The sequence below is a fragment of the Patiria miniata genome, unplaced genomic scaffold (assembly GCF_015706575.1).
Source record: "Patiria miniata isolate m_02_andy unplaced genomic scaffold, ASM1570657v1 HiC_scaffold_17, whole genome shotgun sequence".
NCBI classification, from domain to species: Eukaryota; Metazoa; Echinodermata; class Asteroidea; order Valvatida; family Asterinidae; genus Patiria; species Patiria miniata.
Window position 1 is genome coordinate 871,441 of NW_024037055.1, and position 288,358 is coordinate 1,159,798.

Here is a 288,358-nt window from a genome sequence, read left to right on the forward strand (position 1 = left end):
TGAAATACGTTCAGGGAACTCGTGAATAAGGCCCATAGTCCATAAAAAGGTCTGTGCAGAGATAACCCTTACGTCCTTCAGGTTTCATACAGGCACTCAGTCAAATCTGATAGATATAATAACTGCTAAATGTGAAGGATAATACCGGTAGTAGCTGGAACTAGGGATTGATTTTGGGATTGGGTCTTGGATGGGTTTGAGGTGGGGTTTGGTTTTGGGCTGGGGTAGGGTTGATCTTGTGAACGGAGTTGAGGATAGTGTTTGGGGATGGGACTTCAGCTACAAAAAAAAAGAAAAAGAAATGCAATTGCATCAAGTATTGTGGCATTCACCTTCACTTCAACACATCCAGACACATCCAGGCAACATCTAATGTGCAACCATGGATATACCATGGAGTTGGCATAGGATCTAAGCATTATAGCTTTGCACTAGAGTTCCGTAAAGTCACAGACGGGTGGCATCTCATCATAGTAGATCCTTAGGAATCTCTTTCTGGATGTATCTCTCTTTATGGTGGTACTGTGAATGCTGAATGCAGAGAGTAAAAAATGCAATGGTTGAACAAACACTGGACATATTTTGTTTGTAAGGCCTGTAAGGCCATACAAATCATACAATACATATGAACATTTCTAATTTTAAGCACAATTCTTCAATTACAAGTATTTGAAAAAGAAATTAAATTGTATCAATAAACAATCAGATACTATGGTATATAGCTCACAGGTTGGCCACCAACAGATCTAGTGCGTCACATAAGACCCCAAAATTTTGATTATTTTTTTGCAAGATACAACCAAAACAGACTGAAAATCAGCACTCTTGGAATATCTTGAAATTGGGTCATTTAAAAAAACACGCACAATATCAAAAAATATTATCGCAACAATACATATTTTTACCGGTTCAATGTTCAGTATAACTCCTTCGGGTTGATTTACTTGTAGCATTTCCAAAAAAACTGGTGCTATGGTCCCTCGCATTTCTTGTAACTACGGATATAAAAATAATGACAATTGATGTAATTCTAAATTAAGAATATCAGCAATTCACAAACTGCACGTTCAGGACTCCAGGCCTTACTTTTCCCTTTGAAGTATATACATATAGTATGTTGCTGTATAAAGAAAGTGACCCTTTAGCTTCAAAATGCATTGAACAAGAATTATAAAGCAACAATTATCTTTGGGCCCGAAAGTAGTTTGTCCAGAATAAGCTCCGTAACTGCTTGCTCCTGCAAAAGTAGCCCTGTGCACGTGAACAAAATGTGGACCTGTGCAACATGGGATTTATTATCAAACTTTTGTTCATCTTAATTTTACCAGAAAAAATCATTTGGTGAATTTTCTACTCATCTGAGATTTCTACATGCAATGGCAGTCTAATGTACCATTTCATTGAAAAGAAAAGAGGACAGCCAGCTATGATTTTGGGGGAAGGTTGGTCTTGAGTAGTCTGAGTATCACCCGTTCTCCACAGAGCCCTACATGTATCTATCTCCAGGCGCACGTCTGTCATCTCCTGACATGCAAATTTATGCAAGCTGCGCGCCAGCCAATGGGAGTCGACTTTACTAAATCGTGACGTCATTTCATTCCCAAATCAGGACTAACGCTGTGATTGGTCAATTCGAACCCAGTGTTTTGTAATACAACAACAACCGGGAGCGCATTCCTGTAACATGATACCGAGTGCCGCATGCCGTGACAGTTTTTTTAATCCATGTCTATGAGGCGCAGCGGGTGAATGACTGAAGACCCAATAGGCCTATAGAAAGCGCCTGCTGATTGGTTAAGTCGTGAGGCAGGGTCTTGCCTAATTAATCAGCAAATCTGTTCGCGGATAATAGACCACGGCGAAAAGACTAGGTCTTGAGAGCCTTTTCAAAGGAAAAAATACTGCCAGAATTTCTGATGGGGATGGTTAGGCTATTCCATAACCGGGGGGCGGCAATGGAGAAGGCCCTGTCACCAGCCTGTTTATGTGACTTAGGACGCTCCTGGAAAAGGGACTCTCCTGCAGAAGAATGAAGGGAGTAAGGAGGGTCTGGATTGTGAGGAGAGAGGAGGGATAATCTGGTGCAGAGTGATTCAGTGATATGTAAACTTTGTAAGAACCAATGTGTGGAACTGAATGCATTGGGCCACTGGGAGCCAGAGTAATTGTTTGGGAGCCAGTGTACATTGCATTTTTTTCACTGAAAAATTGATAAAAATCATAGAGTGCTCAGGAGGTTTCAGGTGCTACAGTGAGTAATATGCCATGTGATTTCAGGCGCTACAATGACTGGTTAACAACTTATCTCTACATTGTTGGTGATGAATGAGAGCTCGTGAATTATCAAACCAACTTTGAATTCGGTAGGCTGACTCCATGCTTTCCAACATGCAAGTTTTTTTCCTAACCCAGGGAACCAACAATTCTGTAGTAGTAGTAGGCATCTGTCTGTCAATACTGACGATGGACTGCACCCGGGGGGTTGTCATCTTTGTTGCAGCAGCCGTTTCAGTCCAACTCTTGTATGACAGTCTGTGCCGCAGTTAGCGCAGACGAAGGGAGAGGGGGGCTGACACAGGGGTGGGGGCTACTACTCGCAATAACCTCCTCTGCCTCTTGTCCTACAGCAAGGAGGTGCACCTCTTATTAGCACAGTGGACCCCTGCAGCAACTGTCTGCCTCCAAGCACTGCGATCCTGGGCAGCTTCCTCCCTGCTGTCTGGGTCTATGCCAGCCTGCCTCATGTCGCGTCTACAGACGTCTTTAAAGTGTAGGTACGGATGACCAATTGGCCTGGAGCCTGACAAATGCTCGCCATACAGGGTGGCCCTAGGGAACTGACTGGAGTCCATCCTGTGGACGTGACCGAGCCATCTGAGGCGGCGCTGGCTCAAAATGGTGAACAAGCTGATGGAGTGGGCACGTGCCAGGGCTTCCGTGTTGGGTACTTCCTCCTGCCATGTGATGCCAAGGATGCGGCATAGGCAGTACAGCAGAGTGCTGATGACACATGCTTGGTAGACCTGGAGTTTTGTCCACACAGTTAGGTTCTTGTTAGACCACCCTCTCTGTGCAAGCCTGGCCATCACTTTCGCAGCCCTGCGAGACAGGTGCTCAGTTCTGCGTCAACTGGCAGGTTGTTGGAGACTGTTGACCCAAGGTCCATTAAGGTACCCACACAGTCAGGAGTCTTGTTGTTGATAGAGATGGAGGGTGGGGTTTCAAATTCTTGGCCCAAGACAGCTGCTGCAGCCCTGTCTTTGTGTGGGATGCTAGTGCAACATCGTCTGCAAATAGCATTTCCCTCAGGAGTTCACTGGTCACTTTCGTCTTGGACCTCAGGCAGGCACAATTGAACAGTTTGCCGTCAGCTCTGGAGTGTAGGTAGACGTCTTCAGGGCCAAATGCAAACGACGTCTTCAGAGCCAAATGCAAAGGACAACAGGAGAGAGAAGAACATTCTGAAGAGGGTCGGTGCAAGAACAAAGCCCTGCTTCACTCCGCTGCGGACTGGGATGGGAAGGCCTCTGAAGTTTCTCTATTACAGCAGACTAAGCACTGCATGTTGTTGTGAAATGAGGTCACGATGCTGAGAAGTTTTGGACGGCAACCGATCTTTGCAAGCAGCTTGAAGAGACCATCTCTGCTAACAAGGTCAAAGGTCTTTGTGAGGCCGACAAAGGCGAGATACAGGGGTCTCCCCTGTTCACGGCATTTCTCCTGCAGGCATTTCTCCTGGATCTTGCTGCCCTGAAGCCACACTGTGACTCGGGGTAGACACGCTCCGCTACGAGCTGGAGCCTGATAAGGGCAACGCATGAGAAGTCCTTCCCCACAGTGCTAAACAGAGAGATGCTGCGGTAGTTGTTACCCTTGTTCTTGTACACAGGGCTCGAAATATCCACTGGACCGTGGACCATGTCTAGTGATTTCAGTGTCAGTCTAGTGCAGTGTATGACTGCACTAGTCCGGCTGTTTAGTGTTTTTTTTTCTAGCACTATATAAACAAATGACGCCCAAAATGACGCCCAAATATAAAAGCAGTTGAGGTCTGATTAAAAGCGTGCTTCGAGTTCATTACTTTATTGATTAAAATTACCGATAAAAAAGTCTCTGTGCCGTGCCGAAACACAATGAAGCTGCCTGGCCAACGCGCCAGTCATGCCACCAGTTGCAGAGACATACGTACGTACATCCCATACAGTACATGTACGTTGATGCTCAGTTGGTATGTTGTCACGCGCCATGTCGCGCTACCACAACTTAGATTGGTAGCAATACGTTGTATTTATATTACCGCTGTATCTCATTTACGCTGTATCTCATCAGCATCATGACCTCATTGAGCGAAGTGGAATTGTTTCGTTAAGCCAATGTAAAATGATATGTTTGACATAAAACCATACAGATATAGTAATGATTATATTAATTGTCATGTAAGAATAATTTTGAGGACGTTTGTTCAGACAGAAATAAGTACCGTTATTTTCAGAATATAAGCCGCGCGGCATATAAGCCGCAGCACGCAAAAATCTGCAAATTAAGATTTGAAGTCGGTATAAGCGGCACCGGCGTATAAGCCGCACCGACGGCAGCGGTTTCAATTTTGTAAGGCCTCCAAATTCTAGCCAAAATGCTCTGAACCATTTCCATTTACACTACAGAAGCTATAAAAAGGGCCACAAAAGTTGCATCAAATCATTTACAATCGATATGTGGAAATTGATGATGAGAAATAAACACCGGGAATTGCTGCCGGCTGCCCGTCCGGTCCCCGGCCGTAAAAGTTAATACATCGCCCGGCGCGCCGGCCTGCGCCGCGCCGGCCTATGACAACATTTTCCTGCAGCACGTGAGAGAGTATGCAACCCACCGTGATTTTCCCCCATTGCGTGTGTTGTCTGACTGGAGCGCTATGTACAAATCTTGCTTTGTGGCAACAGATGTTGATTTGTTTTGTCCTAAAAATATACAGGTCCGTTTTTATCTCAAAACTGATCAAATTTTTGTGATTACTAACGAGCAGAATTCAAGTTTCGATCGTAACTTTCTTCAAAAATAGTCAAAATGATGCTCCCATTTTCATGGACGAATCCATTAATTGTGTAAGGGGTGATGTAGTCCCTGTTTTGAGGTTTACATCATTTCTTGAATACATTTCAAGTACAAAAATTATATTGTGACGTTGAACAACTGATTATCGAATAAAGAAATGTTTCGGACACCATAAAAAGTATTAGTCGTCTTTTTTTCTAGACAGCGGAAATGTTGGTAATTATTGTTTCCAAGATAGTACACCCCTATATTACCTCAAATGGTGTGGTCCGCTGGGGAAAGCATGCTGCATGCAGCAGCACTAGAATCACGTACGGCTTGTTGCAAGCGTCGATATCGAAGACAGCTTTCACCGTACGTTTTACCGCTCGGCACCTTTACGTGGCATGTGGTTTCGGTTCGTTAATGACTTTCTTAATTGATAATTAATTTCAGCAACATATCTCTTCTTATACCAGAACATTAAATACACATGTGAATTTCATTTTTATTCTTCAAGGCTCGGCGTATAAGCCGCCCTGTGTATAAGCCGCAGTAAACATTTTCATGGGCAAAATCAACATATAAACCGCGGCTTATATTCCGAAAATTACGGTACCAGTTGTTGAAAGCAGTGTTCTAGTCAAAGTCTTTTCCATGAGTTCATGTTCATTTCAATGAGTATGAGTATGAGTACTATTCCATGAGTAATGATACATTTCCATGGGTACACATATTTACTAGTACTTTTCACACAATAGTAAAAACGAGATGAACGTAACACATGAACAAATGTGAACCGTTTATTAAACCCAAACAACTTTACACAATAGGACAACTTAATTCACAAGTATGACTGGAGTCACGCATTCAATAGTAAATGTTTCAGGACAAAAGTGAGATAAGATTCAAGTTAATATGGTTTAATAGTGGTTGGTGCTTAAACTTGCTCTCTAATACTCCATGATTTCAAGGAGTCCTTTATTTTTTCCAGCAAACCATTATATTTGTTGTTTTTTTATAATCGGGTGGGAGTCGTCAATTGCTAATGTTAATGAACTTGCAACAATCAAGGTTTATGTTTTCTAATGTTTATGTTTGTAACTTTTAATTTTGACTATTTGAATCCTGCACATGAACAAACAAAAATGAAGTCATCGGCAAACAGGGGACGGGGGGGTGGGGGGGGGGGGTGTATGTACCTGTTTTACATCCAAAACAATTTCATTTTAACAACTTACACGTACATGTAAATAACTCCCCTGGTTAAGAAAGATTAAACAAACGTAACATTACCTTTGGTGCATATAAACAGTTTGTCTTTAATGTAGTTGTACATTCTGCACTCAGGGTGCACACAAGTGTCTGGAGGTGTGGTTTCACAGGCTATATCATGCAGTGCATACCGTAGCTACATGTTAATGTACATGCAGCTGTGAAAAAAACACTCTGCTCTCCCCCTGAGTCAAAAGACAAGTTCTATGAGGAGCTTGACATGGCCATCAGCATCATCCCAAAGAACGAACATCTGTTCCTCCTGGGGGTTTCAATGCTAGGGTTGGTGCCGACCATGAATCCTGGCCAGACCGCCTTGGACACTTCACAGTGGGAAGCATGAATGAGAATGGGCAGAGACTGCTAGAGTTGTGTGGTCCAATGGTTACGGTGTTCGACTCGTGTGCCGTGGTACGTGGGTTCGAATCCTGACCGTGGGAACATGGTGCTTGTGCTCTTGAGCAAGGCACTTTACCATTATGGCTTCGTCCTTCAGATGGGACGTAAAGCCGTAGGTCCCGTGTGTTGTGTAATGCACGTTAAAGAACCCAGTAACACTTATCGCTAAGAGAAGGGGTTTGCCCCGGTGTTTCTGGCAGTGGCTGCAATATGCGCCGCAGCACCTTGTAAACCCTTATAAGGTGCTACATAATGGGTCTCATATTTCTCATAAACTTTATTTACCTAGGTTCTTTAATAATAGACATATCTCCAGCGCCTTGAGTACCTAATAGTTGGTAGATACGTGCGCTTTATTAGACTCCGATATTATTATTACAAGCTGATTTACCCGATCATAGATCGGGTAGGGCGTATTTGTGTTGGGGTTGAAAATGTAGGGAGTTAAATGTAAATGGGGGATTTAGTTGAGAAGACATGCAGTTATAGAAAAGCAATTTCTGTGGTGCAATCTCAGGCAATTTCTGACTACTATTATAGTAAAAACCAATTGTTTTGAGCAAAAGATCATCTTTTAAACATCATTTTCGATTTTGGAGTCATTGAATCAGCTATTCTGAGTAATAGAATAATTACAGTAGGCTACAATTTTTATTCGGGGAGAAAGTGTGAGGGGGGGGGGGGGAGACCAAACGATATCCCGCTTTAAAATGTTGGGGTGGGGGTCCCCGTCCCTCACCGATTGACGCCCATGATAATTATGTACCATGGCATGTATAACTTTCCGGTTGGTCTGTTAAGTTGGCATTTTGTACAGTTTTGACAATAAATCATAATGCAATAAAACGTGAAGGTGTCAAGTTGCAATGGAAATGTTGAGTGTTATACCATAAAATTACAAAGTCTGAATCATGGAGGAAGGTCATAATTAAGTTACAGTATTGGACTCTTCAACAAACGTAAACTTGATACTTTTTATAATTTGCGAGACCTGCATGGAAAACTCAATTTAACTTTTATATAAGTTGGCCTTTCAACCACAACATAAGCAAGGCCAAACAGCCAACAACGTCCACCAATGGATATTATTATCTATGCAACGTAGTTCAAAGATCGCGATATTTGAAGCAATGCATCGATCCTTCGTTGATCCAAAAACAGGCCCCCGAAATTATAACGCGACACTGAATTATACGTGGTAGGCACGAACATCACAAAAACGTGGCTCAGCCTTGATGGAAGCAACAGCACTCTATCCATAGAGCTTGCTCTATGCTCTCATGCACGTCTCAATGCTTGCACTTCAAATAGCGAGCACCGTAGACCCAACCTCGTTTCCAGGGTGTAGAGCAAGCTGCAGTACGCGTTGCCATCGACGATTTTACGCATAGCCGGGAAGTACTACGCAGTGTAGACTTTCGATTGGTCAGACCGCGCAAGGCATACTAATGTGTAGTCCTTCTGAGTATTCGTTGCACTCGGCGCAGGGTCGGCAAGCGAAGCACAGGAAAGAATAGGGACACTTGGTAGCCACGCACCATGGAGAAAAAATATTTTGCCAAGGTCACCCCATGCTACCGTTTGGTAAATACTTTTGCAGAACAGCCGAGTAGAACACGTAAACGCAACCCCTAATTCGAAGCCGCTGACCTCGCACAGTCTAGACACGCATAAAAGCCAGCACAGGGGGCGGCCAGGCAGTCAACGTGAAAGCGCACACGACGGCAAATTCCTGCGCAAAACGCAGTCACGAAAAATCGACGAAACGGATCGCCGGTCCGTACGGGAAAATCAGGACGACCCGAAGTGTCCGACCCGGCGGAAGACACCCTCCGCATTTTTCCACGGACGTGGAGCGATTTTGGCGCCGCGGGAGCCCGCGGTCTCGGATCCTTTCATGAGCAAACATCGTCTCGGAGGCCGAGTTAAACTCTCTCTTATATATATACATACATGTGTAGATTATTATTATCTCCCTATTAAACATCCAGGTTCACTGCAGGCAGACAAGCAGAATCCCTGTACTGCATGGGAATTAGTTGTACGGTCTAGTTCCCAGACTTTTACGAAGCAAAAGACTGTGCCCGCTGGCAAGAGAATTGGACTAATTTTCCAGGTCTTTGTGGTCAAGGCTGTCTAAGAGCCGTGCGCCATGTTCTCAGGTCTCTTCTGCGCTCTTGCAATGCCAGAAGAAATTGTAGTTTTTCTCCTTTAGGGAACCACAGTCTGCGAGTGGGGTTTCTTGAAGAACAGCAATGTTGACATTGAGTCAGTTGAGCTCATGGTCAACGATAGTGGTCTTGCGAGAGTCGTCTTTGTGGTCAAGGCTGTCTAAGAGCCCTGCGCGCATGGTTCTAACATTCCAGCTTGATATGCGAAGAGCTGACATCTTTGATTTTATCTTTCATTGTTTGTCTGGTGCAGTGTTAACGTCCCGGCCCTTGCCTTGCTTTACACTGAGCCCCAAGCACCCAATGAGGCAGATGGAACCAACAATTCTGTAACCTGCAGCATTTTAAAAAGGCCTTTTTTCACCCACCACTGCACACATGGAAAAGTACTTGTACTCATGCTCTTAAAAAATACAGTGTAATAAAAATGAAAAAAAATATGGACTTGCATGAAGGCTGAACATCAGCACACAGTTGATTATGTGCACAGCTGCATGTACATTAACATGTAGCTACGGTATGCACTGCATGATATAGCCTGTGAAACCACACCTCCAGACACTTGTGTGCACCCTGTGCAGAATGTACAACTACATTAAAGACAAACTGTTCATATGCACCAAAGGTAATGTTACGTTTGTTTAATCTTTCTCAATCAGGGGAGTTATTTACATGTACGTGTAAGTTGTTAAAATGAAATTGTTTTGGATGTAAAACAGGTACATACACCCCCCCCCCCACCCCCCCGTCCCCTGTTTGCGATGACTTCATTTTTGTTTGTTCATGTGCAGGATTCAAATAGTCAAAATTAAAAGTTACAAACATAAACATTAGAAAACATAAACCTTGATTGTTGCAAGTTCATTAACATTAGCAATTGACGACTCCCACCCGATTATAAAAAAAAAATTTAATGGTAGAGCAAGTTTAAGCACCAACCACTATTAAACCATATTAACTTAAATCTTATCTCACTTTTGTCCTGAAACATTTACTATTGAATGCGTGACTCCGGTCATACTTGTGAATTAAGTTGTCCTATTGTGTAAAGTTGTTTGGGTTTAATAAACGGTTCACATTTGTTCATGTGTTACGTTCATCTCGTTTTTACTATTGTGTGAAAAGTACTAGTAAATATGTGTACCCATGGAAATGTATCATTACTCATGGAATAGTACTCATACTCATACTCATTGAAATGAACATGAACTCATGGAAAAGACTTTGACTAGAACACTGCTTTCAACAACTGGTACTTATTTCTGTCTGAACAAACGTCCTCAAAATTATTCTTACATGACAATAAATATAATCATTACTATATCAGTGTGGTTTTATGTCAAACATATCATTTTACATTGGCTTAACGAAATAATTCCACTTCGCTCAAGGAATCCTCAGGTGCAATGCATGGAGGCTGTAAACGTTTATCCTTGTTAACGTCGAGCCAAACATAAATGTAAAAACAACGATTTGACCTTGCATGTTTCAGATTTTGGCCAGAGTGGGTGCAGAAAGAATATGCTCCTTATTTTTTTTTGTCCTTGCTATATACAAACAAACTTTATTTATATTGTTTGATGGCAAATCTATCTCTAAAACCCTAAATGTCAAAACGTATGACACGCTTTAGATTTGCTTTTTAAAACATCTGTAACTGAATATGACTTGCCTGTATAACTCGCCCATGTGTCGCTAACATGAAGTCTCTGGGTTTGAGTTTCTCGGATGTGCCAGGGGCTTGAATGGTGTGTACAAGTGTTTGCTTTGTGGGCATTGCAAAGCTATTAAGAAAACAAGACATAAACCCGTGAATTAGTTTGTAACTTAAGTTCCTCTTGCACAAACAAAGCTCCTAGTCTAATTAATTGTCATTCCATTAGATTTTATGGTTGGATTATACCTCAACCATTGCACATCCTCCAAGATCCGCAGAGAGGTTTTGGGGATTTTGCAAGATTGAGAAAGTTTAAGTCCACCCATTATCACTTTATATTTAATTTACACTGAAGTTGATTGAACAAGAATGGGCCAGCATACTAGAGGAATTCGAAAGGGTTGCCTGCACAAACACCTGAAGAGAGACTAATGAAACAAGAAACAGGTTTAAAATATCAAAGACATTCGTTTGAGAAGGCAAATGTCTGTGCAATCATGCAATGTTTGTATAAAAAGTATTTCTGTACCTCATACATATTCATGATAGAGAGCCTAACTCTCACTGGTCAATTCACCATCACATGCCAGATGTTATTCTTGCTGTGTACCAAACGCACCCCGAAGATTCTCGCACAGGCTAAAAACGCATATCTACTACACATGAGCTTTACAAAGCAATCGAGGAACTGTTGCACGAGTGTAGTACTCACACGCGAACATCGCCCAAGAGAGATGCATGGTTGCACGATTCGCGTAAATTATATAATTGCCGGACTGGAGAAAATTTATGGACAACTAGAGTTAGTGGTACAAACACACGGTGTTGGGCAAGCACATGTTTGTGTTGATGGCAAGAAATATGTTTGTTTAATGAACAGAATATAATGCTTGTTCGGATTGTTAATGGTTCATTGTTGATTGTTGATATTGATTGTTGATTGTTGATGTTGATTGTTGATTGTTGATGTCGACTGTTTGTGTTCATGTTGATTGTTAATTGTTTATTGTTGATGTTGATTGTTGATGTGTACATTGTTGATGTTGATTGTTGATTATTAATGTTGATTGTTCGTGTTCATGTCAATTGTTGTTGATGTTGATTGTTGATTGCAAGTAAATCACCATCACAATTTTTCCCACTCAATAGTAAATAAAACGAACATTTAACTTGTATTTTAGTTGTTGAAACAACTAAACTTTGGGAAATAATGTACTAAGCGCATACCATTGATATCCAAAATCATGGAGATCAATGGCAAATCAAGCCAAATCTTGATATATCTGTCATGGTTGATTTTTTTTTTTTTTAAGGTTTAAAGGTCTTTTCATTATTTACTTCTGGTCTGATGATGTCATTAATTTTTTTTCGCACACAGGTCTTGTCTGCATCAAGGTCATCATAGATATTAATTTTGAAGCGATTACTGCCAATTTTGCCACACACATCAACTGAAAATGCGTTTTTGACGTTTTTTTAACCAGCCACTAGAGGGCGATCGAACATTTCATGACGTCACCAATAATTTGTTTGGAAAGGTCAACCTAGTCAAAAACTAACATCGTTAAAAGCAAGTTCATATCTTTTTCCTCTTTCAAATTGTTAAGCACTCCCGGTTTCGACTGGAAGGAAGGGTCACGTGATTTGACGCGCACAAGATAAAATGAAGATCATGTATTATCATGTCGATTCCCGCCATATTCAAGTTCCAGTCTCTCATGGTTGATTTTATATTGAATTTCAAATATTAAATTTATTATTTTTTGAAGTGATGTCACGTGACCCATGATGACGTTATGATGACGTAATTACAAAAAAGCCCATCTTCAGTGGGTTGTGCATTCATGTATTGACAATTGAAGTTAACATCACTTTTCATGTTGACAAACAGTTCCGGAGAAGAATGTGTTTTGAAGAATAAAAAAAATTAGTAAATTCTTTAAATAACAATAGGTGTTGGGCTCTGCCCCACACCTAATAAAGATACTTGCTGTACAAAAGAAAGTTGTACACAAACAACTGAATTTACGACTGTAGGTACTGTATTACAAACGAACCGAACTAGTGAAGTTGAGCAACAATATATTCTTTTGGTGAGCTGTACAAGTTTTTCCGAAAATTTTGTAATTACAAAAATATCGGCAACTGATATGTATGAGGTATAGTAAAACAAACATAACATGGTTTATTTCGGGTAGACAGTCGATATTAGCTCCACTCGGTACTGGAAGCTAGTTTGGCTTCGCCTCGGGAACTAGTTTGTCAAATTCCAATATCTCTGGGAGCGAATATCAACTGTCCACCCTCAAACCATATTATATTTGTATAATGCGACACATGCTTCCAATTCCCAATGGGGAAGTCACATTGGACTGACTGGCCAAGGAAAACATAAAATCAAATTTGTGCGAAGATGGAAGGTTGGATTACCTGTCAAAGATCTTAAGATGCATATTTTTTGCCAAGTTGTGGGTGTACTGAGCAAAGTGCTCCACAGTTGTGCAGTCATAGCCCTGGATGAAAAAACTCATGACGTCATGAAAGGTGGAGTCACTCGGGGCAGGAATGTCCTGTTCTGGGATCTGCTGCACTTTCAACTGGCAACAAGAAAAGGATTAGTGATCAATGAAGGAGAGCACCACTTTTACGGTATCCACAAAAATGGTTTATTGTTTGAAGGAAATCTGATATTATCAATGCCCATTTAAAAAAATTCATTATCATTGGATGTAAAATTCACAAAATACCAAATTTTTGATATGGGCAGGGTTCCCACAGAAATGTCCTAATGAAATTCTGAGGGCAACTGTCAGCAGTCTTTACCTGCTAAAGTCAGAAGGTGGGTGGGTGGGTTGATGAGTGTAGAGGATTGTTTTAACATCGAGAAGAATAGTCTGCAGGAATATGTCAGTCGGGCTCAGGAAAGATTGTTGAAGTTGGCCAAGAAATAAGGGTCAGAGATTGGGAAGGAAAGCCACTTCATGGACCATTTCTCAGAGGCATTGAGGAGGTGGCAGGAAACAAGACCTGCTGCACAAGACCAGGCACTGCAGATGAATGTAACGAAGGCAAAGATAGAATTACAGTATCCAAGCACACGATATAACAATATAAATTAGAATGTGCCCAGTGACACCAGAGTAGCAAGCAAGGAAAAGGAAAAGGTGTCAAAGTATCAGGCGAGGGAACTCCAGAAGTTGTGGAATGTGGAGGGTCAAGGTGATTCCACTCGTATTGGGGGCCCTGGGTACTAATACTATTCCCATGTCCCTGGAGAAACGTCTCAATGAGATTGGCATGACTGTGCAGTTGGAATAGCTACAGAAGGCGGCTCTTCTAAGAACAACTATGATCCTCAGGAAGACGCTCGAGATCTGAGACTACGGGACCCAGCTTGACTCCACTTGTACCAACAGATAAGTTTAAGACCTCTTATCCCATTGTGCTAGTAAAATAATAATTGGGAGACGTTCCCATAGACTTGTGCACACTATTTTTCTTGAATGAACCCTAACCCCAAATGTTAGTATTATGTTTTAGACCACGAGCAATTGATCTAACCTATTTAGGGCAATAAAATTTCGCCTTTAAATAGGAGCTGTGACATGAGGGAGACATTAAAATGACATTAAAATGTCTCCCTTAGGTATAATTTATGACAACAAAATCTCTCCTTATAAACCCTAACCCCCTGAGGGTCAAGTACATAGCACAGAATATTATGTGCGTTGTGCACACTTGTATGGAAAGAATGCATACTACCTGTACAGGGTGAGTCCAAAAAAGCGGAACCCGGCCCAAAATTATATTTCATATTTAAAAAAAAAAAGGGCTCCAAAAATGATAACTGGAAAGCCAATTTCAAAAGCTACGTTTAGATGAAAAAATACTGAAATTGGTCAATCCGTTCAAAGAATATCACCATTTGAACACAATGACCCTAAAACCTGTCTCATAAAAAAAAAAATGCGATTTCAACAATCGTCATGAAAATCGTCATGACAATTGTCTTCAGACATCACCAGCGATGAAATCTTAGTTTAAACGTTAACAATATGCAACAAAGTCCTTTTTGAAGGCCTGTCTTTAAAAAAAGTAAATTTTATTAATCATATTGTTTGCCTAACCAGGGTTGTTAATCAAAACATTGTGTACTACAGTTGGTGACAGTTGTTGAAACAAGTATTTTGTGTCTTTTTCTTTGCAGATCCAAACAGTCAAAACACACAATACTTTTTTCTTTTTTGTGTGGACGAGACAGGTTTTAGGGTCATTGCGTTTAAATGTTTTTTTTTAAGGGGGAAAACAAGTCTGAAAACTTGCAATAAAGTACCTTCAAACACATACATGTCTACACGTACATATACATGTAGGTACAGTGTACATACAAGTAAACAATTAAGTATGTTTAAAAAAAACAACTAATTTTTTTTAAAATCGACCTATCAACCTCTCATTTTTGGCAATGTTACCGGAGACACAACATTTTCAGAGGCCTAAGTACTTTAGTTGAGTATCCTTCTAAATCCTCTAACAACCCTGATAATGACAAAAACATACACGTACATGTACATTACTGGGGTCATGTATAATGCACGCTTTCAAATCTCTCAAAACATGTTTTTTTTTTGAAAACTCAGTGTAGTTGCGACCCACTTCCTTGTTGACAAGGCAAAAATTTAAATAACCCCCACTGTATTTCTTTTAAAAGAAATAATGAACTTTGATTTTCACCTCATCCATTTCGTCTTCAAAGGAACTAAACTGCTTTGCAGGGTTCACCAGAGTTGGTGTACTGATGCCATATTCAGAAGCTGCACATCTAGAACAGTTAAGAAAAACAAAGGTAATTACTTATTCTTACATTCAAAAGTCATGCAAAAATCATGCAGAAACCGAGCTCGACCTTATTATTTTTTTTCACTAGCCAGCCGGGCTACTGAAATAGACTCTTAACTAGCCCGCGGGCATGTTCACTAGCCCGCATGTCTTTTTCTAATAATTTGCATACCTGTAAAATGTGTATAGGCCTGTGAAAGTTGACCCCTGGTGGCGCGCTTCAGGGCCCCTCAAAAAGGAAAATTAACGTGTTAAAATCAGAATTTCCAAAATTAGTTACGTTCCTTGATTTCTTATAAAATCACCCTCAAACTTATGGAAACTGAAAAATCGCATGACGTGAAGGAGAAATATCGTGCCAAAAATTGACCCGTCACTTCCGAAAACTTCCATGTGGACTTGTGGAACTTGATCACAATATAAGCATGAAAATTTATGGAATAGTATTGTGGCAGACAATTTTTTGGAACAAACTTGAAGGATTTTTTTTCATTTCTAAAATGACCATTTATTAGAACTGTATTAAACACATGATCCAAACGAAATAAAGAATCCATCAGATGTAGGTGGGTATCTTCATGTCGTAATCATTTTCATTCTCACCTAAGTACGCGATGTGAAAACAGACGTGATCGAACAAGGAGGTACGAAAACAGGTCATGAGTAAAATTCGCTTTCACCCATTTCCAACTGATTTTTCATCTATTCTGAGGCAATTTTGTCAGTTTTTTAATAAACAGATCTTATATTTTATCCCTTTAAAACAGTTTATAAAATTATACACAAATTGATGGTTTGATTTCTGAATTTCATGATTTATTTCTTCCTGTCCTTTCATCTTTGCCCCATCCCAATACTCTTTTGACTCACCAGCCGGGCTACTTAAGGAATAGTTTGACTAGCCCACTGCTGTTTTGACTAGCATTTGGCTAGTGGGCTACCTCTAATTGCGAACCCTGGCAGAAGTTTGAATCACATCACAGCTTTGCTCATGAATATGAAAAATTGCATTAGCATGAAAACCAAACAAGGTGACACCAAAATGCTCTTAAAGGGAATGCACAACATTTGCTTTTGCTGCAATTTTCAGAAATAAATGGATCTGGAGGATAAGTGTGTTACAGAAAATATTGTTAAACTGACTTGCTTCACGTTTTGGGTTTGGAGATGCTGGAAAATCCCAAGAAAACTAACCATGTTCTTGTAGTCTGGTTCCCTGACCCCACTTAAGATGAAATGGAGCAACTTGTAGACTTTGGGGAATCGTAGGGTCAAAGAATCTGTCTAGCAGGCTCATACCCATTCACAAGTGTGCAATCAATTGCAAAGAAAGTGAAGAATAACTAAATATGAACAATTTGGAGCAGTTTTTGAAGAAAACCCAGTTTTCTCCAACGCTGGTCGGCCGACCAGCGTTGGAAAAATAGGAGTTTTCTTGAAAATTTCAGCATGCCAGGAGCCACGATTTTACAGGATGCTTTATACAGTCATTCCCTAACAATCCAGTTTAATTTTTTGTGATAATTTTATCATTTTGTGTTTTGATGTTTGCAAATGTTGTATCTTCCCTTTAAAAATGGCTATATGAAGAAATGAAACACAAAGGGGACATTTTAAGGATTGCATTAAAAAAATCCCTTACATGGGCTCTTTTATTTACTTCTTGCATTGCAAGTTACAACCATTTATCTATTTGACTTATTGGCACAACATTTGCCTTGGTTATTAACAACGGCATATCCCACATTACAAGGGTCAACAATATTGTTACATTTTGTTGGATCGTCCCATTTGTCCACTATTTGTTGTCCACTAAAAATCTGATAATTGGTTTTGAATTCAAAAGATTTTAATTTGTCTATGATTTTGAACTAGAGGGCGCCCTTTCAGGTGAAAGCTATGGTTGCCAATCAAGGCAGGTGGGGAAAAAAGAGATTTCATCATGAAAAGTGGCGAAGTCTCTAAATAGACCCTTTCATAAAATTGGTCACTGCTCAGTCAACCGTGAATGTAAGGACATGATCAGCGTGTCATTTTAAATAGTGGTGCGGCATAGGGACAGAATTGTTCCTTTGTGTGATAAAAGCATAAAACTTGGCATGTGAGGTCTTCATACCATGAGGAAAAAAATTCAGATATGGAGGCATGTCATATCTGACCCCTGATGACCTTGAAGGGGTCAATGACCTTTGAATACTCTATTTATATGTTATACCTACTGTTCTTGAAAACATCACATTCCTATAACCTAAGTCTATGTAAAGTGTAAATAACAACCAAATGCAGAAAAAAATTCACACTTGACCTTTGATGACCTTTCAGAGGTCAACGACCTTTGTATTAACTGCACTAACTCTATCTAGAGTTATTTATATGATTTAGGCCTACCCCTTTTAAACCCCAACGTTTTAAGAACCAAGTCATAATGTTAAGTTGCTCATGCTATGAAAAGAATTTCATATGAAGGGAATCTCATGTCTGACCTATGTTGACCTTTAAGGGGTCAATGAACTTTGTGCATCCTATTGAAAGATATTAAGAGGATGAACTATTCAAAACACCACTTTTTTTATTACCCATATCTAAAATTTTGGGTATTCTTGCCATGATATTAATTTTCAGATGTGTAGACATTTCATAATTGACCTCTGATGACCTTTACGAGGTCAATGAACTTTGTATACTCTGACTGGTATTATTTATCATGTTTAATCTTGCAAATGCCACTTTTCATGACTGAAGTCTAATTATATAGAGCAAAAAAACGTTGTTTTTTAATAATAATACTACAACATGTCATGAAGTCTGACCCCAAAGAATTGTTTTTGCATGACCTCTGATCTCAATTTTCTTTTTTATAAGGGCAGACGCAGACGCGGAAGAATATATGCCGCACATCGGACAAGCATCACTCTCTGATTTAAAACCAAGTACAGGCTTACATTATACATGAAAATAACAAGGCTGTAGTAGTTGGTATGGCTAGAACAACCAGTAATAGGTACACAATTTCGCGTGTAAAACGGGACACCAAAAGTTTACACTTGAAACCCATTTTTGCGAAACCTTTTATAATAAGAAAATATCAAGTTGTTTATAAAATGTGAGTTTTATTTTCAAAAAAACAATGGGTTAACCATCATTCAGTTCACAAATAACCAAGGTACCCCCTCCCCAAAAGAAAAAGGTTAAGTTTTATCATGGTCCATTTTTATGTCACAAATAACTGCGTAAAATGTTATAATTTTAGCCTGTTTTTGATAAAAATTACAACAACGCATATTCATGATACCAATTTTGAAGGTTTTGTTGAGTATAAATTGATGTTGGTAACACAAGAAACACAAAAGAAAAACTAGAGCTTTGCGTTTGTTGTTACAAATGCAGAGTGGTCGGGTAGACAACTATTTTATGAAACACTGTCCAGTTAAATTATGAATATTTTTTTATGTAAGAACATGTACAAAGGATAACGAAATTTAAACCGTCCGATAAAATTAATCAGTTTGTTGAAACAAATTTCTTTTAGGTAGTGATCAATGTCAGTATGTATTTATTTTTTTTAAACGTAGAAAAAGTGAATATGGGTAGTGAATACTGATGTTATTCGGAGAGGATGCATGTTCATTGATTTGCATGCATTCATGTGTCTGATCATAACTGGAGCAATTTTAAATGGTAAGCTGTTTTCAGCATGAACTCCCAATACCATTTGCCTGAAAAAAAAACCCGAAATAATACTTACTATCCGAAGGTAAATTTATAAACAGAAACAAACATTTACATTCGCCAAATCGCCGCTCAGAGTTCGTACGAGGATGCCTTTCCGGGCCGTGCCACGAACAGCGTAAGTGCACACATTCTACTTTCCGAATCACAGTGTGCATGCAGTGTACAAGCTTAACCCCCGTTATGACACATTAACTGCGCATGCGAAGACGCACGCAGCGATCTATTTTAGTCGTACACGCGTGACAACAGTACTTCTCCTCAGACTTTCTCAGAGTCTACGTACTAATAACTGACCATGAACTTGTACATGTACGCCCGCGAAAAGCAAACGAAAAGCCAGGCTACGTTCAGCTGGCGTGCGCGCCCAATGCCATGGCCGAACGGCGACGCGCTATGCTTTCATTGAGCGACGGACTACTATAAGGGTATTTTTGTCGGCAGCGGGTCACGTGTGTGAACAATTAAACAAGCCACGAACCTGGCACAATTCACGCCAATGTTTAAGCTATCATTCAATGGACAATTCACGATTATATCTCTCAGGATTGATTTATTTTTGAAGAATAGAAGGTCTTTTCGTTGTAACTTCCGGTCTGATGACGTCATCAACTTCAAACTTCACACGTGTTGTTTGCATGAAGGTCATTATATACCAGTTTTCAGGCGATTACAAAACACTTCGCCACAGACATCTATTCAAAATGCATTTTGGACATTCTTAAACCTGCCGCTAGAGGGTGGTCGGGAATTTCATGACGTCACCGGTACAAGTTTTGAAGAATATTGTCTGGCCAGAGACTTACACCGTTGAAAGCAAGTTCATATCTATTTCCAATTTTAAATAATAAGCCAATAATAAGCCACTTCCGGTTTCGACTGGAAGCAAGGGTCATGTGATTTTACGTACACGTTAAAAAATAAAGACCTTAATTCACTCTATCACTTGCCGCAAATGGCAAGATGACAGATCTCATTATTGATTTTATATAGATTTTTAAAGATAAAAAAAAATCACAGTTTAATTGCTTGTCACGTAACACCTGATGACGTCATCATGCCATCATTGTTCTGGCACAATCTTAGCATTCCGTCTTTGCTTGGTGTTACTTTGATGAAGATGCCCCCATTGAAAAGTGGCCGAAAAGGTCCCTTGAAAAAGAAGGGCACAAAGTGGAAAACTGTGTAAAAAGTCAATGGGCTTAAATAAATATTCAAATTTCATAATAAATCACATGATGACGTCATCATTGTGTCCATCTTCGCCAACGACCTTTGCTATATGTTCTTTGACTATGTTAAGTTTCAATGTCATAATGAATTTTCCTTTATGACTAAAATGCTGACGAGAAAAATCGTGCACAAAGTCTATGGGATTTGTTATAGAAGACCAAGCGTCTTGAGCACAAGACTACGCGCCACCAGTTTGGTCCAGTTCCAACAAGCATGACGATGATGAAATGATGGATCTGCACTGAATGCATGTACATGTACAATGTCCTGTACATGCAGTGTACTCACGCACACCCAGCTCTACGCTTTCATTGAATTTGTGAGCGAGTTTATATCTTGAACAGTTTAGGAGTAAACCCGCGGAGAAGTATTGTCCGAAAAAAAGAAAGAAAGAAAGAAAGATTAATCGGAACAATTCTAGACAGTGGTCGGGTTGTGCCCGACCACTCAATAACATATGCACCATACTAAGGGGCCATTCAGAATTTTCAATGTTTTAAAATTTCGACTTTTTTTCAAATTATTTTGACCCACCCACCCACCCCTAATTTCGATTAATAAAAAACTGATTTGTTAGGCATAAAAAAAAAACATTTACATGTACATAGTATGCATTACATCCCACTGGCGAGCCTGTGCGGGTTGCGTGTCCTTTCGGAAAAAAATGTACAGAACATACAGGGGACGAAGTTGGAAAAGAAACACGCATCGCAATATCGGAACGCTTGCACGTAGTTCAGGCAAGTCAAAAGATCAATTTTTTGGGGGGCTCTTTTTTTTCCATGAAAAGTGAATTTCTATTTTCAATTATTTAGCTTGACCCACCCACCCACAATTTGGAAAAATAGTCAAAATTTTAAAACATTGAAAATTATGAATGGCCTCTAACTCACAATTCCATTGAAAGTAGCAAGTTACAATTGGTACCCTAATAAATGGAATCACCCAAATCGTATTAATATCCATAGGTAGGTTTTTGATTTACAAAGGTCATGACCTCTCGATAGGTCACCAGAGGTTGAATATATAATGTCTATGAAAATTATCTGTATCATGAACACCTTTCATTTAGACATGAATTTGAAAAAAGATGGGGTTTAAAGATTAAATCTTACAAACAGCTTTAAACAGGTTTATACAAAAATGAGCTTTAAAAAGGTCAGATATGAATTGTTCCCACATCTGATTATTATTTCCGTTGTATGAAGATCTATAATATGGACTTGGGTCATAGGAAAGTGAAGGTTTGAAGAACAAAAGTTGTAAATACAGTATGTAAAGTTCACTGACCTCTCAAAGGTCACCAGAGGTCAAATATGAAATGCCTCCATATCTGAAAATGTTCTTCATGGCATGAAGAACCACCATGCCAAGTTTCATGCTTTTATCACAATTTGCACAATCAGCATACTGGGGCTATGATTCACACGTGCCCTACTTCTGTTCCAATTAGCAATATAGCTTCGTTTTTTTATCCACCCTGTATAGCTAGTTCTTTGGTTGCTTTAGCGAACTGCATGCAGGTTACGACCTTCTCAACAGGCAAACGCTTCTCAAGATTTTGCGTAGGAGAATAGGGGCAGATAAGTTGATCTCCTGGAACGACTCTACAACAGAATGACAGCTACCAATACAATCTCTGGAATGCGACAGAAAGTAAAAATCCACTGGTTCAAGCGGGACAGGAAAGTCCATACCCGTGCCCCCCCCCCCCACCCCCCCGTAAAATTTCTGATAACTTGTTTTCAGTAATCATTTCCCACAATGGTATAGAGAGTTCTTATGATATGAACAAGGAATATAACCCTTACAATGCGCACTGAAAATGGGCACATAATGCATAGTTTGCATATTGGCTGCCATAATAATGAGCCTGATGGGAATTTTCCCATTTTTCTCCCAAAAGAATGTTCACATGTTTTTTGCTCCTTCCGTAATCAGCGAATGTATAGAAATGTAATCCCTGATATCACAAGACATTTTTCGTGTTCACTTAAATCACCTTTAATAGGCCTGTCAGTTAACATTGCAATCTCGTGACATCTTCCAGTGTAGTATAACCTGGATTTACATCATGGCCGACGTCCACAAGCTGAAGTTATCAAGACGAAACACCAAGGGCCAGTTGACCAGAACACTAACGACAATACACAGCCTGGCAAAAGATGACGCCAGTGATTTGGAGATGTTACAGAAAACACATCACCAAAGCAGAACAGTTTGGAAAGATTGAAGAGAAACATTCCAAGCTGATGGATGTCATTGAAGAACAAGAAGAGTTTGAGATGAAGGAAAAATGGATGGCAGACTCTGAAACATAGTTTGTCCAGGTGCTAAAGCATGCAAGATGGGTCATCGACTAACAGTCGCAACCTTCCCTAGCCAACCAATTGTTTCTCATTCTTCGCCAACAACTCCCCTACCAAACCCAACATACAGTTCACACAAAGCCAGAAGCATCAGCAGTGAACACAGGAACTCTGCTATTGACATCCAGTCCAGTCTTGATAGCACCATCACCAATACCGTCAGTGGTTCCTAAACAGCCTGTGAGCACTGGAACTATGTCATCTGCACGCGATCCGACAAACTGACGAATAATAGCATACAAACAGTGTAAAGAACAACTGGCTTTGAGAGATTTTACAATTTGACAAACTGACGAATACGTTTATGACCAAATAAAAACATATTGCACAACTTCTTTGATTAAAGTAACCTGATGGATACTACATTTCCTATTTTATTGGACACTACATTTCCTATTTTATGTCGAATATACGCCAAAAGTGTTAAACTTCCTTTCCTATTTTATTGGATACTACATTTCCTATTTTATTTTGAATATACGCCAAAAGGGTTATTATCGAAACATTAAGGGCAAAATACGATGCCCAGAAAAATGTCTAACTTCAAATGGGAATTACTTGAAACGGGGTATTTGGTTATTTGTCGGTATGTCAGCTCTGTGACGAAGTGGCTGTATAGCCAACTATTGATACTGGAGAAGGCAAAGCCTGCCGGAGTGGATATTCCATTGGCCACTCCATCAGCACTACACAAGGCATCCAAGTCTTCAAATGCTGCCACAGTGCATCCACAAAATAAGAAGACTCAACAAGGCAAATATAGGCGATCAGGGGTACCTAAGTGTGCGTTACACCCCAACGCACTTCAAGGCACCCTACCTACTTTTGTGGGGTATCTCCGTTGCGAAACATCCGTCACTTTGTGCGCATCCTGCTGGATGGTGGTAGCCAGGCTGCACTTTTGAGAGAAGGGATCTTCCCATGAACAGATCAAGATTTGTACCAGGACGACGTACCAGTACCTGACTGCAAATATGCTATCAAAACACTAAAAAGCCTAAAGAATCAGTTCAGGAACAGGTGTGAAGAATGGGAAACATCCTGCAGGCAAATGAGAGACCAGTTGAAAAGGGATGTTTCTCGTCACATCACTGAGGAAGAGCTGCAACAAGACAGAGATGCTGGCAAGAAGATGTGGCTCCTGCCACACTTTGCTGTAACCAAGGACTCAAAAACAACTCCTGTATGAGTGGTATACATACATGTACATGCAAAGGCAAGGTACCAGGGACACTCACTCAATGATTATCTTGTGAAGGGTGAGAATATAAACTCTGATCTGTTCAAGGTTGCACTGCGATTCCGAGAGAACAAAGTACCGTAGGTGTTATCGCAGACATCAGCAAGATGTTCCAAGCCATCAGAATCAAACCTGATGATGCCCGCTTTCACAGGTTTGTGTTTCGAGAGAACCCCAGTCATCCCATCCAAGGGGTTTGCCCCAGTATTTGTGGCAGTGGCTGCAACATGTGCCACCGCACCTTGTAAATCCTTATAAAGGTGCTACATAATGGGTCTCATACATGTAGTTCTCATTAACTTAAAGGCCTCCATGGAAAGCAGTACCTTGCACTCATTAATGATGACATAAAAAAAAGAATAAAAAAAAAGTGCTGACCGACCAGTTCTACATGAACGACTTGAACGAGTCCGTTGTTGACTGGCATGACTGGAAGGAGGCTCAAGAACTCAAGTGCAAACTCACAGAGACCCTCAAAAAGGGCAACTTTGCCATTAGGAAATAACAATCAAACGTTGAGGAAGTGTGCGACAAAATAGAAGATCCCAGACTTGCCATTTACCATGCACACACAGCGAACCACCAGTCACACTTGCCAACTGCACGGCACAGCACGGCATGGCGCTGAAGCGTGCACCCGACGACTGCTCGTCGGCCAAGTTCGGTTGCCATTCTACCTCTGCCGTGATGCAAGTGAAGCCTCATAGTTAGTGCAGCAGTAGTGCATCAAACAGTTGTCAGGTGCGCGCTTCAGCGCAATGCCGCGCCTCGCCGTGCAGTTGGAAAGTGTGACTGGTGGTTCACTGTGTGTGCATGGTAATCGACATAGACAGCGCATTGCATTTTGTTTTTTTACAGCTCATTACATTTTGCGCGCTTCAGCACCATGCCGCGCCTCGCGTGCAGTTGGCAAGTGTGACTGGTGGTTCACTGTCTCGTGCATGGTAATCGCCAGCGCTTTGATTGTGCACAAACAAACTGCGGTCATCATCATGACCGCACGGTTGTCGGTTATGCCTCTTTTTTTCACCGCAATTGTAGGCTGAATCTTCATCGTGGATCCTTTTTTTACTTCAAGGACCTGTGTAGTGGTTATTCCAGGCAAGGTTTGGGTGAATTCTAGTTGAAGTTAGTGTGTAGGAACTGGGACAAAATTGCACATTTTGATTTGGGGGGGGGGACCTGCCAATGCTTCTGGTTTTGGTGAACAACTTCCTCCAGCCCTAAATGACAAATAACATTTTGGGCTGGGTAACTTCAGCTATAGGCAACACTACAACATTTTTGATAATAAATCTGACAGATTTTTGTAGTGCATTTAGCAGAATCTGGCCATGACCTTACAGTCACCCTGACCAGCTGACGACAGACCAACAATCCCAAATGTCAAAAAGGGAGCTCTGCGTGTTCTGGCGCCCCAGTTAGTGGGACTAGGGCCGTGCTAGGGTATCAACATCAAGGGCGGATCTAGACCCATGAACGTGGCTATATACATAGCCACGCTTCAGTCCATAGTAAAAACACTCTATTGTGATCCGCGATTACTAAGATGGAGTGACCGTTCTAGCCGAATTTCGGCTACATTTGACAGAAAATTTGCATACAAAAATAAGTTGTACAGAAAATCGGCAGAATTATGAAGATGAAGGAAAATGAAAAAGATTAGAGAAATATGGCACATTTGGTGTGAAAAACCTTCATTTTTTGAAAGATCCCTGAAACAAACCCTTGCACAATGGAACAGCAATACACTACTGGGTGATTTGGTAGATTTGAAGTGGATTTAGCAGAATTTTATATGATATTACGGTCATCCTGCCATGTAAGGCGGTTAGTCGGGTATCCACTGGTGATACTCATACCCCTTTGCGCATGCGGAATTCGGGGTACCAGAGTGTCATGCCTGTCTTTGATTTTCTGATCATTTTGAAAACATTCGTTGTGGCAAAGTTGTGCAGTACTCTACATCAAATTTCTTGGCAATGACAGATCCAACACTCGCATAAATTCACAGAAAGCCCAACAAGCATGACAAGTAAGTGATTCACCTATCATGCCTATGGGCAAAATTATACATGTTTTATGTAGCGGATCAAAAGATAGAATGATTTCGCTTGTATTTACCTGAGGGAAGCGCGTGGCGTTGTATACAACGCCACGTTAACGGGTCTAGGGCGGATCCAGAACACACTTTTTTGGGGGGGGGCCAAAAAAAAATTTGTGTCTCCCAAAAAGTGGGTCAAAAAATTATGGTGTGGGATTCGGGGCCCACTTAAGGGCCCCCAAATTTTTTTGGATTCTCAATGCTCTGTACTAGTCTGTGGTGCGATCTGAGGCAACTTCTGACCACTTTAGCCAATGTTTTTTGAGGAAAAGATGGTGGTGTACTCATTGCCTGCCTTTATTGCGACGTCACATAAAAAAACCGAAGTGGCTATCGTTACGGCATTCGTTCTTTAGCGCCCTCAACGATTCTTTTTTGATACGCACGCAGGTATATAATTATTTGTTTTCCCGTGTTTTGGTGAACAGTGCGACAGCTCAGTTGATAGCGGGTAGGATTTTGCACCGCGAGGTTGCGGGTTCGCAACTCAGTTTTGCACTCAAATTTTTTCCTTTTCTAACCTTAGGCTTTGGAGGGTTTTTTTTAAAAGGGAAATAAAGTCCGAATTTTATAACGTTCAAATTCACTTTTTTCCTTCTTATTTATATTTTCTTCTCATGTTTTTATAAAAGTTGCAGTACTACCGTAACGATAGAAAATGGGAAATGCGTTACGGCTGCCGTAACAATAGCCACTGCGTAAAAAAACCCCAATTGGTTTCGGTTTTTTTTTGGGGGGGGGCCATGGCCCCCTTTGGCCCCCCTCCCCCCCCCCCTTGACATGCTGGATCCGCCCTTGAATTCAACATGGCCAACTTACCTAGTCCGAGTAACTTGGACCCGACTTATCGCCTTTTTTAACATTTGGACATGGTCTGGCGACTATCGCCAGACCATGTCCAAATGTTAAAAAAGGCGATAAGTTGGGTCCAAGTTACTCGGACTACAACTTACCTAATTTTACCACTCAGTCCCCTACAAAAAAGCCTCTTTATTGTTGTACGTTTAATCATTTTTCGTCTGATAATTCTTCATTCGAAGTCCAAAGGCACTGAACAGAGAACTTCTGTGTCTGTTCCACCGGTTCCAATGTCTATCCGGACCATAAAGAACGTACCGGCGCGCCAGTCCCGTCATGCATGTCGTCCAGTTCTAATTCTGGCAAAAACACTGCCTAGGATAGGGCGCCCTCCTGGTACATGCATGACATGCGCCCAACCGATTCGAGTTCGCGCATAAAACATGTGTAATCAAAGCGACTATTTAAATCGGCACGTACCGGTACGTCACGTCAGTTTTGTACTACTACTAGCACCCACTAGCGGTAAGGTTATCTTGAATAATTTGTGTTTTTTTTTCAGAATTCCCGCTTGTCAGAAACAATTTAAGAGGTCTTATGGAATGTCATGAATGTGTAGATCTATCCACGGTAACTGTTAGCTTGAGTGACTCCAGCTGACATGCTCATATTCATTCACATGTGAATGAATATGAGCATGTCAGCTGGAGTCACTCAAGCTAGGTAACTGTCTTTCTCATTTGTATTCTTTTTTGATAGTGGATATTTTGCCGGATGTAATGACGGCAAACTAACGTTTACTAAAGGTTTGCCGGCGGCAATCCATATCAGCAGAGGGCGCTGTTCTCTTTAAGATAGGGCTGAATTATAAGATGTATTAAATTCCCACCAAAAGTTGTGTAGCACGTTTGGTGTAGTGGTAGCGATGTCAAATGGGTGCCGCCATCTTGGCTTCCTATTGTTACTGTGTACAAATAATCGCTCAAACATCGATCAACATCCGTCAAATAAATAATTAAAATAATCTTTTTTCTGTCGATAACAAAAGAATAATGAATAGGTTTTACCTTTATGTTGTTATTTTTCATGTAAAATTATATTTTAGTGGTGTATGTTACATTTACATCCGAGTAATTTCCGGGGTAAAAATTTTCGTTGGCGGCCATTTTGAATTTTTTTCAGACGTCGGATGTCGTCACGAAAACGCGTTTTCTCGCGAGATTGGGGGGTATTATGGGTAATATACGCTACGATCATGCACGTAACATGGAAACCTACATTGACAGTGTCTACAGACGATCTTGGTCACCGAGAACGATTTTAAATCGCTAAAAATCGTACAGATTTACGAAAAATCTTGTCAAAAAAAGTGAATAAACTGTCGATTTTTTTTAAATGGAGAGGGTTCGCGGTGAAATTAAAGCTCTAGAAATGATTATTGGAGTGTAATCTTTGAAATTATAACGGGATTGTTTGCTGCGACAAGCTGCGCTTTTTGGTAAAACTAGTGCAGTGCCCGTCTAAAATGTGCATGTTCGGGAAACGCAAATTGCTTTGCCGCTGGTATAGGTTGCATACTTGCAGAGTTTTGGAGAACTGCTCGTGCAAACAACGCACGCGATTCAATGGTGTTGTTTTCACAGGTTGAACGCACACTTTTGCGTCAAAAGTTTTTGCCAAGTTTGAAGTTCGACCACCTACAATGGTCGCTCAGTCGACTGCAAAAATAATGTGCCCGTGTACATACGAAAACATGGTATACAGTGCTATTCACCCATTGCCATTAGTATTCACCCGTACTGGACAATGTATCGCCCTGCAAAGCACGTGCGTGCCCGTCCTTTTTGCATTGTTTGCGTCATATTGAACACGCGCACTTTAGCTTAAACATGACGTAAACAATTGAAAAGAACGGCAGTGCGTACGTGCGAATGTTATGTTCTAAGCTATATACTGCCACGTTTGCCTCAGAAAATACTGCTTTTTGCAGCTTTTTCGAGAACCGCTGGTCCAAACAACTTCAAACTTTGCACTGCACATTCTGTTGTCCCGACAAATATACCCACCGATTTTCAACCGCATACGGTGCCCGGTTCTGGAGATAATCGACGGACAGACAGACAGACAGAGATTCCTTGAATTATAGTAAGATGGGATTTTTTGTCATGTAATGCGCGTGCGCGCGGCCGGTATTGGCGCATACGCGCAGTGCATTGGTGGGTAATTTAATATTTTTTTAGTGAACTTGTAGTATACCAAAAGTATACTTTTAAATGTTTTTTTGTTGTTGTGGTATGTATGGAATAGAATAAATGATGAGCTAACATTACAAATAAATAATAAATTATAATTTATATTTATTTAAAAAATAGTTTGTGTCCTACTAGTTTTCATGGAAATTTGGTGGAATGACCAACCTCCCTGTATTTTTTTTGGCCATCATGACCATTGACATGTCAATCTCGTAATCATATATTTTGTGGGTTATACATGTATTTGACCAGAAAATAATGAAACCATACAATATATTGGTACTAGTAGTACCCTTATAATATTTGTTGTAAATAATTTCAAACTTTTTATTTCTAAAAGTTACAATTTACCTTAGGGTACTAAGATGTACATTGGACGATTTGTGTATTAGGGGGCCTACAGACTTTAATAAGGTAAGGATATGCAAATATGCTAATTACATTTTAATTATGAACAAATGTAATCAGAAATGTGATATAAACCATTAGTAATTCATGCAGCTTTTTTGGTTTTCAGCAAATCAAAACAAAACAAGATTTTTTAAAATTAACTACATGTACATGTTGCCCAATATTTCCCCACACAGTTGTCGAACTCAACTATAGGTAATTAACATACGTGGATGTTGGCTAATTAAGATAATATGCAAATTTACCATGTATAAATGGGCATTCAGTAGTTATACCTTCTGGCACTGTAATGGTACAATTTATACCCATAAAAATCAGAGAGAATATTAAAATTGATACCAATATTGATACATTAGCAGCACGGTGAAATATCAGGAGACGGTATATGCGTATACGCATAATTAATTAGTGCTAATTAGAATACGTTACATTTTTTTTTAAAAACCGACATCTCATGAGATAGAGGACATCATAAGCTTCAAAATGAGGGGTAGTGTGATATAGTTCACTTCAATATTAAAATTGTGTTTGGCATTGCTAGTAGTGGTTAAGCAAAGGCTCTAGTAGTAAGAGGGATGACTCGGGTTCGATTCCGACCGCAGCACATTTATACGTTTTTTTATCTCATCCCCAAATAAATAAGAATATTCTTCTTTTATTATTTTAACATGTCTCAAACATTTTTTTGCAGAGTATTACTATTAGGCCTACATTTTCTTTTTCAGATTTGTGGCTCTGGAGGATTTTTTTTAAAAGGGAAATAAAGTCCGAAATTATAAAATGGTCTGAATCCCATCTTGTGAATACGAGGTTACAACGATAATTTTGGCATGGAGCCTGACTAAAAAAACAGTAACTGCGCATGTTCAGTGCATATCCGGCAAACTAACGTTTACTAAAGGTTTGTCGTCTCCGGCAAAATATCCACTGCCTTTTTTATTAGGTTTTCTGGGGCCTTTTGTCCTCGCGAGGTATGGGCCTGTTGTGCCCATTCTTGAAAATCACGCATTCTTAAGAATGTGCATGCACATTCTTAAGAATGTGCAACTGGATCCTTGCGCAATCTTCGCAAAAAATAACTCTTCCAGATTGAGCGCACATTCTTAAGAATGCGCGACAAGATAACGGTCTTGTCGATGCCGAGCACCGGCTGCGCTTGGCAAGTCTAGCTGCATCCTCGTTCACTGATTCTCAATAATTATACTGTTGCAACGCAAGGCGCTGAAAAGTAGAGTGGATATGATAAGGCCAAAAAAAAAAAGTCTCCGGTTTCTGGTATGCGCGCGCGTCGCCGTAGCCATGCGCGTCGGCAAAATGAAAAAGTTTTTTTTTCAATACAAGATGATGTCTCAAAACCGCCAAACTCACTGGTTTGACTGGAATTCTGCTGCTGCACAATTTTAACGTGTTTTTAGATGGGGTTATGATCGAGAATAAGCTTTTTGTGGCCTCTCTGGACTCCCATATATTTGCACTAAGTTTAATCGGGCACCATTTGCAGTCATCAGCCGACATTTGAAGCCAAAAAAAAAAAAAAAACACCCAGGTAAAAAAAAAAAAAAAGCCGCGTCGCCGTACCACTTTTGGGGCAAGCTCCATACCAGAAACCGGAGACTTATTTTTTTTGGCCTAAGTATATCTATAGGCGTATTGATATGGATTATGGGGGGGGGGGGGGGGGGGGGACCGGGAAAAAATAAGAGACATAATAATACTAGTGGAAAGAATTATGATTTTTGGGATAATAAAAGCGGGGGGGGGGGGGGACATAAGAATGAAGAATGTGAAGAATGAGAATGAATACTGCGACATCCCATAGTGCTAATGCTATTTCCCATTTAAATTGCCACCAATTTATTGTTCACACCCCCCCCATTACGTCGCAGAGCTGGATTCTATCTAGTCAAAAGAGCAATTTCGGCAGCTTCTGGACATCGTTTTTTTTCGTTGCATGCATATGATACATACAGGGACTTGTAACTTGTCTAGCCTAAACAAAGCACTTCCCAGACTAGTTCCCAGTCCTCCGTTATTATAAAACTTCCCATAGTGGGCAGAAAAAAGCAATAATAACAGGTTTAATTTGATTCAAATTATCGTAGTTATACGAGTACAGAAGCATAGAACATTTTCTTTCCTCTTTATATAAATTGTTTCCCTTTTAACCGCTATACATTTCATTTAACATAATTATGTCGTGCAATGTTTGTTAAGATTGGGCAAAATTCATAAATTGTGCACGTGATATTCCCACTCAATCTTAAGAATGAGCGCTCATTCTTAAGAACACGTGCTCGTTCTTAAGAATGGGCGCTCATTCTTAAGAATGCGCGCACATTCTTAAGATTGCGTGATTTTCAAGAATGGGCACAACATCCCTATATGGCTATGCACAAAATGCATAGGCCTAGGCCTTACATGTAAGTATAATATGTAGGCTACAGTACAGTCGTTTTCAGGGTGACCGTAAGGTCATGACCAAATTCTGCTAAATGCATTTCAAAAATCTGTCAGATTTATCAAAAATCTGCCAAATTTGCCCAGAATTACTCGATATACATTATAAACATTTAAAATCACATGCAGATGTTGTAATATTGCCTTAGGCCAAACAAACAAAATGGTGTGTTTACGGTAACCCGACCGACCTGGAAATTTTTCGGCCAAATTGCCGACCTCAAACTTTTTATTGCCATTTTGAAGGTTGATAATTGACAAATTTCAAACATTTCAAGTACTTTTAATTATTTGCCACGAACAAAAACCATTTTCCACACTTGAATCTGACCATGATTTGACACAAACATACCTGTGTTAAATGTGCGAAAATCGCAACGATCTCAAAACTTGAATTCTCAAACTACGAAGTACGATTATTTTTGCACAAACGCATCGGGGTGAACCGGTACGCCTGGCTGGCCGACGGACGGCATGGTTCTCCCCACGTACAAACGTGCGTACTGCGTATCGGCCTGATACGCTGGAATTGCGGCCGGCCCGATACGCCGACAACAAAATGCAGATCACATTTTTTAGCCCCTGATACGCACAATATAATTATCATACACGCCATTAAAATGCACAATTTGATCGTTACATACACCATTATTTCATCTTGACATGCAAAATCTTGACCAAAATCGTGTTTTTCCGAGGCATGTTTGATCAAAATGCACACGAGGACGTGTTCTGTCGACTGCAGCACCCAGCTAACATACAGCATGGTACACTGGTTCCCTTCGCCAGCTAACGGAAGTTAATGCTATGATGAAGGACCGGAACCAGTGACTACTGCCTCTCTCCGCTCCGGTCCATACTTCGTATCATACAGCATGATGATGTATTGGGCCGAAGTTGGATCATAAAAATATTACCAAACAAACATCGCTGGAGAAAGAGAATTTCTGCGAATTAATTCACAGAACGTGATCTTTACTTTCTGTGTATGTGTTTTCCATTAAAATGACGAGATTGCAAAGCTCGAACTTGTGGCGAAAAATCGTAGCGTGTTTCTGCAGTAGTGCAAGATTTTCGGCCACGTGGGCCGTGAGCACGGCGCGATGTTCGGCCAGCCAGGCGGAATGTTGGCGGTGCCAGCGGCCGTGATGTATGTTAAGCATAAAATGGAATCACCGACCGCAAATATATTTTTAATTAGGTGAGGCAAGTTTTAATCACTTTTGATAGCCAGTCTTGATAAGTTTCGTGGCGCAAATGAAAATAATCCAGGCACAAAATAAAAATGATTCCTTGCTCTATGATTAGTACTATTGATGCTCCATTAATCAGCACCCCAAAAAAATTGGGGAAATAATCTTCCGACCTACTGACGCTATTTTGAAAGGCATGTAATCGGAAGCAAAAGTTGTTTTTTCTCCACCTTGATTTCTTAATTTGAAACTTACATGTAAATGTAATTCATACTTTTCTAGTTAGGAAGCAGTGAAACACAGGTTGTGAAATGTTAATTTTTTTTTAAGTTAACAATTTTGATTTTTTTTCTTTAATTACAAAAATATTAGTGACCTACAAGATCTCCTCTGAATTTCAAGGCCAAATCTTAAGATAAAGACCCCCAGATTTGCTCTAAAGTTCACCAGAGAGCTTCTAAAGTTCAAACATTTTCGGGTTGTTGAAGCAAATCTTCCCCCACGTTTGAAAAAATCCTGGCCGACGATACAAATTAATTTGGATTGAAATGTATCGATTGAATATCTTCAATGCTTGAATAGTGGTTTTATACAATTTTTTGCGAAAGAACACGCATGGGCATGCAGAACTGAAATGAAAAAAAAAAATTACAAAATAAAATTATTTCCCTACCTACCTACCTGGATTTTTTTCAGGCCGTTACCGTAAACACACCATTTTTTTGTTTGGCCTTAATAAAGGTTCCAATTAGGTACAACTATAGAATGCAGGGCCACTTCACTCTACATCCGCGCCTCCGTACGGCTGCGTGGAGGCGTGGAGCCGCAGTCGACCTTCCTCCGAAAATCGTGGAGGCGTGGAGCCGCAGTCGATATCTCCGAGAATTGCGCCCTCTATCAGTGCGCGTCTCCGCGACTCCAGTGCCCCGCGTCTCCACGACTCCGCGACTCCACGACTCCGCGACTCCAGTGCCCCGTCGCCCTCCTCCCTTCCTTTGCGAGCCCATTTAACATGGATATGGATGCTTCGTTCTCAAAAAAATACCGCCGAGAATTGCGCCCTCTATCGGCGCGTGTCTCTGCGACTCCGCGCCTCCGCGACTCCAGTGCCCCGTGACTCCGCGACTCCACGACTCCGCGCCTCCGCGACTCCGTGCCTCGACACATTTACAAGCGCGCCCTCCCTTCCGATCCTTCATGAGAAGCTTAGAAGACAAGTGCATTCGCTGTACTTAGCACTTTTTGCAGATATTATTATATTGTAGCCTATTACTCCTATCCTCACATCGCCGACCTCGATCCACGCCTCCAAGCAGAATAAAAAACCTTGCTCCGGCGTGGCCCTGCATTCTATAGTTGCTCCTCAAATTACATTATAAATTAATCTATGGTCACATAAATGATAAAAATGTTATGGAATTGCATAAATTTCAGACAAAAATGCGGATACGTCATAACGAAGTCTCGCTTCAGTGAACCTCAGCGCCTAAACCAGGCAACTACCTGCCCTAATTTGCAAGGGTTTGTTTGAAAAGATTGACGCTTTTTCATGTTTTCAAACCATTTTGTTTCAAACTTGGTATGTTTTTATGTCAAATTACCATTTTTGCAAAATTCTGCCAGAAATCTGCCCCCAAAAAAACATTCTGCCAAATTTTCTGTCAAACTCATTTTTTAACAAAAAAATCTGTCAAAGTTGGCCGAAAATCGGCTAAAACGGTCACTATGGTCGTTTTCCTAGTTCCGGATTAAGGATTTTTCCTAGTTCCGGATAGCTTCAAATAAAAACCTACCTCTTTTGGATTAGTCTCCAATATTTTTTTTTTCTGATGAAGTGCATTTTGACAAGGAAAATGTAAGCTTCTTGATACACGATAAAATCTTTAGAAGAGGAATTTCGGCCAGATTTCCGACTCGCACTTTGACTTGTTTGGACGGTTTGTAGAAAATCGCGGGAGTTGCAAACGGACGAAAACTTGTCTCCTCGGTACCTCACTTGAACCGTGTGACTTCGAATATTTTGTTTATTACACAACAGTCGTATAAACTCTTCCATCGTATAAACTCTTCCATCGTATAAACACTTCCATCGAAAATAAGTTGTGTAGAGTCTCTAATTTTTGAAAATTTGCCAACGAATGACCGTATGCATTTGACTAGTTCCGGATAGTGCGTGTACTTATTCGTAACTTACGACCCAACTACACGCGCGTTAATCGATTTTGTGTGACATATTCTGTATGCTGTGTCAAATGTTTTCGGTCCATGTGTGAGTTCGTGCCGTTGCGCTGCAGACAAACGTTTCAAAATCATTTATGTTTTTCTTTTTGTTAAATTTGGTGGAATTCTCTTGAATGAACTATTTTTTTGGGAAAATGAAATAATACTTTATTAGAAAATATGCTTGATTCGGTAAGTTCTGGCTGAAAAAAAATGATTTTCTCGCGTGATTCTCTTTTATTGCGCGAAGCAGTTTTTGATCGATTCGGAACTAATTGAAACTGATTGAAACTAGGAAAAGTGACATCGGTACTTTTGACGTCGTAAAGTCAAAATAAAAGAGAAAATTATTATGAAGTATCTCCATCACTCAAGGTAATCTATTGAACCAATGTCACTTGAATTCATGGAGTAATTGAGCTGAAAGCAGCCTGAATGATGTTTGCTATCCGGAACTAGGAAAACGACTGTAGTCCGAGTAACTTGGACCCAACTTACCGCCCTTTTAACATTCGGACATGGTCTGGCAATAGTAGGGTCCAAGCTAATGGTTATATGCCGAGCAACACAGTTCTGTCACTGGCCCCAAAACCAACATTTTCCAACAAAAACATCAGATTTCACCCTCAAAACGGCCTCCAAATTGCTAGATACGCCACCTGAGGACAAGTACACATCGATGATTAAGATAGTTCTACTGAAGTTTACTTACGATCTGGATGAAAAGTGAAATTTCCCGTTCAATTCCGAGAGCTCCCCTCGCGATCGTGAACACGTTAAATTTCCGACTCGTGTTAATGTTTGAACAATGCGATATGGTCTTCATGCCCAGCGTTCATTCGATGGTCCCCGTATCCTGAGTGCGATTCCGTTACCGAGCGCACACGATGCATCGATTATGATAATGAGTAGACTGGATCACGTTTGTAAACACAAGTGCATTTCGAACGATTATAGGGAGTCGGGAACTACGGCAGCTTCAAAAAATCAAAACAGCATTCACATCCAGTTGTGGCTTAGATATCAACGATGACAAAAATATATTAACATAAAAAAGTCTGACATTGGGAGACCCCTTGGGTTTAGGTGGGTGGAAAAGCTCATTAATATTCCCCATGATTAACGTGTGCGGAACTAAGTTGAAACGTGTTTCCATGTTCTGGCATCAAGGGTGTTCACTGTGTAGTCCTCCATGGTTCAATGAAGGCATCTCCATGGTAGGAGCAGGTATTTTCCAGCAGATACATGTAAAACCCGCACATGTGTATATCCATCAGCATTTGCCAGACTCGCTACAATTTAGCGGTACGCCTGTTGTGGCAGCGCTGCATGCTGCTGGCCTCCACCCTTGACTCCCAATTTATAGTTGGGCCAGCCCAACTCGGGGGTTTCCCTTAACTTTTTCCTTTACTGGCCGGCCGGGCCAGTAAACCAGAGTTTTCACTGGCCCGCAACCTTTTTCACTAGCCCACATGTTTTAATAGTAACTTTCAATCAAATCACCATAAGCATTTTTGATAACATTTTTGATAATAAATTATGCAATATGAATACAATCGGCAATTATCTTAATCATGTACATAATATTGCATGTAGTTCCTTTTTAAGTGATGTCAATGTTTCTTTAATCGCCCATGCTTTAACATAGAGCAAGGCTTTAATTAACAGGAATCAAATAGGGGGAGAAGTTATAATCAAAATTTATGCAGTGTGCTTCGTTCCGAATTTAAGGCTTTAGGTGTTCTATTTCCGACATGTTTTGATAAAACACGAACTAAAAAAGCATTTGAGGAACAAGAAAACATTGCACACAGTCGTGGTATTAATGGGAGTTTACCAAGTTAGTAACTGAACTGTTTTAACTTGTTTGAAAATGAGTGAGAAGGCCAGTATTTTCAAAAAAACATCTCTCGCGCGCGCCATGCATTTCTAGCGAAGAATGGTGCAATCAGCGTGCCTAGCCAAGAAGCGCTGCGGGCGGGCGACCCACGAACTTACGCTGGTCACGTCAATCCATAACGTTTTCCGGAGCACGGTCCACTTTACATTCACTAGTCTTTACATTCAAAATAGGCCCCTCGAATCTCATATTGTCCTCATCTTTTCGGTACATTCGTTTGATAGTGTTCAAGAAATCATCCCAAGAATCCGTTCGAGCACAAGTTTTGGCAGTGAAACTGTCATGAAAGTTTTCTCCTCACCATGTTGTATGATACGAATACCATGTTAACGTACGTACGTCCGTTCCGTGTGGACTGCAGACGAAGTAAATCACTTGCGCTGCATGTGTGCACAATGTGTAATGGCAAATACACGTTGATTCGCCTCATGTTCGTCGTTGGGATTTCAATGCACAGCGCACTGCGAATATACATGTACATGGAGTGATATGAATTCGAACTACGGATGTTTTTATTTCGGTCGGCGTGGCAAAAGTATTCATGTGTTGTATCACCCTTAACTTTTTATTTTGATTGATTGAAAAATACTGTAGGGAAAACTTCGTTATTTTTATTTTTTTAACAGTTTTTTGACTCGCCCGTCGGACTACTGAGAGGAGGGTTTTGACTTGCCCGCCGCTGTTTTCACTCGCATTTGGCGAGTGGGCGACCGCTAAGGAAAACCCCTGCCAACTGCAGAACTACAGTTGGGACCATCCCAACTATAGTTGAGAAGATCCCAACTATAGTTGGGACCGATACCATAGTTGGGGTGTAACGCCTTTTTATCCCCCTGGCTGTAAAGCCGGAGGGGGATATTGCGATAGCGTATTCCTTCTGTGTGTATGTTTGTATGTATGTATGTATGTATGTCTTTATGTATGCATTTTTGGTTCGCCACAGGGTGGTGTGATGCGTCTAGTGCAGTAGTGTAGTTGTAGTTAGCATCGCACAACCCACTTTCTACCTTCAGCTGCTGCTGCCGCTGGCTGGCCCCGTTTTTGGGACGAAAAGGGGAGCAGAGTGCGTAAGTCTTCCCCTGCCAGTACACAGCCTCTCCTTCACCAAGACTCCTGCAGTGCCTTCTCGTGGCAGCACACGCTAATTGGGCATCTTGCAACCCCAGGCTGAACTGTAGGAGATCTCGGAGCAGCAGTGGGCCCAGAGACATGGTGTGCAGGCCCACCGACGTGTGGACATGCCCTGGCGCCATGTCAACACTGCCCCAACTATGGGCAAATAGCAGGATGGGTGGAGCTCTTTCGCCCTGTAAGGCTATCCATCTTAGAGAGAGACAAAGTCCTGTAGTGATGGGAAAAAGGCAAAACAGCAAGTTCAAGATGGCACTGGGAGCTGCAGTTTCAATCCTGCATGCAGGTGGCTCAGGAACATGGGTCGTTAGGCTGTTAACCCCAGACAACAACACCATCCAGCAGTGCCCTGAGCATCCAGGCAGCCCTCTCTGAATGGAGGAGGACCTAAAGGTGGTCTAAACCCAGCTTGTCTCACTCAAACCTGGTTGGCTAGCTGCGGCTAATGGGTATTTCTAGACACGGTCAGAAAACAAGGAAAATAATAAGGAGGAAAAACCAACACCTGAAACTTGCGTGATGGAATGTACGCACAAGGATGGATGCAGAGGGGTTAAGTAAACGCCCTGAGAGACGTACAGCTCTTGTCGCAAGGGAACTAGCCAGACTAGATATTGACATTGCCGCTGTCAGCAAAGTATGCTTTGCAGTGGGAGCAGCTCAAGAAGGCACTGCAAGAAGCCTCGGCCGAAGTCATAGGCTTCGCAACCAGGAAACACCAGGACTAGTTTGACAAGTCAGACGCAGAAATACAGGAGCTACTAGGAAGGAAATGCGCATGCGATAAGCATGTCCTTGCTAAACCCAACAACTATGTTGCTAAAGTCACCTATCGAGAAGCCTGCAGTACCCTTCAGTTTCACACCCTCAAGAATGACTGGTGGATTGCCCTTGCCGAGTGGATTCAAGTTCTGGCTGATGCAGGGGGCATTGGCTCCTTCTACGAGGCACTTAGGACCGTGTAAGGCCCCAGTCATCAAGTCCAGGCACTGCTATGTTCTGAGGATGGATCAACCCTTCTGACAGACAAGGACACCATCATGCAGTGCTGGTCGGAGCACTTCGAGAGCCTCTTCAGCGACAAGCGTTCTGCGCAGAAGTCCTTGCTAGACCTGATTCCTCAGGTGGAAGTGAAGCTGGACCTTGACCACCCACCAAACCTCTCCGAGATTGAAAAGGCCGTCACCCAAATGAGACCCGGGAAATCACCTGGCAGAATCCCTGCAGAAGTCTTCCAGCGAGGCGGTGACTTAGTACGAGACAGACTTGAAAAATCCTGTTCACCGCTTGCTGGGAGAGCGGAACCAGCCCACAAGACCTCAGAGATGTGAGTGTCACAAAGGGCGTGAAATCAGACTGTTCCAACTACAGGGGCATCACGCTACTCTCCATTGCTGGCAAGATCCTAGCCCGTGCGAAACAAGGCACTTCAGAAATGATCTTTGTATTTAGGCAGATACAGGAGAAGTGCAGAGAACAGAACATGGGTCTCTATGCTGCCTTCATAAACCTAACCAAGGCCTTTAAAACTGTGAGCCGCGAGGGACTGTGGAAAATCCTAGCACGCCTTGGCTGCCCACCCAAGTTCCTTTATATCCTCTGCCAGCTACATGAGGGCCAATCAGGGCAGGTCAAGCTTCCCCATTTCCAATGGTGTCAAGCATTGCCCCAATGCTGTTTTCTATATTCTTCAGTATGATGCTCTGTGAAGCCAAGGATAACACAGAAGACAGCAGCTTCATCTGCTTTCGAACTGATGGCAGCATCTTCAACTTGCGGCGTCTACTGGCCCGGACAAAGACCATGGAGCAGCTAGTCCTGGAGCTTCTGTTTGCAGATGACTGCACATTGATTGCTCACACAGAGGAGGCACTCCAGTGAATTGTCAACTGCTTTGTGAGGGTAGCAAAGGCCTTTGTCCTCACAATCATTCTGATTAAGACGGAAGTGCTGTACCAGCCTCCACCTGGTGAACTCTACAGCACCCCGCACATCTCCATCGACAGCACCAAGCTCAACGCAGTGGAGCACTTAACCTACCTAGGCAGTGTCATGTCAAATGATGCCACAACCAATAAAGACCTGGACAACCGCCAATCTCAACATTGAATCAAGGACAGGAACCAAATTGAGGACAACCTCGGTTAGAACACGTGTACAAAACCAATGAGAGCTGTTGCAAAAAAGTACAAACAAAGGAAAAGGGGAGAGGAACAGAGGAAAATCCTCGATTTACTCCATAAACAAACGTGTCTGTCTGTGTGTTATATTTTGGTTAGGTTAACTCATGTCAGCACGATAACTTGAAATTTGGTTTATGGGTTGTTCTTGATAGTTTTAAGAAGCCTATTGATTTTGGGGCCAACAGGTCAAAGGTCAAAGGTGATTTCATCCGTAAAAATGTTTGCCTTTTGTGGACGTGTAAGAAACCACATTTTGTGCATTGATGATTGGTCACCACTGTTCATGAGCACAGCACGGTGCTGTATACGTATGTTATAATAGACACACACAATGTGTATCGTACATTGACTAAAAACGACAGAAAAAACTGGGGGGGGGGCGTATACCACCCCCCTAAGATCTCGGCCATCGAGTGACGAAAAATTTTGCAACTCGATACATACATAGAACAACTCATCATGAACATACCCAAGAAATTTCGTGACTATAGGTTAAAGAGTTTTGGAATTATGGTTATTTAATTATTCATATGTACGAATGGTAAGTCTGCTCTGGGTACACGACGTATATGGGAAAATTAAGTTTTTATGGCGCATAGCGCCGGAAATTTTTTTTCGCTGCGCCGCAACCCGTGGTCTGATTCTTATATTTTTGGTATCAAAAGATGCGCAAGGCTTGAGGCTAAAAAGTCATAACAGCTCAGGTCGCAAAAACATTTTTGTTAAAGCTATCTCGGGAAAAGTTGAGGGGAGGGGGCGGATTCCTCGGCCCTTTTAGGGTTAAGTTTTGGGACTATCATACCGTACACAGTATTGAGAGTCCCAAATTGTTTGGACTACTGTAGGGCTACATAGGCAAGTCCATTGGCTGATCACCAATACCGCATGGGTCTACAGCAGACAAGGACCTTAAGTGCTCAAAACGATGCAAAAGACAATAAGGCCAACTTTGCTCTCTCTTAGAGCCCGGTTCATACTTCACGCGAAAACGAAAGCGAAGCTAAATTTGTGACGTCAACAATACGTTTGAAGCGCGTCACATGTTGACAACATGAATCACGCTTCGCACTTGCTTATGCATGAAGTATGAACCGGGCTTTAGCTAGCAAATTTCTCCAAAACTTTCAATGGACAAAGAAAAGGTCCTCAGCATTTCACCAACCAAGTTTGAAGACTCAATACAATTTTTAAAAGGCGACTTTTCTTTAATATTTGGCATTGGCTTGCACATAATGCCAAAAAAAGTCTCCGGTTTCTGGTATGCGCGCGCATCGCCGTAGCCATGCGCGTCGGCAAAATGAAAAAAAAAATGTTTCACTAAAAGATGATGTCTTAAAACCGCCAAACTCACTGGTTTACTGGAATCCTGATGCTGCACAATTTTAACATGTTTTTAGATGGGGTTATGATCGAGAATAAGCTGTATGTGGCCTCTCTTCATGGACTCCCATATATTTGCACTAAGTTTAGACGGGCACCATTTGCAGTCATCAACCGACATTTGAAGCAAAAAAAAACAGGTAAAAAAAAAAAAAGCCGTGTCGCCACACCACTTTTTGGGCAAGCTCCATACCAGAAACCGGAGACTTTTTTTTTGGCCTAAGAGAGAAGTCAAGAGATTTCAAAATGAGGCTAAAGACTAGACTTGTACATGTCCATCAATGGTCCAACTGTTTGACAAGACTAACTTCTTCATTCATTGTCATTAGTCTGGTGCCTGACTGTGGCGAAATGTGTAGAAATAGTGACCTAGTACCCGACATCCTAGATGCTTCTTTTGGCACAGTCAGCTTACAGTTGATCGACGCAGTTCTGAAGAGTGGTTGGACTGGTTGTTTCAGATGTCAGTCTACATTTATGCATTGCATGTTTCAGTTTTGGGACTCTCATACCAGTATTGAGAGTCCCAAATTTTCGGACTAGTCCTACAGTATCTTTTTCAATTATAAAAAACAGCGCAGTGGCTATAGTTACGGCAGTCGTCTGTCTGGTTCTCTCAACTTATTGTATTTAAGCCCCCTCGAACTGCGCGTCCACACATCCCACGAACTTGGATTTTCATGATAGTACCACACACATGGACACACTGGTTGTAAATTTCAACACAGCTTACTTTTGTGGGCTTATTAAATATATTCCTTGTTGGACTCTGAAAATACGGTAGGACGTTTTGTATTCAGGTCCCACACCATCGACTCTTTCAGAAGATTGATCAGTAAGGTGTCCGACAGGTTATTGTTGATGGGAGAGCTGGCAAAGAGGCACCAGTATACATACAAGGAGTGTATTAGGTCCGCCTCTCTTTTTGATATTCATCGATGACCTACCTTCCTGCGTCAAAAGCTCAACAACCCGCCATTTTGCAGATGATTGCGCGCTGGTTGAAAGGAAACCAAACTAATGGCTTACCGTTCCCGAGAAAAGACGACAAAACCCAGGTTGTTTACATCGGACACGACGGAGTACGAATTCGTTTTTTCCTGTCGTTTTCAGTTCAGTCAATGTACGATACACATTGCGTGTGTCTATTATAAGGTACGTATGCAACATACCCGTGCTTGCAACATCAGATGGATAATACCCAGAATCACACAGGTATTTTCTTTTCACTTGTGCAAAAAGGAACCCTGCTAATTTCCCTCAACATCGTGTGCTCGGTGCAAAAACATTTTTTAAAGTTTTTATTTTGAGCATAAAAACCAGTATGATTGATGGAATTTTTGCGTCGGGGTGATGTAAATCAAATTAGGTTTTGCCCTTCACCGACGTATAAACACTGTATACTCAGTGTGCTACCTCCAGAGTAAAAGTTGGAAAAAATCACTCGGGTGGGACTGGAACCCACGACCTCCTGCTTTCTAGTGTAGATGTCTTGCCACTCGACCACCGAGCTAACGGGATCGGATGTACATAACAGCGGGTACCGCATTAACTATTATAAGATGGAACTTTTGCGTCGGGGTGATGTAAATCAAATTAGGCTGTGCCCTTGAGGCTTCTCTCAAGAAAAAATGTGAGATATCCAAGACAGATAGAGAGAAAATAACCTGAATGTTTTAACCCCTGTACCTTTTCAATGGACCCGCTTACACTGCCACCTCATTTGCACACATTATCTTTTTCAGGTGAAAAGGTCTAATTGTGGTCCCAAGTGATCTAACACTGTAACAACTTACATGACAACGTGAATCATTTGAGCAATACATGTGGGAGAGTACTTTTCTTGTCCTCAAAATTGTCTGGGTTTTGACTTTGATGTGACGTTAATTTGCTTCTTAATTTTATCATGGCAGCCATTTGTTGTCATGGATGTGGAAAAGCTTCAAGCTCAGCTTGAAGATGCAAGGAGAGAGATTGAGGTCTTGAAGAAGATGTTGAACTTGAAGGAGAAAAATCCCAAGGGACAACTGGAGAAGGTAGGCTTAAAGGGAAAATACAACATTTGCAAACATCAAAAAATAAAACTACCAAATCATTTTGAAATACTTTGCTGGACTGTTAGTGAATGACAGTGTAAAGCATCCTGTAAAATCATGGCACCTGGTATACTGTCATTTTCAAGAAAAGTGGTATTTTTGTATCAATTTCCAACGCTGATCGGCCGATCAGCGTTGGAAACAACTGGCTTTTTTTCAAATACTGGCCCCAATTGACCATCGCACTTGTTTGCAATCGATTACAAACCTATGAACGGGTACGAGCCAGCTAAACTGGTTCCCTGACCTTACAATTCCCCAATGTATGTAAACTGCTCTGTTTCTTCTTATATGGAGTCAGGGAACCAGACTACAGGAAAATGATCGTTTTTCTTGGTTTTTATAGCATTTTTGAACCCAAAACCTCAAAAAAGTCAGTGTAACTATATTTGCTATATATTTCCTATCCCCCAATTCCATCCATTTCTGAAAATTACAGCAAAAGCAAATGATGTATATTCCCTTTAATAGCTTAGGAAACCCCAACTAATGCTCATTGGAAATAAGATGTGGGTGTACACGTACATTTTGTAAATTCAGGTGTGTAAAATTGTAACGTCATATATAATGAAAGAATATTCAAAATATCATCTTTTTGGAACTCTCATCCCTTTTTCAAGTGTAACCTTCATTTTAGGCACAACTAGATTTACTTATGTTTGTTTACAAACATACGGCTGTTTCGGTAATTTATTGTATGGTTATGTCATGTAAGACTGATAGGACATGTGCGGTAGAGGTGATCAGGACCAATACAGTTTTGTAAGTATTGGCCAATTGTAAATATAACACATCCTAGTCTAGGTACATTATCAACTTTCAACCCGTATCGGACATGTTGTTTTGTAGATATGGGCCTTAATAACTTAATGTGATGTCACATGTCATGTGATGAGCTCATCGTGACGTCACTTTAATTTTATCTATAGCACATCCCGGTCTAGGTACATACCAAGTTTCAACCCAATCAGACCTGTTGTTCTGTAGATGTTGGCCTTCAAAATATGCACATTCACTATGACGTCACATGTCATGTGATGATGTCATCGTGACATCACTTAAATTTTCATCTATAGAACATCCTTGTCTAGGTACATTCCAACTTTCAACCCAATCGGACCTTTAGTTATGTAGATAATGGCCTTCAAAATATGCACTTTTAATATGACGTCACTTGTCACGTGATGACGTCATCGTGACGTCACTTCAATGTTCATCTATAACACATCCCGCTTTAGGTACCGGTACATACCAAGTTTCAACCCAATCAGACTTGTACAAATGTTCTGTGGGTATTAGCCTTTAAAATATGCACATTTAATATGACGTCACACATCACGTGATGACGTCATCGTGACGTCACTTGAATTTCCATCTACAACACTCTCCAGTTCAGGTACATACCAAGTTTCAGCCCAATCGGGCCTGTAGTTATGGTCCTTCAAAATATTGTGATGTCACAGGTCACGTGATGACATCATGATGAAGTCAATGTTCGGCACACATCTTCAGATGCTGGTCTAAGAATATGCCGAATATAAAGTCAGTCGATTGATTTTAGTGCCCAAAGTGCCTTCCAAGATGATAACATGTACAAACGCTATGGGGAATGGCCATAGAGCTATATTAAATTACTAGAGCACTAACTTCGTGTACAAAGTAATGCCTGCTGGGCGCATCCATGTTTATGCACAAACCTATGGAGACCTAGAAATTTTTTACGGCTTTTGTACGGCTATTTGCATTTCTGCGTTTGTATTCCATACCGGTGCGTTATCGAAGCCAATACGCCCAAAACCGAATTGCACGATCAGCAAATGAGCGTGTCATTTTGCTCTACGCAAACAACGCAACGCGTGCGCGTATTTGCTGCAGATGCTTTTTGCCGTAACGTTTTTGAACCATCAATGACGCGCTTAAGTTGTTTGCGTATGTTCTACTTGCGCGTTGCATGTAGAATGAACTTTAAAAATTCAATCCATCTAATTTCATTATGTTCTACACACACGCACATGAATTCAAAATGTCTGCGCCCAGGACGGCTTCAAAGCGTCTCCGCGCGCAGAATGACGAGTTAGCGCTCTAGTAATTTAATATAGCTCTATGGGAATGGCTGAATAAGAAGGGGAAAAGACAACTAGATTTACTTATGTTTGTGTACAAACATACGGCTGTTTCAGCAATTTGTGATATTTGTATGTCATTTAAGGTTGATAGGAAAACATGTGCAATAGGGTGATCAGGCCTAATAAAGTTCTGTAGATATTGACCTTAAAAATATGCACATTTAATATGCCGTCACATGTCAGTGATGATGTCATCTTGATAGCACTTCAATTTTCATCTATAACACATCCCGGTTTACATGTAGTTACACATCCCGGTTTAGGTACATACCAAGTTTCAACCCAATCAGACCTGTTGTTCTGTAGACAATGTCCTTCAAAATGTGCTCATTTAATAATATGATGTCACATGTCACGTGATGAGGTCATAGTGTTGTAACTTAAATTTTCATTTAGCACATCCCACTTAAGGGTATATACCAAGTTGTGAAAGCTTGGTGGTTTAGATAAAAAATCATTCCTGCTTTCGATGTGGAAATACTTACATGTAGCTCCAGGCCTACAGCTTGAATACATTTCATCAGCATAGAAAAAAATTTGCCAAAATAAAACAATTTCATGACGTACAATACCTACCCTAATTTGAATTGAAACAGCATGTAAGGCCAAAAAAATTAATAAGTCGGTCTCTGGTCAGCGCGCACGTCGATTTTAATCATGCGCGTCGATCTTTTTTTTCCCAAAATGTTCCGCGGTAGCTCCAACAGCGCCCTCTATTTCCGCACCTCCTCAATTTTTTTTTACCAAAGAGCACCAAGGAATGGGAAATTGCACCAAGGCAAATTATAGAGGACACCAATGTACATGAGGACACCAAAAAAGCAAAACAGTACCCTACCTTGTCTGTACAATCCAAGCTTGGAAAAAAAAAAAAAAAAAAAAAAAAAGCCGCGTGGCCGCGTCAATTTCAGAACTTTGGTCTGACCAGAGACCGAATATTTTTTTTTTTTGGCCTAACTGGCCTTATCTGAATGCCGTTAATTTCACGCAGTGATGCAATAAAGGGTGAAATTTTCCAACAGGTCATAATCATGAAGTTTTTAATACTGGTAATAACACTTCCAAAATACATGTATACTATAACAATCGGGACTGGAGTTTACCGTTTTTGAATTTAGCAGCCGGTTTAGCAAGTGGACTATTGTTCTGCATTGCACCATATAAACTTAAAATGGCACCATTAGCCATCTTGAAATATGCATGGTATCCATCTTTGAAATAATCAATTTGAAAATGATCAATGATAAAGGCCTATTCTGGATCAGAAACATGTTTTTTTTTAATTGGCCTTAATATTTATAAAGTGGCTTACAACATTTGACAGCTACAATGTACATAGCATGTCAATGTACTGGTATGTAAAACAGTCTGACATTATTCATCAAAATTGTATTTGCAAATTATTGAACGTTGTCATGTGCTTTATTTAACTCAAAAATGTATGTGTGACAGGCACTTAGGAATAGAGCAGATTTATTTGTTTTCTCTCCTTTATTACGATGCTCAAGTAAAGACTAAACATGATGTTCAAAATTCTTTGTGTAAACAAGAAAAAAAGGTGTGTAACATATGAAAAAAGCAAACTTAACTTCTCAAATTCCTTTACAGTCGTTTGAAATTTCCATTTTAATTTCAGGAAGAGGGGCTTCCGGATGATTGTCCTATGAAGGAAGAGTGCTGTGAAAACACAGCTCTTTCAAGAAAGAAAACAAAATTGGACAATGCAAGTATTGAACGTTATTGCCGACAACTCATTCTACCAGAAATTGGTGTCAAAGGTGAATACTTTTCATGAAATAATAAGACAGTCTTTTGAAAGAGGGACATAATAATCATGGAAACAATCTTGATCCAAACAATTGTTTTGCTTTAACACAATGCTGGAAAATTGCACATTGACTACTGAATTACTTTTGCTTAAATCATTTAGATGTAATTAAAACAGTGAATGATTAACTGCAGGCCATTTTTTATTTGGTTTGTTGCACCTGCCGTTTCAAGCTGATTACAGTGTTGTAGTAGAATCCATCACAGGTCCATCACAAGTCTGGTGAAAAGTACAATGTACATCACAAGTCTTTCAGAAGTCCAGTCACAAGTAAGAGATGGAGAACAATGACAACAGAATGTTTTTTGCTTCAGTTCCAGCCATATGGTTGCAAAGGCCGATTTCTAAAGATTACCTTATTTTGAATGAAACAACAGGCACACAGACATGTTCACGTTCGCGGGTTAAATGTTTGACAATCAATTTCTCCCATTTTAAGAGACGGTATCTTCATGCATATTTCAGGGTTTGTTTCACTTATAATGATCTGACTACAGTTTTGCTGAAAGAATGCACACCTTTATTGTGATCCGTGGACAGAACTTTAAAACGGTGGTTGTGTTTAAAATTCCGTAACTTGAAAAGTACATTGAGTGATTTGAATGATTCTTGTAAAAAGAAAGCTTTTGAATGGGGCTTTCATGTCCTAGATTTTGAAAGTGCTACATGCAGAACTTCAATAAAACAATAGTCATGACATTTGGGTTTTTTTTTTTTACTCACCCTGCATGTGCTAAAAATTGTTTTAATATGTTCAGTACTTTTCGTTGAAATTTGTAAAATAGGCCTGGCTACGTGCATTTTTGGTGAGCTGCAAAGCAGATGCGAGCCTATGTATTTTGGCAAACCTATATACACATGTATTTATTAGGTCATCTGTTGACTTTTTATGTTGTCATTTAAAACCTGACCCCTACACCTTGGCACATCAACCAGAATCCTGATCCCCATCATGCCCATCCCCAACCCTACCTTCAGCCATGACATCTTGAGGGAATTCCTAGAAATTGAGATCAATACATAGATTTGGGGATGTTTTTGAACAATTTTTTTCCGGCTTTAAGGTCAACTTTACCAAAAACCAGTATTGACATTTCGGTATCGATGATGGCAATTTTTTTCACTGGCATGAAGTTTAGAATTTCTTCTTCCATTATAATTTATCATTTCAATCATACTGAACATATTTTCTGAGAAACACAACGTTCAAGAAGCCATGTTTTAATGTATGTAATTGGATAAACTAAATAACAGCGACACCTGGGCCTTCAAAACTCCATGGCTGGTTCATTCAATAGCTTGTGACTTGACTTGAGACTGGAGTACTTGTGATGGACTTGACAACAATACTGACCAAGAATTTGCTCACCGTTCATGACTTGATACAATGCATTCATGAAATCTCAATACAGTGGATTTTACTATGTTTACATAGTGATTTTCCACTTGACACTTTGATTGTTATCAGCTTCAATGGGAGCATGTTCAAACTCTGAGCTAATCTTTCATTACTCCATGACCTTGTCTTAAAGCAAGATTTTTTTGGGTCTTTTTTCAGGTCAGCTCAGTCTGTGCAATAGCTCTGTTTTGATTGTTGGTGCTGGTGGCCTGGGATGCCCTGCTGCTATTTATCTAGCTGCTGCGGGAATAGGTACATTTTAAATCTGGGAAAGCCTTAAGTGAAGTATTCTTAGGGAATTAGTGTTTTGTGCCTTAACCTTCTGAGATCTACTTTGAGATGTCAGAGAATTTTGGAGTTGAGGAAGTTTGCCTGAACTCTTGCTAAATTGTACTAAGCACAGGGTGTTTGATGATGATGGAAAGTTAAATATAAGTACAAAGAACACAGCCAATTGGTTTTGTGTGTTACGTGGAGGATTGTCTTCCACTGTGCATAATAAAAATGCCAGTGTTGTAGTCGAGTACTTTTTGCCGAGTACCTACCGGTAGGTTGCCAAGTACAAATACAAGTGCTTGTGCTCTAGAGTACAAAAACAGGTCTCCGAGTAAGAGTAATTGAACGTCCGAGTACGAGTAAGAGTAGGAGTACGAATACTTGAAATTTCCGAATACGGCACTAGGTACACTTGTGCTTGAAGTCTAAAATTTTGTGTACTGTTAATCACTTGTGTTGCAAACTAGGGTTCGTCTTTGTAAGCTTTTTCTAATATTTGAAATTAATTTGTTTTTTAAATCGGCAACAGCAGTCTCAAATCAATTTGTAACTGTATTTTCCAAGGAAATGCTACACAGCTGAGTGAGATACAGACATGAAAGGTTAGGTCAACTGTCATTTAATAAAATTAATCTACAGTGCTATGCATTTAATTTTTATTATTACTATTCATCTTTATCATTCATCATAATTATTATTCTTTGCACAAACAAAGCATACAATTTTGGTACAGAAAAGTGAAAAGTGCCACACAGGCAATACGCAAGCGTAAGCGAACGTTGACGGTACATGTACACATTACAACGTACACATGCAACGTGCATGCAAAAAAAACGGCAGATTCGGTTTCTTGGTGTCTACGCATTTAGTCTGCTTCCCATTCCTAGGCCTCTGTTAAGGCTAGGCCGCTGTGGACCTGCTGCCATTACCAGACTAGGGGCTGTTTTTTCAAACCTCGGCTTTGGATGTGTCTCTTTCTCCATTCATGCAGATTGGCAATGGGACTGGACCCGTATTATAGGACTGAAACCGGGGTTCAGATAACGGCTTTGCTCCAATCACCCAAGTTCTTCTTACGACCATTTTGAGGAACACCTCGGCGTACAAGAGTGTGCAATGATTGGCAATTGCGCCCACATACGGCAAATGGGTCTTGTGCGTAATTGACACGGGCCCAGTCAGACCTATATACAGACCCAGTCATGGCTAGCTGTTAATTGTGTTTGTCCGGATGTGCGTAGAGTAGAGAAAATTTCAATTTCTACGCAACCAACCATTTGAAACTGAAAGTATCAATAAAATAAGGCCGTGGTAACGTAAGTGATATACCTTTTTTTTATCGAGTACGGCTATTCGAGTAAGAGTACTTTGTTTTATCGAGTACTGTTATTAGAGTACTTTGATGATGAGTACAATTTAAACGTGTGTGCGAGTACAAGTACTTTGCTGCTTCAGTGCGAGTAACGTCATATCGAGTACGAGTACTTTGACATTCGAGTATGAGTACGTGTATGAGTACTCAAAAAAAGTACTCGAGTACCGTGTAGGCCTACAAGTACTACAACACTGTAAAGTGCCTCAGCAATCCAAGTATGACAAATCCCTTTTGTTGGGGGCTTTTCTCCATTCACATCAGGTCACCTTGGTATTGTTGACTATGATGCAGTAGAGCTAGGTAATCTACATCGCCAGGTGCTACACTCTGAGGCTGGAATAGGACACTCCAAGTCTACCTCCATCTCATCAAGTGTCTCAAGGTTGGTCTAATAAAGGGCTCATGTAAAGTAATTTTGTTACATTTAACCTTAGGCCAAAAACAAATCTTCGGTTTCTGGTATGGAGCTTGCCCAAAAGCTTTTTTTTTTTTCCCCTACTTTTTGGCGAGCTGCGAAGCAGATGCGAGCCTATGTAATACCAATTTCCGTCCGTCTGTCCGGGCGCCCGTCTGTCCGTCCGCGTTCAGATAAAAATGTTGAAGTTTTTGGTTTTAGTTAACTTGGGAAAAAAATTAAATGCAGTTGTCATGTATCATCTCTATAACTTCAGGTAGGTTCATATCATTGCAGTAAATTTTTATGATTTTATTGAGGAACTTAATTCAAGGAAATGTTAAAGTTTTTAATTGTTACATATACATGTATACTGGTATAACATGTACATGTGTGTATACCGGTATAACATGTACATACATGTACACTATGCATTTTGGGGATGTGCATGAGCTTCTGGTTTGATCTTTTAGTTTATTGGGTTGGAGTAGGGTGGGGTGGGGTGGGTTGGGGGATAGGGTTGGAGTTAGGGTTTGTGTGAATAGGATGAGTAGGGGAGCTAGGATGGGTGGGGCGGGGTGGGGAGAGGGGTTGGAATACTGGGATCGGGTGGGGTGGGGTGGGAACAGGTAGGGAGAGACAGGTAGGAGAGACAGGTAGGGAGAGGATGGGCATGGATGTAGTGGTTGGGTTAGGAGGGGGTTGGGCAGGGGGCGGGATATAGGATCGGAGTAGGGGTTGGGTTGGGGATGTGTAGGGATGGGTAGGGATGGGTTGTTATAGGGGTTGGATAAGGGGAGGGGGCAGTATATAGGGATCAGAGTAGGGGTTGCATGGGGTCAGGTGGGAATGTATGGGTGGGCGGGATATTGGAATTCGAGTAAGGGTTAGGGTGGGGATGTGCAGGGTGGGTAAGGACAGATAGGGGAAGATAGGGTAGGTGGGTGTAGGGGGTTGGGGTGGGGGAGGGTACGGGTCAGGGGAGGGGAAAGGAGATAGGGATTGGAGTTTGGGTGGGTTTGGGATGTGTAGGTGATAGGGTGGGGATGGTTAGGGGAGGATGGGATGGGTGTGGGTAGGGGGTTGGGTGGGGGAGGGGGGGGCGGGTTGGGGATGGGGTAAGGTTTTGGGATAGGGTAAGGTTTGGGGGAGGTGGTGATGGTGCTGTGTCTTCATGTACATGTATACCCATTCTTGTTCTGCATTTGTGGCGACTACACAAGAGTTTTCCCATGGTAATACAAGTATGGGGAGCAGAAGACACTGTTGGGGCTGCAAAAATCCACAACTGGGTCCTAATTACCCTAACAATGGAAAACTCCCCCATAATACAGTGACGGCTAGCCTACGGTATATACACATGTATTTATTAGGTAATCTGTTGACTTTTTATGTTGACATTTAAAAACTGACCCCTACACCTAGGCACATCAACAAGAATCCTGATCCCCTTCCATCATGCCCATCCCCAACCCTACCTTCAGCCTCCCTTCCTGCCTTGGACAGCGAGCCATGGCGGCTTCGCCGTTCTAGTTTTTTCTTCAAATGTCGGCTGATGTTGCAGATGATTATGCTTCAATCCCCTTAAAACTCTCAAAAAATATCCTTCAGGTTGGAGCTTGAGGTGACCTTAATAAGCCCATAATGCTTGAGATTTCTGCACCCACTTACAATCTCAACCAACATGAACATTCTTCGGGAAATTTGGATAGTCAAGACAAAAATCAGAGAAAACAGTAACGTCATACCATACAGCGACATCCGACATCCGACATCGTGCCTGTGCTGCCAGGCAACATACTTTTGCCAGGCTGGTCATTAGTCTGCTCCCTTACATATTGCGCTCAGTGTTGTAGTCGAGACCGGATAGTCCGAGACCGAGACCGAGACCAAGACCAGCCCCTTCAAGGCGGACCGAGACCGAGACCGAAATGGTCCGAGACCGAGACCAAGACCGCTGATAATAAATAACAATAGTCGAAATAAAAAAAACAAGACACGTTATTATAGATGAAAAATGTAACCCTTCTATTCACAAATAATACAGACCAAAATTTTGACCAGTGGCAGTGTTGACAAATTGATACATGACACCTTACTTGAGTAAAAAGTAGTTACACTTAAGAAATATGGGCTTTGACATGTTGTCTGCACCCAATCGTGACAAAAGTAAAAAGTTAAAGGTAGATGTTTCATCTGTTATAGGAACTCGGATCCTGAACTCCAAAGTCTCCCTTTGGGTTCAGCTATGACTTCTAACGGATATTTAAAGATGCAATTTTAATTTTACATTGTGCCTCTTTTTTCCTAAAATAAATATAGGACTTAACTTCTAACAAGACTTGTGTACTTGATTTTAAAAAATGGGAGCTAGAAAATTTTGAATTAATTTTTAAATTTCTGTCATAGAATGTGGACTTGTACATATGTATGTAGACCCACAAGTTGCGAGGTGGTAGCCAGAATGTGCCAGATATGGATTTTTAAAAAAAAATTCTGAACGGGATTTGAATTTTTGAGGAATAATGGGGTACTTCAAAATAAGCAGCGAGTTAGTAATGAACAGTGAGTGGTAACTGGTAAGAGTGTGTGAGTTCAATGCTGGAAAATCAGGTAGAAAAGTTTACTTTTTCTTCAAAATACTGTCCCAAATTAAAGAGAACATTGTGTGGGGTCGAAAATATAACTAATTTGAAGCACCTCATTTATTATCAGAATACAAAATGCAAGTGATTACGCCCACAGGGGTGGGCTAAACTACACAATCCCCGAAAATGGTTGACCCTTATTGCATAAATTGTTACAAGTTCATACTTTGCTTTATGTGCCCAACTCAACAGATAAATGCCGAACTTGCTCCAAATCGTTCAGTGACTGGTACTGCTGCAGCTTTACATGTACTTTGGGGACTTTCCAACGTGCAGTCGAGTCCGGCAAACTGACCACGATATATAACAAGCTTGATCTACGGGCTAGCAAATGTTTTAACTAACAACGGTACTGAACGAAGTGAACGCAAAGTAATTGATCGAGCTGTAAAAGCTACATATTGCCAGTCTCGACCCGAGACCAGCCAAAATATCGAGACCAAAGGGGACCGAGACCGAGACCAAGACCGAGACCACAGCTTCCGAGACCGAGACCGAGACCGAGACCGAGACCAGCACAAAGTGGTCTCGAGACCGGTCTCGAGACCGGTCTCGAGACTGAGACCGGTCTCGAGACCTACAACACTGATTGCGCTGATTAAAAAGTGTAGGTTCCAGATACACGACCATCGCTTCCACACACACGTCTGGCTTCCACACACAAAATCACAAAAATACAACACCGTCTGCAAATGGTGCCCGACTATTCTGTGCAAAATATATGGGAGCCCAGAAAGGCCACATAAAGCTTATACTCGATCGTAACCCCATCTAAAAACACGATATTCAATCATCTTACATTGAAAAAAACTTTTTAATTTTGCGCACCGCTACGGCGACGTGCGCGCATACCAGAAACCGGAGCCTTTTGGGGGGGGGGCTTTATTTTCAATGTTCAATTTGCCCATTTTGAGGGAATTTTGGTGCCTTTTTGGTTTTTGTGCTAATGACAATTTCCATATTCATGAGCAAATGGGTGATGTCATTTTAGGCAGAAATATCAATGTTTCAGCTATTTCAGCAACAAACTTTGCAAAAATTCTGGTTATTTTTTAAATGTTCTTTTATTTGGCGATTCATTGTTGTTTCAGTACATGACAGTAAGCCAGTGAGCATACCTTTCTCATAGATGTTTTCAATCAGCAAATTTAGGGTTGAAAATTTGAACAGAAAATCCCTGAAGTGAGCAGCAGTCTTCTTGAAATGACATCACAGCAAAAACCCTTATTGGTCAGGAAAAGCATGGAAAATTTTAAAATTTAAAAAAGTGCACTTTTCAATAAAATTAACCGAAAATGAATGTCAAATAGTTTTTATACATTTTCAGGAGTAGAAAGTTGCACAAAATATTTTCCCAAGTAAGATTGATGTTACGTCCCTTTAAGGCCCTTACTTTTGATGACCTTTATCATTATGTCACATTTCAATGCATTCAATTACCATATGATCTTAATCCTTGGGAAGTTTGAAGTTGATCTTATCAAAGAAGATATAAAACTTTGTGAGTAGAATACAATTTTGAAAATTAAAAAAATCTTTAAAAATCAGTCGATGAGCATCTTTTTAGACGGATTTTGGCCCTATATATCCATTATAATTTATATTATCATGATGACACTTCAAATTTTGGATATTTGTGACATAGTCTGTTTGCCCACCAAGGTTCATGACGATTGGACCCACATACCAAGTTTCAACCAATGAACCTCGTAGTTCCTTAGATACAGGCCATTGAAAAATGCACCTTTAATATGTCGTCACATGACACGTAAAGATGTCATCACAACATCACTCTTCGGGACACAATTTTGCTATAGGGACTATACCTGTGTTAACTTTGAATGATGTATGACAAAGATGAATGCCAAAAGTGACGCACAGAAAAATTGTTTACAAAGTCTGAGATTTTGGGATAGAAGAAGAAGAAGAGGAAGAAAGAAAAAAAACAAAGCCTTTTTTTTGCAGAAAATCCAACTAGCAAATGCTCTGTGGCTTGGACGAACACATCACCCATTTGCATACATTGTCTACCTACCTACCAAGTTTCATGACGATTTGACAAATTTAAAAATCGCAATAATAATTTCGTTAAACTGAAGTATTAAGTGCAATAGCTTTGACAATTGCAATTATTGTTGATGTGATGAGGACTCACACTTTAAAGCTATAGTCCATCATTTGCAGCCATCCGAAAAGTAACTGGCGTAACTACTGTTGAAAAACAAACTTGGTTGAAAGATAGTAAGGGAACTAAACTCCCTGTGAAATTATTCTTTCTGGGAAGCTGTCATTTTGAAGTAATCAACGAAAGAAGGCATTTCCAACGGTGATTCTTAAGAAGCATGGTAGGAAAATTAAAATTAGTAGTTCGTTTTGTTATTCAGCGCAGCGCGCACAAGTATTGGAACGACGCACATGCGCGCGCGCGGTTGTTATAATTCGTCGGATCAGTGCGCGACGCCGCGTATAGCTGCAATTCAAAACAATTCAAAACATGATTCAGTAACTTTTGATTTGAAATTGAGATCTTAGAATGCTGCTTTTCTCGGAATGTACAGCTGAAGCTTAGCTGAAACTTCATCAGGTTAGTTGCTCAGTATCTTTCATTAGATTTTGAACACTTTTGTTGCTTCAAACGAACAAAATGCACTAATTACAAATGATGGACTATAGCTTTAAGCTTTTGTAAATGTTTATTGACAACATTACAGTAAGTGTCATTTGTAAATTCATTTCAAAATGGTTGTTTCTATAACAGGTTGAATTCCTCAGTGACTTGTGTTCCTTACCATATGCAACTGGACAGTAGCAATGCCATGGATCTTGTTCACAAATATCCTTTTTAAGTATTGAAATATTCATTCAGGGATTTAAACATAATGGCAAACTTTACAGTTCAGTTTCATAAACCCTCCCTCCCTTGCTGGCAATTTCAAAAAGGCCAGCCCAGCAGTCGAAATACATCAAGTGACTGTTTTCAACAGTTGAGTGCTCCCTGCCTTCATTTTACAGGATTGACTGGCTGTGATTGTTATAAAACTTGATTCACCAGTAGCTATGCTTTGACTGTAGGAGATTGATAAGCCAGCTGTTCCTATCAATTACCTGCTTTTGTCTGTGATTGAATTTTACTGTCACAGTACCGGTACAATGTGCCTACAAGAAATATGATCCGACTGTAGGTGACTAGCCTGTGTAAAAGGCATGGCAGGGAAACACGATTGTGGGGTACTCATACAAAGGGAATTTTAAGGAACAATGCTAACCCACTACTCAACCTTAGAAAGACGGAACCCCAGAAGGGAAATTCTATTAAAGAAAAGGGATAAAAGTACCGACCCGTATGTTAAAGTTTTGAAGAAAATGTATAACTTCCACATGCTGTCTTGGATTTGGACTAAACTTGGATGCAGTGAGCATTAGGTGGGAAGAGCATTTTTTGTAAACTTCTCAACCAACAAATTGTGAACCCCCCCCCCCCCCAGCCAAATCCTGCGTGTGCCACGGATAACATTTAATTAAAAACCTGCTGCTTCCAATGTTAAAATACCATAACATGCTTTATAATGTCAAGAATTAATAATATTGCCCTGCCTTCTACTTGGCTACCCTTGATATCATTTTCAGGATATGACTGGTTTCATTTTACTGAAATATCACGTACCTTAAATGTGATGCATGAACAAGGTTAAAAAAGTAGTTTGTGTTCAAAATTCCATAGCTGGAAAAGTACATGAACGATTTGAATGATTCTTTCACTAAATATTTTCAGCCTCGCTCGCTACTAGCGGGTTGCAGACAGCTTTTTCCCGCCTCGCTCATTGCGAGTTTATCTGTTATCCGTTCCGAATACTGACAAATCTTTGCGTGTATACACGTCATCTGACATGAACTGATTAATTTGGCTTTCATAACCTAGATCTGGAAAGCGCTACATGAACAACTTCTATAAAAAAATAGGGGGCTCAATTTGTGTGTCCTTTTAATACTCACCCTGTCTAGTAGAGTGCAAGCAAGGTAGACTATTGCACAGGTCACTCTTGCGATAGTTGACTGCACCAGCAAAACTAGCCTTGGATTACGTAATGGTGCACGGCACTCAATCATGAATATTTTTGAGGAATAGTAATATTTTATTTCTTGCATTATTAGTGGTCTGAATGGGAGATCACCCCAAGAAAGGTCATCGGTAAAATGTTGTACCCCTTTGTGTATTTGTTGGTTGATAAGCTTGTTGGTTGGCTGCATTTTGTTTATTGCATGATTGGGTCATTGGTTGGGTGTTTGGAGTAAAGAAAGGTTAGTGTTATTTGTTGGTTATAAGTAGGTTCGGTCTGTGTAATTGGTCAGTAACTTGGGCCTTTTTTTTTCTAAGAGGAAACTTTTCGATGGAAAGTCAGTAGATTGTTTGGCATTTTTGTAGATTTTATAGTTATTATGTATTGTTCAGTCATTTTCGTCCTTAATACAGTGTGCTTATATATGACATAGTGCTGGACTGCACTGATAATGTAGCAACGCGATACCTGCTAAATGATGCCTGTGTTTTGGCAAGGAAACCACTGGTCTCTGGCAGTGCACTAAGGTTTGAAGGTCAGGTAAGGAAGGCGTGATTCCAGGTGGTTTATAATGCATTGGTAATAGTTTGATAATTCCCAGCTTTTTATTGACATGGGACAGATAAATGATTAGCTCTTAAAATAATTTGTCTATCAAGATGAAGTTGCTTGCCTTGATTTTATGACCATTGAGTGGTCGGGCACAACCTGACCACTGTTTAGATTTGTTCTCATTAATCTTCTTTCTTTCTTTCCTTTTTTTTCCCGGACAATAATTCTTCGTGGGTTTCTCCTAAATGGTATATGGTATGAACTTGTAACTTTCAACATATATCGACCCTGATCCCGAGTGGTGCATAATACTCTGACGTCATGATGACGTCATCGGGTGTCAAATTACAAGCGATTTTTGTGGAAAAGGTGACGATCTTCTCTCACCTGGAACGCTTGAACAAAAAGATCAATTATAGTCCAACCTTGTAATCAGTAATTGTAACCTTGTAATTTTGTCATGTGCGTGAACTCGCTTGACCATTACTTTCGGGTCTACCAGAAGGTCAAAGTTGGGTGAATTCAAAATGAAGGCATCAGCCTGAAATCAAAACAAAACACGATTTCTTCCAAACGGTTTACTGTATGATCATAAAACCTAGTGTGAACTTGAACCATGTTACGAAGATGTTATAAATTCTGTTATGTCATCATGATGTCATCATGTATCAAATTAAGAGCGATTTAAGGGTAAATTTTTACAAAATAGTTTGCGCTGTATCTTTTGACCTAAATAGAGTATTATGTTTGCTTTTTTTTCCTTAGGTTGTAGACTACGCAATTAAAAATATTTCTTGTCCCCGGACACAAAACCACTGGACCTTCACTTCCGGTGTTACAGGAAGTGCAATAAGACCGAATATAACTCAAAAGTGGAAGCATTTTACCACTCCCTTATAGATTATGAAAGTGTTAAGTAAGGAATGCCAGACACAAAAAAAAACAGTGCGATGACGACATCATTCGAAAGGGTGGCCCCTCCCTAGTGGCTCATAAAATAGTGTTTTCTTTCATTAATTTGAAAATCATCCGTTCAACTTTTACCAAATCGCCCCTTGATATTTTTTGATGAACCACAGATAAGTTAGCAAGGTTTCAAATTCTTGACATCAGACTGGAAGTTATTTCAAGGAGAATTTGAAAACGATCATATTTAAAATTTAATTCTATCATTTGATCCATGTCGTATATCTTCGTAGCCCAAATAAATATATCCATTTCAATGTCCACCTATTGCTTCCAAATACTGTGACGTGACTGACGTCATCAAACCAGAAGTTAGGTGTTACGAAAACATACACTTATATTTTCCATATTTTCATATGCTATTTAGCTTCACAATGAACATTTATCCACTCTCAAACATAGGAGAAAACCAAATTTTAAAGATGGGACCTAGGTTTTGCACAATTTTCCTTGTAGTTTATTATATTTTAAAGAGTTAAGGATGCCAATAAACTAATTTAATTTACAAAACATTTTTGAACGATTGGCAGCTAACTATCCAGTCAACCAGAGTACCAGACAGGGTTGGCTGATTTAAATCACTTTGATTTAAATCACTGATTTAAATTGCGATTTAAATCGCGATTTAAATCAAATGATTTTTTAAATAAAAATCACTGATTTAGGCCCCCCCAAAAAAGTCTCCGGTTTCTGGTATGCGCGCGCGTCGCCGTAGCCATGCGCGTCGGCAAAATGAAAAAGTTTTTTTTTCAATAAAAGATGATGTCTCAAAACCGCCAAACTCACTGGTTTGACTGGAATTCTGCTGCTGCACAATTTTAACGTGTTTTTAGATGGGGTTATGATCGAGAATAAGCTTTATGTGGCCTCTCTGGACTCCCATATATTTGCACTAAGTTTAGTCGGGCACCATTTGCAGTCATCAGCCGACATTTGAAGCCAAAAAAAAAAAAAAAACAGGTAAAAAAAAAAAAAAAGCCGCGTCGCCGCACCACTTTTGGGGCAAGCTCCATACCAGAAACCGGAGACTTTTTTTTTTTGGCCTTAAATCTCTTTTTTTTGTAAACATCTTATTTTTGGCAAAATCAATTGATTGAGGGTCATTTTAATCATTTAAATCAACTGATTCCACTTAATTACAAAGTGTAAGATGTTGTTAACACATTCAAACACCCCTACTTCACCACCATTGACTCAATTTAGGTTTTGCATAATTACACAAAATCGTTATTTTGATTAAGTCAAGAGCTGAGTTTAAAAGTTTTTCTTCAAAGCTTTTATTTTTAAAGAGAGCACACTCATGTTTGCTTTAATCATTCCTTGATCTGTGTACAGTAATATTGTGAATCAACTGAGCTCGTGTAGGCAGGCTTACATGAACCATCAAAAGGTGTAATAAAAGTCCATATTGATAGTCTTATTCCTAACGTTTCTCCCTACAAATTTAGATTGAGATTTATTTAAAACCTTTTAAAGATGTAAGGCCTGATTTCTGTTCTCCACCTTCAAACACTGCAAGTTACACAAGGATCAGTGCTGCCGGTTTTGAAATTAGAAGCATTTTAATGAAATCAACATGCCCATGGAGAACTGTTGTATTTTTTGTATACTACAGGTACCATAAATCAAGTTTTCATTCATATCCACACACAACGTATCTCAGCTGTATCAATCAGGCACTGTACCTTTAAAGTGTCTTCAGTATCAATGTACCATTGAACCAATGATGTAGACTACATGTAGAAGAAGTCAAGTGATTTTTTAAATCACTGATTCAATACAATTTTTGTCAAAAGCATTAATTTATTGAGTTTTGTGGATGATGGGTATTATAGGAACCTGTAAACTCCTTTGTGATGGGCGTGAGGGTGCATGGGGAGATTTAGACACATGTTTAGACATATCAATATTTTGAAAGTTAAAAAAAAATTTTTAAATCTGATTTAAATAAAAAAAAGTCTGACTTTTTTTATTTATTTTTTTAAATCAAAAAATCGCCAACCCTGCAACCAGATACATTCTATATTGCCGCTTAGCCAAGATCATTCGGTCATGTGAATCAACACTAGCAAATGCTAGGAAGTTTAAGCAAAAAGTAAAAGCATTGACTTTTGAGTATAAGCTTTAAGGAAAAGCAAATGCTTGAATCCATACAAATAAATGTTTTCTTTTACTGTTCAGCATTCACTAGACAGCATTAACTTTTTACTTGTTAGCTTTTGCTCTTGACAAGAAGTGTTTACTTCATTTCGTATGAATAAAAAGCAGTAAATGCTTCAGATTTCAAGTATTTACTGGTGAGTTTTCAAGGCTGGGTTGGGGCAACCTTGAAAATATAAAGCAAATACTTCTGCGAAAAACTGCTGTATTTATTAATATTAATTGCTTAAAAATTGGTAGTACATGTAAAAGCAAATGCTAGTTTTTATTCATACAACCATTGTTCCATGCAACATATATTGGGGCAGACGCCAGTTTTTAAGTGTTTGTGTAACCTGGGAAAGTGACACATGTTGGAAACTTGCAGTAAAGGATTGCATGTAGCCAAACTAAAATAATCTCAGGATCTTTGAAGGGAAAGGTCACAAGAAACTGGATTAACCCAAACGATCCCCAACCAGCCAAACTCGCAACATCAGGGTTTGTTGGAATCTGTTAGGATGAGTACTGCACAAGTAAACTGACTATGCTTTACGTGGGATTAGGCATACCACAAATACACGGAATCCAACTGTTTATGTGTACAGTTTACCATGGTGTTGGGATTTGCTTGGATGAGGAAGGTTCCTAGGGAGTGGTGAATGAAGACAATATACACAAATCCTTAGATTCAAACAAAAAAAGACCCCAAAACTTTTTTTTAAATTTTTTATTTTTTTTTTACAAAATTTCAAGACTCATAAGAAAGATTTTAAAACAACCGAAGCAAGAACTGAAACCAGGATTGAAATTAAAACTTAAGACCAAATCCAAAATGCAAACTAAAAGACACCCAACGCAGTGGATCTTGAAGTTAAAGCACAAATAAACTCGAAATCAACTTGCTCCAGCAGACAGCACCCAAGCAGTGCAGATACTCCTAACTAGAACTATTTCATACAAAAATCGAAGTGAAAATGCCATGTCAATATGATACCAAAACAATTTTTCCAGCAAAGCATTTTTTTAAAAGTCTTCAAGGTCCCAAATTGGTAAAATGTCTACTGTAATGTAGCCTGAACAAATGTTATAACAATTTGGAGCGTACTTTATTATTTCCCTGAAATTCATCAAGAAATGAGACAAAATGTATATGACTTAAGCAGATTTTGAAACAAGCAATGTGAGTGTGACATTCCTCTTTCTGCAGCTGACTGTGTACAGCTATGAGGGTGGCCCATGCTACCGATGTCTTTATCCTAAACCTCCCCCTCCTGAGACAGTCACAAACTGCTCCTCTGGAGGCGTTCTTGGTGTAGGTAAGTAAAAACTTTTGCACTAGAAATGCAGTTCCATGAAGAAGTGGACAAAGTCCAATTTTTTTTTTAGAAATTTGTTATATCTTCAGAACTACAAGTATTACAACAATAAGTGTGGTATCAAATTAAAGGGGTCAACAAGATCGTTTGTTTGATTGGTGTTACAGTGAGATGATTTTGAATTTTATTTCTCCGAGCTTCGGTTAGGTTCGGCTTCAGAAGTGCATATACATGTATAATGTACATGTCCATGGTACAATGTTTAGGGCTATTCGGATATGTTTAGTTCGGTTTGGCGGTTCGGCTGCAGCACTAGTTTAAGACCGGTTGGAGTCTGGATGGGTGATAATTACCCAAGGCGTAGCCGAGGGTAATTATCAGCACTCCAGACTCCAAACAGTCTTAAACAGAGTGTTTAATACCGACCAAGCACATATTTATTCCCATTCATAAATACCTTTTCGGTAAAAAAACAAAATCTGTTCTGTCCAAAAATCAAAACAAGTCAAAAACTAGACGTTGCCAACCAGTTTGTTCAACAAGTTCACTTCATGATTTATGAACTACCCCTCTGACTATAATATGGAATGTCCCTCTACAACTCTTTACCTTAAAGGATATTGGTGTGCGCGCCCCGCATTCTGCACGATGTCGTGCAAAATGCAGCTGGGCTGGTGCAGTGTGAATTTCGGACTATGAAATACTGATTCACTGGTAGTATTGCGCATGCCTACATGAGGAATGACAATGTTAAAGGCACTAGATTTCAAGGGAGTCCAAATTGCATTTGACACTCGAAAGTGTTTAAGACCAGCCAGCCATGTCTTTATCATCCGTTTAAGATCCGCCACGACACGGGCTCTCAACAAATAGGAATGGGTAAAGTGTATTAGGTATTTATGAATTATAAATAAAACTATAGAACTACAAAATGTCTTATCCTGTATAACCTTTCCAGTCTATATTTGAACAAGAAGTAGCAATGTCACATGTTTAGTTTTCTTGTCTGGTTAAAGTTCCTTGAAAATCCAGAAATGAAATCTACTCTAACCTCTGGGTTTTCATCACAATAACAAGTTGAAATGAAATAAAGGACAGAATGAAATAAAGGACCTTATTCTGACTTAAATTTTTTTTTTAAGAGGTCGTCTAGTAGTTTATTGGTTGTTGAATTATCTTGTTTAGCCCTTGATTGTGTAGCTCAGTCATATATCCTTTTTCAGTGTCTGGTCTCACAGAAATGTCCCTGTGAAATTTAAGGTAAGTACATGTACTGTGTCAGAGTTCCAAGGTTAATTTTACTGAATTTTTACTTCTGATTGGTCTTGATTTTGTCCTTCATGCAGTTCCTGGGATCATTGGATGCTTTCAGGCACTGGAGGCATTGAAAATTGCTCTGGGTATAAGTGGTAGGTTTTCCCTTATTACTCAGAGGTACAGACAACAGTCATTAACTGTTGCAGATCTCATGAGAGATACAAAGTTCAAAAAATAATATTTGGTAAAGAATATTACGAGATACAAATCATAAAAGCTAAAAGCAGTGTTGTAGTCGAGGCCACAACCTCTGTGGCAGATTTTTGAAGGTTTGATACGGTAAAAACTTTAAATTAATTGAAATAGAAAACACATCAAAGTGGGCGGCCTCGAGCCGGCCTTGAGCTGGCCTTGACCTATTCGTCAAGTCCGGAACACTCCAAGGCCAAGGCCGAGGCCTTGCACTCTGAGGCCAAGGCCGAGGCCATGAAAATCGGCCTCGAGGCCGGCCTCGAGACCTCCAACACTGGCTAAAAGACCAACAAAATAGACCGCTTGGACTTTAAGTGTTCTCCTCGAGGAAAGGTTTTGTTCTTTAAAAGTTGAATTTCATGAAAATGAAGTACAAAATGTCCACTGCAGAGGAGCAAAGACCTGTCTTGAGAAGGGCACTGTATGCAGGGAGTCACAGAGCAGTGTTCCAAGAATGACAATAATTGGTGACATACACATCACTGACCATTTTTTTTTAATGATTCCTTCAGTTTCCTTCAGTCAGAAGCTTCTCCTTGTTGATGGATTAGATGGCAGTCTTCGCACCATCAAACTAAGGCCAAAACAGCCAGGCTGTGCTGTCTGTGGCACCCAACCCTCGGTCAAAAATCTCATCGATTATGAACAATTTTGCGGAGCAAGTGCCACAGACAAGGTAAACAAATTGGGGGGGGGGGGGGGGTCATCATGTTGGTGCTAAGGTGAGGATTCTTTTCTTGACCAAGATGCAATCACTGCCGTGGCATATGCATAAACAGTATAGGGTGCTTCCTCACCACTCACAAAGTGACTTATTTTATTCGGAATGCACAAATCTGCACATGCAGTATCTTCCCATGAACGTCAGGTGCCATGGACAATGTGTTCAAGAGTCCCTCCCAGTCATGCCTCCACATTTTCTCTTTGTAGCAGGGTGAGGTGATACATGTAAACAAAGTCTATAAGCCCCTAAGTCCCAGTACTCTGTACTCGTACTCGGGCAGCAGAGTACTGGTACTCGACCTGTCAAAATTGTACTGGATCATCAAAGTACTAGTACTCAAATAGCAGTACTAAAAAAAAATGGTATGGTTTGACTTACCACGGCCTTATTTTATTATCGATACTTTCAATTGGAAATGGCTGATTGGCTTGCAGAGAAGTCAAACTTTCCTGATTTTTTTCTCTGCATGCCCCGACAAACACATTTAACAGCTAGCCGTAAGTGGGTCTGTTTATCCGTCTGAGTAGGCCTGGGCCAAATACGCACAATGAACCATCTGCTGTACGGCCATTTTCGGAAAAAGAAGTACATTGTACTGATACTCGTAATGCAGGTACTTGTACTCGGAAGTATTCATACTCGGAAGTACTCATACTCGGAAGTACTCATACTCGGAGACCTGTACTTGTACTCAGAAGTACAAGTACTCTGTACTAAGTTAGTAAGTTGTGGAATAATTAAGTTTTGATTTATTGGCAGGATGACAAGAATTATCAAAGGGCAGACTGGTACCTGCCCTTATCAGTTTTGATAACATAAGGACCGCAGCCCGTCTAGTTGCAGGTGGATCCTTTTGTACCCTAAATAAAGGGCTTCTTTTTTTTTTGGTGTTGCAGGCGTATGAATTAGAAAACATTTACTCCTTTTGTTAAAAATTAATTACTCAAGGATCAAATTGGTTGGGGAAAAATTGAAGTTGAAGTGTAAGGACCTTACATCTTTGAACATTGATTGACTTGTTTCCCATGGTCTTTTGTATACCTCTATTGGTTGATTCTCCCAATCTTCTTGTTGACAGTGTGTGAGCCTTCATCTTCTCTCTCCTGAAGACAGAATCAGTGTTGACAACTTGTCATCGATACTTCAAGAGGAAAATGTGGTCACGTCATTAGTCTTACTGGATGTCAGACCAGCAGTGGAATTTGAAATCTGCAGACTGCCTCATTTCATCAGTATCCTTTTTTTCATGCAGAGGTCAATGAAGCCGAGTTGTTGAATCAGACTGTTTGGATTTGACAGTTGTTTTTTGAGATGACCATTATTACTTGAGCCCGAGCCAATTAAAGTAGCTTAACATTCAAATATTGAGCTTCTTTAAATGACATATTGATGTTAGTTGAATTAGGAAGCCAAATTCATTCCATAGAGCCTCCGAGTGAAAATACCGTGTAGTTATTTTATGTATTGATCAGTGGCGTAAATCCGTGTTGGCAACTGGAGGAGGGGGGTGGGGAATGACAAAAAATCTTAAAACTGCCCACCTGTGGACATTAAAAAAGTGGGGTGGGGGGGGGGGAGGGGGAGAGGACAGACCACATGACACTAGGGGGCGCTGTTTATTTCCGATATCCTTGTATCAAAACAGTACATTCAAAGCTTCTTTACTGTATGTTCTCCGTTTTTTCATAACTTTAATACATTTGACTGTTGGAGATTATGCCCTTGGTATTTAGGGTGGTATAGGTGAGGAAGGAATCATATGCTATTGTCATAAGCAACTACACTTTATTTTCTGTGCTTAGCAAATTTATGCAACTTCTTGAAATTTGCTTGTAAGCCCAGGCTAACAGAACACCAATCAATGTTGTCAAAGTCTGTCCCTTATCTTTGTCTTATGTGACTGTACATTCCAATCCACATTTTTAGGTGATGAAGGTTTTGCATTTTGATTTCTTCCAGTTTCTTGTACTTCTTAACAATCCTTACAGATATTCCAATCAATGATTTAGGGAAATCAGATTGTGTGGATCTCATCAGAAGAGAGGCTGTCAATAGAGCAGACACTGGGGAGAAAGCACAAGGTACAAGCTCATATGTTGGGAGCTTTGTTTAACCCACTCACAGGACATAGATCCTTATAGGTGAGGGTGGACAGCTAGGAGCGCTCTACTTACATCACCTTGTCTAGTTCCCAGACTTATTTACTTCAAACACAATGTTTCTCGAGTCTGGAGAGTTGAATAGACCTTATAAATTAAGGCCGAGTTAGAAGGCAAACTTTTTGTATTGCTTGGATAGGCATGAGTGAACCTTTCTTTACATTCATTATTGATACATGTAACTTTACAATAACAAAGACTACCCTCTGAGACACCGCAATGCATAAGGTCCATAGTTAAAGAGGTTGTGGAATGCTCGAAGACATTTCTGTCATTTTCGGGTATATGTAGCCTAAGGTGTGATGAAATAAAAATGACTATTGTGTCTGTCATGAAATGAGTACAAAAGGTACTTTTGAGAGCTGTTTTTCAGGTCCTGTTTTGACCGGCGAACGTGCAATTCGTGTAAAAGTCGTCGTTGGGGGCAGCAAACAAAACATAGTAAATCGTGACGTAATAAACAGGACTCCTGATGCAGCGTAGTGTAAACGAGTCCTGTTTATTACGTCACGATTTAGTATGTTTTGTTTGCTGCCCCAACGACGACTTTTACACAAATTGCACGTTCGGTTCGAAACAGGACCTGAAAAACAGCTTTCAAAAGTACCTTTTGTAGTCATTTCATGAGAGACACAATAGTCGTTTTATTTCATCACACCTTAGGCTACATATACCCGAAAAATGACGGAAATGTCTTCAAGCATTCCACAACCTCTTTAAACCCATCGCAACCGTTGAAAACTGGTGTTCAAATGAATTGATGTTTCACTGGCTGACATAAACCCGCCCACACAATTGCCCTGTAACTAATGCTGCAGCTGAAATTTGCCGACCATGGGACTGCCAAACCTAACTGAACTGAACTGAACTGAATTGTTCAGTTCAGCAGCTTGGAAATGTGATTTTAGTGCCACATATTTTTATTTGCTCAAACAAAATGATCAAAACTTGCACCATTAAATATCAGAGTTTCCTTTTAATTTAATAAAAAACTATAGGTTGACAGTACTGACTTCAAATGAAAGGACAGTCAAATCACGTCTATTTACAGTTTTTAAAAACATGTACAAGAGCAACACAATTCGTGTTTCAAGCTGCGTCGGGTGACCATGCATGGCGGATTGAGCGACCACATAAAAGCACTGGCAGCAATTTGAATAAAATCATGCTCAGATGTTATGAATCCAACTATGAATTACTTGAAATAAACAAATGAAAACTGAAAAGTATGTGCACAGAAAAAAACATTCCACTTTCATCCACGACATATTTCACGCCGCATTGTGGTTCACAAGTAGGACAGCTGGTTCCCAGCCCTTTTATCATTCCAGCATCTGTATTTGGCGGGAACCAGTTTACACAGTTGCTATAAGACAACTTGGAGGTCAAAACCTTACGGGTCACATCGTGAAATAATTGTTTACCTAATTTGAAATCTGTTTGGCAATGCTTCATGCTCTCTCAATCATCGATGTAAAAGAAGAAATTCAGAGTGGTAATTTTCTGAGCATTTTTGACATCCAAAGGTTGTTGAGAAGCATTTGGGGTAAGATAAACTATGTAAACAGCTGAATTTTCCTATTAAATGTCACGCTCGAAAGCAGTGGCAGTCTGTTGTGGCTAGGTTAATTCTGGCACGTGACTCAGTCCTGGAAGGTGCCTTAAAAGTGAAGTATTTGCAAACGATTAACGTATGTAAATCTGCAGCAATGCCTTTTATATTGCACTTTGCTGCCTATTGGTATTACCCGAACCGAACCAAGTTCGGATTAAAATTTCTGGATTGAACCTGAACCGAACCAGGGCAAAACGCAATACATTGTATTGGATTACTTGTAGTTAAATATTACTACTTGTTACTGGCAGTACCACCCTAAACCACCCCTGCACTGTATGGTCCTTTGGATTCATCACGGAATAAATCCACTGTAATACAATGTACTAGTACAAGTGCTAATGGATTACTTGGTTACTTCAAGTTGACAGTCGATTACGACGATTAGAGACCTCTAGTTTTTGAATCCATGTTTTCCTAAGGGTAATTTGACTCTATTTTTGTTCGTTTTGATAGTGTTGGTGATTTGCAGACGAGGCAATGACTCGCAGATTGCTGTGAAGTTGTTACAAGAGAAGCTAGCCTCTTTTCCAGCTGTGATTAAGGACATCAAAGGGGGATTAGCAGCATGGACTAACCACATTGATCCCAACTTCCCCAGATACTAAGGAGTAGAGACTAAGATTTGTAAATGGCCAAAACCACAATAAACATCTTCCTTGTAGTATAGACTGCTGTCAAATTCACACCAACAAATACAGATGTTTGTGTTTGTGACTTGGGTTACTTGCGTGAGCAGAGGGTCGGGGTTCAAAAGCAGTATCCTTGAGTTGGCAGGATTCCCCCAATCAAAAAGCTAGAAAGTCCTGGAATTTAGAGCAATCATGGAAAGTCATGGAATGATGCGTAATATTTGGCTAAGGCAGTCCTCCAGTTTGCATCCCAATTTCTATATTTCCTCTTACGAATGTATACTCATCGGTGTTGTCGGACTCGAGTCACATTTTTCGTGACTCGAACTCGACTCGAGTCACATTGGAAAATGATTTGGACTCGGACCCGACCATGATGACTCGGACTCAAGCTTGGTGACTCGTGACTCATCAAAGAAAAAAACAATGTTATGTATTTGTGCGACGAACGTAGCATTCTCTTTTACTCCATACACAAAACACGGCACCGTGGAAAATCATATCCAGGGGCCGCGCACGCACGCCTAGCGCCTGCACGACAAGTACCAGGGCCTGGTGTCATGCCAAAAAGAGTCCGGTACCAGCGAGTTTCTGCTTACGTTTATTAAAACGCAGCCCTAAGGCTGAATTAAAATGGCAGTACATGAAAAAAACATTAAAAAGTGATTAAAATTCAATCTAACAAGCACTTTACAAGAGACAATCTAAAAAAAAAATACTTTAAAATTCAAAACTTATATTTGAATTTTCAATAAATAATATAAAACAAAAAATAAAGTTCAGATTAGGATATGCACAGTGTCACAGACTACAAAACAATTGAATAAGTGGAACAAAGTGGGACGTCAAGGGAAGGGGTAGGGATGGGAAAGGATCATTGACGAATAATGTTTTGATGATAAAATATGGAGGGAAGGGATGGAGGTTTTTTTTAGGGATGGGAATTAAAAGGAAAGCACATTTTGGGCCTAAACAACATGTACACACACACAAGATAAACTATATACACTGGGATTTACTTAAAAGACAGAATGGATGATTGAAAAATAATTTTAAAAAATTGATTACGTGTAGTTTGATGAACAACTAAGAACAAGTGACTTGAGACTCGGACTCAGCGTTGGTGACTCGACTACAACACTGATACTGAATACTTGTTGCTCAATAGTCTTGTCAAACTGGAAGACTTGCCTCAGTGTAATGACTGGCCAGTGTATTGTAAAGAAGATGCAAAATGTAGAAATTGGTGATGGATCATGGAAAGTCCTAATTTTGTCCTGGAATTTCATGGAATATATTCTAAGATTTGTGTGGGAACCCTGAGTAAGCCTCTCTCCACCCAGGAGTAAGGGGTGCTAGTCAGAAGTGCACAGGGACTACAGCCAAAATCACAACATAACCAAATGCTGCTCAGTAAGAAGTTTTCCTGTGCGGTTAAGAGTGAAAGTTCTTTTTTATTAAATAGGCATAGCAGTGTTAACATTGCAGGGGTCAATTTCAGGAAACGCAACTCACAACTTGTCCCAGGATCGATTTCACCAAACTTAAGATGCATACAACACATCCTAACTTCCTTAGCAACACTACTGAACTCGTCTTAACTTAAGATTGGTCTAAGGGTCATCTAATGTCATGATTATGTGCATTAGTTTGTATCTCAAAATCAGTGCACTGTCTTTTCATTAAAGGCGAGTTTCGGCCTAAGGATGTATTTTCGCGACAGTTTCAAAGCTAATTTCAACACAAGAGGAGGAAAACCACTGTAGAAACAGTTATGAAAGGAGTTTTGACATGCGGGTAGTTTTAATAATGATTTATTTCTAACTTAATTATAACCCTAGACCTAAATAACAACATTACCGGTTCTCGATATAGAGGGATGAAACCGGGGAGCGATTTGGGCAATCATAATTAAGGGTATTAATTCAGTGGTTAACTGTGACTATGTAATGCTATATAAGCACACAATAATTTTTTTTCCAGGTGAAACTTCATGTTCTATGAATGTGCAGGAAAATTGATTTTGTGCATTTCTTATCAACCATTTCCTCGAGCAGTAAAAACAAACATGAAACAGCCGTAAAATTGGCAATTGGGTCTTTGTTCAATCACAATTCCCTTAACCTGTATTTCCGTCACATCTTGCTCAAGATGCGTTTAGTGAAATCGGTCCTAGAACGTATCTTAGCTAGGATCGATCTTTCAGCAGGGACTCGTCTTAAGTCCTGAGATGAGTTTTGTGAAATCGGCCCAGGACAAATTGCATTTATATCAGATGTTTACACGGTCTCTGCCAATTGCAAACTGCTATAATTTTTGTTACATCTTGTTTTGGATATTGTCATTTCATTGGTCTAAAACTGCCACGTGTCCAGTCTAAAATGACTGGTTATTCATATGAACTGAGTTGCATATAATCATGTTGCATATATTCGCGTACATGAAGGGTGCATGTGTAGGGCTAGTCTTGGGCCAAGTGATCGATAGTGATTTTAGTTAATGTTGCTCACGCACAACTGTTTTTTACTTTCTCTCACTAACGTCTTGGGAATTTTGCAGGAATTTTGCAGGAATGGAGGCGTGGCCGTTATATGTAAATTAGACTGTTGATGTAAATATTAATATCGTCAAACAAAATGGCAGCTTCCTATTTATACCGGTAGTCGCGCGTGGGTATCACCGAGTTGCATTAGCGAAGCTTGATCACCACACTTCACAGTTGAATTTCCGCACATAGCACGTATATTTACAACCGCGCGACTGAACATAAACCATTACGCGATCGCTGATTGATTCCCTAGAAAAGCTTAGGGAAAAGTTAAACCGCTACTATGAAATTCCAAAGATATTAGTACATGACGCGATGGTCTTATTATTGTGTCATTAAGAGGGCGCACTATGCACGATCCGGTGTTGATCACTAGCGTCTTGGGCCAAGACTAGTGTAGGACCCACGCACCTCAGAACTCCACCGTTCCAATCTCATGTCTGGCAGGACAGCTCACAGTAATCAAAACTACTTACTCTGCAGTGATTTCATTTATTTTTTGATTAGAGATTTTAAATCTGTATCTTTGTAACTTATTGGCAAGATATAACAAAACAATTGTTGACTGCTGGATGTGGCATATGTTGTTTTTAACCCCCTTAGGGCGCATAGCATCCTCGGCGTCACTTTGTGTGTTGTGCACCCCTTGGGTATTAAAACCGCCATATCTCACATCACAGCAGTCAACAATTGTTCAACATTATCTAATAATAGAGGCTAGACTACAGATCTCCAAGTAATCTCCAAGGTAATTTGTAGTAAATAAAATATGTTTTAAAAACTATTATAGTAATTTATCACAGAAGTAAGTACACATGTACTTTGTATGTTGTCATAATGACCAAATGGAACAGCGCCTTTTTGCTACAACACACCATGGAACAGGCTTCATGCTGTAGTGGGGCGAGACCTGTGTGATTGCAGTGCATGTATTTCCTGTCACATAATATGGCAGTTGTGTCAACATCGGACTATTTGTAACATGTCTGCATTTAAGCCTATTTTGATGAACAGTTTAAATATACATGTACTGCGACAGAAATATCGTTTTATGACTGTCATAAATCAAAATTTTAAAAATGATTCTACTTTCAACATACCCATAAGTGTCCCTGTACTGTTTCTGCATTATAAAATTACCAATTAGTTTGTGTGACATTATTCATAGTTGTTCAATTTCAGTAAAATTTCTGTTGGACTTGAGTTTTCTTGTAACATTGGTATTGCTTTTTCCTGTACATGTACATAAGATTCACAGCACTGAACACTGCAACATCAAACTCTTAGCTATTAAGACATCCCTTTGGCTACCATATTTAAATATAGTAAGCATTGGTGGCCAAGCTTCACTATAACAGATGATCGCTATTCCGATCAATTGTTTGTGGACCCCACTGTGTTTGGCATAGCAAACATTTTGTCTTTGGTTTGATCATCCAACAAAGCTGTCTGAAGCAACCACACAAATCAAGTGGTTTTTCTGTACATGATATAAATTTAGCAAGGGTGATCCCTTGTTTGAACTTTTAGTGATTGCACTGAACTAAATGAAACCTTTAGTGATTGCACTGAACTAAATGAAACCTATCAAGTGGGGGGGGGGGACCATAATGTTCCCTCATGAAACTTATTGTAATAGCTCCAGTGCACATTAGCTGATCAGCATGAAATCAGGTGCATTTTCCTAACTTTTATTGGGGTTCAATTAGTCTATTAGGAAGATAGGGTTCCCATGCACCCCCTGGATATATTTTTTTAACCTACTTTTTTGTAATCCTCAAGGTGTCTCGTGAACGAATTTTGATGTTCCCAAGATCAAATATTGTCCCATGGGCATTTGGCGGCCCTCTTGGATTTTGACGAAAATCGGTTATTTGACATAACTTTTGAACCAGGCATTATACCGTTAAGATGAGTGAGCACGTACGTCTTAGGGGTAATTTGGGCATGGCGAATCGATATAACGTAATTATTTAATGATAGAAACAAGTTAAATACCTTAAAACTTATAATTTGCACTCGGACTCTTGCAAAACAATAGACTACATGTATTCCAAACTCTAATATTCCAGGGGTAAAAAGGTAAGGATGTGCTGGAGTGGAATGGCGGATTGAGCTGCTCCTTCCCCATTGAAGTATCCCATTGTTTAGCACAGTGTCTCACCATTAGCCTCTCTTAACCAAATACTACTGTCTGACTTCTCGTGCCAACCCCATTTGTGCTGAATGGCAGAGGGTGTCGGAGAGTCCCTCGGACTATAACAAGGTTGCTCCGGGTCGGTGGAGCTCGTTAGAATTGGTTGTAAGTCCACCTAGCATGCCTAGGAAACTCCGATCACAAACCCTACAAAGTTAAGGTTATAAAAGGAACGAACCTGTGTTCACTGGAACACGGGCTCGTCCTCTTTACCTTTTACTTTTTAGGGATTTTATCAAACCCTAGCTGGTAGAACTCTTAAGCCAGGGTAGGCATTCTGCCTAGGACAAGGAAAACTGATCACAAACCCAGGTTGGTCGAGCTCGTTAAAGTCTTGGTTGACAGTCTACCTCAATTTTCAGCCACTGCCTGCGGATAGCCCTGGGAATGGTAAAGGCTAAGGGGGTAAACCCCTAAGGTGGTTAATGGTAATACAAACCATTCCCTCGTAGCCAGTTACCAGTAAAGTGAAGCTCGTACCAAAAAAAGCCCCACCTCACCAAGATTAGTGTCACTGTGAATCACCACCTGCTGTATCAACAACCCAGAGAGGAATAAGCAGTTTGTTGACAGTCTTGGAGAGGCTCTGGCAGAACTTACAGGCGGTGGTGGCAGTGTGATGTGGAATTCAAGTGGTTCCACCTGCGTGATGATTCACGACCTCGCCGCTTCTTCCTACGGGAAAGGAGAACGTAGGAACGCTTACGAGCCTAATCCTTGCCAACAGAAGGCTTTCCTTGCCCACAAGAAGGATCCCAGTCCCAGCACAAAAGATGCTCTCAGGGCCGCAAGAGACCAGTGATGCAAGAAGGCTGTATTAAGGCATCATCAAGAAGGCAATAGGACCGAATATCTAAAAAATGGCAATGCTGAAGTCCAAGACGGAAGAAGTTATCACCGATCAAAGGAAACAGCTGGAACATGGGTGGAACACTACCTTGAGCTGTATGCAACACAGAATGTGGTGAGAGATGCCGCCCTGGAAGCCAACCCAGGTATCCCACTATTCAGGTATCCCACCTGAAGTCCTAAAGAGCGGGGAACCAGCGTTGCTGTGACGACTTCATAAACTCCTCAGCCCCTGCTGGGAAATGGGTAACGTTCCGACATACATGTACGTGATGCAAATATCGTCACCTTGTAGAAAAACAAGGGCAACAGGTGCGATTGTAATACCTATCGCGGAATCTCTCTGCTCAGCTTTGTCGGTAAGGTCTATTCCGAGTCACAGTGTGGCTTCAGCGAAGGCAGATCCCCTGTGGATATGATCTTCTCACTTTGCCAGCTGCAGGAAAAGCGTCAGGAGCAGAAAATGCCACTCTATACTGACTTCATATAGACCTGACAAAGATTTTCGACCTGGTCAGCAGAAGTAGGCTCTTTAAACTGCTGCAGAAGATCAGCTGTCCCGCCCCTCCCAGGCTGCTGGGCATGGTAACATCCTTCCACTAGGGCATGCACAGCACAGTGTACTTCAAATGTGCAACATCAGATGCCTTCCCAGTGAGAATTGGAGTAAAACAGGGCTGCATGTTGGCTCCCACTCTCTTCGGTATGTTCTACTCCATGCTCCTACAGTACGCTTTTGGAGACTACACCAAGGGTGTCTATATATGCATACACAAGCTGATTTAACACTTCTTGCCTCCGCTCCAACATTCGCGAGGTCCTCATCCATGAACTGCTGTTTGCTGATGACACAGCGTTGGCTCCCACAATGAAGCCCAGCTCCAGTGGCTCATCGGTTGCCTGTCCCATGCCCGCAATCAGTTTGGGCCGACCATCAGCCTGAAAAAGACCAATGTCATGTCTCAGAACATATACACTGTAGACCGCCCTCCTTCCATCACCATCAACGCACCTGCTCTTGAGGTGGTGGATACCTACATCGCTTCAGCCATCTCCAGCACACTGTCTCTTGACACAGAGCTTAACAGCAGAATAGCCAAGGCCGCAGCTGTCATATTAAACTAGACTGAGCAAGAGAGTCTGGAACAACCATCACGATGACTGGGCACACCAAGATTCAAGTGTACCGGGCCGGTGTCCTCAGTTCACTCCTCCATGGTTGTGAAGCCTCGACAACCTATGCCGGTCAGGAGAAGAGATCACTAAAACAGCTTCCACCTCCGATAGGACGCACCCTCTGTATAAGCTGGCAGGATCGAGTGACCAACACGGAGGTCGTAGGGCGTGCTGGTATCCCGAGCACGTTTGCTCTCCTCAGCATTAGACGTCTTAGATGGCATCGGCCATGTCAAGAGGATGGACTCAGGTCTGCTCCTAAAGGATCTCCTTTATGGAGACCCTATCTCCGCTATAAGGAAATCTGCAAGAGAGACCGGACGTCATCTGGAATAGGTTCCAACAGCTGGGAATGCACGGCAGACGACAGAGAATGCAGGAAGGTGTGAGATGGGCTGAAAATGCTAAAAATGATTTCCTGACTGACAAGGGAGCCAGACGAAAGGAGCGGGCAGGTGCATTTCAGGCACCCTGATCCTTGACCTGAACTCGCCGTGGTACTGCCACTCAAGAGTGGGTCTTTACTGTCACACTATAGAAAGAGCTTGATGCTCTTCCACTATTGATCCTCCGCTTCCTCAACAGTTTTCTGCAGCAAGTCAATGAGTGAAGGGGATGGATAGGGCCGCATCACCATGCATACTGGCATGATTATACCGCACTATATTTATGCTATGATTGTTCGTTCACTATCACCATTTCCTGCTAATACTACAACTTACAAGATTAAGCCTACAGCTTAATTTGTCTTCCTATGATCCCTAGTACAAAAGTTAAGTCAAATAACCAATTTTCTTCGAAATCCAAGATGGCAGCCAAGATGGCCGCCAAATCATGCAAATAATGATTTCAATCGATTCCTCTCGCCCAAATTACCCGGGAAAACGTGTTCATTTGTCTTATTATGATGCCTAGTTAAAAAGTTAAGTCAATTAACTGATTTTCGTTGAAATCCAAGATGGCCTCCAAGATGGCCGCCACATTATAAAAATAACACTTCCAATCGATTCCTCACAACCAAATTACCCAGTAAAACATGTTAATTTGTCTTTCTATGATGCCTGGTTCAAAAGTTATGTCAAATAACTGATTTTCGTCAAAATCCAAGATGGCCGCCAAGATGGCCGCCAAATGAACCCCATGGGACAATATTTGATCTTGGGAACATCAAAATTCGTTCACTAGACACATTGAGGATTACAAAAAAGTAGGTTAAAAAAAATATATCCAGGGGGTGCATGGGAACCCTATATTCCTCCCCAACTAAATATGGTACCAAAACAAAATCCTGTTTTTGACTGCAAATGGGCAATATAGAGTAAAGTGTCTTATTGTAGTCACTGCAGCTCAACCCAGTGATGTCATATTGTAGAATACCAGCCAAACAACATTCCTGTCAAATTATAGGAAAATTGGCCTTCGAAAACGGAAATTAGGATGAGACCCTAAATACCACGTCCAATGTACTGACAAGGTAATGATTCTAAATAAAGCATGTATTAAGCGATGTAAAATACCGGTATACTAGTGGGTCAAATTGTTTTGACTCACCCATCCACCCCAAATTTCGTTGTTTTTTTTTTAAATGCTGAATGACTCTTTAATATATAAATACACTGAAGAACAAAGTAATTTATGCTTCAAATTGAAGTAGATATTTAAGGTCAATGGCTTTTCCAGGCTTCCAGCATGCAACTTTGCAGTTGAAACAGACGGAAATTGCCAAGCACACAAAACTTTGTACAATGTTTTCTAAGACACTATATTACAAAAATTTAAAAAGGGTCATTTGGGCTTTGTTAGGATTAGCTTTTACTGTGTCCAATGACAGACGATCTTGAAGAGGCCGCTGGGTATTTTAACTTGTTCCCCTTCTTCTTGTATTATTTTTTTCTATTACTTAAATTGAAAACTGAAAAGACTTTAAAAAAATTAACATTGACTATTTTGAATGGCCCCTAATGTTTTATTTTTGATGGGTTCAAATCCTGGCTAATCCAGTAAAGACTAGGTTAGAATGGTCCAATATCTGATATCAACTTCTGGGTGAGAGAACTACAGAGAAACACTTCATATAGTTACCACATACACTCAAAACCACATCAAATATAAAGAACTCGTGCTAGTTACCTTCTTCAATCCTGAAGAAAATCCAAAAACTGTAACATATCAAGGGCACATGCTTTACTACATGGGCCATCAATCCACACGTATATTTCAGTGTAATAGTTGGCGACTGCTCTATGCTAGGGTTAGGGATAGGAATATGAGCAGTCGGAACATAGGGGTGTTGGAACATAGGTGTGTCAGAACATCCATGGGTGTGTGGGAACATACATGTAGGTGTGTCAGAAACATAGGTGTGTAACCTAATAGTTCAGCAGGCTGTAGCTTCCTAAGGCCTGCAGAATCCCCAAACCTGGTGGATTTTTAAAGAATTCGGAGGTTAAGGGAGAACATAAACCAAACGTGGCTGCTTGGACCCTCTCTGTTCAGTCTGATTAACAACAGCATGATGTGCCAATTGACTTCGCATGTTTTCTTAAGTAAATGTACAGCACACATACTTCATGGTGCAATCCCTCCTCAGTAGGCCTACCGTAACGTACCACCATCTACATGTTTGGATTCCTCCATCCAAATGCGCAAGAGTTGAAACTGGGGTAAAAAAAAAAAAAAAAAGGACACCGCACTCTTTGGAAAATGGCCTAAATTGCACTGCATTGATAATAACAAATATCAATTTTGTCATGCATATGATGTCACGAACTCCATGGTCATTGCAAAGAGCATGTTTGTGATGTTCCACCTTGATGACTAGCAGCCTTGGCAAAGCAGATGGCCTGCATCCATTCCTTTAGCTCCTCCTGACCACCAGCCTGCAGGTAATAAGTCCTCCTGCTCTCGTTGGGCTTCAAACAAAACACAAATTGCTTTCGGTCGATATCTGCTTCGGCTATTTCCGTGCCACTCAGTGGAATTCTCTTGTCCAGATTCTGTAAGAAGATGGTAGAGGTTTTGTTATTAAAATATACAGCTGTACATTCAGACAAGGACAGCAGCTAACGTGTTCCTGCATTTCTAATTGGTAGCCAAGCCAAGGCTCTGGGTGCTATTAAAGCCACCTTCTAACAACTTTTCCTTCATTACAAAATATATCGCTGTTACAAATTAGGCTTGGGTGACTCGAACCTTTTTGGAATCGATTCCAATTCTGTCCAGAAATCTCACTTTCATTTGGAATCGATTCCAAAGTTTACCTGGCAAAAATAACATTGGAAAAACTTCTATATATATATAAAGAATGAGTCTATGTGAATACATATACTGTAGTGGTCATTGCTAATCAGGCCATTGAGATACATAATCTTTCTATAACCTTGACTACCTCCCTTGACTATCTCCCTTGACTTATATACTTATATTTTCCATATTTTCATACGTTATTTTTACTTCAAAATGAACATGTATCCTCTTCGAACTATATCAGTATTCACTTTCCCCTTTTTTGACTGATGACGTCATTAAACTAGAAATAACTTGTACGTGTACATAAAATGTATACTTTTTTTAAAACAAAATAATTGGTTGTCATTGAAAAGGTTGAATTTTGTGATCCTTTGTTCTGACATAAAAAATATTCATAGTTTAACTGGGCAGTGTTCAATGAAATAGTTGTCTGCCCGATCACTCTGCATTTGTAACACAAACGCAAACCTTTAGTTTCTTTCTTTTTCCGGACAATAAATCTCGGCAGGTTTTCTCCTAAACGGTTTGTAATAGGCTGGTTCAGGCAAACGTTACCATTGTGATTTTCAATTCAGGAAGCGGGATTGGAAGTGGAAGTTGAACTGTCTTGGATGTGCTGCTAGAGGGTGCCCTTTCAGGTGATGACATCATCATGCTCTTTTTTTCTGTTTGACATTCCTCACTATTAGTAAAATGCTTCGGTTTACGAGTTATATTCAATTGTCATTGCATTTCCGGTAACACCAGAAGTAAAGGTCAAATGGCTTTGTACCCTGGAATCCAAAATATTGCCCGAGGCAATGTCTAACTGATTACAAACAATGAGAAATGTACTCGATCAATTTGCAAGTTATAGTTCAATTCAACCAATTTTGACCAATAAATCACTTGTAATTTGATACCTGATGACGTCATGATGACATCACAATTTTTGTAACGTCTTCGGACGGGGGTCAAGTTCATACCAGGTTTTATCATAATCCTGCAAAGCGTTTGGAAGAAAGTTGGTTCATTTTGATTTTGGGGCTTCTGTCTGTATTTTAAATTCACCAACTTTGACCTTCAGGTAGACCCGTAAGTAAAGGTCACACAACAATGAAAACTGATTACAAATACAGGGTGAGTCAAAAAAAGCGGAACCCAAACTCCCAAAAATATATTTCATATTTAAAAAAAAATTATAGCACCAAACATAATAATGACTGGAAAGCCAATTTCATAAGCTACTTTTAGATGAAAAAACTACTGAAATTGCTCAATCCGTTCAAAGAATATTCACCATTTAAACGCAATGACCGTAAAACCTGTTTCGTCCAAAATAAGCAGTTTAGTGTGTATTCTGACTGTTTGGAACAACAAAGACAATGACACACAATACTTGTTTCAACAACTGTCAACACCTGTAGTACACAATATCTTTATTAGGGTCATACCGTGTCAATTCAACACGATTTTGGACCCGACCCTCACAGATTGAAACGATATTTGGTGTGATGATTGGCCTATATGAGAAGCCCCCAGAACTGAAATTGTTTGTAATTTGGCTCGTTAGTTTTTGAGTTACGGGTCAACAAACTTTTGACTAATTAGTATGACCTCCAAACTTTAAATACTTGTATATCTCCAAAACTATAGTGCCTACAAAGCCAAGTTGTACATCATATTAAAGCTCTTTGAATGGCCTCCATTTCATAGAATAAAACCAAAGTCGCAGCATGAAGCGCAGAGAAAATGCGTAAAGAAATGACCTTTGACCTTGAATTACGAAAATATATATGCTTTAAATTTCGTAATTTTTTTCCAGATGTTAGTTTATGATGTAAGCAACAATTTTGGAAAATTTTGGGATTGGTGCTGTAGTGGTTAGCTACATAAATAAGAACGCAACAACTCACCCTATAGTTCGTCTTATGGACACCGACGACGAAATTGAAGCACTCCGGGTAATACGCGAGTGTATAACAATCCAATGGGGGCGAGCACACGCAGAGTCCGTGGGGGCGAGTTGGCGTGCGAAAGTGCTTCTTGATTTCGCGAGAAAAAGTCTCCCTCAAACGAGGTGAGTTCGCTCAAAGATCGTCAACTGCACGATCCAAAATAAAGTACAATAAAAACTGGATACAACTGTACAAATGCTGATACTCTCAGCAAGTTCCGAGCTGGAATAAACCACGGAGAAAATTCCGATAACTGTGAAGGACTTTCACCACGCGGTGACACGAGAACAAAAGATGGCTGACCAAGCACGCTCATTAGCATAAGGTCAAAGTTGAAAAGGGGCACCACATTAGCCCCCTCCCAGATGGTGAATTGGGTAAAAAGGAATGAACCAGCGATAGAAGAAAAAAAAATGCGAGGTTCAGCTAATGTCAATAACTTCCACATAACGCTTGGGCCAACGGACATGACGCCCTGACTTGGTTGTCCTGGTGACGGGTGGTGTTTGAGGTGATGCTGGGAGTTGAGGTGTCACTGGAAGTTGTGAAGGTGGTGCTCGTGGTGGTGAAGAAGTGTTGGCATGTGCAGGAACATCCTGTACGACTTGGTGAGTGCCGGAGGAGTTAGAGGTGGTTGTATTCTCATCAGAAATTGTAGCTTCTGTGTACGCCACCTTGAGACGATCAATGCTGACTTGCTCACGCTTGTTGGAAATAGACAAGGTGAAATGTTTGTCTTTGCGGCCAAGTACAAGGAAAGGTCCGTTGTAAGGGGGCTGCAAGGGCTTACGGACGGCATCACAGCGGACATAAACATGTGTACACGACTGCAGATCTTTCGGGATGTGAACAGCAGTGCCTGTGACGCGTGTCCTTGCTGGTGAAAGTTGAGCCATGTGATGTTGTAGTCGATCTACGAATGAGCTGCAATCAAGCAGAGTGGTATCTTTGGCAGGGTCAACAAACTGGCCCGGAAGACGCATTGTAGTGCCGTAAACCAGTTCAGCCGGAGAGCAACCGATGTCAGACTTGACCGTTGCACGAATGCCCAGCAGTGTGATGGGTAGGTACTCAGTCCATCGAGATGGGTCGAGATGAGACTTCAGAGATGCCTTGAGCTGACGGTGAAAGCGTTCTACCACACCGTTGGACTGTGGGTGATAAGAGGTGGTTCGAATGCGAGTACTGCCAAGAAGTTTGGTGAGGGATGTGAACAGTGCTGACTCGAATTGACGTCCCCTGTCTGTAGTGATGGATGCTGGCGTTCCGAAAACAGAGATCCATCTGTCTACGAATGCTTTGGCTACTGACTCGGCTGTGATGTCACTGATAGGGATTGCTTCAGGCCACCGTGTGTATCGATCTATGCAGGTCAGCAGGTATGAGAAACCATTGGATGATGGGATCGGTCCAACCAGGTCAATATGGACGTGTTGGAAACGGGCATCAGGCATCTGGAACGTGCCCAACGGTGCTTTTGTATGACGATGAATTTTTGACCGTTGACACGGAGAACATTCACGAGCCCATTTGCGTACATCGCGCTTGACATCTGGCCAGACGTAACGAGCTGTGATGAGCTTCTCTGTAGCCTTGGCACCAGGGTGGGATAAGCCATGAATGGCATTGAAAACAGGCCGTCTGTGTCCTGCAGGCACGACTGGGCGTGGGTTCCCAGTGGAAACATCGCAAAGTATAGTGCCATTGGCAGTTGGAAGGGGGAGGTCCTTGAGGACGAGGCTGGAAGTGGAGTTTTTCAAGCCTGCAATCTCTTCATCCTCCTTCTGGTCTGCTGCAATCTGGCTGAAATCGATTGTTGTGTCCTGGAAGATCGCAGCGACATCGGGTCGGGACAGTGCATCAGCGACTACATTATCGGTGCCCTTGATGTGGCGGATGTCTGAGGTGTACTGCGATATGTAGTCCAGATGACGGATCTCACGAGGAGAGTGTCGGTCAGGCCTGGAATGCAGAGCATGAGTGAGTGGTTTGTGGTCAGTGAAAACACAGAACCGACGACCCTCAAGCATGTGTCTGAAGTGTCGTATGGTCAGGTACATTGCGAAAAAGCTCTCGACCAAAAGCACTATACCGTGACTCAGTTGCTGTCAGCTTCTGGGAGAAGAAAGCAATGGGTTGGGACTCTCCCGGATTACCTTGCTGAAGGACCCCGCCAACTGCAGTGTCGGATGCATCAACTATGACGCTTAACGGCAGGGTGGTGTCGGGGTGAACGAGCAGCGTAGCACTGGATAGGGCTGCCTTGATGTCTTGGAAGGCCTGTTGGTGACGAGGTTCCCAAGTAAGTGGCTTGCGAGGCTGGTTGTTGTGAGTTGCGAGGAGGTCATTCAGTGGGGCAAGGATGCGGGCACAGTTGGGGATGAATCTCCTGTAGAAGTTGACTAGACCGAGGAAACCTCTCAACTTCTTCAGTGAAGTGGGTTGCGGGAAATCCCGGATCGCGGAGACCTTGTCTGCGAGCGGACGAATACCCTGCTTGTCTACATGGTGTCCGAGGAATTGTAGCTCTGACACTCCAAAGGTGCACTTGCCGGTATTGATCACCATTCCGTAGTGCTGTAACCGGTCGAAGAGCAGACGGAGATGTTCCTCATGCTGCTCTGGCGACTTGCTGGCAACGAGTATGTCATCCATGTAAACATACATGAATGAGAGTCCGCGGACGACCTTGTCCATGAAACGTTGGAAGGTCTGGGCAGCGTTTCGTAATCCAAACGGCATGCGAACGAACTCGTAGAGACCGAAAGGGGTAATGATTGCGGTTTTGTGCACATCTGAAGGTTCGACCGGTATCTGGTGGTATGCACGTACCAAGTCGATCTTGCTGAAGACTGAACATCCTGCAAGATTGGATGCAAAATCCTGGAGATGGGCGATGGGATGGCGGTCAGGCACGGTGACACGATTCAGGGCTCTGTAGTCCCCGCATGGGCGCCAGTCACCTGGTGTCTTCTTGGGGACCATGTGGAGAGGACTGGACCAATTGCTGTCAGAGGGCCGAATAATGCCCAAGTCCATTATGTGGTTGAACTCTTCCTTTCCTATGGCAGTACGATCTGGAGCTAGACGCCGGGGACGAGCTGTGACTGGTGGTCCTGTGGTAACTATGCAATGTGTGATGTCATGCAGCACAGGTGCATCTTTGCCTGTCGGTTGAGTGATCTGTGGAAATTCACGGAGAACTTTGTCGTACCTGGTTGGGTTGGATGGCTGGACCAATATGGGGCTGACGGGCATTTCTGGCGCCACTGTTCCAGTAACCGAGAGGCTAGTAGTGGTGTCAATAAGTAGGTATGCTGGTACCATTTGCGGCCTGCAGTGAAAACGTCGACGGGTGTTTCCTTTCGACTGCGTTGGGTGGAAAAATGCTTACAGCTGCCCCAGTGTCTACTAGGAATTTCCGTTTGTGGGAAGAGTCATTGATGAAGAACAAGCGGCCAGGTTGGGTACCAGGTGGAAGTGCCGCGCCTATCCCCTGGTGGGATCGTTACCCTGCTGAGTGGTGTAGGAGCAAGGCTGGACGCATTTATGGGCCTCAGCACCGAAACGGCGATGGTACCAACACAATGTTTGTGTGTTCGCGGTGTCAGAGGGCGTTGATGCTTGGTCACGGCTGGCACTGCGTGGGTGAGTACGACTCTGGCTACGGGAATGGGACTGGCGTTTCAGTTGCGCCTGCATGGAGCTCACTTGCATGGTGAGTTTGGAGATCTGGTCTCGCAGCTCAGCAAGTTCCCCAGACGAGGAGGGAGCCGGTGTAGTCACGACGTTGACCGGAGGGACGTAGACCTCAAGGATGCGTTCAGCGAGTGCAGCAAGCTGCTCTAGCGAAACGGAGTCCCTGGATGAAGCAAGGACAAGCTGTGCGTTGGATGGGAGCCGTTGTAGGAAGAGTTGCTTGAAAATTCCCTCCTCTAGTTTGTGTTCACCGAGTAGTTGACGCATGCGACGCAATAACTGCGAGGGTTTCTTGTCACCTAACTCTTCTTCGGTGAGTAGCATCTGCAGCCGTTTTTGCTCGGAAGCTGACGTACGTTTAATCATTTCTTCCTTGAGCTTCTGATACGGGTTTTTCTTAGGAGGAGTGATCACCAAATCACGGACTTCTTGAATAATCTCAGGTTGCACCGCAGCCAAAATGTGGGCAAATTTGGTGTCTTCACGCTTGATTCCCCGGGTATGGAATTGTGCTTCCGCTTGCGCAAACCAAATGAGGGGATCTGCTGGCCAGAAGGGGGGTAGCTTGATGGACAGTGCTCCAATTTGTGGCTTATCCTCTGGCATGTCTGATTGATCAACAGTTTTGGATGATTCACCCTTTTCCGTGCTCATGATGCTGGCGAAAATTGCAAGGTGGTGGGAGAGAAAACCAGTTGTTGGGCTTAAAATGTCACCAAATATCAAAGGTGTAGCTCTTTGATGTCTGGGTCACCAAATGTAGTGGTTAGCTACATAAATAAGAACGCAACAACTCACCCTATAGTTCGTCTTATGGACACCGACGACGAAATTGAAGCACTCCGGGTAATACGCGAGTGTATAACAATCCAATGGGGGCGAGCACACGCGGAGTCCGTGGGGGCGAGTTGGCCCGCGAAAGTGCTTCTCGATTTCGCGAGAAAAAGTCTCCCTCAAACGAGGTGAGTTCGCTCAAAGATCGTCAACTGCACGATCCAAAATAAAGTACAATAAAAACTGGATACAACTGTACAAATGCTGATACTTTCAGCAAGTTCCGAGCTGGAATAAATCACGGAGAAAATTCCGATAACTGTGAAGGACTTTCACCACGCGGTGACACGAGAACAAAAGATGGCTGACCAAGCACGCTCATTAGCATAAGGTCAAAGTTGAAAAGGGGCACCACAGTGCTCTCAAAGTTTTCAAGTTATGATTTTTTTAAAGATAGCATGTCCAGGAAAAAAAAACACTTTGCACGTATTTACACAGGTACTTGTACATACAGACTTGCCCTTGACAGCCCTAATGTGTTGTGTCAAAATGTTTATATACAGTATCTTTCTTGGGGGGGGGGTCATTGGTGGGGGCACGTTTCCCCCAGTATCTTGGCCCAAGACATCAGTGATCAAGAGCAATAGTTGCATTGTTGTGTAGCGCACTTGCATAATTGGTTTTTTACTTTCTCGCAATGACCAATGGGGGCGGGGTCATTTTATGTCAATTAGACTGTCCGTGCATCATCACCGCAGTATCTCGACCGTTGATCGGTTCCCGGAAAGCGCTGATATGATGCCCGATAACGTACTGCGGGACGTGTATATCTCAAAAACTTACGAGCCAAGTTAGGAAAAACTTCAGTTCTGGGGGTTTCTCATATAGGCCAATCATCACACCAAATATTGTTTCAATCTGTGAGGGTTGGGTCCAAAATCGTGTTGAATTGACTCGGAATGACCCATTAACAACCCTGGTTTGGCAAACAAAAAAAAGTCTCCGGTTTCTGGTATGCTTGCCTGGTATGGTCTGACGTTACCGTTTTCTCCGATTTTTGTCTTGACTATCCAAACTTCGTGTCGGTCGAGATCGTAAGTGGGTGCAGAATTCTCAAGCCTTATGGCCTTACTGAGGTCACCTCAAGCTCCACCCTGAAGGATATTTTTGAGAGTTTTAAGGGGATCGAAGCATCATCTGCAACATCAGCTGAAATTTGAAGAAAAAAAGTAGGGGAAAAAAAACCCGGCGTCACCGCACCACTTTCGGGGCAAGCTCCATACCAGAAACCAAAGACTTTGGGGGGGGGGGCCTTAAGCAAACAATATGATGTATTAAATCCACTTTTTTGAAAAGAAGGGCCATCAAAAGGACTTTGTTGAATATTTTTTTACATTTAAACTAGTGATGTTTGAAGACAATTGTGACGACGATTCTTGAAATCGCATTTTTGGAGGAAAGAGGCTTCAGGGTCATTGTGTTTAAATGGTGATTTTCTTTGAATGAATTGAGCAATTTTAGTAATTTGTTCACCTAAACGTAATATGAAATTGGCTTTCTAGTCATTATTATGTTTGGTGCTACATATTTTTTTAAATATGAAATATAATTTGGGGGGTTTGGGTTCTGCATTTCTTGACTCACCCTGTACATGTATGAACATGATCATTTTGTTAAACAGTTATAAGTAAAAGAAATTGATCACTTTTTCAACTAAAATCGCCTGCAATTTGATACCTGATGACATCATCATGATGTCACAGCAATATGCACATCTTCAGATCAAGGTTGATGTTAGTCCCTCATGTTTCATGTTTATACATTGTTGCGTTTGGAAGAAAACTCATAGAGAATTATTGTCAAGAAAAAAAACAACAGCACCACCACCAAAGAAAGAAGATTAATTGTTACAACTTACATCATCAATAGGTGTTTGGGTTTAACCAGATCACCTAATTAATATTGACCATTCAAAACAGTGATCGGGTTGTGCCCGACTACTCAATAAGGCAGTGGCTACAGAACCGGTACTGGTCCCTAATTTCGTGAGGATACGGAACCGGTAGTTATTCCATATGACGTCAAATCTTGATTGAATGTGGAATAATGTAATAAGGTTTTAATTTTTGGTAGCTACCGAAGCTCCTCGGTGGTCTAGTTATAGTACAAGATGGAGTAATTGCAGAATACCCCGCCAATCGGAAATACACCCCTAAAATCTCTGGCTACGAGGTTGGAATCCCTGGAAAAGAAACAATTCAAGTCCATGCCAGCTACGCGGATACTGAGTGGGGGTCCATTATTTGAGAACGAAGCAACACAAAAGGAATGGGAGTTGTTGAAAATTTTTTTAGGTCCAAACCAACCACCCTGTTGGCGGCTACGCGGATACGGAGTAGGAGTCCCCTTGAATATGCTTGAGAACAAAGCAACACAAAAGGAATGGGAGTTGCTGAAAAAATTCTAAGTCCAAACCAACCACCCTGTTGGCGGCTACGCGGTCACGAAGTGGGAGTGCAATGGAGCATGACGCATAGTACATACAAGTAGCGCTGAGAATGTTTATTGAGGTCAACCAACCGTGACCTCGTAGCCGGCTACGAGGTGGATAGATCGAGTGGCGGGGTATTCTGCAATTGCGCCTACAAGATAGTGGCAGTAGCTTAATAACCGTAACAATCCCCAACAAGCCAAACTCCGACACCAGGGGGTTGTTGGGATCCGTTAGGATGAGTACTGCACTAGTAAACTGACTGTGCTTTACGTGGGATTAGGCATACCAGAAATACACAGAGTCCAACTGTTTATGTGCACAGTTTACAACATGGTATTGGGATTTGCAAGGAAGAGGAAGGTTCCTAGTGAACCACCCTAAAAGGGGCACATCCTCCTGATATCGCCGAAATTTGTATGTTTACTATTGTTTACTTATTTCAAAGCTCTGGTTGAAAGGAAACTATACAAAATGTCGCACTGTTCTTGAGAAAAGGATGTTGTGTCCCTGTAAGATCACCAGGGGAGGGGCCAATTTCACGAAACGTCTTATAGTACGACAGATGGTGATGGGATTGTGCCTTTGATGATACAAGCATGGCATTTGGCACACAGTCAGAGTACCAGTATGTCATGAGAAAGATATTTGGCTATAGGGCCATCACAGATTTGTCCAAATATCTTTCTCATGACATACTTTGACTGTGTGCCAAATGTCAGGCTTGTATCATCAAAGGCACAATTCCCCCAAATATTTCCCCTATCTGCCCCACTATTAGGAAGGGTAATTCGTCTTTTCTCTCGGCTCGTCCTAGGATTGATTTTATCAAACTGAAGACGCACTCAACATGTCCTAACTTCCTTAGCAATGCGGTTGAACTCGTCTTAACTTAAGATCGGTCTTAAGGTCGTCTTATCTCACGAATAGTATGTTAATTTGTATATTGTCTGGACATCTTTGCAACGTCTTCTCGTTTAAGTCGAGTGTCGGCCTAGAGCCATAATTTAAAAATTGTGACAATAAATAAAAAAATAATAATAAAAATAACTTATTTATAAAATGTAATTACATTGTTTTTCGCTAACACCTTGTCGACTTTTAAAATAAAATACCTTGGGTTCTCCAAATAGAGTGATGGTAAGTCATATTGGTATCTTGTGCAGACCTACTTTGCGTGTGAAATTTAACGATTAGAGAAATTTTTCAGGCGAAAGTTTGTGTTCTATGCACACGAGCAGGTAATTGGTTTTGCGGCTGTCTTTTCAAGGACTGTTTCGACAAGCAATAAAAACAAACATGAAACAGCCATCAAATTGGTAATTTTGATGCGTCTTGCTGAAAGATGCGTTCAGTGAATTCTGTCTTTCTTGTCTTACATTGTAGCTAGGATCGATCTTAGATTGGGACTCGTCTTAAGTCCTAAGAGTTGTAAGATAATGTAAATCGGCCCCTAGTCATAAGTCTATTTGAGATATGGCAGACATAATAGGAAGCCTCTCTCTGATTTGGGTCAATCCTTTTGTATTAGGGTTGTCGGTTCCATGTCGCGTAAATGAAGACACCCACGGAGCTGGTGCGCTGGTGCGTTCGCGTGCAATCACATACGTTGCCGGCCAGCCCGGCCGTGTGCAGTCGGCCATATTTTATTCTCGTTCCAGGGCCACAACTGCCACTTATAATATGTAAGCTGATGTCTTCACTGCATGGCATATAATTTAACACAAAATAAATATCTTGTAAACTACTACTGATCCAATATTGATAATTCAACAAGGAGTTTGTTCTTTTAAGAAACTCCAGCTCCAATGCTCATCAGGAAATTTGACATTTAACAACATTGATGCTGGAGTTTCTCAAGCTAGTTTGTTCCATTTTCCAAGAGTTTTCATTCGATGCTAAGGTTTTGGCATTTCGTGTTAAAAGGAATTTCTCCTTGACAACCCAAATTACCCAAACTATTTCTAGAATTAGAAGGCACCCCGTGTGCACACGGGCTGCCTTCTAATTCTAGAAGTATACCCAAACCAAATAGCGCCCTCCCATTGTGTTTGCCAAATCTTGAATGGGTTCGCGAGGACAACTTCTTTTTTTCCCCCCAAAATGTCAAGTCCTACTCCGATCCTAGATTGAGTATTAACTCAGCCTACAGAATGACTGTGGCATTTGGTGCGAGGTACATGTACATATCATTACACGAAACAGTCGCTGATTCAGCACGAGGCCGACTTGTTTTTCTGTGATAGTAATGTGACACACGCACTCGACGGATCAGCCAAGAAATGTATTGCACAACTTGGCAGACACATTTAATTGTGAGCAGTAAGTTTATCAGAATATTTTGTTCTTTTTTCAAAATTACCGCTTGTTGGGAACAATATAAGGGGTCATATGGAATGTCATGAATGTGTAGATCTATCCAGGGTAACTGTCTATCTCATTTGCATTCTCTTTACCAGTTTTTTTTCGGGCCTTTTGTCCTCCAGGGTATGCAAAAAAATGCATACCGTGTGTCAGTAATATAAATGTGTAGTCAGTATGCCTATGCGATGGAGCGCTAGTACTACTGTTACGCCCCAACTATGGTATCGGTCCCAACTACAGTTGGGACCGTCCCAACTATAGTTAGGACGGTCCCAACTGTGGTTTCACAGTTGGGCTGGCCCAACTGTAGTTGGGAGTAATCAAGGGGGCCCATCTATAGTTGGGCCACTCCAATCTTTTTATTTTGCGGTGTCCCAACTATAGTTTACATTGATGTACAACTATAAAACATTCCCTACAGCTCTGATACATGTCCGACTTTACTTGGGACCATTGACATTAGCTATGGGTGGGGCCCATCTATAGTTGGGCCACGCCAATCTTTGAATTTTGCGGTCCTAACTATAGTTCACTTGTTGTACAGCTACCGTAACATTTCTACAGCTCTGATATACACGTCTGACTTTACTTGGAACCATTGAAATTAGCTATGGGTGGGGCCTAGCCCTGGTGGACTCCCTTTCCTCCCTACGTTAGTCGTATTGCAATGAAGACTTCGTCCAACCTGGGCTAGGGTGGGGCCCATCTATTGCTGGGCCACGCCAATCTTTGAATTTTGCATAAAAAAATGTTGCTGGACTATAAAACCCAGGTGGACAACTCATCCAACTAGGGAGTACCATGTGGCCGGCCAGCCCTGCGGCATGCGCATGCACGACAAATACCGGTATATGGTGCCAGTGCCGCGGAACATTGACACCCTGTTTCGAGCGTCCGGCGCAACTCCAGTCCTAACTATAGTTGGGCCGACCCAACTGCCGCACTATAGTTGGGACAGTCCCAACTATAGTTGGGACCGATGCCATAGTTGGGGCGTAACACTACTGAGGGTACCGTAGTTCCAGCGCTCCACTCAGCATGCTCAGTACTAGCCCCATAAATGTGGCCTATTTACTGGACTGCCTCCGTAAACATAGGCCACACATCCACATGTACAAAAATCGTGTCGACGGAGCCAAATTTTGATTTTCACATTTAGGCTTAGTTTGTAGGTTTTTTTTGCTTTAGAAGCATACTCACCCTCTTTATAGGCTAATCAGAAAGTGCTGCCTTTTTCAGATGTATATTTTTCGTGAAATTTCCAGATTCATTTTTACACGTTTGCGTATCAAAATTTCAACATGAAATTTCACAAAAATTAGACATCTGAAAAAGGCAGCACTTTCTGATTAGCCTGTAAAGAGGGTGAGTATGCTTCTAAAGCAAAAAAACCCTACAAACTAAGCCTAAATGTGAAAATCAAAATTTGGCTCCGTCGACACGATTTTTGTACATGTGGATGTGTGGCCTATGTTTACGGAGGCAGTCCAGTAAATAGGCCACATTTATGGGGCTAGCTCAGTACTACAGTAGAGCTACTGAGAACTAATTCCCAACGACTTACGTCACGTACGTATGTAGACCCGTGAACGTGGCGTCGTTGTATACAACGCCACGTTCTTGTTTCATTTCGAACCTGGCGAAATCGATCCGACATACATAATTCCGTATGGCTGTTGAGTACTCACCTAGAAATCTAAATTTGCCCGTCCGATTGTTTCGGCTGTGTAATTTCGACGAAATTTGCCCATCAGTAAAGACCCATACGAACGTGTAGAAATTAGATTTTAACCTGACCCTGACAAATAACCCCGGACGCGTCCGAGTCACTTGTACAGATTGACGGCTGTTTCATGTCGCAACCCCGAAAAAAAAAAAACCCCGCAGACGATTGGCTGCTCGGCTCATCTCGTGTACAGCAGTACGTGTGTGCACACACACGCGGGCGCACGTGCGACCGCATGCGGTGCGGTGAGAGAGGAAAGGACTTGAAACTTGTCTAAAACGATGTCTGTTTTAGCTGCGACAGTAAACAGCCGTCGAATCATACGAAAATAAAACGCAATGCGCATGCGTCAGTTGGGAGAAAATGGCAGCTAGCAGTAGCGGACTGACTTCATGAACCGGGGCCAGAATTTTCCTCAATTTTCGTCAAATGCAAGTTTTGACGTACAAATAGAATTCAAGACAGCTTCATATGTGAGTACTTATTACATGGGCAAAATAACGTCCAGTGTGTGTAACGGAGGGAGTCAGAGGGACACGTTCGCCAGGTTCGAAATGACATAAGAACGTGGCGTAGTTTACAAGCCACGTTCACGGGTCTAGTACGTATGTAGCTCTACTGAGTGGAGCGTTGAACTACGGTCATGACGGTTCCCTCCGTACAAACGGAGGGTACCGTAGTTCAACGCTCCACTCTCAGTAGAGCTAATTACTATAGGGACCTACTTCGACAGTTGCATCAATCCCGTAATACAACATGTTGCTCTTGAGGAGAAACCAACGCTTTTCCCATTTATGCGACAGCTTTGTTCTCTTGCGCAACCAGCCACACTTTAAGTTCTCCGTCTGCCCTCCATCTGGTCCGTTTGACGTTGTCCTGCTTTCCAAAGAATTCGTAGTTGAATCATGGGTTCCTTCCTCCATGGTTGAACACATGTTGTTAACGTTATCATTAGCAGTCCGAGCAGTACTAGTCGCCATCATCACTTGTTCACACAATTTGTTGACCTGCCAAAAGAGGGCGGTATCCAAACGAACAGCTGCAGCCGGCCGGCGAGCGATATTTTTTTTTACACAACTATCTGGGGTACTTTGTGCGCTTTCCTATGGGGCTTGGTTTTTATAACCAGGCTTGAGTGGAGGCTAGTAGTATCCGACTGAATTAATAACGTTTTTAAGATTCAACTTAAAATTGTTGAAAAAAAGAGCAAAATCTTTATTGGCAGAGCGAGGAATCGAACTCGAGACCTCCGATCATTAGCCAGCATGCCTAACCACTAGGCAACGACGGTGCTCGAAAAGTCCTTGCAATTCATAAATTATAAACTTTCACACATGTGGAGAGAGTATACGCGCGCGCGCGTGTAGGTGGTATAGGGACAACTCGTACCCCAAATTTGTAGAGTTGTCTCGGGTACGAGTTGTCCAACATTCGTGTAGGTAAAAGGTTACAATCCTATAACCGTGATTCAAGTCGCCTGAAAAATGGATACCCCAGACAGTTGTGTAAATAAAATATTCGCGGCCGGCGAGCTATGGGCGTGTATGGTACTGCAACCATAGAGCTATATTAAATTACAGGGGTGAGATTTCATTTAATTTACAGTGTTGCAAATAACAAAAGCGGTATGAGTATCGTGTAGATAATTCAGACAGAAATGTTTGATTTTTGAATTTTGTTTCAGGTGATTACTGAGGTACACTTATACCTTAGTAAAATATGGAATGAAAAACTAAACAAAACTAGCCTCACTCTTGTCACATCTTGCTGAATAATAGAATTAGCTGTTGCAAACTGCTTACCAACCAAAAGGACCTATGGTATAAATGCAAAAAAATAGTTAGTGGCCTGACGTTTCGACCCTAGCAGAGTCTTTCTCGAAGGCTGAAAGCAGAGTCTTTCTCTTGCTGAATAGTTAGTTGTTAAACAGGTGCAAGCATTTACAACTTCTTTCAATTTTGCTTCAAAAAGCTGATCTCTTGCGCTTATCTTGCAGATCTTGCACTTATCTTGCAGATGTTTCAATGTTAAGGTCATGGCAAACTCTTTAACATTTTTAGGCTGAGACTGTGTAGTTACCCTGATCTGCAGTTAGTCTAGATTTTCGCAGTAAAAAATGCTGCTTATTCAGTAAGAGTAATTCATAGGCCTACAACTCGCTCTTATCATTTGAAAAAGATGCCAGATACATAAAACTTTTCTTTTGTTGTGTATTATTATTTCAAACTGAAGGAAAACTCGTGAAGGAGTCGATACTGCAATTTTTACCGCACACCATAATGGATATGAACCTTATCGATATTCGTCGTCAGGCTTGAAAAGATTGACAGATATTGCAAACACCAGTGTTACAACTTTTAAAAATGCACGTAACCAGGCATCTTTTTTCAATTTCAACGAAAAGTACCGAACATATCAAAACGACTTTTAGCACATAGTTGGATCGTTATAAGGGAAACAAACCCTGAAAGTTGCATGAAGATATGGTCTTCCAAACGGGAGAAATTGCTTTTCAAAGATTTCGCCCGCGAACATCAACATGTCTGTGTGCATTAGATTGCTAGGGACACATACGAAATATTTACGTGGACTCAGATAATAGGTGGCGGCCGCCGGATAATAAGTTTCACGCAAACAAAAAATATATTCAGACTTATTGAGTGGCACGATCCGTCTTCCGTACATGGAACTATTTCGAATTCCTTTGCTTACTTTTCACATAATGCTTATACTGGTGAATTCTAATGACCAAACTTACACAGCTGGAAGCTCCGGTGAATTTGGATGTCCGTTTGTGCAATTTTAATTTGAAAGCCCTATTGTTAAAATTGCATGATTAAAATGTGAAATCGCATGCTTCTAATGTGAAATTGATTGGTGTTTTTAGGTAATTGAATGTTGATCTCAACGTGCATTCAAATTCGTGCGAAGATGTGTGATTGGTCGCCAATTTCGGGCCGCCAAATCTGCTTACTTGGCCGGGAAAACCTATAGTTGACATCCTTTTTTGTTTGGTTATTACAAAGTGCACTTCTTTAAACATTTTTAAAGTTTCCATGCTTTTCCGGACTACTGAGTACATGTGCTTTTGCTATGATGTCATTTCAGGAAGACAATGTTCAGTTTAGGGGTTTTCTGTTTAAATTGTGAACCCCAAATTAGGCTCATTGAAAACATTTGGGAGAAAGAGTTTCACTGGCTTACTGCCATGTACTTATACAAAAATGAATCACCAAAGAAAGAAATTTAGGACAGCAAAATGTCCATAATTCTAGCAATAGCCGTATAACTTTGAGTTTTTTTGCCCGGGATAACATCACAGTTTTGCTCATGAATTTGGAACTTTGCATTAGCATAAAAGCCGAGAAGGCACCAAAAATACCCTTCAAAACGATAAAATAAAACTAAAAACTAAGGTTTAATGGGACACAAAGATAAATTTTCAACGATTGAAATAAAAACAATTACTTTGCAGGGCCCTAAATAAGTGTTCAGACAGACTAAAGCGGGAATGAACCTAAAGGTTTGCAGTTGTTCGTCTGATGGAAGTTTCCCAAGAAAACATTTGAGAAATTTACCCAAGTGATGGTACAACCATAACCAAACATACATGCCCCGGTGTCTTGCACGTCAAGGGCTCGCTGGGTGAATCAGAGATGAATTAATAAAAAAAATACAAAAACAGAACGAAAATAACAGTCAACAAAGTTAAAAGATTAATTAACATATCGACATAAAGATGGCTCATACATTTTGAAACATTTAAGCAAGTAGAAAAGATCAACAGTAAAAAAATCCCTTTCTCTTTTCATTTCATTATTTCATCACATAAGAGCAGGAGATCATTTGTCATCCATGGCTGCTTCTTATATCTTGCCTTTCCAAGGACCTTCTCTGCAGTACAGATGAAGTGGTCGTTCATCTGGTTGTTGAAGCTCTCTATGTCCAATTCTGCAGTGAGAAGTGGACCAAACTTGCCGCCAATCTAAGCTTGGAACTCTGCAGCAACTTCTGGGTCTTTCAGCTTGTCCAAGTCAAATTTGATCCTAGCTTGTTGTTTTTTCCTTCTTCAACCTTTAAAAACAAAGCGGAAAATGATTCCCCCCCCCCCCGACACAGTATTAAAAAAAAAATTGACCATGGATTTTTGTGTGTGTGATTAAACATATTCTAATGTTTTAATTGTCACATTTAAAAACAAACGAAAGTGAGGCAACAATGCAGAAATAGTCTGGCACACCCAATGTTGTACAATGTACATACAGTGTGATCTGGTACACGTACCCTCTGGAGACATGTGCACAATAGGGAACAAGAGATTGTATACGTCTCCACAGAGCAATTTCTATAAGTGAATACAAGGTTATTGTCTCCACAAGGTTATCACGAAATACATACATGGATTTTACTCAAAAACTAGGAATTTTCAAGGTACGTTGATCATTGCAAATTGAAGTATTTAATGTAAGGGATATTAAGCCCGAATTTCAGCCCAGGTAATTAATTCTGGTTAAAATAGGAACATTTTGAAAGTACACTTTCAAACTCGAAAACTTTAGTATACGAGAACAAAGGATACAAATTCCAGAATGGGTGCGTGTGTGTGGGTGAGCTTGTCTTACATACGCAGTGTGGACTTCCGAACAAAAGACGTCCACATAATGTAGGTAGCACCGACGTTGTGTGGACTTGCCCACGTCCACACAGTGTTTCCCCATTTCTGGAAAACAGGTTTAGAGGCATTTTTGGGTTAGGTTTATCTGTAGCAGAATGAAGAGAAACACTAAAGGGAATCATAGAAAAAAAATTGGGTTGAAAGAGTTTTCACAGTTTGAGAAAAATGAGTTTTTTCACTGGTTTTTCTTAACTACACGAAAGCAATGGAAAGTCCACACTAGTCATGTGAAACAAGTATGGGTGTGTGTGTGTGTGTGTGGTGCAAAAGTTAGCAATTCATTTGAAAACAACGTGTAATGTACGTTTTTAACTGATGGTCCGGAAGTTCGACGCACGAGGGCGTGCGTTATAAACACATAGACCGCCAGGTCCATATTCAAAACTACACGCGCATTTCGTGATCTGTGCGGCGCCTGACTAAATTCAACTTGAACTATACCTCTCGGTCCAACCTTGTGCCCCGTGGGTACGATCTTGCAGCACCATGTTTGTTTCCCATCATGCCTTGCGCGATCGTAACCCCTGGAATTGTGTAATTTAAATATACCAAAATACGGTACATTATAATTAGGGCTGCACTTTATCCGTTTTACGTGCCGACGCCATCTTTAAAATGTTAAAAGTTGTGATTTTGAAGAATCAATCCTTTCAAACACAACGTTTAGACGTTGTGTTAATTAGCAAAGATTTGTATTAAATGTACGTACCCCTTTCGTGCCTTTACAACCACAGATACAGGTGTTTTTTTTGCGAAAAAACGCGGCTGACATAATCCATATCGTACAGGCTTCGCGACTTTTGAATCATAATTTTTTTTCCGACGTGACGTTACGTGCAATGCTAAGCACGCGAGCGCGAGCGCATTATGGGCGCGCCCGGCGTGCAATCTTCGAAATGCCCGCGCAGTACGCTGTGAATAGCCATTCAGTGTCATTTACGTCATCATCACAGCCATGGGTTAGTGTAAGGAACGAGCACGCGCCCCTGGAGTCGAGGCTGCTCTCGGTCAGCCTCGACTCCATGGGCACGTGCGCATTCCTTCACTTAAGATCGCGCAAGGCATGATGGGAAACAACATGGCGCAGCAAGATTGTACCCATGGAAACGAGGTTGCCTCTCGGTATGGGCTCCGTGCGCAGGAAAGAGGGCGCGTTTTTACCACTTTTTATGCACCAACAAGTGACGCATCTGATAGCATCATCAATTACTTCTACCATGATCTTCATGCAACCATGGCAACAATCCCAAAGAGGGACATTAGTGTCGTACTAGGGGACTGGAATGCGAAAGTAGGTCCGGAGTCATACCCAACCTGGAGTGGCACTATTGGCAAGTTTGGATGGGGGACAACCAATGACAGAGGGCTCATGCTGCTTGAATTTGCTAAATTCCACGACCTGGTGGTAGTAAACACCCTCCACCCACATAAGCAGTCAAGGAAAACAACGTGGCATGCACCAAATGGGAAGACACACAACATGATTGATCATATCCTTATAAGCAAGAGATTTCAGTCTTGTGTGAACCTAGCAAAGACAAGAACTTTCCCCAGTGCAGATGTTGGAAGTGATCACGATCTTGTAACGACCAGCCTGAAACTCAAGCTTAAGAGGTTGAAGAAGGAAAAAACAACAAGCTAGGATCAAATTTGACTTGGACAAGCTGAAAGACCCAGAAGTTGCTGCAGAGTTCAAAGCGCAGATTGGCGGCAAGTTTGGTCCACTTCTCACTGCAGAATTGGACATAGAGAGCTTCAACAACCAGATGAACGACCACTTCATCTGTACTGCAGAGAAGGTCCTTGAAAAGGCAAGATATAAGAAGCAGCCATGGATGACAAATGATCTCCCGCTCTTATGTGATGAAAGGAGAGGAATGAAGCCAAAAAGGTTCAGCAGCGAAGCAGATAGTGAGAAGTACAGGAAGATCAATAAAGACATCACGAGTGCCATAAAAGAGGCCAAGGACAAGTGGCTCAATGGAAAATGCAAGGAGATCGATAACAGCTTGGAACGGAACAAGACAGCAAAGGCATTCAAAGCAATCAAAGACCTCACAAAACAAAAATTATCACGAGCCACAGCAATCGAAGACAAGGAGGCAGTGGCGTAGCCAGGAATTTTTCAGTGGGGGGCGCTGGGGGGGGGGGGGGGCTGGAACATTTCATGGGGGGGGGCGTCATGTAGATCAATGATAATTTGTTTAGAAACTCAAAATCTCAGTGTGGGGGGGGGGGCGACGACTGGGGGGGCAACAAGGTTTCATGGGGGGGGGGCGACAGCCCCCCCCCCCCCCCGTGGCTACGCCACTGCAAGGAGGGCAATCTCCTAACTGAGAAAAAGGCAGTCACAAGTCGCTGGAGAGTACTGTGAAGATTTATACAACTACCAAATATCAGCAGATCAATCCATGCTTGACAACTTGCGTGACGTAAACTCGTCACAGGAGGAGGATCCGCCAATTTTGAAATCAGAAGTCGAGGCAGCAATTGAAAGTTTGAAGTGTGACAAGTCCCCAGGTGTTGACAACATTTCTGGAGAGATGCTAAAAAGCGGAGGAGAAGCAACAATCTAAGCTTACACCAAACTTTGTAATGAAGTGTGGAGTACAGGCACATGGCCATCTGCATGGACTAAATCCCTGGTAATGCCTCTTCCGAAGAAAGGAAATCCGAAGCAGTGCAATAATTACCGCACAATAAGCTTGATCAGCCACCCAAGCAAAATCCTGTTGCGCATCATTCTTAACAGACTCCGCCCTCAGGCTGAACAGATCATAGCAGAGGAGCAGGATGGGTTTCGGAGAGGACGCAGCACAGTCGAGCAAATATTCAACCCCAGGGTACTGAGTGAGAAGTACCGCAGTGACCAGAAAGCGCTCCCACATAACTTCATTGATTTTGAGAAAGCCTTTGACCGTGTTTGGCAAGAGGGTCTGTGTGCAATCCTGAGAAAATTTAACGTCAGCAAGGGAATTGTGAATGCCATTGAAGCCCTGTACAAAGCATCTCAAAGTGCAGTCCTATGGAGATCAGATCAGTGAATGGTTCCACACACGAGTAGAAGTTAGGCAAGGCTGCCTTTTGTCTCCAACAATCTTCAACAGATCCTTGAGCACATCATGACAGAAGCTCTAGAAGATTTTCAGGGCTCGGTCAAGATAGGAGGCAGAGAAATTTCCAACTTGAGATTTGCTGACGACATTGACCTTGTGGCAGGAGTAGCAGAAGAACTGAGCGAGTTAACAACAAGGTTGGAGCGAAGTGCAAGGAATTATGGGATGGAGATTAGCGCAGCCAAGAGCAAAGTTATGAAGATGGGGTCAGAAAAGAAGTCGAACTCTCAGTAGATGGAGAGAAGCTGGATTGTGCCACCCAGTTTAAGTACCTTGGCTCAACAATCACGGAGGATGCAAGATCTGTAGCTGAAATCAAAATAAAGATTGCAACTGCCACTTCAGCCTTAGCCAAACTGAAACCGATCTGGCGTGATAAGAACATCTCCATGGCATCAAGAATGCAGCTACTGCGGGCCCTGATAACATCTATCTTCTTGTATGGTTGTGAGACCTGGACGATAACAGCATAGATGGAGAAGAGAATCAACGCCTTTGAGATGAATTGTACACGGAGACTGCTCCAAGTTCATTACTCAAGCCACACCACTAACCAAGCTGTGCGTGAGCTAATGGAGAGCTACATTGGTAAACAAGACAGATTATTCACAATCGTCAAAAAGAGAAAACTGCACTGGTTTGGACACAAGGAGGGGGAGTCTCGCAAACACAATCCTGGAGGGTAGGACATATGGTAGCCGCAAAAGGGGAAGACAGCAGAAAATGTGGGTAGACAACATTAAAGAGTGGAATGGTCTTAATTGGGCAGAACTTCTCAGAACAGCAGAACACCGAAACAAATAGAGGAACTGTGTGACAAATGCCATCATAACGTCGCCCCTCAGCCGTAACGCTATGGGACAGAAGGAAGTAAGGAAGGAAGACTGAGTCGTCACTCTTTTATTCCCATTCATAAATGCTTTTTTTCGTTGAAAAGCGTAATAATATAGGAAAACCTGTAAAAAATTATGGTTTTTTTAATACATTTTTAATTCCCGTCACTTGCTCAGGCTCCGTTTCGAATTCACCCTGGGTCAAATTGCATATTATGCGACGCTCAAAATTTGTCCACACGGTCCGCAATGAAATAGAAATCACATCCGGTATGGAATGTGTGCATTTGCGCGCATTGGCTAACTGCAGTTTTAAACAGCTGCAGCCAGCTGCAGATGTCTTTATACATAGGTCATGATAAATTACCCAGAATACTACCCCCACTTCCTTCACAAGATTCTGTGAAGCTCATGCGTGTCACAGCGGGGGTAGGGCGGGGGTGCGAGCGGACTTGGACCATGGAAGCAACCCCTTCACCAAGATAGAAGTTAAAAAGGCGATTCAATCACTTAAAAATTGCAAAAGTGCTGGAAAAGACAATCTCAGTGCCGAATTGCTGAAGTATGGACCCGAGATGATTGCTCAAGAAATTGCCAGGACTCTGAATGAAACCGCTAGCACTGGCATCTACCCTGACGACATCAAGAAAGGTATTCCTGTGCCTCAGTCCTAAGCCAGGCAAACCAAAAGGGCCTCCAGTAAACATACGACCATTCGTTCTTCTGACAATTATCCAGAAAATAATGGACATTATTTTGTTTGACGAAGAGAGTCGCCGACAGATTAGACGACCACATACCAGCTTCCCAAGCAGCCTATCGACACGACAGAGGCATCACCAAAGCAGGTCTTTGCCTTAAAGGTCTTATAGTCAGGTGGCATATGGTCGGAATCGTGACCGACTGGTCCAAAGCACCAAACTTGGCAGATAGATTCTTATAGCCCTAGAGAAGATATTTAGAAGGGGTGACACCTGAAATTCTTTTGGGAAGGGTGCCTAATTTGCATAAATCGTTAATCCCTGCCGTGTAATATATTTATTCCCATATTTGGGTATATTTTCATTTTTTATTTTTTTGAAAAGTGTATTTTGGTGATTCTACTTGCATATTCTTACTTCAATAACATTTTGTAAAACATATGTGACTGAATAATTAGGAGGTCATAGTAAAGAACCAAAATTGCTAGTATTTTACCCTAAAGTTACACGCATTTACCTTTTCCTCAGATATCATCAACTAGTCTCGCCAAACGTGGGTACTGATGAGCTTCAAATTCACAAAGTGACTTACTGGCATAGTTACCCTAACAAAAATAAGTGGGAAATCAAGTGAAAATTGATAACATCTTGATGTTTAGCCCAAAAGACCAAAAAAGGGGAGAAAATAAGGTGTCCGTAAAATGGGCTAGTACGGGAAGGGTTGACTTCAACAAGTTCAACGAAATCCCCCTAAATAAGAGATTATGTTGTTTACAATAATTTTGTCCACGCCAAAACGTTTTCTCAACAATAATTTTGGGAATTTCCTTGAACTTGTTCCAGTGTTCCATGTTAGGCAAACCTTCACCCACTTGTTAGCCTAATTTATGGACACCTCGTTTTTTCCCAGTTTTTGTTTTCTGGGCTGAATATCACAATGTTATCATTGTTCACATGATTTAATAGTGTAACTGTACCAGTAAGCTACTTGGTGAATTTGAAGTTCATCAATGCTGATGTTTGGCAAGACTAATTGATGATATCTGGAGACAAGGTAAATGTGCGCAATTTTAGGGCATAATAGTAACCATTTTGGATCGTTACTATGTCCTCATAATTATTCAGTCACTTATATGCTTTGGAAAATGTTATTTAAGTAAAGATATGTAAGTAGAATCCCCAAAATACACTTTTCAAAAAATAAAAAAAATAAAAATATACCCAAATATGGGAATAAATATATTACACGACAGGGATTAACGATTTATGCAAATTAGGCACCATTCCCAAAAGAATTTCAGGTGTCACCCCTTCTAAATATCTTCTCTAGGTCTATAAGAATCTATCTGCCAAGTTTGGTGCTTTGGACCAGTCGGTCACGATCTTGACGAAAATTAGATCTAAGCCACCTGACTATTAGCAGAGAAGGCCATCATAGCCGATAGCTGTGAACTTCACCTGTTACTGCTCGACATGTCAAAGGCTTTTGATTCGGTGAGGAGAGTAGTTCACTTTGAGGATCTCAAAGAGATACTAGAGCAAGACGAACTCCACTTACTGGCAATCTTGCTTATATACATGTAGAGACGTTCGATTACAAGTCCGAGTGGGAACTGCAAAACCAACTTCGGCGTGCCTCAAGGAGATTGCTTCAATCCCATTCTCTTGACTCTACACCTTGCAAAAGCACTGAGACAACTTGACCCGGAAACACCCAAAACCCCATTCACTCTCCAGGATCCTAGTTACTACACACAAACACAGTCCCGATCCCTTCCTGTGGAACTTGAGAACCACAGGTACGCCATTTGCCCGCCAGTATACTTTGAGATGGGATTATAGTATGCAGATGACATCACTTGGGCAAGTAACAATATCCACCCGATAGCAGCTGTGGAGAGGAAGGCACCTGTTGGAAGAAATGCAAATATTTAGGATCTTTACTCGACACTGATAGGCTATTAGCTCCTGTCCAAAAATTGGGCCACCGGTATCAAATTATCAAAAAGAGCAATGTTCATAGTGTTTTTTTTGGCAAGGTATAAACAATCTTGTTGTACGGCGCGACGAATTGATGTTTTTTTTTTTACACCAGACACCGCATACAAAAACAAACGCTACTGTAACGCACAGGCAGGCACCAGACTATTCCTCATTTGCATACGTGTTCAAAAATGTTGCACATGCAAATAATCCAGTACCAGGGTGAGAGAGCAGGTAGTGGTGGGCGCGATGGCGCGATGGGCGCCAAGATGGCTAAATATGTGAAAAGTTGAAATCGTGTGCTTTATTTTGATACCAAAAATAACTGCTTTTGAAAAATATAAAGTGTTGTTACGGCCTGTCAAACAAAATCATATGTTTTATCAACAAAAGCGAGGGCCGATAGTTTTTAGGTGTACATTCGATTATTAAAAAAGACCGAAAGACACGAAAGATTCATTAGATAGAGAAAAGTATACGCTTCATTTTCATTTGAAACACGTGCAGGAGACTTCTAATGTTTGGTCCAAATCGCCGGTTGAAAAATGAAGACTTTTGCGAGATTTCATGATTTGCAATCACATGTACGCGTGTAAACGAACGTAAGTACGCCGACGTACGTTGGCCTGAATTGTGAATAGCACACGTGGGAACGTGCAATGAATGACTTATGAATATTAAGCAGGCCATACTCGAGCTCGACCAATCAGTGGGCGTATGGGGTCAAAAGGTCACATCGTGTTTGGGTTCCTCGCTCTATGCTTTACAATGTCGACGATCTTTTCGCGTTGTGAAAAATGGAAGTTGTCGGAAACATTAGGTGTACATCGAATTCTTAAAATATTAACGACATCACGTTCACGAGATTTTTTTTGTAGATGAAGGTTCATTCTTTCCTTTGATTACCTATTTTAGGGAGACTTTCGTCGTCGTCGAAAAAAACCCCGGAAATTTCATAACCTTATTTTTAGTCGATTTGTCCGTGAAATAATATCGTCAAAATGCATCAAAATCCTTTTTTGAGAGAGAAAAAAATGATGGATGTATGAAGTAGGTCTTTAACTACCTAAACAACTTTCTTTGTTTGGATCGGTTGTGGTTTGCCATGGAAATTGCGAATTTTCTGAAGTCCTTATTACGGCCATCTTTCGCTGGCCTCGCGTTGCTATCAGTTGTGTGGACGAGAAAATAGAGCAGCTACGCGTGACACGGCAACTGACTCTGTTTTTGGCTATGCGCGCACACTGTATGTACATTGTACAACACGCGGCGTATTATAAGTAGGCCTACATGTGCATGTACAGAGCATGTGCATACATGTGGTGCATACATGTGGTGCAAAAGTTCGCAACCCAGACTTGGGCCAAGTTTACCGAGGACTCAGCTCAGGTCCTCGATAATTGTTATCGCACACACCCATTGATCTCCATATATGGAGATCAATGCACACATCCCATTGTCCCAAGTCCTCAGTCGTATTAGCCTTTAGTCAAGTACCACGCGCTTACCTGGACACGTGACGCACCCCGGATGCTGGCACGTAAAAAGACTAGCACGAGCGGCGAAGGGATTCGCCTCGGGTGCTATGCGCCCCGAGGGTGTTCAAAACGTCATATAATTATGCCACATCACACCAGTCAACAATTGTTAAATGTTTCAAAACATACAGACATGATTGTAGAAGAAAGAACATTAAACGTACAGTGCGTGCACATGATTAAACAAAGTTTCATTGTTTTAAAGATGGTATGTAAAAACCTACTTGGGACATGTGACAGTTTGAGTTTGGGGTAAAACATTAAGAGCACATCTACACATAATAGGTTCAAAGGGACATTTAACTATGAACAATGAACACAACACAATTACTGTCAATATTGATCATCTTAACCATTCAGGATAAACACCTTATACATGTCCACCTGTCCATCTATCCACCTGTCCTTTCACAATCTCGCCATTGCAGGTTGATCCATCTCGTTGTCCACCTCGTGCCAACTGCAAGCCTGGAAATCCTGTAGGTTTGGAAGTGGACTGCTAAAAACATTGTTCTTTAAATACCTTCCCTTCCCTCTCAATAAAAAGGGGGAAATGAAAGAAGGGGGGGGGGGGGGGAGACGGACGGACTGACCGACCGACAGACACACAGGCAGACACCCGGGGGGCACGGACATCCACTACCCCTTGGTGCTCCTATACCCCATAATTATTATCATTTATAAAGCCAGAAGGGGTAGAGGCAAGTAAAATAGTGTGGTCCGCGGACCTGTTGCCCCCATAAAAAATCGTGGCCCCCCAGTTGCCGCAGTGGATATTTGGCAACTAGAGAAAATCACAGTCCTATATAAGGTATACCATGCTTAGCGTGTTTAACATAAAGTGACTTTTTTGCACGTTTTCTGTTAATTTTTTACGGAAACTCTGGGTTTTTTTGGCGATAGGATAGCATCACCTTTTGTGTGAGATTGACCATGATGACGGTTTTTAACAGCGTCTCCAGTGAAATCTGGTGTCCAGCCCTCCCCCCACTTTTTGATTTTACGGAGGCCGGGTATCCGGTGTAAAAAAACACCTGTTTTACCTTTCAGCGCTCAGTGTGCAGTACGGATGAAATTGCCCCCCCCCCCCCACTGTAGCATCCAGCCCCCCCCCCCCCACTCTCCCCCCTAGGATGAGAACCCTGGCTACGCTGCTGGACAAAAAAGTATAGTCCATTCTGAAATGCTTTTTTTCTTCTTCTACTGATCTTCATGTTTACCCGTTCTTCGTAACGTGCGTCGCCAAATAAGTTCCCTGCCTGTCTGGCCAGTTCACGATGCATTTTGATTTGATTTGATTTGATTTATTCGCAATTTCCACATAATAATGATACAGATTAACTAAGATTTAACATGAAACAAAATTATTTTGAACTTTAAATTAAAAATTAAACATAGAGAGTCCTCCATGGAGTGGAAAAATCAGGGATAACGCAAAAAAAGTTATAAAAACGATGAAGTTAAAGCACCTGCCCGGTGGATTTGGGTGGATGACCGGTGGATTAGGGTGGCTTTAGGTGGAGACTAGACACTTCTAATCTGCAACAATAAGACATTAAAGCAGACACAAGAGATCGGTTTGACTTCTTTGGTCCCACCTCCAGAAGACGAAGCGAAGAAGTGGAGTTTATTCTCACTCGTTCTGCATTTTCTAGGCCAACATGATCCCTATACCACAATAATGCACATCATTATACCCACACTACAGAGGATGCATTGACCAATCAGAATGCATGCATTCTGATTGTCGCTCAGTAGATGACTTAAGACACGCCCACTTACAGTGCTGGCCAATTGGATTCTGATATTCGTGGCACTAAATAATGTCACTATACAGTTTATGTTAATGTAAAACGTATAGTTGATGACTCAGCACATAAATCAATAATCAAAATAATGATGTAATAAAATTTACCCTTATGATATTGTAAGACCGAAATTTAGACTGTCCCTGAGCACACATACTGCCACTCTCACAACAGGTGTTCCACATTACACCCCAAGGTCTTCACGTCACTCTTTTCCAAGCAATACACCCACAGCATACCAAGACTGTGATTTAACCCTTGTACAGGGGAAAATGACCTCATAAGGGTACTCCCCCAGACTGACCATTACGTCAGTCTATGGTCAGTTTACCTTTACTCAGAAATGATGTCATATAAGTTATGTTTTCCTTATATGACATCATCTCCTATTTTTACTCAAAGTTGCCCCTCAGAAATCGTATAAAAGGTCCACGTTTTTCCACTTCAGTCAACTCTTCAGAACCTCTGTCTTCTGTCTCCAACTTCTGTATTCTGGTACCCAGCCATACCCATAAGCTGATTCAGCCGTATGGTCTGAGGTTATAGTTCTGTACATACACAATACCGGTAGAATATTGAGTTCTTGAAAATAAACCAGTTTTCCATATAGCTGAACTCATAGGCATTACCAGTGTGTCTTTGTATAGTCTTCGTAGTCATTGTTCATCCTGCTCTAGCCACAGCTACCCTATCCTAACATATAGAGTATAGTCAAACATCACAAAGACTATAGCACCAAAACCTATATGTTACAATATAAGTATGATATAATTATGTATCATAATACTTTGCTATTTGGCTTTCTTAGTTGTAGTTGCATTTAGTTAATTGTGCAGTTTCTATAGTCGAAGTGGTATTCAGAGCTGGGAAGACAGTGACAGGAGGCCTTGTAAGTGTTTGGTGATATGTAAATTTAACATGAAAAAAAGAGGGAAGATCGATCGAATGACTCAATGCCAGAGGTGGAGGCAACTTTGTTGTTGGTTATGCACACTGTGTAGGCCTTTGTTTTCAGTGAGATGATCAGGAAGCGTGTAAATAAGCTATGACAAAACAGCTTAGGAATTGGTCAAACGGTTTTGTCCTGAAAAGTAGTAAACGAAGTCAGAGAATTTCATTTTAAAATTGAGTGTGACGAGAACCTTGTTTTATGAGGATACTAAACATATTTCTCTGCAGTCAGTCCTCTATACAGAGAGAGCATCCACACGAAGCACCCTCGTACTATCATTAACACGAACCAATGTGCAACTTGATGATTCCCTGCTCGTGTAAATACACTAAACCTCTGAACTCCTTGCCAAAACTGTGTGATGTGGTGCCGTTGATATCATTGTGGTAGTGATAGGACACAGCACGGCCATCCAGTGTCGTTGGAAAGGGCCAGAAACCGTAGACGTCTATTTGCTCACAGAAGTCCAATATTGATGAGAGTACGTGAAGGCCTCAAGCACATGTAAATAAAAAAAAATGGTATAATCTGAAAATAGTCTAATCTTCGTTTCTTATTTGGTGGCGGATCCAGGATTTTTTTTAATAGATGACTGAGGTTTTATTATTAATTTTTGTCCAAGGGAGATGTCGGCTGGAAGTGAGAGGCAAGCGTATCTTCTTTGAGAACGTCTCTCAGAGAACCCGTGTCACCCGATGCTTGACGTGCCCCCGTCGCGCGCTGCGCCTCCCGAAATTCTGTGAGACTGAAAGGTACATTACATCATTTGCAGAACATTTCATGGGGGGGGGGGGGGGGGGGGCGCGTCAATCACTTCTCAAAAGTGGGGGGGGGGACACACCTTGATCAGAACTGATGCGAGCGCGAAACGCGAAGCACGGCGTGGGGGTTCGGGGCCCGCATAAGGGCCCCGAAAAAAATTGGATTCTAGATGTTCTGTAGTGTGATCTGAAGCAATTTCTAACTTACCACTTTCCTCCATGCTTTAACTAATATTTTCTTAGCAAAAGATAATTATTTGAACATCGTTTTCGAGGTTGGAGTCATTGAATCAGCTATCGGTATTATGAGCTATAGGCGTGGGGTTCGGGGCCCGCTTAAGGGCCCCGAAAAAATTGGATTCTCGATGCTCTGTGGTGTGATCTGAGGCAATTTCTTACCACTTTAACCAATAATTATCTTAGCACAAAAGATAACAATTAAAAAATAATTTTCGAGGTTTTCTCAGCTAAAGGCATAAGAAATTTTTTTGAACATTGTTTTCGAGGTTGGAGTCATTGAATAAGCTACCAGAATTCTGAGCTATAGGCGTGGGGTTCGGGGTTCGCTTAAGGGCCCCGAAAAATTTTGGATTCTAAATGCTCTGTGGTGCTATCTGAGGCAATTTCTGACCACTTTAACCAATATTTTCTAAGCAAAAGATACATTGTAGTACATAATAGGGCCCTGTAAATGAGACACGAGTTCAAAAATCTGGGGGGGGGGGACATTTGATATTGTGTTCCCCACCCTTCAAAAAGTGGGGGGGGGGGGGGGGGGACCAGTCCCCCTGCCCCCCCCAGGATTGACGCCCATGGCGTCATGTAGATCAATGATAATTTTTTTTAGAAACTCAAAATCTCAGTGGGGAGGGGGGGGGGCCGACGGGGGGGGGGGCAAGGTTTCATGGGGGGGGGGGCTGACGCCCCCCGTGGCTACGCCACTGATTTCAAGGAATTTTAATTGGTCTATTATTATTATTTAGCTTATATGAATGGAGGAAAAAGTTTGTGCGTGGCCGATTCGCGTGATATCGCTGACTGAAACTGTGTGACCCACGGACCACCTGTCTATAATACGTGTTCCGTGGTGTGAGCGAGCAGTGCAGTGGGTGTTAATACGAATTTTAGATTATCATTATGCGCTATGTCACGCCGGTTGTCAGCTTACTGGTCCGCGGTCGCCGGTCGAAGGGTCGTTTCTCAGTGGTCATCATGTGGATCATTCGCGACTATTTAGATTTAGATCAATGATAAGTTTTGTAGAAACTCAAAATCTCAGTGGGGGGGGGGGGGGGGCGGGCGACTGGGGGGGGGGGCGACAAGGTTTCATTGGGGGGCGGTCGCCCCCCACGCCCCCCGGTGGCTACGCCACTGTCTACAAGGCCCCAGTGAGCAATATTGTGCTCAGAATACACACCAAGGAAAAATCCAGGATTTTGAGACACCACACAACCGTAAGTTTCTTTATGAAGCAATTTAAAGATTTCTCTTGTATATTGTAACATATCAGCTTGAGAATAAAGTGCATTTTTGCCTTAAGTTTAATTTGAAGGATAATTGGCATTAAGAACTTTTGCTTAAGATTACTTTGATTGTCTTAAATTGATTGATAATTGAAGATTGGATTGATGTTTGAAAATATTGGAATTATGGACTATAATATTTGATGTACATACTGAAGTATTACGTTTTCGAATTTGAAGAAAACAGTGTTCAGATAACTGGTACATTTATGGCAAGGAAATATCAGTATAGTGTGAATCATGTTCATTTAAGGAGATTACCAGTGTTACTGAATTTGTAGATACCACACTGATATCAATATAAGATGTTTATTGTGAGACAAACTTTGAATATTTTGTAAATAGATGGTTGCCTGTTGAGGAAGCAGCGCCGAGATGAAGATGTAGATCAGTCAAGGCGTTAGAGATCTGATTCGGCTGTAGGACACCCAACACAGGTGGCGGTGTATCCAAGGATCAACCGGCATCAGACGTTCCGAATTGCTACTTACATCAGGATATCCTTACAGTCAATACCTTGTTTTAATTGGACTGTGACTCTCTAAGTTTAACGTAATTTGTTTTACAAGTAAAGAACATAAGATAAGAAAATAATAATGTGTAATTTGGATATAATTGAGAAGGAAAGACAATACCGGTAGTTAAGAAGTTGTAAATAATTGTAATTTGTTTTGTGAATAGACCAGAAGCAGTAAAAGAGACTATTCTGTTTGGTGTAGTTCTTTCGTTGTTCTGTCGAAGTAATAGTTGTAGACAAGTTGGACACAATTCAGGAAAATCCTGGCACTTGGTTTAAAGATAGCAAAAGCACTTCACTACCTGTTGTCGTCCATCTTGTTCCATTTATTGTTTTCTGCCAAAGATTTGCCACCGACGTGTAGTGGTCAGGATGCCCAAAGATCGGTTGCAGACCTACTGATTTCTTCGCAACACTCGCAGCTTGGATGAGCATCTGGTACCTCCACTTGAAAGCAAAAGCCGGCAGAAACAGAAGACTTCCTTTGAATTGTTTCAGTGCTTCAGCAAATCGTGTGCGATCTTCTTTTCTCCTGAGCGAGCTGTACCTGGAAAATGCACGAAAATAAGCTTAGAAAATTGTTAGTGTGTTAAAAAAAAAAGGTCAGGTCAGCTAAACAAAATGCGAGATGCGAGATGCCAGATAAATATATATAAATAGCAGTGTATAGCCAAACAATGCTACAAAATTTGCGCAGAAAATGTGTGATAAAATGTGCGACATAATAGTGCGTAGTTTCTGCGATAAAATGTGCAACATCGCAGAAATCTGCGTAGACTGATTTCTGTGATAAAATGTGCGAAATCTCAGGAATCTGCGCAGATATCCGCGATAAAATGTGCTATATCGCAGAAATCTGCGCAGAAAATGTGCGATAAATGTGCGACATTGCAGAAATCTGCGCAGAAATGGCGATGAGTGATGTCCCTTCAGGGCCACCATACTTTGAATTCACATGAATTTAATCTTTCCACACAAATATAATTAAATACCGTTTTAACATGTGAAGTTAAGATCAGTGTCAGTTCGAGAAAATGAATATGTACGGAGTGCGCGCTGTAAGTGCCGCACTCCCACTGTACAGGGTGTCAGTGCGTGAAAAACGAAAATAACCCGGTTCTGTATAATACGCGTGTGTGCCGCGCACTCATACTCACGCGCAACTGGGTGTCAGTTCGCGGTGTCGGTGACATGCTGTTGCCATTTTCTACACCTGAAACATGTCATCAACACCAACTCAATTCTCACCCTTGCATAAATGTCCTATGGGCATCCCATGGGGAAACCCATGAGGTCATCAAGAACACCATGAAAGTTAAAATAATCACCATGGAAGATCCTATGCTCATCATGGGAAACCCATGGGAACACCATGGAGATTGTATGGACACAATGGGGATTTTATTAGCTCCATGGGAACACCATGAGGATTTTATGGACACCATGTGAATGTGGGGATTTTATGGACATCATGGGAACACCATGGGGATTTCATGGACATCATAGGAACACCTTGGGGAATTTACGAACACCATGCATGGGGATTTACTTGACAACATACGATAATCATGGGGATTTTATAGATCCATGGGTACACCATGATGATTTTGGGCGCCATGGGAACACCATAATGTGGGTGATACCATAATATCACCCACATGATGGGTGATACCATATATCACCCCCATGATGGGTGATACCATGCACCCACACTCATGGGAGATTTAAAAGACAGCACGGTGACCCCGGTGTGTGTTAAACTGGAAAACATGCATATGCCATGGGAGCCATAATGGGCCCACTTAGCTCCCAGGTTATAGGCAAACCTTTGTTAAATTTAATTACTTATTCGCCTTTACACAGGGTTCAACCTTAACTTTTTGTTCAGTAGCCAGCCGGGCTACTAAAACAGACTCTTTACTATAGCCCGCGGGCATTTTCACTAGCCCGCACGTTTTGTTCTTTTATAGAGTCTCATAAACAGCAATATGCATACAAAGTCATGTAAAACGTGTATAGAGCCTGCAAGTGTACCCCTGGTGGCGCGCTTCAGGGCCCCTCGAAAAGGAAATTAACGTGTAAAGTTGATTTTTTTTTAAAGAAAAGCATCCTCGGAAGTTTTTGGAAACTGAAAAATCGCATGACGTGAAAGAGAAACATCGTGTCAAAAATTGACCTCTCACTTCCAAGAACTTCCGGTGGACTAGTAGAACTCGATCACTCGTTCAAGGATATTATACAATTAATGAAATAATTTTGTGGCGGATAATTTTTTTTTAACAAATTGAAGTATAAAATTACCTTTGATAAGAACTGTATTAAAACGTGATCCAAATGGGCCTGAATAAATCGAGAATCAATAGACGTAAGTAGGTAAATATTCGTGTCGTTATCGTTTTCGTTTTCACGCAAGTACGCCGGATGTGAAAACAGACGTGATCAAACAATTAAGGAGACCTTTGTACGAAAATAAGTCGTAAGTAAAATTCGTTTTTATCCATTTCCAACTGATTTCTCCCTTATTCTTAGACAATTTTGTCACTGTTTTTAATAAACAGATCTAATAAAATAATTTAACTGTTGATAAAATTATTCATATATTGATACAGGTTTGCCTCCTGAACTGAAAGATTTATTTCTTCCTGACCGTTCATCTTTGCCGTAGCCCACTGTTTGACTCGCCAGCCAGGCTATATACTTAAGTAATAGTTTGACTAGCCTATCGCTGTTTTGACTCGCATTTGGCTATATAGTGGCTTCTGCTTATTTCGAACCCTGCAAATTAAAAAATGTTTCCCATACGGTCATGGAGGTTATCAATAATTTCTTCAACCCCCATCGGAGTTCCGTGATGTGCCTTAGGCCTATAGGCCTATATCCCATTTGGTGAACAGTGCAAATCGCATGGGGTCAAAATGTATTAAGAAAGTTGTTATGAAAAAAAATACCATGGAGCAATTTGGAATCTTTTGAGAAATGATAGGAAACCATTATGGGAAAAACCTACATGAAATTTGCCATGGAAAAAAAAATTCATGAGGAAAAGCCCAAGCATAGGAAAACTCCCATTGGAAAAATCCCATGCTATTGGCTAATTCACCATGTAAATCCCATGGGGTCCCATGGGAAATTTTCCCATGGGAAATTTCTGTCAGGGTCATCTAATCAAGTTAAGTTCCCAGCTGAAGCTTCTGCTAATTTTGATGGGAAGCATAAATAATTAGCCACTGGCACCAAATTAACCTGGACAAGGGAAGGCAATAAACGACAGTAATAAGTCAGTCCGTTTTGGATCACGTCGTTGAAGCTGATCGCAAATACATGAACACTGAAGTGCTCGAGCATTAAGCTATTCCGAGTAGCCGATACCAGCCCCTCTGGTTGGGCAACAGTCGAGGAACACGAGAATAACGAGTTGGCCAACGAGTCCGATGATGGCAATGTGACCAGTCGACCGATTTATAATACGGTCAACCGGTCCCTTGACAAGCTTGCTTTTCGTTCTTAATCCACCTGGTTTATTTTGGCGAATCTCTTACCACCTTCTTCAAATACCCATGTCTGTAGCTCAGCTGTTGTACACTTTGTAAATATTCCTGTGAACAAAACTTGATCCTTGTAATAGTGCGCCCTCTAGCGATAACGTATCATGCAAATTTCATGCAGCGATATGCACAATTATTCGCACATGTTGAGCAGTCGGCTTTGCGAATGCGAAACCCTCTTTCATAGCTTTTCGTGGCCGAAGTTTTATATTGTTTTGCATATCTGTTTTTGGAGCCATCTTACGAAACATTGGGCGTGGGCCACGCTAGATAGTTTTCCTGTACCGTCCGTGCCAGCTTTTAGACAGTATCAGCTCTGAACTTTGTCTGGAGCACACCTAAATTCAGCGACTTCGTAGCGTAGTTTTGCTTGCGACATTTTGTTCTGCATCCTGATCACACTTCGTGTGGAGTGCTGGGAGTCGTGGTGGCACAGGTCGTGGAAGGCTGCGTGTTGAACCATATTCAGTCTCATCCATTCCGCCATCTTGTCCTGGATTGAACTAGGTTCTCGACATCAAATATTGTTGATCCATCTGCCACATTTGACTGTCGTTTAGTTGATAGAAAAAATTGTCATTCACATTTGGCGTAGACACAATTTAGATTTTGAATATTTTTGTGTAAACAAATTTGTATATATATCTGACATATTGCTTTTGGGTCTTCTCATTCTGCATTGCTGTTATCCTTATTTCTTTCATGTTAACCGCTTGGTAACAACAAGAAGATCACAAGGGCAGAAGACAGGGCGGCCAAAAAGGTCAAAGCTGTGTCCAAAAAGAAGTCTGGGCCAAGAGATTCAAGACCAGTGACCACCAGACGCCTGCTCCCGCTACTACTTCTGTTCCTCCTCATCTCCATTCCATTTTTTCGTTTTTTTTTAAATTTCAGTTTATGTATTTACAAGCATATATACATAGGCTTTTATCTTTAAAGGGAAGATACAACATTTGCAAACATCGCAAAACAAAATGATCAAATTATCATGAAATACCTTACTGGATTGTTAGGGAATGACAGTCTAAAGCATCCTGTAAAATCGTGGCTCCTGGTGCGCTATAATTCTCAAGAAAAATGTGAAAGGGTACAAGCCTGCTAGACTGATTCTCTGACCTTACAATTCCCAAAAGTCTATAAATTGCTCCGTTTCATCTTAAGTGGGGTCGGGGAACCAGACTACAAGAACAAGATTGGTTTTCTTAGTTTTTCCAACACCTACAAGCCCAAAACGTGAAACAAGTCATTTTTAACAATATTTGCGATAACATACAAATCCTCCAAATCCATTTATTTCTGAAAATTGCAGCAAAAGCAAATGTTGTACATTCCCTTTAAACTGTTTGTTTTTATTCATGATACTGAAAACCAATAAACTTTACAGTTTATTGTGTTGAACTATTATGTCGTAATTGTGTACTCAATGGAGTGTTCCTAGAATTGGAATGGGAGCCGAGATCAAAGAAAGAAAAGGTAGATTTCCTAAGTATAATAATACAAATAATAATACAAAGTATTTATATAGCGCTTTACAAAGAACAAAGCGCTAAACACGCATCCACAACAAAAAATAACAGACCCAATACGAATACGATTACGATTGGACTTGGAACAAGAATGTGTTCAGGAGATGTTTGAATACAGGCAGCGAGACCGCCTCTCTCAGACAGGAAGGAAGCTGGCATTCCACATGCGAGGGGCAGCCACAACGAAAGAGCTATCTCCGGCCTTCTTCCTACTTCTAGGGACAGAAAGCCGGGTCTGATCAGATGATGAGCGGAGTCGGTGTCTGTAAGCATCAGGAATATTTGAGTGATGTGAATGTAATAGGTCAACCAGATATGAAGGAGCTTGATTGTTGAGAATTTCGTACACATGGGTGAATATTTGAAGGTTATCCTCTGTTTAACAGGGAGCCAATGTAGCTCTGTCACAACTGATAATGTAGTAACCAACGGATAATGTATCACCAACCGATAATGTCACACAAATTGACCGATACTGTATCACTAACCGATAATGTCACACAAATTGACCGATACTGTATCACTAACCGATAATGTAAGAGAAATTGACTGATAGTGTAGTAAAAATGTACTACACTATCAGTCGATTGTTGTTACATTATCGGTCTTACCCGATAATGTAACAAATATTGACCGATAGTGTAGTAACATTAACTACACTATCGGTCTATTTCTGTTACATTATCAGTTAGTGATACAGTATCGGTCAATTTGTGTGACATTATCGGTTGGTGATACATTATCAGTTGGTTAATACATTATCAGTTGTAACAAGCTCTGCCAGCAGGCCCTCAGAAGGCTGGTCCCGGCCGCATGCGAAGACCAGCCGAGCAGCCTTGTTTTGTAGGCGCTGTAACCATTTGGGATCGTTTTCACGAGCACCTAGCAAAAGAGAGTTCGCATAGTCGAGATGGACAGGCCACAAGAATTCTGACGGCGTGATGGCAGGCATCCTGTGTAATAAACCGGCGAATATATACGCCACAGGTTGCGTGTGTGGAAATTAACAGTTTTACAAAGAGAGCCAACGTGATGAGACTTTTCAAAGAAGAATCCAGCGTGACTAAGTCCTTAATGGATGTGGAAGCTGGAATGCATAAGTTTCCCAATTCTAATTGGAGATCAGGGAGATTAGCAACAACATGATTACTGGCGAAAACAATAAACTCAGTCTTGTCTTGGTTAAGATTCAGACATCCATTCATTGATCATGAAAACGCAAGATGATAAATTGCCAAGTACCTGTTGACAATCACCTTTTAGCCTTCAGATTTAGGGTCAAACTCAGCATCAAGCTGGATATCATGATCTCACCGATGGGATTGGTGTACATAATGAACCCCAACGGACCTACTACGGATCCCGGGGGGTATGGAATAGGTGAAAATGTGTTCTTCGGACAAATCTCCTTTGATGGAAACATTAGCTTCCTTCCTTCCATGGAGTGCAGTCCTCAAAAGATGAGTATAGTCGCACTGTGGTGTGTGTGTGAATGCGTGCAGGTGCAGTATGTACAGATGTGCAGAGTAAAAAAGCGATGTATGTGGTTTACATCACTGATTGATCCCTTAGCGCAGACTTGAAGGCGTCAAGGGATGGAGATGCTGCAGGGTCCTTCTTAAGTGTGTTCCAGTCACGCCGTGTGCGAGGAAAGAAGGAGTTGGTATACGCTTGTGAGCTTGAGTATGGGCACTGGAAGCGAGACGCATGACCTCTGGTGGTAGTTGTGGATGGTACGAGGTACTGGGACCATTTGATGTCGATCAAGTCAAACCGAATGCGGTACATCATTTCCAGCCCAGCTAAGTACCGTCTATCAGCTAGGGAACGCCAATGGAGATCTTTGATCATGTCAGTAGCACTGCTTGACCAGTCATAGTCGCCTGTCACAAATCTTGCTGAACTACGCTGAACTTGTTCCAGTTTTTTTATGTTACGTTGAGTGTGGGGGTTCCATGATGTTGATGCATATTCTACTATTGGTCTGACAAACATGGTGTAGCTACTTTCCTTGATCTTTCGGCTGCAATGACTGAGGTTGCGGCTCAAGAAGGCACGGGTAGAATTTGCCTTCTTGGTGACTGTATCTACGTGCATGTTGAAGTTTAGCTTTGAGTCTATTGCACTCCAAGATATTTGGCCGAGTCTACGAGTTCCAATTCGTGCCCGTGGATGGTGTAGGTCGTTGTGATTGGAGTGCGTTTGTTGGTGATACGTAGGACTTGGCACTTAGTTGTGTTGAATTCCATGAGCCACTCAGTCTCCCACTCTTGAAGTGCATTCAGGTCTTCTTGAAGGTAGGCTGTGGGGTCTTTTAGGTATGCCATGTGCTGAACCAAGACTCAACTGTACCTCTTATGGCTCTGGAGTCTATGTAGAAGGATGCAGTGATCGACCGTGTCGAAGGCGGCCGACATGTCAAGCAAGACCACAAAACAGCTTTGTTTTTATCCATGGAACAAAGAATATCATTTTTGACCCCAAGAAGGGCAGTCTCGGTACTGTGATGACGCTTGTACGCGGACTGGAACTGTTCACCTAGTTTGTAGCTGTCCATGTTGTCAATCACTTGACATGTCACGGCCTTCTCTATAACCTTGGATAGAAAAGGTATGTTGGAAACAGGTCGATAACTCTTTAACTGATTACGGTCAAGTGAACTGTTCTTAATTACAGGAGTTATGATGGAGTGTTTAAGATTTGATGGGAAAATTCCAGATGAGAGGGAGGCATTAACAACGTGTGTGATAACCGGGAGAAGAGTGGACAGATTTTCTTTAACCAACCAGGATGGTACAGTATCCAATGAACACGATTTATTTGGAAGACGCATGGTGATTTGTTTAACGTCGTCACAAGTAATCCGCTCAAACTCAGTGAACGAAAAGACAGTGGAAGTCGCATCAGTAACACTAACACCCATGTTAGCGAGTGTACACATTGGACCGTATGTTTTCAACCTTTTCCTTGAAAACAACAAAAGGTTGTCAGCAAGTTTTTTATTGGAATCACAATTGGGTAGAGTTGAACAGTCTTGTTAAGGTCTCATTCGCAAATCTCTCAAACTCTTCCAAAAGTTCGGAGATTTTCAGTCCATTAACACGTGATGGAGGCGGACGATAATTATATTCCGATATACAGTTGTTGAGCATAACAGTGCAGTGTTCAAAGTTAACTGAGGAGAACCCAGACGGGGTAGAACATAGTTTAGCGATTTCTTGTGCACTATGCCAATCCCGCCACCATGGGTCGGCCCCCCTACGAGGAAAATTGATGAACATGTAGCTAGGAGGGGTACATTCACCAATTATCACCATATCATCATCAGAAAGCCAGGTCTCAGTCAACAACATCACGTCAACAATAGAATATGGTCCAATAGAGTGGTGGTTTTGTTGCGTATGGAATGCGCATTCCAGATGTGTATGTTCAGACTTGAAAATGGTTTGGCCAGGGATATTGGTCGAAGGTTAGACGTGATACTGGTATGGAGATTGCTCTTACGTGGGTTTTGAGTTGGGGAACAACAAGTCCGGATCTTTTTGAACACATGCGTACCTGCTCGTCGGCCTCTTGCATGACGAGCAATACCTAATTGTTTCAGGTTGTGATAGGTCTCAGCAGTTAGGCACTTTACACTCACCTAAGGACAGCAGCTGTCGTTTGGTGTAGCACCAGCAGATACAATGGGTTGCCCATTGTCCAAAAAGCGTGTCACCGTGGCGGTATTGTTGAAGATCGTTGTACCGATACCGTCTTCAAGACCGTTATGGCAACCGGTAGGTGTACTCACGTTGGGAATTCCATGTTCAAAATTCCCGCTCCATCGGCAAGCTCCCGGAGACGATCTGATGCTCTGATTTGCTTCATGACGTAAGACAACATATTCAACAAGACGTTCCAACAGGACCAACGAGGCAACAAGACAGATTCCGGCTATAAACCGGTGATAAAGTGGGAGCAACATATCTCCCGTGGCAGCAGCTAGTACAGCGCCGTTAAGACTTAGTAATCTCGTTGATTATGACGATTGGCATACCTCAGAGAAAATGTTCTCTTTATTTGATCACAATGTGGGGTCCCAACACTATATTGATCGGTTTGCCAGTTATTATAATTCCAAAGGAACTCATTTGAATTCCAGATACTGGAATCCAGGTACTCAGGCAACCGACGCGTTCACTCAAGATTGGGCAGGGGAAAATAACTGGTTGGTTCCCCCAAAACATTTGATTCAAAAATTTATACAGCAGTTAATAGCTAATCGAGCTGCATGAGGGGACACTAATATGCCCGTCTGGAGACCATCCCCTTTATTCCCAAGCAGCACAAGTCTGCTTAAAAAAAGGACCCGTGCCTGCTTGTTTCCCTATGTACACCATCTCTTCTTACTCTATTTACAAGGAATTGATTCTCAAGGCTATATAAACAAAAGGCTTTTGTGCCAATGGCCAATTGCCTTGCCTCCAGGCTGGATTTTAGGCTGATTTTAGGGTCTTGGCCTTGGCCAAGGCCCTAAAATCCAGCCTCAAGGCAGCCTTAAGGCCAAGGGTGTGCATCAAGGCACTGCATCACTGCTTTGTAAACCACTCTCCTGGGTAAAAAATGTATTATGAAAAAAGGAAAAACAAGAGCGGCCGACCTGACCGATCAAAACCCAATGACGGTTCGCTTACTTTATCATAATAAGTGAAGGATTTAAGGTTGTGAAATTGGTTTTCCCGCCAACATCTGTCTCGTATCCTTTGACGTCTGCCAGGTTGAATCTGTAAATGTAACCATTAAAGAACTCTTATATTCGGAATATTATAAGGGTGAGGATTCCAGTGTAAAATGATCATTTGTTAGTGTAAAAAAATATCATTTTCCCATGAGACATTAATTGAAAAATCGAGGACGTCCTCGATTTGACTCCTGTCTTCAATTACAAGGATGTTTCACATGCGTTTGTTTATGGTGGAAATCGAGGACACGCACGTGCAACGTCATCGACAAATCGAGGATAGGGACCAAATCGAGGAACTCCTCGCTTATAAAACGTGTAAAAAAACCAATGAAAATCCTCAATTTACACCACAAACATAAGCCTTGCGGGTCAAATTTTAAATTGAAACAAGTTAAACTTTATTTGATATGCTGCTAGAGGGCGAACTTTTGGGTAATAACGTATTCGTGCCAGTTTTTGTGTTAACATTCGTCCATTAACACTTCCATAACTCGTTTGTATGCAGTAAAATGTTTTCGTTTTCAAGTTATATTCAACGCTGGAAGTAAAAGTCGAACGGCTTTGTGCCCGGGAATCCAAAATATTGCCCGACGCAATGTTTAAGTGATCACGAAGAATAAACGGTACTCATTCATTCGTCTATGTAAAGTCACACATTTAAGGGATATCCACGGTTTAAAATTCGTGATAAACGCGGGAGTACCGTATTCATCCTTAGTACATCCGTGGTTATCCGTCATCTTCCTTGGGTATTCGTGGAGGGGCAACAGAAATTTTAAACTGTTTCAATCTTCCGTGGTGAATCGTCATGGACATGAAAATCAATCCGTATTGCAACCGCGGGACATCCGTAGGACAACCGTACTAACTCGAAGTGTTATTCGTGGCTATTCGTACGTGTTCTTAGAGATTCGTAGCTAATTCTCGGTAGAAATCTCTACGAATTCGCTTATGCCCGGATATACTAGGATCCTGCTAAAGCCCCTGTCACACCTTTGCGTATCCTAATTCCTTATGAGTTCCTTATCAAAAAAATTCAATACGCAGCCGTACGCTCAATTAACGTCAAAATGTTTTGATCACTTTGACTTATGTGCGACGCACATCTAGCGTACAAGTAACGAATTCAGCGCAACCATTGCGTATGAGATGCGTATGAGTTGCGTATGCAGTGCAAAACATTATTTTTCGGGCTGCGAATAGGTCAGTATGCAGTGCGCATGCCGAGCGTATTCCGGACGCACCCGACTTATGCCGACCGCATGCTTGACGCACTTCTGAGCGTATTCCCGCCGCATTTCCGCCGCTCGATCGCCGTTCAGCGTGCGTTGCATCTGCGCTGCAAGTACGCTATGTATACGTCCAATACAGGCGGCTCATATGCTGACGGAGGGCGTCACGAACACATAGCGTACTCGTAACGCACTCGACCGATGCGGGACCGATGCGCTGCGTATTTATAACTTATGACCTGCGTAACAGCGTACGCAGCGTAGTTTTGTGCATGCCCAAAACTATCCTGCGTACTAGGCCGTACCATGCGTATATCTACGTACATAAAACCTACACAAAACGATAGAGATGCATATGAGGTGCGTATTGTGCGTACGACTGCGTATGAAAAAAATGTCAATGCGCAACTCATAAGGAATGAGGATACGCAAAAGTGTGACAGGGCCCTTAGGTCGCACTACGAATTATGTATGCTTTATTCAGTTGCGTATCCAAACTTGCCCCCTGGCGGATTTTGTTGAAAGATTTATTTTTCAGTAAGTATTTCTATAAATTGTAAGGACGTTCTGACGTCAACCCAAAAAGAAAACCAGCTCAAAAATCATTACAATGCCGCCGTGAAAATCGGCCTAGATTTTCCAGTACATTGTATATGCACAATAATGGTCAGTTTTGAAGAGCGCCCCTATTGTCAACATTTCGGCGCCAGGATGTGCGGTGCGGTTGCCCCCCCCCCCCCCCCATCAAAAGCTAGATACGCTACTGGCTTTATTCGTAGGAGAACCTTGGTCATCCGTGGCCCAATCGCAGACAACCGTGGCGTAAACGTCACTATTCTTAGTAATATCGTCGATATTCTTCAACAATCCGTCCATATTCTTGACAAACCGTGGTGTATTCGTAGAGAAACTGTACGACAGTTGTGGCTATCCGTCCTGAAACCGTAGTGCATTCTTAGAAAGTCGATTTCTCCACGAATCGTTAAGGTTCATCGTGATTCTTGGTAAACCGTGGATATTTGTGGCTCCAACCGTGAATGTGTAACTGGGCCTTTAGATAAATAAATCTTAGAAGAAAGCATTACGCTAATTATTGCCGAAAAAGGGGCAACGTAATTTACCTAAAAACAAAATCTGCTTTGTCTATACTGTGACCGCACTGGGAGCCTTTGAGTATGCCACTTGAACCGACTACGCTGCAGCGTTGGATGATTCCTGGTTTGAAAAACGTATCCTGGAGGAAAAGAATGGATGACACGAACATTTTACAAGTAAGCTTAAAGTTAAACGCAAGAGAAAGAGTTTTTAAGTATTTTGTAATTTAATTAAACATTTCTTTTAATTAAAAAAAAACTTTTGGTAAAATATTAAAAATATATATGAAATTAAACATCATTACCGATATCAGCATTGGGCTCTAAGATTATTACTACATGTAGTAAAAAGTAAAGAAATCAGTTTTACATTCTCCTTCGATCATTCCCAGTCTAATATTGTCATCATTGTAAAACTTCGCCAAGAAATTTCTAAAAAATCAATATGGGCTATTTGGTAAAATGTTAGCAAATGGTATAGTTTTACAATTCCGCCCAGGCGGACTATTGTATATTAATGGGGCTGTTAATTTCAATTTAGAATGAATTTGCTAGTATTGTGGCGGTTTAGTCTCTTGAGTCTGCTACCCGGTCGGGCCAGTCCACGTCAGCGAGCGGTCTAGCATTTGAAGGCCGGCGACGCCGATCCATTATGGCGGCAGTTTACCGCCTTGCCCGCAGCACACCATCCAGTTCAACCACACCCAAGCAATAGTTCAGCTCATAACTAATGTAATGCCATGAAATTATCAATTCAATCTGAAAATAATAATATTTTACAAGTTGCCACAACCCAGAGGGACTTTTAATGCTGTCTCATCTGATGGACTTTTGAAGGTAATATGGGTTGTTAATGTTACGGTTTAGGAATTATTCGCACAAAATTAACTGCAACCTTTCTTCAAAACGTTCATAGCAATATGAACTTGAAACTTATCTTGACGCCTACTTCACTTTGACGTCATCCGTCATCAGGTACTACATGCAAGCAATTACATAAAAAGAACATGATTTTGATCATTATAACATATAATCAACAGAAAAATCATGTTTGTTTGTTTTGTTGACATTGATAAACCGGAAGGTTGACCTGAAGGTCAAACTTAGATTAATTAAAAATGCAGACAGACGCCTCATATTACAAAAAAAGGTTGAAAACGGGTCGAGGGATGAAAATAAAACACAGTATGAAGATGACATGATGACGTCATAACCTAAACGAGCGCTATCTAGAAGCACCTTAAAGTATTTAACCATTTGCTAACATTTAAAAAAATTACCAATGCCGATTTGTAGGTATGTAATGACGTCATGATTTGTTACGAAAAGTTATTTCATCACCATGACTCGAAACATGTTTTATATCCTTATCGGACAGTGATACTTTCATTGATAGTTTTGAGGATTTTGTTTGTGTTTTCAGTTTACATGACGTGACCTTACTGCAACCCTGTAATAAAAGTCATACGACGCCTCAACTTAGTAAGCATGTGATCATGTAATGTCAATTTGAAAAGAAAAAGACTTGAGAATTAGTTTCCACAAAACGTAAAATTGAACTCGACATTTTGCGTTTGTTTTTTGCTATACACGAACAAGGCAATCAGGCCCTCATTTCTCCGGATCAAATGCGAATAATTAATTTTATCCAAACCCCCCCCAAAAAAAAAACCCAATGAAGCCTCTTCCTGAGCAGAAAATAGCTGCCGCTGGATTTGTCTATACACATTCGGAAAAAACGTATGTTGAAAAGAACGAGAAAAAAATCAAATATTGCGTGACTAATGTAGAAATTACACATAACTTCCTGTATCATTCAGCTCACCAATGCACACATCCAGAGGTTTATTATTTACAAATTGCAAGTTAAGGACGTCGGTTTCAAAAATGTTCATCATATAATTTCCGGTCGGGTCGCTTAGAATTGTGTGGTTGTCTAAAAAAGAAAATCGATATTGACAATTTGCATTTTATCAAATGATTCATAAAATAAAAGACACATTTTAAAAATAGTTTATTGACGTGCTGCTGGGTTATGTCTTTATCGTGTCATTATTTGCAATTTAAATCCCCAATTAAACATTTACTAAATTAGTATAATTATTGTGCTTCTATATTCAAGTTACATATTTATTTCTCAATGCATTTTCGGTAAAACTGAAAGTAACCGTCAATCTGCTTCCGCTCTCGAATCAAACAGTTGCCCAAGGCAATATCCATCACATAAAATAGCAAATGTACGCGGTACATGGCAACTGCATTTGGGTTCAGAATATTTGTCACTTTAATTCTAACATTAAATCGCATGCAATTCAATACCTAGTAACGTCTTGAAGACGTCACACAATTTGTCCACATCCTCCGAAAAGAGTATATTTTTTTTAAAACAGGTTTCATCTTCGACCTTTTTTAAGGATTGTGTCTATATTTTGACGTGAAGTTTGACGTCCCGGTCTTACCCAGAAAGGAGAGGTCAAGCGAATTTGCCTTGAGAATGTAATATATTTATCAATGTCTATAGTCTCTCAGAACCAAAGCGTTATGATTTTCATTCAATTTATAACTTATAGATAACGAAAGTCACGTTTATGAAGAAAATCAGTCGTACGGTAATAACTGATGACTTCACAATAACGTCACAGTAGTATCTACACAGTAATATAAGTCAGGATTTATGTTCAGTCCAATTTTCAAGTTCATAATGTGAACCGTTGTCCAAATCATCTTCAAAAATTGATATTTTTAGCCCGATCACCCAACTAAAGTCCCTAAAAATATTAAGTTCCCCAAAATGATCATAAAAAACAAGCACAGTCATATTTCGTCTGTAAACAGTAGGAAATGCATATAGTATATTATGTCACATTTTTGACCTTTTGCATTTTTGCTTTGCTAAAGAAGGATTTTTTTGTCATATTTGAGTAGAATTTACCTTCCTAAGCCAGAAATCCATTGGTAACATTTTTTTCCATCTACCATGTGGCGGCCATCTTGGATTTCAAAATGGCCGCCATTTCGGACCTAATGTATATCATAACTTCAGACCTGATTGTCACATGAAGTCCATTTTGGTGGCAAACCCTATGTTTTTGATACCAAGGAACCCAAGTAAGGTGTTGTGGATTGGGTACTCCCAATGGATGGCAGCCATCTTGGATATTTCAAAATGGCCACCATTTAGTACCTAATTTGTATCATAACTTCGGACCTGATTGTCATATGAAGTCCATTTTGGTGACAAACCCCATGTTTTTGATACCAAGGAGCCCAAGTAAATCACTGTTGATGGGGTACACCCAATGGATGGCAGCCATCTTGGATATTTCAAAATGGCCGCCATTTCGGACCTAATTTGTATCATAACTTCGGACCTTATTGTCATATGAAGTCCATTTTGGTGGCAACCCCCCTTTTTTTGATACCAAAGAACCCAAGTAAATCATTGTTGATGGGGGTACTCCCAATGGATGGCAGCCATCTTGGATATTTCAAAATGGCCGCCATTTCGGACCTTATGTATCATAACTTCGGACCTCATTGTCATACCTGTATGAAGTCCATTTTGGTGGCAAACCCCATGTTTTTGATACCAAAGAACCCAAGTAAATCATTGTTAAAAGGGTACTCCCAATGGATGGCAGCCATCTTGGATATTTCAAAATAGCTGCCATCTTGGATTTCATTTAAATAATAACGTTGCACCTGAATGTCGTACGAAGTCCATTTTGGGTGGCAAACGTCATATTTTTGATACCCAGGAACCCAAGTAAATCATTGTTGACGGAGTACTCCCAATGGTTGGCAGCCATCTTGGATATTTTGGTGGCGAACCCCATAAATTTGATGCCAAGGAATCTATACATTGTTACCCCGATGGATGGCAGGTTTCTCTATGTTTTCAAACCACATGGATTAATACTTGGAGTGTAACGAGTCATGGGCATCAACAGCACGATCATAATGACTGCTGGATATGATTGGACAGACTGTAACCTGACTGTACAGATCAGAAGCAACCCATGCAGACTTGTTCAACCGTCTTTCCCAGGCACCTGATAACACATAAATTGGTGTGAATCAGAATTGTAACGAGTCACTAATTTCTGTGACTCGAGTCAAGCCGAGTCGAGTCAAGTCATTTAAAGAAGTGAGTCGAGTTGAGTCATTACTTTAATTTGAGTCGAATCGGGTGGAGTCAAATGTTTACCTCGAGTCAATTCCAGTTACAAATATTTGAAAACTACATAACAAAGATAAGAGAGAAAGTAATTTGTATCACTAACAGTTAACAAGAAGTGAAACTTCGATCTTATAAAGGCTATCTGGTTTGGCTTGGGGTCTAGATTTTATTTCGCTGATACGCTGACATCAAAACCAAATTGCATTAAACAAAATTGCATTAATCAAAACTGTTTCTGATTATTTAAGAGTCGGTATGTTTCTATTTAATTTTTAAAAGGAGGGCATAAATGTAGCCGGCGTTTGTATCCAAGAACTTTATAAGAAATTGCCCAAAGCTAATGATGAAACAACAAATTGGAAGATGTGTTTAAAATCCGGTTCCTCGGTGAATAGTATTTTGTGCCTTCCAGAATGATGTGGTATGGGAGTCTGTGACACGTGAACATTACATGCGGCCGCTGTAACTGTATTCGCAAAGCGGCATGAACATAAATGTTGCATCGTTAGTCAATGCAATTAAATTTGTTTGCAAAGTTTTGCTTTTATATTTAGGACTCAAGCCTAATTATCCTTCGCTCGAGTCGAGTCGAGTCTTCTGATGAGAACTCGAGTCGTTTGCTCGCCGTCGAGTCGAGTCATTTACCCTTAGGGACTTGAGTCGAGTCGAGTCACCAAAAGTTGTGACTCTGCTTTCATATCTAGCCCAGCCACGACAGGACCAGGGTTGTCTGGGCATGTGATGCAGTTGATGCAGAGAGCCACTTACGAACAAAAAGAAATCCAGGCACACACATAACCTGAAGTGGACTTACTAATTGCTAACTATAGACAGCATTCACACGTACTTGTAGTGGAGCGGCATAGCCCCAATAATACCAAGAATTGTGCAATCTGTGATAAAATTACGAATTAAACTTTAATTTGGTTCTTGATGCCTTGAAGACAATTTTTAGATATATGACGCATTTCATATTTGAATTCTGGTGACTTTGAGAGTCAACAACCTTTAACAATCATTCTGTAAAACTTCCCTTTCCTACGACATCTATCATATTTATTCCATAGTCATGTATTGAATTAATTAAAGACCCCATGCACAAAAAATGTTGAGGTGACCTCTGAACTCAGTTTTCTTTTTCTTTTTTAATTAATGGCAGACTTAACATGCTGCGATACGAATGCAATGGAATATATTAACAAATGTCAAGCAGTATTCATTATTGTGTTCTTATTACACTCTGCTATCCAGATGGACTTGAGTAACCACATTTTAAACCTTTTTACACAGCCCACTGGTCTCTGTTAGAGTGTGATGCTTGTCCGATGTACCTTCTCAAAACAGGGAAATGGAGATCAGAGGTCATGACAAAATTGTCTTTGGGTCTGAATCATTACATACTATAGAATAATTGTTAAAATACTCTTCTTTTTCACTATTAAGACTTACACACATGTAGGTCATGAAAAGTGGCATCTGGAAGATTAAATAAATAGCGTCACTTGGGGTATACAAAGTTCATTGGGAAAAGATGTTGCATCTTGACATCACTTTTTTTCATCGTATATCATCTCAATGAAGGTCAGTCATTGAAAAAGTGTTGAAAAGACATTTTTAATTTTGTTTGGAAAATACTTAAAAAACTTTCTTGACTTTCCATAGACTTTGTACACAACCACTAAAGTGGCACCTGAATTCTTCATTCTTCCCATTCATTGACCCTTCACAAAGGTCACCAGGGGTCAGATATGAAATGCCTCCATATCTGAAAATTCTCGTCAAGGCATGAAGACGTGACATGCCAAATTTAACCACAAAGTGCACAATTCTGTCACTATGCCGCTCTACTATTGCCAATAATTAAAGTCCAGTCCACGAATGGTCAACACTTGTCACCGTGGCTATAGAGACCCTTTAAAAACTGAACTGCAAAATGGTGCTTATTCTGAAATATCCAAGATGGCTGCCATCCATTGGGAATACCTCATCAATAATGTATTTTTTAGATTCCTTGGTATCAAATTTATGGGGTTTGCCACCGAATGCAACATACGTTATTATTAGAATGAAATCCAAGATGGCGGTTATTTTGAAGTATCCAAGATGGCTGCCATCCATTAGTCTACCCAATCAAATTTGATTTACTTGGGTTCCTTGGTATCGAAAACATAGGGTATGCCACCAAAATGGACTTCATACGACATTCACTTGCAACGTACGTTATTATTAAAATGAATCCAAAATGGCGGTTATTTTGAAGTTTCCAAGATGGCTGCCATCCATTGGAACTACCCTGTCAATTTGATTTACTTGGGTTCCTTGGTATTGAAAACATAGGATTTGCCACCAAAGTGGACTTCATGTGACAATCAGGTCCGAAGTTATGATACAAATGAGCTCCGAAATGGCGGCCATTTTGAAATATCCAAGATGGCTGCCATCCATTGAGAGTGCCTCACCAACAATGATTTACTAGGGTTCCTTGGTATAAAAAATAGGGTTTGCCACCAAAATGGACTGCATACGACAATGCAGGTCCGAAGTTATGATACAAATTAGGTCCGAAATGGTGGCCATTTTGAAATATTCAAGATGGCTGCCATCCATTGGGAGTACCCCTTCAACAACAACTTACTTGGGTTCCTTGCTATCAAAAACATAGGGTTTGCCACCAAAATAGACTTCATGTGACAATCAGGTCCGAAGTTATGATACACATTAGGTCCGAAATGGCGGCCATTTTGAAATCCAAGATGGCCGCCACATGGTAGATGGAAAAAAATGTTACCAATGGATTTCTGGCTCAGGAAGGTAAACTCTATCCAAATATGACAAAAATTCCTTCTTAAGCAAAAAAAAATACAAAAGTACATAACAGCCTATGCTAATACTTATTACATCTCGGTCGGTCCTTCTGTTTACATTACAGATCGAAAACACCTATAAACATTGCGGGTCACCCATACTAACATTTGTATCCTTGAGTATCCTTGTTGCTGTTATCAGTACTAAAGTTTTCGAGTTTGAAAGTGTACTTTCGAAATGCTCCTATTTTAATCAGAATTAATTTCCTGTGTTGAAATTCGGACTTAACATCCCTTTATGAAATACTTCCATTTGTGACTAACCATCACACACCTTGGAAATTCCTAGTTTTTGAGTAAAATCCATATATCTATTTCGTGAGAACCTTGTGGAAATTCACTTGTAGAAATTGCTCTGTGGAGACGTATACAATATTTGGTTCCCTATTGTGCACATGTCTCCAGAGGGTACCGTGTACCAGATTCAGTTACTACATATGGGACAAAATTTAAGGGTGAATTACGCGCCGAATGTTATTACCATTATGGGTCCATTATTACATTTAATTTCGGGTAGTAACATTAGCTCATAGTTGATCCCCAACGAGTTCATTTTAGCTGTTGAGCTGAAATGGAATATTTTTATCAACAGTGGCGTAAATCTGTGCCGGGGACCAGGGGAGCAGTGGCGTAGCCAGGAATTTTCAGTGGGGGTGGGGGGGGGGGGGGGGGGGCTGGAACATTTCATGGGGGGACGTCATGTAGATCAATGATAATTTTTTTAGAAACTCAAAATCTCAGTCGGGGGGGGGGGGGGCGGCGCGACTGGCGCCCCCCCCCCCCCCCCCGTGGCTACGCCACTGCAGGGGAGGGGGATGATCATAATCCAAAAATTTTCCGGCCTTGGAAATTCGAAAAGTGTGTTGGCGTGTCAAAGTATATACGTATACTGACTTATGGGGTACCGGGAACAAAGGGCAACAATAGGGACAATGGTACCCTACAAGTCGGTTTTTAGAAATCTAAGTACCCTATATGTAAAACACTATGGAGTTTGAGATTTCAATAGGAACAAAGTAGAATAATAGAAGTGGACAATAGTGGTACCCCATAACTACCCAAAAAGCACGGTTGAATTTTGTCTTACAAGCACTAACTGGACTTGTGAACAAAAGATGTCCACATAATGCAGGTTGTGTTGACGTTTTGTGGATAAGCCGTGTCCACATAACGTTTCGCTCTCTCTGGAAAACAGGTTTATAGGCATTTTTGGGGTTAGGTTTATCCGTGGCAAAATGAAGAGAAACACTAAAGGGAATCATAAAAAAATGGGTTGAAAGAGTTTTCACAGTTAAAGTAAAGTTATTTTTTGTTTACCTTATGATGACTTGGATTAGGGTGTGGTTTTACGCGGATGATGAAATGTATTTTACTTACTTTTGGCAACAATTGCCACAACTGTCTTGATATCCTTGCAGATGCTTTATGCCTGTAGAAGTTGATTTTGTCTCCCCAACGTACATTTTGTCTGGTAAGGATAAATCTGTCTAGTTTCCCCTTGTCTCCCAAGGCAGCCCGTAAGTCGTTTCTACAAAGTAACACACGCAGAAGACAGTGATGCATTCTTTACAAGAAAACTTTGCTTAACTTAAACAGCCATAATTGGCCCCTTTATAATCAATTCTTAGTTATCACCATACAAACAAAATGTTGTAGCGCTCTTTTAAACACCGTATTATAGGCTTTCCCGGCCAAGTTAGCAGATTTGGCGGCCAAATTGGTGACCAATCACTCATTTTCGCACGAATTTGAATGCACGTGGAGATCAACATTCAATTAGCTAAAAACACCAATCAATTTAACATTGGAAGCATGCGATTTCACATTTTAAACATGCAATTTTAACAACAGGGCATTCAAATTAGAATTGCACAAACGAGCATCCAAATTCGCCGGAGCTTCCAGCTGTGTAAGTTTGGTCATTCAAATTCACCAGGCATTTGTGAAAAGTAAGCAAATGAATTCGAAATTGGTTTATGTCATTCCGTTGTTTGTTAGAATAGATGTGCGTAACAAGAGTGCCTTTGTTACCCTTTGGATGTATGGATATAAAAACCTGTCTCCAACAAGATTCTGCCAATACTCTGATCACCGTGCACACTGTTAACTTGAAGCACTAGAAATATCAACATGGCAGCTCATGGGCGTTACATGAGAATTTCTAATGTAGATGCTTGGCAGGGCAAGAGATCGATGGCTAACGGGCCTGCAGGAGACAGTATCCTCATCATTCCAAAATAAGAGATATTTAACAAATATATATACCCAAGATCACAATTGAAAACAGAAGATCAAAACCCAAAGATAAAGAATTAAGATTTATGTGAACACGATAAAAAGAAGGGAAAACATCACCTAAGTTTACTGTTGCCTATAGGTTTGTTGTTTCATATATTCATATATGTTTAGTTATGTCCCCTTTTTGTTTAATTTGTTTACATTTTTACTTCTTTAGAATAAAGAGACAGATAGTAGACACTTTGAAAAAAATGAAACGGAAAAGCAGAAATGATAAAAAGGTGGAAGAAATAAAAAGACTCGCGTCGTAGGCTATGCCTTCGTTTTATTTTAATTTCTTTGAATGCAAAAAGTGCTAAATAGAATGCACGGAAATGAAAAAGAAATCAAGAATCTCATGCAAATAACCCTAAACCAAACCGACTGCTAAATTGAATGATCACTTAAACCGAATGACATAACTTCAAGTTAGGATGAGTTAAACAGAAAAATGTCAGGTCTTTAAACGAATTTGAACGCCTGAAAACTAATACGAACCACGGGAATGACAGCAGGGCGCTACTCCGCTTCAAATTGGCCACTATCAAGATAAATTCGAATGCTATTTTTTCGAAATTGGCCGGGAAAACCTATATTTTAAAGCGCACACACGTGCTGGAGTATGTGGGTACATACACATTCAAACATTAGTCCTTGAACAATAGAGGACAATAGGGTACGTCGTTTAGCAAAATTCTATTAAGAGGTGTGTAGGCCTATACAAAATATTATGGGAGGTCATAATATTTTTTCCCGGCCAATTTCGTAAGAATAGCTTTCGAATTCATCTTGCTGGTGGCCGATTTGAAGCGAAGTAGCGCCCTGCTGTCATTCCCGTGGTTGGAATTAGATTTCAGGCGTTCAAATTCGTTGTAAACCTGACATTTTCATGTTTAACACATCCTAAATTGAAGTTATGTCATTCGGTTAAGTCTTCATTCAATTTAACAGTCGGTTTGGTTTAGGCTTATTCGCATCAGATTCTTGTTTTGTTTCATTTCCGCACATTCTTATAGTACTTTTTGCATTCAAAATAAAAGTAAACGAAGGTATACGATGCGAGTCTTTTCATTTGTTTCACCTTTTCATTTTTTCTGCTTCATGTCGTGGTCCATTTTTGTGTTTCTGGCCCCTCCTCTTGGCAGGTTTTTCTGTCTGCCAGATCTGAGATACATTGTATGTTGCTACAATTGACCTGGCAGTTGATTTGTTTATGCCAAGCTTGTCTGCAAGTTCAAGATAGTCTTGGGCATAGCCATCGAAAGCTTCGATCCAACGACCACGGTCTACATTTGAAATTCTCACGTAATGCCCAATGAGCTGGCATATTGATATTTCTAGTGCTTCAATCTAACAGTTTGCATGGTGATCAGGGTAGTGGCAGAGTCTTGTGGGAGAAAGGTTTTTATGTCTATATTTCCAATTGGAGAAAAGCGCTCCATCTTATTCTAACAAACAACGGAACGACTCGGACCTATCTCGAATTACGTTGCCTACTTTTCACATATGCCAGTACTACCCAAGGTTGCCCTGCCTCACACACACTTCGAATGACCAAACTTACACAGCTGGAAGCTCCGGCGAATTTGGATGCTCGTTTGTGCAATTTTAATCCGAATGTCCTATTGTTGAATTGCATGATTAAAATGTGAAATCGCATGCTTCTAATGTGAAATTGATTGGTGTTTTTAGGTTATTGAATGTTGATCTCAACGTGCATTCTAACTCGTGCTTAAGTGGGTGATTGGTCGCCAATTTGGCCGCCAAATCTGCTAATTTGGTGGGGAAATAAACCTGTAAACAGTTATGAGTATAACCAAAAGAGGGACAAGGGGAGGGGTGACCGATTGAAGAAGCAGTAGCTATACATGCTATTTGGAGGACCTGTGAACATACTAAACATGTCCACACTGTAATGATGCATGGATCTTAAGATTGTGACCTTGCACTGCAGGTGAATATAACCTTTTACACTCACTGAACAACAATCTTAGTGAGGTCGATCTTGTTACCCTTCTGAGGACTTGGGACGATGCAGGTGCCCTGCGATGCAATAACCACAAGAACTGAAACAAGCCCTCGGAGGGTTTTGCGTATAAACCTTGTTGGACATAATTTTTGTCTACACAAAACTTCATGTCTAATCGGGCCTCTTGCCTTCGGCGAAGTCACCTTCCCTCCAAAAAGGCGAGGCGAAATCTCGTATTATTAGTGAGAAAACAAGTATAAACTGGTACAGGGCAAAGTTTTGTAGTTTTCCGAGTTCAATTATCCTGAATACATACGCCACGATAACTTACCTGAAAACCTGACTGAAGGCCGAGTTCTGTTGCCATTTCCGTTTCATGATGATGTCGACTGCGACAAGAAAGTCTACGTCGTTTGCGGTGTAATGATTCGCGTACTTCCGTGCAAAGGTACTGGAGGAAAAAATAACTCAGTATTTGGTTATCTTTTGAAATCTAAAAAAAAAAAAAGAACTGCACGAACAAGGGACTTTTACACCGTAAATGTCGTCCACTGAATTAAATAAAATAACCATTTTAATTGAAAAATAAACAAAGATATTGGCTTTTCAGAATCATCGTAAGCAAGAAAGCCGAGAAAGTTTTCCATAATAAGACATTTTGCGACCCACATTAAGTACTTTTTCAAAGTACCGCTGGCTGTGCCGCTGTGCCCGCAAACCATTCGCCTCGGGGAGTAGTGTGTCAACTTCCAATAAATTGGGGAGCTAAAGTAAGGGGCCGTATGGATATCGTACGTCCGAAATTTTGGAAAATGATGCGTCGGATTGATGCGGCTCCGACGCCTCGTAAGCCGACGCCTCATTATGTTCGGCGTCGAAATAACGATGCGTTCATACTTCATGCAAATGCAAATGCGAAGCGAATTTGACGTCATGAAACAATAAAACATTCGCCGCGAAATTTGCCCGAGTCGCAATGTGTTCAACTTTGACGAACTTTGACGAACTTCATACTTCATCGATTTCGCTTTTGCTATTTAAGTGTTTAGTTTCTTAGATAGAGTTTAGGCACTCTCCTGAAGACGGTCAGGGCATACTGACCGGAACGTCGAGTTTATACCTCTGGTTCTTTTCAGAACCATTCTCTTAGTTGAGAAATTGTTCGCACATGGTGTTTCCGCAAACCTTTTATTCAACTTTTACGAATTCGCAGCTCGAATACTCCCCATGACGTCACAAATTTGCATTCACTTTCGATTTTGCACCCAGAATATGAACCGGGCTTTATAAGGCGTCGCGCTATGGCCCTGTCAGACTCATTTATGTGCTCTCGTATTTTTGTAAAGGAAGGGTCGTGAAGGGGGAATTTTGGGCAATTTGTTTTTGTCAAGTATAGCTCAACCTAGCATGACAAAGCCGGACATGATATGGCCTGTTTATCAATGTTATGAAGCTAAGTATTCCATACAACTGCTCAACTTCAATACTGACGTGACCTTGACCCAAGTGTTTTCAAATGAAAAATTGACCTTAAAATCACGATTTTTGTTATATGCGTGTTCTCGACGCTCCCAGGGTTTTAGGGTGGGTGGATCCTGTGTGCTGTTATGCATAAATGTCACAATATATATTATGCATCTATAAGGCTAACACTAATTTAAGACATCAAAACTTTCATAGCCAAATAGACATTTTAATATTTGGAGCCATTTGAGTTGACGTTCGGCATCGATGACGGCGATTTTTTTTCTCACTGACATGAAGTTTAGAATTTCTTCTTCCGTTATAATTTAACATTTCAATCATACTGAGCATATTTTCTGAGAACACAACGTTCAAAAGGCCGTGTTGTTTTGTGGTGCATGAATTTCACTGCTCTGCTAAAGCGTCGAAGTACGTAATCGGATTAGCTATGCCAACAACGGCAGACGCTTTGCCTTAGCAACCACACGACTGTATCGTCGAAGGCTATTTTCGGCAGAACGGCAATATAAAACAGAAACGTGAAATATGCTATGGGCAGGGCTTGCGAAGTGTAAGAAACCACATTCTGTGCATCGGTGATTGGTCACGAGCACGGTGTATCGCACATTGACTGAGAAAGACAGAAAAAAAGATTCGTACTCTGTCGTGTCCGATGTAAACAACCGGGCATTTTTCGTCTTTTCTCGGGAATGGTAAGACATTAGAATGGTTTCCTTTCAACCAGATGTTTAAAATTGGATAATTAAACAATCCAAAACATGAAATGTTCGGGGATTGCAGGATCTAGTGCCCCTTTAAGAATCTTCTAAGTAAAGGCAAACTAAAAAGACTCCGGTATGATCAAAGCATTTTAAGACCCTGTAATTTATTCCGGGTTAATCCTGTCAATTAGCATTTGCAGCAGAAGTCATTTTTCTCATATAGGCCTAGGCCTACTGATTATAACTTGAATCTCACCTGAGACTGCCATTCTGTATGGCACAATGTAATGTGCTGTTTATACTCTGCCTTCCTGTGACTAGTGCGGAGACAGTTGTAGGCCTATGAGCCTCATTGACGGAATACAAATTGGGGCTCAGCACCATGATGGATATCGATAATAAAATTATGGACATCAAGAGAAACGATCTGAAGACCACACGCAGGAGTGCTCGCTTGCACCAGAAAGCAGCCCATCGAGACATGTTGTAGAAGGTATTGGTACCCATGATAACAGATGAGTCTTTCTCTTCGGTATACCGGAGGCGCTCGGCTTTTGGTATTGGAGCGACGCGGGCAGTTGGCCATTAGGTCTACATGGTTCTTTTAGGAGTTGTGATCTCAGAGACAGGGTCCGGGTAACACTGGAGTATACTATTTGCCGTCATATCGGACTTTGACCCCTAGCTTGAATGCGGTCGGTAAAGAGGTGACCAAAAACGTTGCCATAGTTGCTGCATGGGTTAGACCTACGTGTTGGCATTGATGGGTTTAACCCGAGGCATGCAACAATATCGGATGTACACAAAAGACGAACGAGCTCAAAAAACGTGTATTTAAAAATGAGGTTAAATAACTTCTATTTTTTATTCTTGTAAATAACTCGGTAGTCAGTTCGCATGCATAAAACTGCCTAGGACATAGTAAAAGAAAAAAGTATGTAGGCCTATGAATAGATATCTATAGATTTGTTACTGTTTACCATTTCGGTACCGGTACGGATTACTATTCGACAGTGGCGTACCCATAGGCCTATATAAATCCCCCCCGCGGATTTTTTTGGACAATTTTTTTTTTCAGTAAATATTTCAATAAATCGTAACAGAGTACTGACATCAATCCCAAAGAAGAAAACCCGCTCAAAACCATCACACTGCGCCGTGAAAATGGGCATATAATTTGCAGTCTGCATAATAATGATAATAATGGTCAGTTTTGAAGAGCGCCCCTAATTGGAAGATGGGAACCAGGCCCCCCCCCCCCCCCGGCGCTTTTTGATTTTAAGGAGGCCAAGCGTCCGGAGCAAAAAAAACATGTCTACATGATTTAGGCGCGGATGTGCGGTTGCCACTCCGCTTGACATCAGATTCTGGACACGCAGCTACTGCTATTCGTACGCACAATTTATTTTGTACGTAAGCGTTACTAGTTATATGTAGCCTACGATATACTGACGGTTGAAGGGGTCCGCTCATATGTCCGACGCCTCATAGGTCTGACGCCTCATAAGTCCGACAAAGTCGCATCCCCCAACCAAATAAAGGCCCATAAGTCCGACGCCTTGTAAGTCCGACGCCTTGTAAGTCCGACGCCTCATAGTCATAAGCTCCGATGCCTCATAGTTCCGACGCCTCATAGGTAAGACGCCTCGTACGCTTCGTTTTTCCGACGTCGGACTTATGAGGCGTCGGACTTATGAGACGTCGGACATATGAGGCGGAATAAATAAATTGTATGCCTCAGATGAGGCGTCGGACTTATGATACGGCCCCGAATTGAATATCTAATTGGTTTGCTCTAATTTTATTTCTTTCATTGGTTAGTCCTTTAAAGGTAGAGTATAATGTCATTTGCAGCTATCCACAAAGTTATCCTGCCGAAATAAGTGTTGAAAAGCATACTTGGTTTGAAGATAGTAATGGCATTATTCTCAGACAACATACAAAGCACACATTGAAGCGATGAGTTTTGGCCATTGGCATATCGAGCCGCTAGTTTATTTCTCTTTGGCCAATTTTTATTGTGATTAAATGGGCCTTTATACCTTGACATACTATGACGGAACAATTTAATTCTCCTGAAGACGGTCAGGGCATACTGACCGGAAAGTCGAGTTTATACCTCTGGTTATTTTCAGAACCATTCTCTTAGTTGAGAAATTATTCGCACATGGTGTTTCCGCAAACCTTTCATTTATTCATTTATTAACAATTTAACTATATTTGCCTAAGGATATTTGCCTAAAAATGTGCACACTTGCCGTTAAAACGGGCACATTTGCACATTTTAAAAATAAATTCTCCCCATAATCATAAAAACTGTTGCTAACAAAAGTGAGTTGAAAAATAATGGGCAGGAATCTTCTCAGATTGCACCACAGAGCATCTACAATCCTGGCCAAATCTCGCTGGGCCCTCAACCCCCCGGCCCCCCCGCTCAATGTTGTCTTTCATTGCGCGGTGTGTGCTCCATCAGCTGGAGAGAACAACATTGACCGGGGAAGCGGGGGAGTGGGTGACCGTGGGAGGTTATAAGGTTATTTCCAAGTGTCTAACCTTTTTAACCGGGATTGTAGAATCCATTTTTTGCCGGGGCCCTTATGCGGCCCCGATCTTTTGCGCTAAAAAGCGAAGGCGGCATTTTGAACGTAGCATGTACATGGGTCCAAACAGTTTAGTTAATTTCTCTCAATTTCTCCAGGATTTGTCCCATTTGTCTTTACAGATAACGAAGGCCATATTTTCAATTATCGATATTTATTATTCATTTTTATACGAAAGCCGGTTCGTACCAGGTTTTTAAAAGTGAAATAAAAAAAGCCAACGCAATAGTATGGCGAAATAATGCAGTAATTTTGCAAAATAGTTTTCAAATTAACTTTTTAAATTTTTCATAATTTTGCAATACTGCGTTATTAGGCAACACTGCGTTATTTTGCAATACTATCGCGTTAGTTTGCAAAACTATTTTTTTTATTTTTTTTTTACAATATTATCACTTTTTTATCAAGTATTTTTCCACAATACTGTGAAAAAAGCAAAACTTACCGGTATTGCGAAAAAAATGAGATATTGCAAAATAACACGCAACCGCTTTGCTATAACGCCGTCTGAAGAATGAACAAACCTTTTCGTTACGTCACTATACTATTGTTATATTTTTTTCAAAGTCATTTCATAATGTCTTCTTTTACCACGAACCGGCTTCCGTATTAAATATTTAATATCGAGAATTGAAAACACTGCCTTCGCTATCTTTTAAAACGTGTTTGCTGACAATGTTTCTCTTTTTCGTGCAGACAGGAGCCCTACTGATTTCCTTGGACCTCGTTTAACGGGGCATAAAATTGAGAGAAAAATTGAGACCAAACTGTTTGGACCCCTGTACATGTTCAAAGGGCCGCTTTTGCTTTTTTACCCCAGGCCCATTTTTGGGCATGCGTGCATAAATTTGAATTTATTAGAAAGCTAGTCTATAAGTGGGTGCTAGCCACAGTGTTTATTTTTGTCACGTGACTTGAATAATAATGCATTACTTAACAATCAATTGGAAAAAAAAAACACACCATTTTATCCACGTAAGTGACGTAGCGTCCAAATTCAAAGTCGTACTCAAGAAATTTTTACCGAACTTGTTTATTTAAGTTTGAATTGAGGCACTGCCCGTCGCTCCCATACATTCCTCATCCTGCCATGGAATTATTTTGTTTTACATATGAAAAAAGACGTGAATTGACATGTCCCCTCGGGATCACGATAGTTCAAGGGTGTGGACTTTGGTATCCAAGTTCAACCTCTCTTCTACAAAGCCTATAGTTTCATGAAAGCCATTGTAATGGTCACATTGATTATGGTTAATCAGCTTGAATAAAACTGCATAATTTTGAAAGAGACCAGAATTAGGAGGGAGTGCAGTTACACTTCAGTCGCGAATATTTCAGTGGGCCTTGTAAATATGTGAAAAACAAAATATATTTCTTAAACATCTTTCCACCTGAGCTAAAGCTTATGTGCGATTTAATTGCGTTACTGTGGTCCAGAAGGTATAGTGGAGCAAAATTTAGTTTGTATTCAGTTTAAACCAAACGTGCTATACCTACCCCTCTAAACCTATAACAGACTTTCATGTCAACGGAAAAATGTCATTTCTATAATTTTTTCATTATAAATGTTTTCAGTTTTTCATATTTCATCATATTAAAGAAATAAATTAATCTTGATTATGATTATGTAGTGAAATTGTAAAATATGATCTCTTTGTCAAAAAAGTCTAGCAAGCTTTTGTAATGGCTACACCTTTTTAGTCCCTTTGTTGGCCTTCGGTTTGTACTTGTTAATAAAAGGGGTGTCAAGTTTATCGAAGAGCTTTTCCTTTGTTACATCCCATTCTGGATAGTGGAATGAGATGTTGTACGTCACGGCCCATCGTGCAAAAACGGCCTTCTCCGTGATAAAGCGATGGGCACCATGCCTGGTCTCAGCTGCGGTGTAGGTAATACACTCCTTAGCCGAGGTATTTCTGTAGTAGTGATAAGGAACGTCCACCTTGGGTTTACTCCTGCATGTGGTAAAATAGGGGGCAATGGAAAGCAAAGAAGTTTCTACTAAGTACTCACGTGAATAGCACACCATGGATGATATTTTTTTCTCTCTCTGTCAATGAATTTACACAGCAACATGAAGTCAAAGCATAACTGTATGCTATAGCGCTGGGGTAGATTGTTTAAATAAACATTTTCATGGCATAATACTGCATAAGTTATTGATATTTACGCGGAAGGTTTTCCGATGCAGATCCAAGGAAATAGACAGGTGTGTGTTTTATGTTATTTGCCTAAAACTGGTCAAGTGTCAAATGAATTTACATGCAACGGAAGTTTGTGTATTTTTAGGAATTAAAGACATTAAACGATGTCCCATTGTCCTTAGATACAGTGTTTTAGATTTTTAGTTTTGAAGAAAGGACAAATTATTATCTGGCCTTATGAGTGTTTCCCGGACCACTACACAAAATGAAGGCCTGTTCACACTATTTCGTCTCCTTTAACACCCGTGTTGAAATCAACGTGGGTCCACCGAGAGCGAAACCGAGTCCCATCGAACACAGGAAGGCAAGGCATAAACCGTTCACATTTAAAGCCGGAGTCGATCATTTGCGGCTATCCAAGTAATTATTGTTGAAACATACTGGTTGAAAGATAGTAAGGGGACTAAACTCCCTGTGAAATTATTCTTTCTGGCAAGCTCTCATTTTGAAGAAATCAACGAAAGAAGGCATTTCCAACGGTGCGTCTTAAGAAGCACCGTAGGAAAATTTAATTAGTAGTTCGTTTTGTTATTCGGCGCAGCGCGCGCAAGCATTGGCACGACGCACAGGCGCGTGCGGTTGCTATAATTCGTCGGATCAGTGCGCGACATCGCGTAAAGTTGCAATTCAAAACAATTAAAAACATGATTTAGCAACTTTTGATTTGAAATTGAGATCCTAGAATGCTGTTTTTCTCGGAATATACAGTTGAAGCTGGGCTGAAACTTCATCAGGTTAGTTGTTCAGTATCCTTCATTAGATTTTGAACACTTTTGTTGCTTCAAACGGTCAAAATGCACAAATTACAAATGATGGACTATGTCTTTAACCGGGTGTACACGAGTAGGCAGTAGATATGGTAGTTTCTACCTGGTAGAGCCTCTCAACCCTGGTCCTAGCCTTTCGCCAAGCATCGTGGCTTAACTTGCCGGCATTAGACAAAGCCGGCGGCGAAAACGCGAAGCGACTGGAGAGGAAGACAACACACGCCTTTTCCAACTTGTCAAGAATTTCCTATGTTTTTCTTTATAATCTCGATTTTTGCTACCCCAAAAGTAGACTTGGCCAAGTCTGGGTTGCGCTCGGTCTGTGCCTATATAGTAAATCCACTCACAGCGCATATCGCATACGTCCTTACAGTACATAACGCGCGCCCTCATGCGTCGAATCCGGACCATCATGTTAAAAAACGTACATGTACCGTGATGTTATTTTCAAGTGATGCAGCAACCCAGACCCCATAGATATCAGCCTCGACTCCGGGGGGGGGGGGGGGGGGGGGCGTGCTCGTATCGCGCAAGGCATGATGGGAAACAACATGGCGCTGCAAGATCGTACCCACGGGGCACGAGGTTGCATAGATATAGAATAAAAAAAGACTAGATCGGCATTCGGCAGTGCGTACAGACCACTGTACAGACGCGCGTTCTGCCATGGGCGGCGCCATTTTGTAGCGCGTGGGGCAAAAGCTGCGTTACGCGCACCTTTATTTCCGTAGGTTTGTATGGAAATGAATATTTTTTATGTCCGGGGGGGGGGTTGAGATGCAGCCCCCCCCCCCAGCTCTTCACCAAAAAAAATTGAACACATAAATTTGTGTTATTGTGCTCTCCTCTAGTGGCGTATCCAGCATCTCAAAATCTTCAAGAAGGTGCAAGAATCTCATATTGTTGAACATGGGTAGAGCACAATGTAAATAAAAATGAGGAATTAACCAAAAAAAGTTCGTACGGTTTACCCATCTCGTTTCCCTATGAGAAGCCGTGGTTTTTCACCGTCCCGATTTCGCTAATATCTTTCCCGATTTCGCTTTTAAGATCTCCATCATATGTTGCAATCTACCAATGCCCCCCCCCCCCTCCCAGCCTGGTCACGCTACCGCTCTTAGCGTCCAACACACCCATTATCCGTACCCCTCAACCCATCCTCCCAAAAGGTTTGAATCCGCCAATGCATTCAGAAGGAACATTATGGGAGTGTAATTTAATTTCATTCTCAAAACGCATCTTCAAGTTTTCAGGGGCAATATTATATAATAAGGTATTATACGGTCTAGTACACTGTGAATTCGTCCATGAGAACCTTCATATTAATCCACGTCATCCTAACATCCTCACATTTCGTCATCTTCCTGCTCGTACTGATGCTTTATTCCATTCACCAACCCGTCGCTTTCCTAGACTCTGGAATCACTTACCTACTTCAATCCGGGATTCTGCAGTGCTTAATTCACTAAACTCATTTCTAGCCAGTCTCAAGACACACTTCCATGACCAGCTCACATTATAGCGCAATTTACTTAATTTTAAGTTTAATCTTCGGGCTTCCCTTTATTGTGTTATTTCCCTGCCATTTGTAATCTTGTTCTTGTGCATTTGTTTGCCTTTTTTGTCCTGTTCATTTGTCATTATGTGCGGGTCCGCATGCTTCCAAACAACAGTGATTAGATTCGCTTTTGCGGTCCCTGACCCACATAATCGTTTTCTTTGTGATTTTTTGTGTCTTACTGGTTATTGTTCAACTCCCAATTGGGAAGCCCACTCCAGCTGTCATTTAAAGTGCATGCCCTCTACTTCATGATTTTTTAATAATTTAAATTACATGTTTATACGTTTCTTTTGTTGTGCGTTTTCAACCACTTTTGTGTAATTTTTGTTTGGTTTTGTATCACTGTTTGTAATTCTTTGTTGAGGTCGAATAAATAATAATAATAATAATAATAATAATAATATAGTGTAACACAAATCTCTAAAATCCTCCTTTGACACATTTCACAATTTTAATTTTAAACAATTCAACGGTAATTTAAAGCAGTTTTTACATTCCTTTTTATTGTTTTAACAATGTTTAATATACTGTTTGATCAGATAAGCGTGATTTTTTATTGGATATTTTTAGCAACGCGCACAACCATTTTGAACCGAAAAATGAATTTGAGGGAAAAATGGAGCAAACTTCGAGGTCACTATCCAGCTTGATAATGCATTTTGAATTTTGTCGGAGACATATTATCACTACTGGTCAAAACTGTTACTTTTATGGGCATAAAAATACACGTTGGTGCACAAACCTACGGGAATTTAGGTGCACGTAACGCATATTTTGCCCCACGCACCACTGCGCGTAGAGCGTCCATGACGGAACGGGACATTTTGTGCACAGTCTATGGCACGTATGCACGCGCTGCCGATCTAGTCTTTTTATTCTATCCGCTCCGTTCACAAGTACCCCCTCACAGGCAAAGGAAGTACCGTTGGGGGTGACCGACCGATGCCATCTTGCCTGACTGCAATTCATTTGCTGCAAAGCGCGGCCACTGCGTGTACATAGAACAAATCCCCTGGTGTAAGCGCGTCACACACAAGGAACAGTGCGCGTCAACCAGCGAAATGTCCCGGCCATGGGACGTCGTTGCTACACTGTAAAAACAGTGTTTAGCATTTAAACACATCAGAAACGTGTTTAGAGTTTAATACGTTTAGGAATGTGTTTCAATTCTAAACGTTTACCACTTTTTAATGTTGTGAAACTAAACGTGTTTACGTTTTGGACATTATGATATTCCGTGTATGATATTACGGAAGCAAGTGATTTATTTAAAGATTAGATCAGAACATTAAAAGCTACAAGTGATAAAGCGAAATCGGAAACGAAGCCGCGCTTTGAAAAAGGGCCATTAATGTCGTCATGTTTATTTTTAGCCACGGAGGCTGCCTGACCTACAATTTAAGACGTGAGCCTCGGGAATAATTGTCAGGTCTGGGAACCAGACTACTCATATCTATGACCATTGATCTATGGTTTGTACACAGTTTATGGAAATTTCGACCGATTTCGGTAGAAGCCAATCATATTACAGTATTTCAGGTAATTAACGTTTTTATTCTTAAAAACGCGCGCAGGTTGTTTTAATATTATTCCTAACACGCAATCAGCGTTGTCTGCGTATTCGCGCAGCCAAAGTTTCGCGGAAAACACACACGCATCCCATGGTGAGGAGTAGAAACAGATACAAGCACGCGTACGTTCAAATGCTTTGAAACGGCTCTGGGTAGTACACGCACAACACGAAGCGGATCAATGGATCTCAACATCTTTTACAGGTTAACCCATAATTATAAAAATTCCCTTTTGTTCTGAATATCATTTGAATGTCGTGTTCTTTATAAATTCAGTCCGAGCAGCTGATCTTAGCATTATCATCCAAATATAATGTGTTTGAATCTACAAATTAAGATTAAGTTTTTAAAACTTTTGCAGATTGTTATCCAGCCTTTCATACCTACTGAAAATAATAAACGAGTCTTCAAAAATTGGTTACTTTGATTGGTCAAGCGATGTTATACAAATAATGAATGTTTGTGAGTGCAATGGTAAGAATAATTTCATGAGGTGACAGATGAAATGTGACAGATGAAATCCATGGAACATTTCATGTCACCGAATGAAATTATTCTTTCTATTGCACGAACGTGAAACATTCATTATTTGTTTTATATAACACCTGAATAAATCCTCGTCATCTGATTGGTTGACTTTTAATAGCCAATTTATTCAAGTTAAAAATTGTTTACAAGTTTGACGAGTTCAGATTTATCATATTCAATTTTTCTCAATTTGAAACTTTTCCATAAGGTTAGAACTCAAACAGTTCAATAAGTTCAGAACTTTTATTGCCAATTTAAACACCACAGCGCCACCATCGGCAACATGTGCAGTGGCAGTGCAATGGTACTTCTAATCACAGTGCAACAGTACTTCCATTGCACTGTGCGCTGCGCGCCACTCGCACGCCGTGCATTGGTACGAATAATTCAATGACATGTGATCAACGATCCACCAATCAGATGACGGGGATTTATTCAGGTGTTGTATAATGCTGCATATGCATAGAGATGGTGTTACACATGCATCGATGAATACGTGCGCGCTCACGCGAGGGGGGGGGGGGTGCTGATGGCAGATTGATCAAGTCGGAATTGCTAACTTTTGCACCACATGTATGCACATGCTCTGCAATACATGCAAACACACATGTACGTGTAATACGCGTGTTGTACAATACTACGTACAGCGTGTGCGCATTGTTATACGGCACTCATGCACTGAAGTGGACCCGCGCTGAAGTGTACCTTGTCGGGCATCTGGAAAGAAGTACTAAGTGAATTTTGCAACTTTTTTTTTAAGATACCGACTTAAAGCAATTCCGACTTGAGTCAAGTCTACCCTAGACTTGGCCAAGTCTGGGTTGCGCTCGGTCTGTGCCTATAGTAAATCCACTCACAGCGCATATCGCATACGTACATAACGCGCGCCCTCATGCGTCAAATCTGGACCATAATGTTAAAAACGTACATGTACATGTTATTTTCAAGTGATGCAGCAACCCGGACTTGGTCAATCTGCCTAGCGTACGCGCTGGTTTGTTCCACGTTTGTACACAGTCTATGGAAATTAATTCTCGATGTGATTGGCTTCTACCGATTTCGGTAGAAGCCAATCATATCACAATATTTCAGGTAATGAGCGTTTTTATTCTTAAAACCGCGCGCAGGTTGTTTTGATATTATTCCTAACACGCAATTAGCCTTGTCTGCGTGTATTCGCGCAGCCAAAGTTTCGCGGAGAACGCACACGCATCCCATGGTGAGGAGTAGAAACAGATACACGCACGCGTACGTTCGAATGCTTTGAAACGGCTCTGGGTACGCACAACACGAAGCGGTATCAATGGATCTCAACATTTTTTACAGGTTAAACCCAATAAAATTTCCTTTTGTTTCGAATAACATTTGAATGTCGTGTTCTTTATCAATTCAATCCAAGAGCAGCTGATCTTAGCATTATCATCCAAATATAATGTGTTTGAAATCTACAGATTAAGTTTACGTTTTAAAAACTTTTGCAGGGATTGTTATCCAGCCTTCCATACCTACTGAAAATAATAAACGAGTCTTCAAAAATTGGTTACTTTGATTGGTCAAGCGAGGTTGCTGCATATGCATAGAGATGGTGTTGCATATGCATCGATGAATACAGGCGTGTGCACGCGAGGGGGGGGGGGGTGCTGATGGCAGATTGATCAAGTCGGAATTGCTAACTTTTGCACCACATGTGTGCACATGCTCTGCAATACATGCACACACATGTACGTGTAATACGCGTGCTGTACAATGTACATACAGTGTGTGCGCATTGTTATACGGCACTGAAGTGGAACGCGCGCTGAAGCGTACCTTGTCGGGCATCTCGAAAGACGTAAACTAAGTGATGTTCACTACTTTTTTTTAAGATACCGACTTAAAGCAATTCCGACTTGAGTCAAGTCTAAGTCTACCCTAAAAGGGTAGCAAAATTCCAAGGAATCAGGGCGCGCGCGGCTATACTACCCGGACGCGTCGCCCCCCCGATGCTTGCACAAAATTAAAAAATTAAAAATGCGAGTCTAGTTTTCCACGAGATCGAGCCTGGTCACGCCACCGCTCTTAGCGTAAAATTTGGGTCCAATACCCCCGATGCTTTTTCGAAATATGCACAACACACACCCATCATCCATACCCCTCAACCCATCCTCCCAAAAGGTTAGAATCCGCCAATGCATTCAGAAGAGACATTATGGGAGTGTAGTTAATTAATTTCATCCTTAAAACGCATCTTCAACTTTTATGGGGCAATATTATTGTCATTAAAAGTCATACATAAATTAACGTACATTCATAAATACCTCAGACAGTTTACGCATTCCTATTGGTCGAGAACCCGTCACGTGGCCGGTCTTAAACGGATGATAAAGACATGGCTAGCTGGTCTTAAACGCTTTTCCAGTGTCACATGAAATTTGGACTCCTATGAAATCCGGTGCCTTTTAACGTTTCATTGGCTGAACGTTCACATTCCTCCCGTATGCATGCGCTATGTACTATTATACAACACCTGAATAAATCCCCGTCATCTGATTTGTGAATTGTAGATCACGTGACATATTATTATTCGGTATAATGCACGGTGCAACCATGCGTTATACCCATGCGTTATACCGTTTCACTTTGCGCTTGTTCCATGACGCGGTATTTGCGTGCAAAATGCATGCTGGTGTGCGCGTTCAGCGTAGCGCGTATTGTTCTAAAGAGCCAGCGCTACAGCGTTGGGTTCAAACATTTTCGAAAAGGGGTAGTTCAACATCTTTAAAATCAAAATAAATTGTAGTTTATAATTTACCAATCAAATGACGAGAATTTATTCAGGTGTTGTATAAAACAAATAACGAATGTTTTACGTTCGTGCGACGGAAAGAATAATTTCATGAGGTGACAGATTGAATGTTCTATTCGCCTCGTGGAATAGAACATTCAATCTGTCACCTCATGAAATTATTCTTACCATCGCACTCACAAACATTCGTTATTTGTATACCAGTGAATCAGTATTTCATGGTCCAAAATTCACACTTCACCAGCCCAGCTGCGTTTTGCGCGACATCGCACAGTACACGCAACGCGCACGCCAATGTCCCTATTAGGTAACGAGTTGTGGAGGGGCATTCCATATTATAGTCAGAGGGGTGTTTCGAATAACATTATGTAAAATTGTTGAACAAAATGGTTGGCAACGTCTAGTTTTTGACATTTTTTTATTTTGGACCAAAAAGGTATTTATGAATGGGAATAAATGTGTGTTCGGTCGGTATTAAACACTCTGTTTAAGACCGGTTTGAGTCTGGATGGGCGATAATTACCCTCGGCTTCGTTATAATACCTCCCAAACACACATTTATTCCCTAAGTAATGGAGCTAATTGCAGCCTCGACTCATGGGCGCGTGCTTGTTCCTTACACTAAGATCGCGCAAGGCATAATGGGAAACAACATGGCGCAGCACGTGACCTAGCTCAACGCGCCTGAAGCTAGAATGCGCTCGGAGTATGTACGCGCTGCGCTCACATTTTTTTTCCATTTCGCTTTCGATTTCAGTTACGGTAATCATTAAATTTTCTGCAAACTTATAAACCTTTAAACTTTTAAGCCAACTAATTTGGCTCAAGTAAAACAATAAATTCCCATCCAGAAATTGCAGCCTATAAACTAATAACTGGTAATAACTTCGAAACAAGCTTTGTACAGGGTTGACGGAGAAATTCCGGAAAACTCGCTGGCGTATTATTTTATTTCATGTTAAAAAAAGCTTTTTTTAATCGACAAATAGTCGATTAAATTAGATTCATAAATACCTCAGACAGTTTAGCCATTCCTATTGGTCAAGAGCCCGTCACGTGGCCGGTCTTAAACGGATGATAAAGACATGGCTAGCTGGTCTTAAACACTTTTCCAGTGTCACAATAAAATGTGGACTCCTAAAAATCCAGTGCCTCTTACCGTTTCATTGGTTGAACGTTCACAATCCTCACGTAGGCATGCGCAACACTACAAGCGAGACAGAATTTTATAGTTCTAAATTCAAAACGCAACGCCCCAGGTGCGTTCTGCGTGACATCGCGCAGAACATGCTACGCGCGCGTCAATCTCCATAAAAGGGTTGTTTACATCTTACTCGCCAGCTGAACACTCCATTATTTTGCTAGAGGGGTGTTTCAAAAAGCATGAAGTGAACTTGTTGAACAAAATCGGGATTTTTTGAACGAATTATTTGATATTTTATTACGGATAGGGTATTTATGAATGGGAATAAATATGTGCTCGGTCGGTATTTATCACTCTGTTTAATACCGCTTAGAGTCTGGGTGCTGATCATTACCCTCGCCTCCGGCTCGGGTAATTATCAGCACCCAGACTCTAAGCGGTATTAAACGAGTGATAAAAACCTCCGGAGCACACATTTATTCCCTTATTCATATTAAAAATTGAGGTAGCCTTCTGCCCCCCCCCCCGAACAAAGATAGGTTCTTCGAACATATTTTCGTGGTATTATGTTATATAAACATAAATTAAATTTTTATTCCATATCTATGGTGGTGTCACTGGTAAACGCAAACCATGCATGATTATATTACATGAATAAATGAATAATTGATTAGTTCCACGAGATAGTAAAGGCGCTCGTGGATTAAGCTTCGCCACTCGCACTTGTCTTTTTTTCAGGCTAGCATCAGGGAAACCCACGTGTCCGAGTGGCCACGCGCGCCTAGTTTGACTATAGGCTATGTTTAACCTGCATCCTTTATATTCCCAAACAAAATCGTCGGCTGCACTTGCACACGATACGTCACTTTGTGGTGCGACCGACGAAATGTAGCCCTATGCATATGGAACGCCAAAGAGGCATTTAATGTGATCACCGAATCGGTGATGCACTTTTGCAATCGGTGATGCATATTCACGATCGGTGATGGACTTCCACGACCGGTGATCAACTTTCACTGGTGATGCATATTCACGAGCGGTGATGGACTTTCGTGATCGGTGAAGGACTTCGCGATCGGTGATGGAGTTTTGCAATCGGTGATGTACTTTTGCAATCGGTAATGGACTTGCACGACCGGTGATCAACTTTGCAATCGGTGATGGACTTTCGTGATCAGTGATCAACTTTGCAATCGGTGATGGACTTTCGCGATCTGTGATGGACTTTCGTGATCGGTGATCAACTTTGCAATCGGTGATGGACTTTTGCGACAGGTCAACTTTGCAATCGGTGATGGACTTTCTTGATCGGTGATCAACTTTGCGATCGGTGATGGACATTTGCGATCGGTCATGATGGACTTTCGCGACCGTGTGACTCAGTTTTGTAATCAGTTGTGTGTTGCGTCTAATCATTTGCATTTATCACACTGAGTTATCAGTTCCTAGCTCCATGATATCACCATGGCTCTATGATATCACCAACAAGAACTGGAGCAATTTTTTTTTTACAAATTTACATCATTTGTAGATTTTATTAAACTAGTTAATGCATTAATGTGGCCATTGCTAATGTGCAGAGACTTATTTTGTCGGTACATAGGTTACTGTTGTGGTTGTAGTCCTATTCAGAATCTTTTATTTATTTAATTTTTTTAAAAACATTATTCAATGTTTTCCTTTGAAAACTCCGATGTGTAAGTACCCCCCCCCTCAAAAAATAAATAAATAAAAAGACTATGCACACCGGTGAATCATTATTTGAAAGAATATGTAACCATTCGGGTTAAATAGCGAATGTATTTTCTGTTTGTTTGCAATCCACAATTAAACAAGCTCGGCCGCAATACTGATGACTCTTGGTACATGTTTAATATTTCTGGGCTACTGAAAAAAATCCAACAACAGCTGTCAAACAAGCAAGGGCATACATTACTTTACCATAAGATCTTGGAATATAAACACAACCACACAGAGTTGTGTGTTCAAATTTTCACGCGTTAAGTGCAATAATTGAGCTCAGTCCTTTCTCTTTTGTTTTGTTTACAAGGAAATAATGATAAGCCAATAACACAAAGCAACATGTGATTTATTCGCATATAAGAAGGCCAAGCCGGAGTAAAAACAAAACAAAACACAACAACGTTTATTTGTTTATGTGACGAGTGTATGGGGGGGGGGGGTATAACTTAACGCGGCCGCCCGATAGTCCGAAGGTCCGATATAGTCCGAAGGTTCTTTAGTCCGAAGGTTCGATAGTCCGAATGCACAAAATGGCCCCAAGAGTCAAGCTGTAGACTTGGGTCATGAAGAAAGTGGCATTTACAGTTATGAAAATATTATCAATATCCATATGTAGGCTATTGTTTAACAAGGTTATGACCTCTCGCAAGGTGACCATGCAGAGGTTGAATATGAAATGACCTATATATGAACATTCTCTTTATAGCATGAACACCTTTCATTTAGACACGAATCGTGAAAAAAAGATGCGGTTTAAAGAAAAAATCTTAGCTATAAACAGGTTTACAAAGGTCATTGACCTCTCAAATGTCACCAAAGGTCCGATATGAATTTTTCCACATCTGATCATTATTTTCATTGTATGAAGACCTATAACATACACTTTGGTCATAGGGAGGTGAACTTCAAGTTGAAGAACAAAGGTTATGAATAGAGTATGCAAAATTCATTGACCTCTAAATTTCACCAGAGGTCAATTATGAAATGCCTCCATATCTGAAAAATTTCTTCATGGCAATTGGCATGAAGAACCAACAACAACATGCGAAGTTTCATGCTTTTATCACAATATGCACATTACTTTAGCATATTGGGGCTATGCCGCACCACTAAATCGAAAAAAAAATGAATAATAATTTCAAATTTTAAAAATGATAATAATCTAAACTCTTGTAGAAAAACATACCATGGACTATTGATACATTAAACATAATGCAATTAAAAACTCTGCATCCAGGTTATATTATATAAATTAACGACAATATAGCTTGTAGCGGACGTTGTGAAATATTTTCCTTTTCTTATGTTTTGTCTTCAATTTGTACCATAATCATCTCTAGGTTTAGAAAATATGTTTTCCCTTATTATTTAGCTTAGACCATGTACAATTTGGTGTAAGATCCCTTGACTTCAGTCCCCGACCCCTCGACGACCTTCAACACTCTTCCAGGCCTGGGTTGCGGTCCCCATAGCAACCTCTCCCAACTCCAGACCAAACGTGTCCCTAGTGTACTATAATTCATCCTGCTATAGGGCACTGTGCATTTGACCACTGTGATTCAGACGCAACACACAACCACCGATTGCAAAACTGATCACACGGTCGCGAAAGTCCATCACCGATCGCAAATTTCCATCACCGATCGCAAAGTCCATCACGGATTAAATGCCTCTTTGGCGTTCTTGTTTCGCCAAAGAGGCATTTAATCTGTGATAAACTTTCGCGATCGGCGATACCTTGCAATCGGTGATGGACTTTGCAATCAAAGTTACGATCACTGGTCGTTGATCACCGATCACGAAAGTCCATCACCGATTGCAAAGTTGATCACCGGTCGTGCAAGTCCATCACCGATTGCAAAAGTACATCACCGATTGCAAAACTCCATCACCGATCGCGAAGTCCTTCACCTATCACAAAAGTCCATCACCGCTCGTGGATATGCATCACTAGTGAAAGTTGATCACCGGTCGCAGAAGTCCATTACCGATCGTGAATATGCATCACCGATTGCAAAAGTGCATCACCGATTCGATGATCACATTAAATGCCTCTTTGGCGTTCCATATATGCACGGATTTCTTGTAGATTGGACTCATAATGGGGTCTCATAAATGAACTCACGTGCAATAATCCGCAGGAACCATCCCATACACGTGTAACTTGTCACACACATCCAAAGCGATCATCATTGTGAACCAACCAGTAGATAACCAAGACTGGTTTGTTGAACTGGGGAAGTAAAATATCACACACCATCATTGTTGGAACACACATGCTTATACTACACAAGCTGATTTACCCGATCATAGATCGGGTAGGGCGTAGTGTTGGGGATAAAAATGTGGGGAGTTAAATGTAAATGGGGGATATAGTTGGGGAGACATGCAGTTATAGAAAAGCAATTTATGTGGTGTGATCTGAGACAATTTCTAACCACTAAAACCAATTTGAGCAAAAGATCATCTTTAAAGTTTGGAGTTTGGAGTAATTGAATCAGCTACATGTATTCTGAGTAATGAGAATCATTATTGTAGGCTACAATATTTTTATTCGGGGAAGAAAAAGTGTGTGGGGGGGGTACCAAACAATGTCCCCCGCCTGAAAATGTGGGGGGGGGGGGGCGGGTTCCCCCTGTCCCCCGTCGATTTACGCACATGATAATTATGTACCGTGGCAACTGTCTGTAAATGTTGGCGTTGGTCTGTTAAATTGGCTTTTTGTGAGGCAGTCGTATTTGGAAAACGTAGATGGGGGATATAGTTGAGGAGACGTGCAGTTATAGAAAAGCAATTTCTGTGGTGTGATCTGAGGCAATTTCTGACCACTATACATACATGCAGGCTATAGAGGAACTATCCTGTTTCAGGGTTGTGTCTGATTAATCTAAACATTATAAAGTGCAATACTGCAATGCAAGCAACTTCGCCTTTGTGGCGTCAAGCAGTACGCTATATAGCTGCTTACTCGCCCTGTATCGGAAAATAATCTTGTATTATAATAATGAAGTGGAAGAGCCTGATGCTTTGACAATTAAAACCATAATTCACTCTTGAATGTGGTGTCATGGATATTTGCCTGAAGCAATTCCTTAAGACATTGGCTCGCAATACAAATGAGTTTTCAATATTTCAAAGGTAAAACCACACAACTCCAGCCTATTACACCAAAATTGATGAAGTTATCGAACCAAATCCACTTAGTCTTATAACATTAATAAATTAAAATATATGAAAAGCTAGTTGCCTTCCACATGCACAGGGTCTATGATAGACTTGATGACAAGTCGTTAGATAGTCGTATTTTCCCGTGAACTTCAGTCGAACTCCATCGGCGCGGCTGGTGGAATAAGACTAGTGCCGGTACACTGTAAAAAATGGCTGTAATTTGGACAGTATCTTACTGTAATTTCCTACAGTAGTATACTGTATATTTGTTTCACAGTAAAGTACAGTGCATTGTTGGGAGCCGTTGTTTTAGCTGTAAAATACTGTAAAAATTGCAAATATGCCTTAATTTTCACAATAATTTACTGTTAAATATTTTGACAGTATCATACTGTAAACTAATCACGATTGTCTCGCGCGTGAAAAGAATGAAGGCAAAACCGACAGCCGCTATCTTGTTTTTGCAGATTTGATATGTTGGTCTGTTCCCTGAATTTGTACATGTTGGTAGGTATAATCCGTGCAAGATTAATGTTTGCTTCAATCGTGATAATTTGTTTTTGAGGGTTAAAATATACTATATACAAGCCTATGACCTTTTATCGGATCACTTCAAATTTTCCCCACTGAGTTAAGTTAGTTTAGTTTATTATTTTTTTCTGTTGCTTCCCTTTATTTCGTATTTTATTGGATTGTATTCGTACAAAGTATGGATAGGCCCTGTATGATTTTCAAGGTTTATAATTTCGTTTATATTGTTGTTGGTTTGTAGTCTGTGGGGTAAGCTGACTGCCCCAGCAGAAGTGTTCCCTTGAACCCATTTACGACCTTGCTGTGGTTGTGCTGGCTGTGGCCTGGTTTTCCCCTGAGAGTGCCACGTTGTGACCGTTACACTTTGGCGGGCTAGAGTGTACATGTATTGGTCAGTTCTCCCCATTGCCACATCACCATTCCCAAACAAGTCAGCACCAAGCAGGGCTGCTGCCTATGCTGCATGCTTCGTTCCATCATTATAAATTGAGCTACAATATTCAGTTTCTTGTAAAGATCATCTGGTTCCTCTGCATATACGTAGGAATGGTGGACCCCCTTTCATAGGTGAGTCTTGTTTGTTTATTTTCTTTTTACTTTTCCCAATGGATTTTTATTGATTTGTAAAGTTTTCTTCCCCTTTGCAAACATGGCTTCAAAGTCATCATGATATTGGCCGATTAGAAGCGAATTAATAATCTCCTTGCTGTCGTTCCCATGGTTATTTCATATTCAATTTTGTTTGAAGACTTAACATTTTCAAGTTTCTTATTTCCGCTTCATTTCCTCGCATTCTAGGACCTTTTGTGTTTAAGAATAAGATGTTTTAAAATAAGTTTCCAGACCAACTGATGTTGTCAGTTAATCCACATTCCGATAGCGATACATATACGACCGAGTATGCATTTTTATATCGTCTACACCTCGGTTGTTCTGGGCTTTATTGTTAAAGAAACGAGTACAAATTCTCCTCCATCTCTTGATCAGTTGTTCAGAAATTGTAAATATCTCAAGATCCAATTTATTATTGATTTGTTTAATTTATCTTTTCCAGTGACTTCCATTTTGACTGCGGGGGGGGGGGGGGGTTCCCCTGATGAAGCCTATAGTCAAGTCAAAGAGATTATACATTAGAAACAGTGAAGTTTGAAAGTGAGTGAAATATGACAAGAACCAAACTTCAACAAATGGTTCACCCAAATATTTCAATGGCACTTTTCAACACTGGTAACCTTATAACAAAATTACATGTATATTGCCTTACAGATGCTTCGTGAGAACCAGTCTAGAATCTGTCACCAAATGCACAAGAAGAGGGGAAATCAAACGCACAGGTCAGGACGTTCAGAGGAAGAGAGAAAAGATCAATTGCCATGTTGCAACATTTTGTTTGCAAACGTGTAGACTATAAGTGGACGTGATTATATTGTTGAAAGATCTAGAGAATGACGAATGCCACAGATAAACTTTGATGAGAGTATCAAGAGTTCAAAAAGTTTTACTCCATGTGAATCCAAAGTTTACCAAAATGAGTCACTTAAAGGTACAAGATCTATTACCCAGGCCTGATTTTACCTTGAAAAATATATTTAAATGTGTAATTACTATTTCTGTGTGATCTCCAAAGAGATAAGCCTTCAGATGCGACACGCCAAATAAAAACCATCCACGGATAAACCCACAGCTATCTAGAAAATGTGCTAGTATATCCACTCATTAAATTAATAAAACAAATGATAACATATCACAGAAAATTGTTGTAACACTTAGAATGGCCTTGTCCAGTACTAAGATCACCACAGGCAATAATGTTCAGTATACACAATTTTGTGGAATGTGTAAACTTTTTCTTGACATCTGTACAATTGTTCTGAAAAAGAACAAGATGTGGTTTCTTAGTTAAAAACCCTTGGAATAACAAATGATTTTGAACAATCAATTCAATTGAAGAATAGAAAGATGTCTAATTGTGTTTCAACATTTGTTCTTAACTAAATATTTGAATGATTTGAACATAATAAAAAATCTTTCTCGTAATATTAGTTATCACTGTTCAAATTTCACGCAATAAAGAGAATAAAAGTTTCAAACGAGGAACAGTTGTCATCTGTGTGCAATTTTTGTAAATATTTTACTGGATCAGTAGGCCCTACTGTAAACTTTCAAGATTACTGTAAATTTAGCTGTAAATTACTGTTAATTACTTAACAGTATGATCACCACTACTGTACAAATTATACAGTACTTTACCGTGATCATTTTACAGTAGCACTGCTATTGTTAATTTACTATTTATTTAAATACAGTATGACAATATTTACTGTAAAATTTACAGTAAACGGCTGGCAACTCAGCTGCCAGTAAATTACTGTAATTTGTACAGTTAATTTTTTACAGTGTACGTAATCGGCCGGGTTGCGACAAATCTAACGACTGGACGATTACCTTCTCGCACGTTATTCATGCAAGCAGCGCAATACATTATGCAGTGCATTTTTGCTGTGAGATCCAATCGCGCGCCGCTATGCAAATAAGGACTCATCCATTCCGTTACATGGGGTTTCACTCAATACGTCAGGGACATGTTTGCAGATCTGGTGACGTCTTCGTGAAAACGCAAAATGCATTTATCGAGATATCTGCCCCTTGCAACATTAGTGTCACTTAGAAATTAAGGATGTTTTGCTTACAGAAACATGTCAAAATGGTTAAGTACATTGTTTTAATGCGAAATATTGAAAAAAATCAAAATCGAAATTTTTTTTGACATGTGGCTCTTCGTGAAAACGGTGACGAAATGTAACAAACGGGACGAGAAAAGGCAGTTTTTTTCTGAAATCACTTTTTCCACGTTCGAAGAAAACATTTTAAACAACCGACTCTTCAATAAAAATGAAATATTGATACAAAAATAACAACTACAAAATTCAGGCGGCCTATAAATAGTAAAAATACGAAGGTAGGAATCGCTCAGCGGTACAAAGTCGGCATATGCAAATAATACTAGGAATTGCGCATGCGCAGTTGAAAGTGCAACTACAACGTACGTGCGTGATACACGAGATATAACGGTCTTCAACTCGGGGGGGGGGGTCAAAGGCTTGGGTGCTGCTCATATCATGCAGTTATCGATTCAGCAGCGAAGTAGGAATGTTATGGACATGCGGTGTGCATGTGCTGACCTAGGCTGCTGCATGCAGCTGCTGCTAATCGATACAGGATACATTTAAGTCAAACACAAATGCCATTTGCATTTGCCATATAACAAACATTGAGGTTAACTGCAGTGTTGTTTTGTGGTAGTTTTAATTAGAAATGTGTAGATTTATTTCTTTGTCGCCATGTTATTTTAAAGTGATGGTGATTGTTCTGAAAGAATTCATTATAAGTTACCATAATATAGGGACAAAATAATCGTTTTGCTTCTGCAGGTCCTTTGATATGAGCTCTGATCGTGGGCGTCGCCAGGATTTTTTTTCTAGGGGGGGGGGGGCAAAGCACATCTTTTTTTCTTCTGTTTTTGCTTCTTTCCTTTTCCGGGGGGGGGGGGCAAGCGACGCCCATGGATCTGATTTACAGCTTTCGAGAGCCCCGTGGATGGACGGGACACACCAAATGAAAACTTGTACGCAAGACTTATTTTGTTCTGAATGTGAATATTAAAGTCATAGCGTGTTCGCGTGGGCATACGAAAGTCTTTCTCTATGGTCTCTCGCAACTCTCCCTTTCTTACCGTAGAGGGGGTACTTGTGCACGGAGCCCTTAAACCATAAATAAAACCTAGACACGACACTGCTCAAAACAGGCTATGCGCGAACGGCATGTGGTTTCGTACACGACGCCAAAGAAGTTTACATTTCCATCGGATTTTGTGTGATTCTAAGTGCTTTCCAGTTGACATAATAATTCTATATACGCGCAGCATTTTGCTAACAGACGCGAGAGCAAAATAATGTCGTGTCAGCAGGTTTTATGGAGTGTGCTTAGACCTCGGACATCTACGCATCTTTTGACCACTCTAGTATACCCACATGTGTGGGTTTACCAGCGTTTGTCTCATAAAAAATTTACACATGGGCAAATCTTTTATGAGATAAACGCTGGTAAACGGAATTCGGTGGGAATAAAAATTCGACGCAACTATGCGCAGGCACGACGCGACTTTGCGACTATGCGACTTTGCGACGGCACGACGCGGCCATGCGGCGGCAAGACGCGGCTACGCGACGGCACGACGCGACTATACGCCGTTGTGGCTGAGGACCCAAGCAACAGTGCCACACATGGGCCGCGTACGTGGCAGTAATGGAATTCCGTAAGTAATGAAATTCCATAGCTTTCCGCTGCTAAAAATATACGTCTGTACGAAGGGTCGTCACTCCAGGCTATTTATGTAGAGCTCTAACTTACAGTGGATGTCCCGTTTCTTTGGTGAACAACTCGCCAGCTTTTCTTTCACCTTCCACCGTCTGGCCATGGATGGTTACGTTTGGACTCAGTTTCTTCAACATGCCCAGCACTCTTTTCAAGTCTGCCTTGTGTTCGTACAACCCCCATATCATTACCCGACTGCCCACTGGTAGATGTTCGGCTTTCACTCCGGTAAAAAAGTTGAGCACCCGTAGCGTTGTACGTTGGCCGACGTCTCCTTGGTAGCCATCCACTGGGGCCATGTTCATTCTGATCACGCAATGGTGTTGATCGATCTCTTGACCTGCTCCCTTGCCAAGTAAGAACCCGGAGCTTGATACCATGGCACATGACGTACAGCGCAGCGTGATCGGCTGTGACGACGAATAATTGTAGACAGAGATAAAATCAGATAAGCAAACAAATTGTGCTTGTGATGATATAGGAAGCATGTAGTTTGGCATGTTGTTGGAATATACCTACAGTATACCTTTATTATTTGGCTACAGTACAGGACCATCTCAAATTTACCCTGTGACAAAAATGGCCATCATTTTCCAAACGGGCCACCATCAGCTGTTGAAGTGCCTTTGACATAATACATCAAGTTCATAGCGGGAGGAGACCTCATTTGGTAGCCGGGATGCCGCGCTTCACCCTAGATGGGTGCAGTCGTAAAGTTTGTATTGTTTGAAGGTTTTAAACAAGTTTAAGTGGAAAAAAAGAAATGAAGAGGTACGCAAAATCGGCCAAGGGGCTGGGGCGACAAGATACATAAGTTTTTCCAGCTTATAACGTTTTATAAGACTTTTATCGGAACAAAATGCTACAACCTGAAGCCACTTATTTCTTCATATATCATCGAAATAAAGGTTATTCATTACAAAAATGATGATAAGACATGAAATGGGACTAAGAAACATTTCAAATTTTGTTAGGAAATACTTAGAAAATTGTCTTGACTCTCCATAGTCTTTGAACACAATCGCGGAAGTGGCGTCAAGTTACAACATTTTCTTCCCGTTTTTCATTCGAATTCACCGTTTGTAATATTCAAATTCGTCCAGCAACATCAACTCACTACACTTCAAATATTTAATTTTGTCTTTTGTCACACAGATCAAGCAAATTCAAACAATGAGCACACGTTTTCGTCCCGGAGTATTCGATTTCGTTCCGTCCACGCCAAACCTTGTTTTTCAGAAATCAAATTCGTACAATTGTTTTAAATATAAGACGAATTTGTTCTCTGAATGCTGTCATTCGACAACAGCTTAGACGAATTTAATCTGTAATGACGAATATTCTCGACCCGGTGACTAAAGAGGGTGACCAACCTTGAAATTGAATGGTAAATGACAAAAATTTTTTTTTTAAATGCGTGTGAAATTTTTCTCGGACGAAATTGAATGTAAGAGTCGGTGAATATGAATGTAAAGTGTTTTAAAATAGCCAGAAAAACCTATAGTATAACTTCACAAGGTTGTAGATATTGCAATACAGGGTGAGTAAAAAAACCGAAACCCAAATGTCAGGACTATTGTTTTAGTGAAGTTCTGCATGTAGCACTTTCAAAATTTAGGACATAAAAGCCCAATTTATAAGCTTTCTTTTAGTTTATGAATCATTCAAATCACTTATGTACTTTTCAAGTTACGGAGTTTTAAACAAAAAAGTTCTCAGTGTTCTTTCAGAAAAACGAAAACAAATCACATAAGGAATAAAGGATGTGTGTTAATTGTTTTCGTTTTGCTGAAAGAACGCACACCTTTTTTGTGACTTTTAAACGGTGGTTGTGTTTAAAACTCTGTAACTTAAAAAGTACATAAGTGATTTGAATGATTCTTGTACTAAAAGAAAGCTTATGAATTGGGCTTTTATATCCTAGATATTGAAAGCGCTACATGCAGAACTTCACTAAAACAATGGTCCCGACATTTGGGTTCGTTTTTTTTACTCACCCTGTATTTGATTGTTTTCACACACACACGCTTACATAGGCATAGAAGTGGGGTACTTTCTTTGTTCTCGTGTACTAAAATTTTGCAACGTCGCACACTTGTGTCAAAATGCTCTTATTTTAACCATAGTTAATTTCCTGGACTGAAATTCGGACTTAAAATCCCTTTTATAAAACTTTTCCATTTGTGACGGATCAACGCACCTTGGAAATTCCTAGTTTTTGAGTAAAATCCATATATCTATTTCGTGAAAAAACTTGTGGGGTACCAAAACGGTACCCCGCAAGTCGGTGGGCATTCCTTGTGGGGTACCTCCTATTGTTCCGGTACCCCACAAGGCAGTGTTTGTACACGCACCCACACACACAAAATATCGATAAAGAGACGATTTTGTCATGGAATTTGGTATCAGAGGAAAGAAGAGATTATTATCTTCTTAAATGTACCAAACTTTAAGAAAAATAGGTGATTAGTTAATCAATATTAAGACAAGTGTCCGTCCGTGAAAACGATTAGCAAATTAGCCCCTTGTGGCTTTAAATTCGCCCTTTCGTGACAACGCTTAACCCATTTGCACCTGGTCTACACTGTATTACAATAATTTATTTATTGAAAATTCAGTAAAACCACAGAGTATTCATGCGGTTTCGAATTAGATTTCACCCGCCAACGTCAATATGCCTGTGTACATGTAGTTTCATTCAAAATAAAATGTTAAGTAACCTTTAGAAATCGCCCTTCGCAACCATAGGGCTGCAGGGATCCGTGCCTGTGCACTTTGGAAGAATCCGTGGTTTCATTACCATACAGGATTTGAATAAGTAATTCAATAAAGTCAACGCCCCCCCCCCCCAAATACATAACACCTCATGTATGCCCTGATGATCAAGGTATACAGTAACACTAATGTTAGAACGCCATGATCAAGTGGTTATGGCGTTTGATTTATTGTACGAAGGTGCGTTGGTTCGAATCGTGCCGGGAAGATGGTGTTTGTGCCGTTGGGCAAGACACTTAACTACAATTGGGTGTGAGGGCCGAGGACCGATTGAGCGCTGAAATCGGCTCCCGCGTGGTCACATGGCCTGATGAACGGGGTAATAATTATTGTAAAGCGCTTTGAGATTGTTGATACGATGGAAAGCACTATATAGGTACAATTATTATTGATGAGTAACTACGATTTGCAAAGGTGTGGGAACATGAAACAAAGCTCAGACCCTACCTTATCGTCCAGCAGTGATTTGTAATGTTCAATGGCACCGGTTCTTGTCTGTTTGAGGCTTACGTTATCGTTGCTTTGCAGACCACGCCCATCAATTTCAGCCGCTTGCTTGGAAGTATATCTTTCGTTCTGCTGCGAGGCGGGCCGGTCAAAGTCAGTTTCAAAATGCAGAACGATTAATTCTGATGTATTAGATTCTCTGGGTTTGGAGACACTCATCGATGTTTTATCCACGGGTCTGAATTTCCAAATGCCGATAATTAGGTAGACAAGACAGGTGACCACCAAGACACCAATGCTTAATGGTCTCCGAAAGAAGCGCATGTTGCTGTAATAGTAACATAGAAGATCCATTGGAATATACACTTGTGGTTTAATTGGATGCCGAATAGAAGTTGAAAAGTTGAACACCATAGGACTACCTCGAACAATGCAAGCAGTCCCTTCAAATGGACTTGTCTCCTCGGTAGCTTAGGTATAAAAATTATTTGCAATATTTCATCTACTTTACCTAAGAGATATAGACAATATAGATTGGGGTGATGCCCTTACAAAATCTGAGAGTGTATAAAAAAAAACTTGTTAGCACCTCATGCAAAAATATTTACAAACATGTAAACATGATTACAAACTGATAGCAAGAAAGTGTTTAGACTTTTTTGTAGGCAAGGCAAATATCCACACAGAGGCAATTAGGCTACCTTTGTCCCAATGCCTAAAATTGAAAACTTGGTCCCATGGTCAATTTGACCTCTCTTGGAAAATTACTCATAACTCTGTCAAAAACTATCAGATTTGGACGTTTGATGTCTCATTTTAAAGTGAAAAGCCGTATCTTTCAAACCATACGTATTTGATCTATGTTGGTTACCGGTACTCATTCTATCGTCTGACATTCCGTTGTACTTTGTTTACATTTGTTTGGGTTACACACTGTATAAATACAGCTGAAACACTGACTATCACCTTTTAAGCTCCTGGTGAATTAGGAGCATGGGCGAAAATCCATGGGGATAGGGGGGGGGGGGGCATGGGATCACCCCACCTCGATTTTTGTGCTGAACAAAAGAAAATCGTTGTTTCCACTGAAAATTTAATCTAGTACAATTTGGGATTACATTGGGCCCTGAAATCGCTCAATTTTGCAATGGAGTGGAAGGATTCTTTTAAATGGCGATGTAATTAAGAGTTTACCCCGATTTTTTTTAAGTGAGAAATTTATCACTGGTGTCCATGGCAATGTATACTGGTCTTCACTCCTATACCTTTAAAAGTCTCTGAGGATTATGAACAGTGAAATCCAGTAAATAGTGTCCGGCCCCCGCACGGTCTGGGTAAGTTTCGGGTTTTCAGGGGCGTCATCCCCTACAGTCGCCGACACGGATTTACGCCACTGATTAGAACGTATTAAAATGGAAGTTAACTATATATGATGGACAAACGTTCAGTTTATCTGACTTGTTCCCCATTCACAGGTATACTGGAACGTTGCCCGTGTGAATAGGTTTTTCCGATAATGTTCATTCTTCAACCATAAATTAGGGCAAATTCAACGCCATGATTTACTATGTATCCGCCGTCCAGCAAACAGGATGTGATCAAATGTCAATTTGTACATTTCGTCCATGTGCATGACAATCATCATTGTATGCATAGTACATTATACTTACATTTTTCTTCTTCATTGGCGAATTTGTTCCAACGATCCACCCTGCATTGCTGCCCACAACGTTTACGTGGTGTCCAATGCAATCACGAACATTATGTATAATGCGCTGTGGTGTTATTTCGTAAACCACGTACAAAGTCCATACTATGGGGATCCGTAACAGCCATTCAGTATAATTGTAATAAACAACCATCAAATCATTTCATGAAAATGATTAATAAGCATCCTTTCATATGCAACATTATGCTTATCAGAAAAAAAAATTAACCATTAGTTGATAAACATTTTTTGTCGTGTACGTGAACTCGCTTGACCTTTACTTCCGGGTCTACCGGAAGGTCAAAGTTACGTGAATTCAAAATGAAGACTTAAGCCTGAAATTAAAACAAAGCAAAATTTCTTCCGAACGGTTTACGGGATGATCATAAAACCTAGTGTGAATTTGTACCATGTTACGAAGATGTTATAAATTTGGTTACGTCATCATGACGTAATGTAAGGGCAAAGTGATGGAAGGGCAAATTTTGACAAAATAGTTTGAGCTATACTTTTGAACTCAGTAGAGTATCGTGTTCGTTTTTTTCTTGAGGTTGTAGACTATGCCTTGAGTAACATTTCTTGTTCCCGGACACGAAACCGCTTGACCTTTACTTCCGGTGTTACCGGAAGTGCAATAAAAACTGAATATAACTAGGAAGCGGAAGTATTTTACTACATTTTACTACGTTTTACTATATTTGTTGGAACAAATAAGAAAGCAGCTGCTTACAATAATAGTGCTACCACATAATTTCATCATATTTGTTCACCAGGGACTGCAAAATCACAGCTCTTATAAGAATAAACCCAGGGGAGGATCCAGGAATTTGTATAAATCACACAAAGCATTCAAAACTAATATTCTTTTTTCTGATTTCTTTCGGCGTAACTCGCATATCAACACTGATTCTTTAATTCGTACCTTTATGCAGAAATTTAATAGTTCGACAGTGTAGCCACAAACTTTTTTTTCGTTATCTCAGTGCAGAAATTTAGGAAGCCCATGCGTGCAAAAGACATAAGCCATTTTTTTTTGATATTGAGGTAATCAAATGTTGCATATATTAAGCTCCAAACACGTCATAGAGGCTCCCTCAAGTCTACCGATTCCGATTCTGACCATGAATTCAATTCTAATATTCTCGTCCATTTTCTGATATTTTTCGCCATAACCGATTGAAATCGCACCTCGCCAGTTTTCCTCTCATATCTGAATGCTGAAAATTAATATTTCTACAGCGTGTAGCCACAAACTTTTCTGTCGTAAACTCAGTGCAGAATTTTATTATGCCCATGCAAAAAAAAAAACCCATAAAAGCCATTTTATGATGAAATTAGCATATGTTGCATAAACTCCAACGACGTTAGAGGCTCCGTCAAGTCTACCGTTGTCGTAAATTCAGCGCAGAATTTTATTATACCCATGCAAAAGACCAAGAAAAAAAACAAAATAAAAGCAATTTTATCTTAAAATTAGCATAATTATGTTTCATAATCTTTAACGACGTGAGACGCTCTGTCAATTCTACCAATGTCGTAACTTTAGTGCAGAATTTTATTATGCCCATGCAAAAGACAAAAAACCAAAAAACCAAACCAGCCATTTTATTTTAAGATTAGCATAATTCTGTTGCATAAACTCCAACCACGTTAGAGGCTTCGTTATTTCTACCAATAGTCCCAACTGGTTGTATGCTTGAGTAGCCATCCATGCAGCACCAGATGTGCGCTTCCTGATAGGCCTACAAGTCTTGCCCAGGTAGCAACAAGTTCAACTGCAGGTTGTGTGATTTTCTTTGTGAAAAACACAGGGTAATGGGTGCAGGGTAAAGGGAGGGGTAATGTGCAGTTCAATTATGATTAAGTCATTGTAAACACAAGAAAATATGTCAGCCCGACCACTCTGCGTTTGTAACTCAACAAACGCGAACCTCTAGTTTTCATACTGATTTTGCCATAACTCTCGTCCTACATTGCTTTTTGGGGTACTTTAAACAACAATTTGTCCTTTTACATTGATTTCATCATTATGCTAGTCCTGGGTACCTTTCTAGGTCCCTATGTTTCCCAAATTTGCCAAATGCCATATAATAATCTTCCCATACAAACGGACAAACCGCCAGCACCACCATCACTACTTGAGGTCATCAGATATGGGTGTAAGAAGCGTTCTTTCGTTTTGGACGGTTAGTCATGACGGTTCGTGACAGCTCGTCATGACGGTCGTCCTGGCAAATCACATTCCTCGCTAAAACGAAGGGGCGTGATCAATGGATCTTGGCCAATCAACTGGCTCCTCTGTACGGTAAACTTTGTTGTTCGGGAATAAAGACTTTAGATTATTATTCAAATAATTATGGAACACACACACACACACACACCTACCTGCCAGGGACTGCCACGTCGAATGCCATGGGCGTCGCCAGGATTTTTTCTAGAGGGGGGTAATGCACATTTCGCCCCCCCCCCATAAAACACACAACAACAACAAACAAATACCTGTACTTTTGCCAGCATATTCTCAATTTATCTTTTTTCGAGGGTGGGCATGGGGGCATTTACCCACCACTTTTTTGATGATAAAAAGTAGTAATTAAATAGTAAAGTCTGTCAGGAGCAAGTGTGGCCCATTGGGCCATGGGCAGCGCCGGCATTTATCTCCGGTTTCAGAGAATATTTCTATTCCCCCTGGATGGGATGCTAGTCCATCGCAGGTTACTCCACAGCTAATACCGGCACCCATTTATACTCCTGGTTGGAGAGAGGCAAGCGTGGATGAAGTCTGCCCTAGGACACAACATAATGGCCAGCACCTGAATTCGAACTCCTGACCCTCTGATGCTACGGCACAAAAAAGGAGTTTGATCACTGCTTGCTCAATTGGAAGTTGGTTGCTCCCTCGACAAATAATATGGAAGACATAATCTAACTTTTGAAGCGCATTTCTGGTGCTGCGCATGGCTACCCGAAAATAAAAACGTCAAACTTCAATTTGGAGATTGACGGATCCTCTAAAGTCCTTGGAGTTAATGTAACACATGCCTGTCATCTAAAAATACACAAAATTATGGCTGTTTTGTCTTTGCACAGACGTAATAAAATTATATTCTGAATTATCGAAAGAGCGGTTCGTGGCTAGACTGTACGAATCATAATTTTCTGCATAAGCAATAAAATATGCTCAATATTTTCTAAAAAAGAAGAAGAAAAAAAAAGGATTTTGTGGCTTTTTGGTTTTTGCCGGGCATAATAAAAGTTTGCTCTGTTATTTTTTGGTCCCATTTTAATAGTTTATAAAATTAGGCAGCTGCTGAACGGCAGAGAGGAATTGCAACCGCCACCTCTAAATCTGATACTGTAGAAGGAGGCTTGTTGGAAATGAGAGGCTGCAATTATTGTCCATTTGTCTTTTGTTCTTCCTCGTTTCTACTCATGAATATTAATTTGTGAAGACAATTTATTTTAAAGCCAGCCATCCAGTCAAAGTAATAGAAGCAGAAAAAAAGCTGCCTAATATGGGAGACGTGATCCACTTTTTTTTGGTTCACATTATGACTACTCAAAAACATAAGCAGTGTCGGTAGACTTCAATTTGGAATTTGACAGAGCCTCCGAGTCCCTGGAGTTTATGTAACATATGCTTATCATCTAAAAATACATGTTTTTTATTACGTTCTGTTGAAACTAAACTGGTGAGGTACCATTGCAATCAATTAATGCGAAAAAAAGAGAAGTGTATGAAATAAAATAATTCTTGTTATTTCGCCCTGGGGTTGTGGTGCGTGTGCCCTTGGGCAAAGCACTTAATTTGCCACTCATTTGGCCCACCCAAGATTTTTTTTTGTAGTGGGGGCAAAGCAAATCCTTGTATTCTCTCTAGCATATTTTCAATTGATCATTTTGTTTTTGGGTGGGCGGGGGACATTTGCCCACCCCACCCCCAGTGACACCCCTGCAGACGCCCATTTTGTTAAATGTGTATTAAATTAATAGCAAATATGACTTAAACTAGGCAGGAGGCACATGTCGTGCAATGTTTAGAATTCTGAAAGAAAAGAATTGAGAAAAACCCTCTTCCATGCAGGCACAGATGAAGTCGCACAGAAAAATGAAGGATTATGGGGTATATTGCAAAAGTGGCATTTTAGTGTTTGAATCCACATGTACATAGTATATATAAACACATGCACTGGGTTCAAAACTACATGTAGTGATGAAAGTTTGCCAATTTATTCTCGCAATAAACAAATGAACCCTGTAATCCATCATGTTTTTGTACGAGTTCATCGGCGCCTTAAGACAGTCCCTGCATGAAAGAGATTTCTTCCTGCTCCTTTTCTTTAAGAACTTTAAACATCGCGTGGTAAATAAATGTAGGGCCTATGGCCTTGTACCCCTTTTGAAACTCCCGCACTAATCCCATTCAAAGTGAGCAACTGCATGGGCTGGCTTTCAATTTCCATTGTTGTTGCATTCGATTTCAATTTGCATTGTTGTTGCATTCTAAAGTCTTTATTACGAATAACAAAGGTTACCGTACAGAGGAGCCAGTTGATTGACAAAATTTTATTGATCACACCCCTTCGTTTCAGCGAGGAATGTGATTGGACAGGACGACCGTTATGACGAGCTGTCATGACGAACCGTCATGACTAACCGTCCAAAAACGAAAGGACGCTAGAAAGACTTGTGCGAATAGAAACTGCACGTGCCGAAAGTAAGGTCTCTCTTGTTCAACTGCTTGCACTGAAAACCGTGGCACTAGTTGTTCCAACTCGCCACCACCAGACATTGATCCTAGGCTGCTGAAGATTATAGTCTGCCACATAAGTGTTTATTCTAAGATACAATGATGTACGTGTAGATGATAACAATCAGACTAACATTGCATGCAAGCCAATATGGATGATAGGCCGCCAATATGAATCTTTGTGATATTTCTGTATTCATAACTGAACTTGGATTATCAGGAAAAGTACAATTGTTTTCTCCCTTCACAGTAATCATATAATGATAAGAAGTTAAGCTACGCTTTCATTTCATTTACTATTCCGTATTTGGTATTTTGAGTTGCATATTCGAATGTGATATTGTTAAGTGATTTAGCGAGAACCACTTAAATAATTGCGACTTTAACTATGATTGTGTTTTTATTTAATTGACTTGCTACTTATTCCTTTTTAGTTGTTAAGAATTAGTATTTAACTTTGTCATTCTGTTCTTGGATGAAGATTACTCAATATGTATCTTGCGCCTCTTAAATCAGACTCAATAAAAGTGCAAAACCTGATGAATAGTTACCCCCGCAACCCATTTTCCATGGCCTAAGTCCCAACATGGGTCCTAATTGTGCTGTAACTTCAACTTTACTTTACTTTATTTGAATTCATGCAAATTAATATAAGGCATTTATGCAAATTATTATACGGCATTCGGCAAAGTTGGGAAACATAGGGATCTCGAAAGGTACCCAGGACTAGAATAATGATGAAATCAACGTAAAAGGAATTTTTTTTGTTTAAAGTACCCCAAAAAGTAATGTAGGACGAGAGTTATGGCCAAATCAGTATGAAAATCATATAATTAGTGGCCATTTTGAATTTATGCAAATTAGGCATATTTCCACCACTTGGATATTTTTTTTTTTACTTTTGTTTTCGGGACCATATAAAGATGCTCTGTGGTGTGATACATAACTGAACTAGAAGTTATTAGGGACAATTCAATTGTGGCATGTCCACACATGACAGCCATAATTTTAATTTTAATTTATATGCAACTTAACATACGGCATTTATGCAAATTATTATACGGCATTTGGCAAAGTTGGGAAACATAGGGATCTAGAAGGGTACCCAGGACTAGAATAATGATGAAATCAATGTAAAAGGACAAATTGTTGTTTAAAGTACCCCAAAAAGCAATGTAGGACGAGAGTTATGGCCAAATCAATATGAAAATCATATAATTAGTGGCTATTTTGAATTTATGCAAATCAAGCATATTTCCACCACTTGGATTTTTTTGTACTTTTTTTTTCGGGACCATATAGAGATGCTCTGTGGTGTGATATTTATGTATACATACATGTAACTGAACTAGAAGTTATTAGGGAAAATTCAATTGTGATGTCAACACATGACAGCCATAATTTTAACTTTAATTTATGCAAATTAATATACGGCATTTATGCAAATTATTATACCGCATTTGGCAAGTTTGGGAAACATAGGGATCTTGAAATTTACCTAGGACTAGAGTAATGATGAAATCAATGTAAATTAAAGGACTACAATTGTTGTTTAAAGTTCCTCAAGAAGCTAATAGTATGAGAAATATGACCAAATCATTGTGAAAGTCCTAATATATGCGGCAATTTTGGATTTATGCAAATTAGGCATATTTCCACCACTTGGATTTTTTTGGACTTTTAGTATGTCATTTTAGGGACCTTAAAGAAATGCACTGTGGTAAAAAAATTCTGTTGCAATTTGTTTGAGGTCAAACCTTATATTGCCTGGACTACTTGGCCTTGAGGGTCAAAGCCTTTGCTCCAACACTGATATGGATACCTTAAGTTTTGGGACTCTCATACACAGTATTGAGAGTCCCAAATTTTCGGACTACAACTGCCGATACTAAAGGGGCTCTAACTACCGTCTCTCGCATTACACCCCACCCAACCCCGTCCCCAGGGTGTCGAGCAGTACGCGCCCACCACTACCTGCTCTCGGAAACCGTGTTGGAAATAAAGTAAGTACTGGGGACGAGGTTGCAACCCACCGTGCTGGGTGCAGACCAGTAAATCGGTCCGAAGTTGCCTGCGCCGGCCAAATCACGATTTGCATGCCCTCAAAATCTTCGGTATTTGAGCATGCTGTGTGCCATGAACTTGAGGGATTGTAAAAAATATGGGTGGAAGCCGTGCACAGGACTGGGAGCTTGCAGTTCTGTGTAATTTTGATGTAATTTGGACCCTAAAAGCGCTCTATTTTGCAATGGAGTGTAGGCATCGTTTTTCAAAATGGCGATGGGCTTCAGGACTATTTTCAGGGGTGATCATCTTCAGATGGAAATTTCTCCTAAAAGTCATCAGTTGACCCCCCAAAAATTGAAAAGAAAATGAAAGATGATGAAATAAGCTTTAATTTGATGTGTGTCTCGAACACTTTGGAGAGTTGTGAGTATTTTTCCCGAATTTTTGAAGTGGGAGCATTGACCATTGGGGTCTATGGAAGTTTATTTACTGGTCTGCTACCTGCTGTGAAGTTAGCGCTCAACTGGAAGAAGAAGAAGAACTCTTGGTGGCGCACTCTTCTGACCGGGAAGCTCGCACGTATCGCTCGCAGCGCAGTGATGTTTTACTTTTTCTGGGAAAGCGACTTCTGACAATGACATGTCTGAGGAAAAGCGATGTTTTGTATTTAGACTATTATGGTAAGATTTGGCCCCATAAATGTGGCCAATTTACTGGGCTACCTCCGTAAATAAAGGCCACATTTCCACCATGACATGTACAAAAACATGTCGAACTTTGTCAAATTTTGATTTTCACATACACTTACAGTTACACAGTTGGGTCCTACACTTCATGACTTTTTAATACGGCCTAGCCCTAGGCCTAGTTTGTAGTTTATTTTTGCTTTACTCACCCTCTTTATCATGTTTATAGGCTAATCAGAAAGTGCTGCCTTTTTCAGATGTCTAATTTTCGTGAAATTTCATGTTGAAATGTTGATGTACGCAAACGTGTGCAAACGAATCTGTAAATTTCATGAAAAAATAGACATCTGAAAAAGTCAGCACTTTCTGATTAGCCTACAACGAGGGTGAGTATGCTTATAATGCTTCTAAAGCAAAAATAAACTACAAACTAAGCCTAAAATGTGAAAATCAAAATTTGACAAAGTTGGACATGTTTTTGTACATGGTGGAAGTGTGGCCTTTATTTACGGAGGTAGGCCTACTAGTCCAGTAAATTGGCCACATTTATGGGGCTAGGTAAGATTTTGCTCTCTTATTACATTTACATTTTGTCAAATTTCGTACCAGAGAAGTAGTCCGACATGTCAGAGTAACTTGGACCTAGGCTAGATCCAGTCGTTTTCCTAGTTCCGGATTTTCTCTGAGTTCTGGATAGCTTAAAATATTTGCCGCTCTAGGTAATGCCGGCAAGCTAACGTTTACTAAAGGTTTGCCGGTGGCAATCCATATCAACAGAGGGCGCTGTACTCTAAGATAGGGCTGAATTATAAGATGTATTAAAGGGGCACTAGGTCCTGAAATCCCAGAAAATGTTATGTTTTGGATTGTTTACTTAGCCTATTTCAAACATCTGGTTGAAAGGAAACCAACCTAATGTCTCACCGTTCCCGAGAAAAGACGAAAAAAAACCGCTTGTTTACATCGGACATGACGGAGTACGAATACCTTTTTCGTGTCGTTCTCATGTACGCTATACACGTTGTGTGTCTCGGGAACAGCGCGCGGTGACCAATCACCAATGCAAAAAATTGTGGTTTCTTCAACGTCCGCAAAAGGCGAACACTACGCGTACGAATGAAAGCATCCAAACAGCTCGAATTTATGGGGTCGCAAAAGTGGACCCCGAAATTCGTTCTCACACGCATAATACAGGAATAACACAAAAAAACCCAGTTTTGAAAGGATAGTTGTGTGGATGTTTATATCCTACTTTTAAAGTTATTTCCGATTATCATCATCTCGTTCAAAGCGCGTTTTGTAGCCCAATTGGGCTGTTCCAGGACCTAGTGTCCCTTTAAATTACCACCAACAGTTGTGTAGCACACTTGGTCTAGTGGATAAGCAACGGTTCTCATGAACGGGTTGGCTGGGTTCGATCCCGATCCCCGCTGGCGAAATTTTTAAGGTTTTTTTCCCCATCCCCCCAAAATAATAATATTCTTATTTTATTATTTTAACATGTCTCAAACATTTTATTGCAGAGTATTACATTTTCTTTTTCAGATTTGTGGCTCTGGAGGATTTTTTTTAAAGGGAAATAAAGTCCGAAATTGTAAAATGGTCTGATTCCCATCTTCAATCTTGTGAATACGAAGTTACAATGATAACATTGGCATGGAGCCAGACTAAAATTTGTCACCGGAAAATGTCTAACTTCCAAGTACAAAAAACCAGTAACTGCTAACTGCGCATGTTCAGTGCATATCCGGCAAGCTAACGTTTAATAAAGGTTTGCCGTTTCCGGCAAAATATCCACTTCCTCAAATAAAAAACCTACCTCTTTTGGATTAGTCTCAAATAAATTTTTTTATGACGAAGTGCATTTTGAAAAGGAAAATGTAAGCTCCTTGAGACACAAAGATCTTTCAGATAAAATCTTTAGAAGAGGAATTTCGGCCAGATTTCCGACTCGCACTTCAACATGTTTGGACGGTTTGTAGAAAATTGCGGGAGCTGCGAATCGACGATAATTTTTCTCCTCGGTACATCACTTGTAAGTTGAACTGTGTGACTTTGAATATTTTGTTCATACACTAGTCGTATAAACTCTTCAAAATAAGTTGTAAAGTCTCTATTTTTGAAAATTTGCTAACGAATGACCGTATGCTTTTGCCTTGTCTCATAAATGTGATGGAAATACTGGACTACCTCCGTATTAGTATTACCGTCACACATGAGTTTTTGAGTTGAGTTTTTGGGTCAATGACAAAATTTTGTCGACCGAATGCGGTTTAGGCCAAAAAAAATAAAACAGGTTTTTTTTTGGCCTTAGCTTGATCCTACTATTGTCAGACCATGTCCGAATGTTAAAAAGGCAATAAGTTGGGTCCAAGTTACTCGGACTGCCGGTACAGTACTTCTAGAATTAGTCCCATAAATATGACTGAAATACTGGACTTATTGTACCTCTGTATGTTCAGTCACACAATGTGATGTGGGTGATTCCATTTATTAGGGTACCAATTGTAACTTGCTACTTTTCTTGTGTTACCAACACCAATTTATACTCAACAAAACCTTCAAAATTGGTATCATGAATATGCGTTGTTGTAATTTTTATCAAAAACAGGCTAAAATTACAACTTTTTACGCAGTTATTTGTGACATAAAAATGGACCATGATAAAACTTAACCTTTTTCTTTTGGGGAGGGGGTACCTTGGTTATTTGTGAACTGAATGATGGTTAACCCATTGTTTTTGAAAATAAAACTCACATTTTATGAACAACTTGATATTTTTCTCATTACAAAAGGTTTCGCAAAAATGGGTTTTACGTGTAAACTTTTGGTGTCCCGTTTTACACGCGAAATTGTGTACCTATTACTGGTTGTCCTAGCCATACCAACTACTACAGCCTTGTTATTTTCATGTATACAGGTAATGTAAGCCTGTACTTGGTTTTAAATCATTGAAATATTTTACCATGTAATTCAAGCAAACAGTAAAATATGGGAATTTTAAATTTGGAAAAAATTTTGGTGTCCCACCCCTATTTACGTTGTGAAACTTTACAATTACAATAAACAGTATTTTGCTCAACTTAATATGTTGACATTTATAGCTAAAAATATTATTTTCATGGAGCTATTTTATATGTCAGCACAAAACATTCTGAAAACGTGTTTCATCTATCCAGAATTTGACATTTAAGGCACAACAATTTTGGTGTCCCACCCTAAACTATTTACACTATTTACCATAATTGGGTGATAAAAATAATTACAGACTTATAATTGCGTTCTCAGCCTGAAATTAGCCAAGTCATCTAAAGTACACATATAAATGGTATTAAATAGATTTTAATGTGGTTCTAATGTGACAAAAAGCATTTTGGTGTCCCATTTACACGTGAAACTCATAATTTCTCGATAAAACAAGACATTTTGAGGGTTAGCATTAACTTTGACCCTTGACCTATTTTCAAGAAACTTCCCAAATATGTAAATTCACATGAGAGTTTTGCAAAATATATGATGAAAAGTGATGATTTGTGCATTTAGGGCCAAATGTGTGCATGTCACAAGTTGGTACCCGAATAACTGGAATCACCCAAATGGTCTGATGTGCATGGATAGTCCCGTTGCTAGGGGGCCCCCAAAATCAATTTAAGATCGAAATTATTTTGTCACCAGAATATCACCCCAGCTTTTAGTTTGACTGCTAAATAGCAAAAATAGCAGGGAACCAGACTGGAGCTTTAATCATCTACTGAGCGTGCGTCAACTTTAGCAAAGTGCACCGTGGCTTTTGCCTGTCATAAAAAAATCTTTTGAGTACCCGGATGCACTACGCGGCCACGGGTGAAGAGCGCACCCAAGAGGGCGTGCCTCACTGCAGAGAGCTCCAAAGAGTTTATTGCAACATCGTGCCCCGTGGGTACGATCTTGCAGCGCCATGTTGTTTCCCATCATGCCTTGCGCGATTGTAACCCCTGGAATTGTGTAATTTAAATGTACCAAAATACGGTACATTATAATTAGGGCTGCAGTTTATCCGTTTTACGTGCCGATGCCATCTTTAAAATGTTAAAAGTTGTCATTTTGAAGAATCAATCCTTTCAAACACAACGTTTTGACGTTGTGTTAATTAGCAAAGATTTGTATTAAATGTACGTACCCCTTTCGTGCCTTTACAACCACAGATACAGTTTTTTTTTTAGCGAAAAACGACGCTGACATAATCCATATTGTACAGGCATCGCGACTTTTGAATCATAATTTTTTTTTCCGACGTGACGTTACGTGCAAAGCTAAGCACGCGAGCGCATTATGGGCGCGCCCGGCGTGCAATCTTCGAAATGCCCGCGCAGTACGCTGTGAATAGCCATTCAGCATCATTTACGTCATCATCACAGCCAGGGGTTAGTGTAAGGAACGAGCACGCGCCCCTGGAGTCGAGGCTGAGTTTAGTGCAACTCCCGGTGTGCACAGCCATTAAATTTGTCCCGTCATTTGATTTGTGTGCAGACAAATGGCAAATGTATAGTCCTGCGCCGCTACACAGTGCTATACGATCTTTGGCTAAAGGGCTAGCATGTTGCCAGACTAGACCAAAATGATATGACATTTCTGACGTAGCCTAACGGTGCATACCAGCGACACCATGCGTGCGCCAGACGACGGCTGTTTTATTATGCACTGATGCATTGTGAGCGCGGTCTGCGAGATAACGAAGGAGAACGCATGGACAACTCACAGTGCATCATAAAACAGCCATCGTCTGGTACGCAAGCCATCGTCTGGCACGCATGTGGTGTCGCTGGCATGAACCATTAGGCTGCGTCCAGCCTCGACTCCAGGGGCGCGTGCTCGTTCCTTACACTAACCCCTGGCTGTGATGATGACGTAAATGATGCTGAATGGCTATTTACAGCGTACTGCGCGGGCATTTTGAAGATTGCACGCCGGGCGCGCCGGGCTTGCGTGCTTAGCTTTGCACGTAACATCACTTACGAAAAAAAAATTATGATTCAAAAGTCGCGAAGCCTGTACGATATGGATTATGTCAGCCGCGTTTTTTCGCTAAAAAAACCCCTGTATCTGTGGTTGTAAAGGCACGAAAGGGGTATGTACATTTAATACAAATCTTTGCTAATTAACACAACGTCCAAAGGTTGTGTTTGAAAGGATTGATTCTTCAAAATCACAACTTTTAACATTTTAAAGATGGCGTCGGCACGTAAAACGGATAAACTGCAGCCCTAATTATAATGTACCGTATTTTGGTACATTTAAATTACACAATTCCAGGGGTTACGATCGCGCAAGGCATGATGGGAAACAACATGGCGCTGCAAGATCGTACCCACAGGGCACGAGGTTGGGCTGCGTCAGAATAGTCAGATCGTTGTGGTCTAGTCTGGCATCATTCTGGCCAAAGATCGTATAGCACCGTGTAGCAGCGCGGGACTATACATCTGCCGTTTGTCTGCACACAAATCAAATGATGCGACAAATTAAACCGTTGCTCACACCGGGAGTTGCACTGAAAAAAGGGGTGTTTTTTAGGGTTCACCTTGATTGTGTTGTCATTTTGAGAGGATCCTTTTTTTGCATAAAGGATTTATAGGTTGTGGCAGGTGAGTTTTTGCTTGTAACTTTAACGAATATGAAAAATATCGGTAAAAAACGTGACCTCCAGCTTTCCATGGCGAATCTCCCCATGTCATGAGCCCAGAAAGCTGGAAATTTCAAGCTAAGTTGATTTATGCCTTCAAAACACACACTTCCTGTTAATAGCAAATGCAAAGTGGTCCGGCATTTTTCAGCAGTCCAGCTTTTGTGTCATTTTCAGCTGATTTTGGAGGCTCGCTGGCATTCGTTTGTGTGTAACTCAGTTCCAACCATGTTGCAATTAAACAATGCTCTCGCGCAATGCATGATGGGATACATGGATTGTCACCTGTCAGTCACGTGGCGCCTGGCAGGCCCGGTGGCTGCTGCTTAATTTCAGTTGATCCTTCATGTATTGTGCGCCCTCTTTCGTGTACCGTCGGCCAGCTAGCTGTACGATGTACATGTACGTACATATGCACGTGATCCTGTTCGCCCGCGGTATATAATAAGATTTGTTGCGTCCTTATGCCACTTTTTTCATCATTATCTCAATGAAGGTCAGTCATTGTAAAAATGTTGAAAAGACATAAATTTAGAACTCAGAAACATTTCCAATTTTGTTAGAAAATACTTTGAAAATGCACTCTTTCCATAGACTTTGTACACAACCACAGAAGTGGCGTCAGGATACTACATTCTTCTGGATGCAACATTCGTTCTGCTTTTAATTTCCACATAACTGCACACAGAAGAAAGATGATGTGATGGACGATCATGACAGTAAAATTGACGTCACGTGTCATTGCGTGTTGCGTGTAAAAAGATATACGCAGAGATCGTCAGCGATCCTCTTCTGAGGATTGCTACCTTGTCTTGGTGGAAGGGCTTGTGTGTTCCGACTGGATCCCAAGAGCAATGCCGTCGGTAGTCTTAGTACTACTGGCAGGGTCACCCTAGGTGGTAAGGTCGAGGTGGAGGAACCAGACCAACAGCAATCCATTCCAAAGTCCTCAATGGTGGAGCAGGCGCACGTCATCATTGTTGGGTGTCAACAGCTGTGAAGGCGGAAGAAGGCTGCAACAGAAGGTGCTTCCCCAGTCATCGAGGTTTCATCGCCACTGGACTTGGATCCACCTTCTGCCAAGGACCATGTGTCTGTCGACGTGCAACGGCATTCCCACATTAAAAGATGTCCCGCACAAGGCGTCTACCAAGGGATACCATCAACCCTGCATATCCTAATAGCACTGTGGCGATCGGTGAGTGGCGGTGGGGACAGGTCTGTGAGTCCGGAAGTGCCAGGTCTCGGACCGGCACGTTAGGCGGTGGAGTCTGATTCAGTTGTCTCACTCTTGGATAGGAACAGGAGAGGGATTCGGCAGCTTGCTCCACGACTGAGCAGCCCTCTTCTTCAGGATCCACTCTGCTCACCCTAGACAGGGAGGGGGATAGAAAAGGTGCCCTTAACATAGCCTGTTCCACCTCTGCCCAGGCTGGAAAGCCGCATCCAGTTGGCTCACCCTCATGCGGTTGAAAAATTTATATAAATTTATACTTTGGATCATGGAATGTACGGACCTTAATGGACCATGGACAATCTGAACGATCGGAATGAAGAACCGCACTTGTTGCTCGAGAATTAGATGCTTTAATATTGATATCGCAGCACTACAAGAAACCCGAAGAGCCAGGGAAGATCAACTGAAGGAAGAGGGAGGTGGCTACACCTTCTTTCAGAAAGGCAAATCGGAGGACCAACTTAGGATTCACGAAGTTGGTTTCGCCATTAAGAATGAACTGGTCAACCTTATCTCGTAGCTTCCTGTTGGCATCAGCGAATGCCTCATGACACTCCGTCTTCAAGTGGCTAAGAACCAGCATGCAACAGTCCTGAGTGCATATGCTCCAACACTTGATAAGGATGATGAGATCAAGGAAGCCTTCTACTCAACCCTTGATTCCATTCTCTCCAACATCCCGAAGGAAGACAAGATCATCATCCTTGGGGATTTCAATGCCTGAGTTGGAAGAGACCACCAGCTCTGGAACGGCGTATTAGGTAAAGGAGGGAGTCAGCAACTGCAACTCAAATGGTGTCCTCCTCCTCACCAAGTGTGCGGAACACCAGCTCGTTATCACAAACAGTCTTTTCTGCCAAAAGAACAGATTCAAAACCACCTGAAGACACCCACAATCAAAACATTGGCATGTGATCGATTATGTCATTCGATCCCAACACCAGAAGGATGTCCTTATCACCAAGGCGCTGATTGTTGAACAGACCATCGGCTTGTTAGCTCCACCATGTCTTTGAAACTCCATCACACTTGACGGAGGACTAAAAAGCGCATCGTATGGTAGTTCAATATTGGGTGACTTCATGATCCCTTTGTTCAAATGAGTCTTCAATAGTCTCTCCGCAAACACTTTGAGGCCCAACAAGCTGGTGGGGTGGAGGAGAAGTGTGCAGAGCTGAAAGCAGCAATCATATCCAGCTGCGAAGAATCTGTCGGCTACAAAACAAAGAAACATCAAGATTGGTTTGATGAAAAGGACCAAGAGATCCAGGATCTCATCGACAATAAGCGTGTGGCCTTTCAAGCGTGGCAAAAAAACATCACTAATGAGACAAAAAGGGCTAAACATCAAGCTCTTAAGGCCGATGTGCAAAAGAGGACCAGAGAGATCAAGAACAAGTTGTGGACTGACAAGGCTAAGGAGATTATAGCCCTTGCTGATAAACATGATACACTGGGCTTTTTCAGCGCCACCAAGGCAATATATGGCCCAACTGTGCAAGGTCTGAAGGCAGTCAGGACAAAGGACGGAACGCTCCTCAAGGACACCAGAGGCATCAAATGCCACTGGAAAGAACATTTTGATGAGCTCTTCAAGTTCAACTGTGAAGCTGTGTTCGATGACGGGGTCTTCGAGGATATTCCACAGCTCCCAAATAAGGAGGATCTCGGTCTTGTTCCTGACTTGGTTGAAGTTAAGCATGCCATCAAGGGTATGAAGTATGGAAAAGAGGCCGGTGTAGATGGAATCCTGCAGAAGTTTACAAACTAGGAGGAGAAGATCTTACTCGATCCCTCCATCAGCTCATTGAAGAGATCTGGGAAGCTGAAGTAACACACGTGACTTCAGAGATGCACTTATTGTCACCATCTTCAAGAAGGGAGATAGAGCAGAGTGTGGTAACTACCGGGGAATTGCCCTATTGTCCATCGCCGAGAAAATCATCACTAGAATACTAGTGAAACGTCTGTTGCCTCTCTCTGAAGGCATTCTCCCAGAATCGCAGGAAGGATACCAACCAAACCGTGGTGCAACGGACATGATTTTCACAGCCCGGCTGCTCCAAGGAGAAATGTCGTGAGCAGCACCAACCACTCTACATTGCGCTCATTGACCTCACAAAGGCCTTTGATTCCGTAAATTGTGAGGCTCTGTGAAGGATCCTCTCCAAAGCTGGCTGTCCAAATAAGTTCATCACCATCCTCAAGCTGCTTCATGACAAGATGTCAGCAACAGTCCTGACAGACGCCAGTGAGACCGAAGCCTTTGAGGTGAAGACCGGTGTCAAGCAGGGATGCGTTATCGCTCCTACACTTTGCTCCATTTTCATTGCTGCTATCACCCATCTTGTGAAGAACAAGCTCCCCAGCGGATGCGACATCATCTACAGGATGGATGGAAAGCTGGTCAACCTCAGCCGGCTAAAGCGCGAACGGGCCCTCAGAAAGGAGAGAGAAAGGACTTTCCTGCCACGTATGCGGCCGAAAGTGTGGCTTAAGGATTGGACTTATCAGCCACTCAAGAGTCCACAGGGACCCAAATTGAAGTCTGCTTGGTAGACGATCATACTCGTTCGCGATTGATCACGAATGTTGAATATCAACTAGCTTAATTTTGTGGAAAGACAAAAATGAAAGAGGGCAGGATTTTGATTTATAAACGGAACTTGTAAAAAGTAAGAGGTGTCCTAAACTACAGTCTTCCATGCATCCACACGACTACCAAATTTTTTTCTTCACAAAACTGCACGGAGAGGGAAGGTAATGTGACAATCGATCATTGACGGTACATTGACGTCAGTACGTGTCGCATGCAAATTTGTATGCACGAATTTGGGGTACTCTACAATACATCAACAATACATCAACAATACAGTATTAAAATACTTTGGCCATCAGACTTTCTTTAATTGTCTTGAACCATCTTGTCATCCATTGTTTTGTGTTTACAGAGCCTTTTGATGATCGTGAATTCTAGTGCAAACAATGGAAATGTTGGATGATCAAGCTTGTCCACGCTGCAAATCAACCAAATTCAGAAATCCTGCCCTCAAGCTTCTGGTTAACGTCTGTGGACACACTTTGTAAGTACTCTGTGCATCACTACCTACAATTCACTACTCTGTTAGTTAAGAGGATTGTTTAAGATTGTGAAAACATGCTGTACAAAAACAGGGTAAATTGAAGATTGTTGGGATCGGAATCAAAACGATGTCTTGACGCGGGTCTGCTTCATGCTGACGCAAATTTCATGCACTAGCCTATATTAGTGAACACCTTATGACAGTGTTTCAAAGCCAGCAAGAGGTGTGTTATAATCATCACTGGTGACCACTATTTGTGGTTGTGGCCCCGTTAGGCCAAACAAAAAAATACCTTTGGTTCGAGTCACCCGACCGACCCTATTTTTGAAAGCGATAAAATGCGACCCCAGACAATTTTATTGGTTATTTGGGGAAAAAAGTATTACGATACCGACTCCCGATCATCGCCGTACGCCAGAACAATTTATAGGCATTTATCAGCAAGTGATTTTTTTTTCTTTCTGGTATTATCTGAAAGAAAAAATTGTGGTCTAACGTCAGTTTTTGTGTACTTAGTTACGTTGTACTAAGACTGCTTGGGTCCTTTGTCACGTAATCGTCATTGCAACGCAGTCCAAAAAGTCTGGTCCGTGTGTCTCATGTTCCTCCATACATATACACGTGTGTGCAAACAGCGCGGCATTGCATGCCAGGGGAAATTCACACAGCATTGTCTGTGCCCAACGAGCAATTCTATTGGTTGACCGCGAGTTACACGGCTGCACAGACTTTCGAGCTTAGATGCCATGCATCATGGAAACCCATTTTGGATGAAATTTTTGTTTGAAATTGTGGGAGAAATCATGGAAGCAAAGTGTCCTAACAATTTTGTTTAAACTAAACGCTTTTAGGTTGCTGAAAGCAAGTCTTTGTTGAAATTGTGTTAGCCAATAGGAAAATTTGTTATGCCATATTATTCCACCAATGGCCACGTGCGTTGTAGACTTCACATCGGATTAGACGGCCGCACATCTTTCGTGGCTTTCGGTTGGCTCTCGATCTCGTGCACATGCACGCAAGACTGCAATTTGCTCTAGACATCAGAGAATGTGAACATTTTCCCAAAACAAAAAGGAAATTTCTTCCAGTGAAATCTCAAAATGACATTCAGGGAATTCTTTGTGAAAAATCATGGGAAGTTGACGATGATTTTTCAGTTAATATTGCCGCAACAGGCCAACCTGATGAACCCCGGAGAAGCGTGGAGAACGTCGACACGACATTGTATGAACCATGTTCCTTGCTCTATGGTTGAACTTACGAACTGCTTACGATAAAACGTGTCTCAAAAATCATACCAAAACACTTTGATTGGGGACCACTTAAACATGTATCGTTCCTCACATGTATTGGCTCCAACAAAAAAAATGTCATGCCGACCACCCGACCCAATGTTTTTCTAACCATGTGACCTGAACCAAAGGATTTTTTTTTGGCCTTATAAAAATAGTCCATTTATCGCGGCATTGGGACTAGTCTTGCGGCCACCAGGACTAGTCGTACCACTCTTTACTAGTCGTACCACTGCGACTAGTCTTCTGCTGTGACTTGGTAGTTGTGCCAATTTCCTTGCACTGCAAGTTTTTGAGAGATTTGTCGCAAATTATGTTTTTGTGTGCCGATGCCTGACACTGGTGCAGTCAAAATGGATACATTGTGTACATGTACATTATAACACAATGTTCACACATAAAGGTTGAAGGTTGTGACAATGTAGAGTCCATGTGTTTACACACAGAAAATTAGCCTTGGTCAAGGCGCTAGTTGTTATTCATCCGGCCGTAGCGCGGTAAAAACGATATTTTCGCTAGCGCTATGCATGCAGTCATTATGTCGATGCATGCAGTGCATTAAAAATACAGCGCGAACAGCGACCTCACGCGGCCACAATTTTTATGCAAATCAGTTGGACCTAATCTAGTGCCTTGGTTCAATCGTCCATGTGAGGTTTGGGGGGTGGTGCTCATTATGTTAATAGCCTTAGCTGACCTTAAATGTCGTTTTCTTATTGGTCGATCGTTGCGTCGGAACTTGCATAGTGAAACGTGGCACCGTACATAATCCATACACGTACACGTTGTGTGTCTCTGCACACGGCACCAATGCACAAAAACTGTGGTTCCTGTCACGTCCGCAAAAGGCGAATGGCTGCAAATAATTTGATGACTTCCGGATTTACCAAGGTGTGATTGGACACTCCACATATTAGCCCCGCCTACACTTATCTGTATTCGCATACGAGGTCGTGCGCTAGAAGTCCAGCGCAAAATAAAGAAAAACATAAGCTTTTGCCGACGATTGAACCAAGGCGCTAGATTGGGTCCAACAGATTTGCATAGAAATGGTGGCCGCGTGAGGTCGCTGTTCGCACTGTTTTTTTAATGCACCGCATGCATAGCGCTAGCGGGGATATCGTTTACTGCGCTACGGCCGGGATGAATAACAACTAGCACCTTGACCAAGGCTAACAGAAAATTGGCTTTCGTTAGTTATCGTAACTGACTCAACCATGGCAAATAGTCACGACTAGTTTGGTAGTGGCAACTCTATTTTACATGACTATCTGACTAGTGAGGTTTACTAGTTGCACAACACTAGCCTGGGGTGCTCTTTTCCCCTGGTTTGCTTTCCTTATTAATTTAATAAATTCCTCTTTTTTTCGGAACAAGAGACAGTAGTATGAACCATGTGAATGTCCCTTTGGTTAATAGCTTTCAGTGCTAAGCTATGGTCTGCATGAACTGTACATGTACATGAGTGTGTATGAAGAACCCTGATCTCCTTTGTTTATGCCTCCTCGTACAGATGTGAAAACTGTGTGGAAGTGTTGTTTGTGAGAGGCTCTGGGGCCTGTCCATCCTGTAACACTCCACTCCGCAGGAACCAGTTCCGTGTTCAGGAGTTTGAAGATGCCTATGTGGAGAAGGAGGTGGATATACGGAAACGCATACTGAAGGAGTTAGTTTTTGTTTTTGCTTGTCTTAATTGCTGTACATGGATTTTCAGTGGTTGCAATTGCAAAATGGCCAATCAAAGCTTGATGGCCAAGCAGGGCTAACAATATCACACTTGGATTTCTTCTTTTATAATTTTTATTTTAATAGTGGCCCACAAATGCTTCAAGTTTGAAATCCATCAATTAAGCAGTAATTAGATGTGGGGCAGAGAAGTTTTTTGTTTTTGCTTGTCTTAATTGCTGTACATGGATTTTCAGTGGTTGCAATTGCAAAATGGCCAATCAAAGCTTGATAGCCAAGCAGGGCTAACAATATCACACTTGGATTTCTTCTTTTATAATTTTTATTTTAATAGTGGCCCACAAATGCTTCAAGTTTGAAATCCATCAATTAAGCAGTAATTAGATGTGGGGCAGAGAAGAGCATAATATTCGACTGTCTCTATCTTGCATGCACAGGCACTCAGCATACTGTTGCTACATGTACATGCATACATTGTATGTATCACTGCTTGAAAATCTGCATAACAATTTCACCCTGGCCAAGGGGAAATCTTGACAGAACAATTGTAATGAACAATTTTCAAAGAATGAAGTTTGTAGCCTTACGGTACGTACAAGTTGATGCTGAAATAAGACGCTCGCATTCAGTGCCAAATGACTCAAAATGATAGCAGCAACAAAAATCACTTTGCTCTGCTTATATCAATCAATTCCTTGTAGTTCCTTTGGCTTTTCTCTTGTGTTTGTCCAGGTTCAACCGCCAGGAAGATGAATTTACATCATTACAGGAATACAACGACTACTTGGAAGAAGTAGAAACCATCAGTAAGCTTTCTTCTTTGCACAATTTGACAGATGAGCTATTTTAGCAAGTAATTTTTGCCTAAGTATTTGGCAGGACCTTGTTATTTGAATGGCTCTAAAATAGAAAAGTTGGAGGTGTTGGATGTTATTGAAAGAGTTTTCAAATTTTCCAACCTGTTCGTAAAGTTGTAGATGACGTCAGGCATCAAATTCAAGTGATTTAAGTTTAAAATATGACCATCTTTGTTTATTTATATAAATAATCACAATCAAACTTTGTCATGTTGTAGATCATACCTTGATAAACAATTTTGGTCTGGTACGTGAAATCGTTTGACCTTAATTAGGGTAATTGGAAGGTCAGAGTTAAGTGAAATTAAAATACCAACAGAAGCCTGAAAATTAAAACAAACTTATTTTCTTTGAAATGGGTCAAGGGATGAATATAAAACCTGGTATGAACTTGAACCCTGGTCTGAAGATGTGAGAAATCTTGTGACATCTTCATGATGTCATCAGGTATCAAATTACAAGCGATTTAGGGTTCAAATTTGAACAATGACTCTTGAATTTAACTTTTCAAATGAATGGAGTACTGTTCTCATTATTTGTAATTGGTTAGACATTGCCTCAGGCAATATTTTTGATTCCCGGACACAAAGCCATTTGACTTTTACTTCTGGTGTTACCAGAAGTGCAATGACAATGGACTGTAACTTGAAAGGATCGAAAGGGAAGCATTTTACTACAATCGAACAAATTATGGAAATATTTAGTGAAGGATGCCAAACATAAAAAACGGTGCGATGACGTCATCACCCGAATAGGGGCCCTCCAGCGGCACATCAAAGACAGTTGAATTTTAATGAATTTATAAACCATTCCTGAACATTTTACCAAATTGCCCCTGGATATTCTTTGGACAACTACAAATGACTGAGCAAGGTTTCAGAATCATGACGTCATCAGACCAGAAGTTATTGTAGGCAGAATTTGAAAATTATTTGTTAAAAAAAATCCATCATTTGATCCGTGTTCAACAACTATGTTCGTAGCTCAAATAATGATATCCGTTACAATGTTGACCTTGCTTGCCACATGCTGTGATGTCATCAAACTGGAAGTTTGGTGTTATACACATATATACCGGTACAGGGTGTCCCCAAAAGAGGTGACCCACAAACAAAGGGATAATGTGAACAATCTATGAACTTAATGACCATTATTTTTGTTTTAAGCTTTCCATTGATAACTTGAATGTATTCCGCTGATCATGCATCACTGAGTTCCGTTGTTTTGAAAATGGTGTGTGAAAACTCTCTTGGGACAGTTTGGGGCACAGACATAAGACAGGTACGTTCAAGGGATATTTAACTTTTTGAAAACTTGAACAAAACAGAATAATTGTGAACTCTTAAAGGCAGAGTATATCATTTGCAGCTATCCAAAAAGTAACTGACAAAATTATTGTTGAAAATCGTACTTGGTTTTAAAGATAGTATCGGCACAAAACTCCCTGTGAAATTATTCTTTCTGGCATGCTGTCATTTTGAAGAAAACAATAAAAGAAGGTCATTTAGATGCATCTTTGGCAATTTCCGTTAGTAGTTCGTTTTTAATTCAGCGAAGCCTCGAATAGGTGTGGGCAAGCATTGACACAATGCACACGCGTGTGCAGTTGCTGTAACTCATCGGTTAATAGTGGGTGACATCGCGTAGCTGCAATCGAATGAATGAGAACGTGTCCCGGAATGACCCGGATTTTGTTTTCGGACATAACTTAAAACATGACTCAGCAACTTCTAAATTGAAATCAAGATCCTAGAATATTATTTTCTCGGAATACACAGCATTCACAGCCCTAAAACATCATCAGGTTAGTTGTTAAGCGCCCTTATTATAATTATTATTTATTCGGCATTAAAAACACATACAAACAACAAACATTCTCCAAACATTAAAACAAAACAAAAAACAAGGAAACAAAACAAAGCCAGGGGCATATGCCTGGAATTAAAAAAGTTTACCCAAAAACTGTGGCCCGAAGGCCTTCAACTCCAATACCTCTGGCTACACAAATACATGTATAAAATTGTATATTAATCTATAAAAGTCTATAAACATTTATTAACAATAAAAAACATAATATTCAAAATGGCAGAGGTATAAATGCTAAAACGTTAATGTCCCCGTTAAAAAATACATATTATCCCACAGTTGACATCAAAGTAACGTTAAGCACCCTTCTTTAGATTTTGAGCATTTTTGTCGTTTCAAACGAAAAAATGTACAAATGACAACTGACATACTCTGCCTGTAATCATTCAGGATTCAACACCTTGAATATCACCTTGCCCATGTCCACCTGCCCTTTCAACGCAAAGTCCTCAGCTGTGGTGCATGTATTCCATGGCCCATCTGACCATTACACATTGATCACGTAAATTGTCCACCTCGTGCTAAATGCAGACCTGGAGTGCTGAAAAAATTGTTCTTTAAATATACCCCCCCCCAAATAAAAATCCATTAACCTGGGAGGCCATTCCAAAGAATTATTGAGTGTGTGATAGTCTTCCTTCAAAACTTTGTAAAAGCGATTAGTGAAAACAATGAGTCTGTGGGCTGGGGCACCATTTTGGGGCTGCCAGTAATTTTGGAAGATACAATATGTCTTTTACTTACGAAAATGTAACACAAGATCACCCAAAAATATAAAGATGAAAATCCTGTTCTATTCATGTTTCTTGAATATTCCTTGAAGCTACTTGTCCGAAGTCTGGCTGTGTGCACAGTGTTTTACCCCAAACTGTCCCAAGAGAGTTTTTACACACTATTTTCAAAACGATGGAACTCGGTGATGCATGACCAGAGGAATGCATCCAAGATATTTTGGCGCAACTGGTGCTGCCCAAAACTCAGGTCGCCCTGGCCTCATGACTTGAACCTTTCATGGTTAGCCTAGACGAGCGGTGATCTAGGTGACCTACATGTAGGGGATGCGTCCGTTTGGAGGGCTGTATGCAACCAACACATACCAGGTAGTCTCCTTATGGATGGACACTTAAGGGACAGACACCAACTGACAGACTGAACAGACGTCGAATGAACAGACACTTTAATCATCAGATAACAGCGACAGTCAAGTTTCTTTATCTCTAATTCGCTTCAATTAGAATGTACAAATCAATCAACAATAATCACTGAAAAAGCACGTGCGTCAAGGGTTGACCGGTCACCAAGCTTGCCACCACACTCTGGCGACTTAACTATCCGGGCACCCCAAGTTTCTGAGATCCCGAGTGGATACAGCCCACGATAGGTAGCAACCCACGGACCAAGCTCCAGATGCCCGGTGTTTATCCGGCTACTGACATCTTGTCCTCGCCCAGTCGTCAGCAAGGCAGTGCAGCAACACGACAACGTACACACATGTCTGTTTGCAACGAGACGCCGCAATCAACATCCGTTCTCAATGAGGCGCTATGATCAACTGCTTGTCTGGAAAGTGCATGGCCCCACCAACGGAGGGTGCTGTGCAAGCTTGCTGCTGCTCGCGCAGCAAGCACACCATTGTGCTACACAATCAATGGAAAGCTTACTGCCCGTAGTTTATGATAAACAATAATAATGATCAATATGTTCATAGTTTTTTCATATTATGCCTTTGTTTTGGGGTTACCTTTTTTGATGGAAATCCAGTACATTTATTGTTATTTTTTTGAGAATTTATTTTAACTTCAAGATAAATATGTTTCCTGTCTGAAGTTTGCACTTTTGAACTGATGAGGTCATTAAACTGGAGTTAATGTGTACATGTATGTGCAAATAAAATGTATACTGAAATTGATCAAACCTAAAAGGTTTTTTTTTTTTTTTTTAAACCAAATGGTTTATAGACTTGAAAAGGCTAATTTCATGATTCTCTTTTCCTGTTCTGACATATAAATATCCACAACGTAACTTGGCAATGTCCAATAAAATACACGTAGTTGCCTGCTCGATCACCCTGCGCTATACTATTGTTTATATGATGTCAAAACAACATAAAGATGCATCCCATTGACTTTTATTTAATTTGCATCCTTTCTTGCAGTATTTAATCTCACAAATGAAATTGATATGGAGGCGACAAAGAAAAAAGTTGAATTATACCGAAAGAAGAACAAAGAAAGCATCATGAAAAACAGATCCAAGCAGGTAAAATGCTAGTTAAGTGGTAGAAATTCCTAGTTGACTTTACTCATCTCGCTTCAGAAGAAATGAGAAAATAGTGACCTTTCTAATAGAGTCATCCAGCAGGCTGTCTCAATGGACTCTACACAGGAACTGTAGATGGTGATGCAAATGTGTGGCTTGCTTACTCACGAGAGTCACTGAATCACAGCTACAATGATTGCACTACATCACTAGGACTAAATCTTCAACTAATTGTGAACAAAACCTACAGTGTGTATGGGAATAAATATGTGCATGGCTGGTATTAACACTATGTTTAAGACCAGTTGGAGTCTGGGTGCTGATAATTACCCTCGCCTTAGGCTCGGGTAATTATCAGCATTCAGACTCCAACCGTTCTTAAATGGAGTGTTTAAAAATGGCCAAGCACACATTTATTCCTTTATTAAAACTGACTCGGATATGGCCTTTAATGTTGAAATTTTATAATTTTGAAATTTCATAACTTCCCATCAAAGCTTGCTTTAATATGTACATCCAGACTATCCCTGGTCATCATGGTCATGTAGGCGGGTACTCAACATACATGAACTAATGAGTAATCTGGACCCTGAATTTAGTCGACTAAGTCCTGGCCCTGGGCAGTTTTACAATGAAGCTTCATTATTATTCGCAGAAAAATCAATGTAACCATTGAGTGCTGAGTTGTTTTCAGCAGCTGATTTCACAAAACTTTACGCAATGGCATAAGTCCACTTGCGCCACAATTTATTGCGCAACATTTCAGTTATGACAATTTCGCAAAAGATTCATATTGCTTAAGTCCGAGACTTGCACAACAAATTATTATTATTAGTGCAATCATATTAGGTGGTGTAAGTTGTGGTGTTGCGACTGAAAATGACCTTGTTTACAAGGTTGATACAAGACACTCACACCTTTGTGTTTGAAGTAAAAGAGTTGATATTTTATTCGTGACAGAGTTTTTTTAGAGCTGCCGCACAATTCCGAAGAAAGTCAGACAACAATGTTTTCAAAATGGCGGGCGGAGGTGATTCATTGACTGAAAAAAATCATACATGAATAGCCATCGTAAATGCGGTTTATTATTATCCTCGTCCAAGATGTTAAGATTATTTAAAATGTTGCGCAGCTATGCCAAGTTTTGTGAAATCGGTCGTAAGTTTATTGCTTAGCCGCGCAATAAATTTACATTGCATAAGTTACGCACTGTTTCGTGAAATCAGCTGCAGGTGCTACATTGTACATACAGTGAGTTATAGGCAAGGTAGTTTTGGGCACTGCAGTGACTAAACTGTTCAACCTCCAAATGTACATCAGTATGCAATAAACCATTGGCACGTTCTTGGTACTTAAATAAAAAGCAATAATCAATTGTGTCCAATTAATGTTTTTACCAGAGTAGTGATCAGGCTTATCTGGAGGCTCTCATCCAAGAAGAAAAAGAAAAAGAGGAGGAGAAGAGGCAACAGCTACAGTTTCTGGAACGCCAGACAAAAAGCCAGAAGAAACGTGATAAAGAAGCACTTATTGATGAACTGGTCAGTCTCACTGTGGAACTTTCATTTTATGTTTGAAGGAGTGAATGGCTGAGTACATAGGTAAAATCTGAACACCAAGAACAAACTTAAAAAAACATTAATTGGATTTTTTTTAAAACTGTTTTGGGAGAATCTGTTTATTTGGGTGTTTCTGAGCCCTTTTCAAGAAGAATGTGAAACTTGATATTTGGGCCGTGCTGTATTTATTTTTTAGAATGTTTTAGATCATTATAGACAGCATTACATGGAAACAAGTCTTGCACTTAACATGCAGTGGAAATTCAGCTCATCTTGTTTTCATGCACATTACTATGTTTTGCAACAATACATACAAGATCTTAATACCGTAATTTTCAGAATAAAAGCCACCCGGCGTATAAGCCGCAGCGCACCAAAATCTTCAGAATTAGATTCAGGCCTCAATATATAAGCCGCACCATTGTATAAGCCGCACCATAAAGCCGCACCCAAAACTCCACTATTGTATAAGCTGCACTATTGTACGTTAAGCACCGCCGCCGCAAGCAGGGCGGGCTGGACGCACATGCATCAGCAGTCACCCTCGCGGTTGGCAGTGTCGGCACATCGCCACAGAGAGATCATTGTGTTGAGTTGTTACTTGTTAGCAAGTTTTGATAGCGGCACAATGGAATGCAACACCCTTAATGAAAATCTGAATACGGTTGTAATGAAATGGGTGTTAGGGGTTTTCTTTCCAGAGGGTAATTGGAGTTTTTTTCTAGCGCATCTTTTCCCTGGACCTGCGTTCTGATCTGATCGGGAATAAAACAGTTACTGATACTGGCAGGAATTTTCTTGATAAATGTACATTATACCATGGAGGGGTTATATTTAAAAACGAAGAGGTACTTACGTTTTTCCCCCCCCTCGGATCGAAGCGTGAGACAACCAATTATTGTACAGTGTTTTCACTTTTTTTTATTTCATTCTTTTATTAGGATTTTACACAGGAATTATCACGGTGCGAACAACCATATCTCTTTTGGGTTTTTTTTGGTAGCCCTGAAAAGGACAGTTTGATTTTATCTGTCTTTGGCATGTTTGGTAACTTTCAAGCAAAACAAAATGTGAAGCATTCCTTGCATAGAGCTCATCTTACTGCGTCTTTGTCGCTGCTTCTACAGAAAATAACCCACGTTGCAGTCTTGTCAGTTGTGTTATGCCGAATCTGGGGGAGTGAAAAAATGCCGTTGTCTTTGGTTTGATAAGAAAACCGATGTCCATGTTGACTGGTATACATGGCTTGGCAGTCCATCAGCTTGGCCAACAATCTTGCAGCATCTCGCTTAAGGCTTGCTTTCTTGTTCCCATCTTGGCCAATTACTGCTACCGCATTAACATCCCGCATGTTGTTGCAGTCACGCCATAAAGTGTATCTTGCCCCGACTGTGAGGTGATGGTTGTCATAATGGTGCATACCAACAGCTAAAACACCCTTAATGAAGACCTTCATCTTGACTCTTGTTACGACATGGACTATTACTGTTCATTTTGTCATTTCGCCTTATATATCATGAGGAGGGATCTTGGGAGGGATCCTGGAAGAGATTGAGGTGCGATCGAGATAGCCAATCATTATCTTGCCTGCCCAATGGACCAATCACGGCTCTTTTACGGATTTGCATGACTAGGCGCGCGCGTAATAAAACAAACCGTATCGTCGGCTTACCATCACTGTTTTTGAACACAATGGCGTCCAAGCGACATACATGTAGTTATAGTATTGAGCTGAAACGACGGGCTGTAGAACTTGTTTTCATTGGAAGTGACAAGAAAGTGGTAGTTTTTCAATTATTAGCAAATCCTTTCAACAATACATGTAAAAGGGCGCCATTTTGCTTTTGTCACACAAGGTACTCCTTGTCAAAAGTGCATTATGAACAGTACAAAAAATTAGTCCTTCAAAATTACCCACAAAAAAAGTTTTGAAGAAATATTGGCCACTACTATTGTCCAAACAAGTTGTTTAACATGATAAACAAGTAAAAAGTAGAACTTACTCCAAGAAAATGAAGAAAAGTTTGATATATATTTGTACACAAAGCTATGAAGACACTACTGTTCTGCCTTCAATCACGCTTTGGCTCATGAATATGGACATTTTCATTATTATAAAAACTAAAATGTTGAAATTTCTCCCTTTTACTGCTACAAAGGAGGTGAAAAGTCATAGTTACATGGCAAGAAAGCTGTTTTAAATGTATTTAAGTCATAAAAATCCTATTACATGTTCCCTTTTAATCTTGTGCCGGTATCTTTGATTATAGTTTTACATTGAAAGTTCACTGTCAGAGGCTGCATCATTGAATTAGTATCCTGTCAAAACTTGATGGAAATGATAAGTACATTTGAATAAGATAGTATTTCACATGCCTTAGCACCTACATGAAAACGAGCTTTCAGAAGCAAGCATTTGGTGGTGGGTGCTGATAAGAACTTAAAAAAACCATTGCAGTAGGAGTTTTATTTCATTTTTTGCTCTTTCAGTAACCGAGGGTAAATGAAACATTACAAATATTGAAACAAGCCAAAAAAAATCATCCGTGAAGGTAACAACTTTACACATTTGTATACAAATCATGAATTATTTAATATCGATACTCAAGAGATCGATGTGCAAGTTTAAATTTTACACAATGCATTTCCGTCCCATTTTATCTCTGCAGATATACTCAGATATGCCAGCGGCCCGTGTGATTGCTAGCCATACTGCCAACGTCGAGACACAAGAAGCACCCGTTTTCAAACTACCCAAGAAAATGACCTTAGCTACTGGCATCAAAGTGGTACGCACATTGTTTTCACTGACTGATATAACGTTTGACTCAATCTTGAAGCCAAGGCTGTGTCAAGTTACTGTTTTTTTTAATCCTCAATTGAGTAAACAGTAGGTACATTTCTTGCATACATTTCCTTCCTACATTTCTTGCATACCCATGGCAAGTCATGAGTGCAAACATTCTAATTTTCCTAAATTTTCATAAAAAAAATAATACAAGAAGAAGGAAAAAAAATACCCAGCGGTCTCTTGGGGATTGTCTGTCATGTCAGTCATGGCTGTGCTGTTCTGTTGTCATCAATAGCCAACCTCTGCGTCTCGATAGTCCACCTCGTTCAAATGGTAGATAAATGGGAAGATTGCATAAGTGAACCTTCCAGCATATGGGGACGAGGTTGGCTTGAAAGTCGGGAGTGGTCAAGGTTTTTTCGGTACAATGCGTGCAAGCCAATGTGGCAGTACAACACAGTTCGGTAAATAAGTGGCGCTTACTCAGCGCTGAAACCAGGCTTGAATTAAAGACTAGTCCAGCGCTGACACATTTTTTTTGCAATTAACATGGGTCCATCACGCATGTATTTTTGTGGGAGATCCTTTGAAACACCTTTGAACACCTTTGAATACGGCAATAGCTACTCATAATGAAGCTGAAATAACCCTCATTTATTTTTAAATAAAGTGTCTTAGAAAACTGAAAATATTGTACGAAGTTTTGTGTGCTTGGCAATTTCCGTCTCTTTTAACAACAAAGTTGCATGGAAAAGCCTTTGAAAACTTCTGACACTGGGAGAGCATTGACCTAAACTATCTGCTTCATTTGAAGCATTACATGTACTTTGTTCTTTAGTGTATAGGAAATATTGAATAGTCATTCAACATTTAAAAATCGAAATTTTGGGTGTGTGGGCTGGTCAATACAATTTCGAAAAATATCAAAATTGTTTAACATTGACTATTCTGAATCGCCCCTAAGAATGTTAAAGTTTTGAACATGGCCATTTTCTTGATGGCTAGGGTCTGTCGATATCAGAAGTTTTGATTATCCATATATTGTTAAACTTAATTTGATATATCGATAATAACATGAACATTCCTTTGCTGGGAATTAGTCACAATTCTTAATTGATTCTAGTTTACCAGCACTTACAGGAAAGTTCTATCAGAGCTTTTGTTTTTCAATGTCATGTTGTTGTCCAGTCTCTTTTGATTAGGAGGCCGTAAGATCGCCTCGTAAATCCTGGTAACAGTTCATTGATGGCTTATGGTGGCCGATGTAGATTACCTCTAGTATCTTTCGTGATAGGAAGTGTGCTTCCTGGTCAATGATGCGTGTGCTGGTCCAGTGAATGGTGTGTGCGTAACATTGATGACACTCTCGTAATCATCCTCAATGAGGATATTGAATGGTTCACCAACCACATGAACCATGTTGACCCCAGCATAAAGTTCACGTGCAAGAAGGAACAGGACAACCAACTACCCTTCGGCAGAACTGCAACTATCCCCAGTGGCCTCTTGCCAAGGGCGGATCCAGGGGGGGGGGGGGGGCCAAAGGGGGCCATGGCCCCCCCCCCCCAAACGAAACAAATTTTTTAATTTTTTTATGTGACATCGCAATAAAGGCACACCACCATCTTTTCCTCAAAAAAAATTTGGTTAAAGTGGTCAGAAATTGCCTCAGATCGTACCACAGAGCATCTAGAATCCAAAATTTTTCAGGGCCCTTAAGCGGGCCCCGAACCCCACGCCGCAATTTTTTTTGGCCCACTTTTTGGGGGGACCAAAATTTTTTTTGCCCCCCCCAAAAAATTGTGTTCTGGATCCTCCCTTGCCTCTTGCCACAGTGTCCACTCATCTAAAGTATCTACCGGTACTCATCTAAAGCTCTGATAGAACTTTCCCGTATTGTGCTGGTGAAAAAGAATCAACTAAGAATTTGATCGAAAAATAAAATATTTACAACACACGTAAGTTCTTGCCAGCCAGGCATACAAAGCATGATGCATGTTGCAACCCCCCTTCCCAATTAAACGTATACATATAAATGGACATAAATACTTTATGTCCGTTTTGTCTTACCAAACGTACCTCTGAACACCTTTTTCACGTCAAACACAAAAAAATGTCTGCTCTCCTTATTTTTACTTTTGTTTATTTACAATTGATGAATTGAGTAGGAACTTTCTGCTTTCTGACAAGACCAACAAGCTTTCCTTCGCACTGGTGAAAGCATGCATAGTACATGTTGGATGCATGCGATGATGATAGACTGGTTGACGCCATTGTAAAGATCATAGTGCATGCTGAAAAGAACTAGGAACAATCTACAGCATTGTACAGCAATCTAAAGTCAAATCCCGACATATATGTCACGAAAACATCTTTAGAAAACATCTTTCTGTGAGTTCATTCACAAAACTTTTATATGTTTATGTATTTTCTGTTTTTATGTATTTGTTTTGATAAAAATTTCAGCTTAACTACCCTATATTGAAACAGCAAGTAATCTGAAGCAGAGGAATTGTTTTCTTGGACTAGTCAGCAATATTAAGAAAAGTTTTCGCGCAAAGATTTAATGTACACTTATAAATGTATATTTATGAATACATGAGACGAGACGTTATGTATATTATGCACGCACACATAATTACATGTACTTTTACACTGTACTGCACGCGATCTCTTCACAAGCTGTACGTGCTCAGCTCAGCTCGGTTATATCGCTTTGGACCACATCATTTTTGAGCGAGGGGTGTCAGTCATCAGGACATTTGCTTACTGTTTGTAAGATTCAAATTGCAATTGTACGTGCAAATATATTATTGTCTTTTCAGAAACCATTTTTTAAATGTTTGCATAGTATTTTTGCATTACAACAATTGCTAACAACGCTCTTGAGGCATTCATTCATTCATTCATTCATACAAACATTTATTTCAATATTGCCGATTATTATACAAAATGAACAATGAGAAACTGAGTGAGGAACACAAAACTATTAGATTAACCAACAAGTAATGTAAACAATCTACAAATCTACGACTCGTTAACAAATTATAAATGTTGATGGATTCCGATGCGGATACGTTGACGTCGCAGTAAACATGTATTGTACAGTGTATATATTTTGACATTGTGACTTACTGCAATTAGCGAGTTTAAACCTATCTGTTATTTCAAGGGAACTGTTTGGTATTTAAAACAATACAGTTATACAAAATTCCTTCAATATCTTCTGTTGACAAAGCTTTTTGTCAGTGGTTCAGCAGAGACGCATTGGCTAACATTTTTTTCTGATATTATTTTCTCATATCAAATTCTTTTTTTTGATATTAAAAAATGCTATCGACTATTTCAATATCACGATGAAAGAGCATCGCCATTCACCATTCCCAGTGTTGGCCTGAAACACGTACCCAAAAAATTAACTCCTGAAACAAACAATGATTTATTGCTCTGTGCACATTCAGTGCGCATCAATGTTTATGCTTTGATTTGTTCTGTTTGTGTAGGGTCTTGGCTATCAGGATACCTTCCTGCCTGTGCCTAAGCAGGAGGTGGTTGTATACCAGTATGAAGAGGAGCATTATGAGACATATGGCCCCACTGCACCAACCACAGAGGAGATAGACACACAAAGGTTTGTTAGATATATCTTACATTCATTTATGTTTATATTTCAGAACAGAGGTCATTTATGCAACTGCTTAACAATTACCAGAAAAGATGTGTTAACTTTAAAACACTTTGTCAAGGCGTGAATGTAAACACGGTTGCATGCGCATGGAGATTTCCATAGCAACATCATTTATTTAAGCAATATTTTCTGAAGTTAACTTGCTGTGCTTATACTGCTTACAGTCTCAGTGAAATAGACAAATGCTCTGTAAGCAGCATGAAATTGTCTCCAGGTCGTGGAAAGATGATCTCACAACTAGTATTAAAGGGAATAATAGAGTGATGGAGCAGTTTTAAACATTTGGTTTAAACCGGTAATGGCCCTTGCTTTCAGCTTGGGCTGTAAAGGCAAGGGTTATTATCGGCGAAAAAAAGAACCGGACAAATAAAACTGCTTGCTGACTTGATTTACCTGAAATAAACAAATCAAACACAATTAGACGCTTATAAGTTACTGCTCAATCACACTATTATTCCCATTCTTACATGTAAACTTACGTTTGGTTAGAAATACAAAAAAATTAAAAAATTAACAAAATTTGTCTGACTTTTGCTGATCCATGTTCCAGGCCATTTCCATGAACAGAGCACGTGATGACTGTCCCTCAAAATGACACCATCACAAAAACAGTTTTAGAGGATATGTAAAGTCATCATAAGTCCATCAAAAGTCATCCAGTATCAAGTCAGTTGACAAGTTATTCAAAGAACTGTGACAAAGGCAGATCATTTGTCAGTTTGATCCCGTCACTAGTCACCTGACCTTGTGACCTGACCAGCCTGCAACTCTCAAGTGCATATGTAAACCGTGAAAACTGACTCACTATGGGGAACTTGCACAAAACCAAGACTCAATTGGGATTAACTAACCAAACTAAACTAAACTCGGGATCTTTGAAAGGAAAAGACGCGAGGAAATTGGAATTTAGACACCGACACAAATTCTAAATTTCAAACTGAAAAGGACCTAAAAGAATTTATTTACAAAAACTTAAAACCAAAATCCAGAAACTAAAAGCAAAGAATAAAACCTAAAACCCGAAACTTAAAACAAAGACTTCAACCTTAAACCAAGTACTTAACCCTCAAACCCACACAGTGTGTAATAATAAGTGGACCTTAAAGAACACTTCTGGAAGAAAATCAATGACTCTAGCAGAAAAACACTCACACAGGGCAAGGCGCACCAAAAAAACATCAAGGGGAAAGAGAGGCTCAAACATATAGTGTTCTCTCCACTGCCGCTGGTCTGCTACTGATCATGAGGGGGTTTGTGGTCTTACAGGGTGGCAGGGCACATGGTCTTAAGGGAAGGGAACCAATGGCATGAGTCTAATTCACATACAATGTGAAATACAGGTACCTTGTTACTGGGGAAAGTTTATCAGGGGTATACATTACATGTACTATGGAAGGGAAGGGGGAAGCTAACAAAAAGGCTGGACTTATTCAGGGGGCTATTCCTATACTTAAGCATACAAAAATACATGGAAAAAACACAAGTTAAATTTGGCCCTGCCACACATAGTTCCTGATGACAAAGTTGTTTTATAACCCTTTTATCATGAGTTTTGGGATAAAGAAACAATATATTTTTTAAATATAAATAATTCAATGACCTGAACTGTATTGGTCAATACCGACTTTGATAAGGTGTGGCCACTGTGGACTCAATATATGAACAGTAGATGGCATCCATGATGTCTAGTGAGAGCTCCCGGAGGAGTCATTCATTGAATATATAGTGCAAACTTCTCACAATTAACTTTATTGTGAATACACACAAACCCATATTGTTTTCATGTGAGCAACAGGCCTTCTCTTCGTAACCAAGTGAAGGGGGTACTGTTGTCCAAAGTGTTAAGGTGCCTACAAACTCAGGGTGCCTTGAACATTCACGCCTTGCTCTGTGACTTAAGAACAGCCTGTCCAAGTTTTGAACAATGAAACAGGACTGGCATATCAGATTCAGACTTCTAAGATGTTACCTTTTACAGTTTAGTTCATTAACTGTGTGTATCCTCCTGTGTACTGTCATTACAAAATTTGGATCATCACTCATACTTTTTTTTGGAATGATATTTCCCATTATGTAGAGAATAAGCTTAGCATAATAACCTTTATCTAAGTCTCAGTTTAATTGTGTTGGCAGATATAACAGGCATGTACGGCCAGCTTCCCCACAAGGTGAAGCAGGTGGCTATGGACACAACCTGGCATGCCTCAGGGCCTTGCAAGAAGCTTTCTCAGGTTTGCTGTTCTTCCCATTGATTCATGGCAAAAAGGAAGAGGCTTCTGTCATGGAAACGAGTTGACGGACAGACAATAGTCCAAGGTGTATTTAGGACATTTAGCCCCCTTTTGACAACTGTACCCTAGCTGTGAAAGGCTTTGTGGGATTCGGCTACGTTGTGCAGGAAATGAGAACTACAATTAAGGCATTGAATGTGAAACACATTTTACATGGACCTCATGTGTATTGGGTATTCTACTCAATTCCTGCCTCATGCCTACATGTATGCACATTGGGCATGACTTTCATTGCCAACCTCATCATGCACGTTTACATGGATCTCATTCTGGGCCTCACAGCCTAGTCCCCTCCCTTTGACAGTCCAGTGTGCAAATTGATATAAAGTCATGAAACTTGGCACTGATGTTTTTTAATGCATGATGGCCAATCCTGATACATCGTATATGGTCGCTTCATCTAAACTTATTAGGTTAATGAACCTAGTTGTGACTTGACCCATCAAAATGAGGTACAAGTCGCCAGAGCTAATTTTGAATTATTTGATTTGTAAAAGCCTTAAGGATCTACATACATAGGAATAGTCACCCTCTTCACACCCATAATATCTGTATATACAGTAAACTCCGGCTAAGATAACACTCTCGGGACCAGAGAATTTGTGACGACTTACACGAATGTCGGCTTCTGCTGCAAGTCGTCATTTTGCCGACTTACACAAATACACAAATTGAATCACAGAGTGAAAAAAATAGATTGAATTAATGGCCTATGCGCATTATTTTAACGGATTGGGTCACAACTTCAGCCTAATTAAAGAGTCTAATTAAATATCTTGACTCTGATTAAAGAGTCAAGATCTGTGCCAAGTTTCATGACTTTATACCAATTTGTGCACAAGGCTGCATATTCTGCAAGAGGGATGGGACTATCAGTTGAGCCAAGGGCGGATCCAGAACACAATTTTTTGGGGGGGCCAAAAAAAAATTTGGTCCCCCAAAAAAGTGGGTCAAATTTTTTTTTCGGGGCCCGCTTATAAGGGCCCCGAAAAAATTTTGGATTCTAGATGCTCTGTGGTGCGATCTGAGGCAATTTCTGACCACTTTAACCAATGTTTTTTTGAGGAAAAGATGGTGGTGTACTCATTGCCTGCCTTTATTGCGATGTCACATAAAAAAAAAAAAAATGGTTTCGTTTGGGGGGGGGGCCATGGCCCCCTTTGGCCCCCCCCCCCCCCGGATCCGCCCTTGAGTTGAGCACGAGTGTCAATGCTAGACTCATATTTCATTTATTTTGGACTAGGCCTCATACCCATCCTGTTCTTGATATCCAATGAATATGAGCCTCGTACCCAGCTTCGTGCACTAACCTCAATCTCAGCCTACTTTCCAACTTGTGTTTGGACATTACCATCATTCTCATATCTAGTGGTGTATCAACTGGGGATATTGTAATTTAGTCGTGGAATTTGTAGGTATCTGGCCAAGAGAAAACCACTTCCAAAATTGTTTGTTTTTTGCACTGTCATGTGTGTAAATGCATACATTGTAGCTGTACAATTTTCTACATGTAATATACCTACAGTACCAGCCATGGCAATATAGAACAATTACAGTTTTTTTTATTACTGTCCAAGGTACAAAATGTATATTTTACACCTTACTTGTACTTTCTTTCTTTTATCCATGTCAATGAACTTTTTTTAAGTGTCATTCCCTTCTCTTGGTAAGCAACTATCTAAAAAATGCCATTAACCCTCCTACATGTATGTGTGACGGGTCGTTTTATAGAGACTATTGAGGGAATGGCAACTTGATGGACTTCTTATTCAAATGGTGATTTATTCATTACCTGTAGTTCGAAGACAAAAATATATATGTTGTCAGTTCTTTGCATGACAAGGTTATCCTCTAATCAGAAATGAAACAATGTTTAGACTTTAAATCAAAAAGTAAACGTTGAACATAAAGTAAATCATTTAGTAATGTGAATTAGGTTATTTACACTATTTACAAGCAGGTGGAAATAAGATGAATATAAATCAAGACTTGAAATTCCCGCCAAAACTGTTCTTGGGACCGCAATCTTGCATTTGCCCCGAGTAAATCAAACAAAGTAATGGAAATGTCATTGTAACAAATTAAGGAACATCAAACTTACAGTTAATTAAATAAGACGCTAAAAGAAAATGGGAATAAAGTATAATCTGAAACTACAACATTTATCGGTGTGGGACTGGAATTGACCCATCAGTGATCGTTGTCTTCCGAGCAAAATATCTATCTCTCTAAGTTATTATTTTACATGATGAAATCATTACAAACATGATAAGCTTACACTTCATAAGGATATATCTGAAGTTTTAAGTACAGTTAAATAAGAAATGAAAATAAATCAAGCAGTCATTACCTGTAGTTCGAAGACAAAAATATGAATGTTGTCAGTTATTCGCAAGACAAGGTAATGACGAAGCCCGTGAAAATAATTTAACAAGGTGGAACCGCCGAGGGCGCTACACAAAAGCTAGTTGCGTAACATGTCAACACAAAAGAATTAAAGGGGGGGGGGTGGTATCTTAAACTCGATGACATTAGTAACTACATGTATATGTACACCTGTCACATATGTAAACATACATTCTGTGCCAAGTTGTCCTTTCAGTCAAAATCAATAAAGTGACTGTTTTCAACAGTTAAGAGCTCCCTGCCTACATACAGCAGGATTGACTGGCTGTGACTGTTTATGTAACTTGATACAGCTATGTTTTGACTGTAGGTGATTGATAAGCCAGCTGTGCCTACCACTTGCCTGTTTTACTGAATTTGACTATCCACTGTGCAGTTGGTGACTAGCCTGTGTAAAAGTCATGGAAGGGGAAGAGGATTGAATGTTTCAACTGTCTCTGACTGTTCAGATAGCAGGAGGGTTAAGAAAATACACAACACCAACAAGACAACTTTGCAGAAATAATAAATTATAATGGAATAAGATAATTATTGTAATGGACTGTACAGTATACATGTAGTTTTCCTATAAAATTTGTATTAAATGAAAGACAAACCAAGCACTGTCATTGCATTCTTTATTTAACTTGACAAGCCTGCCCTGAAAGTATACATGGAGAAATAATGTTTGTTCTAATTATGCACAGTTTTTGTGGAGGGGTGTAAATTGTACCATCAGTGGGGGAAGTTTAGCACACAGACTGTGCTTACGTTGCAAAATCTGAGACCATTTGCATGTTTCAGAATTACTCCACAAAATAGTCAAACTTTTAAGTTGTATATATACATGTACATGCTTTTTGGGTGTGGCACCATGAAAAATAGATTTTCAAATTGAATTGATAATTTTCTGGCATTACATTAGTTTTGAGCTTTCCAATGAGACATCAGACAAAAACTCGCCCCTCTACAAGTAATCAATTAATTTCAACTCATGAATTAGAAACGCCTGCTCTTAATTCAGCTGAAGCGGGCAGGACCTAGCTTTTGTGACGGTACAGCTCATGAACAACAATTTCAACAGCTGTTCAGATTGACTGTACAAAAATGTGCATGTGAACCGGATACGTGTATACACGGTATACAGCTACATGTAGTGTCGTACCATTGCGACAATGCAATCATGAATGACACGTGAAACAAGACTTGGAAAACCACACTTTTGCAATCCAGTGAGAGAGGAAAAGATGCAAAATAGCAGAAGTTATGATAGAACGTAGGAACTGTTGGACCTGGCCAGACCAGGTGGATACAAAATGTGTGATTCAAAAATGTACGTAGCTGAAACGTCACTAAATATGAATATTTATAGAATTTTGCTCAAAACTTTCTGAACTGAAGCGCGCTATTAAAAACCATTTTTAAAACTTTAAAAAGGCCTGCAAATGTAAAGCAATTTTATTTGTTACAGGACATTACATTTCTTTAAATTCATTCAGAAAAGAAAATCGTAATTTTGAAAAAGCACCTATATACCAACTTTAACCCTAACCGCCCTGAATCCTCCAAAATCCTTTTTGCAAATTGGAGGAATTTGCAGGATTGAGGTTACATGGCAAAAGTGCGTTGCTGATTTCGCAGTACGCACTGTGTCAAGGTCTTGGGCCGGACCTAGTGTTGTTTATGCTCAGCCGTGCATAAATTTAGTCCTTGATTATACTTGACATCCTCCGCACTGCTCCAGGATGTCACTGCCTCTGCCTCTTGACAGTCATAGCCGGAGGATTTTGCAGGATTCAGGCAGTGGTCATCCCTCCATGGACCATATTCAAGAAATAACGGAGGAATTTGCAGGATTGAGGCTACATCCTAGCAAAAAGGCCTAGGGAGTTAGGGTTAAAGCTAACAGGGTATGAGTTCAAGTGTGCACGAGTACAAATGTATGCAGCTACAACATATACATCTGGTCACTTCAAATGCCAATGATAATTCAAATTTTTAAACAACGCATTTAAAATATCATCTACTCAAAATTAATCAAAAGTTATTTAACAATGACATTCCAGTGGGTCACCTCCACTTTCATGAAGTCTCTATCTTCATACCTTTTTTATTATAACTTAGAGAAAATTACCAATGCTTGTAACAACTTAAGTAAATCTCTGGCATTCCACCTCTAGCCCTGCCAGCTGAATGCCACCAAATATTAGCTTCGTGAATGGCGTGCAACCACCAATTTTATCAACACACATATTGCATTGTGTATCTGTACACTCACAAGGCTCCCTCCTATGGAGAAACCATCGTGCACACTATTGTACAAAGCAACTACCCTGCGCCACGCCAACTCTAGCGGGATGCGGCTGTAGCTGTTTTGCTGGAGGAAATCCATACAGATACAGATGACAGATTACAATTGTCTGAACAGTAGCTAGCACAATACTTCGCCATTGAAGGAGGCCTTCGTGATTGTATTGATAGTGTGTCCGGATTGGTCTATAGGATGAAGGCCAGTTAAAAACATGTATAAAAACAAGTTTTTGCTACATGCTTGAATGTGCTGTACAGCACATTCAAGCATGTATCAACAATAAATTCCAGACTGCAATGTGACTCCAGCGGAAGTAGTTGCACGTTGGAAAAAGATGGAAATGCTCATGTACGTTTACGTGTTGTTTCCACTGTACATGTATCCGAGAAAAAAAATGTCGGAAAATGAAGTGAAGTATTCCTCTCATTCTGTTCTGGATTTCTTCACTGGTGGTGCTTCTGTTGCCTCATATAAATCTACAGAATGAAAAAGTGAAAATTACATGTGTAATTTGGAAATCATTAAATGATGAACAGAAAACGGTCTTAAATCTTATTTAAATCATGGACTGTGTACAAGAAAACGTGCTCATACACTGACAGATGTGTAGTAAAATGGTATAAACCTCTGGTTCTTTATCAACTGCAAACCACACTGACATAGCAGAGAATGCGGTTACACAAAAGCCAACCCCTACAGAAGTACAATGTACATACATACATGTATGTACATGTGGACTAGTGGATGATTGTGCAAGTAGATCATAAATGCGGCAAGATATGACTGCAGTGTGATGCCGTTGGCCATAACTACAGGGTCCTGTTATGTTGGTTCGTTTTCATTCTACACTGTCTTCTGGCATTATGGCGGGTTTTGGTTCTGTAACAACTTGCTCTTTTTCCCTTGGGATATTTTGCTTGTGTAACTGGGGTGCTCTTTTGAGCAGGATCTTAAGAACATTAAACATTTCCTCTTTTGGTCCTAGAATTACATGTATACATACATGTAAACTGAATTGAAAAGTTACATGTAGAAATGTAAATGCTCAAGACAGTAGAAATGGTAAAACAGTACAACGGTAGAACTAGAAGAATTGCATATTGTAGGTGCGCACACTTCCATGTATCTCTACTCTTTGTAATTTTTTTTCCAATCAGCCAGACACATGGCACGTATAGGGGCTGCAAACCTCAGTCAGCAAAGACTTTTGAGAGGGTTATTTGGAGGATACTCCTTTGCTTATTACTCCATGGGCCTGACCAGTTGTTGGTACCACCTGAGGTGGCAAAACTTTAAGTGTTAATTTCTTTGTTAAATTAAGTGAAAAAAATATATGATAGCTTTTCGTAATGAGTAGGTTAATATCTTTTTGATGCAGGTACTCCTTTTAACGTAAACCCCTGGGTATCAGGGAGGGGGCCACAACCCAATTCCCCCATGAAACTTATTATAATTACCCCTGAACGCTTTGACTGATCGGTATTAAATTTGGTGATCTCTCTTAACTTCTACCAGAGGTCTTCTACCGGAGGGGAACCATTTCAGTTATTATATAACGTGTGTGTGCATTTTTGAATAGGACCCAATGTTTTCTTTGTCCAGGCCTATCATGTACTTACTTGAGACTAAAATTCACGGCAACCCGACTAACTACATGTACAATGCATACTGAGAATCCAATATGGCCGCTTCTCTTATAGATTGACTTGAATAGAATATGTGAAATATCCTATTCAAGCAATGGGTCATGTATATGTACAGTTTTATTTCCAATAGTAAAGGCAGAAAATGCCTTGCATAAATAATAGAAATTGGGTCGGTTATCAAGGCCAATTTGCCCAAGTTTTTGGGTTGGGCAGGGTTATACCGTAGAATCTAGCGGGAATGCGTCGTCTTCCATTCGTGGACTCATCAGCTGGTGGTACATGTATTGAGTTGTGTGGGAAAATAAACCTTTTCTCTTAATCATCCTGACAATATTTTGGTTTATAACCTCAAAGTTTATAATAACAAAGTTTCATAATAAAGTTTTATAATAACTGAACTGGTTGCCATGGTAACAATGGGCATGCTACGTAATTGTTTTTGTACCATATTGACCTCTGGTAGAGGGTAAAAGAGATCACCAAATTTCATGCCGATCAGCCAAAACATTCAGGAGTAATTGTAATAAGTTTCATTGTTGGGGGGGGGGGGGGGGTGTGGTCCAGCACCCTGATACCCATAGGGTTAACGTTAAAAAGGGGTCTGGACATTCAAGGGGTGATAACCAATAATAAGCTACCATGTGCAAGTATGTGTTACCATTCAGCACTCCATACTCAAGTACCAATGAATTTTAAGAACATTGGTATGAGAACTACATGAACATGCAGATAAGCCAATGTAAAAAAATTGCCAGATGTCCGCGCCCACCTTCATGTACACAAATGTACATATGTATTTAGACTGCTCGCTTGTTTTACAGTGTGACATTTTGTTGGACTACAAAACTGTTTGCCTTTAAAAGACATGATGAAAGCTTTTGCATAGGCCCACTAACATTCAAAGAATTACAAATGTTAAACTTCAAGGTATTTGTACCTTCTGTGCTGCATCCAAATATGACTGGTGCTGGCACTTTGAATGACACACACATCATCTCCTTATTGGGTGCCACATCTCTGACATCATGGACGAGGGCTCCCTCAATGCTGTGACTCAAAACTGCCTCAATGCGCCGTAGCACATCACTAGCTGTATCCACCTCCTTTGAAAAGCAGTAGCAATGCACTGTGGGTAGCTGAACATGACCCCTGACACCAGTCGGTATACTCTGCAAGAGGCTGGGAAAAACGTCCAGAAATTCAATGGCCAGTGAAGGCAAGTTCATGATGACATGAGTTCTTTGATGAGGATCACAACATGTATTCTGCTCTTCTGCTCTCTTGACCAGGTCTTTCCGTACAATGTCTCTGATGAACTCCCTGCCATCCAAGTTATACGTCCTTATTGATCCCGTATTAATTTTGTTGAGTTTGACATTTCGTTCCAGCCACTTAAATGATTCCGGGTTGAGATCGCTGGCCAGGACTGAACAACCCTTCTTGGCGGCAGGTACGGCAAAAGGCCCCACCCCTGCAAACATATCATACACAATATCACCCTTGTTTAGCATGCCCACAATTCTTGTGTGCTCAGTTGAGAGGCGAGGATTCCAGTAAACCTTGGAGAAGTCAAATTCAAAAGAGTGGCCATGCTCCTTTGTTGTGGTGATCATGTTGTTCTCCCCAGCTAGTAGCTCCATGTTGAAAAAGCGGAACTCATTGTTGATTTCCCCAGTCTTGTTTACAACAGTTTTCAATCCAGGATTCTTGTCCATTAGAACTTCCCCTTTAAAAAAGTAGAGATAAAACTTGAACATCGAATTAAGAATTTCAATTCAGAGGGTCTATTTTAGAAAACTGAACAATTTTTAAATAATGTTTTGGAGTAAATTATGAATGATCACACACACCTTCAAGAGTTTGCAATATTGAGGATTTGTAGTCGGATCCCTAGCAAAGTCTGTAAATGAACATGTTTGTGTACTTCAGTACCTTTTTTTGTTTTTAATGCAGTCCTTGAAAATGTACCTTGGTACAACATTTGTTTTGCAGTTTCAAGGGTACATTCCTTTTTTAAATTTTTTTTATGCATTAACAAAATTCCATATTCATCAGCAAAAGTGTGATCTTATTTCAGGCAGAAACCTCAACACTACAGCAACTGCAGCACCAAAAGATGGCAGAATTGTGGAAATTTTGCTGTCGTAAATTTTCTTTTCTTTTGTGATGTTTTGTGTCAGTACATGGCAATGAGCAAGTAAGCAAACTTTTCTCACAAATGTTTTCATTGAGCACATTTGTTTGGTTAATAATTTGAACAGAACCCATAAACTGAACATTGTCTTCCTGAAATGACATCACAGCAACAACACCACATTTGTCTGGAATAACATGGAATTAAAAAAAAAATGTTTAAAGAACTGCACTTTTACATAAAAGTAACTAAAAAGGGATGTCACATAGTTTTCATACATTTCAGAAAAATTCGTTTCATGTACCATGTTAAGTATTTAAATAAGGTGTGCAGCTCGGGTACAAGTCAGAAAGCTGGTGAAATCATCAAAACATTGAATTGGAAAGTCTCCACACATCTTCTTTCACACATCCAGTAAAACATAAGATTACAGTTTTTTAATGTATTTTTTTTTACAGCAATGTCAGTGAGCATGAAACTTACCAATAACATGCTTGTACTTGAGTTGCTCAGGTCTGAGATTGAGATGAGCAATGTGACCAATTCGACTAAAGCCCGTTGGTACCTCCACGCCTTTAGGAAGCAAAGACCGAAGAACTTCATCACTGGTCCAGTCACTGTACTTCAACTCCAGTGGGAAATCTCCAAATTTACTTTCTAAGTTGTGCTCCTCAAGAAATGTTATGCCAGCTTCTCCCAGTGAGATGACGTTGTCCGATGAGACAATCTCTGGGTTTAGGAGGAGAACTTTCTCTTCTGGGTCACTTGGGCTGTTTCTCAACGGCTTATGTGCCACTGCCTTGGGTTTAAGAGCCTTCAGGCATGTGTTGGTTAGCTTCTTATTAAAGCGTACAGCTGGGAGGAGAATTGTTTTCACAAACAGGTCGCGGTTCAGCATTCCTCCTTCATCAGCTAAGGTCAAGACCGGTGGCAGGAACATGTCCCCAGTGTTCTTTTGGAAAGTTGCCATGGCTATTGCAGGGATACAATGCAACCCAACAAAGTTACTGGCATTTGATGAGTAGATGCGAGTCAGTTGGGAGAAACATTTCATCCGCAATGTCAAACAGAAAGCCATTCAGTAGAATGTATTTGTTAGAGGTCCAAGGTTATTCATGTACTCTGCAACACAAAAACAGCAACATACCTACAGGTGCAAGAAATTAATCAATAGAATGAAAATGAACTCTTAATTGAGTGGATCAATAATTGTTGTGTAACCCCATGGGCATCCCCAGGATTTTTTCTAGAGTGGGGGCAAAGCAGTTTTTCGCCAAAATCCCTACATTTTCCAGCATTTTCCAGATTGATCATTTATTCCCCCCAACCCATTAAATTAATAACAATATGATTTCGCGCCTCTATTTTTTTCAGTTCTTAAAGCACTCTTTGTCTTTATGCATTCTATGTGTCCTCATCTATGGGAACGGTTGTTAAGAAATTCCTAGACTGTTAATGTAGCCATACATGTACATAGCCACACTCCGTTCGTATCTCTGAACTTTCAGAATGTCTAACATTCGTGTTGATGTGGAATGACAGATCCTGTGCCACTGGAAGTTCTTGGATAAACTCTTACATGTAAGTGAGCACTGAATATGTAGTGCTGGATAAATTTCGGGACTGTAACTATAAGTGCAAGGTCTCCAACCATGATTTCCAACACGTCAAAAGTTCAGAGATTGGGAATGGAGCAGTCAGTGCGACAGTTCCAGATCCCTTTTTATATAAACTGCTGTACACCCGCCCGTGTCTGAGTGACATCATTTCGTAGTACATGTACATGTACAATTCTTCCTCTTCAAGTTGATACCAAAGATGTTCACAAAGACTCAACTTAACTGGATCAGGAATGCTACGCTACCTGGAACAAGTACTAATTCATCATTCACCGGGCACTCAGCGCACTCAATGTGTCAAGCCTTCATCATGTAAACTACACACAAAACTGCATCGTATGCAAGGGTAATCGCAGCTGTCTCATGCAGGGATAAAAATCTGTTGGCTAATATGGCAATTTAGTTAATTCAAATGCCCCAATAACTATTACTCAGTCAGTGATAAAATGTTGACCAAGTTCCACAGGAAACCAGATCTTTGCCTGTATGTGCTTCCTTTCACAGGTCAATTACAAGACAAGTGGATATTTTTCCGTTGGCTTGTGGGTTTATGCTATTTTCAAAAATGTCTTTCTGCGACAATTACAAATTGACAGACCTTCAAATTAGTGAAAAAAATTCTCCAAAAACACAGTTCGGTTACACTTGGAGGATGGGAAAACAATTGATAGGCACATAACTACAAAAATGATATTGAGTTACATGGCCCAGACAGCAAAGATTTTCCATGAAGTGTCCACTGCGTAAAATTAGGCATTAGGCAGGTAAAAATATGAAACAAATGTTTTATAATTGTTTTCGCTATGGTGGTAGAATTTATACCCTGCACCCAATTTCATCAAACTCTTCGTAACTTCCGATGCATTGCAGCGCTGCGACGCATCGTATCTCTACAATGCGTCACAGCTGCGACGCGTCCTGCGATCCATTTCATTAAACACGTTGAAAGCGCGTCGCGTCATAGGTGTATTTATAGCACAACTCGTTAACTGTTTTATGTATTTAGTCAGCGTACAGTAAATAGTCATCTGATATTCAACAAAGAGTCGTCGGATCTCAGCTCGAAATTTGTTCAAACGTAAAACAAAATGGCAGCCGTGCGATGCAATTTTGAAGGAAAACAAGCTCTCATTGGACTGTATAGCTACTTTGAAATTTCAACTCTAATATTCTGGTCTAATTCATAATTATTCAATGAATTTTCTATTTACAACTTTACACACATTGCCTCGATATTATAATCTCGTTAATGTAATGTTTATGGCAGAAAACTGGCTTAGAAATGACTCTTCTTACTTTGCGATGATCACTAGACACGTCGTAACTTGCGACGTGTTTTATGCAGTTGTCAAGGAACTTAAGACGCGTTCAACACATCGCAACTTTCGTGAAATGGAAGATACGACGCGTCGCGAGTTGTGACGTGTTACACGTCGTAACTCGAGTTGCAACGCTTTGCAGCGCTTTGTGAAATCGGGTGCTGGGCTACATGTAGGCCTACTCAAGCTGCACCCGATTTCATCAAACTCTTCGTAACTTATGATGCATCGCAGCAATGCGACGTGTCGTATCGCTACGATGCGTTGCAGCTGCAACGCGTCCTGCGATCCATTTCACAAAACACGTCATAAGTGCGACGCGTCGTAGGTGTATTTACATGATTTATAGCACAACTCGGTGACTGTTTTATTTATTTAGTCAGCGTACAGTAAATAGTCGTCTGATATTAAACAAAGAGTCGTCGGATCTCAGCTCGAAATTTGTTCAAACGTAAAACAAAATGGCAGCCGTGCGATGCAATTTTGAAGGAAAACAATCTCTCATTGGACTGTATAGCTACTTTGAAATTTCAACTCTAATATTCTGGTCTAATTCATAATTATTCAATGAATTTTCTATTTTAACTTTACACACATTGCCTCGATATTATAATCTCGCAGAGCTTCGTGAAATCGGGTGCTGGTTTTGTGGTGAAATCTGACAATTTTGATTGGGGGTATGAGTGAAAATGGTCAAAACACGTTAATGGTAACCATATACGGCCACGTACCTAGGACTCTCGCCCGACCATGTCCAAATGTTAAAAAAGCAATCTGTAGAGTCCTAGTTACTCGGACTAGTGCCAGTGGTAGTGCAGGTGTGGAAGGTAATTCTGTCCCCCGGTAAAACTGTCTGGGGGGAAAGAATTACCTAGGTAAAAGTGTCCTCCCCGGCCTGTTAATTCCAGGTAATTCTGTCCCCCCAGGTTTTTTTGTCCCCCTCTTTTGAAACCCGGAAAGCCAGATCTCTTTATTGTTTTTGTGAATTCACTCTACAAGGTATAAATTTTGGACCTTTATTCTGCCCTTCATGACTATAATTTTTTTTAATTTGGTCTATTATTAGATGATAATGTGAACAAAATGTTTCGATTTGGAGTACGGCGAAATCTATCGCGATTCTACCGCGATAGCTCAATACAGCGGCGATGCATGGCGATGGCCCTCGTCTCATTGATACAACGCCTACTTGGATTGGTCTGTGTTCCCATCATAGCGCGTAACAAAATTTCCTATTGGATGAATTCCACTTGAAGCATATGTACAAATGTGAAAATCACTGCCACATATCTTGCAGCATGTGCTGGCGCGACGCGCGCAACACGCATGCTGCTCTCAGTCTCAGCATGGACACATGTCTCAGGGACACATTTACCAGGGGGACACTTTCAGCGTTGGACAGGGGGACATTTTTACCTGGTGGAGGGGTACAAATCTACCTAGGTAAAAGTGTCCCCCCGGACACAATTACCGGATCACGAGCCGGTAAATGCGTCCGGGGGGACACATTTACCAGGGGGACAGAATTACCTGTCACAGGTATTAAAGTGGTAGGCCTAAGTCTAGTTGTGGGCTGTGGCATACCGCATATATTGGTCAGGTGAACTGTTTTCATCGGTTAAACGGAGTGCGTACACTTGTGCGTACAACACTCAGCAAACAAACTGCTCCTTTGAGACGTCTAATCTTCATGTAATTTCACGAGGAAATTTTGAGGCTCGATTTCTCCATGGTGCACTATTGAGCTGGATAATGATGCACGATCGCGATATGAATTGATGACCGGTTGCGCTGGCTCCGATCGATCCTCTCTTGTTGCAATGAATGACGCCCTCTATTGTTCGATTTTAAGTTTCGTTACCGTATTATAATCCGTTGGTGTGGTCGCATCATCGGAGGGCTAGGGACAATAGCCTCAGCTGGCTCCTGAATATTTCCAGGGATTGCCCCGATACCACTGAGGCAGGGCCGGGTAGGCGTTCCATATGCAGATGACATTCGGGATAAGCCTGGGATCTGCAATGCTGGTGACGGAACATGAGATAGTGACCTCTGCATGGTTGACTGACTAATGATGGAAAAAGATAAGGCGCGGTCCGGTGGGGATGGCGACCAGTCCATATACAATTCTGTAAACATGATGACTTTACTACATTGTATGTGCGCGTCGCTCATGAAGAGTTTGCCACTGCAGGTCACTGATCATCCATGAAATAAGATGAAAGATGAATTTGTAACCAAATTTGACGCTTCATCCCCTGTCAGGGAGATGTGGGACACATATAGAGTCAAAACTCTCCCAAATCTTGGACCTTGTTCCATCCAAATTCACATCTAGTCGTTTCAACCAGCCATGGGTAACCCGCAAAATCAAGCAGCTCAGTAGGCAGAAACAACGTGCTTACAACAAGGCTTGCTCCCATCGCCGTCATCGCAATCATCGTCACTGGGCCAGGTACAACGTCCTGAAGAAACGTATGCAGAACGCATGCAGAGAAGCATACAACAACTACATCAACAACATTGTGTGCCCAGATCTCAAGTCAAATCCCAAGCGTTTCTGGAACCATATCTCAAGCAAACGCTGCGACAACAATGGTGTTGCCCCTCTCCGTGGCCCCAGAGGAGCTACATACACTGGAAGTAAGGATAAGGCAAATATTCTCAACGACCAGTTTTGTTCAGTCTTCAACAAAGACGAGGATCCATCCACCATGCCAGTCCTTGGCCCTATCCATTTCCTACCATGGATCACATACAGATAAATGTCAACGGCGTAATCAAATTGCTGAAGAAAATAAATCCTCATAAAGCCACCGGCCCAGATAATATTCCAGCTCGTCTACTGAAAGAACTTGCTAACAGCCTTGGACCTGTACTCTCCATCTTGTACCAAGCCTCGTTGGACAGTGGTGATCTCCCTGAAATATGGAAATCAGCCACCGTTGCACCTGTATTCAAGAAAGGAGATAGGAATAAACCAGCCAACTACAGGCCCATCTCACTCACAGCCATCTGCTGCAAAATTCTAGAGCATATCATACACAGCTCCATCATGCAGCACTTCCAGTCTTACAACATCCTGTCTGACAATCGACACGGTTTCCGTAAGGCCCGCTCATGTGAATCCCAGCTCATCATCACCATGGATGACATTGCTTACAACCTGGACGAAGGTCTTCAAACTGACCTCACTATTGGACTTTTCGAAGGCATTCGATAAAGTAGTTCCCCATCTTCGTCTCCTCCATAAGCTGAATTACTACGGCATCGATGGCAGTGCACTTACCTGGATCAGCAACTTCCTTCAGGGTAGAGTCCAGAAAGTTGTCCTGGAGGGGGAGTCGTCAGCTCCATCCCCTGTGTCATCCGGCGTACCCAGGGTACTGTCCTTGGCCCCCTTCTATTCTTGGCCTACATCAATGACCTCCCAGGCTGTATTTCTGAAGACTCCAGTGTTAGACTGTTTGCTGACGACAGTGCTATCTACCGTGTCATAAACAACATCGACGATGCCAACCAGCTCCAGCAGGACCTCAACACCATGCAGGAGTGGGAGAGGAAATGGCTCATGGAGTTCCATCCAGAGAAATGTCAAGTACTTCGCATCACCAAACGTCACAAACCGGTAAAGTTCACTTATTCCATCCACAACCACCCTCTGAAGGCAGTACCATCAGCTAAATACCTAGGGGTAGAACTCACAGACAACTTATCCTGGAACAGACATGTAGACACCACCTCCAAGAAGTGCCTGAGATCCCTTGGCTTCCTACGACGCAACTTGAGCAACTGCCCTTGTGAAGTAAAGACCCGCTGCTATACCACCCTTGTGCTGCCTATTGCTGAGTATGCCAGTTGCGTGTGGGACCCTTCAACAAAAAGGAACATCACCAAAATTGAATCTGTCCAGCGTAGTGCTGCCCGGTACATCATGAATAACTACTCCAGAGACAGCAGTGTCAACACCATGCTGAGTAAACTGGGTTGGGAGTCTCTACAACACCGAAGAGCCATCTCCAAAGTCACAATGATGTACCGGATCACCAACAAAACTCATCGACATCCCTGACAACCACCTTATCCTGGTCAACTCATCTACCACAGGCAACAGCCAGAAATTCCTCATCCCACCCACCCGTACAACCTTACACTGTTATTTCGGTTGTGTAAAAATCAGACGGTTGTGTACTATATGAACCTAGCAACCCGTTGTGTAAACAACAGTTTACACAACTTGTGTAAAATATTACACAACTTGTGTAAAATATTACACAACTTGTGTAAAATATTGCACAACTTGTTCATTTTTTTTTTTACGCAACTGGTTGCTAGGTTCATATAGTACACAGCCGAAATAACAATGTACTGAAGGGCTCCTTCTTCCCAGACACCATCCGCCTGTGGAACTCACTGCCCCAGCAATTGTTGTTGAGTCACCAACCCTGGATGTCTTCAAGACCAGAGTGAACGGTGTCACCTTCAGATAACCAACCTGTCCCAAAATAGCTGTTTTTACTTGCACATATTTGTCTTTTTATGCCTTGAGTTATGTCTACACCTGCTTGTTTGCACTTCAACCAATGTGCGAGTATACTCCAGCGGAGGTTTCTGCACAGTATAGGAAGATGATGATGATGTCACACTAGTATGCCGGAGGTGGTAACCGGCCTTCACAAATCTCGCTGCACGACTCTGCACCATATCAGTCTTAGACACAAGATCTTTAGAATGGGGGTCCCAGACTGATGAGGCGTATTCAAGAGTGGGGCGTACATTATGTCCTGTAGGATTGTTCCTTGATGGAGTGTCCACGTGTTCAGCCTGGGTTACGGAGAAGAAAGCCAATTGTGATGTTTCCTTTTTTGCCGATGTTTTTTATGTGTGGTTTCCACGTGAGATTTCTTTGGATTGGACGCCAAGATATTTAGCTTCGTCAACTGCGTGGAGGGTTTCGCCATGGATGGAGTACTCAACTTGATTGAAGTTCTTTCTCTTGTTGGTGATTCTCATACCTCGCACTAGATTGAATGACATTAACCATTTCTATACACTCTTAAAGGTTGGAGAGATCGTCATCTTGGTGGAGGATGTTGACTTCTCCTTGGGATCTAATTGGCCGGTACAGTGGCCGGTACAGTCTGCGAGTAGGCGCATGTCTTATGTAACGTGGTCTGGCAGGTCGTTTATAAAAGACTAAAATCAAGAGGGTACCAAGGTAGTTTCTTACTTGTGAAACCCCTGACGACACATTAGATTGGTTACTCTGCTTTTCCTCAAGGATGACTTGCTGGGTAAGGCTTTGATTGAAGAAGTCCCTGATCCAAAATAAAAGGAAACCACAGACACCAACATGATGCAGCTCCAGAAGGAGGCACTCATTGGGAACTCTATCGACAGCCTTGGAGAAGTGGGGTGCTGTGGTCCAATATATGGCTACGGTGTTCGACTCGTGTGCCGTGGTACATGGGTTCGAATCCTGACCGTGGGAACATGGTGATTGTGCTCTTGGGCAAGGCACTTTACCATTATTGCTTCGTCCTTCGGATGGACGTAAAGCCGTAGGTCCCGTGTGTTTAGTAATGCACGTTATAGAACCCAGTAACACTTATCGCTAAGAGAAGGGGTTTGCCCCGGTGTTTCTGGCAGCTGTAGTATGCGCCGCAGCACCTTGTAAACCCTTAAAGCTGCTACACAATGAGTCTCATATATCTGAGGGCCTCCATGGAAAGCCATGCTAAAAATAAGTCCAAAAGGATGACATCGAACTGTTCCTTATCTCGAAGTCCCCGGGCAAAGTCGTCGATAGTAAGAAGTATGTAGTTGCGAATCACATGAGTGCGTCTTTCTAAATCCAAACTGGCGGTAAGTCAACAAGTGATGAGAGTCCAAGTGGTTAATAATCTGGCTATGTGTTCGATGATTATACATACAATTGAAGTAAGTGAAATGGGCCGGTTAATTGTAGGTATTGTGGCACGGTTGTCACCATCCTTAAATATGGGTGTGAAGTGGGCTAATTTCCATTCCTGAGGTATCTTCCCCTGTTGAAGATAAGCTTGGAAGAGCGAAGTGAAAACTGGTGCTGCACCTTCTTTCAATAAGTATATAGGCAGGCAAATTATCTGGACCACTAACAAGTAAAACAGAAACAAATTGGTTGTTCAGCAAGTTTGCCTTTAGTAGAACCATCACTGTGAAGGATGCCATCCTTCATCAATGGTGCAACTGACGATGTTATCGCAACGCTTGCTCTTTATAAAGGACCAGAATTTCTTCGTATTTACTTCCGTATCCTCGCAGATCATGTTGTTCATGTAGTTGTGGCATGGTGTACGGCATTCCCTTTGCATGTTTGTTTTAGAAGCTTGTAACGTTAAAAGTGGCCATTTTGGAAGGAACACAGCCACTCAGAATTTGATGAAGACTACATTGTATACGTAATTACAATGTAGTGACCACATTGTGTCGACAGGAGCGTCAGTAGTGTTGTTGGAAGACACAAATGAGGTTGCAAACTCCTGGATTCGCGACTTAATCTTGGTCATGCTTGGTCTGGCCAGAAGCCAGAACTGGCTTCTGGCGCTTGATACTCACATCAGAGACGGTGCGAGCATATTTTCATTGTCGCTCACACCCGGAAAAGGGAAACACTTACTTACGAGAGATGGTCTATTCGTCAGGAATAATTGCAATGTGTTGCTCAGTCTTAATTGTTGAAAAATTCACAATTTGGGCAAGTCCAAGGTCATGAAAAGTTGTCAAAAAATCAGTTATTGATGGCTAAACCAATATCGGGAAGATTCAAATCACCGCTGATCCATAGTGTTGCTGAGGAAATGTAGCTGATGAATGGCTTGGCACAGATTCTGTGCATAGGATCACTGTGGTCTGTAGACATACACGATGATCAGGGTTGTTGCTTAGTCAACTCAATTTTGGTGGCAGTTATCTCGCAGTCACCTTCTCCATGTATTTGGATTTCACTGTCAATAAGATCACCCTTGGTGGCAAGTACAACTCCACAGTAGCCATCTACACGGTCTTTTCTCAATGGAGGGTTGTAGCCAGGTGGCATCATAATACGATAATATCTGGTTGACATGAATCCACTGCTTCCCAGAAGGTTTCTCGCTTGGCATTCATACTTTGTAGATTGACAGAGAGAACTTTCAACGCGGTCTTGAGGTACTTTTCTTTCTGGATGTTTTCTTGATGGGAGAGGACTGTTGGAATGGTGGTCCAATATCAGAACTGGCAGATTAATGGAGCTGGAAGAATCGTGTCTTGACAGGTCCGCAGGATTAACAGCTGACATAGTACTACCAAGGGTAGATGTTTCAGAGCTTGATGGTAAAACTTGACACCTGTTCCCGGTGTCACATGATAAATATGAATCCATAAAGGAGGAAGAATAATCGGGGGTGTTGTAGTTCTGACCATGGAGAAATAAAACACATCTATGAGCTAACGTTTCAGATGACATACGCATGCAATCAGTATGGTACGTGTCGCAGGTATATCACGTGATACGGCTTTTCTGGTGCGGGACCAGCAGAGAGCTTGAGTTTGAGACATACATGACATAGATATTTGGGAGTATATGGCCTAGGATTTATCTCTGATATTGCGACTGATGAGTGATGAGTAAAATGTTGAGGTACAGAAGACAAGCTCTGTTCAACTTCAAGTGGGTTGGGAAAACTTGGTCAGGCTAGGACATGCCGAACGTATACACATCGAAGACACCATGGTGGCCTGGAGAAACCTATGGTAAGTGTGAACTGGATACCACATGAAGGAGTCCAAGTTAAGAGAATCAACACGTCTAAGTTTGAATGGTGAGGCAAATTGTTTCGTTGGTAGCTACTAGCTAATGTTAGAAAAAACCAACTAGATTATGAATATCTGGTAATTAAACATGACCGGTAACTGACATTCGCATCCAGTGGGGAAAAAAGGGCTTCAGACTCCGTATCAGTATGCCAATCGGTTTGATACGTCGATCAACAATGGCAAAACAAAATAGTCAAGATGGCCGCCGTGTGTTGCAATGGCCGCGAATTTCGAGGGGCAAAAAGTTGGAGGGAAAGATGTCCAAGGGTTTAGTTTATGTTTTGTTTTCGTATCCATATGCAGTCAGGTTAATGGGTAAAGTGTATGCTGAAGTTCCATGACTTATTTAGCTCAGTGTTCTTGTACAGATCTCCAGATTGTAGTGGTGTTCCCTGACGTATGTATAGCGCACTTCGACGTTACCCCAACTCTCTTTTGGTATGTGCTCGTGAAAATGATCACAAACGGTTACATCGCCTACAAAACAAGGCTGCTCGGCTGGTCTACGCATGCGGCCGGGACCAGCCTTCTGAGGGCCTGCTGGCAGAGCTACATTGGCTACCTGTTAAACAGAGGATAGCCTTCAAAATCTTCACCCTTATACAAAATTCTCAACGCTCAAGCTCCATCATAATTATCTGGCTGACCTATTGCTTTCACATCACTCAAATATTACTGATGCTTGCAGACACCGACTCCGCTCATCATCTGATCAGACCCGGCTTAGCTTTCTGTCCCTAGAAGTAGGAAGAAGGCCGGAGATAGCTATTTCGTTGTGGCTGCCCCTCGCATGTGGATTTGAGCTTCCTTCCTGTCTGATAGAGGTAGTCTCGCTGTTTTATTCAAACGTTTCTTCGAGACATTTTTGTTCCAAGTCCAATCGTAATCGTATTGTGTCTGTTTCTCTTTAATTGTGGATGTGTGTTAATCGCTTTTTCTTCGCAGAGTGCGTTATTTAATGACAAATGCTCTTTGTTGCAACGAAATAGGATTTTTTTGTGTTTTCTAAGAATTTCCCATTATCTGGCCCCCATTTTGAAAAGGTTTACTCAGGGTCTTAACATAGTATAAAAACAATGCCAGTAGTGTGTTATTTAATGACAGAATGCGTAATTTAATATAGCTCTATGGTTTTCCCGCACATTGTATTTTTTTCATTCCAGTTCATAAACGTTTAACTTCAATTTCGTCTCAAGAAGACTGGAACGCGCAAATGCGACGATTTAATCATTGGTCATTCCAAATGATTAATGGGCAATCAACTTCAACATTTGTCCATTCGATGTCGTCAGATTTCAGTGGAATTCGTCTCACCTGATGATCATCTACATAATGTCTGACGACGCCTGCCAAGAAATACACTATGCCAAGAAGTTGGACAAATGTAAAAACGACGTGAAAAGCACTTGGCGTGAAATCATTAAGATCCTTGGCAAGGAAAGAAAGGTCTCAATCCCGGACAATTACTCTGTTGGTAAATCAAACGGTTTCTAATCTGGATATTATAGCTAATTCTTTCAACACCTACTTTACTAACATCGGCTCTTCACTTGCTAACAAAATACCACCGACTATACGCTCTCTTCACGGATTATCTTCAGAATACTAATCCTTCCTCTCTTTTTCTGTTACCTATACCAGTTGTTCTGAGATAACCGAGATTGGTACAAATCTAAACAGTGGTAGTCACTGATTTGACGATCTCCGCTCATCGGTTGTTAAATCTGTAATTTCTCTCATCTCTGCTTCTCCAGCTCGTATTTTGAATTCATCTCTGTCTTCCGGTATCGTTCCATTGAGTCTGAATATTGCTAAAGTCACTCCTATCTTTAAAAGTGGCGACACTGCATGATATCTGCAAATACCGTCCTATTTCTGTTCTGCAATATATTGTCTTTAAAATACTCGAGGGGATTGTGTATAATAGACTCTTTAAATTTTTCCCAACTTTAATACAGGTTTTCCCGGCCAATTTCGCAAAAATAGCATTCGAATTCATCTTGATAGTGGCCAAGTTGAAGCGGAGAAGCGCCCTGCTGTCATTCCCGTGGTTCGTATTAGATTTCAGGCGTTCAAATTCGTTTAAAGACCTGACATTTTCATGTTTAACTCATCCTAAATTGAAGTTATGTCATTCGGTTTAAGTGATCATTCAATTTAGCAGTCGGTTTGGTCAAGGGTTATTTGCATGAGCTCTTGATTTCTTTTTCATTTCCGTGCGTTCTATTTAGCACTTTTTGCATTCAAAAACATTAAAATAAAACGAAGGCATAGTCCTACGACTAGAGTCTTTTTATTTCTTCTACCTTTTTATATCATTTCTGCTTTTCCGTTTCAATTTTGTTCAAAGTGTCTACTATCTGTCTCTTTATTCTAAAGAAGTAAAAATGTAAACAAATTAAACAAAAAGGGGGCATAACTAAACATAGGTTTTCCCAGCCAAGTTGGGAGATTTGGCGGCCAAATTGGTGACCAAGCACCCATTTTCGCACGAATTTGAATGCACGTTGAGATCAACATTCAATTACCTAAAACACCAACAATTTCATATTAAAAGCATGCGATTTCACATTTAAATCATGCAATTTCAACCATAGGGCATTCAAATTAAAATTGCACAAACGAGCATCCAAATTCGCCGGAGCTTCCAGCTGTGTAAGTTTGGTCATTCGAATTCACCATTAAGCAAGCATGTGTGTAAAGTAAGCAAAGTAATTCGAAATAGGTCCATGTCGTTCCGTTGTTTGTTAGAATAAGATGGAGTGCTTTTGTTCCAATTTGGAAACATGGGCGTCACGGGGGGGGGGGGGAGCAGGGGGCACCTTCTCCCCCCCCCCTCCCAAGAAAAAAAACACAAAAAAGAGGGGGAAAAAGAAAAGAAAAAGAGGCGCGAAGTCATATTGCTGTAAATTCAATGGTTTGGGGGAATGTCCGTGCCCCCTCTAAAACTGATAAATCGAGAATATGATGGGAAATACAGGCATTTTGGGGGGAAATATGTTTTGCCCCCCTCTAGAAAAAAAATCCTGGGGACGCCCATGTTTGGAAATATAGATATAAAAACCTCCAACAAGACTCTGCGACAACGCTGATCACCATGCAAACTGTTAGATCGAAGCACTAGAAATATCAATATGCCGGCTCATGGGCGTTTCATGAGAATTCAAATGTAGACCTTGGTCGTTTGATCGAAGCTTTCGATGGCAATGCCCAAGACTATTTTGAACTTGCAGACAAGCTTGCCATAAACTGACAGGTCAAATGTAGCAACGTATCTCAGATCTGGCAGACAGAAAAACCTGTCAAGAGGGGGGGGGGGGGCAGAAAAACAAAAATGGACCACGATCTGAAGCAGAAACAAAACTTGAAAGGGTGAAAGAAATGAAAAAACTCGCATCGTCTACTTTCGTTTACTTTTATTTTGAATGCAAAAAGTGCTAAATAGAATGCGCGGAAATGAAAACGAAAACAAGAATCTGATGCAAATAACCCTAAACCAAACCGACTGCTAAATTGAATGATCATTTAAACCGAATGACATAACTTCAATTTAGGATGTGTTAAACATGAAAATATCAGGTCTTAAAACGAATTTGAACGCCTGAAATCTAATACGAACCACGGGAATGACAGCAGGACGCTACGTCGCTTCAAATTGGCCACTATCAAGATGAATTCGAATGCTATTTTTGCGAAACTGGCCGGGAAAACCTATTTATAAATATATGAAACAACAAACTTATAGGCAACAGTAAACGTAGGTGATGTTTTCCCATCTTTTTTACCGTGTTCACATAAGTCTATATGTTCTTAATTCTTTATCTTTGGGTTTTTGATCTTCTGTTTTCAATTGTGATCTTGGTTATATATATTTGTTTATATCTCTTTAACTTTTTAGATGTTTAATCATCTTAGAGTCCCTTTTTTTGTCGCTCTTTATTTTGGAATGATGAGGATACTGTCTCCTGCAGGTCTGTTAGCCATCGATCTCTTGCCGTGCCAAGCATCTACATTTGAAATTCTCATGTAACGCCCATAAGCTGCCATGTTGATATTTCTAGTGCTTCAAGCTAACAGTTTGCACGGTGATCAGAGTATTGGCAGAATCTTGTTGGAGACAGGTTTTTATATCCATACTTCCAAATTGGAACAAAGGCACTCCATCTAATTCTAACAAACAACGGAATGACATAAACCCATTTCGAATTCATTTTGCTTACTTTTCACAAATGCCTGCTTAATGGTGAATTTGAATGACCAAACTTACACAGCTGGAAGCTCCGGCGAATTTGGATGCTCGTTTGTGCAATTTTAATTTGAATGCCCTGTTGTTAAAATTGCATGATTAAAATGTGTAATGGAATGCTTCAAATGTTAAACATGAAAATATCAGGTCTTAAAACGAATTTGAACGCCTGAAATCTAATACGAACCACGGGAATGACAGCAGGACGCTACGTCGCTTCAAATTGGCCACTATCAAGATGAATTCGAATGCTATTTTTGCGAAACTCATGAATTTTTAAGACGAAAATGAAGTAAACCGTTTATGAGTTTTAATTTAATGTGCGGGAAAACCTTTACTATATGTTTTCCAGATCAATTTCGGCAAAAGAGCAGCCAATTTTATAAATATACCACAGCGCCATTCTCTTTCGCGCGAAATTTAATGCTGCTAAAAATGGTCATTCTATTTCGTTTTATGACTAGGGAAAATTTCTATTGCGTCATTCGATTACCAAAATATCCATCCAATGTAACAATTCAACAAAACAGCATTCAAATTAGCAAGAGACTTTTGAGGCGTGTGTTTAGTCATTCAAGTTCATTTTGGGGCAGGTATTTCTCTAATTTGCGCAATCTAAAAACGCTCTGTTAAAACATAGAGAAAGAGTCCTTTTTGTATGATTAAACTTTTATTTCCTTCAGAATGTTAGAGACATAAATACGGTTCACTTTTTGGCACAGGAAATCACTTCGCCGATGTTTTTCGAAAACAAGCTTTCATTACAGTTTTATACGCATATTTTTTTTGGGGGGGGAGAGGGGGGAAATGGCAGCTCGTGGGCGCTACGCAAGAGTCCCAGGTAGATCGAGAAGGATTGATTGAGGTCTTCGAGGGAAATGAGCAAGACTACCTTGAGCTTGCGGTCAATTTGAACATCAACAAGTCACAGCAAGGTCAATTAATTTCTTTTAATTGGAATGATTTAATGTAAGGACCTTTATGAAATTAAATAGGATACAAACGATTATTGTTTCATCTCTAATGCAAATTTTAAAAAGTTTGCATCGTGATAAAAATACAACCCATTGGCACCATGATCCTAAAATGAGAAATTCATTACCACAAAAAAGTATAATGTATTGCTAACATAGGCCTAAACTCAATGTTTTGTTTGAAATGATTTACGGAAGACTGTAGTTCAAAGTGAGACTGAATATATCCCTCTAAGCTAGTATGCACTGCACATTGGCAGGGTTGTCACAACCACCAATTAGTGCATTCCAGTACAGGTGCCCACAGCTATACCGGTACGCCTTGCCAACAGCGCAGTGGTAGAACCCCGCACAGTCGTACGGGTCTCCGTAATAACCATGCCCTCGGTCCTGACACGAGAAGACAACGGACTGGTTACAGTTGACATTACCAGGCCAGTCGCAGAAGTTGCTGTCAGTGTTCCACAAGAGACCCGATAGGCAGGAATTTGGGTACGTCAGGCCGGAGGCACATTGAAAGAATTTGCTGCAGTCGGCTGGGTCCATGTAAAATCCGTCGGCGCGGTCATCACAGAAGAGCGGTGTGTCCGGAACGTTGCACTGGACGTTTTCAGGGTAGTTGCATGTACCGGACTGCGGGTCAAAATATAGGCCTTGCCCGCATGGAAGATGGCTTGCGACTCCGTTGTTGCAGATGTAGTACATCCTGCAGCTGCTTGGGTCCACGTAATAACCATCAGATATGCCTAGGCAGGTGAATGGGGTACTGGCTTGACGTGTTTCTGCAGGAGATTCTTCGTCGGTCACTGCATCGATACCAAGTGTATTCAGCATTTTAGAAGGTTCAAAAGAAATTTTAAGTAAGACAGAACAATAAAGAAATCGGGACTTAAGAACCACACACATAAACCATTAAAAAGTGTTCTATTGCAATTTTTTGATAACTGATTAATCATTAATTTTAGCCAAAATACATGAACAAACTTTCACCCCATATTCTTGAATTTGTTGTACAGAAATGCATCAAACTAATTGGTGAATAATCTTTTGCCTGAACCTTAAGCAAACTACCTATTTGTTTTGAAAACGTTTGTTGCAAAGCATGCCCTCACTGTTTCTAAAGCTGGTCACAGAATCGGAAATACGCCTACCTAAAGTAAGTCCGCGGTTGATGGCTTTCATCAGCGGCCATGTCTCTCCACAGTTCCCGTTGAAATCGTCTAAATCTACAGCCCACAGCATGGCTCCGCCCAAGCTTTGTCCCAGAAGAAAATCGACCTTTTCAAAACACAGTAATAGAAATTGTCAAAACTCGAGTTCACAGGGGAGTTTGAAGGGTGCAAGGAAAGTATCAGAGTTGTAACCAAGTCATTTTCTTTCCAAGTCAATCAAGTCCCAAGTCAAATTTCAGCAAGTCAAGTCTCAAGTCAATTTGTTTCCAAGTCAAGTCAAGTCTCGAGTCAAATTTTCACAAGTCAAGTCAAGTCCCAAGCCAGTTTTTTTCCAAGTCAAGTCTCGTCTCAAGACTTTTTTTTAAATTTTAAATGCACACACTACTTATGGGAACCAGTTTATGTGTTCGACGATGGAGCCGGAGTAGGGAATGTAAGGAGATTAAAAAATCGTACTTTTCAAATATCCTGTCCAATATTTTCAAACTAGTTCCATCATGTTGAATGTTTGAAAGACGTCAGACAAAATGTCCTTCCAAACGTTTTCGTTAAATACATGATGTGAATTCTCGTTGCTTTGTGGCGAATTAAGGGTATCAGCCGTTTTCCAGTCGTTTAAACCCCAGTTGCATTTATTTTATAGCAAGCTTACCGGTAAACCACTCAATGTGTACGTATAACCTATGGTCTCTATGGAATGACGTACTGCTCTAACAACGGACGGTACTCGGACTATACGCACGGCACAAACTTCACCTTGCATGAGCTTGAGTACAAGTATCATAACACACGCACACAGACAGTCATGTACATGACGTGTGGCAGGCTCATGATTCCCAGCTATCGCATGCTGGTTGCTAATTCGCTATGCATGATCTGCATAGATTCTGTTGATTCTTTTCAACCGATTATGCAATGTGCACGAACGCCCAGGGGTTTCTGTTTTTTGGAACTTTAAGAAACGTGTTCATGTCAGCAAGTCAAATTTATTCGAGTCAAGTCAAGTCTCAAGTCATATTTTTTCGAGTCAAGTCAAGTCTCAAGTCATTTTTTCCCCAAGTCAAGTCAAGTCAAGTCTCGAGTCAAAATAAATAGCGACTGAGTCCGACTCGCGTCCGAGTCAGCGACTCGAGTCAACAACACTGGAAAGTATGGTTTTTGTTGTTTCATATGCCCACCCCTTCTCGAGAGAGTGTTCTGGCATAGGCACTATATTGTTATTATTTGTGTCATGTCTTATCATATCATCAAAAAGGCCTTATTGGTGACCATACCTTGATTTGGATGCTCTGTGGATCGTCATAGCCAACCCATTGGCTGTCCTGGAAGGCATATGGAACTTGACGTTCCGGATCCCAAACCCGTGTCAGCCGGCCATCCTGGAGTTTTTCACAAATCTGTCATTTTGACCCCAAAAAATCGCATATTGATTACTTATTACAATTATTGTGATACATCTACATAATAGATGATTTCAAATAATCTCTGAAATTGAGGACCTCGCTATTTTCTTTTGTAAACAGGATGCCCATCAAGAAAAGCTGAGCAGTCCCTATAATGTCATTCAGTGTCTCACTGAGAGCCCCGGCTGGCCTGCAGTTTTTTATTCATCCATGACAGCAACCCTTGTATGCATCGTATATTTTTAGGGGTGCATTGTTCTCCTTACTTCGTAATAAGACAGGAAACCGGCTTCTTGGGTGGAACCACCGGGCGTACCTGCCCCGCTAGCGGGAGCACCTATGCCGGTCGCCTGGCCGGTAAGGTTGAAGGAGCGGCCATACAGACCCATCCCTAGGCCAAGCTTAGAGGGTGGCGTCCCGCCCTTCAGCCAAATATCGACGGCGTTGGACTGGAAGAAACAAAGCACAGAAAGTTTATAGCTTGTTTGGAAACAAGAATAATCTATCGCACGTTTAGGGAATCTATTCATTTTCCTGCGAATAATTCATTATCATGCACGATTCATCATCCTACTCAGGCAAATTTATGGGTCCAACATGCACAGTGGGTACACATTGACAGAACCAAAAGAGTAGACGGTTATCAGATATTTATTTTGAAAAAGAAGAAGAAAGACGACCATAATAGATAATATCATTTTGATGGAGACTTAAAAGGTAAATTTCAAGAATAGGGAAGATAAACGAAGACATACCACAGTAAGAAGGCGATTGTCACCGACATCTGACATACCAGGGTACAACGATGTGTGGTGGCCGGTAGTGCCTTCCCATGAACCGTGTAAATCGTACGCCATCAAGTTGATGAAATCTAGGGCACTGCAGAAGGTCATTGACAAGCATGTCGTATAAAAGCGAATTTAAAAACACAGTGAAGAAGTAGGGCCCATTACTCTTCCCATAACAATATTTGGTATCACTTCTTTCAAATGTTTCGAACAAGAATCACAAACACTTTGGACGAATCTTAAATTTAGTGTGCCTGTAAAGGTTTTTACACGGGAACCTGTAATTTTTTAAAGGTAATGGACACCATTTCAGAAAAAAAACACCGTTTTTGCTGATTCAAAAACAATAAATATGAGGCAGGTTATATTAAAAAACTTAAGTAATGTCAGCTCAGTAGATGCCATACTTTTTGAGAAAACTGTGAAAATTCATCTCCATTGTTCTCGACGCAAAGAATGGGTTTGCGATGAAAGCGCGAAGGTTTGGTCTTTCCTCGATCTCGCGAGGAAATGATGAGAAATTCCCCTTTTCTCGAAAATGACAGCATTATAAGACACTTGCTCCTGTTATTCACTTACAATCAAGAAGGCTATTTCATGGAATTTCAATGTTAATTTCTGAATATTTACAAATGGTGCCCATTACCTTTAAGCAAAGACCCGGACACGGGAAAAAATTGTAAGTTACCGTACAAAATTGTGTATGAAATGTCTTATATTGAAAAGTAAGACAAGAAAAAACAACTTGTCGCGAAAAAAAGTGATGAATTGAAGCTTTTGAACTCAACCATTATTATTTCAAATTAAAAGAATGAACAAAAGGTTAATAGTTCACCTTGAGATGGCCGCAATTTCGTAGCCATTTGCGATGACGAATGGCACCGATGAGCAAGCCGACGTCAATAGGAGGCGCTCTCTACCTGTAATCGATGCCTCCTCTTCAAAGGCTGCACGTAGCTCCTGTTGGATTCCATAACTATTACGTCATTATGACCTTTGATTGAAGACACCATTCATAAGAAGAAGAAAACATTTTCTTCCAAAGTTGTACATTTATCCTTGTACAGATACATTGTTTTTGCGCTATAGCACTCGATTTTGTGTAGCCTATCAATCAAGGAATTCGATTCCATATGAAAACAATCTCATTACAGCACGGATAATATACGTTATACAAGTGAGGAAAATGTGAATAGTGGCGTCTTGGGGGAGGGGGCAGGTGCCATGAATAATTAAATAAAAAATAGCCGTTTCACTGCTTTGTTTGCCTTTACAACGAAGAGGCCCCCTATTGTCAAATGGGGTTTTATATATCTTCTGCTTTGAACGGCGCCTCCAGTAGCAGTGGTGGAACTGGAGGAGCTACACGTTATTAATTTTGTAGGAAACAAATTGAATAGTTAGTGTTACCTTATAAGAATTGACGGTATTCTCAGTGGCTCTTGGGTTTAACACATCGATTTTTATATAGGCTTATAAATTACCAGCGGTCTTAAACCTTAAGGGGATCCCTGATCATTTCAAATTGAACATAACTGTAATGAAGTATTTTTTGTAGGCTTGCTTAAGAAATGACAAATACAAAAAGTTAGAATCCATCATTAAAGAAAGATTCAGGAAGGCAGGCCCGCACGCACTGCGTGCAAAACGTTCATTCACTATGCCAATAGTGGGCGCTTTTTCTTAATATGTTTTTCCCCTCATGCAGAATTCTTGAGTGTTTTATCGAAGATTTTCTCATTTCCAAACTACTTGTGGAAGCGGGCACACGGTTTATTCGATAAAGTACACGACAAGTTATTTATCTGGAAGGTTTTTATCAAATTCGGCGGACCAGATCACGTATCTCAGAAACTAATAAAGCACTTTCGGATCGGGCTTTCGTCACCGTCCCACGGACTATTATCTGTTAACGGGAAACTTTGCCTTCCACGCTATAGTTATCTGTTTGGCTTAATGTAAGCATGTAAGCAAAGTAACTTTATTATCCCGAATAAAAATTCTTGATGGTGTGGTGACCACCCCGCGCGAACTCTGACCTTGTCAGCATTTCGTCATACTTTGACCTTGTCAGCACTTTCGCGTGTCGCTGGTACCTGTTCATAATACGCGTTTCACATAGATTTTTCGTTGGTTCACAAACACGTGCGAAGGACGTGCCCTTCTTTCTAACGTCTTATTATCGTCGCGTAATTTTGAAGTGCCAAGTTTTTGCCAGTTTATCATCGTTATTCGTCAGCAATTCCAAGTTTTATACTAGTTAGTTAATTCTCGTCGTCTTCGTCCGTCCGTCGGTAACCTTGTGAACGTTTGTAAATATATATTCGCGGGACTAGCACCGGTTTCGTCTCGCGGTAGTCCAGGCAACTTCTTCGGCCAGCCGCCGTGCGGGAGAACAGTTGGACAGTACCGGACACACACATCGGAACAAAATTGGGGTGAGTGACACTTGACTTTAAAGGGAAAATACAACATTTGCAAACATCAAAAAATAAAACTACCAAATCATTTTGAAATACCTTGCTGGACTGTTAGTGAATGACAGTGTAAAGCATCCTGTAAAATCATGGCACCTGGTATACTGTCATTTTCAAGAAAAGTGGTATTTTTGTATCAATTTCCAACGCTGGTCGGTCGGCCGACCAGCGTTGGAAAAAACTGGCTTTTTTTCAAATACTGGCCCCAATTGACCATCGCACTTGTTTGCAATCGATTACACACCTATGAACGGGTACAAGCCAGCTAGACTGGTACCCTGACCTTACAATTCCCCAATTTATGTAAACTGCTCTGTTTCTTCTTATATGGAGTCAGGGAACCAGACTACAGGCAAATGATTGTTTTTCTTGGTTTTGATAGCATTTTCGAACCCAAAACCTCAAAAAAGTCAGTGTAACTATATTTGCTATATATTTCCAACCCCCCAATTCCATCCATTTCTGAAAATTACAGCAAAAGCAAATGATGTATATTCCCTTTAACGATCTCGCATTCCCCAAAGTGGTGACCCAAAAACGTGCGATGACTACCAAATCGGAGCCGCAAAACCCAGATTCTGGAGCATCACCAGTCAGTGCAGTAGCCTTGAAACTCCCACCGTACTGGCCCAACGACCCGGTGATATGGTTCGCACAAGTTGAGGCGCAGTTTCTTACCCGTGGTATCAAATCGGAACTCACGAAATACTCGTACGTAATCGCGTCTCTACAACCATCCATTGCGCAGGAAGTAAGGGACCTGTTAGTCAACCAACCGGCTGATAACCCATATTCCAAACTGAAGGAGGAGCTCATCAAACGCACTAGCGAGTCGGAGCGAAAGCGCCTCCAGAAACTGTTGACTACAGAAGAGCTTGGGGATAAGAAGCCCTCGCAGTTACTTCGAACCATGGAACAACTCCTCGGCGATAACACACTGGAGCCTGCAATCCTGAAGCAGTTGTTCATGCAACGCCTGCCAACAAACATCCAACTGATCTTGGCCTCGACAAGCGACGTCGACATCGCACAACTCGCTAAGCTCACGGACAAAATCGTCGAAGTTTCCCCGTCATCAGCTCAGGCCTGTGCTGCCGTTCCAGCACCAGCACTTGTTGCTGCAGTCAAGCTCAAGTCGAAAAGCTCACGGCCCAAATGGAGTTGTTGGTGCGCCAGAACCAGTATCAACACGGTCGGTCGAGGAGCCGCAGTCGCGACCAAAGCCAGCACAGACGCGATCGCAGTTCTTCCGCGTCGGGGGACATCCCTTCTGATTCCTGCTGGTACCATTGGAAATACGGGGACAAAGCTCGTAACTGCAAGGAACCATGCAACTACACACGCAACCACAGTTCCAACACGGCCCAGGGAAACCAGCAGGCCAGCGGATAAGGGCGACTTCATCCACTGGCACACCCAATCAATGTCGCCTTTTCCATGTGTATGACAAAATCCCAGGCTCCAAGTTCCTCGTGGACACCGGTGCTGAGGTCAGCATCCTCCCTCCAACGCCACGAGACAAGCAGTGCTGAAGGAGTGATTTTGTGCTCGAGGCAGTCAACAAGACACGGATTCACACATACGGTGAGCGTTCAATGACAATTGATTTGGGTCTTAGGCGTACATGCAGGTGGATTTTTACAATTGCTGATGTACCAGTTGCAATTTTGGGAGCAGATTTCCTACGCCATTTCGGGTTATTGGTCGACATGAAAGACAGAAAACTCATAGATTCAACGACTAGTCTTAGCATACAAGGCATTGCAACAAGCACCAATGTTCTCAGCCCTGTTTTTGCTGGCCTATCCCCGAACACTCGATACACAGCCATTTTGGGTCAGTTCCCTGCCATTGCCAAACCTTGCTTCAAGGATGCAATACCCAAACATGATGTCACCCATCACATCACAACGAAAGGCCCTCCTGTATCCGCCAGGCCACGGCACCTTGCTCCGGACAAATTGTAAATCGCCAAGGCGGAGTTCGACCACATGCTACAATTGGGCATCATCCGTCCCTCCAATAGTAGTTGGTCATCGCCATTGCATTATGGTGCCGAAAGGAACACAGGGTGATTGGAGACCATGCGGGGATTACCGCGCTCTGAACAATGCATCCGTCCCTGATCGCTATCCAATCCCACATGTACATGACATCACTTCGTCTTTGCATGGCCAGACTGTTTTCTCGAAGGTGGATTTAGTCCGAGCATACCATCAAATCCCCGTAGAGCCGAGTGACATTCCGAAGACGGCCATCACCACTCCATTTGGCATGTTCGAATTCTTGCGCATGCCTTTTGGATTGCGGAACGCAGCCCAGACGTTTCAGCGTTTCATTGACAAAGTGTTGCATGGGTTGGATTTCGTATACGCCTACATCGACGATTTACTCATCGCCAGCCATAGCGAAGAGGAGCACGAGTCGCATCTTCGGACGCTTTTCGAGCGACTTGATCAGTACGGTGTTGTGGTGAATCCAGCCAAATGCGAATTTGGCGTGCCGTCACTACACTTCCTAGGCCACCAGATCGACCAGGACGGTATTCGGCCACTGGACACGAAGGTTGACGCGATCAAACGGTTCCCAGTCCCCAATTCAACCAAGAAATTGCGCGAATTTCTTGGACTGGTCAACTTCTATCGCCGCTTCATACCCCACTGTGCTGCCTTGGCACGACCTCTGACCGACCTACTCGCTGGAAAACCCAAGAAGACAATCGAACTGACCCACACGGCAATCGATGCCTTCGAAGCAGTCAAGTTGGCTTTGATCAATGCAACTCGTTTGTCCCATCCTCGATCCGATGCCGAGTTAAGCCTGATGGTCGATGCCTCTGATTTCGCCGTGGGTGGAGTCCTGCAACAGCTGGAACATGGCATCTGGTGTCCCATTGCTTTCTTCTCGCGAAAGCTGCAACCTGCGGAGACCAAATACAGCACGTTCGGCCGGGAGCTGTTAGCGGCTTACCTTGCCATCCGCCACTTCCGCCATGTTGTCGAGGGTCGCGCATTCTCCATCTTAACAGATCATAAACCGCTGACACACGCACTCGCTGCAAGCTCGGATAGATACTCCCCCGCGAGATCCGACAACTTGACTACGTGTCGCAGTACACAACTGACATCAGACATGTTCAGGGTAAACACAACGATGTCGCTGACGCGTTGTCACGCATTAGCCTGAACACGTTCTCTGCCATGCCATCATCTCCCATCGATTTCCAGGTTATGACCGAGCATCAGCGCAATGATGAGGACTTACTCCAACACAAACAGCAGTCGGTTCTTCAGCTACAGGACATTCCACTAGTCGCAAGCAAGAACACCCTAGCTTGTGACATGGCTACCGGAACCCCTCGACCCTTCGTCCCCAAGGTGATGCGAAGAGCAGTGTTCGACTCCCAGTCGCATCCCGGAATCAGAGCCACTCTCAAGCTGGTCAGTGCACGCTTTGTATGGCCCAACATGAACCACGATGTTCGTTCGTGGGCTAAAACCTGCATCCGTTGTCAGAAATCCAAGGTGCACCAGCATACCATCACACCACTAGGAACCTTCATCACCCCTGATGCCCGTTTCGACCACGTGTATATTGACATTGTCGGCCCACTCACGTGCATTGATCGTTTCACAAGGTGGCCAGAAGCCATTCCGATCCCAGACATAACTGCCGAAACTGTCGCCAGAGCGTTTGTGAGCAATTGGGTAACAAGATATGGCACACCATCGACAATCACCACCGACCGCGGCCGACAATTCGAATCAGCCCTGTTCAACGCCTTGACAACATTACTTGGCAGTCGACGCATCCGCACTACGTCGTACCATCCTATCGCAAACGGACTAGTGGAGCGCTTCCAGTGATCTACGGACAGTTGAAAGCTTCACTCAAAGCACAGGACGAGCCCAACAGGTGGACGGAAACGCTTGTTCTGCTGGGCATCCGAACAGTCGTCAAACGGGACATTGGGTGTTCGACAGCGGAACTCGTCTTTGGAACTGCATTGCGCCTCCCTGGACAGTTTGTCGCACCCGTCAATGATGCTGGATTAGACCCAGGAGATTATGTTCATCGCCTCAAACGCGTCATGCGTCAGATAGCGCCAGCACCTACACGACCGCACACCCGCACCACACAGCTTCACAAGGACTTGTTGTCTTGCACACACGTTTTCGTCCGATGTGATCATGTGCGCAAACCACTCGAACCTCCGTACAAGGGCCCATATCGTGTACTTGAGCGAGCAGACAAATACTATACACTGGACATGAACGGCAAGAGCGACACTGTGAGTTTGGATAGATTGCCACTGCCAACATCGCCAAAACCGCCAGTGCCAACTCCTCAAAACCCGCCGGTGGCACCTCCCCTGCCTGCTCCAGTTGATCAGGACAGTACCACGACCGAGCGAACAACACGCCCCGGCCGTCGGGTTCACTGGCCCGCGCACCTCTTCCAGTTCGACTGTGGTTGAACGCTGTAAATATTGTATATATATGTGGGTTTTTTTCGATCACTTCTTCCAGAAGCTCTCAGGAGGGGGCTAATGTGGTGACCACCCCGCGCGAACTCTGACCTTTGTCAGCATTTCGTCATACTTTGACCTGTCAGCACTTTCGCGTGTCGCTGGTACCTGTACATAATACGCGTTTCACATAGATTTTTCGTTGGTTCACAAACACGTGCGAAGGACGTGCCCTTCTTTCTAACGTCTTATTATCGTCGCGTTCCTGTAATTTTGAAGTGCCAAGTTTTTGCCAGTTTATCATCGTTATTCGTCAACAATTCCAAGTTTTATACTAGTTAGTTAATTCTCGTCGTCTTCGTCCGTCCGTCGGTAACCTTGTGAACGTTTGTAAATATATATTCGCGGGACTAGCACCGGTTTCGTCTCGCGGTAGTCCAGGCAACTTCTTCGGCCAGCCGCCGTGCGGGAGAACAGTTGGACAGTACCGGACACACACATCGGAACAAAATTGGAGTGAGTGACACTTGACTTTAACGATCTCGCATTCCCCAAAATGGCATCGGGAGAAATTAGCCCCGATGCGCTGTTTGTAAGAATAACTTAAGAATGAAACAGAAATAATCAAGAACTAGGTACGAACTGGAAGCCGAATCAGACCGAATCAAGCCGAATGATTGCGATTTAGTGCAGAATAAAATTGTAGCGATTTTGTCAAGAATAATATATGACTCACTCCAGAATCATCCAGAATGACCCAGAATTATGCCGATTTCATTCCGAATTTAATAAGAACAAAGACCGAATAAGCCGAATGTAATGCGAACATTCCTGAACAACCCCGAACTAAGCCGATTTCAATCAGAACAAGCCAGAATCATGCAGAACGAAGCGGAATCCAGAATCCAGGCGATCCCGGTATAACCGATCCAGACAAGCGCTCATCGTCAGTCAGTTCCAGTTGCCGAGCAGCGTAGATATCCACATCATTCGGGACTATTCTGGATCAATTCGTACTAAATTCTACTTGATTCTTGGTTAATCTTAATAAATTCTTATCGGAAAATCTGGATAGTTCAGCATTATTCGTGATTCATTCTTGCTAAGTTCTTAGATTATTCTTATTTATTCTTAACAAAATCCTAGTGTATTCGTAAGTTATTATGAATAATATTCGTACATTTATTGATACATTCGTAATGATTCGGCATGATTCTGGACTGTTGCCACCAAAAATAACTCTACGAAACTTGTAAGAATGCTGAGTGTAAGAATATCCAGAATTAGTTACGAATACAACAAGATTGAAATTGGTTCCCGCATTGCCCCGACAATTTTGAACATGTCCATAACTGTCGGGGCGCTCCCGATCTTTGACAATCTTTCACCGAACTAACAGAATCATCCCGAGGCAGCCAAGAACCATTCCCCGGCCGATTCACTCAAGAATTGCTATTCGCGGCGATTCGGCTTAAAAATCGGGAATGTGTGAACTTAACATTAGGTACGAACCTGAACAAGAAGCGTGAATCGTTGTTTGTCGACAGCCGGACTTCCCCTGTTCTCTGCCCCTGGAAACTCCCAATCCAGGTCAAGTCCATCGAAGTTTCTCTCTCGGACATACTGGATGGCGTCTTGGATGAAGACCTGCCTCCTGGCGACCGTCTCGGCCATGTAGGTGAACTTCTGCGTCCCGTGCAACCAGCCTCCCACGGCCAGTAGGGTCTTGAGACGTGGGTTGTACTGCTTCAGGTTGTTCATGGCTTCGTAATTACCGACCAGGTTGTCTGTTGACTCGTCGTTCCATTCATAGGGCTCCAGACGGTTGGTGTTGGAGTCGCTGAGCTTGGCAAAGCTGAAGATCATGTGTGTGCAGTGACTCGGGTCCATGTTATCGGCCACAAAACGTGCCGCTCCCGGCCGGTACTGAGCCCAGTTCGTGAAATAACACACTACGCGGTAGTTATTATGTTCTGCAAGACAAAAATATAATTCTAGCACTTCCTGCAGTCATTTCCAGTCTATTGATTCAACAAGACTATAGGCTCGGCTATATAGCTGAACCAGAAAGTTTGGCAACAGTTGATGTTGTGTGAGACATCATTACTCCTCAGTGAGTCAGTGAGTGATAGGCGCGGATCCAGAAAGGGTGGGGTGTATGGGGGTCGACCCCCCCCCCCTCCCGCTAGCGCTCTGACACCCCAACAAAATTATAACAATAAGTGCATCAGTAACAATGTGCTATTACCTATATGTCCGTCTGTCCGCAACAATCAGAAATAAAAACTCTGACCGGCCTGACCCCCCCCCCGTGCAAAAATGCCTGGATCCGCCCCTGGGTGAGATAGTGAGTCAGTGTTATAAAGTCAGTAGCCCTTCCCTTACTAAGTAAAGTCAGTCAGCAGGGGGGGGGGGGGGGGGGGGCAGTGTCAGAAGCCAATTACCGGCGTTATTTTGAAGTGCTGTAACTTACCTTGACCGACGCTGCTGCCATGCGGCATCGTATCCACCACGTACAAAGCAGGCAGCACACTAAAGAAAATAAGCCACATTGACTGAGCCATCTTCCCTGACAAGCGGGGCAGATTGTGAATCAGAAGGGAGACTCGACCAAGTTCTTATTCCTCCATGCCAAAACCAAGAACAGCTCGTTTCCGACTCAAGATTCCCAAGTTGCAGGCGTTTAGGAGTTTAACTATGTGGAACGTGTGAGTCTGAATTTATAGGCCAACATCGCTATTAAGTCAGCTCAATTCACACACTGTACAGATTTCCATCCAGGAAATGGTATTGTGACCAAAAATAATGCTCATCAGTATTCACGCGAGATTTTCATCGCAAACACGTCACGCTGTTGCCTAATCTGTCACTGAATTGAAGCACTCGACCGTTATTAACGAGTGATTGTTGGTGCAAGGTCGACCAGTTTGGCCACAGACCAACTGGGCGTGCAAGCTCTCATGTGAACGTCTCGTCGGTACCCCAGAAACTTACTCGTAACTAACTACAGTGACAGGATATGCGGCATATTCAGGGAATATACATTTATTGCCAAGTACCGGCAAAACAAACTACGGAGCTCTGGAGGTGCCATCCAAGATGTTGAGCTGCTGAGAAAATTGTTCACGGGATGACGACACCCTACACGTAAGATGTCAACGTCCTACACGGGAGGATGACATCGTAAAAATACGATGTCGACATCCTCAGATAATGTATCTATAGGGATAACGACATCCCAAGGGTAGGATGTCGACAACCTGTGACATTCATCACGGGATGACTGAAAGTAGGATTGCTTTCTCATAACTCCACTAAACAGCCTTCGAAGGTATCTCGGGATGTCGACATTCTACTTTCAGCATGCCGTCATCCCGTGATATATTGTCTCACGATGTCGGGATCCTACTGGTACCCGTGATTGATCTATCCGAGGATGTTGGCATCCCTCTTAAAACATGTCGTCATCCCGTGATAATAGATTATCTCAGGATGTCGACATTTTTCGTGTAAGATGTCATCCCGTGATACATTATGTCAGGATCTCAACATCTAGGATGGCACTTCTGGAGTTTCCGTACAAAACAACTCCCAAAATAATAGGACGTTACGCACATTGTAGCTCCAATAAAACACAACGTGTCCGGAAGTCACGTATTTCAGTTAAACTCACCGCGGCCGACTTACGGTTAACTTAAGTTGCACGATGTATTCACATATTAACATTCCCTATAACTGTCTGCCCAATGTCCGTCAGTCCTGATTCTCGAGTTTAGGTCAAAATAAAAGTTTTGCCTAAGATCATTTTCAAAACGACACATTTATATTTTGCTACTTTCCTGTTCCTACCAAGTGATGATAGTTCCACAGGTGTTTTTCAACATATTTCTCTGCTACGTTTTGTTTCTTTAGCGAGTTAATTCCTTCCATGCATGAAGTGAGAGAAGTCTATTATAATAATATCGGAGTCTTATATAGCGCACGTATCTACCAACAATTAGGTACTCAAGGCGCTGGAAATTATGTCTATTATTAAAGAAAGGTAAATAAAGTTTATGAGAAATATGAGACCCATTATGTAGTACCTTATAATGGTTTACAAGGTACTGCGGCGCATATTGCAGCCACTGCCAGAAACACCGGGGCAAACCCTTCTCTTAGCGATAAGTGTTACTGGGTTCTTTAACGTGCATTACACAACACACGGGACCTACGGCTTTACGTCCCATCCGAAGGACGAAGCAATAATGGTAAAGTGCCTTGCTCAAGAGCACAAGCACCATGTTCCCACGGTCAGGATTCGAACCCATGTACCACGGCACACGAGTCGAACACCGTAACCATTGGACCACAGCACCCCATTATGGAATATTTGCACAGCATGGCGATTAATTATGCAAAAGAAGACTGCGTCTTGACCTCGAGATTCCGACCATGCAGTGAACGGCTTCGGGTCTTCAGTATCCCATTGTTGTATACAAAAATATGTCAGCCAAATTTACCAATCAACAGCTTAGTCCATATTTTTGATCGAAATGACGTCGCAAGTTCTAAAGCCGACGGCGCGGTATCGCATAAAATTTGCTTTGCTCAGATATGAGACGTTGGATACGGTACGGAGAGGGCTCCGCTGGACAACGGGTGATACTCAGAATAAACTGAGGGCGGCTTTGGGGCCAAAAAGACTAATAAAAAACCCAGCCGCATCATTCCTGTATCTCTGTCCAAAACACTCAATGTCTAGTCTTAAAGTGGCGTAACTGTAGTGTTAAACGTTGAACTTCTGAGGGGGCGCCTGGGGTGCATAGTTTTCCAAGGTGAGGGCGGCACTGAAGGCAGTCTGATTATATTTTTGTTCAATTCAAGATTTTAAACGGGGGGGGGGGGGGGGCACCCCTCCACGTATATTACGCCACTGCAAATAATAAGCAACAATTACCTGCTAAGCAAGGCATGTATTTTGATAGACTTGAGCACAAGTCTGTAGGCGTCGTTTTGTTTGTAGGCGCCACAAAATATCTACAAGCACGGTCATGGGCGTAAATCCCGCGGGAGATGGGGAGAATATATCCCCCAACTTTTTGACCGGGGGATGGGCAATTGAATCATTCCCCCCGTCCCCGATGTTTGTGGAGAGAAACTAAACAATGCCGATTTTGAGGTTATCTTGTAACTTTCCAACGGTCCAAATGAAAACAGAGGACAAACACTACAAACCTTTTGAATGCATGAGAGGTTAAGGGACGTAAGCGCCCAAGTTTGCATTAAGTTCATGTCCAATTTGTATCATAAACAGCGCCCCCTTTGAGGATCATGTTTGCAGAGCATAGATCATATAATCGTATTGACTGTGGCTAACAGTCTTCAAAGGTAGATATGTACAGGGAAACAAAAGTTTCCTCTTTTCAGCGACAGAAACATTGTGTATATCAAAAATTCCCAAAGACAATGCACGATGCTTTAAATGGATTTAGTAAGTTTGTCATCAAAATGTTCCTGCATGATAGCCTATACAATGACTGGTTGTTATCCTCTCTTTTTTTTCTCTTTTTTTTTAAAAGATAGAACCTCATTGGAAAAGACTTACCATCTGCTTGCGATTTCAAGAAAACCAAAACTTAATATTTCTAGCCTCGAAAACAAAGAATTCGATAAGCATTTTACGTCATCACAAATATTTGCGCCAAAGAATTCACTATACTTCACAAGATATTTGGCCTCAATCAAAGTTTGGTTCTCCTTTTTGATAACTCGAAAGCGTGGAGTTACAACTCCGATCACGCTCACATAACGTTAATAGAATCTCCATTGCAACTGCTTTTTATTGGCACTTTTGGATCGCCTTGCGGCAGCTCTTTAGAAGTTATCGAACTCATTGATAGAAGTCGCTTATAACGGTCAACTGTGAAATCTAGGCGGGCAAATAAGAAGGATTATAAATTCATGGTTTTAATAGAGGAAAACCGTGATGGGCAATGATCATACGGCGGACAATATAGAAACAACTGACGTCATTCGACGCCGTTCCTCATGTGCGTGGATGTTGGCCGAATAACCATTAGTTGATCGTTTTCATGTTGGTTGGAACGGTCTCGATCGATAAAATCGGTGGACAAATTCCTCATAGTAACAATTAAGTACCAACGTGACACACCACGCAAAGTACTCGACCATCACGAGGAAGTTCTTCGTAAAATACAGAATCACTGTGATGTTCGATATTAACGTACAAATATTAGTCATAATTCTTTTTTGACTGTCGATCATTTTTAGAAGATTTTTTTCTAATTGAAAATAATGTAATGGTACTGACAAGCACGTGTGTAGCGGAATGGGGTGGGGGCGGGTCGACATTGGTACGCACAATCTATGACTATCGAATACATTTCCAGGTACGATTAATGATTTCCAAATCATACGACCTTCCAATCGAGCATGCCATGAATCAAAATGACCGACTTTCATTTCTTCTGCTTGCATGCATTCCGTGATTACCTTGGAGAAAGTAATATTTTGAAGGCTCCAGATTACAACCTTATGACTGTTGTATTTTGTTAATTTATCTTTATTGTTTTGGGGTTTTCTGGGGGCATGTTCAATTTCAAATTTGGTTGTTGGATGTTCCAACGGACAAAGAAATCAGCCGGTAATAAAATTGCAAAAAAAGTAGGGAAAAAACCCCAAAGATAGTTACCTGTGAGACTAGTAGTCTAGAGCACAAGGGCGAAAAGATTCTTCAAAATATACTGAAAATGAGTTCATTTGCTTATAGGCTTACCGAACCGGATTCAGCAGGAGCACGCAAACAAAGTTAGCAATGGCATGAAGCTGTGATTTGGTTGTTTGTGTCAGTGTTTGCCTGTTGTATTTTAGAGCCGGGTGATGATAAATAAAACCTGCATACATGTAAGGCGTTTCAAAGAATCACTGGTTTGTATGAAGGAACTGTAAGACTGTGCACGATAATAATAGCCTTTATATGATATTCCATGGCTAATCACTAGGTTTATAAGCTCTTATTTCTCATAGGCCCCACGTATTTTCAACACGCAAGACGCACATTAGTCATTAGCTTTGTTGTGGTTGAAGGATAACTTTAAAATTAATATTTGTATAAACCATAGTCGTTGTTTCCCCAATTTTAATTGAAATAAATACAACAAAAAATTGTCAAAACTTTAAGCGTAAAACTCTTGCCTACTTTCTCCTTCGTACTGCAACTGAAGTGCTATAAAACATATCTGAATGAAGACAATCGTGTTCTGGGTTCATACGCGTGTTGTTAATACAAGACTATATATAGGCAAGCCTATAAAAGCTGGTCCCAGACCAATTTGGTCAAGTTGAGACTTGTGCATACAAGTCTACTGCACAAGTGACATTCAGTCAGAGAGTACTGTGAGTAGTCTGGTTCCCTGACCTGACAATTCCCCGACGCCCTGACGCTTTTAATTGTAGGTCAGGCATTGGTGCTGTGTGTAATATTAATTTTATGTGACACACACTATGGCTGCCACGCCCCTAAAAGGGTGTGTTTGCGATACCTCCACGTCTGATTTTTTTTCTCGTGAATATCAATGTCAGTGGGAATTAGCTTAATTCGTTCATGAGATGTGGGCACATTTTTCCCATGCTGGGCATAATGAGAACCCCGCCCCTTTTTTTCAATATGGCTGCCACGCCCCTAAAAGGGTGTGTTCGCGATGGCTCCACATCTTGAATTTGTTTTCTCGTGAATGTCAATGTCTGTGGAAAGTTCCATTTCTCTGTGAATGTGGGAACAATATTTCCATGGTGGGCATAATGAAAACCCCGCCCCCTTTTATCCTAATATGGTTGCCACGCCCCTAAAAGGGTATGTTCGAGATGGCTCCACATCTGGATTTTTCTCATGAATATAAACGTCTGTGGGACGTTTGCTTTTTTCATGAAATATGGGCACAATTTTTTTCCAAGGTTGGCCTAATAATTAACCCCCCTTTTTTTCAAGTGGCTGCCACGCCCCCAAAAAGGTACTTTTGTGGTGGCTCCGAATCTGGAAAACACTTATTATCTATATAATTATGTCTTTTGTGAAGTTTCCTGCTTTTGTGACAAGTGGGAACAACCGTTTTCACTGCGGGCACGACAAGTCCCGCCCCTTTTTTTAAATGGTGCCACGCCCCTAAAAGGGTAAATTTGCGATGGCTCCACATCTAAAATATTTTCTCGCATGAATATAAACATCTGTGCCAAGTTTCATGCTTTTATGCAAGTGGACTAGTAATACATTGCAGCGTGCTACTTCGTAAAAACGAAAATTTACAGCTTCGCGGCTTTTTCGGTTGCACGAACTAACACTCACATTTTTTCTCTTATTTCTTGTTGATTTAATACACAAAAGGGTAAACTTGTAGTGAGCTTGTAGTTCTGTGCAATTTGGATGAAATTGGAGCCCTAAAAGCGCTCTATTTTGCAATGGAGTGTAGGCGTCGTTTTTCAAAATGGCGATGGGCTTCAGGACCATTTTAAGGGGTGATCATCTTCGGATGGAAATTTCTCCTAAAAGTCATCAGTTAATCCCCCGAAAATTGAAAAGAAAATGAAAGATGGTGAAATTAGCTTTAATTTGATGTGTGTCTGGAATACCTTGGAGAGTTGTGAGTAAGTTTCCTGAATTTTTGAAGTGGGGGCATTTATCATTGGGGTCTATGGCAGTTTATTTACTGGTCTGCAACCTGATACGTTTTAACAGTTGGTCTGGATTCGACGCATGAGGGCGCGCGTTGTACTGTACGCGTACGGACGTACCGCGTAATTTTTATTCCTAGGAGGGTTATAGGGGCAATGTCATGAATAATTCATGTTTATCCATGAGAACGGACAATGACATCAACAGCATTGTTGTTAGTTACTCAACTAGTTACAATACATTAAAGCGTTTTAAAGAACGGTTGTCGTCGAGCTACCACACAGTAGCCTAGTGGATAGCGAGATGAGCTATGGATACAAAGATCCCTGGTTCGAATCCACGTCGTCGCTGCTCATTTTCATCAGCTATTTTTCTTCTCTGAATTTATCACTGAGATAATTTTAAATTAAGGGGAAAATAGAACGAGAACCTAAGTCTTGCAATTATTCAAAGGAAAAACTGAATTATTCATGACATTGTCCCTAACCCTCCTAGGAAAAAAAATTACGCATACGGACCACATGGTACGGACGTGTATACGTACGTACGTATGCGCTACGCGTGCGTTTAATCATGGAGGAATAAGGTTACAGACGTAACGAGCGCCAGACCGTGGGCCTAGTCTATGCCAGTGTTGGAGCATTCGTACCCGTACTCGAGTATACCTGGAGTACACGCAAATATTCGGCCCGTACTCGACTATCGATACTCGAAAGTATTTGGACTTGGCCTGTTCTCGATTCTTTGTAGGGCGTACTCGAATTTTGCACGGACTCGATGCTCGATGGTTTGGCAATTGGTACTCGACTCCAGTACTCGAGAGTATATAAATCGAGTACATCTCTTTTTAATCGATTCCATAGCTCAAAAAACGCAGCGCTCGCTCAGTGGCGCGGTTGCAGTCTGTAATACGGCCTAGTCTAGTTCCCGCCTCCCCAATGCTACTAACATTCGAAGTCGTAGCACTGAGGATTCGTGAATCGGGAGCCAGCCAAGCCCATGCTTCTTAATGTTTCGCTCGCCGCTTCACTTAACTACACAAAAACACTAGTATGTAACGTAAATGGGTGTGGGTGTGTGTGTGTGTGTGGGGGGGGGGGGGGGGACTAGCCTATGAAGCCCACCTAGCGAGCGAGGCAAATCCTCGACATTATGAACCTAATTGTATGATGTTACTATATCCAGGACAAAATAAAACTCAGTTGGGATCATACCTGTCAAGTAATAATAGGGCCGGTGGTGCAGTTTCTCAAGACCGAATTAGCTCTATCATTCCAAAACAACAAATCCATCATTTTGAGTGAAGCACTTTTGTGACACTATATTGTGTTGGCAATGAGGTGACGATGTGACCCTATGATGTGAGGGCAGTCACCCTTGCCTGACGGTGCGGGATCCTTGTTGCTTCAATCATGACGGGGAAGGGAATACTCAGAAGAGATATTACCAAGCATGCACGCAGCCGACCACACGGCTCGTCGGCCAGGTGGAAGCCGTCCTTATTGTCACCACTAACTATGAAACTTGACTTTTAAAGTGATGACCCCGGTCAAAAAGAAACTAAAGTACAAAGACAGAAAGAACTGACGACGAGAAACAAGGAAATAATTCACCAATTAATTATATTCATAAACTCAAACTATTTACAATATTTACAAAGATCCGGACTCGTGGATCAAACTTCTCATAATCAATCTCAGTTAGGAGTTTTACTTTCTACTCCAACAACTTAGTCTACAAATTTAATTTTCTTAAGCTTAACTCGTAAATTTCTAAAAATCACAAATCTCTTACTGAGTGTACAACGACACAATTCAAAATCAAATCCAACTGTACAATATGGCTCTAAAATTCAGCCGTAACTCTTGTTTAAATTCAGCCTTAGCTCCAAAATTCAATTCAAAATTCAGTCCAATCAAATATAACTACTTTGGATCTAGAATCCCACCGTGACTATACCACAATTTAAAATTCACTTCAATCAAATATCAATACTTCTGTTTGGTTCTGATAAAACTGGTTAAATCAAAGTAATCAACCTTTCGGATTAGAACGCTCAATTCGACAATTCAATCACAATTTTGTTCACACTTAATTCCTTCAAACAGCTATATCAACTTCGGTTATATTTCTTATGATTATTCCAAAAACAAAATCACAGCTTTCTGCAAAGTTAAAACTTTACAATTTTAACCGAGGCACTTTCCTTAGTAGAGGGTCTCGTCTCCGTGCACCTTTCCAGCTGACGGGTCAATCGGCACGGGACACACTATGTACAGACTGACATCGTAGTCGTTCTGCAGTCGTTACTATTCATCATGCATGAACCCAACTCGTACTTTGAGGTTTCCGGCCATCTACAATATAAAACAGTTACCGAAACCCATCCAGTATTTTGTTCTAAAATTACAGTATATCCATAAATCTCAAGATGTCAAGTATATAGTTAGACTTCGTGTCAAGGGTTGCACTTCATCTCAAGGTATCATTTCAAGCACTTTTTACCAAGAAAATTATTATTCTTAACAATCACAATCAATTGGTATAAACTACAGATTCTAATTGTTGGAAGTTGAGAAATAATATTAAATACAACACTTACGGTTATTTCTTCATTATGATGCTTGTGAAGGCTGAGTGTTGCTATGAGCGTGGTCTACAGGACCGGGAAGGTGGCTTTTAGCCTTGCCCAGACTATTTTGGCACTGATTTTGCCAAACTGGCGGATCAGACAAGATCGGTGGCAGATTTCACCGATTTTCTGACGAAAACCTGCTGTATCAGGCGTCTCCTAGCAAGATGGTACCGGTCTCTGTCACACTCAGCTCAGATCTCTCAAATTTGTTGGTGTGTCTTCTCTCTCGATCAGAGAATGCACTCCTCAGAAAACGCACACAACTCTACTTGACAACAACCAACATTCTTTCACACAATACTCACATTCACAGAAACAAACGGACATCAATAACCATGGCCACACGGACAATAATAATTACGTAACCCGACGCACGGCGTTTTAGCAGGTTGACCAAATCAATGACTTAATTTTTAGTGGCTGGAAAAGAAACTACCGGGAAAATGTGCGTACACGATTGGTGAAAAACTTTTGGCATGATCTACTTTACAATACGGGGGTGGCGCGATAGCCGTAGCGCGCGTAATAAATACAATTACGTAACAGAAACGAAGCGAATTAAAAACGATTGTGACACTTATGACTTACACAGCCCTGGTGTCATCCTCCGAGACGCGAATCACTCGACATGCTGGCCCCGGTGGTTTGAATTTAACGAGACTCCGTGCATTCTCTATGTCGATTCATCAATTTCTCAGCCCCCCTTTTTTTGCCAGTGAATAATTTATGCGCGATACCGCGATTTCGCTAATTCTCTTTCTTCGGATTTGCGTATTTTTGAACGCCATATTGACCTTGTCGAACTTATGAAAGTATGCTGGCTTACTATACGTTCTGTGGCGCCGATTGAGCTCAGATGTCACAACGAAGCTGCAGAAATGACTTCTATTTTTAAGACGACTTAAACATAATTTCCATTCAATGGACGGTAAATCCTTCACTCCGATGTATAGATTAAATAGAGGGCGCTATACGACATCAGATTATTATTATGTAAAATTCCAACCAATATGAAAAAGTATTCTGATCCCCTTGTTATGTCATTTCCGTGACGTCAAGCTGCCCGAGTTCGCTACCCTTTTTAGACTTTGTGCACGAGGTATCCAATGTTCATAAATTCCCAGCATTAACTTGTTCCGTAGCCCCAGGCAGGCGGAGTGAAAAACTCCACACGGGCAATTAAAAGTTACACTATCCAGTCTAAAGCCTCTGATATCTGCGTACGAGGCAAAGATGAATATATAAATAGTCATTCACGAATTGCTTATTGGGATATTGCTGCAACTCTCTTTGAGTGTATGTAGTATTGCATTTTAGTTTAATCTGTATAATTTTAACGAAACACAACACGTCTGCGATTTATATATTTTGTATATTTTGGAAATTTGCGGATGGGGGACGGTAATGTGCGGATGACCTTGTAACGTTACATTGTAAATAATACGCGCTGTTAATATGGGTGTGGCACCCCGAAAAATAGATTTTCAAATTCAATTGAAAATCGATTAGTTATGAGCTTTCCAGTAAGACAAGTAATTAATTAAGTTCAACTTTTGAATTAGGAGCGTCCCGGCCTGCTCCGAATTCAGTTCTGAAGCCAGACGGGACACGGTGTGCACATGCGCTTTTGCGATTGCAGTTATGACTAGTATGGACATTATCATCAGGTATGGGCCTTATTCACGAGTCGGCCATATTGAATTGAAACTTTTAGGTATTAAAAATCTTAATTTTTGGAAATTCCATTCAACAGTTAACATTCAACAGTTAACAATTCATGAAATACATTCAAGGAACTCGACAAAAATGGCCGACTCGTGAATAAGGCCCATGGGCTCCGTGCGCCAACAAGAAAGAAAAATGGGTACCCTGTACTATTGTGTAAATAAAATATTCGCGGACGGGACACACGCAACGTGTGCGTACTGTACTGGTTTGCGCGCAAAGTACGCACGACTTATCCTGAATGTGCACAAAGCTAAGCCACAGATTTGGATCATTCGAAATACCCAGTGGATGGAACGAGAACCAGCCTAGGTCACCCCCAACTCTCCTTTTCTGGCCGTTGAAGGAGTAGACTTGACTCAAGTCGGAATTGCTTGAAGTTGGTATCTTAAAAAATAAGTAAAAAGAAAAATCACAAAAATCACTTAGTTTACATCTTTCCAGAAGCACGGCAAGGTACACCTCAGCACGCGTTCCACTTCTATCAGTGCCGTATATAACAATGCGCGCACACTGTACGAACATTGTACAACACAATGTGCTTGGGTATACGTATGTGAGTGGAGATAATAATGATTTATCAGAATTTATCAACGTTGGATTTTCCGAGATTCAAGTGCGCCACGTTAGGGAACACTCGGCCGAATTTGTGCCCAATTTCCTGACATTGAAATTGTTTACAAAGTTTCAACAGCAATCAATATTAAGGTAATAGTACCAGGCGCGGTTCTAGAGCCTATATTTTAGGGGGGCTACCAGGGGTGATCTAGACATTTTTGCAGGAAGGCGTGTTGAAATGCAGATCGGTGTTTTTCTCCGGACACTTAGCCTACGAAAATCAATAGGTGGCGGGGGGGGGGGGGGGGGGGGGGGGGGGGCTCGTAACATAATATCAATGGGGAGCCCTGATCAAATCTAATCCTACACAATATAATTACCTAATAGTGTACTAATGCCCCCTTCTCACAAATGGTACGCCTATGGCGGACATGTACGTAATTATTATCAATACAATTTTCGCGCCTGAATAGTACAACTGAATGAATTTGAAGGTTTTTTTTAAACAGAGGTTTGGCAACACTGCACGTTTGGAAACGTCGAAGTTTCGCCAGGTTATAACTCCACTGACTATACAGTATAATACAATAACAAGATCGGCAGAGCGTACAGACGCGCATTCTGCCATGGGCGGCGCCATTTTTTCGGCGCGTAGGGCCCCCGGCCCCCGTCCGAACCCCCAACCCATCCCCAAAAGACTTAAGTCGTTTTGTGAATACGGCCCCTGATATTAAAGGTTGCAGCCCAGTAAATAAACTTCCATAGACCCCAATGGTAAATGCTCACACTTCAGAAATTCGGGAAAAATACTCACAACTCTCCAAGGTGTTCGAGACACACATCAAATTAAAATATTTCATCATCTTTCATTTTCTTTTCAATTTTCGGGGGGTTAACTGATGACTTTTAGGAGAAATTTCCATCCGAAGATGATCACCCTGAAAATAGTCCTGAAGCCCACCGCCATGTTGAAAAACGATGCCTACACTCCATTGCAAAATAGAGCGCTTTAAGAGCCACAATTTTATCCAAATTGAACGGAACTACAAGCTCACAGTCCTGTGCACGGCTTCCACCCCATATTTTTTACAAACCCTCAAGTCCATGGCCCACAATATGCTCAAGTACTGAAGATTTTGAGGGCATGCAAATCGTGATTTGGCCGGCGCAGGCAATTTCTGACCGATTTAATGGTCTGCAACCTATAAAGAAGCGAGGTTTTGAAAAATTCCCCAAACCATTTGTACGGCACGAGGACGGATGGATGACTCATATTTCATCAAAAAATTGCGAGAAAAAAATCTCTGACTGCGATTTCTGGCCTGAAAACAAGCCCTCTGTTTGCGGCTACCTTGCTGTAGGGCGCCCCCAACGGGAGTTAATTGAGTTTTTGCTCCTACCAACCCCAAATCACCCCCCCCCCCTTGTTCGCTCGAAATTGCTGTGATCAGACGACGGTCTATCGGCCCCATTCAGATTTTGGGCGCATTTGTTGCGGAACCGCCATTGGTGACCCCTTTTGAAACGCTGCCCCCCCCCCCCTGGTCCCGCCCCCTGAAAAAAACCACTGTCGTGGAATATAACGCGCAGGCGCACGCATTTGACAACGAACGATGGAAGAAGCCATTTCAGGAAATTAAAGGTTGCAGACCAGTAAATAAACTTCCATAGACCCAAATGGTAAATGCTCACACTTCAGAAATTCGGGAAAAATACTCACAACTCTCCGCACGGAGCTGCAGCAGTGATAGCGAGTGCGCTCTCTATTTTTTTTTTTTTAGTTTTTTTTAAATATAGCTCTATGGTTCTGCGCCACATCGCGCAGTACGCGCTTGGCGCTCGTGCCAATTTCCAAATAAGGATATTTTAGCTCTACGCGCGCGAGGCACATACAATAGATTTGGCAGGAAGGAATCGATGTGTCACAAAACCTGAAGTATAAAGTTTAACAAAACGACTTGTTTAACTTTTTGACCGAAAGGTTTATGAATGAGAATAATGTACTTGGCCGGTATTAAACAAGACAGAACGTTTAAAACTGGCCGTGGGCCTGGTCGCCGATAATGTCCCTCGTCATCGGCTCAGGCCATTATCAGCGTCCAGGTCCCTGACCGGTTTTAAACGAACTTGTTTAAAACCGGTGTGGCAGGTAATTCTGTCCCCCCTGGTAAATGTGTCCCCCCTGACAAATTTACCGGCTCGTGACCCGGTAAATCTGTCCGGGGGGACACTTTTACCTAGGTAGATCTGTCCCCCTCCCTGGTAAATATGTCCCCCTGCCCAACGTTGAAAGTGTCCCCCCTGGTAAATGTGTCCTCGTGCAAGTATCACCCATGTGATGATACGAGTCGTGTTCGTGCACGAGCGCGCATCGCAGCAAGCACATGCTGCAAGATTTGTGGCAGCGTTTATCGCATGTGTATATACGTGTAGATGTGTATCCCGCTACACAGAGGAAATTCATCCATCAGGAAATTTCGTTACGCGCTACGATGGGAACGCAGACCAATCCAAGTAGGCGTTATATCAATGAGGCGTCCACCGTAGAATGGGCTACTCAGTGTACTAGTGCATGACCTTGCTGTATTTTCACCGTACTCCGAATCGATCGAAACATTGTGTTCACATTTCACATCTACCAAAAAGTTAATTTTTTTCATCTTCGTGAAGGGCAGACTAAAAAGTTAAAAAAAATGTATACATTGTAGAGTGAATTCATCAAAACAATATAGAGAACTGGCCTTCTGCGTTGCAAAACTTGGGGGAAAAAAATACCCGGAGGGGACAGAATTACCTGAAGGGGGACAGAATTAACGAGCTGGGGAGGACACTTTTACCTAGGTAATTCTGTCCCCCCGGACACTTTTAACGGGGGACAGAATTACCGTCCACACCGGCCAAGCACAACTTTATTCCCTTATTAAAGTATTAGATCGTCTACGTCACTAGCCTATTTATAGTATTTCGCTCAAAAGCTTTCTGAACTGGAGAGCGCCATAGCGCAATGTTAAACCACCGTTATTAAAACTAAAGGCCGGTGTCATATGAAAATCGGAATCCTATGAAAATTGAACTCCTTTACCCTATTATTGGTTAAACCCTTTCACGTGACATGTCGCTCTCCTAATTATCTTCACTTAGGCATGCGCAATACTATAACAAAATGAGTCCGCATTTCATATAGATTCCTAACTTCACGCAACACCGGCAAATGCAAACGAGCGAATTTATTCGTTACAGGACATTATCCTTTAAAATTTGTTCGGAAAAGAAAATCGAAATTAAAAAAAGCAGTCTATACCGGCTTGAAACATTCACGCAAATATTGGATCCTGTGTGTGTCTTCTTGTACGAACAATGTATACATTGTAATGTTTAGTCATCCGATTATCATATCGCCGGCTAGAAGTCCCCTTCTCCAAAATATTTCTCACGTGCTCTTTTTTCTATGGATGGAACAATCTTTCCTCCCCACGTGACACGGAGCAGTGGATGGAATTTGCTAATTAAGAAGAATGGCTGTTTTTCACCGCCCATTGCCTAATTATTTTTTTCAGAATAATCTTTCGCTCTTCTTATACAAGGGTTCATTAATGGGTCACTATAAAGGAAACAAAATATGTACGTGTTTTTAATACTTCCATCCGATTGGGCGTTCCGTAAAGCAGAAAACAGTTGATTCTTACTCATAATAGGGCGGTCACATAAATACGCAGGGGGAGTATAGGCTGCGGAAGGACCGTGTGGTTTGCTTCCCGAGTGAGGGTAAATATTTACGAGTGACAAGATCATAATTGCACCGCAGTATCGTATACAAACTCCCTAAATCAAGATCCTTGATATTGAAAACGTTTATATGCAGCCAGCTGTTATATAGCCTGTTAGTATTCTAAACTATACACAACGAAGTCGGTTTGAACACTGGAATATAAACCCCCCAAAATCTTTAAGCTTAGACCTATATACTTTAGGCCTATGAGTTAAGTGTATTAGTTCCGAATTAAATACTTGCAATGATAATGTATGAGATCACGAATATTTTAAATTTGGAAATAATGTAGCAGACAAAATACGACAATATTTATGTGATCTGAACCAGTACTTGAAAATAGAACTACTACTGATGTTTCCCCTTTGAAAGTTAGCGATATTACTGTTAGTTATACACAATGTGCACGCAGTCAACCCCAATCTGAGGTTCTTTAAATATTCCTTTATAGCGACTGAATTATTGACAATAGAAACTATACAGTTAACAATAATGCCAAATTCTTTCAATTAGAATAGTGGACACTTGGGAGAGATTCATCATTCTCGTCTACACAACACAATGATGAACGGTATGATGATTGGTACCTCCGTAAATGTATGCATGGTTATCGTTACTCATCACTTCGTATCCCGTATGGGTCTTCACACTCCCGAATGTATATGTATAAGCTCCCGCTTCACAGGCCTCAAACTTTCAGTTGAATAGCATCCGTATATGACTGATGGCGTTGTATTTTGCAGATTTGTTTTTAAAATTCCACTTTCTGTTTACAAAACCTTCGTTAGGACGAAGGGGAGACAAATGAATCATTGGTGCGGTGGGGCGGGCTATGGTAGACTAATTGGCCATGTGTGTTTCGAGATGACTAAAACGTAAACTGTCAAACATGTAGGCCTACATGCAGTCGTGATCGACTATCACTGAATTTAACATCTTTTTTGTGTGTGACAGTCTTTTGGAATTTTAAAGGTCAACTTACTTCCCTTGACTATTGGTACTCATCCTACTTCTTTCAAAATCAATATTCATACAAAATGATCGCTTTTATGTTTGACGAATGTATTGTTTCTTTTTCCGTGTCTTTTGCTGTGTTGAAATTCGAGTGCAATGTGTGACTTAAAATCATTCATTAAAATTCTGAGCCAAAAAAGAGAGTACAAGGAAACGATTTGTAACATGATCAACAGTTTTGAAATTTAAGATTTGGTGATTTCCGTCTTCTGGAGCCACACCCACTATTGTAACACATTTCAAAAACCTCACTGTAAAGGTCCAACTTACGGGCAAGTAAAATGCGTATCATGTAGCAGATAATATACGAATATCGACTGCTTTGAGTGGGAAAACTGGCCTCCCGTGGTGATGCATGCATGGAGCGTTTCGCAAGGCACGGTAGCCGAGGGACAGGGAACGCTCCAGGGATCACTGAGGGAAGCTAGTTTTACTACACCAAGAGTTAAAGCGATCAAAACTTGTTTTATAACGTCTCACCTATAGATTCTGCTTGATTTTCAGAGATGACTGATTAATGTAACCAAAATACAGCTAGAATGTACCTCTATTTCAATACTAAGTGAAATTAGTTGAAAATTTACTTGCACTTTTCCAAACTACCCTTTCATGCAAAAACCAACACTAGCGCGTGGTGCACACAGACCTCTGGTTGCTACGTTGGTTTCTATGTGTATACTTTTTCAGACCGAGGAAGCAATTTATATATTCTTTAAGGCTGTGCATAGCAAGATAGTAAAAATAGCGAATGCCATGTGACTCGCTGTTATAATAATGGATATAGTAATCATTGCAACTTTCGTTCTTATTCCTTACCCACTTTAGATGTAGAAATAATATTAAAAAAAAAATATGTACAGTTTCGTTTCACGCAACTATGTCGTTTATAAAATAAACGAAAAAGCTCAGTATTACTATATAATGTAGTACAGTACCATGATGACAAGTTTTTGATTTTGTCATCCCTAAAACGGTAACTTGGCATTTACTCGACAAAGTGAAGTTGCACCCCGATTTTTTGTTTGCCCCTTTGTTTGTTGACATCACTATGAGCCACTTGAATAAATTATTCATTGTGTTTTCATCGGCAGTTTGGCTGATCCCCACTTGTCCCCCTCGATCCTATTGACTCCACCTTGTAATCCCTTGCAGTAGTCTATTGTCGCCCGTCTGCTCCTAATTCGTGGGAACTAAACGGTCCCATGAATGATTGATTTCCTTTCTTGCGTTTTTCATGTTTAGCGCAGGTCTCGCCTTCCTGCGTCCCGATAATTTTATCCGTAAGACAGAGCTGTTAATCATCAAAACAAATGTCAATTTTTTATGTAGGACTGAGGGAATACGTCAATATAACCGAAGAGAAAGTCCAGGAAGAGATTGAAACCGAGTGCATTGGAAAGTTGATCCATCGGTCCGGGTTTTCTATATCTTCAATATATTATTGATTTCAGTACGCGCATGTTCGGTATGTTAGAGAACTAGAGTATAAGCCCGTGCTATGCATAGGAAGATAAGCATTGAAAAGGCACTGGAATAATAATTATGAGGTTTTGAGTTATCAGCGGCGCATATATTCTGTACAGACTGTTTCAGCTGTTGCAATATCTGGTACTTTGATCATGATCTTTGGGGGAGCTTGTGATGTAATTTTGCTTGACCTGAAGTCTGATTAATTTTGAATTTAAAAAAAAAATGGTATCCTGCCCGCGCGTTCAAAAAGTAATTCACAGACATCTTAAAAAAAAGGTTCAGTAAAAATCAGGATTTCAAGCTAAGTCAGTGAGAGAAATTTCTTGTACACCTCATTGCGGCAAGAAGGCTTTGCGAAAGTTGAATGAATCGTTTTACTCCGACCTTCTTTGTAGCTCGCTGAAGCTTCTGCATGTTGAGACATTGATTAATCACTGTCAGCACTGTAAATAAACGGAACACCTTCTGATAATACAATTACATGTTTTATTTATTTTCCCAACATTTTTCTAAACATTTTGAACAAAGAGAGGGCAACTTTTTTTCATGAGTGCGGTCAGCCTCATTACGGGAAAGCCTACGCCATTAATTCCTTGCCCAAACCCCATAATTGGCGGGCCATAAATTTCCATTGAGTGACTGCACTTTTTCGAGCGGGAAAGCGAGGATAAACACATCCAGGAGACCAATTTGTCACTGGGAGATAAACCCTTTTGCATCCCTCTTCTTTATCCTCCCACCGTGACGGCGCCCCTGCCTCCCACTCCCCTCCCTCCGTTTTCCCTCCTAACTCATCCTTCGTGTAAACACAAATCAAGTCTTGCAAGCCAATTATCCCTACGCTCCAAACACACCATAAAGCAGCTGAGGATAGACATGCCGTTCCTCCATCAATAAACCAGCCCATGAAGACCGCGCCACCATTGAGGCAGTTGACCAAACTTTTCAAACTCGGACCAAATATTTGCGGGGCATGCGCTGATTAGCTGATTCTTGTTATCGCCTGCCATGCCTGCTGCGGATAAAGAAGCCCCGCGAGGCCCACGGCGCGTGCCGGCGGTTCAGCACGCGCCAAGTACAAGAAGTATAAGTGCCGAAGTAGGCCTACATGATACAACCATGATACAATGTGCTTGTAGGTTTGTGTAGAATAGGATTTGGATACGATGATGAATATGAGAAGCAGTCTTGTTCCCAGACCAAAAAATTCTGACTATTTCAGATGAATCTTAGGTCAGGTAGCCGCCATGGCACGTGACCAAAACGGGAGACGAGGGGAATGCCTTCTGAAAAATGTCCGAAGTTTGCCGAATGCATTTCGTCGACACTCTCGGATAGTGCCCGGTTTTATTTACAAGCCATGCATGCTTGTTTAAAAAAAACCTTGAAATTTGAAAAACAACTTTGTGCATCAAGCATGCACTCGGATCGTACGAGGGGCGAGCTTTGCTGCGTCATGTACTATTTTGAAATTTGACGACGGTTACCCGCTAATTCCAAAACTCGGCGTGGTCTCCATTTGGGCTTCGCCTGCTATTTGGGCAGGGGCGTAAAACCGGGGGGGGGGGGGGGTATATATCCCCCCCCACACTTTTTGACCGGGGGGGATGGGCTATAATAAATCGGCCCCTCCCACTTTTTCGTGATGAGAAGGGAAAAAAATGCGGATTTCGAGGTATTTTTGGAACATCCCAACAACCAAAATGTATTCAATAGCACTGAAAAGTGGAGAAGCAGAAGCTTTAAAAATGCACCGTTTTGATGTAAGCGCGAGTATATACATACTGATATACATCTATATCCTGAAGAGCGCCCCCTAGTGTGATGTGGTGTCCAGCCCCCCCCCCCCCTTTCGAATTTCCACGGTCGGGCAAATTTTGGATTTTGGTCATCCTCCATCCTCCCCCCCCCCCCACCCGCCGGCACAGATTTACGCCACTGGGGGTCCCTACTCTTTGAAGATTCCAGCTCAGCATAAGTCAACGTTGTCTTACAGATATATCAAACTGTATTACATTTGCATATATTTGATGAAAATTGACAGGGTTATGACATATTTGTACGAAAAGGGTGGTATTTTAATCTAAAAATATCCATTTTTTTGTTGTTTCTGACCTGACTACATGGTAGGTCGGATCGGGCTAAAAATTGGTGTGCATTCATTGCTCATCAGGACCTACAAGCACAGCAATTTTTATCAAAATCGGAAGACCTTAGGTAAAAAAGTGCTTTGGTCTGACATGGAATGACCCATTGGCTTTGGGCGATTTCTTATTAAGCTCTTGGATTCGAACGCCGGCTAAATTTATGCCCTCCTTTTAAAAATTAAATAGAAACCTGCCCACTTTTAAATAATCAGAAACAGTTTTGTGTAATGCAATTTGGTTTTGATGTTGTCAGCGGTCAGCGAAAAAAACTCTAGACCCAAACCAAACCAAACCAAACCAAACCAGATATAGCCTATAAGACCAAAGTTTCACTTCTTGTTAACTGTTAGTGATACAAATGTCTTTCTCTCTTGTCTTTATTAGTTATATAGTGTTCAAATATCTGACTCGAATTGACTCGAGCTAAATATTTGACTCGACTCGACTACACACTGTGACTCGAATCAACTCGACTCGACCTTCTTGACCTAATGACTTGACTCGGGTCACTTCTTTAAAATGACTCGACTGGACTCAAGTCACAAAAATCAGTGACTCGTTACAACTCTGCTGCTAACAGAGTCACCTCTCCATCTATTTCAGGGCTACCGTAAGCGGTAAGCACACAAAATGCACGCTTACCTCACAAGAAAAAAAAAGTTGCTAAAGTAAAATTAGTGACATAACAATAAAAATCTCCATTCGCTCGAAACCGTTAGCACATCCACGCCATGAAATATATTATGCATAAATTTAACACAATTATCTGCTATATAGTTCTGTGAAACAGCGCTATGAAATTGGGCCCAGAACTCAACTCCCTTTTCGGGTGTCAAACTGCGGTCAAGAAACTCGTGCCCCAGCCAGCTCTTTCGGATCTGTCGTGGGTTCAGATGGCGCCTGTCTTCAACAAGAGTTTTGGCTGAAGCGCTTCAAGCTAGCCCGCCATACCAAAACATGTAGAGTGTGATCACCAAGGAAATTGCTATTTATCAGCAATATTCCTGTGTAAGCATACCGTAAACCCCGTTAAGACTCAGCCCGGCGAGCGAGGCGATACATCAGGCTTTCAGAGTGCAACTTACAAACGAAAACAGGTTTTGTCGATCCATAAAGGAGTGAAATCAAAGGAGAGAGAAGTGCCAATTAGCGTCTATGCGATGCCACGCCAGCTGAGAGTCGTCGAGAACGAGGTGACTTCATGCGCGCAGATCAGCGTCTTTCCGTTCGCTTGTCGTTACCCTAATCAGCTGGGGAAACGAGGTTGATGACCCTGCATTGATAAAGTCAACTAACTCACGGGAAAACTTCTCTCACAGATCATCTGGTGTCGTTTGGTGTGTTTTCCAAGAATTTGGATTAATCATTGCAAACATGATTGATTTTTTTTTTAAATCGTAACGGCTGGGAACAAACGAAAGTTAACAGAGATCAAGTGAGCCTTTAAACAGTAAAGTTTCACTTTATACACACATCATGTTCTTTGTTAGAAATGAATGAATGTAGATCAAAATCCATTATTGCTTCTGTACATGCACTAATTAAGTCTCCGTTTTTCTTACAGCTTGTTTTCCCCATAACTACCGACTAGAGAGGTTTACACCAGAAGCGCCAGTCAACTTCCAGCCAAGTTCAAAATATATCAATACGCTCCATGCAATCTAGCTTTCTATAATTAAAGGTATATTAATAGGATCATTTGCGTTCCATGCATTTTGCTCGTTTCCAATAATAACAGCACTCAAATCCAAAGACGAATGTTCAAAACCTAACCTGTTGAAGTTTAAGCTCAGTGGATACTGATATAACACTTTTCGAGAAAACAGTTCGCAACATTTTTGATCACACGAAACACGATTTCGTCAAAAAACACTCTTTATTCAAAAAATTAGTAAAATGCATGCTCGTTGGAAATCAAGTTTGCGACTTGAATCAAGACGGACTAATTTCACGGGGTGTTAATTGCCAGTACATGGGCGCCGAAGGGGCAAAATGGCTTATGGATTCTGTGGTGCAATCTGAAGCAATTCCTGGCTATACTTTCCCATGACAGTTTTTGAGAAAAAGTTTGAATAATTATAAGCACAATTTAGGCCGCATGGTCATCGATTGAAATGCCCTGATCATGTAGATGGCACTGCTTGATACCACTAAAATAGTGAAAAAATAGCAGCGCAATGTGGGCATTATGTTTTAGTATTTAGATACTTTTGTTCCAATGTCAAGAGGAGGGGTCATTTTTAAGATTTTATTTTTGTTATTGATTTCGCCCCTCTTTTTACGTTTTCCTTTCCCTCCCCAAATTCTTCCCTTTTTTTCAAGGGGGCAAGTACCCCCTCCCTTGCCCTCCCTCGCGACGTCCATGTATCACCAAGTAAGTTTTTGAATTTGGTAGGCTACTTTCGGGATAGTGCAAATGATCCTTTATGCCTATAGCCTTCAGTCTGGAGGAACAAGGTTACGGATTACCAACACAGGTTTAAGCCAATGTGTAATACTGGAAATACTTGATGGATAGCGCCACCAGTCGGTTTCGATGGTTCACCACTGACCGTCAATAACTTTTTTATCAACACTCGAGCCAGTTGATCCACCGTGTCCGAAGAAACGGACGATTTGTTTCCAGGCAAAATGTCCACGTGTCGACAGGAGATGACAAACGCTGCAAAGATTAAGTGTGGCGTGATAAGACCACCGATAAATCATTTCGTCTGAAATGTATTCCCAAAGTCTTTGAAACAACTCTTGTTGGTATTTTGTGTTGGGATGTATCATGTAATGGCGTTCGTTTGCTCGTATATTGATATCTCCAGTGGCAAACGCAATGTAGCTTGTATCCATGTCAAAATATCGGATATGTCAATTTTTTGTGATTTACTTTTTTAAAGTGTTTTATGTAATTACCTCTCACCTCTTCTGAGCTTTGTTGTATTTGTGTCTCAAATCGAAAGTGACCTGAAGAATCTGGCTCTTTGTCCACCAGCCTGGCGGAGTGTTTGTGTAGTGCGCTTAAGTTTTCCATGAGCCAATCTAACAAAATGGTATTAAATTATCGAATGAGTCCTCTCAATTATTGTCTGGCACCCGATCTTCCCTCTATGACTCCACCGCGCGGCCCGTCCATACATCACTGTCGAGCAACTTGGCCCCATTTGTTTTCGCCAGTGTTGTCTCATGCTTCAGTAGCTCATCGTCGAAATTCCCGAGTCTCGCGATCGATTGCTTGGACCTGTTACAGCTTCTCCTGGGTAACTTGTAGGTTACTTTCTCCCGATCGGATGTCTTGATCCCGGTAATTGTTTTTAAATTACAGTTTTAAAAAATACGAAAATAACAATTAATTGCGAAATTAACTATTATATTGCTATCAACGTTTGAAAATTGGACGCTGTCATTTCTTTATTAAAAAAACGAGGGTGTAGAAAATGATGTTCATAAGTATGACAAGTTTAGAGGAAGTTGATAGTAATCATACTTATAGAGCCACCGAATGATTATTAATGTACTAGAAAATTAACCTCACGCAGTTTACGCGATATGCCAAGAAGGGTGGGCTTCAATGCAGAGCTAGTGATATCCTTCGATACATCTTTTCAGTATCGTGCTTGTAATGGTGCGTATGTCATCGTCAAGCCGGTCGTTATACACAAAGTAGCGGGTCGAGATCCACCCAGGGAATTCTTGTCTGCAACGGGGCAATATATCTGAAAACTAGTCGTCTGCTATAGCCGCCAACAGCTTTGGAAACTATGATATAACTTGCCAAATACGAAAATGAACTATTATTGTGCCAGAAACATGAGACAAATGTCGTGGAAATGTGCAGGGGATGGAGGACTAATCGAAAATCGGACAAGCGTTCGGGGTTCGGACATGGACAATTAGGCACACAGGTGTTTTACTTTGAAGTTTAAGTTCTGATAGTATGGCAGATAGGTGATGGGATTGTGCCTTAGATGATAAAAGTAAGGACTTTGGCACACAATCAGAGCATGTCATGAGAAATATATTTGGCTATAGGGCCATTGCAGATTTGTCCTTTGAAAAAATATAGGTAGAATAACAAGCAATGGCAGACACTTAAAAAAAGGAAAATTGCTTGTTATTCTACCTATAATATTTTTTTCAAAGGACAAATCTGCGATGGCCATAGCCAAATAACTTTCTTAAGACATACTCTGACTGTGTGCCACATGCCATGCTTGTATCATCAAAGGCACAATTCCCTCAAATATTTCCCCTATCTGCCCCACTATGAGGGAACTCGAACAACAGTTTTGAACGTTTTTTTATGCAGGTATGTAGTAAATAGTGATATCATGGTACATCAAACGCAATCAGAATGTAGTATGATTTGAGCTGCCACCGCCTGGAGATATTTATGTAAGTGTATATCGCATGTATCTGTTGGGGTTAGACCCGAAGGTTAAGTGGTATGTCGCTGTGGAACTTGGAACCACTCCGATCGCTGACCAGATTCGGGCACGTTATACCGTGTAGGGCTTTCAACAGACCCTCCGTCGGGACAAATCACCACGGCTCGCTGCCTCGCCATGTGTGGCCGTCAGGCTCATCCAGCTGAAATCTAGCCACTTGCCCAAGTTTCGTTTACCAAATATTGTATATGAAATGATTGGATAAGGGGATAAGAGCTTTGGAACCAGCGCAAGCCGCCAGGAGTTGTCGACCTTTGGTTGTTTTCAGTCTTACCTCTAAACGTAAATACTATCCACGTATCTCGAACCCAATCAAGCACAGACATCGTTGCCCCACGGTGGCGTAACGCGAGAATGCATGGTTTGTGAAAACACAGAAAGTAAATGGCCAAGTGAAAACAAATTAAGCCTCTCCAAATTGCTCACACCCCTGGGGCTGTGGACCCAGGCCGTCTAACTTGTGTTTGCTCAAGAAGACCCTTTCACAAAATGATGTTATCAAAAATTAGCTTTCGATGCTGAAGAAGAGCGCCACCTACGTTCATGCTTTAATACTTTGTCTTGCCAGGACAATCTTATGGCTTTTTCCCTAATATTTCGCATCGGCAGGTTGATATCCTTTTTTTTCGCCTTAGATTTAAGGGGGAAAACAAATGGTTTGGGGAATAACCATTGCGCTGCAAACTATAATGTGAAGTCATAGTTTGCATTTCGATGTGCACGTAATGTATGGACAGCGTCGGGTAGGCATCTTTGCGACTTGGGCTGAATATAAGTGATATGATTATTGATAGTTTTGATCATTACTATATCGAGGTACTTAATCCGCAGTCACGCTCAAAGACAAAACGTGGAACAGAGAACTGAAAGATTTTGATCATTGTGGCCTTTTTATAAACCCCATCCATCCCAAGTAGCACGAATGACATCACCATTCAGGCGATCGCCATGTAGCCTATTTATAGCCTGTTGAAATAGTTACAGAAACGACAGATAGCATTAGGCCTATTCAGATTTTCGCACCAGTTATATCAAGTTCTATAATGAACTGCATTAATGACTAATCATGCAATGTCTCATTTCTGAATGGCGGTCATTTCCAAATGCGTACTTACTAAAAGCCCACCAATTTAACTATATTCAATAACGACCTCCGTTATTGAAAAAAAAACCTATAAAAAAAAAGAGGTTTCTGAGAACATATGGCTCAGTTCTTTGAAATAGTTCTCAAACTTTTAATTCGATCTCTTCCGAAATGGAGTTTAAGATGTGTGCCCCCCCCATGCACTTCACACTCACTGCCGGGCAAGGCTTGACACCCAGTGTTTTCCATCAAACTGAGGTGACGGGCACTGGAGATCCAGAGGGATTTGCTGCCTAGCCTGTTTGTTAGTGTTTGTTGAAATTAGCGAGCTTCCCAAAATGTTGCCATCGCGCGAGTTTGGAAGGCAAAACAAGAGGCTGATGTTCTGGTTGAGCAGTCGCAGCGCAAACATTAGTAAACACACCGCACACGTCGGCTAATGGGAGTCCACACGGGGGTCAAACTGGCGCGGCAGTTGAGTGTTTCTAGAGAGAAGGGGGAACAACTCGAAATCTTCCAGATTCCTTTTTTGCCACACTCGATGATGAGTTTTGTTTTTATTATAGAGTATAAGTTTTATACACAAAACGCAGATCTATGTTTGACCCAATATTTAGCTAAATTCAATATTCATACATCCTGCATGTATACACAGGGTATTGGCATTTGGTAATTGGCTGGTTTGGTGGCCCAGTCCAGATTGTATGTACTTTTCATTGATGTGTAGACCTACTTGAATATAACAATGATAGCACAATGGCTTTAAAAAACGATGAGAAATATTATGTTTTATGTGACATTGTACCACCATTTTGAGTATATCGTAATCGTATTATTTATATAAACAGTGTTTTCGCACATTTTTTTTGGCAATAATAGAATAACACAAAGCGGATTTCAAGCCTGGTTTATAACAAAAATGTGATCAAGTTCGTTTTTATATCAAAGCCCTGCGCTTGCACGCAAGTAAAAACCACAAAAGAGGAAAAATCAAAAACAGAAAACCGAAGTGTTGTGAGAGAAGTCGAATAAGTCGCTCGGGTAATCTCTGCCATAGATCTGGTTTGATCGTGACTCATTGTAGCCAGCGGGGACATCTAGCTCTGGTATGGTCAATGTCACTCCAGGATGAAACTCGGGGCTTATCTGGCACCCATTTGGCCCGTATCCCGTGAACTAGGAAGGGGGCGGTTTAAGGTTGTTGTAATACCCCAACTATAATCCAAACAAATTTCCCCGCTTCCTTTGACGTGTCTCACAAAATTACTGCCCAAGAGACTTGATGAGAGTTGTTATGAGCGCGACTGCAATATGGTGCATGCCGAGTGTGAACCCTGTATTCAAGAGCGTCACATTCATCCAAGCCCCAAATGCAATGAAGTGAAGTTGCTGAGTTTTTTGTATTATAACATTTTGTATTAAATCCGTACATTTGTCATTAGCCTGAATTGAGAAATTGAATTGGGCAAAAGCTAAGTTGTCAGACTAGCGCCTTGCGGTTGGGAATGCATAGATTAAGATTAAGATTTATTTATTCAGCCAATGTTTAAAAACAATCACATGAATTTGTAATGTTGGACTCGCATAAAATGAATAATAATTAAAAATACAATACAATTAAAACAATAACCACATATAATTAGTACAAAAAAATATGCAATTACAATAACCATCATATGAATTAAAATTTCCGTATATATCAAGCGACAATTCACTGTCAGAAAATAGGTCCCAACAATAACGAAAACACGTTGTTTGAAGCAATGTTTTCGAAAACAAGGTTTTTTTAAATCAAGACTATAGCACTCTAACGACTCGATTTTTTAGGACCAAAATTTTGTTTACCAAATTAACAACAGCCATTTTGAGGCTGTTCATGACAGTTTGTTACTCATTAGGCCAACTAGTAAAGCGCGTGCTCGATAAGTGAGCCAACTGTAAACCGATTCATACATAGTTTAAATATCTAACCAAAAAACAACATGCATTTTGCTAAAATACGAATGATTTTAGACGGTCACATGAAGGTTATAGCCCAACGCGTGTCATTAAAATATTGGAAATAAAAATAGCCTATCCTCAGATTGGTTTCGGCAAGCCAGACCAACAATGAATAACTGGAGCCTGTGTTTATTTGACGGCTCACTTTGGTTCAAAAAATGGGAGAGAAAAAAAGGAGGAAAGAGAAAATGAAAAAAGGTATTCCTAAATAAACACCGCGAGTGTAATTTCTCGCATGAACTGCACGCGATTTGGCAACAAGTTGGCACCGCTAGTTCTAGCGTATCATTTACGGCGAGTTGGGTGTTGCATTATGCGCGGGCTTTAGACCCTTAAATATTATTGATATTTACTTATCCCCCGCTATCGGCAAAAAAATTCACCCACACAAGTAATGACATTTGAATACAAGGGATCCCGCGGCGCGAGTGGGGCCAATTTCAGCTGTTACTCGCGCTCGGGTAGAGCTACTCAATCACTGTTTACGCTAGCGGCTCACCTAGTGTGAACCTGTTGTCGGCAAACACGCTGAAAAGTTTGCCCAATAGAGCGCCCACATGGATATTCTTTCCCGGCCCATGGTTCTTGTTGCACCAATTTCTTGGCGCACCTGCATTCTGCCGAGGTGGGCACAATTTGGGTTAAGTAGACACAAATAATGCCGCTTAAGACTCAAATTCCTGGATTGATTTCAAGCAAACTCAAACCACATTCACGGCTATGGTGAAAAAGGGGCATAGCATTCAGTTAGCGCGGAGAAATAGCGAACGGCGTGCGATACAACAGTTAATTTACTTGTTCACGCACCCTGGGATAATTTTTATGATGTATAAAGCTGCAAATTTGTCGTTACTGTTAATTTTCGCAAAATTAACGATGCCGGTAAAATTAGCAATTTTATAAAAATATTTCGTGCTGCAGAGAACGAAAAATGTTGACTTCAAGAATGTTGTTGATTATGACAAATTCTTGAACATCTCTGCCTCATGATAGGGCATCTAATTGACGGGAAAATCGAAGGCTTTATTGGAAGTACCCGTCTTTACAGTCGTGAGTATGGATGTCTTCCACCATCCACTGATTTGGTGCATTTCGAGCCTTTGGAAGTTTTTCACTCCACATCACAGCCTGGATGTATGAAATGCGAAACGCTCCCAATCAAATCGCTAACAAAAGGCAGTTTTGTTGCGTTGTTTGGACCCAATGTGTTGTTACATCCTTCCAGGCGTGAAATTCAGATGGGGGATTGACTAGTACGATCGCCACTTTGAACAAACACTCGGGAGTTGTGCGTGAATATAGACCCTCTGCCAAAAAGTACCGTCAAACCGTGCCAACTCGACCGCGTATAAAACTTCAACTTGGGGGACAATGAACAGAACAATAACGAGAAGGGGAATCGTGGAAAACAACAACTGGAAAGTGACACCGCTCTGCAAAGCATTCGTGTATTTATTGGCGACGGATGTTGATGTTGACTCTCTGCTATATGTTTATCCTGGAAGAAAAGGTGAGAATGGAACCTGCTACAATCCATTTCGCGCCGGACTGACTTGGGTAAACCATCTCGGGGCTAAGAACTTGACCTTTGCATCGCCTTGGGTGCGTATGTGGTAGGCCTGGTCTGTTCAACGCGGCTGTAGATCGAAAGCTGAGTCCCATTATTGTAGGCCACCAAATTCCACAATATTATTCCAAACGGAGCGGATTTTGAGCCTTTAAGTCATTTACAGATGGATTTGCATATGGTCGCTAATTTTCGCTAATCATAAGAAAACAGCCACTTGTGTATTGAAACATGAATTGAATGGTGCGGATATTAAACCAGCTTCTGACTTTAGCATGCATGTACGTGGAGAAAACAATTTTGTTTAATGTTCATCTTGTGGAGTGCATGGCAGTCAATTATTCAGCAAGCACCAGAGACATTTTGGGTTCAAAACTGGTATAATTTCCATAATGTAAAGAATGAATGTCGTAATACATCACACAGCAACAGCGTCCTCAATTGTCAGGAGCATGCAGCATAGGAAGTTTTAAATGTGGGATAAAAGTGCACTTTTACTGAAATCAAACTAACAAGAGACGTGCAATTAGTATAATTGTGTTTTGTTTTTATATAGTTCAGGGAATGGATATTTTGCACAAAATGTGTTTCAAAGTAAACTTTTACCAAAATTCGTCTTCACTCCTCTTCTGGTTTAATTAACAAAAAAAGAAGGATTCTTTGGTGTGGGTGATGACCCCTGTTGCCCCCCTCCCCTGTATCCTCCCTTAGGGCAAGTGTCGTGAAAGATATTCATTCTTAGGGGGATTCCTTACTCATGTCAGAAGTCGTAAACTGAAAACTCTTTTCGTCATTACACAACAGGGCTGGAGATGAAAGTTTGTCTATATGAGAATGAATGAATAATAGGAGTATAACTGGCGTAGGGGACAGAAGGTCGGAGGTGTCATCGTTTCTTGTTGACTTTTTTTCCCACGGAGAAAACAAAACGTAAAGTCTTGAAAGTTATAGTTTAAAGTCTTTCATGTATCTTCTGGCATCTTCTGAAAGATAGTCCGTTTCAGACGCTCCATTTTCCCCTTCTCGTTTCACTCATCGTAAAAGGCGACCAAAAATGGACGGCCTGATTTAAAATTCAAAAAGGTTCCTTTGTCATCCATGTATGAAGGAAAAAGACTATATATAATCTCATGCGACTCCGTGATCTTTATCACAACATATTCATACTCATAGATTTCATTACATTTCTCTTTTATTATGATATCGATGTACATTGTATAGGGTTACAAGCTCCGGACATGCCTGTAATCTAATCAGGTAGAAGTTCTCAATCATGCCCAAACCAAATGTGTTCAGTGACCGTATATATATACACGTAGCAATAATAGCTCCACAGGCATTCGTGGGGAAGGGCTTGCCTGGATCCATTTAGTCCTTACGATATGACCTGCCCGAAGAAGCCATCTCTCAATTCACTGACACTAAAAGTGGGCTGGAAACTTAAAATATTACTCTGTTGTGTGTTCTATAGGTGAACCATAGAACGAAATGGTGTGCACTTGTGCGTGTTTAAACCAGTGACAGTGCATCTGACTGCCAACAACCAATGCAATTAAAATCGCCTTTTCCATTTGCTTCTGTTTCAGGGTTTTGTACCAAAACGTTTTGGGAGAAACGGTTAGAAAAGAAAACTGACAGTTTTAAAGATGCTTCATTGGTCTTATCATACGAACAGCTTGACTACTGCGATACTACTAATATGCCTAAGTCGGAGTATGCCAGGAACTTCTGTTCGATGCACAAATTTTACTAGAAAGAAACTCTCTCTTAAAATCATTTTGACTTGAAACGGTTTAGAACGAAGAGACAATGAAAAGTGAAGGCCTACAGGGCTACTACGAATTGCGGGGAAAAACTCAGAATTCTGACTAAAATTTTAATGAACAAAAGTTTTCTTTGAACAAGCTGTTCCGTCTGAACAATTTGTTTGCATTTTTTGGTTTCAATGTTTTTTCCCCCAATATTTGTTCCTGCGGATTATTTATGGTTTGAAAGTTTTCCTCCAGGGATAAAAAACACGGACCCGCTATCAATAACAACAGGCCCTTTCAGAGTGTAGATTTGCTGTGTCCACAAAACTAGAATGAAAAAAAAAAGGATCGTGAAATTAATAAAACATCTTTGCTGTGCCAATCCTCTCATCAAAATTTCAGGACGGAACTATTCCGGCCGTCTCCAGGGTCCAAACACCTTGGGCGCTTTTTCGATTATTTGAAAAGCCGACAAGTGACTAAAAAAAAACCATGAAAACACAAATCCATGTCTTTCTATCCTGGAGGATAATCCTTTTGGGTTTAGGTGACAGATTGACGATTAGTCGCTAAATTTTGCATGAAACTGCTCCTATACTCTGGTCCTGAGCTGTACACTACGCAGGCTGAATGGGCACTGTATTGAGCATCGCTGGAGGGTCTGGAACCAGACAAAAGATAATAAAAGGGAGCGAAACTCGGAAGGGCAAATTAAAGAAAAAATCTTATAGGCTTAAATTGAAGTTATCTCTGTTGTTGACCGAAGTTGAATGCAGGATACGCAATATCTCTTTTTTTTATCTGGACGATGCACAAAGCCTGGTATAAAACATGAATAGAAAGCGTTTTTTGTTCATGCTAGTATAAATAGCAAAAACATAATCAGGCCGCGATATATTTTGCTGTGTTCCTTTTCAGTGTGTGCCAGTAAAGACGCATGCGTGAAATCCTTTACAACTTAATTCTTATAGTTTCGATTGGAAGCCTTGAGAAACAGGGTGGCTCCCTTCAGACTTAAAATAAACAGCTGATCATTATGGGTGCAGGCCAGTAAATCGGTCCGAAATTGCCTATACGCCGGCTAAGTCACGATTTGCATGCCCTCAAATTCTTCAGTATTAGAGCATTTTGAAGGTCGTGAACTTGATGATTTGTAAAAAAAGAAGGTTGGAAGCCGTGCAGAGGACTGTGAGCTCGTATATCTGCGAAAGGTGGATGAAATTAGGTCCTAAAATGGCTTTATTTTGCAATTGAACGCAGGCGTCCATTTTCTAAAATAATGGCGATGGGCTTCAGGACTGCTTTTAGGGGTGATCATCTTTGGATGGAATTTTCTCCCAAAGGTCATTTGTTAACCCCCAGAAACTGAACAGAAAATGAAAAATAATGAAATAAGTTTTATTTTGATGTACGTCTTGAACACCTCAGAGAGTTGTGAGTATTTTTCCTGAATTTCTGAACTGGGGGCAATTATCATTGGGGTCTATGGAAATTTATAAGCCTTTTCGCAAATTCAACTGCGCGTGCGCACATCAAATTCAACGATTTGGTTTCGGGAGATAAACAAAGCAGATGAACGCACACGTCTATATGGGGGAAGTGCATGGTAACCGAAGCCGCATTCTGCACATTTTCATCTAATCCAAGAAGACGGAAACTTTTGTTCGCACAAAAGTTTGAGCATTCAAATCATTCAACCATGGTGCCGTTCAAAAAAAAAATTGCATTTGATGCAAAATAATTTTCCCCCTTGATTTTGTTGGTACCCCTCTATGATTTTGCACGTATGTGGCAAGTTGTTATCATTCGAAACTAAATCGTGACGCATGATGTGCGCACGCGCAGTGAATTTGCGAAAAGGCTTATTCGTGTGTTAAAAAAAATGAAGTTGACTTGTTCTCACATAAACACGCGGGTAGGACTTGAGTCATAGCATGAAAGTCGTGCCACAAGACCGGCGTCATAAACCCTGATAGCCTTGGCCCTGGTTTTGACAAGTCCCAGATACCTATAACCCCACACCTTCCCCAACAGACCTTTGTAATGACTCAACAAGTTCAGTAATGGTTATATCCCGAAGAAAGGACTTTTAGTCCACTCGCACGACCTGGTCGGGTACCCCCAGCCCCCCCCCCCCCCCAGTCCCCCCAGGGCCCCCCCCCCCCCCCAAATATGCCGTTCAAAATTATAAGCCAATTTTCACATCAACGACGAATGGCAAGCAGTGTCTGAGTGCGGACTACTATACTACGGCGTGCTAGGATACGGGCATGCACATTGCGTCTGGAATTAATCATTGTGCGAAGAAACCACCTTACTTTTGTCCTTCCCACTGCCCTATGAAGACGCTGGTGAACGCTTATAATGATTATTTTCGGATCAATTTTGTTACACTAAATGACCCGTTGTCATCACTTTCACATGTGCACACTATACTAGCGCATTAAATGTTGATACAATGCATTGTAACGCCATTCCTTACAATATTTTGCGAGGGAAATAAGCGCCCTTCAGCGCCCTTGCAACTCTCTAATCTTTCACAGCAGATTCGGCGAGCAGATTTGGCGATTAATAATAATAATGCAAAACAAGACTGCGTCTTGACCTCCAGATTCTGACCATTCAGCGGGCGCCTCCTATCGGGTCCTCGGTTACCCGTTCTCGTATTACAAAAACATGACAGCCACAATGACCAATCCAACAGCACGGTGCACATTTTCTGATCGAAATACGCCACAATTTCTTGAGTCGACTCCATTGGCTAGCGCGCGGGGTCGCATAAAATCTGCATTGCTCACATAATATCAGACTTTGGTTTACGGATGCTCAGAATAGCAATAATTAGGCGGTGGGAACAAGCAAACCTCACAACTTCCGCACATTCGCTCGTACCCCCGCCCTGCAAACAGGAAGCTGGGATACGCTGATGAGCTTCACAGAATCTTGTGAAGGAAGTGGCCTATGACCTATGTATAAAGCATCTGGCTGCAGCTGTTCAAGACCGCAGTTAGACAATGTGCGCAAATGCTATCCGAAAACGTCCCATAGAAATGCGCACATTCCATACCGGATGTGATTTCTGTTTCATTGCGGACCATGACGAACACAATTTTGAGCATCGCATAATGCAATCCGACCGTTCGTGATTCGAAACGGAGCCTGAGCAAGTGACGGGAATTGTAAATTTACAACACAGATAAGTTTTACAGAATTTCCTTCATTATTACGCTTTTTCAACGAAAAACAAAACATCTCTAAAAACTGGAATAAAAGAGAAATGAATCAGTCTTAACGGCCGTTTCAAACCTTGCAGAATCATTATCGTGATGACACGCAGGTCACAGGTCACGCAAAATCCAACCAATCAGAGCGTGAATTCATCAGAGTATCCCAGCGTGCTGTTTGCTGGGCGGGGGTACGAGCGAAAACTTTTATCGCTTCGTTTTCAGAGACTCAGGAGGGCGCCCCGAGTGACGGTAACGACCCCTGACATCTGATACCGAATAGTTTCTGGAAAAAAAAATGTAAGAATTAGTCTCGGAGGTCACTCTGATCACGTGATCAGGTTGTAGGTTATCCGTAACATCTCATAATATTATGGGGTGTAGGGCCTATAGAAACACATAATGCGCCAGCTTCTGAACACTCATCGCAGAATACATGTACTGCGAATTTCTCGATGACTTACGTCCCTGCGATTTCGAGAACACAAAGCTAAGTGGAGATTGACTCACTTAAAAAGTTAAAGAACATTTTCAGAATTTTCAGACGTTGAACGTAACAGAACAAGAAGCTGGGTACTTTATGTGATACGCCTAATGATTGTCATTGATAACCCCATTGACCCGTAGTTCAACATTCCCTAACATGTCGAGCCCACAAGCTCTAAATTTATTGCTGGCGATATCGGGAAACACTTGAATTCGCACGTGTATTATTTACTATTGACAACTTCGGGCTAAAAACAAGCGCGGGATTACGACACCAAAATAGCCTGCCTAGCCTCCGTTTTCTACAGGGCAAAAAGTCCAGGCGACTTCTCTCTTATCGGGAAAGTGAAGCCGTTGTTACCAGGGTCCGGGAGCTATCTGTACCGACGATTGTCATTTCAGCACGGTCCAAACCCAGCCTACGGGTGGATCACGCTTCGGTAAATAGCTCAGTTACGGCATTCGGCGTGCCGCGTCGGCATCTTACATGCAATCCTAGATTTTATCACTTCAGGGTAGTATTAAAAATGGGGCTGAGGACTGGAAAACTTGCCATCTTCAACACATCTTGGCGAAGATTCGACCGATTCTGGTGTCAGTTAATAGCGGGGAGAAAGTAACAAATATAGACTGATGATGACGAATCGGGACCGGGTTTGTGCTGAACTGTTCCAGGGCAAGATCTGAAGAGGGACTATTAGTGACTATATCGTGCTATATACGAGACTTGTTTTTCCCTTGCGGGGTTGCAGGTTCTTTCTATCCTCCAGTACGCTCAAGGAGGCTTGCAAGGATCAGATCGGCCCCCGTTGGCCGCAAGGGGAGTTCGGAACAATGCCGAGTTCGCAAACAGTTCTGACAGGGAGTAGGCGTGTCTGTAGCGTGTTGGGACAACTCGAAGGTGAGATACTGAGCCGTCTCTTGGGGCGCTATGTAGGGCAGCAAGTTGGCCTTGGTTTACGCGAGCTGCCTGGCACTACAGCGTTATGTCAAACTCCCCAAGTCCCGAAAGCTCTGGCAAGTTTTGACTTGGACATGGTATGCGGTGGACCAACAAAACTTTCCTTGAGACAAACCAGAAACCCGGGGCCAAATCCCTACTCCCCGGTCACCCCCTGACAACCATTGAGTTATGTGTTTTTGCTCGAAATGGGTGCACAGACAAAATAAAACTTCACCACGGGTAACTCTTGGCCTGGATACAGATGGAGTAAATCACAAAATGCAGGGCCAACAGTAGCGGACAAGACTGGTCAGGCGTTGTTCCACGGCCAAAAAGAGGTTAAAGTGGGGTTCCTTTTGATTTATGGGTATCTGGTCACTAAAATCGTCAACCCATCAGGCGCTTTGTCCTATATTACATTATTATAACAGATAACCAGCGGTGTCGTATATTAAAAGAATATAGTAGGCGAGAACTCACTAAGTAAAGAGGTGATTATTTTTCCCTTGGAGAATTTGTGTGGGCAACATCTCTTAAATTTGTCGATTCCCTCTTTTTGCCCGGTTTCCCTTTTTGCCCGGAAATCCCCTGACTGAAAAAAAAATCGGTCTAGAACTGTTCCTGACACACAAAATTTGGGATAAGCCACAGTTTCCGCAGATTACACATTCCATTCCATATATTTTAGGAGAGATTGCCCACAAACAAGTCATTATTTCAGCCAGCATCACTGTTTTGGAAATAAAGCCACCCATTTGACGATTTGATCATAATAAATTAGCCGTAAACGTGACGTATATAGGCCGGGCAATGGGCAAATAAGCCGGTATAGTTATTCATTATCGGCCGCTGCAATGTCACAAATCATGGGCCGCTTTAATGGCCTCTGCCGTGCTGGTTGACAAGGATCGTACGTTATACCGTTGACTCAAGACAAAAGAAACAGCGGTTAATTTGGCTGGAAATTTACAATCGTTGGGGCCTGCAACTGCTTGATCTGTTTTGCTAAGAGTCGGTGATGAAGAGGTCATTTTCGAGCGTGTGTTTTCCATTTGTTGTCCCGAGTGTGTAATAAAGTTGTCACACCTTTCCTGACGAGGGGTTCGCAATGTTGGCCACACTAAGGGGTTCTGGGATCATTATTTTTCCCCTCCTCGATGTATAGTCATTTTCAACCGTAATATATTAGTTGCCAAAAACTGGAGCAGACACGACAACTCTGTGGTGTGACGGTACAACGGGGCACACCAGGTATGCAAATTCCACGACTCAAAGCTGAACAGAAAAAAAAAACCGGTGCGAAAATTAAAATCCTCTCTTGGATGTTATCAGTTTCATTTATTATTTAAGCCGTATAGGCCTATACACCTTTGGATTTCTTTCCCCTTTGAACACGTAGTTAAAATCTTACAGCTATATTTCACGGTCACCATCTCGCTTCGGAAGCGTCTTGAAATGGCTTAGCGTTTCCTTTCCCAAATTTGCCTTGCTGATCATAAGGTACACCCTCTATCAGCTCACTACCCAACCTAAGCAGGATTGTCCAGAGGTCATTTAGGAACCACACATCCCTTTCTTCATAACAAAATTAACTTTTTCCCAAATACATTTTTATTGGATGCCTCATTTCTGTTTCTCGCACGGAAGTTTCGTTTACTCATAGTTACCTCAAGAGGAGTAAAGACGACTGTTATTCAATCAATGCTCGTCCCCTTTCCCCTTATTAATAAAAAGAGATAAGAAAAAGGGTTAAAGCGCCCCCTAGCATTAAGTGAAAACGTCCAGCCCCCTCCACCCTTTCACTTATCGAATTCACAAAGGCCGGCTGGCTTGCTCCCTCGGATTGTTCAGTCTTGTCCAGAGCCATGGTATGGAACGCCAAAGCCGCCTTCTATAGTTCGATTTCATTCCATAATCAATTTTATTATTCCATTCGGCGATTTCATCATTCCATTCGGCAATTTGATCATTCCATTCGGCGATTTCATCATTCCATTCGGCGATTCCATCATTCCATTCGGCGATTCCATCATTCCATTCGGCGATTCCATTATTCCATTCGGCAATTCCATTATTCCATTCGGCAATTTCATCATTCCATTTGGCGATTCCATAATTCCATTCGGTGTTCATCCTTTCATTCGTCTATTTCGCATTTGATTTAGCCATTCCACATTTCATTCAGCAATTTCGCCCCTTTTGCACTTCATGCTATTCTGCATTTCGCTTTTCATGCAGCCATTCGCATTTCATGCAGCTATTCCGTATTTCATTCGGTCTGGCAGCGTCCATCCGTGCGGAAGCGTTAAAGGGATATAAGACAAAGTAAAAAAAAAAGTCTTAATTATGACTTATTATTAAGTCATTGTTATGACATATCTTATAATAATGACTATTAAGTCATAATTATGATATATCTCATAATTACGACTTAGTAATTGTTAAATCATAATTATGACATATATTTCATAATTATGACTTATTATTAAGTCTTATTTATGACTTATATGTTATAATAATGACTTATTATTAAGTCATGACTTATATCTTATAATTACGACTTAGTATTAAGTCATTATTATAAGATATAAGTCATAAATATGACTTAATAATAAGTCATAATTATGAGATATAAGTCATAATTATGATTTAACAATTACTAAGTCGTAATTATGAGACATATATCATAATTATGACTTAACACTAAGTCATTATTATAAGATTTAAGTCATAACAGTGACTTTATAATAAGTCCTAATTATGACTTTTTTTTTTTTTTTTTACTTTGTGTTATTTCCTTTAACGCTTCCGTACGGATGGACGCTGCCGGACCGAATGAAATGCGGAATAGCTGCATAAAATGCGAAATAGCTGCATGAAATGCGAAATGCAGAATAGCATGAAGTGCAAAAGGGGCGAAATTGCTGAATGAAATGTAGAATGGCTAAATCAAATGCGAAATAGACGAATGAAAGTATGAACGCCGAATGGAATGATGGACTCGCCGAATGGAATGATGAAATCGCCGAATGGAATGATGGAATCGCCGAATGGAATGATGAAATCGCCGAATGGAATGATGAAATCGCCGAATGGAATGATGAAATTGATTATGGAATGAAATCGAACTATAGAAGGCGGCTTTGGTGTTCCATACCATGGGGCCCGGGTCAGCTTTCCTTGTCACAATGCGTGAATTAGATTGCAGTATGCCCAAAGATCTCCAGCGTATTACCCGTACAAGTGGGCAAAGTGGTAGGTAGCAGCCCGGTCCCTTTCTAGGCGGAACTCCTCGGTATATTTAGTCAGTTTCTTCCAATCACTTTCGAAGTAAAAACAGGAAAGGCTTGCTAAAAATGCAACAGCTTTGCACTTGGTAGCCAACCTATCTGCATTTTCGATGGTATAATCGTCAACCTGCAATGGGACAAACAAGCCGCTAAGAAACGGCACTATAAAACACATATCAACACATTTTCACTATTTTCTACCCTGTATCAATGCAGAAGTTGGGTAGTTGTCATATCGGTTCTAATGAAAGTGGTTGCCATATAGAGCTAATATGAAACATCAGGTTTTAATAATTATAGACTAATGCATTTTGCAGAATTTACTAACTTCCGTCAGCCACGTGCGTGCAACATAATTTCAGAAAATGTCCGTGTTAATTGAGGAACGTATTCCTTGCTCTATGGTGTTACATACTTCCTTATATATTCCTTGCTCTATGGTAACACACATTGCAACGGACAGGGAAGAAAAGCAGTCTTAAAGAGGTTGTGGAATGCTCGAAGACATTTCCGTCATTTTTCGGGTATATGTAGCCTAAGGTGTGATGAAATAATAACGACTATTGTGTCTGTCATGAAATGAGTACAAAAGGTACTTTTGAGAGCTGTTTTTTCAGGTCCTGTTTCGACCCGAACGTGCAATTTGTGTAAAAGTCGTCGTTGGGGACAGCAAACAAAACATAGTAAATCGTGACGTAATAAACAGGACTCCCGATGCAGCGTAGTATAAACGAGTCTTCGAGCATTCCACAACCTTGTGCTGAGAGCATTTCCGGTTATACGCTGGAGTTATTCTTTTGCTGAGAACACGAAGTTTCCCCCAAAGCAATTATTGTCTGCTTGGCAATTCTCTGAATTGGAACAAATAAACAATGTGTGAAATCTCGCTCACTTTAAAATGTCTGCTTCACAACTAAGAAGTCTCTGCAGTAAATTAATCCGACTGCATAGCTTCATGGCAACGTTAAACACTTTGCCGGTGGTGTAGGTCCTGGTTCCCGCTGAAAGAGTCTTTTATTTTAAAGCTTCTTATTTAGGCCTGAACCGCCTGAATAATAAATAGTCTAAGTACGCTGCAAAACTGTCTACACAAGCTTATACGTGTATATACACATGTACGTTATACACGTGTGTACATGTATATGCAACAGGCCTTATAACTTTTAATACAGAGACGGAACACTATTTTTCATTTATCTTGTCGACGCCAGGTGCTGCACTGCTAATTACTCCGTCTAACATCAGCGCGAGATGTAAAAAAAGAAAACTGGGTCCGTAACAACGAATTATATCTCGGCATTTCGCTATCAGCAGTGTGCTGTGACAAGATTTCCGGCACTCCGCAGGCATCATGCAATTGCACTGTAAACGAGGATTGGCAAATGGCCCTTTAATTACCTGTTGTCTCTAACGTAACTGAATCAATTACGATAATCATATTACAGAGCTGGCGACGACGTCTATCAAGATAGTGATAAAAGAAATCATCGACATAATAGACGTACAGGCTACATGTTGTTCCAATGTTTTGTTGTAAGAATATGGCACTGATCATCGCAAGACCAAAACAAAATGCATTTTCTCCAACCTCAACTTCAGCATGCTGAACAATGCAACTCTGCCATCAACCGTCTGGCACAAATTCTTCATATGTACTGATATTGATATCAATTCGACTTTACTTCATGACTTCACAGTGCAACCCTTCAAAGCTTTCAATTCAGAAATGTAACGTACGAAGCAATCGTCGAGGATTCGCCGTGTGTAACATCATTGAACGACTGTGCTTGAAATAACTCTTTTATTTCAATCGTTTTGCAGACTTTGCACATTTACAGATTTCCTTTCCGGTCAAACAAGCTTAAATCACTACTTTAAAAACACAATTTTTACATATTTTTTTTCGTTATTAATGACATCAGTGAATGGAATTATCATTGTACAATTACGGGCATATTTCACGTTATTTCAAAACATATCGCCTTAGGGCATATTTTATGCGTAGTGTACCCACCTGTAAAATCAACAAAGCCATGAAACAGTATAAATGCAGTCTTGGAACTTTCCGTTTCTCGCGTTGAAAGTATTCAAACTTCAATTCCTGAATTCAAGTTGCGTTCCCCGTGCTCTTCAACAAATTCAATTTTTTTTTCTAGACATAAATTATCTACTTGTACCTTTTAATTCAACCAAAACCCCCTCCATTTCCCCCTTTTTTGGGGACTTCTGCAAACCTCTGAAAAAGGGTTTTTGTTTTGGGCACAGATCCACTTTGCGAGCACACTGGCTCCCTATCCGTATTTTGGGCGGGACCCAGCCTACCCCGCGAGAATGAAATTATTTTCTAGAAAAATATTAATTTGGAAGAGAAATCTATTTTTCGGGATAAAACTCGAAAATAGCGTAGGAACGAAACTTTAAGTACATGTATTCCAATTTCAACTTTAGAGTAACTAAAATACATTGATCTTAAAGGGAATGTACAACATTTGCTTTTGCTTCAATTTTCAGAAACAAATGGATTTGGAGGATTAGTATGTTGTAGCAAATATTGTTAAAATGACTTGTTTCACGTTTTGGGCTTGTAGATGCTGGAAAAACCAAGAAAATCATTCATTTTCTTGTAGTCTGGTTCCCTGACCCCACTTAAGATGAAACGGAGAATTTATAGACTTTAGGGGAATTGTAAGTTCAGAGAATCAGTCTAGCAGGCTTGTAGCCCTTCACAGGTGTGTAGGCCTAATCAATTGGTGTGTAGGCCCAAGCAAATAGTTTTTGCAGTTTTTGCAGCAAAGAGTTTGCAAGCAGTTTTTAAAAAAAGCCAGTTTTCTCCAACGCTGGTCGGCCGACCAGCGTTGGAAAAATACAATTTTTCTTGAAGATGTTGGCACACCAGGAGCCACGATTTTACAGGATGCTTTTAGACTGTCATTCCCTAACAATCCAGTAAGGTATTTTGTGATAATTTGATCATTTCGTTTTTTGATGTTTGCAAAAGTTGTATCTTCCCTTTAAACCCTTTACTTAAACACGCAATGCCGATCAGTTCTCAATGACAACTCTTGTTAGTCTTGTGAACATTTCAAACAATTGCAATTTCCACAACAATGCTCAGCGAGAACATTCAGAAATGGCCGGGTTTAAAATCAGCATGAACATTTGGTTATAGATGTAACCAGAACACAGAATTAAGCGCACGACAAGAAGAATTAAAACTAAACGTGACCAAGAAGTTTGAAGAAGACAATACCAACAATAAGTATGGACAGATTTGGGTCCGCATTTTAAGCCTTCTGGTGGAACTTGGAAGTACCGGTCGTTTGTAATTGACATAAAAAACCAAACAAATATATATTTTTTGACACCATAATGTAATTTATTGTGAAGCTTAACCCAGTTAATTATTTCACACAGATGAAGGTCAATAACCGTGCCTGTTTTAATTTTAAGACGGACTTCAGGCTAGGCGCAATTCTGCCTATCTGCAGACCTCCGTTCAAAACTGAAAAGTAGGCCTAACCGACATCACAATACTCAATATAACAATAACATTGAAATCAAATTTTGGTTTTGGTTTTGTGTACATTTCCTGTATGTTTAAGCTATGGTTTAAGGCTGCGTCCAAAATTCTTAGCTACGGCCGGCAGATATACGCGCTCATAAAGGAAGTGGATTCGACTGCCGGCCAAAGCCAAGTATTCGCACCATGGAGCAAGGAACAGAGCCGAAGAAAAGTGTTTGACGGTGACCCTCACAAGTACAGTCTGTTGTTGTCAGTAACTGTCATTAATGTTCACAAGCAGTGTAAAGCAGCAAATAACAGCTTCTTTTTTTTACTTCACACAAAAACCAATATCATACATACATTTATCCAAACATACATATTTTTTTAAACTAACAATCAAACAGTATAATTTCCACTTGAATTTTGGAATGTCTGAAGAATGAGCCAGACTTTACATTCCAAGATTTTTTCCTTTAAAAGACTCTTTTGTATTTGAACATAAAACAATACAATTTGTTGTTACTTTAAAATATACTTGTCTAAGAATGAAGTTATCCTAAGACTAAATCTTTCATCAAGGCTTTCACTGTTCAAAAGTTTATAATGGTATAACATTTAATTTATGAAGTAAACTGATGGTCAGAACGCTTCATGAGAGATGAACCATTTGACAGCAAGTTCCATTTTTTAAATAAAATAAAACATCTTTTACAAAAGTTCCGTCAATATCAATCTAGATTTTCCCCCGTCACTTTACACTTTAATATTGCCGTGTAAACGGACAAGAAATATTGAGCAGATGTATTCCACATTGGATGTTGCAATATCTTCTGAATGGTAAACAATACCTGGAAACCGCTTACTCCTTTAAAGGGAATGTACAACATTTTGCTTTTGCTGTAATTTTCAGAAATAAATGGATTCGGAGGATTATTATGATATAGAAAATATTGTTAAACTGACTTGTTTCACGTTTTGGGCTTGTAGACGCTGGAAAAACCAAGAAAACCTATCATGTTCTTATAGTCTGGTTCCCTGACCCCACTTAAAATGAAACAGAGCAATTAATACATTTGGGGAATTGTAGGCTCAGAGAATCAGTCTAGCAGGCTTGTACCCCTTCACAGGTGTGTAATCAATTGCAAAGAAAAGTCAGAATAACTAAATATGAAAACTTAGGACAGTTTTTGAAAAAAACCAATTTTCTCCAACGCTGGTCGGCCGACCAGCGTTGGAAAAATACAGTTCTCCTTGAAAATGTCAGCACACCAGGAGCCACGATTTTAAAGGATGATTTGGACTGTCACAGTCCCTAACAATTCAGTAAGGTATTTCGTGATAAATTGATCATTTCGTTTTTTGATGTTTGCAAATGTTGTATCTTCCCTTTAAGCTTGAGGTGAAAATTGAAAAACGAATACACATAAAACTGATTTTGTTTGAACTCTTGACGGCGTTCTCTCAATGGTTTGTTTTAATAAAATGTTCGTTATCCGACTTGTACTAAAATGTCACACTGGCCTACAGACAACTTCTTCAACATCTGATTTGATTTGAATGTAAATACCCGGTGTGCATCTCAATGTGGTTCAATAAACAAATCTGCATAAAATCATTTTGCAACTAAGGAAACCAAATTAATGTGAATTCCGATTACCCTCCAAACCCAAGGGTCGGAGGATAATCGGACATTCAATTCAAGCAACGAAGGGTGGGAGCAAATTTAGCCCACTATGTCCGTAGGACATTATTGCGGGGCGGACGATTTTGCCCAGTCGAAGTCACGGAACTAAAGTCATAGTATTCTACAAAAGTCTATAACTTAAGGAGCATTTGTTGTTTCATTACAACTGGTAGGCAAAAATTCACAGCCAAAAAACATTGGCAATATAAAGGTTCACTGCTTTCAATATGTGAACTGCATATTTGGGACTTTTTACCAATCAATTAATGATGTTCCAAAATTAAGCCACGCTTTACGCGTGAATTTCAAAACAAAAGAAAGATATGTGTACATGTGTTATCTTTTACACGTTTAACTACAAAATACTCACTATTTTATAGTCCAAGATTTAAGGACAACTTTAGTGCACCAATGAAGTGGGTTGTATTCCAAAATATTGCTAATATAAATCCGTCAGTCATCAAGTGTTTCATTAACTTTTGGATTTTTCTATCAACATGATCATTAATGACCGCTTTAATCGCTAAGTGTGATCCATCGTAACCACAAGAGTACCCATGTACAATGTATACGGGAGCGTTAATAACACGCCGAGAGCGGTTGACCCCGAGACCACTACGCCGTGCAAAACGGCCCGACACACGGCAATTCAGCCGCCAATGTCTCGCTGCTTTCTTCTCGGCGAAAAGCTGTCACCCTCGATAAGAGATATTATCCGTAGTTCAAGGAGCACTAAAATCCTAAGTTTCGGCGGTCATTGCCGAGGGAAAAGTTGAACCAACAAGAGTGGGACCGGGGAATCTTTACAATTTTAATGACTGTTTACATCCAGCCGAATTTGTTTGTGTTATAAATGGACCCAAATATACCTGGGTCCGGGCTGAGCGGGTCTAGGGAATGGTTCGTTGCACACCCAAACACGCGACGATGAGTGACAAAAAACAACGAGCAAGCTCGAGAAAAAAACGTGTACTAAAGTGGCAGGACCCTTTCACATATTAATTAATAGAGCACATCATTTCTATATAATTTTTGAATAGCCACAATTTTATATCATTCTGTTGGGGTGTTAAAAAAATGATCTCATAAGAAAATGCGGCATTGAATGGTCACATTAAAAGTGTACCACTGTCGTGCATAATCCCGTAAGTGGTTTTTCACCATTATATATTCACATCATACTTCATTTTGATTCATCCTTCATTACCGTATCTAATTATTTACACAAATTACTATTCTAACTAGATTATAGCTTAACATGCTTTCTAAACAAAAATATCATAAATTACAACTTTGTTTGAATGATTGTCATCGGTTGAATACAATTACTTAAACTGTTGATGAAGATTAAGAAAACAATATTGCACATACTTGCCAACTTCATTTCGCGTACATTCGGTTGGCGTCACAGTTTCAAGACACAGAAACGTTCGAAGTCCATTAACGAATGTGACAGCGGTGGTATTTGGTCTTTAAATGTTTCACTCCTAGTCCTGCACACTCTTCACGCACACAAGTAGTGTCTGCTAAAAGTTCAGCAATAAAGGTGACTGAGCACTTAATGTTCATTCAGCTGCACAACCGTCATTCTCCTTTGCCTTTATTTGCCCGAGATTGGCCTAGGATGGGTGAGTGCTAGAGGAAAGAGGGCTGTCGGAAAAACCGGTAAGCTGTGAAGACCGTGATACATGTCGTACGGTGAGCTAGGTGAGTGGGGTAAATGCGGCATGCAACAGGCGGGTCCCGTCTCGCTGTTAACGGTAGTGACACACGAGCTCAAACCACCGCACACCAGGCCGTGTCCCGTGGGTGGCGGCGAGGGCAACCCAAGATGAGCACCCGGTCGCAGGGGCATTGAGTACGAAGACGAGTCGTGACGCAAGAGGCGATCCATGGAGAAACTGTGTCCAGCAGGGGCGGGCTTGGGAAGAGTTGTACCTGCAGCGTTGATTAGTGTCTCGCAGTGGTGGGACGATACTGGGACTGGTATGCTCTCCGGGTGATGCATCGGTAGACGTGCTTCGAATCTTAGCTGCGTACCGGCATGATGGGGGTAAGGGAGCATGTGGTTGTGTGGCCAATACATTGAGTATGGCTTATCAGTCCGAATGGGTAAGGAAAAGCCATTTGTCAGAGGTCCTACTCCCCGTTTTAGCTGAGCGATACGGTTCCTCGAGGCGGCCGTGGACCTCCGCCGTAGCTTCCCCGTGGTTCCACCGATGAAGACATCGTCACTAGACGGGTCTAACATCCAATAGTTCCCCTTGCCCGGGTCGTCATAATGCCGAGGTACCTTGACAAAACACTTGTTGAGGCTGAGGTTGTGACGGATGGAGTTCTGCCAGCCCTGCTTATTCTCCCTATAGTAAGGGAAATTGGTCATGATGTACTCGTAAATGCCGTTCAACGTCAGCCGTTTCTCTGGGCTGGATCTAATGGCCATCATTATAAGAGCGTTGTAACTGAAAGGCGGCTTTTCTCCGAATTTGTTCTTTGGCGTGGAGTTCTTTTCACCTTCCTTCGTTTCTGATTTTGCCTTGTCGTCGTTTTTTCCATCCTTATCCTGTGCCTCCTCCTCTTCCACTACAATGTCTTTCATTTTCTCGGCGCTGTTTTCTCTGTCATCGCCGGGGTCCAGGTCTGCTTTACGGTCAATTTTGTCTTCCTTGACCTCTTGACTGACCGAGGTTGGCGGGGGCGTTACGGCCTGTGGTTCAGTAGGTTCTCGTTTCCCCAGCATAATGTGGTCTATAGAGAAAGGTTTCTTGGCCGACCGTATTTCCTCTGCCGTCTCAGCTCGCATCTGCATGCACTCCAACTTAACCATTTTTGGGTGGTTTGTGGTCGAATAAACTCTTGCCACTCAAACCAGAACGGGAAACCTTAATCCAGCAGAGGGATGTCACACTAGCCGCCTGACAAATTGGTAAACAACCGGTATCAACTTCTGTAAGCCATCCGCTGAGTACTAAGGCCAGGCTTCGCAACCATCGGACAAGTGGCGATCAGGGTGTTGTGAGTTTCTTTTCATTTAAAAACTCCGGGAGAAACATCAAGCTTCACAGCTGTGCTTGTTGGATACAGTGCGATGCATACGATGCCTGCTTGTTCTCGCAGTGAAAGTTGCAATTAGTGTGCGCAATCCACATTGTGCATGTGCGTGCGCGCGCTAGATCACTGATCTTGCCTTGTGTATTATGCGATTGTGTCACCTGTCAGCGCAACAAGAAGTTAAGTTTTGAGGGACCAATGGCAGTGAGCGGTGCGGCTAAGCGACGGCAACGCACTGCAGACCAATCAACGCCAGCGGCTTATTTGGGTCTTTGTTGCTGCACTCCAAGCTAATCGTTCAATAAACCCAATGGTACCGGTGAATGGAGTTTGTATATACATAGAGTTCGGGCCCGGATTAAAGCGATTGTGTTATGGAGAGGGTTTAGCGGTTGTCATCAGCACAGTTATAACAGAAACAAAACCAACCCTTATGACTAAACTTCCAAAAGGTTTATGCCCTCAGCTATCACAGTAGCAACCAAGGCAATATGATGAGGGTGGTCATATATACAAATAGAGTTGTTGCATTACTTATCCAACCTTCCAATCATGACTGACAAAACAGAGGTTACCAAAATTCTCATCACCATTCCGTTGAACACTGTGTGCCTTTTTACCGTGGAAGAAAAGAAGGTACACAAATAACTATTATATTGTTACTGAAGGACAGAGGGTATATTATTTACTTGCCTTTGTTTCCGTGATGTGACTATGCTTGATATGTTGTTTTAGAGCTGCCTTTTTTTTGGGGGGGGGGTTTCTACAGATTTCCAGATGTATTTTTCATAACAAAAATGACAGGCGTTGATCAGTGTCTCGTCTATACGCAGATTTGCGAAACGGTCCAGTTTTCACTTTCCAATACCGTTCTCAAAAAATGACCTATCCACCATTCTTCAAACCACGATGACCCCATGGGAATTAGGTTGCCGAGGGCCAACCCTCAATCGCCTGTGCGACACAGGGTGAGAATGGTTCCATCCCAAACTGACGCCCCACAAGTGCCCCGGTATACGGTTCGTACGAGGAAATCCTCACAGCGAGTTTCTCGAGTTGACATAATATACCGCTAATCTTCACGGTGGACCAAACTCGTGCAACGGGAATAACACAGATAATAGTTCTGGTCAAAGAAACCATTGTTCTTTCTGGCTGGAGGTATCCACCCAAGAATAATAGATGCTGTAAAACCCTGGTCCATGGTGAGTCCAAAGGGCCTTTCGCACTGTCAAAAATCTCCGTTCGCGACCCGGCCTGACGCGGAGAATCTAACACGACGGGGTCTATTGGGTCCAGCGCTCTGCGGGTAAAATCCAAGCCTGGTCGGGACCAGGGTTGAGAGGCTCTACCCAGGTAGAAAAAGCTAAATCTACTGCCGAAACGTGCAAAGCTTTAAAAATTTGAACGGTATTCCTTGCCGACCTGATTTCGTTGGCACGCGGTACCGCTCATCTCACAATGCACCCGTGTTAATAGGCGAGACGATAGCGTGAAAAGGGAATATAAGTACTATCTTCCTCATAATTTAAGTGAAGGCAATTGCAACAATTACTGTCTGCCAAGTTGTTCATACATACTATTTTTATATGCAGTGTGTAATGATACTGACAGTGCTTATTTGGAGAAAGTTGAATGAAGTGCAAATGTTGATATTTATTTGTTTGTTTGTTGGGTTGCTAGGGTGTTTGTGGGGTGTTGGGTGTTTGTTTGTTTGTTTGTTTGTTTTTGACAATTTCCACGGATATCTCACATATAGGACATCAACAACAAAATGCAAATTCTAAAACGTTATTTCCATTAAACGAGTCATTACTGGGGATTGTCTCCCTAAAAATGATCACAGTATACAGACCGAAACGAACTCTGGGTCTTAATTCCACACTTCTCTCTCAGAGATTAACTCGGTTCAGAAGACGAAGGCTAGGCCTATGTGAAATGTTCTTTCAACTTTTATTGTTGTAACATATACCACCGTTAGTAATCTTCACGTAACCATACCAGTAGTAACCAAACTTTGAAACACTCGGGCCCTTAGTTAGCCGTCCAGATAAAAAGAAAACCTAATTAAACAAAACATTTAATTATATAAGACATTTTTATATCATTATTTCCTTACCGCTGACACTTCTCTGAAACATGACCTCTCATCCTCAAGACTAAATGCCTGACAATTAATATGCGTTTATAACGGTTCTTTCTATTGTTTCTAGCACTGCCATAGGACAAGATCGGTAAACATATTTTATTTTTCCCCCGAATACTGTATACTTTAAGGTCATGCTCCGCCACTTAATACTGTTTTGGTGGTTTCTCTGTTGTCAAATTCGTGTCAAATGTCACTTTAGGCAATCGCTACATAAATCCCCAAAAGACAACAATTTGAGGTCTGATAGCTTACAACGCAATAAGAAGACAAAGGATTAAGCAAACAGTGAAAGTTGCCAACGCGCCATAGACCTTATGTGTTGCAGTACATCAGAGGGTGTCCTAGTTGGTTTACTCATCCCTGTCGTAGCGATACAAAACCATTACCCTCTGGCTCCGCCCATGAAGGTAGAGGTTCATGCAATCAATTTTTCTTAGGAACCTATTTGTGCAACTATCTTCTCATCTTAAATGTATGAAAACTATTTGACGTCTCTTTTTGGTTAATTTGATTGAAAAGTGCACTTTTTTATACATTAAACATTTTCCGTGCTTTTCCGGACAACTGGGGGCGCTGTTGCTGTTATGTCATTTCAGGAAAACACTGTTCAGTTAGGGGTTTTGTGTTCAAATTGTGAACCCAAAATTGAAAACATTTGTGAGAAAAGTTTGAGTATTGGCTTACTGACATGTACTGACACAACAACAAATCACAAACGAAAAGAACATTTACAACAGCAAAAAAAACAAAAATGTTGGTGCTGAAATAACAGACTGTAACATTGAGGTTTCTGCCTGAAATAACATCTCACTTTTGCTCCTTAATATGGAAATTTGCATTGGCAAACACCAAAAAGGCCAAAAAATCCCCTTGACATTGACAAACCAAAAATTGAAAATAAGGTTAAATGGACACAGAGGTAAGTTTCCAAGGATTGCATTAAAATAAATCCATTGCATTGCCTTTAACGCATACGGTCCAATAGCGGATCTATAGCGGGGGGGGGGGGGGGGGGGGGGGGTTGAGGGGTTGAAACCCCACCTTTCAGCCGCTGATTAATATTAAAATGGGGCCAAATACTAAATGGAATGCTAACGTTGCTAAATTTATTGTTGAATTGCCTTAGAATACAGGAGATATCATCGTAGATTCAAACATTTTTTTTTGGGGGGGGATGCCCCCGGACCCACTAGCTGGGCGTGCCTCTCCCCCCCCCTTTATATCATCCCCCCCCCCCCCGTTTCCTGAAAGCTAGATCCGCCCCTGCGGTCTATTTTTTACAACAATATGTAGATATGTGACGATGGTAATGACAGCTACAGCACTGGGGTTTGTACAGAGCTTTTTCTAAAAACCCAGTGGTGCTGCTATAATTCAACCATTAATGGTGTGGAACGTGGGAGGGCCAACAAAGAAATTCCACACTTTTTACAGAAACCAGATTGCCCTGGCTGTGACAGGAGAGAAGAGTTTTGGTGAAGCCGGTGGTTTATTTGGCTTGAAGTGAAGTGAAACTCTATCTTGGGACTGGGCCCACAATTTGCCAACATTCACATCAACAACATGGGCCGTGTACGTGCCGACCTGCACCTCTCTATCAAACGGCTCTCCGTGGTAGCACTCGGCAGGAAACTGGCCCACGGAACTCCTAAGTCCTCTTGCCGGTCCCTTGGTAATTTCTTGAGATGTTTCAAGGGTATTTTGTCTCCTGATCGCGAAGTCAGTCAGTCTGTCTGTCACCTCGGTGATGGGTTTTCACCGCTAGGGGGTGGGGACGCTGTGTTGGTGGTCAGTGAACCCCCGTTGATGAATGGGTGAGCTTTTAAGTCCCGAAAACAAAAGTCCAACTGATCAACTTTTGTGTTTTAAAGAGACTTTCGTCTTGAATTTTCTATCGAAGGAAACAGAACCATATTCAAGACTCTTGTCTCGTTTGGCAAGTATAACTGATTTAAACAGTAAGCTAAAATGTACTCAATCACACATAAGGTCCAAAC

The 288,358-nt window shown here is 41.1% G+C and overlaps 9 protein-coding genes and 1 long non-coding RNA gene across 20 annotated transcripts; 2 read left to right on the top strand and 8 right to left on the bottom strand.

Annotated features, from left to right (window-relative positions):
- Positions 1-332: 332 nt before the first annotated feature.
- LOC119723318 (39S ribosomal protein L48, mitochondrial-like) lies at positions 333-27,221 on the bottom strand. Of its 2 annotated transcripts, none has more exons than XM_038193879.1 (6): positions 27,004-27,221; positions 15,271-15,358; positions 12,967-13,133; positions 10,552-10,663; positions 906-995; positions 333-531 (listed from the first exon to the last, which is right to left on the bottom strand). In XM_038193879.1, the coding sequence occupies exons 1-6, from the start codon at positions 27,060-27,062 to the stop codon at positions 469-471; spliced, it is 579 nt and encodes a 192-aa protein (XP_038049807.1). In that variant the 5' UTR covers positions 27,063-27,221; the 3' UTR covers positions 333-468. The 2 variants fall into 2 exon arrangements, with proteins under 2 accessions (XP_038049807.1, XP_038049808.1); XM_038193880.1 differs by lacking the exon at positions 27,004-27,221 and adding an exon at positions 15,548-15,809.
- On the top strand, positions 27,211-73,547 carry LOC119723316 (adenylyltransferase and sulfurtransferase MOCS3-like). 4 transcript variants are annotated; one of them, XM_038193876.1, is made up of 13 exons: positions 27,211-27,330; positions 43,889-44,011; positions 47,834-47,975; positions 49,584-49,676; positions 51,337-51,457; positions 56,876-56,950; positions 58,598-58,715; positions 63,043-63,151; positions 64,498-64,560; positions 65,173-65,336; positions 66,463-66,616; positions 67,373-67,465; positions 69,615-73,547. In XM_038193876.1, exons 1-13 carry the CDS (start codon positions 27,292-27,294, stop codon positions 69,764-69,766), a joined length of 1,446 nt encoding a protein of 481 aa, XP_038049804.1. In that variant the 5' UTR covers positions 27,211-27,291; the 3' UTR covers positions 69,767-73,547. The 4 variants fall into 4 exon arrangements, with proteins under 4 accessions (XP_038049804.1, XP_038049806.1, XP_038049805.1 ...); XM_038193878.1 differs by having other exon boundaries at positions 27,262-27,373; XM_038193877.1 differs by lacking the exon at positions 27,211-27,330 and adding an exon at positions 42,342-43,130 and having other exon boundaries at positions 67,373-67,525; positions 69,615-69,692.
- On the bottom strand, positions 71,479-79,327 carry LOC119723319. Its single transcript, XR_005270531.1, has 2 exons — positions 73,923-79,327; positions 71,479-73,892 (listed from the first exon to the last, which is right to left on the bottom strand). It is a non-coding gene; the product is annotated as an uncharacterized LOC119723319 (long non-coding RNA).
- A 5,908-nt stretch (positions 79,328-85,235) lies between these two features.
- Positions 85,236-86,099, bottom strand: LOC119723965. Its single transcript, XM_038194887.1, has one exon. The coding sequence runs from the start codon at positions 86,097-86,099 to the stop codon at positions 85,236-85,238; it is 864 nt and encodes a 287-aa protein (XP_038050815.1).
- Positions 86,100-108,604: 22,505 nt separating this feature from the next.
- LOC119723320 (alpha-N-acetylneuraminide alpha-2,8-sialyltransferase-like) lies at positions 108,605-137,403 on the bottom strand. Its single transcript, XM_038193881.1, has 7 exons — positions 137,063-137,403; positions 134,952-135,071; positions 131,752-131,902; positions 123,358-123,470; positions 120,955-121,044; positions 111,510-111,754; positions 108,605-108,899 (listed from the first exon to the last, which is right to left on the bottom strand). Exons 1-7 carry the CDS (start codon positions 137,311-137,313, stop codon positions 108,685-108,687), a joined length of 1,185 nt encoding a protein of 394 aa, XP_038049809.1. The 5' UTR covers positions 137,314-137,403; the 3' UTR covers positions 108,605-108,684.
- Positions 137,404-139,300: 1,897 nt separating this feature from the next.
- On the bottom strand, positions 139,301-164,759 carry LOC119723321 (alpha-N-acetyl-neuraminyl-2,3-beta-galactosyl-1,3-N-acetyl-galactosaminide alpha-2,6-sialyltransferase-like). The gene is made up of 5 exons (XM_038193883.1): positions 164,675-164,759; positions 163,005-163,332; positions 159,819-160,192; positions 153,835-153,942; positions 139,301-141,361 (listed from the first exon to the last, which is right to left on the bottom strand). Exons 2-5 carry the CDS (start codon positions 163,326-163,328, stop codon positions 141,094-141,096), a joined length of 1,074 nt encoding a protein of 357 aa, XP_038049811.1. The 5' UTR covers positions 163,329-163,332; positions 164,675-164,759; the 3' UTR covers positions 139,301-141,093.
- Positions 164,760-172,002: 7,243 nt separating this feature from the next.
- LOC119723322 (CDK-activating kinase assembly factor MAT1-like) lies at positions 172,003-201,372 on the top strand. Of its 2 annotated transcripts, XR_005270532.1 has the most exons (10): positions 172,003-172,149; positions 182,003-182,134; positions 184,940-185,092; positions 185,845-185,918; positions 189,991-190,094; positions 191,495-191,635; positions 194,323-194,442; positions 197,948-198,075; positions 200,266-200,506; positions 200,838-201,372. XR_005270532.1 is itself a non-coding variant. In XM_038193884.1 (9 exons), exons 2-9 carry the CDS (start codon positions 182,037-182,039, stop codon positions 200,426-200,428), a joined length of 981 nt encoding a protein of 326 aa, XP_038049812.1. In that variant the 5' UTR covers positions 172,003-172,149; positions 182,003-182,036; the 3' UTR covers positions 200,429-200,585. The 2 variants fall into 2 exon arrangements, 1 of the variants encoding a protein (XP_038049812.1); XM_038193884.1 differs by lacking the exon at positions 200,838-201,372 and having other exon boundaries at positions 200,266-200,585.
- Positions 201,373-204,950: 3,578 nt separating this feature from the next.
- On the bottom strand, positions 204,951-213,751 carry LOC119723323 (tRNA (guanine(37)-N1)-methyltransferase-like). 6 transcript variants are annotated; one of them, XM_038193886.1, is made up of 5 exons: positions 213,422-213,747; positions 210,764-210,904; positions 209,383-210,046; positions 207,703-208,491; positions 204,951-205,595 (listed from the first exon to the last, which is right to left on the bottom strand). In XM_038193886.1, the coding sequence occupies exons 3-5, from the start codon at positions 209,975-209,977 to the stop codon at positions 205,543-205,545; spliced, it is 1,437 nt and encodes a 478-aa protein (XP_038049814.1). In that variant the 5' UTR covers positions 209,978-210,046; positions 210,764-210,904; positions 213,422-213,747; the 3' UTR covers positions 204,951-205,542. The 6 variants fall into 6 exon arrangements, with proteins under 6 accessions (XP_038049814.1, XP_038049817.1, XP_038049818.1 ...); XM_038193889.1 differs by lacking the exon at positions 210,764-210,904 and having other exon boundaries at positions 209,383-209,871; positions 213,368-213,751; XM_038193890.1 differs by lacking the exon at positions 210,764-210,904 and having other exon boundaries at positions 209,383-209,871; positions 213,422-213,749.
- An 11,108-nt stretch (positions 213,752-224,859) lies between these two features.
- On the bottom strand, positions 224,860-238,076 carry LOC119723324 (chitotriosidase-1-like). The gene is made up of 8 exons (XM_038193892.1): positions 237,675-238,076; positions 236,714-237,174; positions 229,092-229,216; positions 228,224-228,347; positions 227,735-227,917; positions 227,340-227,462; positions 226,045-226,171; positions 224,860-225,699 (listed from the first exon to the last, which is right to left on the bottom strand). The coding sequence occupies exons 1-8, from the start codon at positions 237,763-237,765 to the stop codon at positions 225,125-225,127; spliced, it is 1,809 nt and encodes a 602-aa protein (XP_038049820.1). The 5' UTR covers positions 237,766-238,076; the 3' UTR covers positions 224,860-225,124.
- Positions 238,077-280,813: 42,737 nt separating this feature from the next.
- Positions 280,814-284,383, bottom strand: LOC119723325 (fork head domain transcription factor slp1-like). The gene has a single exon (XM_038193893.1). It carries the CDS (start codon positions 283,986-283,988, stop codon positions 282,762-282,764), a length of 1,227 nt encoding a protein of 408 aa, XP_038049821.1. The 5' UTR covers positions 283,989-284,383; the 3' UTR covers positions 280,814-282,761.
- Positions 284,384-288,358: the final 3,975 nt, after the last annotated feature.

What these genes read in the sequence shown, in the direction of transcription:
- LOC119723318 (XM_038193879.1), bottom strand. Translation starts at nt 27,062, where the DNA reads ATGATTAAACGTACAACAATAAAGAGGCTTTTTTGTAGGGGACTGAGT. An exon ending in GGACTGAGTGGTAAAATTAG is followed by an intron (nt 15,359 to 27,003) that starts GTAAGTTGTAGT and finishes TAACTGTTCTAG; the next exon opens with ATGTGCAGCTTCTGAATATG. An exon ending in CATCTTAAGATCTTTGACAG is followed by an intron (nt 10,664 to 12,966) that starts GTAATCCAACCT and finishes TTTTCTTAATAG; the next exon opens with CTTTGCAATGCCCACAAAGC.
- LOC119723316 (XM_038193875.1), top strand. Translation starts at nt 42,996, where the DNA reads ATGGCTTACCGTTCCCGAGAAAAGACGACAAAACCCAGGTTGTTTACA. An exon ending in TCTAGCTGCTGCGGGAATAG is followed by an intron (nt 49,677 to 51,336) that starts GTACATTTTAAA and finishes CATTCACATCAG; the next exon opens with GTCACCTTGGTATTGTTGAC. An exon ending in ATCTCATCAAGTGTCTCAAG is followed by an intron (nt 51,458 to 56,875) that starts GTTGGTCTAATA and finishes TTTCTATAACAG; the next exon opens with GTTGAATTCCTCAGTGACTT.
- LOC119723965 (XM_038194887.1), bottom strand. Translation starts at nt 86,099, where the DNA reads ATGAGCACGGAAAAGGGTGAATCATCCAAAACTGTTGATCAATCAGAC.
- LOC119723320 (XM_038193881.1), bottom strand. Translation starts at nt 137,313, where the DNA reads ATGGGTACCAATACCTTCTACAACATGTCTCGATGGGCTGCTTTCTGG. An exon ending in CCTTCACTTATTATGATAAA is followed by an intron (nt 111,755 to 120,954) that starts GTAAGCGAACCG and finishes TGCATTTTCCAG; the next exon opens with GTACAGCTCGCTCAGGAGAA. An exon ending in AACAAGATGGACGACAACAG is followed by an intron (nt 108,900 to 111,509) that starts GTAGTGAAGTGC and finishes CATGTGCTTGAG; the next exon opens with GCCTTCACGTACTCTCATCA.
- LOC119723321 (XM_038193883.1), bottom strand. Translation starts at nt 163,328, where the DNA reads ATGCGCTTCTTTCGGAGACCATTAAGCATTGGTGTCTTGGTGGTCACC. An exon ending in AAAGAAACGGGACATCCACT is followed by an intron (nt 153,943 to 159,818) that starts GTAAGTTAGAGC and finishes TTACTTCCCCAG; the next exon opens with TTCAACAAACCAGTCTTGGT. An exon ending in GTTCCTGCGGATTATTGCAC is followed by an intron (nt 141,362 to 153,834) that starts GTGAGTTCATTT and finishes TACCACATGCAG; the next exon opens with GAGTAAACCCAAGGTGGACG.
- LOC119723322 (XM_038193884.1), top strand. Translation starts at nt 182,037, where the DNA reads ATGGAAATGTTGGATGATCAAGCTTGTCCACGCTGCAAATCAACCAAA. An exon ending in AACGTCTGTGGACACACTTT is followed by an intron (nt 182,135 to 184,939) that starts GTAAGTACTCTG and finishes CTCCTCGTACAG; the next exon opens with ATGTGAAAACTGTGTGGAAG. An exon ending in TGAAAAACAGATCCAAGCAG is followed by an intron (nt 190,095 to 191,494) that starts GTAAAATGCTAG and finishes TGTTTTTACCAG; the next exon opens with AGTAGTGATCAGGCTTATCT.
- LOC119723323 (XM_038193888.1), bottom strand. Translation starts at nt 209,977, where the DNA reads ATGGCTTTCTGTTTGACATTGCGGATGAAATGTTTCTCCCAACTGACT. An exon ending in CAAGTACAAGCATGTTATTG is followed by an intron (nt 208,492 to 209,382) that starts GTAAGTTTCATG and finishes ACTTTTTTAAAG; the next exon opens with GGGAAGTTCTAATGGACAAG. An exon ending in ATTTGGATGCAGCACAGAAG is followed by an intron (nt 205,596 to 207,702) that starts GTACAAATACCT and finishes TTCATTCTGTAG; the next exon opens with ATTTATATGAGGCAACAGAA.
- LOC119723324 (XM_038193892.1), bottom strand. Translation starts at nt 237,765, where the DNA reads ATGGCTCAGTCAATGTGGCTTATTTTCTTTAGTGTGCTGCCTGCTTTG. An exon ending in GATTCACGCTTCTTGTTCAG is followed by an intron (nt 229,217 to 236,713) that starts GTTCGTACCTAA and finishes GGAATCCAACAG; the next exon opens with GAGCTACGTGCAGCCTTTGA. An exon ending in GTTTCCTGTCTTATTACGAA is followed by an intron (nt 227,463 to 227,734) that starts GTAAGGAGAACA and finishes TCAAAATGACAG; the next exon opens with ATTTGTGAAAAACTCCAGGA.
- LOC119723325 (XM_038193893.1), bottom strand. Translation starts at nt 283,988, where the DNA reads ATGGTTAAGTTGGAGTGCATGCAGATGCGAGCTGAGACGGCAGAGGAA.